At 46.4% G+C, this 214,854-nt stretch overlaps 2 protein-coding genes across 2 annotated transcripts; one reads left to right on the top strand and one right to left on the bottom strand.

The window, feature by feature from the left end:
* Positions 1-815: 815 nt before the first annotated feature.
* LOC308578050 (MAP7 domain-containing protein 3-like) lies at positions 816-125,554 on the top strand (the record flags this gene model as incomplete). Its single annotated transcript, XM_081178335.1, is given in 12 exon segments — positions 816-819; positions 3,679-3,780; positions 7,190-7,270; positions 8,411-8,430; positions 8,436-8,485; positions 13,911-14,013; positions 37,414-37,517; positions 38,953-39,050; positions 51,286-51,306; positions 53,167-53,268; positions 123,593-123,691; positions 125,391-125,554. Coding segments are annotated over 12 exon segments (948 nt in total).
* Positions 125,555-128,430: 2,876 nt separating this feature from the next.
* Positions 128,431-130,381, bottom strand: LOC308578362 (uncharacterized protein). Its single transcript, XM_081178628.1, has 2 exons — positions 129,823-130,381; positions 128,431-128,935 (listed from the first exon to the last, which is right to left on the bottom strand). The coding sequence occupies exons 1-2, from the start codon at positions 130,309-130,311 to the stop codon at positions 128,897-128,899; spliced, it is 528 nt and encodes a 175-aa protein (XP_081034754.1). The 5' UTR covers positions 130,312-130,381; the 3' UTR covers positions 128,431-128,896.
* Positions 130,382-214,854: the final 84,473 nt, after the last annotated feature.

Raw genomic sequence — 214,854 nt, 5'->3', positions numbered from 1 at the left:
TACATACAGTGACGATACCAGGTAGCCTGACATCTGGCTGGTTGATAGGGGATCAAATACTTATTTCATTCATTATAATGCACATCAATCTCTGTCTTTTGTCATCTGGGTTTCTGGGGGTTGTCCTGTTTTTATTCTGTCTCTCACAGCTACAATAAACCTACCATTAAAATTCTGGACTGGTCATTTCTTCGCCAGAGGGCAAATGGGCAAATTTAACAGGTGATCAAATACTTCCCCCCCTCACTGTATGTTTTGCATTCTCAGCCTTTATCCCTGAACAGTTTCATATACAGTGGTGCCTCGCAAGACGAAATTAATTCGTTCCGCAAGTTTTTTCTTCTTGCGAGTTTTTCGTCTTGCGAAGCACGGTTTCCCATAGGAATGCATTGAAAATCAATCAATGCGTGGGCGGTGGCGGTGGGCGAAAGTCTTTGCTCCCGACCGCCAGCATTTTAAAAGAGGTCCCCGGAGATTTCCCTATGGGCTTTCTTCTTGCGAAGCAAGCCCATAGGGAAATTCGTCTTGCAGAACGACTCAAAAACGGAAAACTCTTTCGTCTTGCGAGTTTTTCGTTTTGCGAGGCGTTCGTCTTGCGAGGCACCACTGTAGTGGTTTTGGCAGACCCTTCATTTAACCTAGATTCAGGTAGGTAGCCGTGTTGGTGTGACACAGTCGAAATAATTTTTTTTTAAAAAAATGTCCAGTAGCACCTTAGAGACCAACCTCAATGCTTAAAATCCCTGTTAGAGGACAAGGATCCAGAGATCACATTCAGGGTGGCCAATTTTTTCTCCAAAGGGTAGTAGGACTCAATGGGTATGGTCAACCTGTGGACGACTTGTAGAGTATGGTGGTTATAGGGTTAACTTTCTTGTGTTCTGTATCCGGGGGGAGGAGCGTCTACACGAAGCTGTGCTGTGCTGTCGTCACAGTCTTTGTTCCGTGAGTTGGTTTCAGTTTTAGACTGAGCGTGCGTCGAGCACGGAGAGGATGTCTGAGAGTTTGAATGGTGATTTATTGCTTGTAAATAAACACTTATAGATAGAAGAAGCTGTCTCTGGACTGCATCACTCCCTCTGCTCTCACACGAAGGCAGACTGCTGCATCTGCAATTTTTCCTACCTAGGTCGTTTTCCTCAGAGTGTGCGCAGAAGAAACGGCTGGACAGTGGAATCATAAATCTTCACGACTGTTAACGACTGCAATTAGTCTGACAGGAAAAAGCAAGGGAGAGTATGCAGATGACTCAAAATAGCATCTGTAATGAGTCAAGAATCCAATATCTCTATTCAGACGAACTCTCTCCATCATTTTCAGTTGAGTGATAAGTTGCAATTCAGCCACTTCTCTTTCAAGTCTATTTTTGAAATCCTTTTGTCATAAGACAGCTGCTTGGAGATCCTGCATTAAATGGCCTGGGAGATGGAAGTGTTCTCCTACTGCAGTGATGACCAAACTCGGCCCTCCAGCTGTTTTGGGACTACAATTCCCATCATCGCTAGCTCACAGGACCAGGAGTCAGGAATTATGGGAATTGTAGTCCCCAAACAGCTGGAGGGCCAAGTTGGGCCATGCCTGATAATTTGGCCCTCCAGCTGTTTTGTGACTGCAAGTCCCATCATCCCTAGCTCACATGAGCGGCGGTCAGGGAAGATGTGTGTTGTGTCGGCATGCGGAGGGTCTCAAGGCCAGCTGGCTAGCCCCAGCTGAGTCGTCTCCTTCCAGCTGTCCCACTGCAAAGACCCATTGGCCTCTGCTCCAACGTAAATCAGTGACCCAGGCTTCAAAGCCAGGGCACACTATATCAGCAGAGCGAACTGCGCACACAGAATAGACGTGAGGCTTGTGGAAGCATACTACAACTACGGATTTATTAATCATAAATCAGGACAAAGAAACATGTCTCTCTCTTTGTCTCCTCCGAGAGACAAAGAGAAGCAAAAGCTATACACAACGGAAGTTCCTAGCAGGCTGTGCTGGTATGTAAACAGACATGTGACATGCAACAGTTCCATGTCTGCAACTAAAGGTGCAATGGAATTTTCCAACATCCTCCCCCTTTCCATGTAACCTATGGCGCAGTATTTCAACCCAACTGCAACCGCTGTACATATACCTGAAGTTGTTCTCTGTTAAGAACTTTAGACAACAGATCTGCAGGAATTCCGTTTCCTGGCATGTAGGACACCTGAATGAGTCCTTTCCAAACACACTCCCATGCACAATGTAATTTTATCTGCAAGTACTTTGTTCTTTGCTTACAACTCTCTGAAGCTAGCAAAGCCAAACAGGACTGATTGTCTTGATAAACCTGTATAGGGCATGCAACAGTTCCATGTCTGCAACTAAAGGTGGAATGGAATTTTCCAACAAGTTGTAGTCCCCAAACAGCTGGAGGGCTGAGTTTGAGGAAGCTTGGCATAGTCCATCACAGGCATAGGCAAACTCGGCTCTCCATCTGTTTGGGGACTACAATTCCCATCATCCCTGACCACTGGTCCTGTGAGCTATGGATGATGGCAGCTGTAGTCCCAAAACAGCTGAAGGGCCAACTGGCTTATCTGCATTGTGATTCCCGATGTCAGATTTAGGCCCATTTATCCTCTGACGCAGGGTTTGGCCTGTTGGTCCAATATAGAGAGCTGAAGGGTGCTGCTGGAATTTGATGGCATACACAACGTTCGAAGATGAGCCATTAAATAGGCCTGAGATGGGATGTTTGGTGTTGTTGGGTCCAGCGATGGTGTTGTCTGGGTGGTATATGGCAGCAAAGTTGACATCTGGGTTTATTGCACGTTTTGATACCCGTTTCCATGTTAAGTCTCCTTTCTGTATTATTGTGGGTGAGGAGTTTTAGAACTATGAACTTTTTATTTTTGGAGAAATCTCTGCCCAAAGAGCAGCAAGTCCCCCCCCATTGTTTTATCTTTATTTAGCCATATAACATTACATATACATATACATATACATATTATATATCCCACAAAAGAAGAAAAGATAGAAAAAAAGAAAAATGAAAGAAAAAGAAACTAGAAACGAAACAGTATCCAATAAACTTCTTTGTAAGGAATACAAGCCCTCCTTTCTCCTATTAGTTATTTCCTATAACTTTTTTTCTATTTTTATAATTATAACATCTCCTCTTACGACTTCAGTCTCGACTCCCTGATTCGTATCTTGACTCCCCCCCCCCGCAAACGGTTCCTAATAAATCATATTTCTGTTTGTCTGTTCTCTGTTAGCAAATCTATAGGTAGCCTGTGGGATTTTAGTGTACGCTAAGCCAAGCAAAGTCCTTGGAACCACCTTTTTCCATGTAGTTTATAAAAGCATCCCATTCTCTCCTTATTCTCACATTTGAGTGACTTCTTATTGATTCTGTAAGTTGAGCTAGTTCTAGATACTCACTGAGTTTTAAGAGCCATTCTTCTTTGTCAGCAATATGTTGCTTTTCCAGGGTTTTGCAATCACGATCCTGGCGGTCGCATATAGAAAGACTCTTTTTATTGTCTTTTGTGAAACTTCCTCATAAAAATAATTCTGGTTTTTTTGGTGTGATACATGAAGAGATAAAAAAAATGATCAGATGTACCAGCAAGTCTTGCATGAAGCCTGCTGCCGGAAATAAATTGTGGATTTTCGTTGTAATAACTGTGATTGTGGTCTGTTTTACAGTTGCAGCAGCCCAGGTGTTGGCAGAGGAAAGAAGAAGCCAAAGTTGTGCTAGTCCTGTTCCAGTCCAGTCTCCAGTTGGTATGAAATCTTCAACCAGGCCAGGTAAAATCCTTGCTTTAATAAATAAATAAATAAATCCATTCCTGTGACTTCCTCGGTTGTGGCTCTTCACAGTCCTTCCGCTTTTCAGTTCACGAATCTGTGCTGCTACTTTTTAAGTTGCATATTCTCCTTCTCAAAAGAGTCCCATTTTGACATCTTTCAAAAGCTCGGTAAGATCTGGTCTACTTGGGCCAATGAAGATGCTGCTTTTGTTTTGCAAAGCAGGAAATGACCACACACCAGAGCATATACTTTTCTCTTAAAATAATCTTTATTATACATCAGTTTACATCAGGCATGCCCAACTTGGCCCTCCAGCTGTTTTGGGACTACAACTCCCATCATCCCTAGGTAACAGGACCAGTGGACAGGAATGATTGGAGTTGTAGTCCCAAAACAGCTGGAGGCCCAAGTTTGGCCATGCCTGCTCATGTTAGTTATTCTACTTTTTCTTGTGTTTCTCTAATCAGATTTGAATATGCCTTCCCTCTATTTTCAAGATTTAATCTGTATCTGCCAGGGGACTTGCGTTGCCCGGATCATTTTAAAGATTTTCTTTGAAATTTGTCCATTCTTTATTGACTTTTTCAATAGCCTTTCCTCCTCTTCTCCCTGTTAGTTTTGCAAGATGGAAATACAGGTGAAACTCAAAAAATTAGAATATCATGGAAAAGTTCATTTATTTCAGTAATTCAACTTAAAAGGTGAAACTAATATATGAAATAGACTCATGACATGCAAAGCGACATATGTCAAGCCTTTATTTGTTATAATTGTGATGATCACGGCGTACACCTGATGAAAACCCCAAATTAACAATCTCAGAAAATTAGAATATTACATGAAATCAGCAAAACAAGAATTGCAATTAGAGCAATATTGGACCTCTGAGAAGTAGAAGCATGCATATGTACTCAGTACTTGGTTTGGGCCCCTTTTGCATCAATTACTGCCTCAATGCGGCGTGGCATAGATGCTATCAGCCTGTGGCACTGCTGAGGTGTTATGGAAGACCAGGATGCTTCAATAGCAGCCTTTAGCTCTTCTGCATTGCTCGGCCTCATGTCTCTCATCTTTCTCTTGGCAATGCCCCATAGATTCTCTATGGGGTTCAGGCCAGGTGAGTTTGCTGGCCAATCAAGCACAGTAATCCCATGGGCATTGAACCAGGTTTTGGTACTTTTGGCAGTGTGGGCAGGTGCCAAAGTCCTGCTGGAAAATGAAGTCAGCATCCCCATGAAGCTCATCTGCGGAAGGAAGAATGAAGTGCTCCAAAATCTCCTGGTAGACGGCTGTGTTGGCCCTGGACTTAATGAAGCACAGTGGACCAACACCAGCTGATGACATGGCTCCCCAAATCAACACAGACTGTGGAAACTTCACACTGGACTTCAAGCATCTGGCATTGTGTGCCTCCCCATTCTTCCTCCAGACTCTGGGTCCTTGGTTTCCAAATGAGATGCTTCTGACGTTGTTTCTTGTTCAGGAGCGGCTTGACAAGAGGAATACAACATTTGAAGCCCATCTCCAGGATCTGTCTGTGTGTGTTAGGTCTTGATGCGCTAACTCCAGCCTCAGTCTACACCTTGTGGAAGTCCCCAGCACGTTTGAATGGTCTTTTTCTGACAATCCTCTCCAGGCTGCGGTCATCCTTGCTGCTTGTGCACCTTTTTCTTCCACACTTTTCCCTTCCGCATAACTTTCCATTAATGTGCTTCGATACAGCACTTTGGGAAAATCCAGCTTCTTCTGCAATTACCTTTTGAGGCTTTCCCTTCTTATGGAGGGTCTCAATGATGGCTTTCTGCACAACTGTCAGGTCAGCAGCCTTCCCCATGATTGTGCTTCCTACTGAACCCATTGCAGGTGTTATGGATTGAATAGCTACTGCACCTTTTCACAATATTCTAATTTTCTGAGATTGTTAATTTGGGGTTTTCATCAGCTGTATGCCGTAATCATCACAATTATAACAAATAAAGGCTTGACATATCTTGCTTTGCACGTCATGAGTCTATCTCATATATTAGTTTCACCTTTTAAGTTGAATTACTGAAATAAATGAACTTTTCCACGATATTCTACCTGTAATTTTCCCGAGTTTCACCTGTATTCCGTCGTTTTTGCTAGCAAGCCTGATTTGGTGGGGTTATTGTTACTTTTTCAGTTTGGGGCTATCGGGATTCTTGCTGCTGTGGTGGCGTACATAAATAAGGCTCTAGAGTGGTACCTTGGGTTACATACACTTCAGGTTACATACGCTTCAGGTTACAGACTCTGGTAACCCAGAAAAAGTGCTTCAGGTTAAGAACTTTGCTTCAGGATGAGAACAGAAATCGTGCTCCGGCAGCGTGGCAGCAGCAGGAGGCCCAATTAGCTAAAGTGGTGCTTCGGGTTAAGAACAGTTTCAGGTTAAGTACAGACCTCAGGAACAAATTAAGTACTTAACCCGAGGTACCACTGTACAAGTTTTCTCCACCCCCATTGTTCAGCCCGGATGCGTGGGTCCCTCTCCTGAGGTCCTTCTGGCAGTTCCCTCCCTGCGAGAAGCGAGGTTACAGGGAAGCAGGCAGAGGGCCTTCTCAGTGGTGGCTCCCTCTCCCATCAGATGTCAAAGAAATAGACAACTATCGGACTTTAAGAAGACATCTGAAGGCAGCCCTGTTTTTGGACGTTTTTGATGTTGAATGCTGTCCTGTTTTTTTCATATTCGGTTGCGATCCACCCAGAGTGGCTGCAGAAACCCAGCCAGATGGGCGGGGTATAAACAATAATTTATTATTCTATTATTATTCTCTTCCCGAAAGTTTCTCATTGTGACATTTTTCCAAAGCTTGGTAAGAATTGGTCTGCTTGGGCCGATGAGGATGCCGTTTTTGTTTTGTGAACCCGATATCCCCCAAAATGCAAGGGAATTATTTATATATGCAACAGTGGCTTCGAGAATCTTAATAGCATCAGACTGGAAGGGAGAAAAAGGACCATCAAAATGGAAGTGGCAACAAAAGTTAATGGAGTGCACAGAATTAGCCAAGCTATCAGGAAGAATAAGAGACCATGTAGACCAAGTCTTTTTCAACAAATGGAGTTTATTTAAAAACGACATACATATAATGTATAAGACTATACCCCCCCATTTTTAAAAAAAGTTTAAAATTGGGGGTTGTCTTCTACACGAAAAAAGAAAGATTTTTCCTCCAAAAGCACTTTATTTTAAAAATCCGATTTAAATTTAAAAAATCTTTGATTTTTATCCAACATGCCCTGGCGCATGTATTCCCATGTTAACCAGTATCCCTGCACGTCAGCTGGAGTTGCACTCCTGGGAAAAGAAAGTTGCGCCCATTGGTCACTTGTTCCTCCAGAAACCTCAGCCCTGTAACCAGTTCAACTTTGCCATCCTTTCCAGTGATTGATGGGTCCACTTTGAGAACAGAAGAGAGGCAAAGGCTGGCCAGGGAGCGGAGAGAGGAGCGCGAGAAGCAGCACAGTAGGGATATATTTAAAAATACAGACATTTGATTACCATTCAAATCGATTTAAATCACGATTTACCGGTAAACCACTTGTCAGTCAGACCTGATTTAAATCGCTAGTCTGTAAGACTTGATTTAAATCTTTTTTTAAAAAAAATCTTGCTGACATCCTCTTAATCTGGACAAGCAGAGGAAGGTTTTCTTTTTGGAAAAATAAGTTTTCAGAGTGGTTTTGACAGTTATATAAAAAATAACTGATTTGGTTCTACTATTAGAAATACATTGATGAAATGATGGTGAGGTTTAATAAGATAACTGCTTCTATTTGGACAGCTTTTCTACTGCACTTGATTGGAAGGAGAAAAATAATCATTTCCTTCATAACAATTAAAACAATTTATTCAACCAAAACAGTAGCATTATAACATATGTGTAATGGGTTTAGGGGTTGCTCGTGCGTAAGTTGCCGCCACTCCTGGCTAGGTTACCTGGTTAACCCTTTCTGACTGAACAGCCTCCAGCATCGTGACTGTCTCAGTCGCTGGCAGAATCCGTCAGTGGGCGTTTCTTAAACTTCTTCCAGCACAAAAGTTCCTTGACGCCAAGTCTCCTCCTACTCTCCCTGCGCGGAAGCCTTCTGCGCAGGGAGGGTGTGGGCAGTGGAGTACCTGTACTCTCTCCGCTGGTCTCCGGCGAGGAGTCTTGGAGCCTCCTCTCTGATTCCCCCATCTGCCCCCCTTCTCTACTGGTGTTACGCTGATTTCCTTCCCCAGCAGACGGGCTCCCTCTCTCCCTACTGGGACCCTCTCCGCCATCCCTTTGGAGCCTTCCCTCCGCTTCCAGCTCCGATGGCAGTTCCCTGACAATATGCCTCCCTGTTTGTTAACTGATGTGGTTAAACAGTTTTTTAAAAAAACAACTGAGTTTTAGACACATGAAAAACTTAAAACAAATCCTTATTTCCTGATGAATAGCCTTTGGACTAGAATGTCTCTTACATAGAAAAGATTTAGAATGATTTTTCCTCCAAAAGCATTTTATTTTAAAAATCTGATTTAAATTAAAAAAAACCTATTTAAATAAAAAATATGATTTTTTAAATTTTGTTTTTTAAAAAATCATTGATTTTTATCCACCCTGGTTGAAATTTGCAGCGGCCAAAGAAACACAGATATTGGAAAGGAGAAAAAGGCCAAACTCCAGTATGAGAAGCAATTAAAGTCGATCAGGTATATGAAGACGAGCAGCAAAGTCAGTCCTCAGGGAATGTGCAGGCGACCTTGGAACGGACAGCTCACGGAAGAACCCCGACCAAACCTAAGAGGAGGCGTGTAGTGGTGATAGGGGATTCCTTACTGAGGGGAACAGAAGCAGTGATCTGTGGACCTGACAAGATGTCTCGGGAAGTGTTCTGTCTCCCCGGGGCTAAGATCCAAGATGTAACTGAACGACTGCAAGGAATCAGAAAACCTACTGACAAATACCCCTTCCTCTTGGTTCATGTGGGAACCAATGACACTGCAAGCAATAGCCTCCAGAAGATCAAAAGAGACTACGAGGCTCTCGGCAGGAAATTGAAGCAACTAAATGCACAAATTGTCATCTCATCTGTCCTCCCAGTTGAACGACGTGGCCCAGGGAGAGAGGGAAAAATAGTGGAAGTGAACAGCTGGCTTCGCAAATGGTGTAAACAGGAACGGTTTGGATTCTTAGATCACGGACTGCAGTTTCTTGAAGATGGACTTCTGGCAAGCGATGGGCTGCACCTCACAACGGTTGGGAGAAATGTTTTTGCCAAAAATCTCAGAAACCTCATCAGGAGGGCTTTAAACTGACTAATGTGGGGGAGGGAGACAGTGCTCCTGAAGGTAGGAGTCTATCAATTGATGAAGATGATCATCCAAATGTCATAGACCAAATGGAGCAAACAGCACGCAGACCTAGTGGTGGGAGGAAAAAATCCTTAAATAAGAGACACGGGGGAATGATTAATGGACTTCAATGTCTGTACACTAATGCGCAAAGCATGGGAAATAAACAAGATGAGCTTGAGCTCTTGGTACAGCAAACTAAATATGACATAATAGGCATCACTGAAACCTGGTGGGATAAGTCCCACGATTGGAATGTAATAATGGGGGGATACAATCTATTTCAGAGAAACAGACCAGACAAGAAAGGAGGAGGAGTGGCGTTATATGTCAGGGATGTGTATACCTGTGAAGAGATCCAAGATTTAGAAACTCAAAGCCAAAGTGAGAGCATTTGGGTCAAAATTAAGGGAGAGAAGAATAACAGAGACCTCACTGTGGGAGTTTACTATAGATCCCCAAGCCAAACGGAGGACATAGATGATGCCTTCCTGGAACAGATGGCCAAGCATGCAAAAGGAAGGGAGATAGTAGTAATGGGGGACTTCAATTACCCGGATATTTGTTGGATGTCAAACTCAGCCAAGAGCATAAGGTCAAACAGATTCCTCACTGGCCTTGCAGACAGCTTCATTGTCCAGAAAGTGGGAGAAGCAACAAGAGGAACAGCCATTTTAGATCTGGTCCTAACCAATGTTGATGACCTGGTTAGTGGGGTAGAAGTGGAAGGATCATTAGGCGCGAGTGATCATGCTCTTCTGAAGTTTAGTATACAGCGGGAAGGAGCAGCCAAGCATACTAGGACTCAATTTCTTGACTTTAAGAAAGCCGACTTCATAAAACTTAGGGAAGTGCTGGGTGAGATCCCATGGACAGTAATACTAAAAGGAAAGGGAGTTCATGATGGCTGGGAGTTTGTTAAGATGGAGATAGTAAAAGCACAACTTCAGGCAATACCAATGAGACGGAAACATGGAAGGTGCCTAAAGAAGCCAGGGTGGCTATCTAAAGAACTTTTAACTGAGTTAAGATTAAAAAAGGACGTGTACAAAAAATGGAAAAGGGGGGAAACCACCAAAGAGGAATTCAAACAAATAGCCAGCACGTGTAGACACAAAGTCAGAAAAGCTAAAGCACAGAATGAACTCAGGCTTGCTAGAGAGGTTAAAAGCAACAAAAAAGGCTTTTATGGGTATGTCCGTAGCAAAAGGAAGAACAAAGAAACAGTGGGGTCACTCAGAGGAGAAGATGGTGAAATGCAAACAGGGGACACAGAAAGGGCTGAACTCCTCAATGCCTTCTTTGCCTCAGTCTTCTCCGATAAAGAAAACAATGCCCGACCTGAAGAATTTGGAGCAAATGATTCAGCAAAGGAAACACAGCCCAGAATAACTAAGGAGATAGTACAAGAATATTTGGCTAGTTTAGATGTATTCAAGTCTCCAGGGCCAGATGAACTGCATCCAAGAGTATTAAAAGAACTGGCAGATGTGATCTCAGAACCACTGGCAGTCATCTTTGAGAATTCCTGGAGAACAGGCGAAGTCCCAGCAGACTGGAGGAGGGCAAATGTTGTCCCTATTTTCAAAAAGGGGAAAAGAGAGGACCAAATAATTACCGCCCAGTCAGTCTGACATCAATACCAGGGAAGATTCTGGAGCAGATCGTTAAGCAAACAGTCTGTGAGCACCTAGAATCATAGAATCATAGAATCATAGAGTTGGAAGAGACCACAAGGGCCATCGAGTCCAACCCCCTGCCAAGCAGGAAACACCATCAGAGCACTCCTGACATATGGTTGTCAAGCCTCTGCTTAAAGACCTCCAAAGAAGGAGACTCCACCACACTCCTTGGCAGCAAATTCCACTGTCAAACAGCTCTTACTGTCAGGAAGTTCTTCCGAATGTTTAGGTGGAATCTTCTTTCTTGTAGTTTGGATCCATTGCTCCGTGTCCGCTTCTCTGGAGCAGCAGAAAACAACCTTTCTCCCTCCTCTATGTGACATCCTTTTATATATTTGAACATGGCTATCATATCACCCCTTAACCTCCTCTTCTCCAGGCTAAACATGCCCAGCTCCCTTAGCCGTTCCTCATAAGGCATCGTTTCCAGGCCTTTGACCATTTTGGTTGCCCTCCTCTGGACACGTTCCAGTTTGTCAGTGTCCTTCTTGAACTGTGGTGCCCAGAACTGGACACAGTACTCCAGGTGAGGTCTGACCAGAGCAGAATACAGTGGCACTATTACTTCCCTTGATCTAGATGCTATACTCCTATTGATGCAGCCCAGAATTGCATTGGCTTTTTCAGCTGCCGCGTCACACTGTTGGCTCATGTCAAGTTTGTGGTCAACCAAGACTCCTAGATCCTTTTCACATGTACTGCTCTCAAGCCAGGTGTCCCCCATCTTGTATTTGTGCCTCTCATTTTTTTTTTGCCCAAGTGCAATACTTTACATTTCTCCCTGTTAAAATTCATCTTGTTTGTTTTGGCCCAGTTCTCTAATCTGTCAAGGTCGTTTTGAAGTGTGATCCTGTCCTCTGGGGTGTTAGCCACCCCTCCCAGTTTGGTGTCATCTGCAAATTTGATCAGGATGCCCTTGAGTCCATCATCCAAGTCGTTGATAAAGATGTTGAATAAGACCAGGCCCAAGACAGAACCCTGTGGCGACTTCCGGGTTGGCGCGATCGGGGACTTCCGGGTTGGCGCGATCGGGAAATGGCGGATTCCCTCCGAGCTCCGGAGGGAATCGGCTCAGCGGTGGATGGGTCTTTGCCGTGCCGGCGACACGGGGACCCTTAAAAACCGCAGGCGCGGAAGCCTGCGGACTGAAGACTCGGCGGGTGCCTTAAGCGCCCCCCCTGATTCGCAATGAGCCTTTTTAAAGGCTACGGAGGGGATACAGGGGACGGCGTGGCACTGAGAGTCGACCGCTACCGCCGCTGAGCGAAGCCGCGAGCCATAACCGGAGAGCGCTGACTTCCTTCCTTGAAATTCGGACTGAAAAAAGAACCCGTGAGTAATTTGGAACTGAACTTTAAAACTTTTACCTTTTGAATTTGAGACGACCGGGGGGTGTGCTAAAAGGAAGTCCCCACACCCCCCCTTGCAGACGATCCAGAGCAACGAAATAAGAACTAAGCTGGAGTGCCTACCCTGTAAAGGGTGAGTTTTAAAAAGATAGTAACTTCCAAGATTTAGAAAGGTAAATTTGAGCAGGAGAGTGGAGTGTTGGAAGAGTCTTTGTTTTGTGGTAAACAACCCTCCCTCCCGGGCCCGGGAGCGACCTGATTTGGAGCCTGTATAGAGGAGCAGAATTTGACAGCTGTCAAAAGCTGTCAAATGGACTATTAATAGTGAAAAAAAAATTGCTGTTTAAGACCCCTCCGGATTAAAAGGAGTTACAATTGAACTAAAATCTTGAGAAACAAAGAAACAATAATAGGACAGAGGATTGTTGGAGAAAAGGTTACTCAGTAACCAGATTCCCTCTAGGGGGAATTCTGTGGAATTACAATGGCTGTGGGTGGAAAGATACTGAGAGAAATCGAAAGAATGTTCTCACTGGTGGGAACCCTACAGGAGCAGACTACAGCTATGAGTAAACAATTGACGACCTTGGATTTGGAAACAAGTAGTTCTGCTGAAAGTAAGGAGGGCCTGAGTGAGAAAGAACCCACAGCTGAATTTGAAACAATAAACAAAGAAGAGGAGAAGACAAAACAAGAAAGAGAACAAGTTATCTGGGAAAGTACTAACCAGAAGCCGGCATCTGGAGAACACAAGCAAGGAGACTATTGGATTAAATCCACTCTAAGCCTACGAAAGATACAGAAGATGAAAGTGGAGGCCCTGGGACTTTATGGAATTCAGGAGCTCGAAATAAAGAAGTACAATTGGGGCCTCCACATAGACTTTGATTTTGACTATCAGCAAGACTTAGGCCTTGTGGAAATTCCTCAGCAGTTGCCTTTAAATATGGGAAGAGACTATGGACTGACTGGATTGATTGTTAAGGAAATCTTTCGAGACTCGATGATAGACAAAAAGGACTACCAACAAAACCGGCGGAGAGGGACTAAAAGAGAATTGAGAGCCTCGGATATCCGGAATCCAGGCTAAAAACTGTTAATTTGGACATGTCTTGGGAAAGGACGCAAAGCGGGGAGGGGAGGGAGGGAAGTATTAAATTTAAACAACACTCAAGACCAGGGGGTTTAGTATTAAGAAAATTATGTAAGAAAAAATGAGAAATCGAGGGAAGAGAATTGGGGTCCAACTTAGGGAAAATTTATTTTTGTTTTTTATAAAAGGACTAATATTAAGATGGAAGAAATGCCAACTTGCTGACATAAGTTTGGGAATAGGGATGCAGGGGAGGGGGTGGGGGGAAGTCAAGGACTAGGGTTAGAAAATAAGATTTTCGGGAACTATTCATGTTTGTTGTTTTTTATGTTTGTTTTGGTGTGTTGTTTGTGTTTATATAAAATGTGAAAACCCAATAAAAATATTTAAAAAAAAAAAAAAAAAAGACAGAACCCTGTGGCACCCCACTAGTCACTCTTCTCCAGGATGAAGAGGAACCATTGATGAGCACCCTTTGGGTTCGGTCAGTCAGCCAGTTACAAATCCACTGAGTGGTAGCATAGTCAAGACCGCATTTTACCAGCTTCTTTACAAGAATATCATGGGGCACCTTGTCAAATGCCTTGCTGAAATCAAGGTAGGCTACATCCACTGCGTTCCCTTCATCTACCAGGCTTGTAATTCTGTCAAAAAACGAGAATGGAGGAGAGACAGAGACAACTGAAGGAACAGAAGTTGAAGGAGCAACAAAGGAGAGTAGCAGTAGAGGAAAAGCGGAAACAGAAGCTGGAGGAGCAGAAGGTATTGTAGAGCTGAATGCTGTTGCATTAGAGCAGGCATGGCCCAACTCGACCCTCCAGCTGTTTGGGAACTACAATTCCCATCATCCCTGACCACCCGTCCTGTTAGCTAGGGATGATGGGAGTTGTAGTCCCAAAACAGCTGGAGGTTCGAGTTCGGCCACCACTGATTTAAATAGTTAAGAGCAGGCATGGCCCAACTTTTCCCTCCAGCTGTTTGGGGACTACAATTGCCATCATCCCTGACTGCTGGCCTGTTAGCTAGGGATGATGGGAGTTGGAGTCCCCAAACAGCTGGAGGGCCAAGTTGGCACTAGTTGTATCTCTCTTAATCCTCTTTTAAAGTTGTTTTAATTTTTAAAAATCTTTATTAAACATTCAGCCATTATGTACATAAGAGTACACAATGTAACCTGTATACAAACTCCATGTACAAACTCCATATACAGTGGTACCTTGGGTTAAGTACTTAATTCTTTCTGGAGGTCTGTTCTTAACCTGAAACTGTTCTTAACCTGAAGCACCACTTTAGCTAATGGGGCCTCCTGCTGCTGCCGCGCCACAGGAGCACGATTTCTGTTCTCACCCTGAAGCAAAGTTCTTAACCCAAGGTAATATTTCTGGGTTAGTGGAGTCTGTAACCTGAAGCGTATGTAACCCGAGGTACCACTGTACAAAGTTTGCTAAGAAAGGGAAGAAAGGAAAAGGAAAAAAATAGGAGGAGGATTTGGGTATTAAATCCTGCCGTCCAGTCAGCGCTTCCCCTGCGCAGCTCTGCTTGGGGCTTGAGGCCGACCTGAGCAGGAAGACAGAGTCGCAGCGGTCCTGCCGTCCGTGTGAGATAGAGGGATAAATCAAGTCCAGAGACAGTTCGTTGCTATCTTTAAAAAGCGTTTATTTACAAGCCATAAATCAGTCACATTCCATCGGAGCTTTCCGGCATCTTTCCCGTGCTAAAAGCACACACAGTCTCTCTGCTGCTTCTTTCAGTCTAAAGTGAAAGCAACTCTCACAGACAAAGACAGACAAAGCCTGTGACATACGGCCCTGCGTCAGGCCCCTCCCCAGATACAGGACACCAAGGAGTTTTAACCCTGTAAACTCCAAACTCCACACCCCCTCTTGCCCTGCATCTGGGGAAATAAGCAACAATGCTCACCCCAAACACAGACCTTCACAGAACTCCTCGTGCTTCTGGAAGGTTAACGGTTTTGTGAAACCATCAGTGAGGTTCTTGATTGAGGGACAGTATTTCAGAGCAACTAGCCCCTCACGAACGCTCTGACACACATTCTGAAAACGTATGTCCAAATGTTTGGTCCTGGCCTTGAATTGCGCCGTCTCGGCCAATTTCAGGCATGGTTGATTGTCTTCATGCACCACGACGGGAAGACAATGCTCTCCACAGAGTTCCTCGACCAAACACGCATAGAACTCCAACTCTCTGCAAACCTCAGATAGCGCACTGAACTCAGCTTCGGTAGATGAAAGCGCTATAAGACTTTGCTTCCGGGACCTCCACCCAACTACTGAGTTCCCAAACTTCACCACTAGGCCTGACACTGATTTGCGGTCCTCAAGGTTAGCCCAATCTGAATCCACCCATGCAGTCAGCTTGACACCGCCCTCAGCTGACATCTTGAGGCAAAAATCTTTGGTATCTTGCAGGTAACGCAGCACCCGTTTAATACCATTCCAGGCCTGCACACTAGGACTTGAAGCCTCTCTACTGAGCAGATTGACAGCAAACACTATGTCTGGTCTGCTCCACTGTGACAGATACAGTAGACTACCCAGAGCTGACTGAAAGAGTTCAGTATTTTCGAACACAGCGCATTCTACTTGCTGACATTCCTTCACGTAACCAGCCTCCATGGGTGTTTTGGCACCTGCACACTCAGACATTCTGAACTTCTCAAGCAACTGCTCAATCTTACCTTTCTGGCTGAGCAAAAAGCTTCCATCTCTTGCTCTCGTTATCTCTACGCCTAGATACGACTTGACGGCTCCAAGCTGCTTGAGCTTGAACCGTTTCCCAAGCTCCCTAGCAAACTCCTCCACTTGTTTACCTGTTTGTGCCATGATCAAGATATCATCGACAAAGATCTGAGCAGATTGCTGTGTCTCACCTGAACCTTTAAGGTAGAGACAGCTGTCCGCAACACTTCTCCTGAAACCTAGCTCTTCTAAGGCTTCATTCAAACACATGTTCCAATTTCTGGCAGATTGGCGTAATCCATAGATGGATTTGTGCAACCGCCACACGGTGCCTGGCACACTGACTCCAAACCCTGGAGGAGGAAGCATGTACAACTCCTCCTGGAGGTCTGAGTTCAGGTAGGCAACATCCACATCAAAATGGTTCACCTTCCAACCTCTCTGTGCAGCACAAGCTAAAAGCTTTCTCAGAGTCTCGGCCCTCGAGGTCGGTGAATAGACCGCCGTGAAGTGGACACCCTTTTTCTGTGTGAATCCACGAGCTACTAACCTAGCTTTATACTGTGGTTCTCCAGCTTCTGTGGGTTTAAGACGGTAAACCCACCTGCAACTCACAGCCTGCTTTCTAGCCGGCAGCTGTGTGAGTGAGAACACACCAAGAGACTCCATTGAGTTCATCTCCTTCTGCATCGCCTCACGCCATTTGCTAGCTTCTTCCTGAGGCAACTTCTGAACATCCTCAAAGGATTCAGGTTCACATCTAGCCACACCTACCCAGACGCTAATGACTTCGTACCTTTCCGGTGGCTTTCCCTTGGTTGACCTTGCTGACCTCCTCAGCGTGAACTCTGGAACTGCGCCAGACTCACTTGGACCAGCCAGACCATCCCCTGTGTCAGAAACCTCCCCCTCTGACCTGCTGCGCCCTTTTGGCCTCACAGCTGGGTCTGCTGGCGAGGATAGCTCACTCCTCGGCTCAGACTTGACAGAGACCTGTGGAGGGGTCTTGGGACTCCCCTTTGGAGAGGTTCGGAGCCTCTGCCTTGGAGATCCCGGCTCTGGACTCTGTGGCTGTGGACTGTGCACCTCAGCAACAGGTTCAGCTTCGTTCTCCTCCTCTTCCTTATCTGAGTCTAACAGGACATCCGGGTTCCCGTGAAGACGTTTCCACCCACTCTGCTCGCAAAACTCAGCACTGCCGCTAATAAGCAGCTTAGACTGGTTGCCAGTAGGGTATGCGAAACGCCACGCCTTTGAGCCCGGCTCATAGCCTACAAAGATCATTTTCCTAGATCTTGGTTCACCCTTTCTGCGAGTGGCCTTTGGAATGAGGACCCAAGCCTCACAGCCAAACACACGCAAGAAATCCACTTTGGGTTTTTTCCCATGCAGCAGAAAATACGGTGTATCTCCCACACTTGAATTGAACACCCTGTTCTGAACAAAGCATGCCGTCTTATAACTTTCGGCCCAAAAGCGCTGTGGCAGACCCGAGTCTGCCAGCATAGCATTCACTGCTTCCTGCAGGGTGCGGTGTTTTCTCTCCGCAATTCCATTTTGTTGCGGAGAGTAGGGGGCAGTCAATCGATGACTGATACCTTTCTGCCTGAAGAAAGATTGCAGCGCAGAACCTGTGAACTCCGCCCCCCGATCAGATTGAAAGGAAACCACCCTGGCGGAGAAACGCAGCTCTACTGCTGTGATCCAATCCCTGATCAGTGCAGCCGCCTCCCACTTGTGTTTAAGTGTAAACAGCCAGGTGTGTCTCGAAAAATCATCAATCAGAACCAAAACATGCTTTGATCCACTTAAAGAAGCTACCTGCATCGGCCCAGATAAATCTGCATGAACCAGCTCAAAGGGTTTGCTAGTCCTCCTTTCTGACCTGGGATATGTGCATGTCGTGACCTTCGATTGCTTACAAGCTTGACAATCTAAGTATTTATCACATGCCTTGAACCCACACCCAATTGTGTTCTCTGCGGCTCTTTTAACATATGACCACCCTGCATGTCCGAAGCGTCTGTGCCAGAGGTGTAAACAATCATGGTGTGGTGGTACATTTGCACACTGCACTTGTGCTTCTTCAGGGGACTCTGCAACAGTAGCATCAGTGACAGGCATCTGCACCAGAAAGAGCCTGTCCTTCCCCTCAACACTGTAGAGCTTCTTCCCATCCCTGTAAAAATAACACGTATTGTTAGTAAACAACACATCAAACCCATCGGCAACAAGAGCTGATACACTTAAAAGAGAATGAGCAAGGTTGGGGACCACATAAGCTTGCACCTCATGATCTATAAAGGGACAGTATAAGAAACCAGTTTCAGTTAGCTGTCTCTTAGACCCTTCTGCCATCGTGACATAACGTCCAGATTTAACTGTCTTGCAATTTCTCAGGAGCCCACCTGATGGCACCAGGCTGTGGGTGGCTCCCGTATCGACAACAAGAGATAAAGTGGCTCTCTGGCTGTCTTCCGAGGTTGCCATGGTGACGTTCGCACCCCCACTGGGGCCTCTGCCAGTGTCCTTCCTGGTTGCCATGGTTGCTGGAAGGCCTCTGCTGGTGTTCTCACGCTTCGCCGTCTGAGAACCGTTGCTTATCTGCCTTAGCAGGTGGCTGACCTTGCATTCCAACGCCTCTGCAGAACAATGCCCTTCGCTGTTGGACTTCGCCTCAGAGCACAAACAACTCTTGGAGACTTTGGCTTTCCCAGAGCTCTTGGAACGGCCTGCACGGCCTGCACCCCCACTGGGTGCCCAGCTGCCTGAGGAACGGTCTGCTACTGCCTTCCTCTTCCCAGCTCTCAGCCTCTCTCCCGGACCATCACACAGACGTGTTGAAGCATAGAAACAGCATCTCAAAACAGTCCCAGCCCCCTCTGGGCTTGGTGCTTTCTCTGGGCATCTCTTAGCCCCCTCTGGTCTGGCTCCCACTGCGGCCTGACATGCCGTATTCAGTGCCTGCCACGTGACCCAGGGCTTCTTCCCTTGGAGCTTTGGCAACAGCCAAGCATCAATGCTGGCCCTTAAAATGGCTAGCACCCTTTGCTCTCTCTCCAGAGCAGCAGCCACGTCTGCTTCACAAGCTTCCACTGCTCCTGCAGACTTCTCAGCCTCTGCAGCTGCAGCACCGGGCTGGGCAGGAACTTGTTCAGCTTGTGTACACTCCCAAAGCTGCCTTTCTGCCAGCCAGTAGTACATGCGCTTACTCCAGGCTTCCCAATTGGCCCCATGCAGTCTTTCACTGGGGTAGCTCTCATGGCCTTGCTGTTGCTGAGCAGCAGCCATCTTCCTCCCCCCGGGGCTTAAGCGTACTCACACGTTGCCAGCTAGCTGGTCCTCTGAAGCAGCAGCCTCCTCTTGGCTCCGCTCTCCACCAGCCTCTCCCACTGCCCTTCCTGGCAGGAGCTCAAAGCAGCTTAAAGCTGGCAGCCTTCTTCCCTCCTCACACTTGGCAGGAAACACGGAAGAGCCATAACCTTTGGGTATTAAATCCTGCCGTCCAGTCAGCGCTTCCCCTGCGCAGCTCTGCTTGGGGCTTGAGGCCGACCTGGGCAGGAAGACAGAGTCGCAGCAGTCCTGCCGTCCGTGTGACATAGAGGGATAAATCAAGTCCAGAGACAGTTCATTGCTATCTCTAAAAAGCGTTTATTTACAAGCCATAAATCAGTCACATTCCATTGGAGCTTTCCGGCATCTTTCCCGTGCTAAAAGCACACACAGTCTCTCTGCTGCTTCTTTCAGTCTAAAGTGAAAGCAACTCTCACAGACAAAGACAGACAAAGCCTGTGACGTACGGCCCTGCGTCAGGCCCCTCCCCAGATACAGGACACCAAGGAGTTTTAACCCTGTAAACTCCAAACTCCACAGGATAATAATAATAATAATTTATTTCTACCTCGCCCATCTAGCTGTGTTTCCCCCAGCCACGCTTGATAGCTTCCAACAGAATAATAATAATTATAATAAAAATAAAAATTTATTATTTCTACCCCTCCCATCTGGCTGGGTTTCCCCAGCCACTCTTGGCGGCTTCCAACAGAATAATGATAACGATTTTTGTTATTCCAATCATTATTCAAATATTCTTTAAATACTATCCATTCTTTATTAACCTTCTGAGTCAAGTATCTTCGAAGTCTCTCTGTCTTTTTTGCCAGTTGTATATATTCTACCATTGGGGTCGGCAAGGTTTACCAGCCATGGGCTGGATCACTCCCACAAAGATCGTCCGTGGGCCGGACTGGTTCAGCGCAATGCCGGAAATTGCGCCTGCGCATGCCCAGATGCCGGAAATCGTGCCTGCGCAGAAGCGAGTTCTGGCGTCTGGACATGCGCAGACATGATTTTCGGTATCCGCTCGTGCACAGACACGGTTTCCGGCACCACGCGGCGAGTCCCCCGCTGTGCTGGGGGACTCACCGAGTGGGCACCTCGGTTTGGGGACGGCTCGTGGGCCAGTAAAACGGTCTTCGTGGGCTGCATCTGGTCCATGGGCCGCACGTTGCCAACCCCTGTTCTAACATTTGGGCCCGCCCATTGGGTTTTGTGGGAATATTCTCACTTTTTCAATTCGTCACCACTCAAATTCTGGCTGCTGTCATTGCATGCATGAAGAGTGCTCTCTAACCTTTTTCTTAATTTCTGTTGGCATGATTTCTAATTAGGAAGGCCTCCAGGGTTTTTTTGTAAATGGGCATTTGAGTATCTTTTCCAGTTCAGTATATATAATAAAGGTAAAGGACCGGTGTTTTCACCACAGTGCCAGCCGCGTCCCACTTCCGAGGAGACTTGGACATTTCGGAATACGAAGAGCCAGCTGCAACCTAGAGAATGGTGTTTACAAGACAGAGCTATAAAGAGCTGGGAATCCCCCTCACCAAAGCGGCTGAACCCTCTACAAGAGGAAGGCAGGTGAAAATATCACAATACTTTAAACCGAAAACAGATAAAATAAATAATGCTGACAAACGACACCCCCACGAATGGTCCATAGACTGCACCAGGTACGGGGAGCTAATGGAAATAGACGAAAAAGGGGTGGGAGTCAATCTGGCAACAGAAATAAAACAAGTTGCCATAGAAGATGAAACCTCAGTGATTCAACCGGGGCTGGAGCAGGAACAAGAGTCACAAGAGGAAAACCCAGTAATTAAGACAGATGAGCCCTCCCAAAGACCTAGGCCCGGGGAGAAGATGGGGTTTCACATTGTGACGAATGAGGACCTGGAGGACACAAGAGCCCAATATCTGGACTTGGAATGCCTCCCCTACATACTAACAGGGCTATATAATGATCTGTTAAACGAACAGAAGTTGCAGATAGGCAGAGAACTGGGACACATCAAAGACTTCCTCTCAGAATGCTTGGGCCTACTTACCACTCTGACTGAAATAACCAGGAGAATAGACAACTTGCATTCATATAAAATTCTCTCTAGCACACCAAACAATAACACCAGTAAGGAAAATAAAACCCGACATAATGTGGAAAAAAGGAAAACATCTAGGATCAAAGCAAACCAGAAGGGAAACTTAATTGACCCTAAGAAACCCCTCTTAAAGGGGAAGTGCCCCAGGAATAAAGAGAAGAAGCCCAAGAATATAAAAATGGGAAGGAAGACAAAGCTCCTATCTCGAACAAAGAAAATGAACCTCACAAGACTATTTAAGCTATTAGAAAATTCAAATCCAACGAACCCAGCTAACCCAGTCCTGCCACCCCTTGATAAAAGCCGAAGCCCAAGCCCAAATAAAAACCTCCATAAGGCTGGGCTTTTCAATTCAACAGAGGAACTCCATAAGGCTAGGCTTCATAATTCAACAGAGCAACTAGCGCTCTCGAATGGAACCACGGGAAAATCAAGAGAAAACCCGATACCTAAGCAAGAAACTATTCCTAAAACAACATACTCTCGCAGAAATCTAATTCTAAATAAACAAAAATTCATCATCCTACCTGTATATATGCACAAAGATCTCCTTTCTCCAGCACAACAGAGAATTTATATTCTCAAGAAAATTGAATTAGCCGTTAGAGGGTTCGTCCCAGCAAAAAACATCATTAATGTTAAATTTCTGCCATCAGACAAGGACCTAAACAGAGTTGTGGTAACATTCAGAGACTGGCACACAACCAAACTAGTTTCAGACAATAAGGACAAGCTACAAAGAGTTGGATTGCAGGTGACTCGCCTATTCGAAGTGTCCGGTACTCCCATTCCTCTCATCGAAACAATCAAGACTGATAAGATAAAAATAAAGCCAACAATGTCTATGACGGACGAGAACTGTAAGATGCTTCAACTAGAGGCAGACAAAGCCCCAAACCAGCTGGCTAAAAGACCAAAAACCCTACCCCCAAACCACGTACCAGATGAAAGCTCCAACACAGAGAAGGAAAACCGCTTCATAGCAACTATTGAACAAATACATAAAGCTCAGGACGCACTAATTGAAAGATTAGCATCCATAAGGAAATCTATTACACTCCTAGCCACACCCGTCACCAGGGAATTTAACTATGCAACCTATACCACAAAACCTTTATCCAACAGTGAGTGGATACTAAGGCTATTCCTATCGCCAGAGGAACTCGGACCTACGGAACCACCTATAACAAAGAAAACAATAACACATCAAGCTGAAATAGCGGTACCACCAGGCAAGAACGGTTCAATCTTTGTGGACAACCTAGGAGCCCTAGACACCATTCACACGGACTGAAATAAGGTCACGGGGAAAGAACGCCCCTCCGGGACACTAAAATATGTCCAAGTTCACACCGTGCCAAAATGTCCCACTACATGGACTTCCGGTCGGCGCCAGCGTTAATGGTGGTCCTCTTTCCGAGCTCCGGAGGAGGACTGCTCTGCGAGTTCGGGTCTGACCCGCTACGGCAAGCGGGGGACCCCTAAAATCACAGGCGCTGAAGCCTGTGAACAAGGAGACTCAGTGGGCACCAGAAGCGCTCCCCCTTACTGTAGAAAGAGCCTTTTTAAAGGCTCCGGAACGGCATCGGGAGAGCGCGGTGCTGAGAGTCGCTACCCAGCCCGCAGGGTGAAGCCGCGTCGCCATTGATGGAGAGCGCCGATTCCTTCCTGTAAATCTGAAACTGAAAAACCCGTGAGTAAGACTGAACGCTAATTTGGGACTCTTTTAAAGAAAATTTGGCTGAAAACGGGGGAGGTAAAAATTAAGGAAGTCTGCCTTCCCCCGACTGCATGACAGCTAAAGCAACGGAAATTTAGAGCTGCATCCGTATGAGACATCTTTTGACTACTTAAACCTGACATTGGATCTAGATCTTCCCTCTTGCAAGCAGGGCAGAGGGGAGGAAAAGGGACATTAAGAACTGCATGATTTATCTAAAAAAGAAAAAAGCCTTCTGCTGCCTTAATGCCCTGAAGCGGACTGCCAAATAAGACATTAGGGCACTGAACTGTCTTTAAACTCCCGGGAAAGTTACATAGTTGGAGTTTTGTTTGATACAAAGTTTTTGGACCTTGTTGCTACAGTATATTGGAGCATGCTGAAATAGTATCTACTGGAAAAAGTGCTGTAACAGATATTTTCAAGCCTCCTGATATATTTGTCTCTAACTTCTTTGTCTCCATACTCGGACATTTTGGTTTGCTCCCCCTAGAGGGCCAAAGTAACGGCTGAAACAGTCTAGGACAGTGGAATTTTCCATCAGGGGATTGTTTTCCTGGGAACGACCTTGGGACATGAGTGGCCCAGCGGAAGAGATAACCACAAGAGCTAAAGCTAAGCAACAACAATACCAGCAACAGCAACAAAAGAAAAGAGGCTCAATTACCGGCGTAACTCCTATAGGAACAACAGGACAAGAAAAAGTGACAGCTGCCTCCATGGAGTCAGTGACACAAGCGCTACTCAAGATAAATCAGTCTTTGGAGACCTTGACAAAGCAGAGTACAGAAAATACACAGAAATTAACAGAACTAACAGCAAGATTGGATTTGAATACAGAATCTATAAACAGGCTGGTCCAAGAAAATTCCGCAACACGTAAGATTGCAGAGGAAGCTAGAACTATTGCTGGAGAGACTCAAGAGAACTTGGAACCGATTGCTAAAAAGGTTCATGAACATGATGCAACTCTGGCCTTGTGGGAATTACAGAGAAAGGAAAGAAACCTGAAATTAAGATTGATTCCCGAGAGTGAAGGAGACAACCTAGCGGAGTTTTTAACACAAGAGTTTGCTGATTTCTGGGAAGACTTGGAGGAGGAAGAATTTAAGATAACAACAGCATTTAGACTGGGCAGAAGACAGAACAGAAAGACCCCGAGGGACTGCTTGATTACCCTTAGATCGAAGGAAGAAAGAGATAAAATATTAAAATTACATTACCAAAAGGCCTTGCAAATTGAAAACTCATCCATACAGATCTTCAAAGACATCCCTAAACATATCTTGGAGTTGAGAACCTTCTATAAGGATCTGGTTTACCTGCTGAAGAAGAACACCATCCCTTTTAGGTGGGAGTTCCCACAAGGACTGTCTTTTGACTACAAGGGAAAGAAGGTGAAAATAAAGACAATACAAGACAAAGAAAGATTCCTGGAAAGAAACCAAGAGGACTTATAGAAGGGAACTGTGGACCCAATTGCAGAACAAAGGAGAGCACTAGACATTCTTAACCTATCGTTTGGACTTAACCCAGCACCATCAGAGGAAGAGCAACAACTTGGAGCGGTTGGAGGAGTAACAGAAAAATAACAAGATGGCCCTGCAATTCCTTAGCTGGAATTGTAATGGGCTGAACATGCCTTTGAAGAGACGCCAAGTGTTCCATATTTTGAAAAGAGAACAATTGGACTTGATTTGTTTACAAGAAACCCATGTAACCAGAGCACACAGGAAACTACTCATAAATAAAAGATTAGGACAAGAATTCATTTCATCGGATAAAGTTAAGAAAAGAGGAGTCGTGATTTATGTAAAAGAAAAATGGGTCCCAAAAATGATGTTTAAAGACGAGCAAGGAAGATATCTGGCAGTTGAAATACAAGTACAAGGAGAAAAATTCTTAATAGTTGGAATTTATGCACCAAATGAAGGCAAGGCGGAATTCTTCAAGAAACTCCATGAAACTTTGATGGACTATTTGGATTACAATATGATAATTATGGGAGACATGAACGGTGTAGTTTCTACAAATATGGATAAGGCACAAAGACTGACAATTTCCAAGGAAGGGAGACTTCCGAAGACCTTCTTTGAGATGACGGAAAATATGGACCTAATAGACATATGGAGAACAAGGAACCCTCTTGAGAGAGAGGGAACTTTTTTCTCCCAAGCAATGATGACCTGGACCAGAATTGATCAAATTTGGATCACTAGTGGGATGGCTCCAAGGATTAGGAGGGTAGAAATCTGCCCAAAAACTTGCTCCGACCATAACGCCGTGAAGATGGAAATGAAACTTACAATAACTGGTCAATTTAGATGGAGGATGAATGACACCCTGTTTCGAGATAAGGAGATCCACATGAAGGCCCAAAAAACCCTAAAGGACTATTTTGAAATAAATCTAAAGGCCGATGTGGAAAAAAGAGTGATTTGGGACGCAAGTAAAGCTGTGATGCGAGGATTTTTGATTCAGCAAAACTCAATAAAAAAGAGAAAGCAGAATGAGAAGAAGGAAAAGATTTTGGAAAAGATAAAAGAAGGAGAGAAAAAATTAAGATCAAAACCAAAGTCCCAAGAGATCTTGAGAGAGATTAAGTTATACCAAACACAATATATGGAATTGATGAATCAAGAGATTGAATGGAAGATAAAGCAAATGAAACAAAAAACCTTCGAATCGGCAGATAAATGTGGCAAACTTCTGGCATGGCAATTAAAGAAAAGGCAGAAATTAAATACAGTTACAAGCCTAGAAGTGGATGGAAAGAATATATCTAAACCCAATGGGATTAGAAACTGTTTTCTGAGTTATTTTAAAAAACTTTACTCTCAAGGGCCACAAAATGAAGAGGACATAGATAAATTCCTTAATAAATATGGATTACAAAAAATCTCTCATCAAAGCAAGGTGGATCTAAACCAGAGAATAACAGAACAAGAGATAGAGGGTGCCATTCAGGACATGCAACTGGGCAAATCTCCAGGACCAGATGGACTGACTTCCAGATACTACAAATCGTTAAAGGAGTGGTTGGTTCAACCGTTAAAGGAAGTCTGTAATGAGATCTTAGAGGGAAAAAAGGCACCAGAATCGTGGAAAGAAGCGTATATTTCACTCATACCAAAGACAGAGACTGAAAAGACTCAACTTAGGAACTACCGCCCAATATCATTACTTAATGTGGATTACAAAATTTTTGCAGACATTATGGCGAAAAGATTTAAAAGAGTGCTGATGGAGAAGATTCATAGGGACCAAGCTGGCTTTCTCCCAAAGAGGCACTTATCTGACAATGTAAAGAATATAATAGACATTTTGGAACGGCTAGAGGTGAATATAAACACTAAAGCAGTGTTAATCTTTGTGGACGCGGAGAAAGCCTTCGACAATATTTCTTGGAGCTTTATGAAAAAGAATCTTCATGGGATGGGGGTAGGCCAAAGTTTCGAGAATGGTATAGGTGCGATATATTCTGAACAAAAAGCTAAGCTGATTGTAAATAATGTGATAATGAAGGAACTTAGGATAGAAAAAGGAACACGACAGGGGTGCCCAATTTCCCCATTGCTTTTTATCTCTGTTCTGGAGGTGTTGCTGAACATGATTAGAAATGACCAGCAGGTTAAAGGTGTACAGGTCGGAGTTAAACATTACAAGTTAAAGGCCTTTGCAGATGACCTAGTATTGACTCTACAGGAGCCAGACACTAGTACGAAAAGGGTGTTGGAAATAATCCAACAATTTGGCCAGGTAGCCGGATTTAAACTGAACAAACAAAAAACTAAAGTACTAGAAAAAAACCTAACAGATACGGAGAAGGAGAAATTTCAAGAAGAGACAGGTTTGACAGTGGTTAAGAAGGTGAAATACCTAGGGGTTCATTTAACATCTAAAAATTTGAACTTGTATAAGGACAACAATGAAAAATGCTGGTCAGAAATTAAAAAAGATCTAGAAATATGGTCCAATTTAAAACTGTCAATGTTAGGCCGAATTGCAGTTATTAAGATGAATGTATTGCCTAGAATGTTATTTTTGTTTCAAACTTTGCAGATCCTTGACAAGATGGACTGTTTCAAGAGGTGGCAGAAAGACATTGCGAGATTTGTCTGGCAGGGCAAAAAGCCCAGAATAAAATTTAAAGTACTTACAGATGCTAAATAAAGAGGGGGATTTGCCCTGCCGGACTTAAAACTTTACTATGAAGCAGCAGCGTTTTGCTGGCTGAAAGAGTGGATGCTCCTCGAGAACACAGATATCTTGGATTTAGAAGGTTTTAATAATACATTTGGTTGGCATGCATATCTATGGTATGATAAAGTCAAAGTGCATAGGGCCTTTAAAAATCACATTGTCAGAAAAGCGTTGTTTAATGTTTGGATAAGATATAAAGACTTGTTGGAAAACAAAACCCCTAGATGGTTGTCACCCTTGGAGGCTAAGGCACTGAAGAAACTCAATGTGGAGGTCGGATGGCCAAAGTATTGGGAAATTTTGGAACAGGATGGAGATAAATTGAAATTACAAAGTCAGGAGAAATTGAAACCTAAAGTACAAGACTGGCTTCAATATTACCAGATAATGGAGGTTTACAAACAGGACAGGAAAATTGGCTTCCAGGTGGAAAAATCAAAATTAGAGACTGAACTGTTAGAACCCAATACTAAGAATTTGTCAAGAATGTATAATTTGCTGCTGAAATGGAATACACAAGATGAAACAGTTAAATCAGCTATGATTAAGTGGGCACAAGACATTGGTCATAACATTTTGTTCGCTGACTGGGAATGGTTGTGGAACACCGGTATTAAATTTACGGCATGTAATGCCTTAAAGGAAAACATTATGAAAATGATCTATAGGTGGTACATGACCCCAGTCAAGCTAGCAAAAATTTATCATTTGCCTGATAATAAGTGTTGGAAATGTAAAGAAACTGAAGGTACTTTCTATCACCTTTGGTGGACATGCCCGAAGATTAAGGCTTTCTGGGAAACGATATATAATGAAATGAAAAAGGTACTTAAATGTACTTTCCTTAAGAAACCAGAGGCCTTTCTCTTGGGCATTGTCGGCCAATTGGTGTCAAAGAAAGATAGAACTTTCTTTATGTATGCTACCACAGCAGCAAGAATACTTATCGCAAAGTATTGGAAGACACAAGATCTACCCACTCTGGAAGAATGGCAGATGAAAGTGATGGACTACATGACATTGGCCGAGATGACTGGCAGAATCCGTGACCAGGGAAAAGAGACGGCGGAAGAAGAATGGAAGAAGTTTAAAATCTACCTTAAGGACTATTACAAACTTGATGAATGTTAGAATGTCGAGGTTTTGAGAAAGAAAGGGTTACAGTGATATAAGATTAGATTGAAGGAAAGATTAAGAGGACAGAGGCTTGAGAGAAACAATTAGAAGTTGCTAAAAATTTTGGACATCGGGATGCAGAAAGGGGAGGTATGGGGGAGTCTGAGAAACAAGGTTTTAGGAAAAAAGGTTATGAAACTATACGTGTTTGTATGTCTTTTTATTTGTTTGTATTGTCTTAAAAAATTTGTAAAACCAATAAAAAATTTTATATATAAAAAAAATATGTCCCACTACACACCCCAAAACGGACATAATGAATGATAAATCCCAAATTGGCTATAAACCTAAGTTTGATTGTCCCTTGAGATGTCTGACAACCAAAAATCACAAGCTGACCACCTGTACGTGGAACATCGCAGGGTGGGGAGCTAAAAGCAAAGATCCCAATCTAATGGACTTCCACACTAAATTTGACATCCTGTTCATCCAGGAAACCTGGTCGATAGACGAGCTCTACCTGGATAATTACCAATCGTGTATTAAAAGAGCAACACCTAGTCAAAGAGGGGGCAGACCCAAAGGAGGCTTAGCCTTACTGTTCTCAACGCAGATACAAGCTAATATTATCCAATTAACCTCCAATTATGAATGGTTTGTAGCAGCAGTTTTAGATTTCGGACAAAGCAAACTGCTATGCATAAACTTATACTTACCTACATGTCGTCGGCAGGCACAAGTAGAACAACTATGGAAAGAAGTGGAAGCCCACGTGGTGCGATGGAGGAGACAACACCCGTCAGCCATGATATTACTAGCTGGTGACCTAAACGCAAGAGTGGGCCCTAACGACAACGCCCTATATGCACATTTTCACCAATGGCCTCCAGAAATGGAAACTATCCCACCCCTAATGATAAGATCACCCTACGATAAGACATGCAACATTGGAGGACTACATTTAGCACACATGGCCTACAGACAGAATCTACACTTACTGAATGGGGCTATAAAAGGAGATTGTCCTGGTCAATACACATATTGATCAGGACACAAACTGTCAACGATAGATTATTGCATTGTTTCCCAGGACCTGATCCCTAGGATATCAAAATTCACCATTACAGCAAGAGCTGAAAGTGATCATCTACCTTTATCCCTCGTGTGTGATTTACCCTTCGATCTGCCCAAACCACAACACAGATATCAACCAGATCTAACACCCGGAACAGGCCTCAAGAAAATCAGATGGAACGGACAAGTGAGCGAACGGATATCTAACTGGTATAAAACTGAGGAGAGCTACCGTCTCTCAAAAGCAATTATGGAAGGGTGCTTAGAAATAGAGGAGAGTGCCCCGAACATGATGACAACATATGAAATGCTTATACAAAAAATTCAAGAGTTTGTTGTAAAACCGAATTCCAAGTCTCCCCACCATCGGAAAACTTCCAGGGAGTGGTTCGATCATGAGTGTATTACCTCCAAGAAATCATTGATCCACTCCTTCATCTGCCATAAGGATAATCCAACAGAAGATAATAGACAAAAGATGCTTGAAGCCAAAAGAAGTTACAAAAAACTTCTGACACAAAAGGAAAGATACACAATGAAGTTATTATGGCAGCAACTGATAGAGGCCTCCAAATCAAGTAACCCATCATTATTCTGGAGAATCGTAGCTGTACAGCCGGATAGGGGCCTATCACAACTATCCTGCTGCATATCAATGAAAGCCTGGGAAACGCACTTCCATAATCTTTACGAGGAATCCAGCGATGAGTCCTATGCATTAGACATACCGGATGATCAGATACAGCCATGGCCAGCAGTCTCATTAACAGAGACCCATCTGCTGATTGACCAACTAAAGAACGGGAAAGCCCCCGGAATTGACTGTATACCAGCGGAACTATTCAAAACCAATGCGAACTGGTGGGCCCCCTTGCTAGCCTCTCTGTTCACATATATAGATAGAACCGCACAGATCCCACATGACTGGGGGACTTCCATCATTATTCCCATTTACAAGAAAGGCTCGAGGGACGATCCCTCCAATTATAGACCTATAAGCCTCCTGAATATATTAAGTAAATTATACGCTAAACACCTCAGCGAGAAACTGTGCGAATGGATAGAAACAGCGAAGATTCTTGATGATGCACAGGCAGGATTTAGACAAGGGAGATCCACAATGGATCACTGCCTCATCTTACAGCACCTAGCTGAGAAATACACGTCGCACCACAATCATCACCTATTCGCAGCATTTGTAGATTTTAAAGCAGCCTTTGACTCCATCCCAAGAACTCGACTCTGGGACAAACTCAAGAAATCATCCATAGACCGACGTCTGCTGCTACTAATATATAAATTGTACAACAACACACGACTTCGTATAAGATGCAGCCAAGAAGGTCAACTCTCTAATTCCATTAGAACAACAAAGGGAGTTAAACAAGGATGCATTTTGGCCCCCTTTTTGTTCAACATCTATATAAACTCCCTAATAGACCACCTACAAGGAGCGGATACACACGCCCCAAAATTAGCAGACAAAAAACTGCCTATCGTACTCTATGCAGACGATACGGTTATATTGTCCCAGACTCAGATGGGCCTCAAAAGAGCTCTTAACAGCTTATCCCAATATTGTAGAGAAGAGAAACTAGCAGTGAACTACCAAAAAACAAAAATCATGGCTTTGTCTAACAAAAGGAAAATTTACAGATGGAATTTAGACAATCAGGAGATTGAACAAGTGACATGCTTTAAATATCTAGGAGTGATATTCCAAGCATCAAGGAAGAAGACTGCCCACATAAACTACAGCTCCTTTACAGCTCAAAAAAGTACAACGGCAATCCTAAGATTCCATCGTACAACGGAAGGAAATTTCATTCCTGCTACAATTAAACTATTAGTTGCAAAACCAGCAGCACAAATCCTATACGGCGCACCACTCGTCTCCCTCTCTAATCTAGACCCGTATGAGAAGATACAATCAGGTTTCCTTAGATCACTCCTGCAAACACCTAAATGCGTCCCAAACGCCACCCTACGACTGGAAGCGGGCTTATACAGCATTAAAGCCAAAGTATGGATAAGAACCTTATGCACTTGGCTAAGACTTAACAACTCGCCGGTTGGACTACTTTCCCTGATGCTTCTTGACAAATTCCAATCTAGCTGGTTGAAGGGCATTCTCAGAAAACTGGCCACATATGGTCTCTCCCCAGAGTATTTATTAAGTTTAGAAGGGGGAAGGGCCAAGAACATAATCAAAGAAAGACTCAGGGACATTGAAACCCAAAATGACTTTAACCAACTTCCGATAACTTATAAACTTCTATACAATTCCCAAAGGCCCCATCTAGCAAACTATCTCAAAGTTCTAGACAGCGCTAAACACCGATGGGCATTTTCCAGGGCCCACTTTAACGCTCTCCCTTCAGCTCTTCTAGAGGGAAGATACAATAAAATACCGATCGAACAAAGATTATGTCCCTGTAACAGCAATGAAATCGAAACCATTGGGCATGTCATCTTATACTGCCCATTATATCGAGACTCAAGAAAAGAGCTGATCGAACCGATTCTGAGGAAAATACCTCGTAGTACAGACGACACCTATATCAGGCACCTCTTAGCTGACAAAGAGCCCGAAATTAACAGGTCCGTGGCAAAGTACTGTTACATTGCAACAAGAATAAGACGAGCAATGATGTCTACAAAGGAGTTCAAACTGTAAACATCGAAAGAACGATAATAAACAGTAGCGACTCCTGAATTGAATTTTAAAAACTTAAAACTCGAAACCTGGTCATAAATATAAGCACCAATTCTGAGAATTGGCCATATTTTTACTGCTACTTGTAGCACAATACTACTCTTAATGTCATATTTTATAAATTGCTTCCTGGTCACTGACCGTATTAAAGATATTTGATTTGTGAATGTTTATTCAAAACCTGCCAGAGTCCATTTCTTTATTTTGTTTTTGTAAATAGGTTGTTAAAGATTCCCATTCATTTTTAAAGTCTCTATTGTCTTTTTCATGCAATTTATCTGTTAACTTTGCTAATTCTGCATAGTTCATCAGTTTTTCTTGCCACTGATCTTTCGTCGGTACTTCTTCAGTCTTCCAACCTTGAGCTAATAAAATTCTTGCCGCTCTTGTAACATACATGAATATTTTCCATTTATTTTTTTGGTAGTTCATGAGCTGAAATGCCTAGCAAAAAAGCTTCTGGCTTTTTAACAAATGTCATTTTGAACATTTTTTTTCAATACATTATATCTCATTTCCCAAAAGTTTTTAACTATTTTACATTCCCACCACATACGATAAAAAGTGCCTTATCTAATAGGTACTTTCAGCCTGCTTTGGTACCATCACATTATTTGATGGTGTACAGAAATGTACAGAACTTCAACACAAAACCATTATTCCTGGCTTGAGGCAAACAAATTCTGCTTGAGTGGTGGGAAAAGTAATTTGCATTTCGTGCAACCTGACAAGATGCACACTCTTTTCATCTGGGCCCATTAGGAGAACAACGGGAGCTCACCCCGTCACAGTGATTTGAACCGCCAACCTTCTGATCGGCAAGTTCCAGGCTCTGTGGTTTAACCCACAGCGCCACCAACGTCCCTCATTATATATATATATTGTGACTATTTCCTCCATGCACTAAACTGGGATTCCCAGAAGCAACTGGCTGCCCAGTGCACAAAAAAAGATGACTAGATCAGCCATTGGTCTGATCTAGCAAGCCTGCTCTCCGTTCTTTTTGTAAATGGGAATGTGAGTATTTTTTTAAATTAACCACATACTGTTTTAAAAAGCTTTGAACTGCCCCCTTTAAAAAAGCTCAACAACTCTGACCTGCCCTAAAAATACTGCTCCCCTAAAAATACTTCAACAACTTTGACCTACCCCCCTTAAAAACTCAACAACTTTTGTCTGTGCATGGATGGTATTTTGGCCTTCTCCCCGAAAAAGCTCAACAACATTGACCTGCCCCCCCCCAAATTCAACAATTTTGGTCTGCCTCCATAAAAAAAGGTGCATGGATGGACTGATGGATGGGTGGATGGATGGATGGATTTTGGCCTGCTCCCCTAAAAGCTCAACAACCTATGGCCTGCCCCCTTAAAAGAACCTCAACAACTTTGGTCTGCCCCCCTAAAAAAGTCAACAACCTCGACCTGCCCCCTAAAAAAAGGTGGATGGATAGATGGATTTCTGCCTGCTCGCCTAAAAATACTTCAACAACTTTGACCTGCCCCCCCAAAAAACTCAACAACTTTCGTCTGCCTCCCTAAGAAAAGGTGGATGGATGGATGGATTGCTGGATTAACCGATACGGTTAAACAATTAAAAAACCCCCAAAAAACCTTAGACTGAGTGTCAGAGCTGCTTCCAGATCCTAGCTCACAGAGGATCACGCTAGCCAGCGGTCACTTGTAAAAGTCTTTTATTGAGTTACAGTTTCCATTCTCAAGCTGCTGCGCGCAACTCTACGTCTTAAGGGTTAGACCGGCGAAGCTCCGTCTGAGTCTCCGCCCCCTGTGCACCAACTTAATACCCTAGCCTTACTCCACCTTTTCCGCCTGACTGTTCTTCTCTGGGTCCCTCTGCCCCCCGGGGTCTCTTCCTTCCAGGATTCTTCTGACGCTGACCCCCCGGACCCTCCTGTCTCCTTGCGCCGGGCTTTAGGACCTGGTTCCCTTTCCGGGCTGCTTACTGCGCCACCTTCCTGTGCATTTGAACTTGGCGCGCGCGCCCAACCCTCCACTTTCCGTCTGACCGTTTCTTCGCTCCCCGATGGAGGTGTGGCCACTCCTGACTCGTGCCCTCCCTCCTGTTGTGAGCTGCCAGCGCTTGATACCTGGCGCCCTTCCTCTCCCCTGCTCTCTGTTGGTGACGCTGGTCCCGATTTCCAACTGCTCCCCTCTGAGCCCCCTCTGGCCCTTTCTTCCTGGGGTGTCCCCCTAGGCTCCCCCCTTGCCCTGGCCACTGGTGCTCCTTTCTGTGAATCTTCCGATTCACTGGAAAGACTCGGAGATCTCGGGTCGTCGTCATCACTCATCTTTTCTTCTGCCTCCTCCCCCTCGCTCTCTGTTTCCTCCCTTGCCCTTGCCTCTGCTCCTGAACCCCTGACACTGAGTTTTAGCACACATGAAAAACTTTCAACAAATCCTTATTTCCTGATGAATAGCCTTTGGACCATAATGTAACTTAAATAGAAAACTATCTTTAGAAAGGTTTTTCCTCCAAAAGCATTTTATTTTAAAAATCCAATTTAAATAAAAATAATCTGATTTAAATAAAAAAAAATCCGATTTTTTTTAAAAAAACAAAAAAACATTGATTTTTATCCACCCTGTTAAAACTCCTCCGGGGAGGGATTCTCGCCCAGTTTAGGGAAGTTTTTAATGTTTAACACTATCTTGTGTTTTTAATAATTGATTGGGAGCCGCCCAGAGTGGCTGGGGAAACCCGGCCAGATGGGCGGGGTATAAATATTATTATTATTATTATTAGTAGTAGTATTATTATTAATAAATGTATGTGTGTGTATATATGTGTATATATGTGTATATATGTGTGTGTGTGTGTGTGTGTGTGTGTGTGTGTGTGTGTGTGTATATATATATATATATTTGCTTTCGTAGATTTTCACGGGTACAGGAATGCAGGTTTTGGTGTCTTCGGGTGTCTTCCCGTGTAAGAGTTGGGGTGTCTAGGCGACGTTTCGACGAGGTCTCACTCGTCATCTTCAGGCTGGTGCTTTCGGCTTCTTGTTACTAGAACAGAGCAGGATCTCAGTGTTTGAGTTCCTATAAATACACACACCCCCTCAACAGTATTTATAGGAACTCAAACACTGAGATCCTGCTCTGTTCTAGTAACAAGAAGCCGAAAGCACCAGCCTGAAGATGACGAGTGAGACCTCGTCGAAACGTCGCCTAGACACCCCAACTCTTACACGGGAAGACACCCGAAGACACCAAAACCTGCATATATATATATATATATATATATATATATATATATATATATATATATATATATGCTTTCGTAGATTTTCACGGGTACAGGAATGCAGGTTTTGGTGTCTTCGGGTATCTTCCCGTGTAAGAGTTGGGGTGTCTAGGCGACGTTTCGACGAGGTCTCACTCGTCATCTTCAGGCTGGTGCTTTCGGCTTCTTGTTACTAGAACAGAGCAGGATCTCAGTGTTTGAGTTCCTATAAATGGAACACTTTGAAACCAATGCTTTAGACAAGTCAGAACACAAACCCAAACTTTGGCTCAGATATGTTGACGACACCTTTGTAATTTGGCCACACGGGAAGGAAAAACTAGATAGCTTCCTCACACATCTCAACAGCCTACACCCCAAAATACAATTCACTATGGAAATAGAAGCCAACAACCAACTTCCCTTCCTTGACGTCCTAATCTACAAAAAACCTGATGGCTCCCTAGGACACACTATCTACCGGAAAAAAACACACACCAACCGCTACTTACATGCACAATCACACCACCACCCTGCACAAATAAACTCCGTAGCCAAGACTCTCATCTCCAGAACCAAACGCCTGGCTGACAAAGACCACTTGACAACTGAGTTACAGAATCTCTCAAATGTGTTAATCGCCAACGGATACCAGCAAAACAGGGTTACGAAGCTAATCCAAAAAGAAACACCCCCCAAAAACCAAGACACAGAAGAAAACAATGGCATGGCCCTCCTTCCTTATATCAAGGGCACTACAGATAAAATTAGCAAAATCCTCCATAAACACAATATCAAAACAGCCTTTTGCACCAACCAAAAAATAGCCAATATCCTCAGAAACCCAAAAGATAAAATCCAGTTAGAAAACCAAGGGGTCTATGAAATACCCTGCAAAGTCTGCCCAGCCACGTACATTGGACAAACAAACAGACGAATAAATGCACGTATCGCAGAACACAAGAATGCCGTCAAAAAAGAAGAAAAAACTTCCTCTCTTTACCAACACATGAAAGAAACAGGACACGAAATTAATTTTGCAGATTCCAAATTGCTCTTTAACATGGAACATCACCACAAGAGAATAATCATGGAAGCCATCGAGATAGAGAAACACCCTCACAACATGAACAAGCGTGACGACACGTCCCGCCTGCCAGACATCTGGAAATTAGCCCTCCCCACAAAAACCGACACCAGAACCAGAGGCACACAGAACGCCATCTCCAATCAACCACACCAGACCCAAACCCAGACCCTCTCCACAGATAAATTACAGACACCATCCAGTAGCCAAACCATAGTGGCACCTCCGGATGCTGCACCCCCCTGCAATCCCTACACAGATCTGGCTGGCACAGGGCACAAAACCACAGCTCGCCCCTATACACGAAGCCAAGCCAGAGCACAACTAAGTGCAGTACAGCCATCTTCTCAGAAAAACTCTTCACAAGCTCAAGAGGTCAAGACACGAAAGCTTTAGCAACTAATCCACACCTAATGACCCTCCTAAGTGGTACTCAGAATATCACTCAAGAAATCACTCAAGATATCCCTCAAGTAATTAATGAACAAAAGAAGAAAAGGCACAATAACCTGGGAACTTCCTCTCTGCCCAGAACGTTGGAGGCTATACACCACACCCCCTCAACAGTATTTATAGGAACTCAAACACTGAGATCCTGCTCTGTTCTAGTAACAAGAAGCCGAAAGCACCAGCCTGAAGATGACGAGTGAGACCTCGTCGAAACGTCGCCTAGACACCCCAACTCTTACACGGGAAGATACCCGAAGACACCAAAACCTGCATATATATATATATATATATATATATATATATATATATATATATATATAATATTGTATGTATATATATTATATTATTTGCATTAATAATAAAAATTTTCCAGAGAGTAACGCTCTCACAGTTACCGCTGCCTAACTCCATAGATTCAACAGGAGCACTATGAGGGAGTGCTGCATTGGACCCTGGAGCGGAGCCAGCGGCTGGAAACCCAACAGAAGAGATGGTCGTGGGGTGGCTCTGTGACCTGGCAAGACAGGTAGTTGTCTGCCGCCCTTTTTGTCACCCTGGAGAGATGCTGCCAGCCAGAGTCGTCATCTCCTCCTCCTCCTCCTCCTTTTCTTCCTCTTCTTATCTTCTTCTTCTTCTTCTCCACCCCCTCCTTTACTTCTTCTTCTTCTCCTCTTCTTCGGCAATCCCTCGTAGCCGAGGAAGATCTTCCATCAACACTGTTTTAGCAATGATTCCGTAAGTGACTGCAGAGTCCGATTCTGGATCCACACGTCCTTCCACAGTGGCGGAAATTGGTTTCTGGGTGGGAGTTGATCCCGGTGTGGATTTGCCCAGCGCACCTTCCTCTTCGCCCGTTTCTCCCTCGCGTCCTGAGTTTGAGTGTCTTCAAAGCCCAGGATGCCTTTGGTCAAGGCTGTTCTCCAACTGGAGCGCTCTCAGGCCAGTGTTTCCCAGTTGTCGGTGTTTATACTACATTTTCAAAATTTTGCCTTGAGATCTTTCAACCTCTTTTGTGGACCACCAGCATGACGCTTTCCATTTTTAAGTTCGAAAGAGAGTAGTTGCTATGGATTTGCTTTGAGACGGTCTTTAAAATGCTGCCAGCCAGAGTAGTCAGTGCTGGGCCAGATAGATCACTAGTCTGGCTCCCTGTAAGGTAGCTTTGGATATATGAAAATCTGAGCATAGTAATGAAGTGTGGTTTGATTTAAAGTAAAGGTGAAGGGTTCAGTAAATGTGGCCTGTTTAAACCGGCTCTTTCTACAGAAAACAGGATAGCTTTCCTATGTCGATTATCTCACAGATACTTGTTAGACCAGGGGTCAGCAAACTTTTTTAGCAGGGAGCCGGTCCACTGTCCCTCAGACCTTGTGGGACCGGACTATATTTTGTATAAAAATAAAAAAAGAATGAATTCCTATGCCCCCCAAATAACCCAGAGATGCTGTAAGGATATCAGGGGGTTACTCGGGAGCAGTCAGGCAAATGCCTCCCTGGTCGGCTGTAAAGCCTCGTTATTGGTGCCAAAAACCCTTCACCATGCAGAACGCCACTATTCCATGGTTCGCTCATTCACTGGCAGAATCTGTTAGTGGGCGGTCCTTAAACCTTCCCCAGCAGAGTAGTTTCTTGACGCCCAATCTGCGCCTCCCCTCTAGGCGCGGAAGCCTACTGCACAGGGAGGGCGTGGGCAACGGAGGACCTCTCTCCTCCCTGCTTTGCCCAGGCAAGGTGTCCTGGCACCACCTCGCCTCCTCCGAGCCCTGAAGCTCCTCTCCACTAGAGGCGTGGTTACTCTCCTCTGCTGAGGAGGTGCTGCTTCCCACGATCTTTGGGGGCTCTCTGTAATCCATCTGGCTTGTCCCCTCTCGCCCCTGAGCCAATGGCAGTTCCCTGACATCCACCCCCTCCTCAAGACCCCCCTCCCCGTTGGTGAGGTCTTTAAATGTCTCTTCCTCTAGAGCGTCGGCCGGCGATGTAGGAAAACCCCGGAAAGAACGGTCATCCTACTCCGTGGATTCAAAAGCTGCTTCCCATCCTCTCTGTTCCCTTCTCGCTGGTTGGACCTCCCAGTCTGATTCTTCTCCCTCAGACTCCTCCCGGCAGCCTCCCTCCTCTTCTGAGGCAGGGAAACCTACGAAGTCCCCTTCATCGTCCGTGGGTCCGAACTCCTCCTCCAAGAACCTGGCTATGGGTTTAGGCTTATGCGGGAACAAACCATGGAATTCTTCCACCAGATAACCCTCTGTGATGGATTCTGCGGGAACCCACGTGTTTTCGGATCTAGGTTTTCCCTCCCAGGCCACCAAGTACTCTACCTGGCGCCCTCTCCACTTAGAATCAAGTATTTTCGTTGCTTCATTACAGTGTTCCCTCTCCTCTGCCCATGGATGGGTAGTCACCCCTTTCGCCCTCCCTGGGAAGCCCCACCCCCTCCCTATAATGCAAAAGCAGGGACCTATGGAACACCGGATGTATCCTCATGCTATCTGGCAATTTCAGTCTGAAGGTCACTGGGTTAACCTGCTGTATTACCTCAAAGGGCCCCAGCCGTCTAGGCTGCAACTTTTTGCAACCTCCCTTTAGGGCAAACCCTGGGACGACAACCGCATCCTGTCCCCCACCCATATGATCTCTCCTGGCCTGCGATGCCTGTCTGCCTGCCTTTTGTAGACTTCTTTAGCCCTTTCCAAATTTAGACGGAGTTGTTGGTGCAAAGCCTCCATCTCTTCTGCAAATTGCTCCGCCACTGGCACACTCCATTCCTCCTCTCCACGCTCTGGGAAGGCCCTGGGGTGACACCCATAATTGGCCATGAAGGGGCTCATTCCCGTGGACACGTGTTCAGCGTTGTTGTACGCAAACTCAGCTAGCACCAATTTCTCTACCCAATCGTTCTGCCTCTCACTGACATAACAGCGTAGGTACTGCTGCAATATTCCGTTCGCTCTTTCGGCCTAGCCGTTGGTTTCTGGGTGCTCTGCCGTCGAGAAGCTCGCCTCTACCTGCAGCAAGCTCATGAGTTTCCGCCAGAACCGCGAGGTAAATTGTCTTCCTCGATCAGATACAACCCTCAATGGCGTCCCATGCAGCCTAAAAATGTGGTCCACAAACAGCCTGGCTGTCTCCTCTGCTGACACCGCATGAGAGCAGGCCACGAAATGACACATTTTGGTCAGTAGACCGACCACCACCATCACTGCTGTTTTCCCCCTTGACTTGGGCAGATCTGTCATAAAATCAATGGACACCACCTCCCAGGGCCTCTCCGGTGTCGGTAAGGGTTCCAGTAACCCCGCTGGTGCGGTTCTTTCCCCTTTGGCCCTCTGGCACCTGTCGCACCCCCGGACATATTCTCGTACATCCTCCCTTACCTTGGGCCACCAGAACTGTCTGGTGACTAGTAGCATGGTCTTATCCTGCCCCAAATGCCCAGCTGTTGGGTTGTCATGGAGCTGCCTAAGTATCTTGGACTTCAATGTCTGTCCCGACACATACAGTGCCCCTTTGTAGTACAGGAGCCCTCCTTTCCCCTCAAACCCCCCATTTTCCCCCTTTCCATCTCTAAGCTCCCTGATTTTAGTCTGAGCAAACTCATCGTCTCTAGTCAGCCCAGCCAGTTCTTGCTCCCCTACCGGTGCTCCCCCACATGACCAGCGGTCCTCTGGGAACACGTGCCTGGCCACAGGAGGTCCTTCCCCTTCCATGTACTCAGGTTTCCTGGAAAGTGCGTCCACCCTCACATTCCCCCCCCCCGGTACGTATTGTATTTCAAAGTGATAATGTGAGAACGTCTGCGACCATCTGACCTGTCTCTGGTTAGGCACACGTGCTGTCCGCCAGTATTCCAGGTTCTTGTGGTCCGGTCGGACCTGGATCTGGTGCTGCGCCCCAATTAAAAAATTTCTCCACTGCCAAAAGGCCGCGTAAATGGCCAGCAATTCTTTGTCATAAACAGTGTAATTTTGCTCTGACTTGCTCAGTTTCCTGGAGAAAAACGCACAAGGTCTCCAGTCCTCCCCTGACCCTTGTTGCAACAGTACTGCTCCGATGGTCCGGTCTGAAGTGTCCGTCTCCACTCTCAGTGGCTTCCCCAGATCCACATGCAGGAGCTGCTCCTCAGAGGTGAAAGCCTTCTTTAACCTTTCAAAGGACTGCTGTGCTTCCTTGGTCCACGCAAACTTCTTGCCGCTGAGAGAATCCGTTATGGGTGCCGTCAAGTGCGCAAAGTTCTTGATGAACTTCCTGTAGAAGTTGCTGAGCCCTAGGAACCTCTGCACATCCTTCTTTGTTTTGGGGCTCTTCCATTCCAGCACTGCTTTCACCTTCTCCAGGTCCATGGCCAGCCCCTTGTCCGACAGTCAGTACCCCAGGAACGCCACCTCTCGAGCATGGAATTGGCATTTCTCCAGCTTGACCCACAACTGATGCTTTTTCAATCTCTCTAGCACCTGCCTGACGTATTTTATGTGCAGTGCTTCATTTCCAGAGAAGATTAAAACGTCATCCAAAAAGGCCACGCAATTCTTGTACAGCAGGGGGCCCAACACGTGGTGCATAAAGGCTTGAAAGCAGGTGGAGCCCCCAGGCATGACAAGATACAAATGGCATGACGAGATACTCAAAAGCCCCCAGGGGGGTGAACATGGTTGTCTTCCATTTGTCCCCCTCTCTCACTCTAATCAGATTGTATGCTCCCCTTAGGTCCAGCTTGGTAAAAATTTTCCCCTGCCTCACACGCGTCAAAACATCGTCAATTCTCGGCATGGGGAAGGCTACGGGTTCCGTTACCTGGTTCAAGAGGTGGTAGTCCACTACAAGCCTGTGCTGATTCATCAATTTCTTGTCCACAAAGAACACTGGACTCCCCCCTACGGCCTTTAATTCCCTTATGAAACCCCTCTTCAAGTTCTTGTCAATAAACTGCCTCAACTCTTGCACCTCCTGGTCGTACATGGAATACAGCTTACCCACTGGCAACTGGGCCCCCGGAAGCAGGTTGATTTGGCAGTCATGGGGGGGCAGCTTGTCAGCCTCTTGCTGAACACCTCCTTCAAATCTGCATACAGCGGTGGCACGCCCCCTTTGAGGATGTTTCACCCCTCCCATTGCAAGAATCTGCTGACAATGTTTCAGAAAGGAGGGGGCGGATTTTGTTCATTGCTTCTTCCGCTTCAGCCTGACTTCAATTCCGTGGCTCGCTCATTCACTGGCAGAATCTGTGAGTGGGCGGTCCTTAAACCTTCCCCAGCAGAGTAGTTTCTTGATGCCCAGTCTGCGCTTCCCCTCTCGGCGCAGAAACCTACTGCGCAGGGAGGGCGTGGGTAACGGAGGACCTCTCTCCTCCCTGCTTTGCTCAGGCAAGGTGTCCTGGTACCGCCTCCTCTGAGCCCTGAAGCTCCTCTCCACTGGAGGCATGGTTACTCTCCTCCGCTGAGGAGGTGCTGCTTCCCACGATCTTTGGGGGCTCTCTGTAATCCATCCGGCTTTCCCCCTCTCACCCCTGAGCCGATGGCAGTTCCCTGACAGATGCATTTTAAATAAAAGCACACTTTCTACTCATGTAAAAACACGCTGACCGTCCGTGGGCCGGATTGAGAATGCGATTTGGCCGGATCCAGCCCCTGGGGCTTAGTTTGCCTACCCATGTGTTAGACGTTTGATTTTTGAAGTTGGCACCCCCACAACGGCCACTCGGAGGAACTTTCCGTTTGTGCCTGGACATTCACTTAGCTATCATGGCTAATCCCCTTTCCTGACAGCAACATCAACATCATCATCATCATCATCATCAACAACAACAACAACAATTATTATTATTAATATTAATACTCCACCTATCTGGCTGGGTTTCCTCAGTCACTCTGGGCGGCTTCCAGCAGAATATTAAAATACAGTGATTCAACCAATATTCAAAGCTTCTCTAAACAGGGCTGCCTTCAGATGACTAAAGATGATTGGGCAGAGGGGGCAACTTTTTAAATAGACAAGCTTTCCATTTCCCTTGCTGGGGATGCCTCCTCCTGGAGACATTTCTACCTCAGAAATAGTGAATTGGGTCCAGTTGCTCGCTGTTAAAACCTGTACGGCTTGGAGCAAGGCGCTCCTGGCAGTTTCTGCTTGTAATATGAGTGTAATGATGAAGCGAAGAGTTGGCGAAGAGTTTCGACGAGGCTTCCTGGTGCTTGATAACACCTGAGTCTTTTGCATTCACATTGAACATTAATATTGAAGGGGAAATAAGCTTCCTTAATCTACATTTTGATCAGGGAAATTCCAGGGTGAGAGACTCCTCAACAGTCCACCTTGCCGGGGTGCCAGTCCCCCCGCGGATCCATGCAGTCAGTAAAAGAAGGAAGTCCCAGCACAGGAATTTGGAGCAAAACAGCAGTCAGTAGACCATGCTCTTTATTGTTGCGCCTCAGGTCCCCCCCCCCAGGAGTAAGAACCCCGAGCATGGGGCAACGTCGACTTTTAAAACTTCCCTCTTTTCTCCAGAATACACTTCAAGCAGCATCATTGATACATCATCATTACATCACTGACATGTCACCAAAGGGGAGGGGTGACATTAGTTCAAACTTGGCAAACATGTCCAGGCAAGTCCTTGGTACAAGATTAGTGCAGGCCAGGCATGGCCCAAGTTGGCCCTCCAGCTGTTTTGGGACTACAACTCCCATCATCCCTAGCTAACAGGTCCAGTGGTCAGGGATGATGGGCATTGTAGTCCCAAAACAGCTGGAGGGCTGAGTTTGCCTATGCCTGGACTACAACTCCCATCATCCCTAGATAACAGGACCTGTGGGTCAGGGATGATGGGCATTGTAGTCCCAAAACATTGGGAGGGCTGAGTTGGGACATGCCTGGCATAGGCAAAACATGTCCAGGCAACTCCCAAGTGCCCACCATCAAAGGGCAAGAGAGCTCTCTTTGCACATCCATCGCCTGGGGCAAGTCTGGTGATGGGCTTTTGGAAACTAACTGCTCAGCAATTGTCACCCCTGGGTGGGGTGTGTGAACATGTCCTAACGCTCAAGGGGTGGTGGTGGGAGGTGGCAGGGGAAAAGAGTCCTTTTTCTGAGGGCAAAAATGGCATTGGAATGGAGGAAATGGGGTTGGTTTTATATGATTGATCAAGCGAGGTCTCTTCCCTGAGCTGTCACGTCGAAAGGATGCATTCAGGCATAATATTTGTGACATTTAACAGCTTTAAAGATGTGCCCCCCCATCATTTCTGTAACAAATTTGATGTACTTCCTGGCTGAAACACGCCCTCGGGGTGATAGAGCCCATGCTTTGCATTTGGAAGAGCCCAGGTGCAATACATAGCTTCTCAGGTAGAGCTGGGAACGTTCCCTGCCTGAATCCCTGAGGACCTGCTGCCGGCCAGTGTTGACAGTACTGAGCTAGGTAAACCAATGCTCTGACCCAGGATAAGACAACTTCCTATGTTTTTTAATGACTGATGTTTTAATGTGTTTTTAATCTCCTGTTGGAAGCCGCCCAGAGTGGCTGGGGAAACCCAGCCAGATGGGCGGGGTATAAGTAAATTGTCAGGGGTTCAGAGACAGAGGCACAGGTGAGGGAGGAGACGGAGAGCGACGAGGAAGAATCCCAGGACAGTGAGGAAGAGGATGACAATGACTTGAGATCTTCCATGAGTCTCTCAAGTGAATCGGAGGATTCTCAGGAGGGGGCGCCCCTAGTCAGGACAAGGGGGGTCACAGGGGGGACCTGCCAGGAGCAGGGAAGCAGCAGGGAAACCCCGAGCGGGAGTGGGAGATCGGGGCCGGCTTCCCAGCAGGAACGAAGGGAAGACAGGGGGGTTCCCAGTGTGACACACGGAGCGGAGCAGGAAAGAGACAGGGGAAGGAGATCTGGGGAGAACGTCCTGCAGGAAGAGGCGGAGAGTAGTACAGGGAGTAGTGTAAGTGTCAAAAGGAAGGTCAGGGGTAGCGAGCGCGCGCCAAGTTCAAATGTGGAGGCGCGCGGAAATGGAGAAAGCCCGGAGGAGGAGCCCAGCCCCAAAGCACGAAGGAGTGGGGAACAGGCATCTCAGGAATCCGCTTCAGGAGAGAGCAGGAGGGAAGGAACCCAGGGGGGCAGAAAGACCCTGCGGAAAAGGAAAGACAGGAAGAGGTGGTCTAGCACAAGCCTCTTAAGTTGGTGCAGGGGCGGGACCGATTCAGAGGGGACTTCAAATGTCTGGCGTTAGAGACTCGGGGCTGCGCGCCTCGGTTGTGGAACCAATAATGAACTGCAATAAACATCCTTGTATATAAGAAGAGTTTGGCGTTGGTCTTTTGTGAGCTGAGACCTGAGGCAGCCGCTGACAGTAAGTCCCCTCCAAAACTACGCAAAATTTTTTTTTTTTGCAAAGCTCACGAAGTTTGGCAGCCATGAGTATGGACCAGCAGATAGCTGAGCTACGCGACGCAGTCTCCCAGCTTACCACTGCGGTAGCGATCTCCCAGAAGAGGGGGGAAGAGGCGGAAAAGCGGTGCCAAAATCTGCAAGCCAGGTGGGATCATGCATGCCAAGTGGGGTTCCCGGGGACCAAAGCTGCTGGAGTAGCACTGGGCAGAAGAGGGGGCAACTTGGTAGCCCACTTCGATGGGAACCTGCAGCAATACCCCAGTTTTAAAGCAGACGTAGAATATGCGTTGCATTTGCTTCGCGACGACTTTAAAGATGAGGAGGAAAAGGTGGGTTTCATTGTGTCCCACTTGCATGGGGAAGCGAGGGCTTGGCTGCGCAATCTGTGGCGCGAGGATTGCCCTGCTCGAAGGGACTCTGATGAATTTATCAAATGCATGGACGCTTGCTTTCAGTCTAGCGTGGATGTGGATGTGGCACGCCAGCAGATCCATGGTTTAAGGCAAGGCAAGGCTTCCGTACGTCAGTACCATGCTCGCTTTTTCGCCTTGCTGAATGTGCTGCGATGGGAGAAAGATTCTCTGGCTGTCAGAGACTTATTTTGGGAGGGGCTCTCTGGCCCGGTGAAGGACGAATTGGCTAGGGGGGACAGACCTAAAACCCTGGCAGACGTGGTGCAGCGTGCGCTTGCCATTGGAGTGCGCCAGGAAGAATGCCCTTGGCGCAATGAGGGGGGTAGCCAGCTTCACACACCGTCTAGAGTGCCTCCTTTGTTTCCCAGAGATCCAGGACGTCCGCGTCTCTCCCCTCAGCTGCAGCCAGGGGAGGAGCCTATGGAACTGGGGAGTGCAAAGGCTCAGTCAGTGGCCGGAGCCCCAGCGTCCGGAACAGTCAAGAAGAAGCCTCCTAGAGGGAACAGGAAGTGTTACGTCTGTGACAGTGCAACGCACATGGCGAAAGAGTGTCCCCAGAGGCTCCGGCAGCACACTGCAGCCTTGGCGACAGTAAATGCAGCAGCACAGCATGAAGGGCTGTGTCAGGGAAACGACAATGCCTGGCTGGAATCAGCAATGTTGGGGCACAGCCAGGCAAGTCAATAGAGCAGTCCCCAGCGCCTTTGCAGCCTACAGACCCCCTGCCACGCAAACCTGTAGTGCAGCTCACTGCAACCCTCCAGCTACCTAATGGACGCACCCTGGAGGTCCCCATCACAATTGACAGTGGGAGCAACGCAGACTTCGTGGGGGTGCAGTTCGTCAAGCAGCATCGCATAGAGCTTCTGCCAGCCACGCTGCCATTGAACGTCGTCACAGTGGATGGCAGGAAGCTGCTGGGGGGGCAAGTGGTACAACAGACGCCGCCTATGGTGATGCAGATTGGCAATCACCGAGAAGTCATCAGTTTCAACGTCACCCGCCTGTCAGACACGCCTATAGTGTTAGGCATGAGTTGGCTGGATAGGCACAGCCCGACCATGGCGCGGTACCAGCGGCAGCTCACCTTCGGCTCGTCCTATTGCGCGCAGCATTGCATCCAGACCGGTCAGGAGGAGGAGGGCCAAGAGGAGGGGCAGCAGCTACGTCTCAGCATGGCGCAAGCAGTACCCCTCAAGTACAAGGGGTTTTTGGAGGTTTTCTGCGAGAAGGAGGCTGACCAGTTGCCACCTCACCGGCCCTACGATTGCGCTATTGACCTCTTGCCAGGGACAACGCTGCCGCCTGTGAAGCTGTATTCCATGTCCGAGGAGGAGCTGCAGGAGCTCCGGGAATTCATAGATCACAACCTGCAGCGGGGATTCATCCGAGAATCGAAGGCTGTAGGGGGCAGTCCTGTGTTTTTTGTGAAGAAGAAAGACACGCCCCAAAAGAGGCTGATCGTAGACTTCAGATTCATAAACTCAAAGACAAAGCCCGCGGCCTTTCCCATGCCCAAGATCGACGACCTGCTCGCGACGGTGCGGAATGGGAAGATCTTCACCAAGTTGGATCTCCGCGGAGCTTACAATCTCATACGCGTGCGAGAGGGTGATGAGTGGAAGACGGCCATGTTCACGCCGTTGGGCACCTACGAATACAGAGTTATGCCGTTTGGTCTCCAAAATGGCTCCCACTTTTTCCAAGCTTTTATGCATCATGTGCTAGCGGGACTCCTCTACAAGAAGTGCGTATGTTTCCTTGACGACATTCTGATCTTCTCAGAATCGCCGGAGGCTCACGAGAGCGACGTGAAGGAGGTCCTGCAGAGGCTACGGGAGCACAGGCTCTACGCCAAGCTGGAGAAGTGCCAATTCGACGTGACGGAGGTGGATTTTCTGGGCTATAGGCTGTCCGACAGGGGACTAGCCATGGACAGCGCCAAGGTCCGCGCGGTGTTGGACTGGAAGAGCCCGCGAAATCGGAAAGAGGTCCAGAGGTTCGTCGGCTTCGCCAACTTTTACCGCAAGTTCATCAGGGGTTTCGCCAAGGAGACGGCAGCTATCACGGACACTCTCAGCTCCAAGAAGAAGAAGTTCACCTGGACGGACCAAGCGGAGCAGTCCTTCAGGAGACTTAAGAGTCTCTTCGCGTCCGAAGAACAGCTGCTACACGTGAATCCTGGCAGGCCCATGAGGGTGGAGACTGACGCATCTGACAGAGCGGTGGGGGCCGTCCTCTTACAGGAAGACCCGCAGGGAAACTGGAGGCCCTGTGCTTTCTACTCCAGAAAGCTCAGCAAGTCGTCGGAGCAGAACTACACCATTTGGGACAGGGAGTTGCTGGCCATCCACGCAGCTTTCAAGGCGTGGAGGCACTTTCTCATCGGAGCCAAGCACACCGTGCAGGTCCGCACGGACCACAAGAACCTAGAGTACTGGCGCACGGCGAAGCTACAGAGCCAGAGGCACATACGCTGGGCGGAGTTCTTTGCGGATTTCGATTTCAGGATAGAGTACATCCCAGGCGACAACAATGTCATAGCAGATGCGCTCTCCAGGAAACCGCAGTATCTCGAGGCAGCGGCACCAGTGGCAGCCAAGCACATTTTTGCACCGCAGGCGTGGGCGTGCGCTTCAGCCGCCGTGGACCTGGAGGCGGTGCGTCGCGCGTTGCAGGCGGATCCGTTCGCACAGTCCAAGATGGAAGAGGTGCGGAGGGGCACAGCGAAGGACAACGAGTTCCAGATACGCGACGGCCTGCTGACCCGTAAAGGTGCTCTCTACATTCCGGGAGACGATCTCCGCGCGAAGGTTCTGCAGCAGTTGCACGACGCACCCAGCGCTGGCCACTTCGGCAAGGAAAAGACGACGGAATTAGTGGCCAGAGACTTTTGGTGGCCCCAGATGCGAGGGGAGGTCGCGGAGTACGTCGCCAGGTGTGACACGTGCCAAAGGTCCAAGCCAGTGCACCAGAAGCCAGCGGGACTGCTGGAACCGCTGGAAACGCCACTGCAACCGTGGGAGAGGGTGGCGCTGGACTTTGTCACTGATCTGCCCAGTTCGCGAGGCAAGACGGCGGTGCTTGTGGTTGTAGACCTGTTCACCAAGATGGCGCATTTCATTCCTTGCGCGAAGGTGGCGACAGCGGAGCAGACAGCCAAACTGTTCATCGACCACGTGTTCAAGGTGCATGGGTTGCCACAGTCCATTCTGTCCGACAGGGGGCGCCAGTTTGTGTCCAGTTTCTGGCGGAAGCTCCTAGGGATCCTGCACGTCAAAATCAACCTGTCGTCGGCGAGACATCCGCAGACCAACGGCCAAGCAGAGAGGGTCAACGCGATCATGCAGCAGTACCTGAGATGTTACGCTTGGGTGGATTACCTGCCGATGGCTGAGTTGGCCTACAACAACACGAAGCACGCGTCTACGGGGGTGACGCCGTTCTTCGCTAACAATGGAAGGCATCCCAGAACCTTCCCGGGGCTCGTAACGACGGGGGAGGGGGAGCCACAGGAAGCCGATCATTTCGCAGCAGAATTGCAAGAGGTGCACGACGAGCTACGGAGACATTTAGAGCTAGCTAAACAAGCCTATAAGGTGCAAGCGGACAAACACAGGAGGGAGGGGGAAGACATCCAGGTGGGAGACTGGGTATGGTTAGCGGCCCAAGCGGTGCCGGCCAAGTCGTTAGCTAAAAAGAAGCTAGGACACAGGCAACTAGGGCCGTACCAAGTTGAGGCCAGGATCAATCCCGTAGCGTTTCGATTGGCCCTCCCCGAGGGTTCCAGAATGCACCCGGTCTTTCATTGGTCGATGCTCACCCCCTACAAGGCCCCACACAGATTTCAGGAGTCAGGGACGGCACCAGAACCAAGCAGGGAGTCGCCCAAGAGGGGGAGGTCACCTAAGGACGAACCAGTCAACGAGGTCACAGAGATTCTGGACTCGAGATGGGGGGAAGAGGGAGTAGAATATTTTCTCGCCAGGGAGGGCGCCCCGGCCAGCACCAACAGTTGGGTGCCAGACTACGCTTTGGACGAACCCCTCCTCAAGGACGAGTTCCATGCCCTTTTCCCACACAGGCCCATGCCAGCACAGTTTTTCGACGATTGGCTTTTTACGCCCACACTTTCCGCCAGCACCTTCCGAGGGTTCTCCTCCGCAGAGGAGACGACGCCAGAGTCGAGCCCTCCAAGGGGATCGTGTTCAGGGGTGGACACCGACCCTTCTTACTGGTGGGACGACCAACCAGAAGAGGACTGGGGCATGAGGTGGCGGGTGGGTCCTTGGCAAGCAGACCCCACCCAGGCAACAGGGGGAGGGGAGGACGTGAACATGTTGGGAGAGGACAATGGGTTCGAGTACACAAACAATGAACTGGAAGCAGAGGAGATCGACGTCGACGACCTGTGTCCGGCAGCGACCTCCGCAACGACGGAGCCCCCGGAACCTGCGCCCGAGCAGCGGGAGGGGGGAAGGGGGGGCTTCGAGGGGGGGATGGATGTCAGGGGTTCAGAGACAGAGGCACAGGTGAGGGAGGAGATGGAGAGCGACGAGGAAGAATCCCAGGACAGTGAGGAAGAGGATGACAATGACTTGAGATCTTCCATGAGTCTCTCAAGTGAATCGGAGGATTCTCAGGAGGGGGCGCCCCTAGTCAGGACAAGGGGGGTCACAGGGGGGACCTGCCAGGAGCAGGGAAGCAGCAGGGAAACCCCGAGCGGGAGTGGGAGATCGGGGCCGGCTTCCCAGCAGGAACAAAGGGAAGACAGGGGGGTTCCCAGTGTGACACACGGAGCGGAGCAGGAAAGAGACAGGGGAAGGAGATCTGGGGAGAACGTCCTGCAGGAAGAGGCGGAGAGTAGTACAGGGAGTAGTGTAAGTGTCAAAAGGAAGGTCAGGGGTAGCGAGCGCGCGCCAAGTTCAAATGTGGAGGCGCGCGGAAATGGAGAAAGCCCGGAGGAGGAGCCCAGCCCCAAAGCACGAAGGAGGGGGGAACAGGCATCTCAGGAATCCGCTTCAGGAGAGAGCAGGAGGGAAGGAACCCAGGGGGGCAGAAAGACCCTGCGGAAAAGGAAAGACAGGAAGAGGTGGTCTAGCACAAGCCTCTTAAGTTGGTGCAGGGGCGGGACCGATTCAGAGGGGACTTCAAATGTCTGACGTTAGAGACTCGGGGCTGCGCGCCTCGGTTGTGGAACCAATAATGAACTGCAATAAACATCCTTGTATATAAGAAGAGCTTGGCGTTGGTCTTTTGTGAGCTGAGACCTGAGGCAGCCGCTGACATAAATAATAATAATAATAATAATAATAATAATAATAATAATAATAATAATAATAATTAATGTTACACTTCGTAATCGGATTGTTCAATATGAGTGCCAGTTATTTCAGATTAAGAACCTTAATCCTGCTTTGCCCCTTATTCCTGAATGTTTTCCTTGTGAATTCTCTCATACTTGTTTCACCATTGTGATTTTCGTTTACAAACTTTATTTCACAGAGTCGCCAATTCCAGATGAAGGTGGGTCTAGGATCTATTTGCCTGCTTGCTCTTATTTGAACTAACCCCACCAGCTTTGGCATTCTCTTTCACTAGCTGGATTTAGGCAACGCTAGCTTCCTGTCTAGAACGGCTTTGCTTAGAGGCCTTCCGTAACCCCCGCAGAGCTGCCTTCCTCTTAACCATTCAGTTGCTTGCATGCAACTGCCATCCGCTCAGAGGCGAGAGGTGGAAGGGCAAGTGTTATAGGGAACCTCCGAAAATCTTGCAAAGCAGTTACTCCTCTAGCAAGAAGGAAAGCCCCACCTCCAGTGGAGAGGAGGTGGTGGGACCAGGGGATGCTAGGGAGAGCCTCAACACCGAGCCTGAGCAAAGCGGAGGGGAGGGAAGTACCCCTTTGCCAGCGCCCATTCTGCGCAGTAGGTTTTGGTGCAGGGAGGGGAGGAGAAGGTTGGGGGTCACACAACTGTTATGCTGGGGGAGGTACAAGGACCGACCACTCCCAGATTCTGCTAGCAACTGAGCCAGACATGAACTTACGATGCTCTTCACTGTAAATAGTTTGCACTAAGAATAAAGCCTGGACAAGACAGGTCAGAGTCTTGCCTGTTTACTCGCAAGCAACCACACCACCACCTGACACAACTGATTTGCTACTGTTGGAAAAACGCCCCCGGGAAGGGTGCCACCTTCCCAAGACACCGAGGCTTCTCTCCGGTGGTCACTCTCTGGCTGGAAATTGCCCTCAGTCCAGAGAGACCGGTAATAAGCGACCCCTCCATCCTGAGAGGAGCACACTCGTCTTCTGGTATCCCATCACAGAAGAAAGAGACAGTCAGTAGTCTACACGCTACTTTATTTACAGACTGTACATGGAGCTCTCATCCGACATGTCTGCTCTCCTGAGCAGCAAGCACAGAAGTACAACTCGACACCCACTTCACTGAGAAGCGAAAGTAACTCTCCAGTTACTTGAGAACAAGCAGAGACTTCCTGTCTCACGCTCACAGACATCACATGGTGTCAACAACCATTGTGCTGCTCCTTGCAGCTGGTGAGAAATAAAAATCCCAACAGCTACTCCCTTTTTGAGATCGAAAGAATTCATATGACCTGCTTGCTCATAAGATTATTGTATACACTGCATGGAAACCTTAGGGATGGCCTCTGGTGTCTGGTGTAATATAGGCTAGATGCTGCCTCCACCATAGGAACTCATTACCTGCCTAACTGTTCACCCACCCAGTCTGCTACCCTGCTATTTCTATGAACTGAATCACAGACCCCCAGAGTTGCATGTCCCAGGCAGACATCCTTTTAGGAGTTGTCCCTGTGTCTTAAGAGTTTGAATGAATGAATGAATGAATGAATGAATGAATGAATGAATCTTTATTTGCGTCAGCCATCGGCCGTAGCAACGAAACAGCAATGCAACAGACAAAGAACAGAAATCAAAAGTCAATGGTATAAAACACACTCTAGGGTCCTCAGTCAGCAGTCAAATAGTGGACCTTATTCTGATGGCCCCAGCTCGAAACCTGGCAGCCTTTACTGTCATCTGCTCCTCTTGATTTGCCAAAAGGAAGGAGACTGTGGCAATGGTTGGGCGACCCGGAATGGACAATAAAAGAGGGGTGATAATCTCATTTCTCAAGTCTTTAGAAAGAGTGCAGGCCAGATAGCAAAATTCATGTCAAATGGCTGTTTTAGGGGTTGTTTTTCAAAGTCTGGAATGGATTAATCCATTTTGCATTCCTTTCTATGGGAAAGCACGCCTTGGTTTTGGAACGCTTTGGTTTTGGAACGGATTTCCGGAACAGATTAAGTTTGAGAACTTGAATCAAATCCACCCTGTGCTAAAGTAATAATTCCTTTTTTCAGGCAGCAAGCGCTCTACCTCCTCAGCGAACCTCAAGCAAGGGGAAACTGTCATCAATAAGCGCCTTTCATCCTCCGCAGCACGTCTGAATTCTCCCAGCAAGGGTGAGTGTATGTTTGCAAAACACAGTATGCTTTCCCACCTTTACAACCTCTTTGTGATATTTTTGCCTTAAATGCCCCTTTTTTTTACTCATTTTGTTAACCTAGCTTACTGTGCATATCTCCACCCATTGGTTGCTGGATGTGAGGAGACCACTCGGTTTCACAGACCACTCGGTTCTGGAATTCAGAAAGCCAAATTATGACCCCTAATTTCACACCTACTCTTCCATACTAACCCATCAGGATTTGCATGCTGTCAATCACAAACACTTCAGTTTGATCCAAGACTTAAGTACTGTGTTTTTCCGTGTATAAGACTATATCCCCCCCCCCCCAATTTTTTAAGTTTAAAATTGGGGGTCGTCTTATGCATGGAATGTTGCAATTAATTATTTCTCAATTTTAGGCTCAAAAAAGAGGGGTCGTCTTATACATGGGGGTGTCTTCTACACGGTAGTCAGGTGTCTGAAAATTGGTAGTCAGGTGTCTGAAAATCTCCTGGGACTTCGGTTTAGATCTCAATTTCTTCTCTCCTTCTTTTATTTTTTCCAAGATCTTATCCTTCTTTTCATTTTGATTTCTCTTTTTTATTGAATTTTGTTGTATTAAAAATCCTCGCATCACAGCTTTACTTGCGTCCCAGATTACTCTTTTTTCCACGTCTGTTTTGAGGTTTATTTCGAAATAGTCCTTCAATGTTTTTTGGGCCTTTTTGTAGATCTCCTCATCTCTGAATAAGGTGTCATTCATCCTCCATCTAAATGAGCCAGCTGTTGGAAATTTCATCTCCATTTTTATGGCGTTGTGGTCGGAGCAAGTTTTTGGGCAGATTTCCACTTTCTTAATCTTTGGAGCCATCCCACTAGTAATCCAAATTTGGTCAATTCTAGTCCAGGTCATCATAGCTTCAGAGAAAAAAGTTCCCTCTCTCTCGAGAGGGTTCTTTGTTCTCCAAATGTCAATCAAGTCCATGTTTTCAGTCATTTCAAAGAAAGTCTTTGGTAGCCTCCCATCTTTGGAGACTACCTGTCTTTGTGATTTGTCCATATTTGTAGATACTACTCCATTCATGTCTCCCATCATAATTAAATTGTAGTCCAAATAGTCCAATAATGTCTCGTGCAACTTCTTAAAAAATTCCGACTTCCCTTCATTAGGTGCATATACCCCTAATATCAAAAAAATTTCACCTTGAACTTGAATTTCAATTGCCAAATATCTTCCTTGTTCATCTTTGAACATCAATTTCGGAGAGAATTTTTCCTTTGCATAGATTACCACTCCTCTTTTCTTGACTTTATCTGATGATACAAATTCTTGACCTAATCTCTTGTTGATGAGTAGTTTCCTATGCAATCTTGTTACATGAGTTTCCTGTAAACAAATCAAGTCCAAATGTTCTTTTTTCAATAAATGAAACACACTTCTTCTCTTTCGAGGGAGGTTCAGACCATTACAATTCCAACTTAAAAGTTGCAGAGCCATTTTGAAGCTATTTGCCTCCTGTCACTCCGAGTAGTTGTTCTTCTTCTGTCGGTGATTTAAGTCCAAACGTTAGATTCAAAATGTCTGTTGCTTCTTTTGTCTCTGATGTTGGTTCCACTCCCACTGCTCCTTTCAGGAGGTCTTCCCCGTTGTCGTTCAAAAATTGGTCTCTATCTTGAACTGATCTTATTCTGATTTTCCTACCTTTAAATTTAAAAGATAGGCCTTGAGGGAATTCCCACCTGAAAAGTATTTCGTTCTTTCTCAGCAAACCGACCAACTCTTTGTATTGTGTTCTTACATCCAAGATCTGTTTTGGTATATCTTTAAAGATCTCCACAAAAGAATCTTCAATCTCAAGAGTTCTTTGATAATGTAGATTCAGTATTTTGTCTCTTTCCTCTTTTGATCTCAAAGTTATCAGACAATCCCTTGGCTTCTTTCTGCCTTGACCTCTGCCCAATCTGAACGCAGACACTATCTTAATTTCTTCCTTCTCCAAGTCCTGTTGCCAAAAATCCGAAAATTCTTTAGAAAGGAAGTCCGCCAGGTTATCTTTCTCACTTTCAGGCACTGATCTCAATCTTAAATTCCTTTCTTTCCTTTGCAGTTCAAGCATAGACAAAGCTAGCTCATGGTCTTCTAACTTTTTGCAAACTGGTACTATTTTTTGCTGGGTAGCATCAGCAGAGACTTTGGCCTCGTCAGCAGAAACTTTAGCTTCTTCTGCAATTTTACGTATAGTGGCAGAGTCCTCTAGAATTTTATTAATAGTCTCTGTATTAGAAGTCACTCTTTTCCCTAGTTCATTAACACTCTGTGTATTCTGGTCAAGTTTTATAGAGAGCTCTGTCAATTTTTTACTATTTTCCGCTCCCTGCTTTGTCAGAGATTCCAAAGACTCATTTATTTTAACTAGAGCTTGTGTCACAGGGTCTGATGACATTATTGTTTTTGTCTGCCCAGTTGCAGCTGGTGCCACTAGAGTGCCTGAAACCGAAACTCTACGCTGTTGTAAAGTTTTTGTCTTATATGTTCTGCCAGATCTAGTTGTTGTCTCTTCTGGTGCGCCGCTCATGTCCCAGTCAAGGACGTTCTCACGTCTGTGGATTGTTTTTAAAAGGAAATTTCCACTGACTTGATAGTTAAAGTCCAATTTGCAGCAATAACAACTGATTCCTCTAGAGGGAAAAAAGTTTCCAAAGTTTCTGAAACAATATGTCTTTTAAAGAATCCCCCTGGATTTTCCAGAAAGTCAACTGCAACAATTTCCTAGTGTAATTTCCAAATTTTGCAATAGTAGCTTTCCAAAGCCCAATAAATTAAAACAAAGTAGCTTTCCAAGTAACAGTTTAACTCACTGACAGTTCTCTCTCCGGCATCCTTGCTTTATGCAGTCCGTTTCAGGGGGGTTTGACCTAGCGGTAAAAGTTTTTAAACCCCTCTTCCCGCAGGTTTAAAGTTCAATTTCAACCCCCTTTTGCTCCTACCAGCCTGAGTGGACTTTATTTAAGCACACTGAAGAATGCTCTGGACTTTTTTTGAAGCTTTCTCTTACCGCTGCTGATCTTTGCTTTTGCTCAGAGCATCGGAATGTGGAGTTTGGAATGCAGAGGCCTGGTCAGCAAGAGCTGTGCAGCCGAAGCGGGCCGGACGCCAGGCTTATCTGAGCAATAAATCAGTCTCCTTTCAGAGTATATTATACCCAAAATCTTCAGCCCAATGAATCATAACCGACTTTACCTCCTCATCCTTCAAATGCCATTCAAGCAGCAATTTATACATTTTAGGCAAAATTTTGAAATCATTGCTTAATATCTCTGATTCAAACTTTGATCTACTTTCGTCAAATCCTTTTTCTTTAAAACCTGTTTAAACATTTCATTCACCTGGCGGTAGTGCAGCCAACCATTTACGTATTCTTTAATTTCTTCATATGGTTTCATTTTCCATTTACTTCCTTCCTTTTGTATTAACTTCCCATAAGTTATCCATTTCCCACTCATACTGACCTTTTTCATGCTCATTGCTTCTAGTGGAGATAACCAATGTGGTATTTTACATTCCAATAGGTTTTTATACCTATCCCAAATTTCTATTAAAGATCTTCGAAATATATGGCTTCCAAATCCTTTATGGACTTTTGTCTTATTATACCATAAATATGCGTGCCACCCAAATCTATTATCATAACCTTCCAAATCCAACAATTCCGTATTTTCTAATAACATCCATTCCTTTAACCAACAGAGGCAGGATGCTTCATAATACATTTTCAAATCTGGCAGGGCAAAGCCTCCTCTTTCTTTTGCATCTGTTAACAGCTTAAACTGTATTCTCGGCTTCTTTCCCTGCCAGATATACCTTGAAATTGTTTTTTGCCAGTCTTTAAATATTGCTGCCCCGTTGATTATTGGAATTGTCTGAAACAAAAATAACATCTTTGGTAGCACATTCATCTTAATAGCTGAAATCCTCCCCCAAAATGATAACTCTTTTAATACCATTCCACACCGGCGTGTAGTTGTTTTGAAATAGATCAATATTTTTAGGAGTTAACCAAATTCCCAAATACTCTTTTAACAACTTCTATACCTATTTGTTGCTGCAATACTTCCACCAGGTCCTGTTTCATATTTTTAACTATTATCTTAGTATTCTTTTTGTTCAGTTTGAAACCTGCCCCCTGCCCAAACTGTTCTATTTCCTCTAATACTTCTTTGACACTTGTAATTGGCTCTTCAATTGTTAATACCAAGTCATCGGCAAATGCTTTCACTTTGTACTCATTTCGACCGACTGATATTCCCTTTAATAATAATAAATAATAGGACTTCCGGGTTAGCGCGATCGGCAAATGGCAGATTCCCTCCGAGCTCCGGAGGGAATCGGCTTTGTAGAAGACGGGTCCTGGCGCGGCGATGACGCGGGGACCCTCAGAAACCACAGGCACGGAAGCCTGTGGACCTGGTAACTCGGCGGGCACCATTTGCGCCCTCCCCGACCAGCGAAGAAGCCTTTTTAAAGGCTTCAGAGCCGGTGACGGAGAGTGGCGTGGTGCTGTGAGTGGATCGCTTCTTCTACGGAGTGAAGCCGCGAGCCATGGCCGGAGAGCGCTGACTTCTTCTTTGAACATTTGGGCTCTAAAAGTAACAACCCGTGAGTAATACGGAAATTGGACTTAAAAATCTCTTTTAATTGAATTCGGTACGACCGGGGGAGGTGCTAAAAGGAAGTCCGCCTCCTCCCCCCCCTTGCAGGCATTTTTAAAGCAAGAATCAGATAACTAAGGTTGTGAGACTGTTTCTCTCTCGTTGAGATAAAAAATTTTAATTCCACGATTTGGCTATATAAGTTTTGTGCTGGAGGACCAGAATTGACTGTGTGAGTTGAAGTTTAACCCCCCCCCGGATCCGGGAGCGATCCGAGAGTGAGCCTGTGGAGGATTTAAATAGAGTTTGACAGCTGTCAAATGAGCTGTCAAAGTCAGGAAATTTGGCTTTGTGCAATCTCTACCGGTTATCTTTGTTACATTGGACTTTAAGCTTTTGGAAATAAGAAATAAAAACAAAATAACCTGATTGCTGGATACTGTAACCAGAATCCCTCTAGAGGGGGTTCTGAGATACTACAATGGCTGCAGATGGAAAAGTACAGGCAGAGTTGGATAGAGTGTTTCATTTCCTGGGAATATTGCAAGAGTTGAGTGATGTTATGGCTACGAATCTTACAACCTTGAATTCTAAAGTAAACAACTCTGCTGAAATCGGTGAGGATTTGATTCAAGAAGAATCTGCAGCTGGAGAAGAAGAAATTTGTGTTGTTTTAGAGGAGTCGAATGGAGGGGCTGAAATGCGGCAGGTGGAGAAGGACAACTAGAGGCCTGTCAGGATGGAAGTTAAGGAAAGCAAGGTTCGGATGATGAAAACTTGGTATGAAATGGAGAATGAAGATTGGGGACTCTCTCCTAGGGGGAGTCCGAAAGACCTTTGGATTACAAATTCGATAAAGGTGAAAATTGAAGCATTTGGGACATTTGGGACATTGGTATCTGAAAAGACCAAGAAACAGGATCTGGACCTTTTCTTTGAATATGGAGGCCTGGTTGGAAAAAATACAGACCCTAGTGGGTCAAAGCTGCTCCGAGACTTGATGTTCAACATGAAGGATTGTCAACAAAACCGGCTGAAAGGGACTTCCGGGTTGGCGCCATCGCCGAATGGCGGACTCCCTCCGAGTTCCGGAGGGAGTCTGCTCGGCAGGGGCTGGGTCCTACCGCGCCGGCGACGCGGGGACCCTCAAAAACCACGGGCACGGAGCCCGTGGACATGGGGACTCGGCTGGTACCGTCAGCGCCCTCCCGACTCGTGAAGGAGCCTTTTTAAAGGCTACGGATCGGGTGCCGGGGAGCGGCGTGGTACTGTGAGTCTATCGCTTCCCCTGCCGAGCGCAGCCGCATGCCATTCGTCGGAGAGCGCTGGCTTCTTCCATTGGAAATTCGGACACTTAACAACAACCCGTGAGTAATTGGGTAACCGGGTACAAAAGGAGAAAAAAAGGAATTTTTTTCGGATTCGGCACGAGCGGGGGGGATCTAAAAAGGAAGTCAGTCCCCTCCCTGATTGTAAACATGCTAAAACAAGGACTGAGAAACCAAGATCGATTCAGAAGTTTATTGCTGACAAAAAATATCAATTCCACGATGGGATACTACAAGAATTGTGCTGGAGGAGAAAAGTCGAGGGTGAGAGGGAAAAGGCAACCCCCCCCCCTGGGAACCGGGGCGATTCGGAGAACCTGGCGGAGAGAGATGAAGAGTTTGACAGCTGTCAAAGTAGCTGTCAAATCTTGAGAATACAAAGAGGACTTTGTTACAAGCATTTTGCTGGTTAATTTTGATACAATTGGATATAAATATGGATACAAAATGTCGGGGGGGGGGAAGAAACAACAACTTGACTTTTGGATTAGAGGACATAAAGTTACTGCAACCCCCCTAGAGGGGCTTTGAGACATTACAAGTGGCGTATGTGGAAAACTACTCTGGGATGTGTACTGGTCTTAGCTCCTGGGAAAGTAGCAAAACTGAAATATTGTTTTGTCTACAGAGGTGACAACACAATAGAATCTTTCTATTGAAGCAAGGTAGGAACTGGACGTAAGTTTTTGTTCCTGAATAACAAACCTCTGTAGAGATACTAGATTTCAGAATAAGAATGGTTTTGCAGCTGAACAAGACAGAAACCTGAGAAAGCAAGAAACAAAAGAGCAAAGGACCAACTACGCCACGGAAAGAACAATGGGAGGAGCAACAATGACCAAGGGAAATTAAAGGCCTCTATTAGACTGGATTTTTGAAATTAAACATTATCAAAACAAGCAAATTCAAAGAATACCGGCAAGATGGATTGAGGAAAATTTGGCTGTGGACTTGAGACCTCCAGGCCGACAACATACAGACTGATGGACATGGGGAATCCAAACCGGGGAAGGGAGGGGGAATTCTAGAATCCAAAGGCTATGTAACCAACTTTTGGAATCTTCTTCTATCTTCTATCTTTTATCTTTCTATATAACTTTGGTATTTTGATTTAATATGTTTTGGAAAAAAAGGGGGGAATTCGTGGAAGGAAACGGGGCTGATCTTGGGGGAAAAATCTTTGTTCTATTTTGTTAAAGATGAGGAGTGTTGTTAAGATTGTAATTTAAATTGGCTAATAGGTACAACATATTAGGTTTAAATTGGGAATGAGAACTTGTGGAACCAACGTAGGGAAAGGGGAATACAGTCGGGAGGGGAAGGAGGGAGTCCCAGAAAGAAGGTTATGAAAATAAGGGTTTAAAATTGGTCTTTCTTTTTCTTTCTTTTCTTTATCTTTTCTATTTTTTCTATTCTGTTATTATTGGAAATTTTAATAAATATGATTATAATACAAAACCGGCTGAAAGGGACTGAAAGAGACTTAAGGGCCTCGGACGTGATAGACCCAGGCTGAGAACTGATAGACTGAAAGACAATTTTTTGGGGAGCAAAACCGGGGAAGGGGGGGGGAGAGATTTTGGAATCCAAAGGGGTATAATTATATGTTTTTATTGGATAAGTTGTTGGGTAACAATTATAAAAATTGGGAAACTCGTGAAAGGGAACTTGGGTCGACCTTAGAAAAAGGGGTAAATGTTATGTATTAAAATGAGGTTTAGAAGTTTAAATTCGATAATTTAAGATAATTTAAGTAAAATGTTAATAAGGGATAATTTGGGGATAAGAACTTGTTGAGTTAATTATTGGAATAGGGATGCAAGAAGGGGAGGTGGGGGAAGTCCGGGAAAGTGGTTAAGAAATTAAGATTTTAAAACTATATTTGTTATGTGTGTGTTGTGTGTTGTGTCTGTTTGTTGTTGTGTTTGTCTAAAAAACTTTTTGAAAACCCTAATAAAAATTTTATAAAATAATAATAATAAATAATAAATTTTATTTATATCCTGCCCTCTCCAGCCGAAGCCGGGCTCAGAGCAGCTAACATCAAATGTATAACACATTAACATAAAATTAGACAATCAATTAAAATACATCCTCAAATCAGTTCAGGATCAGAATAAAATCCAATCAGATGGCAACCCGCAGATTAGGGTTGGGGACCTTAAATGCTCACCAGGCCCAACTGTTTGTGCTGAACTTATATGGGCCTGTGAGAAAAATTGGGAGGCCACTTTTATGCAAGTTCTTATGAAGGTGAAAGGGAGTCAGACTGAACCCCGACCAAAGGCCTGGCAGAACAGCTCCGTCTTGCAGGCTCTGCGGAAAGATGTCAAGTCCCTCAGGGCCCTAGTCTCTTGTGACAGAGTGTTCCACCAAATTGGAGCCACAGCCGAAAAAGCCCTGGTTCTGGTTGAGGCCAGCCTAACCTCTGTGGCCTGGGACCTCAAAGATGTTTTTGTTTGAAGACCGTAAGTTCCTCTGTGGGACATACCAGGAGAGGTGGTCCCGTAGGTACGAGGGTCCTAGGCTGTATAGGGCTTTAAAGGTTAAAACCAGCACCTTAAACCTGATCCTGTACTCCACCGGGAGCCAGTGCAGCTGGTATAGCACCGGGTGAATGTGATCTCGCAGCGAGGACCCCGTAAGGAGTCTCGCCGCGGCGTTCTGCACCCGCTGGAGTTTCTGGGTCGGTCTCAAGGGCAGCCCCACGTAGAGCGAGTTACAATAATCTAGTCTGGAGGTGACCGTCGCGTGGATCACAGTGGCTAGGTCAGGGCGAGAGAGGTAAGGAGCCAACTGCTTAGCTTGGTGGAGATGAAAAAATGCTGCCTTTGTTGTAGCTGCAATCTGCGCCTCCATGGAAAGGGAGGTGTCGAAGATTACACCCAAACTCTTAACGGACGGTGCTGGCACTAATTGCACCCCTGCAAGAGATGGGAGTTGCCCCCCCTCAATCCCATATCGTCCCTTCCCAGCCAAAGGACCTCTGTCTTCGAAGGATTTAACTTCAACCGGCTCCCACGTAACCATCCAGCCACAGCTTCCAAACATCTGATCAGTTTGTCTGGGGCCGAGTCAGGATGGCCATCCATCAACAGATAAAGTTGGGTGTCATCAGCAAACTCCGGACAAGCTGAGCGAGGGGGCGCATAAAGATGTTTAAAAGCATCGGGGAGAGTATTGCACCCTGAGGCACTCCACACACCAAGGAGTGGCGCGATGACCATTCCCCCCGAAGCGCCACCCTCTGTACCTGACCAGAGAGAAACAAGCGCAGCTATTGAAGGACTGTGCCCTGGATCCCCACGTTGGCAAGGCGGTGGTCCAGGAGTTCATGATCAACCATGTCAAAGGCTGCTGGCAGATCTAGAAGAATCAGCAGCCCCGACCCGCCTCGATCCAGCTGCCTGCGGAGATCATCTGTTAGGGCGACCAGAGCCATCTCGGTCCCATGACCAGTGCGGAAGCCGGATTGGAATGGATCCAGAGCCGATGTTTCATCCAGAAACACACCAAGCGGTTCAGCAACTGCTCTCTCAGTCACCTTACCCAGGAATGGAAGATTTGAAACCGGGCGGTAATTGGATAGATCTAAAGGCTCTAATGATGTTTTCTTTAAGAGCGGGCGCACCACTGCCTCCTTCAGTTCCCCTGGGAATGTCCCGGTGCCAAGGGACAAATTGATGATATCCCCTAGGGGGACCCACACCTCGTCTGGACACGCTCTAATCATTCATTAGTTCATTCTTCCTTATTGACCTTAAGAAGACTTCCAGTACCGATATGAATAATAGTGGTGATAGAGGACACCCCTGTCTTGTGCCTTTAGTAATTTCTATATTTTCTGTTACTATATTATTTACAGTCAATTTTGCTCTCTGTTCCGAATATATCGCTTTTATTCCATTTAGAAAGAATTGACCAGTATCCATTAATTCAAATTTTTAAACATAAATTCCGCATATTGGAAGATTTTATAATCCTTTCTTTTAATATCTTTTCCGACCATACCTAATAGAAAAGCTTCGGGTTTCTTTACAAATGTGTAGCTTAATATCTTTTTGATTTCATTATAGACTTCGCCCCAGAAGCTTTTAACCTTCCCACATTCCCACCATTGGTGATAGAACGTCCCTTCTTTTTGTCTACATTTCCAACATTTGTTATCTGTTTTATACATCTTGGCTAGTTTAACGGGTGTCATATACCACCTATATAACATTTTTAACATATTCTCCCTTAACAGTACACATGCTGTAAATTTTATATTCACTCTCCACAATTTTTCCCAATTCTCCAATTGAATATCATAGCCGAGGTCCTTTGCCCACTGAGTCATCACTTTTTTGACTTTCTCATCTTTCATGTTCCATTCTAACAGTATTTTATACATACTTGACAGATTTTTCCGATCACTGTTTATTATCTCTCTCTGAAATTTCGATGTCTTTTCATCGTAGCCCCTCTGTTTCACTTCTTTTTTAAATATCTCATTTATCTGATAGTAACTCAGCCAATCGTATGTATATCTTTTTACCTGGTCGTATGGTTTAATTTTCCACTTCCCTCCTTCCTTCAATACCATTTCTTCGTACCTACCCCATTTTTTCCCCATATTGACTTTCTTTACACTTATTAACTCCACTGGTGATAACCAGTGTGGGGTTTTTGGTTCTAATATGTTCTTATATCTATTCCAAACTTCTATCAAAGGTCCCTTAAAGATATGGCTGCAAAATCCCTTATGTACTTTTATCTTATCTCTCCACAAATAGGCATGCCATCCAAATTTGTTCTTATACCCTTCTAAATCCAATAACTCTGTATCCTCCAACTTTATCCACTCTTTAATCCAGCAAAGGCATGCCGCTTCGTAGTACAGTCTCATGTCTGGCAGGGCGAAGCCCCCTCTTTCAGTGGTATCTGTTAATATCTTAAACTTAATTCTGGGCTTCTTTCCTTCCCAGACAAATCTAGAAATCACCCTTTGCCATTCTTTAAAGTTTTTTGTGCCCTTTATTATCGGGATTGTTTGGAATAGAAAAAGCATTTTGGGGAGTACCATCATTTTGACCATGGACACTCTACCCCAGAGTGATAATTTCATCCTTGCCCAAATCTCCAGATTTTTCTTAATTTCATTCCACACTGGGATATAATTATTTTGGTATAGGTCAATATTTTTATTGGTAAGCCAGAGTCCTAAATATTTAACTTTTTTAACTACTTCAATTCCTGTTTGTTCCTGTAGTGATTCTATCTTGTCTTGGTCTAAGTTTTTAACGATCATCTTTGTCTTATTCTTATTTAGTTTGAATCCAGCTAACTTCCCGAATTCCTCCATCTCCTCCAGAATTCCCTTTAAGCTGTTTATAGGATCTTCTACCGTTAATACCACGTCATCAGCATATGCTTTAACTTTGTATTCGTTTGAGCCTAATGATATTCCCTTAATTTGTTTGTTTTGCCTTATTGCGTTTAGCAGAACCTCCAACACCACTATAAAGAGCAGCGGAGAGAGCGGGCAGCCCTGTCTTGTCCCTTTAGATATTTTTATATCTTCTGTTATGGCATTATTTATTATCAGCTTCGCTTTCTGTTCGGTGTATATTGCTTTTATCCCATTCCAAAATTCTTGACCCACTTCCATAATTTCTAAATTTCTCAGCATGAAGTCCCAGGTGACGTTATCGAAGGCTTTCTCCGCGTCAATAAAAATCAGACTAGCTGGCTTATCAATTCTGTCCGATAAATATTCTATTATATTAATTATGCCTCTTGTATTGTTTTTTATTTGCCTTCCCGGTAGAAAACCCGCTTGGTCCTCATGCATTATCTTCACTAATATTTTTTTAAACCTTTTTGCCAAAATTCCCGCAAAAATCTTATAATCTGTATTTAATAAGGAAATGGGTCTATAATTTTTTACTTGGGTTGGGTCAGTATCTTGTTTTGGAATTATTGTGATAAATGCCTCCTTCCAGGTGCTTGGGATCTCTTTTTCCTTTAGGGTCTTATTCATCACCTCAACTAACGGAACCGTCAATATATCTTTCATTTCTTTATAGTAGCTCGCAGTAAACCCATCTGGGCCCGGAGCTTTACCTCTTTTCAGTTCCTTTATCACTTCCTCTACTTCCTCTCTGGAAATGGGGGCATTTAACATTTCTCTTTGCTCTATCGAAATCTTCCTTACCATTTTCTCTTTTAAATATCTCTCTATTTTCCTATTGTTGTTTCTATCCTTATTCCTGTATAGTTGCTCGTAAAACTCCGCAAATCCTCTTCTAATCCCTTTTGGTTCAGTTATCTCTTCTCCGTTTATTTGTATTTTGTTTATTGTGTTTTGTTCCTTTCTCTTTTTGACTTGCCACGCAAGCCATTTTCCTGGCTTATTAGCAAATTCAAAATTTCTCTGTCTTAATCTTTTGATGTTCCACTCAACCTCCTTATTTATCAACATTGCAAATTGGGTTTGGAGGGATTTTATTTCCTGCAATATCCTTTCATTATTTGGTTTTTTAATTAGTTTTTGTTCACAATCCATAATCTGTCTCAAAATCTCCTTAGTTCTTTTTTCTTTATTTTTCCTTTTCCATGCATTTTGTTGGATGAGCAGGCCCCTCATGACTGCCTTACTCGCGTCCCATACCACGTTTATTTTAACCCCTTTGTCTTGGTTATCTATGAAGTACTCCAATAATTTCGTCCGAATCTTTTCCACAAATTTTTGATCGTCCCATAAGTTATCATTTAATCTCCATCTGAAAGTTCGTCCTTCAACCCCCTTCATCTCCATTATTATGGGGTTGTGGTCGGAGATAATTTTGGCCTGTATTTCAATTTTTGTAGTTCTTACTGTTAGTTCATTTGATATCCAAATTTGGTCTAATCTTGACAGTGATTCATTCGGTCCTGAATGAAATGTAAATTGTTTCTCCATGGGGTGTCTCAATCTCCATATATCTACCAAGTTATAGTTCTTCACCATTTCAAAAAATATCTTAGGTAGTTTCCCTCCTTCTGTCTTAGTTTTCCTTAATCTATCTATTTCTGTTGAGACCACCCCGTTCATATCTCCCATTATTATGATTTTTTGGTCCATGTAGTCAAATAATCTCTCTTCCAATGATCTGAAAAATTCTGTTTTATTGCCATTTGGTGCATAGACTCCCACTATTATCATCATTTCCCCTTGCCATTTAATGCGGACTGCGATCATTCTCCCTTCCTCATCCTTAAATAGCTGGTGTGTTTCAATGTTATTTTTAATATATAATACTACTCCTCTTTTTTTCTTTTTATCGGAGGAGATAAACTCATTTCCTAACCTCTTATTAATAAGGATTTTCTTATGTTTACTGGCCACGTGGGTTTCTTGAAGGCATATGATATCTAAATTTTTCTTTTTTAGAATGCGTTCAATTCCATTGCGTTTTTTCTTATCATTCATTCCATTAACATTCCAATTCCATAGTTTTAAAGACATATTATTTTAGGTGCTACTCTGAGTTAGGTGTTACTCTGTAACCTTTCTGTTTCCTCTCCTTCTTCCTCCTCTTCTTCTTCTTCTAGTTCTCCTCTACTTTGTTCTTCCTCTTCACCTAACTCTAAATCCTCCCTCAATCTAGATCTACCTTCTGCACCCTTCTCCTCTTCCTCTCCCACTTGGAGCTCTTTATATCTTCTTGTGAATTTTCCTATTTCTTCGGGACTAGTCAATCTTCTTTTAACACCTTTATAGAAGAAAGAGACCCCTTCCGGAAATTCCCATCGGAAGTCAATTCTATTCTTTTTAAGTAGTTGAACTAGTGGTTTATACGATTCCCTCCGTTTAAGCAACCTTATGGGGATGTCTTTAAATAAAATAATATAATGCCCATCGATGTATAATCTTTTTTCCCTGTTTCTTTGCAAAACCAAATTTCTCATCTCTCTGTCTTTAAATGTAACTAAACAGTCCCCTGGATATTTCCTGGCTTTATTTGTTTTAATTTTCATTCTATACGCATTTATGATTGTTCTAGCCACATCTTCCTCTTCCACTTCCATCCACTGTGCTATTTCCTTCACTAATCTTTCTTTTATATTCTCGTTTTGTACTTCTGGAATTTGTCTCAATCTTAAGTTAATCTCCCTCTGTTTTAGATCGTTCATTGCGATGGAGTCTTTAATTTCTTCCTGTATTTTGTTTAACTCTACTATCTCATTTCTCAATCTTTCCTCCTCTCGCTTCATCTCTTTCATTTCCTGCTTTGTCTTTTTTAGTCCCTCGTCCACTCTTTTTGAAACCTCTTTAATCTGTCCTTTTAGCTCGCTTACTGTCTCTTCAATCTTTTTGTCCATTTTTCCGATTTTGTTGTCCACCTGTTCTAATTTTGTTTCCAGATTTTTTCGCTTTGTTTTATTTCTGCGAACATCCTCAGTATTTCTGTCCTAAATTCTGTTTCTTGTTTTGAAGCTCTCCTATCAGTTGGGGTACCTCCCTCTGCCCCTTTCTTCTGCGTATGTGACATTGTCCTTAAACCTTGGGAATTCCTTTTATGCCGGGAAAAAAAAAATGTAAATGTATTCCTTATAGTTAAACTATTCAGCTTTCAATTAGCCCCCAAGAGGTCTTAGTCCCTCGGGATAGTATAAACCTTCTCAAATTTAACCACTTGAAATAGTCCCTTGAAGTCACAGAGTCTGTTTCCCCAACAGAAAAAAAAATAAATAAAAAGAAAACTATCCCTCCCCTCCAGAGATTTTAAAGAGGTTAGTTAGGTCCACCAACCAGATTCTAATTACACTCTTCCCGCCTCAATTCAGACTCTTCCACCCACTTTTTAACAACCACTTTAACAGCCACTTAGCCTGTGAGAGTCTGAATCTCCAGTTAATCTTTTCCAAAGTTTAGGTGCAATGCTTAATTTAGTCCAGCAGGGGGAGTCAGTTCTTAAGCAGAGTTCTTAAGTGTAAAGAGAGTTAGTCAATTAGTCTTTCCTGTTTGTGGATTCACGCTGTTCACACTGTTCTTCCCCCGTTCCTGCCTCTTCCCGTGGCCCAAATGTTAAGTCCAAAAAAGATAGAGAAAGCGTAACAAACGTAGCAGATAAAGAAAGCTCCCAAACAGCGATACAATAGCAAAAGTGATTCCGAATGTCCAAAGAGTAGTCTTCCCTACCCCCGGAGTTTTCTTATAAACCACTTGGTGTAATGTCTCACAGGAGTCTTAGTAAAAGTCCTCTTAACAGTAATCTCCTTTTGTCTTTTTTATGTAGATTGCTCTTTGTAGTTCTGTGTCTCCGTTGCCATGACGACTAAGTTTTTTTCTAGTACCGCATTTCTCTGCCCTCCCTCGGTTGTTTCCCTTTCCCCTCTACAGTGGGAGAGGGTCTAATTTCAAAGTGAGTCAGTGGGGGAGGGACGGACAATGTAGCCACTAGCAGTAACTTACTTTCTCCTTCGGCTCTGCAAACCACACTGCGTCTTTTCCCACTGAAGACAAGCTAACGCTGAACTCGGCTGTTTCTCTTTCTTCTCAGATACTTCCTTACGCTCTCCCCTTTGCAATTTCCAGCACTCTTTCTGCGTATCTGAGTTTCTTTGTATCGAGGGCAAGGCGCTTAGCCTGCAGGCTTGAGGCTTCGCTAATTCGCCGCTGTAATGGCTGTAATGGCTGCCCAAATTGCCGTCTCTCGTTCCGTCGCTCTCTTCGCCTTTATACAAAGGCTACCTGCCGACCAGACGAGTGACACCTTCGCACTGCTGGGCACCAAGACCTCTGGATACCCTCCAGAGGGTTAGCGGGAGTTTTGTCGCCCTCAAAAACTCCCAATTCGGCCGAAAAGCTAGAGCTCTCTCCGGAGAGACAAACCCTCGCCTGCAACCGGATCCGCGCCCGCCGGAAGTCCTCTCCATTTAGAAAGAATTGACCAGTATCCATTAATTCAAATTTTTAAACATAAATTCCCAGGATATATTATCAAAAGCCTTTTCCGCATCCACAAAAATTAACATTGCTTGTTTTTCATTCCTGGCAGTTAGATATTCAATTATATTAATTATATTCCTTATGTTATCTTTCATCTGTCTACCAGGTAGAAAACCTGCTTGACCCTTATGGATAATTTCATTCAATATTTTTTTCAATCTATTTGCCAATATGCTTGCAAATAATTTATAGTCATTGTTTAACAGGGAAATCGGTCTATAATTCTTTACTTGTGTTAAATCCGAGTCTTGTTTTGGAATAAGTGTGATATATGCTTCTTTCCACGTTTCTGGCAGTTCTCCCTTTTAAAATATATTATTCATCACTTCTTTCATTGGCACAAGTAGGGTGTGTTTCATTTCTTTATAATATCTTGCTGTAAATCCATCCGGTCCCGATGTCTTTCCACTTTTCAATTCTTTTATAGCAACTTTAATTTCTTCTGTTTCAAGTAGGTCGTTCAGTGTTAGGGAATTGCTGACAATCTAGCTGAGATAAAACTCCGGGCAGCCAGCCATATCTGTACAAAGATTTATTGGTTAGCTTCAAAGTCCTTACAAGAGTTCAAAACGCACACTCCATCACGATGAGTCATAGAATCATAGAATCATAGAATCATAGAGTTGGAAGAGACCACAAGGGCCATCGAGTCCAACCCCCTGCCAAGCAGGAAACACCATCAGAGCACTCCTGACATATGGTTGTCAAGCCTCTGCTTAAAGACCTCCAAAGTAGGAGACTCCACCACACTCCTTGGCAGCAAATTCCACTGTCGAACAGCTCTTACTGTCAGGAAGTTCTTCCTAATGTTTAGGTGGAATCTTCTTTCTTGTAGTTTGAATCCATTGCTCCGTGTCCGCTTCTCTTGAGCAGCAGAAAACAACCTTTCTCCCTCCTCCATGTGACATCCTTTTATATATTTGAACATGGCTATCATATCACCCCTTAACCTCCTCTTCTCCAGGCTAAACATGCCCAGCTCCCTTAGCCGTTCCTCATAAGGCATCGTTTCCAGGCCTTTGACCATTTTGGTTGCCCTCCTCTGGACACGTTCCAGTTTGTCAGTGTCCTCCTTGAACTGTGGTGCCCAGAACTGGACACAGTACTCCAGGTGAGGTCTGACCAGAGCAGAATACAGTGGCACTATTACTTCCCTTGATCTAGATGCTATACTCCTATTGATGCAGCCCAGAATTGCATTGGCTTTTTTAGCTGCCGCGTCACACTGTTGGCTCATGTCAAGTTTGTGGTCAACCAAGACTCCTAGATCCTTTTCACATGTACTGCTCTCAAGCCAGGTGTCCCCCATCTTGTATTTGTGCCTCTCATTTTTTTTTTGCCCAAGTGCAATACTTTACATTTCTCCCTGTTAAAATTCATCTTGTTTGTTTTGGCCCAGTTCTCTAATCTGTCAAGGTCGTTTTGAAGTGTGATCCTGTCCTCTGGGGTGTTAGCCACCCCTCCCAGTTTGGTGTCGTCTGCAAATTTGATCAGGATGCCCTTGAGTCCATCATCCAAGTCGTTGATAAAGATGTTGAATAAGACCGGGCCCAAGACAGAACCCTGTGGCACCCCACTAGTCACTCTTCTCCAGGATGAAGAGGAACCATTGATGAGCACTCTTTGGGATCGGTCAGTCAGCCAGTTACAAATCCACTGAGTGGTAGCATAGTCAAGACCGCATTTTACCAGTTTCTTTACAAGAATATCATGGGGCACCTTGTCAAATGCCTTGCTGAGTCAGATGGATCGTCTGACGTTTTCTTTCGCCGCGCCCAGCAGACCCATTTCTGCAAATCAGCCCTCCTCTTTCCTCTGCTCTGTGAGTGGCTGATAACCTGGTACTGGCTCACCCCTCCCTGTTCCACTGTCTCCGAACGTTTCTTTCTCTTCCTCCTCTGACGAGGAAGAATAGCTGCTGATTAAAGACTTAGGCTCTCTGTGAGTGCCTCTCTTCTCCCCCCCTCACCTCCTTCTCAGCCTCCAATTCCCTGACATCCACCCCCTCCCCAAAGGCCCCCTCCCGCTCGGGAGAACCGACCGTTCCCGATTCTCCCTCCTCTGGAGTGGCGGGGGTGAAACCTGAAAAATTCCCCTCTCCCTCATCTGTACAGGTGAAACTCAGAAAATTAGAATATGATGGAAAAGTTCATTTATTTCAGTAATTCAACTTAAAAGATGAAACTAATATATGAGATAGACTCATGACATGCAAAGCGAGATATGTCAAGCCTTTATTTGTTATAATTGTGATATTATGGCACACAGCTGATTATGGGGTACAGCTGATAAAAATCAAAGTTTCTTTGATGTATATTAATCTTAGGATGTTAATCTTAGGGCCAGGAAACAGATCTCACATTAAGGTGATAATGGTCACTGTCCTCCTGGCCATCCTCCTTATCATGTGTATTGCTTGTTTATGACCTCCGGGGTTGCCAGATGCTCTTCTTTGTAGTTCTGTTCTTTGTTTACGCCAGAAATATTTGTGCTTAATTAGTTTTAGTAGTTTAACTTTCTCCCCACGTGGGTTTGTGGAAATGCTCAGAAGAAATCTGATTGGTTCTTACGAACACTCTGTAAAAAGCTCTTTTGTGAATAAAAACTACCTGGGTCAGGGGGCTGCGGAGACACGGACAAGCACCGAGAGACACGATTATACGCACCCTTCCCAGAGTCTTGCTGGTTCAAGCCTCTGTGTGTATTCTTATTAATCAGACAGAGGTGTGCGCCAAGGCTGCATTTTGGCCCCACTCCTCTTCAACTTATTAGCGATATGAAGCTCTTTCTGAATAAGTCTCAAGCCAACATTCATGCCCCCCGCCTAGCTGATTTTCGCTGCCCTCTGCTCCTATATGCCGACGATGCAGCGATCCTTTCCTACTCTAGAGTCGGTTTATGCAGAGCTCTAAAGATTTTTGCGGCTTATTGCAAACTCAACCATCTGACAATTAATCATGGGAAATCTAAAGTCCTGGTCTTTACCAGGTCTCGGAAAACTTACAGCTGGAAGTTAGATGGAGTCCAATTAGAACAGGTTTTCAAATTTAAATACCTGGGAGTCTTTTTTCACTACAACCTAAGCTGGAAGCCACAGATACAGTATTTACTAAACAAAGGGAAAACAATACTTTATACTCTACTCCAATTTTTTGCGGCCGACGGAGCCTCCCACATCCCTTCTGCATTGAAGGTGTACCATGCAAAAGTGGTTTCCACCCTCTGTTATGCTGCCCCACTCTGGGCCCCAGGGTCCAATTTAACATCGTTGGGGACATTGCAGAATCAGTTTCTCCGTCGCCTCCTGAAACTCCCCATGTGTGTGAGCAACGCAGCCATACGTCTGGAGTTAAGGATTGCATCATTGGAGACTGTTATCTGGAAGCGAGTCTTTGGTTATTGGCTGTCCAGCTGGCATAGGCTTCCCGACCATTACCTTTTTCAGTGCCTCTGGCGGGACGACTTTGTCAATCCGTGGGTAGGAAAAATCCATGCCAAACTTCTGAGCATCGGAATTTCCCCAGCGGACTCTTTAAAGACGAACTTACGCTCAGCCAAAAGCCTTATTGAGCAAAGATTAGCAGACATTGAAAATCAACACAACCTCGCCGGGGGTGGGGGTGTTTGCTCCCCCAGGTATCACGGAATAGCCCCACCACTTGGCCTCCCACCATACATGTCATCTCTTTCATCTGTACCACACCGACTTGCATTTATTCGTGCAAGGTTCAATGTCCTTCCATCGAACCTGCTGAGCCACAGATTTTCCAAGGGTTTGGTGTCTCCGCTATGCGTGTGTGATGGGAAAACTGTTGATTCTCTTCCACACATAATGTTCAACTGTCCCCTACATAGCATAGCCAGGACTAAATTCCTGGGTCCTGCTTTACTGCGCTTGGTTGGCAGGCCTGTTGAGTCACATGCCGCACTACTTTTGCAGGATACAGATCCTTCTGTAACTCTGCAGGTGGCGAGATTCCTGAATGCGGTTATCTCACACACAAAAACCACCAAAAACAACAACAACATCAAAAACTAATTGGACAGTTATGAAGAAGAGTGCATGTCGGATCTCGTCTTCAGTTTTCCTTTTTCTGGGATCCGTCCCCTGGAGCTCTCTGGGCCCCAAGCTGTTATCTGGCTCTGCTCAATGACCCACCCCTGCATCATGGTGTTCACCTTCTGGTGCCGAATATATCGGTCTTTATGCCTCTGTGCTTTTATGTTTGTACATACTTTATGGGCTAATAGCCGTAAATAAATAAATAAATAAATAAATAAATAAAATAAATCAGAGTTCAATCCTTCCTTTACTTTGCGAACGCAACATAGTGGTGTCCCGTGTGAGGCCACCTAAAGGAACCGTGTGAGGCAAACTTAATTAAATTAATGAATCAGAAGAACTTTGAATCCGCAAATAAGATAGGGAAATACTTGGCGTGGCAAATAAGAGAAAGGAAGAAACAAAACACGATTAGTAAAATAAGAGAAGGAGAAAGGATTGTGGAAGAACCAAAAGAAATAAAAAGGATATTTCAAAAATATTACAAGGACTTGTATAATAGAGGAAAGGAAACAGAACAAGAAATAGACCAATTTTTGCAAAAACATCACCTGAAACAAATTGTAAAAGAAGAAAAAGAGGTATTAGACCAGACAATTACACAAGAAGAGATAAAGAAGGCTATAAGAAAGATGAAAGCTGGGAAAGCGCCGGGGCCGGATGGCCTTTCGGCCAAATATTATAAAACATTAGGTAATCAAATATCCCCAGTGCTGGGAGAGGTGATGAATAATATATTGAAAGAAGGAAGGATTCCAAATACCTGGAAGGAAGCCTATATCACATTGATCCCTAAAAAAGATGTAGATACTATGGAAGTGAAGAACTATAGGCCAATTTCATTATTAAATAATGATTATAAGCTATTCGCAGAACATCATGGCGGAAAGATTAAAAAAGGTTTTGATTAACAAAATACATAAAGATCAAACAGGCTTCCTTCCAGGGAGACAACTACGGGATAATGTAAGGAATCTGATAGATATTATTGAATATTTGGATATGAAAATAGACAGACAGGCTGCCCTGGTCTTTATAGATGCCGAAAAGGCATTCGACAATATTTCGTGGGACTTCCTAAGGAAAAGTTTGGAAATGATGGGAATAGGGGGAAAATTTAGAAGAGGTATAGAAGCAATATACAAGGAACAGAAAGCAAAATTGGTTATAAACAACACCACAACAGAATACTTCAATATTCATAAAGGAACTAGACAAGGCTGCCCCCTGTCCCCTTTACTATTTATAACAGTACTGGAAATACTCAATGAGAGACTGAGGGAGGCAACAGAAGTGAAAGGAATCAAGGTAGGAAAGAGGGAATATAAAATCAAAGCATTCGCAGATGACATCGTATTGACCCTAGAAGATCCAAAGGACAGTGTAAAAGAAGCCCTACAAAAAATTGAGGAATTTGGAGGTGTGGCAGGATTCAGGGTAAATAAGAATAAAACTAAAATGTTGGTTAAAAATTTAACTAAGGAAGAAACGATAGAATTAGAACGAAAGGCGGAAATTATGGCAGTTAAGAAAGTGAAATATCTGGGAGTGTGGATTACGGACAAAAACCTAAACTTATATAAGGACAATTACGAGGTCACATGGAAGAAGATAAAGAAAGATTTGGAAATTTGGGGGAGGATGAAACTCTCCTTTTTGGGGAGGATAGCAGTGGTCAAAATGAATATCTTGCCTAGAATGCTGTTCTTATTTCAAACTATTCCAGTACTTAAAGGTTTAAAACAATGTAAAGAATGGCAGAGAGCCCTGGCGAAATACATCTGGCAGGGGAAAAGACCACGGATAAAAATGAAAATATTGATTGACAAAAAGGAAAGAGGAGGTTTTGCCCTCCCAGACCTGAGCCTATATTATGAAGCAGTGTGCCTACTCTGGCTAAAAGATTGGATAAAATTGGAGAACAGAGACTTATTGGACCTGGAAGGTTTCAATAATTGGTACGGGTGGCATGCATATCTCTGGTATGAGAAGGTGAAGGTCCATAGGGGCTTCCTAAATCATATTTTTAGGGGAGCAATATACCAGGTTTGGGAGAGAAATAAGAACCTTCTCGAAAGAAAGACGCCCTGGTGGATCTCACCAGTAGAGGTCTTAACGACAAAAAAAATCAATATGGAGGGGAAGAATGCCACCTATGAAGATCTGGTAAGAAAAACAGAACAAGGGCCCAAACTTAAACCTTATGAAGAGATAAAAAATCTATTCACTGGTTGGTTACAATATCATCAGGTGAATGATTTGTTAAAAGAAGATAAAAGGAAAATAGGTTTTGATGATAAAAAGTCAAAATTTAACATAGAGATAGTAGAAGGTAAGAGCAAAACATTGTCTAGAATATGATATGCTACTAGAATGGCACACAAAAGATGAGGAGGTCAAAGAGGCAATGATCAAATGGGCAATTGACTTTGGCTATAATATTGATTTTGAAAGGTGGCTGGAATTGTGGAACAGCAATATCAAGTTTACGGCCTGTATGGCTCTGAGAGAGAATGTCTGGAAGATAGATAATACTTTATTCGGCTATAAGCCCACAAGGCAAAACAAATCAATAGATAAAAATCAATAGATAAAATCAATAGCATTTTACAATCTAAAATATCAACTAAAATATTTCAACGCATAGTCTCTAGATGTACCGTGTTATGGCCTTGAAGATAAAGATGGTGCATAGAGTTTACTGAATTTTTAATAGTCATGCAGCATTCCATGAAGTCTTTTATATGACAGAACTGAGATCAGGAATCTAGCAACCTGTAAAGTTCTATAAGAGTCAATGTCCTGGAGTAGATAAGCTAGATGTAATTCAGGTGGTTTAGCAGCAATTTCCAGAATGATTGAACTCAGGATCCTTGATCGGGGAACATTGTATAAGGGGCAATTAAACAAGATATGATAAAGGGATTCTATCGATTTGTTGTCACATGCGCACAAAACAGAGATTTTACCGTTAGAAAATCTATTGCTCAGCACATTTGAGGGGAACACATTAAATCTGGCTCTAACAAATGCGAATCTATGTGATGCAACCGATAAAGTAGACAGATATCGCGGTATCTGGGACATAGATGTAATGCCCTGATATATCGGGGAACATGTACCTCCACCTGTGGTAAGATTTTGTTGCAAATCTACCTCCTCCAGTCTTTGTTTGATGACCTTTTTAGCTGTAATTAGATCTAAATTAAGTATATCGGAAGGAGAGATTCCATAAGACAACAGTTTGGAATGGATTTTTGTTGCCCATGGGCTGGTGAATTCATCTCTCCAAAGGCACTGAATAAGATGGTAGTTTGGCAATTTATGCCAAAGGGACAGCCAATAATTAAAGGCATGTCTCCACATCAGAATCTCAAGGGAGGGGGTCTTAAGTTCTAAGCGAATGGCAGAGTTGCTTACACAGGAGTGTAGTTTCAAAAGGCGTCTTAGAAAAAGATTTTGCAATGTCACTAGAGGCAAGAGGTTTACAAAGGCGCCCCATAAAGGGACCGCATAGGCCATAGTTGCAACCACTTTTGCACTATAAACTTTTAAGGCGGATGGAACATGCATAGCCCCCTCAGTAAAGAAGAAGCGTAGTAGAGCGTAGATAAGGGCTTTCACCTTGTTTTGTAAATATGTGATATGCGCTTTCCATCCCATATTATACTGGAAGTAAATTCCTAGATATTGAAATTTGTAAACTTGTTCAATTGGCTTCCCCTCAAGTTCCCATCTATACAGTTTACGACTCCTGGAAAAAATTAGGACTTTAGATTTGGAATGGTTAATAGTAAGTAAATTTGTTTGGCAATATGATGCAAAAATCTTAAGGGCCCTCCTCAAACCGATTCGAGAATAAGAGAGGATCACCGCATCGTCAGCGTACAATAATAAGGGGCAGCGATAGTCTGCAAGCCTGGGTGCATGAATGGAGGTTTGGGCCTCAGCTAGGGGCATCCTCATGTCACTAATATAAAGGTTAAAAAGATAGGGGGCAAGGATACACCCTTGTCGTACCCCCTTGTTTATTGGAACTGAGTTTGTGAGATCGCCCTCAGGTGTTAACCTCACCCTCGCGGCCGTCCCTTCATGTAATTTAATCAATAGCCACAACAGCCTTTTTTCTATGCCCCACTTTGCCAGTTTTTCCCATAACAGCTCTCTAGAGATACTGTCAAAAGCCGCCTTCAGGTCTATAAAAGCGGCACATAGAAGACCATGAGTAGGGGAAGAATACTTCCGCGCCAAATGATATAGAATTATAGCATGGTCAATAGAAGCGCGATTTGGTCTAAACCCGGCCTGTTCATGGCCTATCAGATTGGAATCTTCGGCCCATTGGGTTAGTCTGGTTAGCAAGAAGCGAGTGTAGATTTTTCCGATGATTGATAATAAACTGATATTACGATAGTTTCCTGGGTCCTCTGGTGGTCCTTTTTTATATATAGGAATTATGATGGACTCCTTCCATGATGTAGGTATCTGGCCCGTGGCATTGATTGCATCAAAGATTTTTGCAAGAATTTTAGCCCACCATATTGGGTGTTGTTTAATAGCTTCCGCTGGGATCAGATCGGGCCCTGGGGCTTTATCAGTTTTCAGTTTAGCAATTAAATCTACTATTTCCTCCGGGTCAGTATCTGGCCATATGGGCAAGTGACTTGAGAGAGTATCAGATTGGGTGTTAGAGATGTCTGTCTGGGAGAAATATTTTCTTAGAAATTGTTCCCATGTCGGGGCTGGGATAACCGTCAGTGGGTATTTCCTCGATCTTTTGTTGATTAAATTCCAAAAACCGCGAGAGCTGCGAAGCTTACAAGCAGCAATCAGCGCTTGCCAATGTCTTAGCTGCCACTCGTGCTTGGCTGACTTCTGTGCCTGTTTGTAAGCAATTTTGGCCTGCAAGTACTCTGGGGGGAGAGTTTCAGCTCCAGAGGCTTTATATCTGTTGTAGATACAACAGAGAGAGAGTCTAGCTTGCTTACATTTGGCATCAAACCAAGGTGCACCGAACCTGGGTTGATCTCGGTTAGCCAGGTGAGCCGGCATCGTAAAGAAGCTAGTTAAATCTGCAGAGAAGTGGAAGAACCACTCCAGTATCCTATTTGGTTCAGACAGCTCCGCCAATGAAACAATAAGGGATTCGGAGCTATTCCTCTGGAAGAATTCTGCATATTTTTGGGCCTGTTTCATGGACCATTTAATGCCTCTTACTTGAGCTGTGGCATTTAAACCTACATGAATTGGGTGTGTTCCGCTAACCGGGTGCCAGTCAAGCGTTAGCTTGGCCGCTAGAGGTAGGTGATCACTGGATTGTACATTATCTACTTTGAGATAAAAGAAGTTTGAAAATAGGTCTTCTGAGACTAGAAGATAATCTAGGACACTATTTGATGTTGTGCCCAAATGAGTGAATTCACCTGGCACATCCGGAGGGCAGTTGCCATTTAGAATGTTCAAATTCATACGAATGGCCAATTGATAAAGAAGGACTCCCGCCTCATTCACTCTGTTGTCCTTAGATCTTCTTGATGTGAAAGAGATTAAATCAGATTTTGGGTAGGGGGGAGATACCCACCACTTGGCCTTAATTATCCCATTCCAGTTGGCAGCTGTACATGCATTGAAGTCACCACCCATTATCGATGGAATATTAGGGTACCTAACATAGCATGCCAATAAATGATCTTCCAGAGAATCCCATCTATAATGAAGGTCTGATATCAGACCACCCGGAGGAAGATAAACATTGGTGATTAATAGTGAGAATTTTTCACTTGAAATCAGACCAGTAAAAGCAAAAGGAGGAAAGGTATGAACTAAATAAAAAAATTCCTTCTTGTAGCACCTTAAAGACCAACTAAGTAGACCTACTTAGTTGGTCTTTAAGGTGCTACAAGAAGGAATTTTTTTATTTTGACTATGGCAGACCAACACGGCTACCCATCTGTAAAAGGTATGAACTAGCGAGAGTTTAGCTCTCATTTTAAGCGATATGGCGATTGCAAGACCGCCTCTGGACCGGCCACCTTTCTGGGAGGGGATAGCTGGAAGTGATATCAGTTCAAAGCCATTTATATCTATTTTCTCTTCTTCCCATGTTTCTTGCAACAGGATTATCTGGAAAGAGTTTATATAGGACAGAAATTCGGGATCTAATCTTTTCCTTTTCCAGCCAGCAATGTTCCAACTTAGGACTGCTAGCTGGGGACTTCTGTGTTGTTCTTTTAACAGTCAAAACGGAGGGGGGGCAGACTCTCTGTTAAAGACAGAAGATGTAACAAAAAAGTCAGTTATTTTACTTTGGGAAGATGGTAACTGTGAGGCACCCTGCAAATTAAAGTTTTTAACAATTTGGTTCGACTGTTGGCACACCGTGGATGATCCACTGAAAGTAGATCTCTGAACAGGAAGTCTCTTCATTTCGAAATTCTTGGTACAACTTGACAGAGAAACACCCAGGGAGGGGGAAATTGAGTCCGTCGGGGTAAACCCTCTCGCAGATTTATCATCCGACATTCGGATTATTTTATTGATGCGTCCCATCGGGTCTTCAATCGTTTCTGACGGCGGGTCCCGAGGTGTAACATTCGCAGTTTCCTTTGAAGGAGGTAATTGAGGGGGCATCACGGGGGTGGAAATTGAGGAAGACTCTCTCAGGGGCATCACTTGTGGACTACTTCTATATCTGGACGAAACTGGAGAAGATTCTAGCTCTGGCATAGATGAGTGAGTTAAAGAGGGATTTGAGTCAAGCAGGGAAATCAGAATTTCGTCCTTAGGTATGTTGGTTGATGAATATAGATGAAGGTTCAGTGAGGATGGCAGAGCCTGGTCGTCTCGTGATGTGGCGCACGGTGCAGAAGCAACTTGAAGATTTGAGTCTTGTCGGATGGTTTTTGAATTCAGAGTGGGGCTGAGCTGAAGAAGGTCAACCACTTCTGTCCGGTGAGCCCAAGTGGGATTATTTGAGACATCGTTAGTATCTTCCCCTCTGTGTTGGACTTGCAAAAGCTGAGATTTAAGCGTGTCAAATCTTTGCATCATCACCGACTGTTCTTTCGGAGGGAGGGCTCTGAACGAATCAATAAGTTCTCTTTCGTCGAGGGCAGTCTGCAGATTATCATCCTCATATATAGCAGTTTGAGAGGGTATCGAGTTTGTTCGAGGATGGCACGCTGCAGAGTCATCGCGGTTGGGCCTGACAGTATTTTGAAGTAAGGCAGAGTCTCTTGTCCTAATGTCCTCACCGCCAGGGCACCTATTTAGAAGGGGTTTGATCTTGCTGTCTGTAAAAACCCTCGTTGCTACAATGTCGGCCATGGACAAAAGCGTTTTCCTCCTAACAATAATAGATGGTATCTTTTCAGAGTGGAACGCAAGTATCACCTTCAAGAAGTTGGTCTGCCGGGGAAGGGGCATCACCGCATATAGGTCAATCTGATGTTTCTTAATTTTTAAAAGTTTGCTTAAGCAGTCTTTAGCTCCTTCTAGCGTTGACCATCTTCCTATTTCCGACCTGACAGAAAGGCAACTTTTCTTGGGTTGCAGAGTTAATATCTGATTGTTCAATTGGGAATTTAAGATATATTTAGTTTTAGTCTCCATTATTTTATCTGAATGGGGGTGAGGCAATAAGTTTTTGACCTCACAAACTGAAGATTGTGTTGTTGATTCAAGTTTTTCGATTTTCAGCAGGATATTGGATAATTGTGAAGATACCTCGTCCAGCCTTTTAAAAATACAGTGAAGGGTCTTAATTACTAAGTGTAACTGCTCACAACTGGGGAACTCCCCCATAACAGATGCCAAACCATCTTCCTGCGATGAGAGTTTTTCTTTCGTATTCTCCTTTACAGGCTTTACATTTGAAACATTTTGCGTCATCGGAATTGGAGTAGCTTCTAAATCAATTAGAGGTAGGAAGCGATTTTGGGTTTCCACTGCAAAGCATTGCTCGGCATGGTCACTCCCTCCTCCATTCCGGTGTGGCACCAACCTTGATAGTTTTGGTTTAGGGGATGATAGGGGCTCGTCAAAGTCTCTCAAGCGTTTTTTCTGACCCATGCTTTCCTCAGGCCAGAGATTATACGATTCTTAAAATAACATAACACTTGACACGCAATTAAGATAATGGCATTCTCAACTCCTTTAGCAGCTAAAGCCAGCCTGCTGATACGAGAAAAACAAGGAGCAGCTTGCAGCAGTCTGGAGCAGGGCCAAATCTCTCAAAGAGTTTCCATAGTATGCGGCTGCAGCAATTATAAAATACTTCAAAAACTGACTGAGTCAGTTGAGATAAAAGTATAAAAGATTAAAAGAAGATTAAAAGAAGTCCGAAGAGCACCGGTAAGCGTGTTTTACCTCGGCGCCATGTTGGCTCCTCCCACCAATGTCTGGAAGATGCTGTACAGATGGTATCTTACGCCGGTGAAATTGGCCAAAATGTATAGATTAAAGAACAAGACATGCTGGAAATGTGGTGAAGTGGAGGGAGACCTTTACCATATGTGGTGGCTATGCAACAAGGTGAAGGCCTTTTGGGAATCAATATACAATGAGCTTAAAAAAATATTAAAATATACTTTTCCCAAGAGACCTGAGGCCTTCTTGCTGGGAATGATGGGTAAAGAAATAAAAAATGAAGATAAAATAATATTTCCCTACGCCACCACAGCCGCAAGAATTATGCTGGCACAAAATTGGAAATTAGAAACTATGCCTAGTATAAGTGACTGGCAGGTCAAAATGGTAAATTACGCCGAGCTTGATAGATTAACAGGCATAATACGAGACCAAGATGATCAGAAATTCCAGAAAAATTGGAGTAAATTTTGGAAATATATTGGAACGGATTTATAAGATGAACTGGCGGGGCTAGAACAACTCTATCAGCGAACAATTCTAAGTTTAAAAATTAAATACGCAATCATGGAATTTATTTGATACTTACCAAAAGGGTGGAGGGAAGTCAAAGGCTCGGTAGAGCCTAAAACACTATGATTTTCTTTTTTATGATTTTTTATGTTTATTCTTTGTTTGTATAGAATGGGGAATGGGAATGATAGTCTATGTAAATGTCTTCTTTTCTGTATTTGTTTTCTCTTTATAAAATCTGAATAAAAATTTAATTTAAAAAAAAAGGAAAACTGTTTGAGGCTTGTAAAAAACCTCAGCAGTCGAGGCACAGCAAAAGGAAACCTCAGCAAAAGGAAACCTCCATGATTGGACTCAGAGCTAGCAACCTGCTGTCCCTCGGTCACGGTGGATCATCTCCTGCAAAACAATTCCCGGACTTAGGATCTCATTCGCTCGGAATGAGCCCCAAAGACGCGCGTCTATTACCCTTCAGGTGAGATCATGGGAAGCACGCTTTCACAAGTGCAGGAAAAGCATAGGAATAATTTGTTATATTTGCTAGCTCAGGCAGGGCATGATAAGCATTTAGCACCCTTAGTTATTCACGAAGTAATCTGTTAAATTTTTCCGCACTTTCTCAATTATTTTTTGATCATCTAATAAGCTCTCATTTAGCCTCCATCGAAAGGATTTTTCCTCTATTCCTTTTATTTCACTCTTTATTGCATTATGATCCGAAAGTATCTTTGGTTGTATTTCTATTTTTGTCACTCTTGGTGTTAACTCGCTGGATAACCAAACATAGTCTATTCTTGACATTGATTGATTGATTGATTTGGCTCTGAAAAATCAGTAAATTGTTTTTCTAATGGGTGCCTTAATCTCCAAACATCTATCAAATTGCAGTTCTCAACCATAGAGAAAAAAGTCTTAGGTAATTTTCCTTCCTTTGATTTTTCACTTGATCTCAACCTGTCCATTTCCATTGAAACTACTCCGTTCATATCACCCATTATTATGATTTTCTGATCCACAAATTCAAATAGTTTTTCCTCTAAGTCTTTATAAAATTCAGATTTACTTCCGTTCGGTGCATACACTCCGACTATTATCAATTTTTCGCCTTGCCATGTGACTTGTACTGCAATTATCCTGCCTTCTTCATCTTTAAAAATCTGCTGAGCTTCAAATTTATTCTTTATGTACAAAACCACTCCTCTCTTCCTGCTTCTATCAGATGAAATAAATTCATTTCCCATTTTTTTACTGATCAAAACCGTTCTGTTTTCTCACCACATGAGTTTCTTGTAAACAGATAATATCCACATTCTTTTTTTTCAAGAAATGTTCAATTTTATTCCGTTTCTTTTTATCATTAATTCCATTCACATTCCATGTCCATAATTTCAGTGCCATTTTGTGTTTCTTTTACCAATAAAAGTATAAAACTCTTAAACTTCTTCTTCTTCTTCTTCTTCTTCTTCTTCTTCTTCTTCTTCTTCTTCTTCTTCTTCTTCCTCCTCCTCCTCCTCTTCCTCTTCCTCTTCCTCTTCCTCTTCCTCTTCTTCCTCCTCTTTACCATCCTTTTCTTCTTCTTCTTCCAATCCTGCCAGGCCTGCTGCTCCTGCTGTTTCCTCTCCCTTTCCCAACTCTTTATATCTTCTCAGGAATTTGTGTGTTTCGTCAAAGTTTGTAAATTTGAATTACTTCCCTCAATACACAACCTTTTTTCTCTATTTTTCTGTAATATCAAATTCTTCATTTCTCTATCTTTAAATATAATCAAACAATCACCTGGAAATTTCTTTGCTTGAACAGATCTTGTTTTAATTCTAAAGGCATTCTGAATTGTTTTTCTGACGTTTTCCACTTCCATACTTAACCATTGTGCAATCTCTAATGTTAATTTTTCCATTATATTCTCTCCTTGTACTTCAGGCACAGATCTCAATCTCAAATTTAATTCTCTTTGCCTCAATTCATTCATAGCAATCGCGTCCCATAGTTCTTCTTGTGTTTTATTAATTTCTAAAACGTCTCCCTTAACCCTTTCTTCCTGCTTCCTCACCTCCCTTACTTCTAATTTTGTTCATTTCATTCCTTCTTCCAGGCTTTGCGTTCTTTCTGTTATTTCCTTCATTTGTCCCTTCAACTCATTGACTCTCATATCAGATTTTTTATCCATCTGATCTAATCTCGTCTCCAAATTTTTTTCTTTTTTTTTATAAAAAAGATATTTATTGCAATTTTCTTTAAACAACAAACAAACCACCAAACATATAAAGTACCATCACCACAGGAAAAACAGAATAGGATTAAGAAAGATAAACAAAGAGTAAAAGAAAAGAAGGTATAAAATACAGTTGTTGAACAGTCGTATTTTCATGATCTTAAGACTTCCTCACATCTCCCTTCTCTGCGTTCTCGGTCAGATAGTTATAGACAGCAATTTATTACCTTATTTCAATTCTTAACTTGTCTCAAATATTATGTCCCAGGTTTTAAATAACTATCATAAGCTGAACTGCTTAATTTAAACATAATATTATTTCAAACTTCTTCATTCCAATAAGTCACACTTATTTTCATATATCATACAGCCAGATTGCTGCTGCCCTGTTATTTTCAAACGTGCATTCTCCTAACATTCTGTCAGGGAACTGCCATCGGAGGAAAGGGAGGTGGAAGGGCTCACAGAGGCTGGGAGGGAGTCAGCAGCGAAAGCAGGGACCAGCAGGGGGAGAGAGGGGTCTCTGGAGGAGGGTCTCATGAATGCGGAGAGAGACGCAGCAGCTAAAGCAGGAACTAGCAGGGAAGAGGGAGGGATCAGGGACACGTCCAGCGAGAACAGCGGGGAGGTGTCAGAAGCTCCCATAGGGAGACCCATGCTTCGTCGGAAGCTGCCACGTCGTGAGTCCAGAAGACGCGTTTCCGTTAAGGAGCTTCTATGCTGGAAGCGCTTCCGCAGACAGCCACTGTCGGAATCTACGAGTGACTAGGGCAGACATGTTTGAGGAGCTCTGTCACACACAGAGGTTTGTGGAGTTGCACAAACTCTGAGGGACCACGATTTTACGCACAAGCAGCTAATCATCCCATCACAGCATTCCGACAGTCTTTGTAAGCTGCCTGTGCAGGAGAAGGCATCATGAGCGACCCAGCCGGAGCCGGAGAGGCAGGAGTTGGAGCGGGTCCAAGCTTGGAAGATAGGTACCGAGCGTTGGAAATCCAATTGGCGCTGCAGACGGCTAGGCTTGAGGAGAGAAGGGCTCAGGATGCAGACAAGAAGGGGAGAGCCACCCAGTTCAACAGAAAGGTACCAGGATTGGTGCAGAAATTTGGGGGGGACCCCAAGGACTATCATGCCTTTAGAACAGAGATGCAATATGCCCTCAATGTGCAGTTTGATGAATTCCCTGACGAGGAATCGCGAGTTGCTTTCGTGATTGGGCATCTTGAGAGGGGGGCGAGAGACTGGGTTAGGCCCCTGATGGCAACGCACAATGACGTCCTAAAGGACACCATGAAGTTCTTTCGTGCAATGGATCTCATGTTTTCCAGCGATATTGAGGAGGGAGTGGTGCGCAGACAGCTAATGGCTTGCAAGCAGGGAAGCCGATCTGTCCGTGAGTACTGGACTGAGTTCACTATGCTGGTTCACAGATTGGGTTGGGACTTATCGGCGGCGCCCATTCAAATGCTATTTGAAGAAGGCCTGGCTTCGGCCGTGAAAGACGAACTGTCCCGGGGTCCTAGGGCGGATTCCATGGATCAGCTGACTAAATCTGCGCTGACTATAGGAGCGCGCCAGGAGGCGAGAGCTTTGGAGAGGCGGGAAGGGAAAGGGGAACGCTGGAAGGAGTTCCGCATTCCTGAGATTCCAGAGACAACTTTCCCGCCGGCAGAGCCGATGGAAATCGGAACAGCGCGCGCGCGCGCAGTTTCAAAGCCCAGTGAGGGGGCTAAGAAGGAGGGAAAAGGCGCCCGGAAATGCTATCTCTGCCAACAGCCAGGCCACTTTGCCAGAGTCTGCCCCCAGAGGAAGGAATGGCAAGGGATGGTGGGAGCTGTTGAGGGAAGAGAGCAGGGAGAACCGGAGCAGGTAAAAGCCAACGCCTGGTTGCCACAGTCGGGGCACAGCAGCCAGGCCAAAGAGCAGTGAAAGTGCCCGTGCCAGAAGCTCCTCAACCTGCTCTAGTGATTGAAGTGTCGCTAGAGCTGCAAAATGGACACCCCCTAAAAATAAAGGCGCTGTTGGACTCAGGCAGCTCCTGCAATTTTATGAGCAAAGAGTTTGCTGCTGAACACCAGATACAGACGATTCCTTTAAGCAACCCCCTGCAGGTGACCACGATCGATGGCAGGGAGTTGTTGGGAGGAGGAGTCAGCTTGCAGACCGTCCCAATGATAATGAGGGTGGCAAGGCACACAGAACTGATAGCGTTTAATGTGGCCACCTTGGGAGGCGCTCCCATTATTTTGGGAATGAGCTGGCTAGCGCTACATGATCCGCTGGTGGGCTGGCATCAGAGAGTGGTTTCCTTTGGTTCAGCACATTGCTTAGAACACTGCAAAGGGGAAAAGGGTTCAGCAGGGGCCCAAGCCACCCTAGCAGGGACAGAAGTAATGGAGAAGGTGAAGGTACCACCACAATATGCAGATCTCAGCGACGTGTTCAGCGAGAAGGAAGCCGACCAACTACCCCCGCATAGGCCCTTTGACTGTCAGATCAATTTACTCCCTGGGACACAGCTTCCTGTAGGCAAGTTGTATGCCATGTCAGACAGAGAAATGCAGGAGCTGCGAGAGTTCATTGACAAGAACCTGAAGAGAGGCTTCATCAGAGAGTCCAAAGCAGCGGGGGGTAGCCCAGTGTTTTTTGTGGATAAAAAGAACACGGACAAGCCGAGACTTGTGTGTGATTTCAGGGGGTTAAATGCAGTGACAGAACCAGTGGCTTTCCCTATGCCCAGGATTGATGACATTTTGACCAGGGTGCGGAAGGGAAAGATTTTTACAAAGCTGGATCTAAGGGGGGCGTACAACCTGATACGTATAAGGAAAGGGGATGAATGGAAAACCACCATGTTCACCCCTTTGGGGGCATTTGAATATCTCGTTATGCCATTTGGATTACAAGCAGGCTCAGCGTGCTTTCAATCGTTTATGAACCACGTACTGGGGCCTTTGCTCTACAAGAATTGCGTGGCCTTCCTAGATGATGTGTTGGTGTATTCGGAGAATGAGGAGCAGCATGTGAGAGACGTCAGAGAAGTGTTGAGCAGGCTGCAAGCCAACAGGCTGTGGGTGAAACTGGAGAAGTGTCAGTTTCATACCAAGGAGGTGGAATTCCTGGGGTACCGCCTGTCAGACAAGGGATTGGCCATGGATCCCGGCAAGGTCCAGGCAGTGCTGGAATGGAAAACACCCAAAACCAAGAAGGATGTGCAGAGGTTCCTAGGGTTTGGAAACTTTTATCGTAAGTTCATCCGAAACTTTGCACACCTGACGGCGCCCATTACGGACTGTCTCAGCAGTAAGAAGAAATTTGTTTGGACTGCGGAGGCGGAGCGAGCGTTTGAGGAACTGAAAAGGGCCTTCGCCTCTGAAGGACAACTTCTGCATGTGGATTTACAAAAAAAGCTGAGGGTCGAAACAGACGCATCTGACCGAGCCATAGGGGCGGTGCTTCTTCTTCTGCAGCCAGGGAAGGAGGAGTCAGAGTGGCGACCGTGTGCCTTCTTTTCGCGAAAGCTGAACAAATCCGAGAGGAACTACACGGTGTACGACCGGGAACTTCTTGCTATTCATGAGGCTTTCCGGGGATGGAGGCACCTGCTAATTGGTGCACAACATAAGGTGCAAGTGTGCACGGACCATAAGAACCTAGAGTATTGGAGGACTGCGCGAGTGCTCAACCAACGGCAGTTGAGATGGGCCCAGGAGTTTTCCAAATTTAACTTTGAGATTTGTTACGTGCCAGGCCCAGAGAACGTTAGGGCGGACGCTCTCTCACGCAAACCTGAATATTTGGAGGGGGAGGGAGCACCCGAAGAGACCCATGTCATTCCAGAGGACCGCTGGGTGTGTGGGGCGGCATTGGTGGGGCAAAGGGAACTGGTAGAGGGAACGGTGCATGATGAATACGCCCAGGACAAACTCAGGGGTCTCAGGAGGGAGGGAGACAAATCCGGGGGTTTTGAGGAGAGAAACGGGGCGTTGTATTACAAGGGAGCGTTATATATACCTGAAGGTGAATTGAGGGAGAAGGTACTCAAGCAACTGCACGATAGCCCCACAGCAGGGCATTTTGGGCAACACAAAACCATGTGGCTGGTTACCAGGGAATTTTGGTGGCCCAAGGTCAGGGAAGATGTGCGGGAGTATGTGAGAGGGTGTGACCAATGCCAACGAGCCAAGGGGGAGAGGCGGGCACCGGCAGGGTTATTAGAACCACTACCCACACCTGAAAGACCATGGGAAACAGTGGCAATAGATTTCATGACTGATCTGCCAAGGTCCAGAGGGAAAACAGCCATCATGGTTGTGGTAGACCTGTTAACCAAAATGGCCCACTTTATTTTTTATTTTTTATAAAATTTTTATTTGATTTTCTGCTTTTATAAAGACAAACCATACACAAAGAAAAAACAAAAGACAAAGACATGCACAAAATCAGCAAATCCCCGTTTCATAACCTTGTTCCCTGACTTCCCCCCACCTCCCCTCGTGCATCCCAGTTTCAAAATTATATCAGCAAGTTAATATTTCTCCTCTTAACAATCTTATTCATCTTATTTCCTTTTTTATAATAAAAATTGATTTTCATAAGTTGGACTTAAGTTCTCTTCCATCGATTTTCATTTTATCTTAATTAATAGTCATCTTAACCAAACCTAAAAAGTCTTGTGAGTTTTTAAGAGTCTCTTCTTCCCTCCCTCCCATCCCCGGTTTTTGTCCCTTCCCAATAAAAATCCAAATTCGAGATTCTCAGCCTGGGTTCCTCACGTCCGAGGCTTTCAAATCTCTTTCCGTCCCTCTCCGCCTGTCCTGTTGGTAGTCCTTTATGGCAGTCGTCAGATCTGGGAAAAGTTCTTTCACCATCAAAATGTATCCTCTTCCCACAAGAAGATTCAAAGGTAGCTGCTGACGTATTTCCACAAAGTCTATCTCTTCCAAGTCTAAGTCCAAACGGAGGCCCCAATCATGTTTCTTTGTTTTAAATTCCTGTATTCCATTTTGTCTTGGGACCTCCTCCTTCTTCTTCTGTATCTTTCGCAGACTTGTGGTGGATATGTTCCCAGCGTCTCCTTGCTTGTATTCCACAGATGTCAACTTTTGGTTGTTGCTTCCCAGGATTACTTCTTCTTTTTCTTGTTGTTTAGTCTCTTCCAGCTCTGTAGATATTGTTTCCCAATCAGCTGTGGATTCTTTCTCATTGAGGTCCTCAATACAAAGAGCAGAGTTGCCTGTTCCCAAGGTCATAGTCTCAAGTTGTTTATTCATGGCCAAGCTCTGCTCTTGTAAGATTCCCACCAATTGAAACATCCTTTCGATTTCCACTAGTAACTTTCCTTCCACAGCCATTGTATCCATTGTAGTTTCACAGAATTCCCCCTAGGGGGAATCTGGTTACTTATTTGCCTTTTCACCAACAATCCTTTAACTGATTATTATTACTTTGTTTCCAACAGTTTTAGCTCAATTATAACTCGTCTTAGTCCAGAGGGATCTTAAATGACAATAAATGACAATTTCTCACTTTAAACCGCCCGTTTGGCAGCTTTGACAGCTGTCAAACTCCGCAGCTCCAACGCAGGCACAAAGGCAGGACGTTCCCGAGCCCGGGAGGGGGGTTGTTTAAAACAAAAGGAAGGTTTCCAAAACTCCACTCTCCAGCCCAAAATTTCCTTTAGTTAAATCTTGGAAGTTAGTGTCCTTTTTAACTCACCCCGCCAAGGGTAGGCTCTCCAGCTTAGCTCTTGAGTCGTTGCTTAGATCGTCTGCAAGGGGGGGGGGTGCGGACTTCCTTTTAGCACACCCCCCGGTCGTCTCCAATTTAAGGTGAATTTTTTTAAAGTCCCAATCCGTCTTACTTACGGGTGATTCTTTCAGTCCAAATTTTCAAGGAAGGAAGTCAGCGCTCTCTGGTCATGGCTCGCGGCTTCGCTCTACCAAGGTAGCGATCGACTCTCAGTGCCACGCCACCCCCGTATCCCCTCCGCAGCCTTTAAAAAGGCTCTTTGCGAATCAGGGGGGGCGCTTAAGGCACCCGCCGAGTCTTCAGTCCGCAGGCTTCCGTGCCTGCGGTTTTTAAGGGTCCCCGCGTCGCCGGCGCGGCAAAGACCCATCCTCGGTAGAGCCGATTCCCTCCGCAACTCGGAGGGAATCCGCCATTTCCAGATCGCGTCAACCCCGGAAGTCCCAAAATGGCCCACTTTATAGCCTGCTTACATGCGGTCACGGCAGAAGAAACCGCTAAATTGTTTGTAGAAAATGTGTTTAGGTTGCATGGCGCCCCCTTGAGGGTGGTTTCAGACCGAGGGAAACAATTTACTTCCAGGTTCTGGAGGAAGCTCATGAGCTTACTGCATGTAGAGGTTAATTTCTCAACTGCCCGGCATCCTGAAACCAACGGGCAGGCGGAAAGAGCTAATGGCGTCCTCCAGCAATATTTGAGGTGTTATGTGAATGACAGAGAGAATGATTGGGTGGAGAAGCTGGCGTTGGCAGAATTTGCCTACAACAATGCAGAGAACGTGTCCACGGGGATGAGCCCCTTTTTGGCTAATTACGGGTGCCATCCCCGAGCCTTCCCAGGGGGGGAAGGGGAGAACCGGAGCGTTCCAGCTGCAGAACAGTTCGTAGAAGAAATGGAAGCGATCCATCGCCAGCTCCAACTTAACTTAAACAGGGCTAAGGAGGAATATAAGAGGCAGGCAGACAAAAACAGAAGAGAAGGTGAAAGCATTAGGGTGGGGGACCAGGTGTGGCTGTCAACCCAAGGGTTACCATTCAAAGGGGGTTGTAAGAAGTTAAGACCCAAAAGACTGGGCCCATTTGAAGTCACGCAGCAGGTCAACCCAGTGGCTTTCAGACTCCGGTTACCGAACCACATGAAGCTGCACCCAGTTTTCCACAGGTCGTTGCTGTCACCGTATAAAGGGGACAGAGAAGGGAGGGTCAATAGGGGACCAGCAATGGAGGAGAAGGAACACAGCTACCATGTAGCGGAGATTCTCGATTCCAGGTGGAAGGGAGATCAAGTAGAGTATTTGGTAATGTGGGAAGGGGAGCCGGAGTCGGAAAACACCTGGGTCATGGCAGAGGATGTAGATGACGAGGTTTTAATAGAAACTTTTCATCAGAGGTTCCCACGTAAACCTCAGCCAGTGGCGAGGTTCCGGAGGGAATACTTTGCCACCACCGACGAAGAAGAAGAGTTGGAGGGGTTCCCTGATTCCGAGGAGGAGGAGGATTCAGCGAGCCGGAACGAAGACCAATGGAGGGAAATGTTCGAGACGTCTGAAGATGAAGAGGATTCTTTTCGGGGTTTTATCTCCTCACCGCCCAGAGGAGAGAGAATGGGCGGGGGGGAAGGGGGCCCTGGAGGGGAGGTGGATGTCAGGGAACTGCCATCGGAGGAAAGGGAGGTGGAAGGGCTCACAGAGGCTGGGAGGGAGTCAGCAGCGAAAGCAGGGACCAGCAGGGGGAGAGAGGGGTCTCTGGAGGAGGGTCTCATGAATGCGGAGAGAGACGCAGCAGCTAAAGCAGGAACTAGCAGGGAAGAGGGAGGGATCAGGGACACGTCCAGCGAGAACAGCGGGGAGGTGTCAGAAGCTCCCATAGGGAGACCCATGCTTCGTCGTAAGCTGCCACGTCGTGAGTCCAGAAGACGCGTTTCCGTTAAGGAGCTTCTATGCTGGAAGCGCTTCCGCAGACAGCCACTGTCGGAATCTACGAGTGACTAGGGCAGACATGTTTGAGGAGCTCTGTCACACACAGAGGTTTGTGGAGTTGCACAAACTCTGAGGGACCACGATTTTACGCACAAGCAGCTAATCATCCCATCACACATTCGTACAGTTTATAATGTTTTTTTAATAGTCTTTGAATTTTTTCCAATCCTCTTCCACCGTCTCATCTCCCAGGTCTCGAATTCTGCCGGTCATTTCAGCCAATTCCATATAGTCTATCAGTTGCGTCTGCCATTCTTCCAGTGTGGGTAAATCTTGGGTCTTCCAGTGTTTCGCAATAAGTATTCTTGCTGCTGTAGTTGCATACATAAAAAAAGTTCTGTCTTTCTTTAACACCCCTTGGCCGACAATGCCCAAAAGGAAGGCCTCTGGTTTCTTAAGGAAGGTATACCTAAATACCTTTTTTAACTCATTATAGATCATTTCCCAGAAGGCCTTCACTCTCGGACAAGTCCACCAAAGGTGAGCGAATGTTCCTTCAGTCTCCTTGCATTTCCAACACTTGTTATCATGCAAATGGTATATTTTTGCAAGCTTGACTGGGGTTATGTACCACCTGTATATCATTTTCATAATGTTTTCTTTCAAGGCGTTACAAGCCGTAAACTTCACACCGGTGGTCCATAACCTTTCCCAGTCAACAAACATAATGTTGTACCCAATGTCCTGCGCCCATTTTATCATGGCTGATTTAACTGTTTCATCCTGCGTATTCCATTTCAACAGCAGGTTATACATTTTTGAAAGTACCTTGGTCTTAGGTTCTAACAGTTCTGTTTCTAGTTTTGATTTTTCCACCTGGAAACCTGTTTTCTTATCTAGCTTGAAGACCTCTCTAATCTGAGCATAGTGTAACCAGTTTTGCACTTTATCCTTTAATTTCTCAAAGCTCTGCAATCTCCAAGTATCTCCTTCTTTTTCTAATATTTCCCAATATTTCGGCCAATTGGCCTCCATATTGAGTCTTTCCTGGGCCTTGGCTTCCATTGGTGACAGCCACCTTGGGGTCTTATTTTCTAATAAGTCTTTGTATTTTGCCCAGACATTAAACACTGCCTTCCTGACAATATGGTTCTTGAAAGACTTATGGATTTTTACCTTGTCATACCACAAATATGCATGCCATCCAAAAGCATTGTTAAACCCTTCCAGATCCAGGACATCAGTGTTCTCAAGGAGAATCCAATCTTTCAGCCAGCAGAGAGCTGCAGATTCATAATACAACCTCAAATCTGGCAGGGCAAACCCCCCTCTCTCCTTAGCATCCATTAATATTTTAAATTTTATTCGAGGCTTTTTGCCCTGCCAGACAAATTTAGAAATATCTCTCTGCCACTTTGTAAAACATTTCACTCTGTCCACAATCTGGAGGGTCTGAAACAAAAACAACATTTTTGGCAATACATTCATCTTTATCGCAGCAATTCAGCCCAACAAGGAAAGTTTTAGTCTTGACCAGCTTTCTAAGTCTTTTTTAATTTCTGTCCAACACTTTTCGTAGTTGTCCTTAAATAAATTCAAATTTTTTGCAGTCATATTTACCCCTAGGTATTTCACCTTTTTAACCACTTTTAGGTCTGTCTCTTTCTGAAACCTTTCTGATTCCACCGTTGTCAATTTTTTCCCCAAAACCTTAGTCTTTTGCTTGTTTAATTTAAAACCCGCCACCCGACCAAATTCAGAAATCAATTCTAGAACCCTTTTCGTACTAGATTCTGGCTCCTGCAATGTCAAAACCAGGTCATCTGCAAAAGCTTTAAGTTTATACTGTTTAGCTCTGACCTGAATCCCTTCCACCAACCGGTCCCCTCTAATCATATTCAGGAGCACCTCCAGGACCGAAATAAATAACAAAGGGGAAATGGGGCAACCTTGTCGTGTTCCTTTCTCAATCTTTAACTCTTCTGTCACCACATTGTTAACTATTAATTTAGCCTTTTGTTCTGAGTAAATTGCCTCTATGCCATTTTCAAACCCCCGTCCCACTCCCATCCCTCCCAAATTTTTCTTCATAAACTTCCAAGAAATGTTGTCAAAGGCCTTCTCCGCATCTATAAAAATCAACACAGCTTTAGTATTTATGTTCGTTTGTAAAAGTTCCAAAATGTCAATAATATTTCTAGTGTTGTCAGACAAATGTCTGCCTGGGAGAAAGCCTGCCTGGTCTTTATGAATTACTTCATTTAACACTTTTTTAAGTCTATTTGCCAAAATGTCAGCAAAAATTTTGTAATCCACATTCAGGAGGGAGATGGGACGGTAGTTCTTGAGTTGTGTCTTTTCAGTTTCTGATTTAGGTATCAATGTGATGAAAGCCTCTTTCCACGATTCCGGTGCCTTCTTCCCTTCCATAATCTCATTGCAAACCTCCATTAATGGTTGTATCAAATAATCTTTCAATATCTTATAATACTTGGAGGTGAGCCCATCTGGCCCTGGAGATTTGCCCAATTGCATATTCTGAATGGCACCTTCAATCTCTTGTTGTGTTATTTTATGATTCAGGATTGTTCTATTTTCTTGAGACAATTTTGATAGGCCATTCCTTTTCAAAAATTGGTCTATCTCAATCTCATTTTGCGGCCCTTGAGTATAAAGTTGTTTAAAGTATCTCTGGAAACACTTTCTAATCTCCACAGGATTCTGAATATTTTTCCCTTCAATCTCTAAATTAGTTACCGTATTTAATTTTTGTCTCTTTTTCAATTGCCATGCTAACAACTTTCCACATTTATTTGCCGATTCAAATGATCTTTGTTTCATTAACTTAATTTTCCACTCCACTTCCTGATTTATCAATTTAGAGTATTGTGCTTGGTAAAGTTTGATTTCTCTCAGAATCTCCTGTAACTTCGGTTTCGATCTTAACTTCTTCTCACATTCCTTAATTTTCTCCAAGATCTTGTCCTTTTTCTCATTCTGTGCTCTTTTCTTTATTGAGTTCTGTTGTATCAGAAACCCTCTTATTACGGCTTTGCTTGCGTCCCAGATTACTCTTTTTTCCACCGTAGTGTTCAAATTTATTTCGAAGTAATCCTTCAAAACTTTTTGGGCCTTTTTGATGATCTCCTGATCTCTAAACAGGTTGTCATTCATCCTCCATCTAAAGGAGCCGGTTGTAGTTAGTCTCATATCCATCTTTACTGTGTTATGGTCGGAGCAGGTCTTTGGGCAGATTTCCACTTTTCTGGTCTTTGGTGCCAGACCTCTAGTTATCCAAATTTGGTCGATTCTTGTCCATGTCAGTTGGGCTTCAGAAAAGAATGTTCCTTCTCTTCCTAGGGGGTTTTTTGTCCTCCAAATATCAATCAAGTCCATATTGTCAGTCAGTTCAAAAAAGGTTTTAGGTAGTCTGCCATCTTTTGTAACGTTTTGGCTTTGTGACTTATCCATGTTTGTAGACACCACCCCATTCATATCTCCCATCATAATGATGTTACTATAGTCCAGATAGTCCAGCATTGTCTCATGCAGCTTCTTGTAAAATTCCGATTTCCCTTCGTTTGGTGCATAGATTCCCAATATCAAAAACTTTTCACCCTGAGTTTGTATTTCAATTGCCAAGATTCTTCCTTGCTCATCTTTAAAAAGAAATTTTGGTGAAAGACTCTCCTTTGCATAGATCACCACTCCTCTCTTTTTTACTCGGTCTGATGAAATAAATTCTTGACCTAATCTTTTATTAATTAACACTTTTCTGTGGAGTCTAGTCACATGTGTTTCCTGCAAGCAAATAATGTCCAATTGTTCTTTCTTTAATATATGAAATATCCTTCTCCTTTTTTCCGGGGAATTTCCACCATTAATGTTCCAGCTAAAAAGTTGCAGAGACATCCTGGGCAAATCTGTTATTCGGTGGGTAGTGGTGTTTCTTTCTCCTGGTCAGCTGATCCCAAAGGTGTGGGTGCAGGCGGCGGCGGTGGCCAAGATCCAGGCCCTGTAATCCCTTTCTGAAGGTCTTCTTCGTGGTCGTTCAGGAACTTATCTTTGTCCTCTGGTGTTTTAATTTTCACCTTCTTCCCTCTGAATGTAAAAGATAATCCTTGAGGAAATTCCCACCTAAAAGGAATTTTATTACCTCTAAGCAACTTTGTTAATTCTGTGTAGGTGGCTCTAAGGTCCAAAAGTTGTTTAGGGATATCTTTGTAAATTTCGGCTCTCCTGCCCTGAATTTCAAGAGACGTTTCGTAGTGTAGGCCTAGTATTTTATCCCTTTCCTCCTTAGATCTCAAAGTGATCAAACAATCTCTGGGTCTATCCTTTTTCACTATTCTTCCAAGTCTAAAGGCAGTCACAATTTTAAAGTCCTTGTCTTCCTCCAAATTCCAGAACTTAGAAAGCTCTTTTGTCAGATAGTCCGTCAAATTCCCCTGTTCAAGTTCTGAAATTGATCTCAGCCTCAGATTGTTTTCCCTGGAACGTAGTTCAACCATAGACAGGTAGGCCTGATGTTCACCAACCTGTTTATGCAATGGTTTAACTTCCTCCTTCACTGCATCCACTTTCTGACTGGCTGCTTCCGCCAATTTACGATTCTCTGAAGTAGCCTCGAAAAGTTTCCCAATTGATTGTGCATGTAAGGTAACTTGTTCAGTTAATTTATTTAGGCTGGCAGTATTTTGGTCAGTCTTAGCAGCTTGTACATCCGCTTTCTTGTCCAATATTTCCAGTTTCTGCAAGATTTTATCTAGTACTGAGTCATCTCCTCCAGCTGCCATGCCTTCTAATGAGGTCACCTCAATTTCTGCTTCTTGTGTTCCCAAAACAGTGGGAACCGATGATCTACGCAACTGGGAAGTCAATGTTGATTGAGTCAATTGTTTGGCTTTAGCTTTGGCCGCTCTTGTTTTCCCAGTGCCACTCATTCCACTCCCGTCTACGTGCCAAGGTCAAATTCTGTATGGTCCCATGGGAATCCGCGAGTCCAGAGAATAAACAAAAAGTAAAAGGAAGAGGAAAAATACCAGTCCCAGACAATTGTAAATCCAAATTCCACTAGGGGCAGTACAAACAAGTCTTGAGGGAAACAAAAGAATTTTTTTCCAAAAGCTTAAATCCAAAACTTAAAGGTTTTTCTCGATATCCAACAATATCCCACCAGTCATAAATTTACAAAAAGACCTTCAACTCTTCTTTAAAATCAGCAGAGTAAGTCCTTACTTAAACAATGTTTCAGAAAAAGTGCAGAAAAATAATGTTTCAAAGTAACTAGTCCAAAAACACTCAGATGTAGCAGTTCGCTGTAACAATAGCAAGATCCGAAAACTGACAGCCCCAGCAATTCGGCAGTCAAGTACCTGGGTTTCTTTATGTGATTTTGTAAGTCCACAGGGAGAGGAAACAAAGCCAGAGTCCAGAAAGAAAGGAAATTTAAGTCCCTTAGTTCCTATAGCGACAGTTCAAATCATGCACAAAGTTAGAGCTTTTAACTCCTCTTCAAAGGCTTCAGATCAAAGTCGTTGCTTTAAAATTTAGCGGAAGAGGGAGACGGACTTCCTGGTTGCATCTCCGGCTTTGTCCGAATTTTTAAAGTTAATTTAGGTTATTTTAAGTCCCTTTTACTCACGGGTTGCTGTTTCCGAATCCAATAATCCAGGAAAAAAGGTCAGCGCTCACCGACAGCAGCTATGCGGCTTTGCCCTCACGGAAAGAGTGATCGACTCACAGCACCGCGCACCCTTCCACGTTCCGAGACCCCTTACGGGGTCCCTTCTTCGTTTCGGGGGCGCTTTTGGTGCCCGCCGAGTCCCACGGCCACAGGCTCGCTCTGCCTGTGGTTTTCCGACGTGGGTCTCCGCTTCGCCGTAGCGGACGACCCGTTTCCGCGGAGCTTCCCCTTCAGCTAGTGAAGGAGACCACCATTGCCATTCGCGCCGCCTCCGGAAGTCTCTCCAATTTTTTTTCACTTTGTTTAATCAAAGTGATTAAACATCAAGCATTGGTCACACATGTACACACCCTGGAAAGGACTTCTCCTGATGAACAGATGGTTGGCACTATTACTGGTCACCGGTTTGGGGCAAAGATGAGGAGGGATGCCTAGAAGCAAGTCCTCTGTCTCCTGAACAGGAAGACTCCCCTGTGGTGAGTGCTTGAGGGCCCTGCTCCTGCCACTTACCATCTGGCCTGGGGCGGGGCCTGAAGCCTCACAAGGACTGCTTGCTGCTTGCTGCCTGCTGCCCAGGAAGACTCCCCTGTGTGAGTGCCTGAGGGCCCTGCTCCTTCTTGCCACTTACCACCTGGCCCAGGGAGGGCCTGACAGGCCTCACAAGGACTGCTCCTGCCACTTACTATCTGGCCCAGGGTGGGGCTTCACAAGGATGGTTGTTGCCACTGATGCTGCTACTGCCCAGGAGGACCCGGAGGGGTGCAGAGTTCTTTTTAACATGTTTTTTTAAAAAAAAAATATTTTCCTTTCCCTTTAGATTTTTTTATATATGGGGGTGGGATGGATGTTTGGGTGGGCTTGGGAATTTGTTAGATTTTGATGAATTTGTAATTTTTGCAGTTTTTATTTGTATTGTTTTATTGTTTTCTGGGTTGTTTTTGGTTTTATTGTTTTAGGCTGCGAAAGAATAACATTAATTGCCATCAATGGAGGCTAATATGAGGCCTGGGATTGCTACCGTGGAGGGGCGAGGGAGGTATGGCGGTGGGGGCAGATGTTATAGGCGAAGGGGACTGAGATATGGATACGCTCGTACCCCTTCCAATCTGCGCCCCATCCCGAGGGACGAGGGTAGGGTGAGCAAGGATTACTCACCTCCGTCACTGGTGCTGTGCAATGCCAGGTCTATAGGCAATAAAACCGCCACCCTGCGAGATTTCTTTATCTCGCAGGGGGTCGACCTGGCTTGTGTGACGGAGACCTGGGTGCGCGAAGGGGAAACAGTTACCTTACAAGAGATGGCGCCCCCGGGTTTCTCCGTCCTCCACCAGTCGCGGACTGTGGGCCGGGGGGGAGGGGTGGCATTATTAATCCGGGAAGATTGTCCTTTCAGGGCTCTACCATCGCCATCGATCCCCAGCATTAAATGTGTTGGCCTAGTGTGGGGCTCCGAGGAGAGCTTGGCTGTCTGGCTGGTGTACCGGCCACCTAGCGCACCAGCAGCCACCCTGTCAGGCCTATTGGAGGCGGTGGCCGGCTGGACCTTGGAGTTCCCTAACCTATTGGTATTGGGAGACTTCAACATCCATGCTGATGCCACTCCCTCCTCACAGGCTCTGGACCTGGTGTCTTCCATGGCGACACTAGGGCTCTCCCAGTTTGTTTCGGGCCCCACACATCAAGCAGGCCACACGCTGGATTTGATCTTTGGCATAGGTATAGATGTGATCATGTCTCCTTCGATCAAGGTGCCATGGTCTGATCACTACGCTCTGGAAGCCAGGATTGACTTTCCACCCCCACCCTGCTTAGGTGGCGAGCCAATTTGGGCTCGCCCGCAGAGGCTGATGGACCCTGATAGATTCCGCCAAGCCTTGCGGGACCTTGCTCCCCCTGGCGACTCATTGACTGAGCTTGTTGAGGGCTGGAATACCCAGCTCCTGGCAGCCATCGATGAGATCGCACCTAAGCGTCCTCTGCGACCCCGCAGAAACCGGGCTCCCTGGTTTACTGAGGAGCTCCGGAAAATGAAGCGGGACCTCAGACGGCTAGAGTGAGTATGGCGGGGTGCCCGTGACGGAGCCTCAAGAACATCTTATAGGGCTTTTATGAAAACCTACGAGATGGCGGTGAAGGCTGCTAAGAAGTCATACTTCTCGGCCTCCATTGCATCCGCTAGCTCTCGCCCAGCGCAATTATTTAGTATAATCAGGTCTTTAACGTCCCTTGAGGGACAGCCAAATTTAAATAACAATTTGACACACAGCTGTGAGGCATTTGCGAGCTTTTTTGTGGAGAAGGTCTTGTTGCTCCGCCATGACCTCCCTGCCAATTTGGATACAATAAAGGAACTGGAGGCCCCTCGACTGTCCTCGGGTCCAGTATTGGACCACTTCGAACGGATATCCCCAGCCGATGTGGACAGACTCCTCTGAGCTGGAAAGCCCACCACCTGTCCTCTTGACCCGTGCCCGCCTTGGCTGATTAGAGCGTGTCCAGACGAGGTGTGGGCCCTCCTGGGGGATATCATCAATTTGTCCCTTGGCATGGGGACATTCCCAGGGGAACTGAAGGAGGCAGTGGTGCGCCCACTCTTAAAGAAAACATCATTAGATCCTTTAGATCTATCCAATTACCGCCCGGTTTCGAATCTTCCGTTCCTGGGTAAGGTGAATAAGAGAGCGGTTGCTGAACAGCTTGGTGGGTTTCTGGATGAAACATCGGCTCTGGATCCATTCCAGTCCAGCTTCCGCGCTGGTCATGGGACCTAGACGGCTCTGGTTGCCCTAACAGATGATCTTCGTAGACAGCTGGATCGAGGCGGGTCGGGGCTGCTGATTCTTCTAGATCTGTCAGCAGCTTTCAACATGGTCGATCACGAACTTCTGGACCACCGCCTTGCCGACGTGGGGATTCAGGGCACAGTCCTTAAATGGCTGCGCTCGTTTCTCTCTGGTCGGGGACAGAGGGTGGTGCTTGGGGGGGGGGAATTGTCATCGCGCCACTCCTTGGTGTGTGGAGTGCCTCAGGGTGCGATACTCTCCCCGATGCTTTTCAACATCTTTATGCGCCCCCTCGCCCAGCTTGTTCGGAGTTTTGGGCTGGGTTGCCATCAGTATGCCGATGACACCCAACTCTATCTGTTGATGGATGGCCATCCTGACTCAGCCCCAGACACACTGACCAGATGTTTGGAAGCTGTGGCTGGATGGTTACGTGGGAGCCAGTTGAAGCTAAATCCTTCGAAGACAGAGGTCCTGTGGCTGGGACGGTGCGATATGGGATTGGGGGGGCAACTCCCATCTCTTGCGGGGGCGCAATTAGTGCCAGCACCGTCTGTTAAGAGTTTGGGTGTAATCTTCGACACCTCCCTTTCCATGGAGGTGCAGATTGCAGCTATAACAAAGGCGGCATTTTTCCATCTCCGCCAAGCTAAGCAGTTGGCTCCTGATCTCTCTCGCCCTGACCTAGCCACTGTGATCCACGCAACGGTCACCTCCAGACTGGATTATTGTAACTCGCTCTACGTGGGGCTGCCCTTGAGACTGACCCAGAAACTCCAGCAGGTGCAGAAGATCACATTCACCTGGTGCTGTACCAGCTGCACTGGCTCCCGGTGGAGTACAGGATCAGGTTTAAGGTGCTGGTTTTAACCTTTAAAGCCCTATACGGCCTAGGACCTTCGTACCTACGGGACCGCCTCTCCTGGTATGCCCCACAGAGAAACTTACGGTCTTCAAATAAAAACATCTTGAAGGTCCCAGGCCACAGAGAAGTTAGGCTGGCCTCAACTAGAGCCAGGGCTTTTTCGGCTGTGGCTCCGATCTGGTGGAACACTCTTTCACAAGAGACTAGGGCCCTGCGGGACTTGACATCTTTCTGCAGGGGCTGCAAGACAGAGCTGTTCCACCAGGCCCTTGGCCAGGGCACAGCCTGACTCCCTCCCTCAGCAATCTTCACGGAGGTCTGGCCCAATGGTTGCCAGTGGCTTAAATTGATTAATTTTATAATGAATGATTTTAGAATGTTGTTTATGCTGTACTTTTGTACTGTTTTATTGTTGTTAGCCGCCCTGAGCCCGGCTTCGGCTGGGGAGGGCGGGATATAAATAAAATTTATTATTATTATTAATGTCCTTTTTAATGTCTGTAAACATTTTTAAAATGTCTCCTTTAAATTCAGTTTCTTGTTTGGATCCTCTTCTTTCCGAAGGCGTCACATTTTCTTTTGCACTTCTGCCTGTCCAGTGCGCTTCCCTGTGCCAAAAAACACTGCTTTCTCTCAGTGCAATCTTCTGGGGGAAAACTTCACCTGAGGCAAAAATAGCAGAGATGCAGCCGCGTTGCTGTCGTGTGGGAGAAGAGGGAGTGATAAAGTCCAGAGACAGAGTCTTCTATTCTAGAAGCTTTATTTACAAGCAGTAAATTACACCGTCCGAACTTTCAGACATCTTTCTCCTTGCTCAAACACACTCCAACTGAAATCGAAAGCAGATTCACAGAACAAAGAGAACTGTGACGTGACATCCTGACTTCCCGTAGGAGTCCCTCCCTCAGACACGAAGCACCAGAAAGGTTAACCCTGTAACCACCAAACTCTACACCCCCTCTTGCTTCGCATCTGAGGGGAAACACTTACCCACTGTTATCCCAAACCCAGACCTTCGCAGAACTCTCCATGCCTTTGGAAGGTTAGTGGTTTCGTGAAACCATCAGCGAGGTTCTTGGCTGAGGGACAGTACTTCAGCGCAACCAATCCCTCATGAACACTCTGACACACATTCTGAAAGCGAATGTCTAGATGTTTGGTCCTGGCCTCAAATTGCCCCGATTCGGCCAATTTCAGGCACGGTTGGTTGTCCTCGAAAACCGTGATGGGCAAACTATTCACTCCACAGAGCTCCTGGACCAAACAAGCATAGAACTCTAACTCTCTGCACACCTCAGAAAGTGCACTGAACTCAGCCTCAGTGGATGAAAGCGCTATGAGGCTTTGCTTCCTGGACCTCCACCCAACTACTGAGTTCCCAAACTTCACCACTAGGCCGGACACGGACTTGCGATCCTGAAGATTAGCCCAATCCAAGTCCACCCAATCGTTTGTAAAGGATCAACTTTCATCATCTAAAACTACTGAACCCCCTTCGGAAGCAGGAGAAGAGGGGGGATTTTTTCCGGATTGTTTAAACCTGCAGAAGAGAGTGTAAAGAAAAGTAATCTTCCACCGTCTTGAACCTGGCAGCGGGGTGTCAGGACAGACGTTTTTGGGAAGTTCATTGACTATAGACAAATGTTTTTGACAGACAGTTAAAAGAAGAGAAACATAGTGATTCCATTGTTCTCTTTCGCATTTTAAAGGAACAAATATTGACAAAATATATGAAAAAGGAAACTTTGTTGTTAGATCTGCTGTTAAAAAGAAAAAAAAGAAAAGAAAAGAGATTGATACAAATAGAAGTTCTTCCCCTAGAGGGAGCTTGTGAAACTGTTATTAAATTTGAACTGGGGAGCTTCGCAGCTGCAAACAGATTAAGATCGTGGGAACAGACTTCTGACCTTGCATAACAATGTATTCAGAGGCTCTGGTGCGTGCTTTCTGCAAGACAAGTGCTTTATTGGAAAAGTTACATGAGAAGACGGATTTGATGACTGTTGCTGTCAGGGTTGCTCCCAGATCCTAGCTCACAGAGGATCACGCTAGCCAGCGATCATTAATTAAAAGTCTTTATTGAGTTACAGTTTCCATTCTCAAGCTGCTGCGTGCAACTCTACGTCTTATGCTTAGATCGGCGAAGCTTCGTCTGAATCTCCGCCCCTTGTGCACCAATTTAATATCCTATCCCTGCTCCACCTTTTCCGCCTGACTGTTCTTCTCTGGGTCCCTCTGCCCCCCGGGGTCTCTTCCTTCCGGGATTCCTCTGACGCGGACCCCCCAGACCCTCCTATCTCCTTGCGCCGGGCTTTAGGACCTGGCTCCCTCTCCGGGCTGCCTGCTGCGCCACCTTCCTGTGCATTTGAACTTGGCGCGCGCGCCCAACCTTCCACCTTCCGTCTAACCGTCTCTTCGCTCCCCGATGGAGGTGTGGCCACTCCTGACTCATGCCCTCCCCCCTGTTGTGAGCTGCCAGCGCTTGATCCCTGGCTCCCTTCCTCTTCCCTGCTCTCTGGCGGTGACGCTGGTCCCGATTTCCAACTGCTCTCCTCTGAGTCCCCTCTGGCTCTATCTCCCTGGGGTGTCCCCCTAGTCTCCCCCCTTGCCCTGGCCACTGGTGCTCCTTTCTGTGAATCTTCTGATTCACTGGAAAGACTCGGAGATCTCGGGTCGTCGTCATCACTCATCTTTTCTTCTGCCTCCTCCCCCTCGCTCTCTGTTTCCTCCCTTGCCCTTGCCTCTGCTCCTGAACCCCTGACATCCATCCCCCCCTCGAAGCCCCCCGTTCCCCCCTCCCCTCCTTCCGGTGCGGGAGCTGGGGGCTGCTGCGGCAGAGGGACGAACGTCGGATACCGTTCGCTTCCCGTGGTGGGCCTCCATTTGAAGTCTCCCGGTTCTTCCTCCCTGCTCTCGTCGACGACGGTCACCTCCACGTCCATCTCTGTGCCGCCGTGCTCGAAACCAAGGTCGTCCCCGAAAACGTCCATGTCCGTCTCTCCCTCACTGCCTCCTGGCGGCGTTGCTCGTCCGGGACCTTCCAGCCACCTCTTGCGCCACTGCTCCTCTGGTCTATCGTCCCACCAATACGAGGGTTCCGAGGCAGATCCCGAGGGTGACCCCTCCGGGGAACGGGCATCTCGTATCGGGTCCTCGTCCGAGTCGAACCCCCGGAACGTGCTTGCAGAAAGTGTGGGAGTGAAAAGCCAGTCGTCGAAAAGGTCTGCTGGCATTGGTCTATGTGGGAAGAGGGCATGAAACTCGTCCTTGAGCAGAGGTTCGTCCAAGGCGTAGCCCGGCACCCAGCTGTTCGCACTGGCCGGGGTGCCCTCCTTGGCGAGAAGGTATTCTACTCCCTCTTCCCCCCACCTGGAGTCCAAAATCTCCGTGACTTCGTTGATGCGCTCCTCCTGTGCCACTCCCGCGTGCCCAGTTCTTTCTCTGAGCGGACTCGGCGCCGTTCCGGGTTCCTGAAACCTGTGCGGTGCCTTGTAGGGAGTGAGCACCGATCTGTGGAACACCGGATGCATTCTGGAACCCTCCGGAAGCGCCAGCCTGAAAGCCACCGGGTTGACCTGCTCTTCGACTTGGTAGGGCCCCAGTTGCTTATGCCCTAGTTTCTTCTTGGCCAACGACCTGGTCGGCACTGCGTGGGCTGCTAACCAGACCCAGTCCCCGACATGGATCTCTTCGCCAACCCTTCTGTGTTTGTCCGCCTGCACCTTGTATGCGTGTTTGGCCAGCTCCAGGTGCCGCCGCAGCTGATCGTGGACCTCCTGCAACTCCGACGCGAACGCATCTGCTGTCTGCGGCTCCCCCTCCACCATTCTTTCTAGTCCCGGGAAGGTTCTGGGGTGCCTCCCGTTGTTGGCGAAGAACGGCGTGACCCCCGTGGACACGTGCTTCGTGTTGTTGTAGGCGAACTCGGCGAGAGGCAGGTAATCCACCCATGTCACAGGCTGTTGAGTCGCATAACATCTCAGGTACTGCTGCATGACGGCATTGGCCCGCTCCGCTTGCCCGTTGGTCTGCGGGTGTCTCGCCGACGCCAGGTTGATCTTGACGTTCAGGAATCCCATCAGCTTTTGCCAGAAGTTCGAGATGAACTGTCGCCCTCGGTCGGACAGAATAGACCGCGGCAGACTGTGAACCTTGAACACGTGGTCTATGAACAGTTTGGCGGTTTGTTCCGCCGTGGCCACCTTCGCACACGGAATGAAATGTGCCATCTTGGAGAACAAGTCGACCACCACTAGCACAGCCGTCTTGCCCCTCGAGCTGGGCAGATCCGTGACAAAGTCCAGGGCCACTCTCTCCCATGGTTCGCACGGAGTTTGCAGCGGTTCCAGCAGTCCGGCCGGCGGTCTGTGTACTGGTTTGGCCCTCTGGCAGGTGTCACACCTCGCCACGTAGTTCGCGACTTCCCCTCTCATTCCGGGCCACCAGAAGTCTCTGGCGACTAATTCCACCGTCTTCTCCTTGCCAAAGTGCCCGGCCGTGGGCGCGTCGTGCAGCTGCTGCAGTACCTTGGCGCGAAGTTCGTCTCCCGGCACGTAGATGGCCCCTTTATGGAGGAGCAATCCATCTCGCAGTTGGAACTCGTCGGTCGCCGCCGTGCCCCTGTGCACCTCTGCCATTTTTGCTTGCGCGAAGGAGTCATCCTGCAACGCTCGTCGCACCGCCTCCAGGTCAACTGTCGCCGCAGCGCACGCCCACACTGTCGGTGCGAAGATGTGCATGGCGGCCGCTGGCGTTGCCTCCTCCAGATACTGTGGCTTACGGGAGAGAGCATCCGCCATGATGTTGGTGTCCCCCGGGACATACTCTATTCGGAAGTCGAAGTTCGCAAAGAACTCAGCCCAACGTATTTGCCTCTGGTTCAGGAACTGTGCCGTGCGCCAGTGCTCCAGATTCTTGTGGTCTGTGCAGACCTGCACCGTGTGCTTGGCTCCGATCAGGAAGTGCCTCCATGCTTTGAATGCTGCATGAATGGCCAGCAACTCCCTGTCCCAGATGGTGTAGTTCTGTTCGGACTTGCTGAGCTTCCTGGAGTAAAACGCTCCCGGCCGCCAAACCCCCTGCGGGTCCTGCTGCAGCAGGACTGCTCCGACGGCTCTGTCTGAGGCGTCTGTTTCAACCCTCATTGGCCTGCTGGGGTTGACATGAAGCAGCTGTTCTTCCGACGCGAAGAGACGCTTGAGTGCCTGAAATGACTGCTCTGCCTGCGCTGTCCAGATGAACTTCTTTTTCTTGGAGCTGAGCGTGTCCGTGATGGCCGCTGTCTGCATAGCAAAGCCTTTGATAAACTTGCGATAGAAGTTCGCGAAGCCGACAAACCGTTGGACCTCCTTCCGGTTGCGTGGGCTTTTCCAATCCAACACCGCTCGAACCTTGGCGCTGTCCATGGCGAGTCCCTTGTCAGACAACTTGTAGCCCAGGAAATCCACCTCCGTTACGTCGAATTGGCACTTCTCTAGCTTGGCATAAAGCCTATGTTGCTGTAGCCTGCTCAGCACTTCCCTGACGTGTCCGTCATGCTCCTGCTGCGATTCCGAAAAGATCAGGATATCATCCAAGAAACAGACGCACGTCTTGTAGAGGAGCCCCGCCAACACGTGATGCATGAAAGCTTGAAAAACGTGGGAGCCATTTTGCAATCCAAAAGGCATAACTCTATATTCGTAGGTGCCCAGGGGCGTGAACATGGCTGTCTTCCACTCATCTCCTTCCCGCATGCGAATGAGGTTGTACGCCCCTCGCAGGTCCAACTTGGTGAACACGCTGCCCTTGCGTACCTTTGCGAGGAGGTCGTCGATTCGGGGCATGGGGAAGTCCGATGGCTTGGTCACACTGTTCAAAATGCGGTAGTCCACTACGAGTCTTTTTTGGGGCGTGTCTCGCTTCTTAACAAAGAATACCGGACTGCCCCCCGCTGCCTTGGACTCTCGGATGAAACCGCGCTCCAAATTATGATCTATGAACTCCTTGAGGTCCTGCAGTTCGTCCTCAGACATGGAATACAGCTTCCCTTTGGGCAGCGCCGCCCCCGGCAGCAGGTCAATTTTGCAGTCATATGGTCTGTGGGGGGGTAGCCTGTCTGCCTCCTTCTCGCAGAACACCTCCAAAAATTCTGCGTACTTGTGGGGAACCGCTTGCAGCGTGCCGAGCTGCAGCTGTGACTCCTCCTCCTCCCCGTCCTGCCGGGGCACGATGCAGTGTTCAGCGCAAAAGGAAGAGCCGAAGGTCAGCTGCCTCTGGTACCAAGCCAGCGTCGGGCTGTGCTTGTCCAGCCAACTCATGCCCAATACAATGGGCGTGTCCGACAGTTGAGTGACGTTGAAGCTGATGACTTCCCTGTGATTCCCAAGTCGCATCACCATTGGTGGCGTTTGCTTCACCACTTGCCCCCCCAGCAGCTCCCTGCCATCCACCGTGACAACCTGCAGGGGCAGCGTGGCAGGCAGTAACTGTATAGCGTGCCTGTCGACAAAGTCCTGCCCTATAAAGTCCACATTGCTTCCCGAGTCGATGGTGATTGGCACGTCTAGGGTGATCCCATTGGGCAGCTGGAGAGATGCGGTGAGTCTTACTACTGGTTTGGGCGGGAGGGGGTCCATGGGCTGTAAAATCTCTGGGGACTGCTTCACTGAGACGTCTGGCTGGGCCCCAGTGCCTCTTCCTCCAGCCAGACTGCGTCGTTTCCCTGCTGTGGTTCTCCTTGCTGCGTTGCTGCAGTTACCATTGCTGAGGCTGCAGTGTGCTTGTGGAGCCTCCGGGGACACTCTTTCGCCATATGCCCTGGCTCCTCACAGATGTAACACTTCCTGTTCCCTCTAGGAGGCTTCGCTTTCACTGCTGCCGGTGCTAGGGCTCTGGCTGCTGACTGAGCCCTTGCACCTCCCACCTCCATAGGTTCCGCCCCTCCTCCGGGCGGAGGCGTGGATTGCGCACGCGCTGCTTCTCCGGGAAGGAAGGAGGAGCCCCTGGCTGGTTCGCGCCCTCCACGCCCTTCGTCCCTGCTCCACGGACGTTCTTCCAGCCGCACCCCCACCGCCAGCGCCCTCTGAACGATCTCCTGCGTGGTCCGGGGTCTCTCCCCCCTCGCAATTTCATCTTTAACCGAACTGTGCAATCCCTCCCAAAACAGGTCTCTTACAGGGGCCGAATCTCTGTCCCATTCCAGGGCACTGACCAATGCAAAAAAGCGGGCATGGTACTGCCTTACGCTGGCTCTCCCTTGCCTTAGTCCATGCACCTCCTTCCGGGCAAGATCCACGTCAATGCTTGACAAAAAACACCCATCCATCGCTTTAATAAAGGCATCCGCATTTTGGAGCGCAGGATCCTTATCTCTCCACAAATTGCGCAGCCATGCTTTAGCATCTCCATGCAAATGTGACATGATGAACCCCACCTTCTCTTCTTCATCTCTAAAGTCTTTGTGCAGCAGTTGCAGTGCACACATTACATCTGCTCTAAAGTTGGGGTACTGTTGCAAATTCCCATCAAAGTGAGAGACCAGACCGCCTGTGCGTCTCCCCAACCCAATCCCCTCCGGTTTGGGTGTCTGTTGCCCCTGCTTCGTAAGCACTTCCAACCTGACCTGGAGATCCCTGTAGGCGGCAGCTGCGTCCTCCTCTCTCTTCCTGGATGCCAGAGCCTCGGCATTCAGTCGTGATACTGCTTCTCTGAGTTCTGCTATTTGCTGTTCGGCCGTCATATTGTCTGCTGTTCGTGAGCTCGTTAGTAGGCACCCGCTTTCTCTCCTCTCCGCGAGGCCGTGGATGCCCACAATTTAATGAGACGAAGCTTACTGTCAGGGTTGCTCCCAGATCCTAGCTCACAGAGGATCACGCTAGCCAGCGATCATTAATTAAAAGTCTTTATTGAGTTACAGTTTCCATTCTCAAGCTGCTGCGTGCAACTCTACGTCTTATGCTTAGATCGGCGAAGCTTCGTCTGAATCTCCGCCCCTTGTGCACCAATTTAATATCCTATCCCTGCTCCACCTTTTCCGCCTGACTGTTCTTCTCTGGGTCCCTCTGCCCCCCGGGGTCTCTTCCTTCCGGGATTCCTCTGACGCGGACCCCCCAGACCCTCCTATCTCCTTGCGCCGGGCTTTAGGACCTGGCTCCCTCTCCGGGCTGCCTGCTGCGCCACCTTCCTGTGCATTTGAACTTGGCGCGCGCGCCCAACCTTCCACCTTCCGTCTAACCGTCTCTTCGCTCCCCGATGGAGGTGTGGCCACTCCTGACTCATGCCCTCCCCCCTGTTGTGAGCTGCCAGCGCTTGATCCCTGGCTCCCTTCCTCTTCCCTGCTCTCTGGCGGTGACGCTGGTCCCGATTTCCAACTGCTCTCCTCTGAGTCCCCTCTGGCTCTATCTCCCTGGGGTGTCCCCCTAGTCTCCCCCCTTGCCCTGGCCACTGGTGCTCCTTTCTGTGAATCTTCTGATTCACTGGAAAGACTCGGAGATCTCGGGTCGTCGTCATCACTCATCTTTTCTTCTGCCTCCTCCCCCTCGCTCTCTGTTTCCTCCCTTGCCCTTGCCTCTGCTCCTGAACCCCTGACAGTTGCGATTAGAAATTTTGGACAGGTAGTGGGTATCTATATAGAGCCCACCCAGGAATCAACTCAGGAGTGTGCTCTGACAGATCAGATGAGGGAGGAGTTTGTTGTTGGACCTCGGGTGGCAGAGATGGAGGGAGATGTGGCCCAGCAGGAACATGAGTTGTTGGATCTGACAAATGAACTTGGAAAAAGCCAGATTTGGAGAGATAGAGTTTTGTTTGGCTTGGAGATGGGGGGCTGGATAGATCCCCCTATGCAGGGATGTCTTGACTTTTCAAGTCTGGCAATGGGCCGTGAGGAGTTTGGGGTTGTGGGGGTCCTCAACTCTGGAGGGACCTTGAAACACGCTTTTAAATACCACATGGAGTTCAGTGTGGACTATGGAAAAGGGGCTGATCTGTCGAGAAGGGACAAAAATACTGTCAAGTTGGAGTTTCCACGAGTGAAAGGACCAGGAGACAAAGTACAGGTACAAATATGAAGAAGATCTGTGGAAGGGACATGGAAGAGACTTAAGGGCCTCGGACATAAGATTACCAGGTTAATGAACTAGATGGTGTTAGTATCTCAGCTCACAGTCAGAGGTAACTGGCCTCCCCCGGGCAAACTGACTGAGATACTTGTTTACCTTCCGTCTGCGTCTCCCGGCAGGCTAGGTCGTAAATCGGCGATTCTCCTCGTTAGACGTGAGAAGAACACACCCTCTGCTTCTCTCCCTGCTTTCCCCCCCAGGGAGGGGAAATGAGACAGACAGGAGTCCTATTTACATGTCTTTTATTCCTGTCATTCAGCAGTACATAGAAACGTGACTGCACCTTCCAGACTCCAACAGAAGAGTCACAACTCCACCCCTGCACTTCCAGTACAGGTCAGATGACACTCTGAGCTAACATCCGGTGCTCAGTACAGAGAATAGACTCCCCCTTTTTCCCAACAGTACAGTTCGAGACAACAACATCCTGTTTTGCATTCCAGCCACCTGCAGCTGGCTTTTGCATTGCTGCTTTTTCCTGACAGATGGATGGGATAGAAAGAACTGACAAAACCCGGGACCAGGAGGAAGAGACGTTGGATGAAGATTTGAAGAAAGTTTTAAATTTTTTTTTATTTAGGATTGCTTTGTAAAATTAATGAGTATTAGAAAAATGTTGGAATGAAATTATTTGGCTTTAGCAGAAATGTTAAAAAGAACTATGCAAGAATATGTTATGGTTATGAGAAATTGGTATAAATAAGATTTAAGTTTTAAGTTTTAGGGTTTTTATAGTAAAATAAGGTTCAAATAGATTAAGGTAATTTAATGACAGAATATTATGAAAAATGGGAAGGATTTGCTGTGATAATTAATAACTAGAATACAAAAAAGGGAGGGGTGAGGAGGACAATGAAATAAGGTAATGACAGTTAAGGATTTGAGAGTATTGGATCTGTTTTTAAATTTTTGTGGTTTACTTTTGTTTTTTGATTTGATGTGTTATGTGTTTTGGTTTTGCTTTTTGATTTTGATTTTTATCGATTTGTACTGTTTGATTGCTGTTTGTTTTTCCCTTGTTTTTTTCTTCTTTGTCTCTTTGTTTTCTTCTGTAATTTTAAAATGCTTAATAAATATCATTAAAAAAAAAAATCCAAGTCCACCCAAGCAGTCAACTTAACCTCACCCTGAGCTGACAACTTTAGGCAAAAATCTTTGGTATCCTGCAGATACCGCAGAACTCTTTTGATGCCATTCCAGGCCTGTACACTAAGACTTGAAGCCTCTCTGCTGAGCAGATTAATAGCAAACGCTATGTCTGGTCTGCTCCACTGGGACAGATACAACAGACTACCTAGAGCTGACTGAAAGATTTCAGCATTTTCAAACACAGCACATTCTGCTTGCTGACTGTCCTTTACGTAGCCAGTTTCCATAGGACTTCTCACACCTGCACAATCACTCATCCTGAACTTCTGAAGCAGTTGCTCAATTTTACCTTTCTGGCTGAGCAAAAAACTTCCATCCTGTGTTCTAGAAACATCCATGCCCAGATAAGTACGAACAGCTCCAAGCTGCTTGAGCTTGAACCTTTTCCCAAGCTCCTTGGCGAACTTTTCTACCTGTTTACCAGTCTGTGCAAGGTATAAAAGATCGCCAACAAAGATTAAAAGTGCTTCCTCTGTCTCACCTGACCCTTTTAGGTAAAGACAACTATCAGCAACACTTCTCCTGAAACCTAGCTTCTCTAAGGCTTCATTCAGACACATATTCCAGGTTCGGGCAGATTGACGTAACCCATAGATGGATTTGTGCAACTGCCACACAATGCCTTGCCCATTGATCTCAAAACCTGGAGGAGGAAGCATGTACAACTCCTCCTGGAGATCTGAGTTCAGGTAGGCAACATCCACATCAAAGTGGTTTACCTTCCAACCTCTCTGTGCTGCAACAGCTAAGAGCATGCGCAGAGTCTCACTCCGAGAAGTAGGCGAATACACTTCCGTGAAATGAATCCCCTTCCTCTGTGTGAAACCCCTGGCAACTAGCCTCGCTTTATACTGCGGTTCTCCAGCTTCTGTGGGTAAACCCATCTGCAACTCACAGCTTGCTTGCCAGGCGGCAACTCTGTGAGCAAGAACACACCAAGAGACTCCATTGATCTCATCTCCTTCTGCATTGCCTCATGCCATTTACTGGCTTCTTCCTGAGGCAATTTCTGAACATCCTCAAAGGACTCAGGTTCACACCTAGCCACACCAACCCACACACTAGTGGCCTCGAACCTATCAGGTGGCCTGCCCTTGGTTGACCACGCTGATCTCTTCAGATTGAACCCTGGCGCCCCCCTCTGACACATTAGGTCCAGCAAGACCATCCTAAGTGTCAGAAACCTCCCCCTCTGACTTGCTGCGCCTTTTGAACCTGACAGCCGGTCCAGCAGGAGAGGAAGGCTCACTCTTTGGTTCCGACTTGACTGTGGTTTGAGGAGGTGTTCTTGGTTTCCCCCTTTGAGGGATCCTGAGCTGTCCCTGCTGTGGACTCTCCCCTGCGGCGGACTCTGTTGCTCTGGACTTTGGTCCTCAGCAACAAGTTCCTCCTCCTCCTCCTCCTCATCTGAGTCAAAGAACTGCTGTGAAAGCACGTCTGGATTGCCATGCAGACGTGACCACCCAGCCTGTTCACAGAACACTGCACTGTTGCTGATCACCAGTCTGGATTGGTTCCCACTCGGGTATGCAAACCTCCAAGTCGTTGAGCCAGGCTCATACCCTACAAAGATCTTTTTCTTAGACCTTGGTTCACCCTTCCTGTGTAGAGCCTTTGGAATGAGGACCCAGGCCTCACAACCAAACACACGTAAGAAATGCACCTTGGGCTTTTTACCGTGCAGCAGGAAATAGGGTGTGTTCCCTACACTTGAATTGTACACTCTATTCTGTGTAAAAACTGCAAATCTCCAGGCTTTGGCCCAAAAACACTGGGGTAGCCCTGCATCAAACAAAATGGCCGACACCGATTCCTGCAAAGTCCTATTTTTCCTTTCCGCAATTCCATTCTGTTGTGGACTATGGGGCGCAGTCAACCTGTGGCTGATTCCCTTCTGTCGGAAGAAATTCTGCAACACAGACCCAGTGAACTCCGCCCCCTTGTCACTTGAAAACTCCTCACCTTGGTGGAGAAGGTTACCTCTACTGCTGTGATCCAATCTTTGATCAACCCAGCAGCCTCTCCCTTGGTTTTTAAAGAAAATACCCAAGCAGATCTCGAAAAATCAATTAGGAGAAGAACGTACTTTGACCCCCCCCCCACACCCCAGGGACTCTACAGACATGGGGCCACACACATCTGCATGCGCTAGTTCAAAGGGACTAGTGGTCTTCCTTTTTGACTTGGGATAAGAGCATGTGACAACCTTAGATTGCTTGCAGGCTCGGCAATCCAGGAATTTGTCATAAGCCTTAAATTTGCACCCTTCTGTTAGTTCAGGGGCCTTTTTAACATAATTCCAATTTGAGTGACAAAATCTGCGATGCCATAGATGTGCACAACCACTATGGGGCGCTACATTCACACATTGCACCCTTGCATCCTCAGTGGCATCCTCAGTAACAATTGGCATCTCCACAGTAAAAAGCCTGTCCTTGCATTCCACAGTATACAGCTCCTTGCCGTCCCTGGAAAAAGAACACATGTTATTTGCAAAAGATACACAGAAACCATCAGCAACTAGAGCAGGTACACATAACAGGCAATTTGCTATCTCTGGCACAACATAGGCCTGAACTTCATGATTGAGAAAGGAACAATAAAGCATTCCAGTCTGTGTCAACGGCCGTCTACTCCCATCAGCTAAGGAAACGAAACGACCAGTTTTTACTTCCTTGCAGTTCCTCAGAAATCCTGAAGAGGGCACGAGCGTGTGTGTCGCTCCAGTGTCAACAACAAGAGACAAAACAGCTGGCTGTTGGTCTTCCTCAAGAGTTGCCATAGCAACACTGCCCCCTCTGCTTCCCCCCACCCGACTGGGGCCTTTGCAAGTGTCCTTCATGGTTGCCATAGAAGCAGCACGTCCAGTTGCCATGGCTGCAAGGCCTCTGTCGATGTTCTCACACTCCACCGTCTGGGAACCGTCGCTTATCAGCTCTTCCTGCAGCTGCACGACCTTGGAGCTCTCAGCAGAACAATGCCTCTCGCAGCCAGACACCGGCTCTCAGCGAAAACAGCTTTTGGAGACTTTTGGAGACAAAGGCTTTCCAGAGCTTTCACTGCTGCCTGCACCCCCACTCTTGGGTGCCCAGCTTCTGCCTGCACCCCCTCTGTTGAGTGCAGGGCTTCCCGAGAAACAGCCTGAGGAGCAGCCTGCGACTGCTTTCCTCCCAGCTCTCAGCCTCTCTCCCAGCTCATCACACAGATGTGCTGAAGCATCCAAACAGCTCCCAGGCACAGAAACAGGAACAGACACAGAAACAGTCCCTTCACCCTCCCACTGGGGGCACGAGGCTTTCACGGCTCTTTCTAGCCCCATCTTGGCTACCAAGGCTCACTGCCTTCTCAGGGCTCTTCTCGGCCACTTCTAGGCTCCACACTTTGCCCCCTTCTCGGCCCTTGGCTACTACCCCAGCCTCACATGCCTCCTGTAGTGCCTGCCAAGCTGCTGAGGGGCCCTTTCCTTGAAGGAGTGGCAGAAGACAAGCCTCAACGCCTGCTTCTAGAATGCCATGCGCTTGCTGCTCCATCTCTTGAACAGCCACCATTGCTGTCTCAGCTTTCCCACTGGCTTCTGCAGCAGCCTGAGACTCTGAGGGGTCCACACACGACCACAGCTGTTCCCCCAGCAGGGGAAACCTCATCCTCACTGACCACTCAGGCCAATTGTGTCCATTTAGTCTCTCAAACGGAACATTAAAGGATTCAAAAACCTGTCCTTGGGGCTGAGCCATATCTTCCCCCCTTATTTGGCCAGAGATTACTCATTTCGCCAACCGGGCTCCGAAGAATGCTCAGCTCCTTTTTCACCAGCGACCTCAGAACTGCCTTTTCCTTCCCAGCAGGAGATCCAGCTGGCAGCCGTCTCTTTGCACTCCCTTCTCATCACTTAGCAACCAAAACGTCGGCTCCATAACCTTTTGGACTTCTGCCTGTCCAGTGCGCTTCCCTGTGCCAAAAAACACTGCTTTCTCTCAGTGCAATCTTCTGGGGAAAAACTTCACCTGAGGCAGAAATAGCAGCGATGCAGTTGCTGTCATGTGGGAGAAGAGGGAGGGATAAAGTCCAGAAACAGTGTCTTCTATTCTAGAAGCTTTATTTACAAGCAGTAAATTACACCGTCCGAGGTTTCAGACATCTTTCTCCTAGCTCAAACACACTCCGACTCCTTGCTCAAACACACTCCGACTGAAATCGAAAGCAGATTCACAGAACAAAGAGAACTGTGACGTGACATCCTGACCTCCCTTAGAATTCCCTCCCTCAGACACGAAGCACCAGAAAGGTTAACCCTGTAACCACCAAACTCTACATTTTCTCCTGTTTTTTTCTGTGAATGAGACATTGTTTCTCTTTTTCCTGTCGCTGTCCTTATAGAAAAGTCCAAATTTCTTTAAAATAAAAAAATGAAGAGACAAAAGGAGGAAGGTGAATATTTCTGCCACTTGTTTGGCTAATCCAGCCAATGGGCAGTCCAAAAATAAGAAAAAAAAAACAAAAAAGAGAAAGAAAGATGACAATCATCACAAAACGTAACAAAAAGTTAATAAAAACAATCCTCCGCCACTTGCCAATCCAATTATTTAATCAAGATTCCAGCAGCACCATATACTTTAACTTCCAATCCGATATTCCCAAAAAGAAAAAAGACAATTCAAATAAAAGAAATAAAAGAAAAAATTAAGAATAAGAAATCAAAAATCAGAAAAAAGAGAGGAGAGAAAAGAAGAGATGGAAAAGACAGGGAGAGGGAGAAAGGAGGGAAAGGGAGGGAAGAGGGGAAATTAAGCACAGAAGATTAAAAATACGCTGTCCCAAGAGAAAAAAGAAAAAAAGAAAGGGAGACGGGGAAAGGCGACCCAAAAGGGGAAAGAAAAAATAAAAACAATTAACGTTCTCTTTGCCAAAGCAGCAGGACCCGAAAATATTTTTCTCAAAAGAAAGGAGCCAAGTTTAATCCATCCTTAAAAACACAGTCTGGCACCATAAAATATAAAAATAATCAGCCTAAACACTCCAACATCCACATCAACAAAGTCAGAAGAAGGAAGGGGGGGGGGGTAAGCAGTTCCTTCTCCTTACTCAGCTTTCATCCAAAAGAAATTAGAGGAAATTAACGTAAAATAAAGAGTCAATAATTCAGTTTGGGCTTGGGAGTTTCTCCACAAAGCTGCTTTGGCATATACAAAAGTAAAAAAATAAACATTCCATCACGAGGCTTCTTAACAGTTAACTATGCAGTTCGTTAAAATCGAAAGTAAAAATTGCAGGGAAGATTCTCTTCCCGCAGTTCCAGAAATTCACCAAAAGACAAAGAAAAAATCCCCTAGTAAGGGCTTTCACCCCTTCCTTCGTTAAATCCACTGTCTTAAATTAAGTGTTTATTTTAAATCAAATATTCCGCTGTAGGGTAAGTCACTGTTTCTTTCGTTCCGTGGGTACTTCTTGCATGTAAATAAGATCCCAGTGGGGCTGACCTCCTTTTTAGCACCCCACTGCTTCCAAATCGTTATTAATATTTTTCCCCGATTATATTCACCAATTAAATCCGGATTTTTAAATGTTTCAAAGTCTGCTCCTATGCCGGGCAAGCTTGAGGCTGTGCTTCTCGAGGGTAGAAAATGGCGTCTCGCGCCGGCGTCTCTTTTTGCTCCTTAAAGGAGCTTTTTTGGGCAGCGGAGAGACCGCTCTATGGCTTGCTGGGATCCTGTCCTCAGGATCTTCCTCCGGAGGCTTTTGGGGGCTTGCGGCGCCCTTGCAAAACCCCTGATTCCCCCCGAAAAGCTGGATTCTCCCCGGAGGGCTGATCGCACTCCCCACAGCCCACCAAACCGTGGACCACAAGGAAATGTGTTGCGAGCCAGATGTAGGCTGCAAGTTGCCCACTTAGGATTTCAGATCAACAGAATAGCTAACCCTGGTGACGCTTGTTTCATCCGCTCCCCCCCCCCTTCTTTCACTGCAGCAACACCAAAAGATTTTGCTTCCTGTTTGATTTAAAACAGAGTTTCACGTTAACATCTGAACTTGGGGAACTGTGCCTCTTTAAACTTAAATGTAAAGGCAGAATCAAACCATAATGAAGGACAAGCTGCACAGCTTGGGGGTCCTTTTGGACCCATGGAGGCGCAGGTCCATTCTGTGTCCAGCGCAGCTCTATCTGGGATGCAGGATGAGACCCTCCCTGCCCGCGGACTGTTTGGCCAGAGCAGTGGATACTCTGGTTATCTCCCGCTTGGCCTACTGCAATGCGCTCTACGTGGGGCTACCTTTGAAGGTGACTCTGAAAGTGCAATTAATCCAGAATGCAGCAGCTAGACTGGGGACTGGGAGTGGCTGCCGGAACCATATAACACTGGTCCTGAGAGACCTACATTGGCTCCCGGGATGTTTTCAGGCCCAATTCAAAGTGTCGTTGCAGACCTTAAAAGCCCTCAACTGCCCAGTATACCAAAAGGAGCGTCGCCACCCTGGACGCTGGGGTCCCTCTCCCGAGGGATGTCAATATTAAGAGGATGCCAGCAAGGTTGAACCTTTCTGTAAAATAAAGGATTTAAATTAAGTCTTACTGAGACCACATAACCCCAGTCTTGAGAAACCTGCATTCACTCCCAGGATGTTTCAGAGCTCAATTCAAAGTGTTGGTGCTGACCTTGAAAGCCCTCAACAGCCTCAGTACAGTAGACCTGAAGGAGCGTCTCCACCCCGGACGCCGGGGTCCGTCTCCCGAGGGCCTTCTGGCGGTTCCCTCCCTGCGAGAAGTGAGGTTACAGGGAACCAGGCAGAGGGCCTTCTTGGTGATGGCAACCGCCCTGTGGAACGCCCTCCCACCAGATGTCAAGGAAATAAGCAACTATCTGACTTTTAAAAGACATCTGAAGGCTGTCCTGTTTAGGGAAGTTTTTAATGTTTTAGCGTGTTTTTAATATTCTGTTGGGAGCCACCCAGATGGGCGGGGTATAAATAATATATTATTATTATTATTATTATTATTATTATTATTATTATTATTATTATTATTATTATTAATAAAGTTTAAATATCAAAGGCAGAATCAAACCATAACGTAATATAAACAAACCCCAGTTTCCTGAGTTGGATGTAACAGCAGACTGGTTTCTTTAAAATTTGACATGAAATCTTCCCATCTCGTGGCCATGACGGAGAGGAAGGCGTGTGTGCCCTTGAGCCTCAAATGGGAAGTCATTGACTTCTGAACTGTTGAGGGAAATTTATGACTGATGTTTTCATGTATTTTTACTCTTTTGTTGGAAAGCCTCCCAGAGTGGCTGGGGAAACCCAGCAAGATGGGCGGGGTCAAAATAATAAATTATGATGATGATGATGATGATGAACCAGGCCTGAATCTGGGCAGATGGTTCATTCTCTACTTGCCGTAATTGCCCTGAGCCCCACTGTTCCTGTTATTTTGTGGGATTGGGACCTAGGAAGTTGCCTTCCCCGCAAGCAGACAATTGGCCTGTCCAAGTCAATACTCTTCATACTAAGTAGCATATTAATTTCAGATAAGGGTCTTTCCAGCCCTACCTGGAGACCCCCAGGGGTTGACCCTGGGGTGTTCTCTGCATGCGAAGTACCATGTTTTTCTGTGTATAAGACGCCCCCCAATGTATAAGACAACCCCTATTTTTGAGCGCAAAATTAAGAAATAAACAATGGCAACATTCCGTGTATAAGATGACACAAAGCTATCAGCATACAGGGTTGCAGGCAAATAGAAAGGGTAGTTCACAGGCCCTGTCAATTAAAAAAAAGTGGCTGAGAAATTTCCACCCCGAGAAATAATTGCTTTCTGATTTAATTGAGAACGTGCTTCCTGTTTCCATCTACATGCCGTTTTATATGCAGCGCCGTTCAGATTGAAGAGCATGATCATCTTCTGTCAATCTTCATAATTGGCTTGATTGGGATACTGTTTTTTCTGTGTATAACATGCCCCCATGTATAAGACGCCCCTTATTTTGGGGGACTCCGAATTAAGAAAAGGGGGGGGAATTGTATCTGTGTATAATACGACCCCAACAAAATGATTAAAATACAATAGTGCGTCAAACATTAAAAGCTTCCCTAAACAGGGCTGCCTTCAGATGTCTTCTAAAAGTCTGGTAGTTGTTTTTCTCTCTGACATCTGGTGGGAGCGCGTTCCATGTGAAGAGAATCAGAACTTACAGGGTTTAACAGTTCTGAGTGACGTCTCACATTCTGAGGTGTGGCTATGTTTCACATACGGGAGTGTTTCTCTGTGTGAGTTCCCTTTCGGTTTTGACTAAGAGGCGAAGGATGGCTGCTCTTTCGCCGGGCTAATTTATGATGTTTTTCTACGCGAATAAAGACTGTTGGAGATAAGCAAGAAGTCTGCGTACAGTCTGATTTATTACCTACACACGGCAACAGTTTCTCCCGCTGCGGAACTCTGCTGAGACTAAGCTAAGAGAGAGCTAGGGACAGGAGCGCAGTGGCGCAGCAGAAATGTGCCGGACGCCATCATAATCCCACATTCCACAGGGTAGGTGCCACTACCAAGAAGGCCCTCTGCCTGGTTCCCTGTAACTTGGCTTCTCGCAGGGAGGGAACTGCCAAAAGGCCCTCAGCACTGGACCTCAGTGTCTGGGCTGGATGATGGGGGTGGAGTCGCTCCTTCAGGTATACGGGGCCGAGGCCATTTAGGGCTTTAAAGGTCAGCACCAACACTTTGAATTGTGCCCGGAAATGTAATGGGAGCCAATGTAGGTCTTTCAAGACCGGTGTTATGTGGTCTTTGCGGCCGCTCCAAGTCCCCAGTCTAGCTGCCGCATTCTGGATTAACTGCACTTTCAGAGTCAGCTTCAAAGGTAGCCCCACGCAGAGCACATTGCAGTAGTCCAAGCGAGATATAACCAGAGCATGCACCACCCTGGTGAGACAGTCTGTGGGCAGGGAGGGTCTCAGCCTGCGTACCAGATGGAGCTGGTAAACAGCTGCCCTGGACACAGAATTGACCTGCGCTTCCATGGACAGGTGCGAGTTCAAAATGAATCCCAGGCTGCGCACCTGGTCCTTCAGGGGCACAGTTACCCCATTCAGGACCAGGGAACCCTCCACACCTGCCCGCCTCCTGTCCCCCAAAAACAGTACTTCTGTCTTGTCAGGATTCAACCTCAATCTGTTAGCAGCCATCCATCCTCCAACCGCCTCCAGACACTCACACAGGACCTTCAATGCATTCACTGGTTCTGATTTAAAAGAGAGGTAGAGCTGCGTATCATCCGCATACTGATGAACACCCAGCCCAAACCCCCTGATGATCTCTCCCAGCGGCTGCATGTAGATGTTAAAAAGCATAGGGGAGAGGATGGAACCCTGAGGCACCCCACAAGTGAGAGCCCAGGGGTCTGAACACTCATCCCCCCCCACCTTCTGAACACGGCCCAGGAGGAAGGAGCGGAACCACTGTCTAACAGTGCCCCCAGCTCCCAGCCCCTCTAGACGGTCCAGAAGGATGTTCTGGTCGATGGTGTCAAAGGCCGCTGAGAGATCCAGCAGAACTAGGAAACAGCTCTCACCTTTGTCCCTAGCCCGCCGGAGATAATCAACCAGTGCGACCAAGGCAGTATCAGTCCCATGATGAGGCCTGAATCCTGACTGGAAGGGATCCAAATGGTCCGCTTCTTCCAGGCGTGCCTGGAGTTGTTCAGCAACCACTCGCTCAATCACCTTGTCCAAGAATGGAAGATTTGAGAATGGGCGATAGTTGGCCATATTGGTCGCATCTAAAGATGGTTTTTTAAGAAGCGGTTAGATAAATGCCTCTTTCAGTGGGTCTGGCAAGGCTCCCTCACATAGAGAAGCATTCATCACCCCGGCTGGCTTTTATAAGCCAGGATGGGCAACTTTATGACCGACTTTATCTGCAAAAAACTTTGCAAAATTATTGCAGGAGATCATGTGGCTCGTACTGGGCCCTGATGGGGCAGGTGGTTCTGCTAAATTGCACACCACCTGAAAAAGTCTCCTGCTGCTGTTTTCTGCAGATGCAATAGAGGCGGTGAAGAAAGCCTTCTTCGCTGTCGCTACCGCCACTTGGTAGGCTCGACATTGAGCTCTAACCCGTGTCTGGTCAGATTCAGAATGAGTTATCCGCCACCGGCACTCTAGCTGTCTCAGTGATTGTTTCCTTGCCCTCAGCTCTGAAGAAAACCATGGGGCTGTCCGGGCTCCATGCAATCGGAGAGGGCGCTTCGGAGCCAGACAGTCAATAGCCCTGGTTAACTCCACATTCCAGTGGGCCCCCAGGGAATCAGCTGAAAGGCCATCAACATGGGCTCTCTGGAAACCATTTGGATCCATTAAGTGGCAGAGGCGGACCATCCAAATCGGTCCCACCTTCCTGCAGAGGGGAAGGGTCGCAGAGAAGTCCAGTTGCACCAGGAAGTGATCTGACCATGGCACTTCTTTAGTTTCACTTCTACTTAGTGTCAGATCACCAACGTCCATAGAGGTGAACACCAGGTCTAAGGCATGTCCGTGGCTGTGAGTTTGGGACAGCCCCATGGAGGCCATGCTTTCCATGATGTCCCGAGTGGCTCCTTGTAAGGTCGTGTTGGTGTGGATGTTAAAATCCCCTAGGACAACCAAACTAGGTGTCTCCAGGAGAACATCCGCCACAACCTGAATCAGCTCAGGCAGAGAATCTTTGGTGCAGTGGGGAGGTCGGTACACCAAAAGGAATCCTGTACTGCCCCTATTGCCCAACGTCCAGAACATGCACTCAGAGAACTGGGTCTTCTCAATAGGACGCCTGGTGCAAACTAAGGACTTCCTAAAAATCACTGCAACCCCCCCTCCCCGCCCACAAGGCCTGGGTTGCTGTGTGTAAGAGAAACCTGGTGGACAAGCAGCGGCAAGAACAGGCCCATCTGCTTCATCCAACCAAGTCTCTGTCACACATGCCAGGTCAAGTCCTCCATCCACGATCAAGTCGTGGATGACAGCCGTCTTGTGAATCCTTGACCTGGCATTGCATAGCAGCACCTTAAGGTCGTGTGGTTGATTCCAGTGTCCTTCTGGTCAAGCGCAGACCCGGAGGCAGGGATAGTCCTCAAACAATGACTAAACCTGCCTCCTCATTAATGACATGGTTTGGTCTTAGTGTAACTCCTCCTCCTACCTGTGATCACTGAGATTGGTTGTCCCAGTGCACCACTCCCCCCCCCCCGGGAACCTGCCCCAGCCATTTTGTTGGCTGGGACCCACTCCCAGGCAGCCCTGACCCCTCCCTTTAAAAACAAAATAAAACCTATTAAACAAAAACAAACAATAAAGCAATAAAACCCCAAAACAGTAAAAGTTACAAACATACCAAAATTATACAAATTCCCAAACTCGACTAAACATCCATCCCCCCCCACCAGAAATAATTTTAAAAGGTAAAAAAGAAATTTTAAAAAACATTTTAAAAAGAACTCTGTGCTATTCTGAGTTCTCCTGGGCAGCAACAGCAGCAGTCCTTATGAGGCCTGTCAGGCCCCGCCCTGGCCAGGTGGTGAGTGGCAGGAATGGGACCCTCAGGCACTCAAGCAGGGGAGTCGTCCTGGGTAGCTGTACCTGTATAGCTATATAATCCCTAGTGTAGTAAGATAAGACCTTTGGAACAGGCATTAAAAAAAAAAGTTTTTTATGGACTGCCCTAAGAGGCAACCTGCGCTGCATGATCAGAATACAAAGGGCAGAACTGGAGGACAGGACAAATCAATATGAATTTAGGGATAGGGCAGGCAATGGGTGGGTAACTTTAAGGCATACATTTCAAGCGGGGGAACCCTTGAGACGAGGGGGTGAGTTGGAGGCTGGGGGCCACAGATGAGTACAGTGGTACCTTGGTTCTCAAACGCCTTGGTATTCAAACAGCGAAAACCTGGAAGGAAGTGTTCAGACCTGGAGGCAAAGCTAATCATGGCCTAGTTTTATCCTTGCAGGCTCAACTAAAAGAAGTTCTTCGTTAAACAGACAGAATAACAAAGTTCTTCCAAATTCTGAGCAGCCAGAATCCAAAGGTTTGCAAGCGGAGCAGAAAGGTGCAAAAATCAGCAGCAACTAGGCCCCTGACAACCTTCGAAAACCTCCTAACAATAAAGGGAAACGGTAAAGGGACGGTATCCGCAATATACAAAATACTTCTCCAAAATCCCGCAAATCCCCTAGATGCAATCAAAAAACAATGGGAGAATGACATAGGCTATGAGATTAACCCCACTCAATGGACCAGAATGTGGTCTAAACCCCCTTTTAAATCCATATCAACGAAAAGAAAAGAACTCACACTGAAACTCACCTACAGGTGGTACCTAACACCAAGAAAACTAGCGCTAATACACCCAGGAACCTCACCAAAATGCTGGAGAGGGTGCACCTCCACAGGCACATACCTCCACATGTGGTGGGAGTGTCCCAAAATCCAACTATTCTGGACAACAGCCATACAAGAAATATGTAAAATAACTAAGCAAGTAATTGCCCCAGAATTGGCCCTACTAAACATCTTTCAAGACAACAATGCCCATTTACACCACAAAGAACTCATAACCCACCTACTTTCAGCAGCCAGAAACACCATAACCAGACACTGGAGAGACCTGTCAGGAGTAAGCATGGACCAATGGTACCAAATAGTATGGGAAACAGCCCTACTAGAAAAATTAATTAATAAACTGAAATTGACACGGGGACAAACAGAAGAAGACGCCTTCACCCCGGTATGGCTTCCCTTTATCACATACACAGCCCAACAGGACAATGACAATAATCCACCAACAGCATACAAATCAATATGGCTAACCTGATCCGAAACACCCACCCACCTCACTCACACACGAAAACCAAGATCACCACAGCCAGTCACAAACAAACAATCACACCCTAGGCCAACCCCAACCTCTCTCACCACCAAAGGAACACAAGTGAACAACACAAGTAACGCTGACACCAAACTCTACATACATTAAACATAATAGAAACACCGCCACCCGACCCCACCCCCATCCATCTTCCCTCTCTCCACCCCCCTTTCTTTTTTCTTTTTTCTTCTTCTCCCCCTAATGCCTCAACAAATGAAACGGATTTGTAAAAATGCTACATGGGGAAAAAAAACACGAGGCATCACACTTACTTCTGTAAAACAAGAAAATCCTTAATAAAATATTTATTTTTTTAAAAAATCAGATTTCCTCCCCCCCCCCCCCCGGCAAAAAAACCAGGATAAGTGGGGAAATTGGTTGCTAGTGAAAGCCGTTTTTTAAATAAACTCTGGTCTTATTGATAAGAATGTTTAATATTCAAATACAACAGAAGTCCACTGTTAATGTAAAGCACATCAATCCACCAGGATCTTTGCCTGCATTAACTACATTAAGACAAAAAAGAAATATGCAGGCATACTTAACTTCAGTGGGGCTTCTGCAGGAGGACTGTATGTCTGTCATTTTTGCACTAGCGGTGCAGGGTGGCTGAAAAACAGATTTTTAAAACATCTATTTTTACCTCTTTCTTGCTTTGATCTAAACTGGGCTTTAATTTTTTAAAATTATCGAGCTTCCCTTAAGAATAATGAGTTTTAAATCATATGTGAGTGTAGGTTCTCGCTGTCTCTCCACAATGTTCTTTCTTTCTAAATGAACTTTGACTTGCGATAGCCCCCTGTCCTTTCTTTCGTTAGGCTGCTTGCTTCGTTTTTGGATTTTCTGTTGCAACCCTCTTTGGTTTGTTCCTGCCCTTCAGCTCGCCATTCCCAAGTCAGTCCTCTGGAGAGCAACGTGCTCAGCTGCCTGCCTGCCTGCCAGGCCTCCCTAGCTAGGAGTAAAAGTGCCACCACCTTGTCAGCTGATGGCAAAGATCCCTCAGGTAACAGGGCACCAGGGTGGATAAAAATCAATGATTTTTAACACATTTGATGTGGGCCTGCCCTTGCACTTCATTATGAGTGGTGCATCTGGCCAATGCACTTACTAAACCTCTCCTTCCAACTCAATGAAAGATATAGCAAGGACAGACAAAAGGGGTTCGCCGTAGAAACATCAAAATGAAAACCTAATCCAGGCACCCACAAACTCAGCCTTCCAGCTGTTTTGGGACTACAACTCCATCATCTCTAGCTAACAGGACCACTTTTTTTGATTTACAGTAAATCGATTTTTTAAAAATTTAAATTGGATTTTTAAAATAAAATGCTTTTGGAGGAAAAATATTTCCAAGGATTTCCTTTTAAGTTACATTCTAGTCAACAACAAATTTTCACTGTTTTTTTTTTGTGTTGAATATATGCTATATGGCATGGGTAGGCAAACTAAGGCCCAGGGGCCGGATCCGGCCCAATCGCCTTCTCAATCCGGCCCGCAGACGGTCTGGGAATCAGCATGTTTTTACATGAGTAGAATGCGTCCTTTTATTTTAAATGCATCTCTGGGTTATTTGTGGGGCATAGGAATTTGTTCATTTCCCCTCCAAAAAATATAGTCCGCCCCCCCCCACAAGGTCTGAGGGACAGTGGACCGGCCCCCTGCTGAAAAAGTTTGCTGACCCCCTGTTCTACATGAATGAATGGGAAAGACTCTGGAGAGAAGATATTAAGTTCACTGCATGAAATATACTCAGAATCGCAAAGTGATTTTATGCTCTTTATTCAGCTCATAGTGGTGAGGAGGAATGAATGAAAGTCCCCTCAAAGTATCTGCTTTATATACATTATTTACACAATGGGCTGCACATGATTGGTTAATTCTGGAATTCTACTGTAAGCCAATCAGGTTGTGGATTCACTTATATCTGGAGCATGATTGGGTGGTTCCTGCCAACCAATCATACTGCTGCATTGTTCCTGGACCCATCAGACTGCTGCATTCTGAATCCCATTGTTCTAGGACCAATCAGACTGCTGCAATTTGGATCCTATTGTTCTAGGACCAACCAGACTGCTGCAGTTTGGATCATATTCAACTCAGTACATAACACCCCTCCCCTCTAAGTTCCAGTCCTGCCCGGGAGGTCGCATTCATAGTCCTCGAGGTACGCCGGCGGCCTACGTGTACGTTGCGGCCTGGGGTGTTCCCTGGTCTGGGCTCCAGGTTCTGGCTCGTGTTCCAAGGATGCTGGCTGTGATGGGGCTGTTTGGTCTGGTGCAACCGGCTCGCTCAGTCGTGGTTCTGGTTCCGGTGTCCTTTCGGCTTCACGGGTCCTCTCTGTATTTACTGATTCTGCCTCTCCTGCTGGCCCCTCCTGCTCTATGGGCCTCACTGCCCCTCTGTTCCCTTGGGACTCCTCTGACCTTTCCTCCTCCTGGTTTTCTCCCGGGAATCGTCGCCGTATCTGGTCGCAGTGGCGGCGCCAGCATTGCCCCCCATCCGTTAGCACCTCGTACGACACGGGGCCAGTGACCCTGGTGACTGTGGCGGGTACCCATGCTGGGCCTGCCCCAAAATTCTTTGCGTACACTGGGTCCTGGGCCTCGAAGGTCCGGGGGTTCCTGCCTTCCCCCACCACTACCTCATCCTGAGCTCTATCGGGGTGAAGGCGGTCCAATCTGATTGCAAGGCGCCGACCCATTAGTAGTTCAGCGGGGCTCCGGCCAGTCGTTGAGCTGGGGGTGCTGTGCTGTGCTAGGAGGAATGTGGCAATGCGGTACTCCCAATCCCCTTGCGTCATGCGGCGAAGGGTGTCCTTGGTGGTCCGCACCATGCGTTCTGCTTGGCCATTGGTGGCAGGGTGGAATGGTGCCAAACGGATGTGGCGGATGGCGTTCTGCGCTGTGAAGGTTTGGAATTCTCCTGACGTAAATGCAGTCCCGTTGTCTGAGACGAGAGTGTCAGGGAGCCCGTGGGTTGCAAACAGCCTGGGTAGTACCCGGATGGCTGCGGATGTAGAAGTGGACGGTACCAGTGCGACTTCCAGCCATTTGGTGTAGGAGTCCACCACTATGAAGAATGTTTTCCCCTGAAAGGGGCCAGCGAAGTCCACATGCAGGCGTGACCATGGTGCTCGGGCGGACTCCCAGGACTGGACTGGGGCCCTTGGGGGATCTGGGCGGGATTCTTGGCAGGCCTGGCAGTGTTTGACGCAGGCCTCTATCTCTCCGTCGATCCCTGGCCACCACACATAACTCCTGGCAAGGGCCTTCATTCTTACTACCCCTGGGTGTGTCTCGTGTAGGGCTGTGAGGACCCTTTTGTGGAGGGGCTGGGGAACAACGACCCTGCTTCCCCATAACAGGCACCCCTTGTGGGCCGACAGTTCATGTTTGCGGGTTGTGTAGCTAGCGAATTCTGGCCCAGGGCTGCTGCTGGGCCATCTCCTCCACACCCAGTCCAGGACCCGGGAGATTACCCTATCTTTCTTGGAATGGTGTGCAACTTCTTGTGCCTGAATGGGGCGGTCGGGAAGCAGCTCCAGGCTCATAACCTCTTGTGCAGGTGCTGGGTCGGGGCCTGTTTCCGGTAGTGGTAGCCTGCTGAGGGCGTCCGCATGGCCCATTGCCTTCCCCGGGCGGTGAATCAGTGCATACTGGTAGCTGGCAAGGAAAATTGACCACCTGAGGACGCGAGGAGACAGCACTTGGGGGGTCTGCTTTTCGGGGGCAAACAAGCCAAGCAACGGCTTGTGGTCAGTCACCACGGTGAAGGGCCGCCCGTACAAGAAATCATGGAATTTTTTTACTCCCTTCACGATTGCCAGACCCTCCTTGTCTATTTGCGAGTAGTTCCACTCGGTTGCGTTGAGTGTCTGGGAAAAGTATGCCACCGTTACCTCTCTTCCATCTGGGAGTTGGTGTCCCAGGACAGCGCCAATGCCATAGGGTGAGGCGTCGCATGCTAGCACCACTGGCAGCCTCTCGTCGAAGTGTGCCAAGACCGAGTTTGAGACAAGCAAGTCCTTGACTGCCTGGAATGCGGCCTCCTGGCGCTGGCCCCACACCCAAGGGGCCCGCTTGTCCAGGAGTCTGTGTAGGGGCTCTGCTACCGCCGCCTTGTGGGGAAGGAAGGAATGGTAAAAGTTCAATAGTCCCAAGAAGGCCTGAAGTTCAGTCTTGCTCTTGGGTGCTGGGGCATCACAGATGGCCCGTACCTTGTCCCCAGTCGGGTGGACCCCTTCTGCGTCCACCATAAATCCCAGAAAGTCCACCTGAGGCACTCCTAGTAGACATTTTTCCCGCTTCACCTTGAGACCCGCCGTCTGGAAACGGTGCAGAACGGTGCGGAGGCGGTCCTCAAACTCCTCTGGTGTGGGCCCGGCAATCAACACATCATCGAAGAAGGGGGTGACGCCAGGAATCCCTTTAAGGAGCGAGTCCATTAGATTCTGGAATATGCCTGGTGCCACACTGACACCGAATTGCAGCCGTTTTACCCTGAACGCTCCTCTGTGCGTCACAATTGTCTGTGCCTCTGCTGTGGCCTCATCTACTGGCAGCTGTTGATATGCTTGGGCCAAGTCCAGCTTGCCAAAAATTTTCGACCCAGCCAGGGTGGCAAGGACATGGCTGACCACTGGCACTGGGTATGCATGGGCCGTGAGGGCCTTGTTTATGGTACATTTGTAGTCTGCGCAGATGCGTACTGAACCATTAGGCTTGACGGGTGTGACGATTGGGGTTTCCCAGGGGGCATTAGGCACCGGCTCCAGCACTCCTTGCTCCACGAGCCGGTCCAATTCCTCGTCAATACGGGGTTTCAGGGCGAACGGGACCCGGCGGGCCTTGAGCCTGACCGGTCGTACTGCGGGGTCAAGCTGTAGAGCAATGGGGGAGCCCGTATACTGTCCCAATTTCCCATCGAAAACCCCTGGAAATTCCTTGCAGATGGCGTCCACGTCCACTTGTAAGGTAGTGTGGTTCACCCCGGTGATGGCTAGCCCCAGTGGTCCAAACCATGCTAATGTAGGGGCCCTTGACCACGAGCAAGTCCAGTTGCCGTGTCCGCACTCGGTATTGCACCCTGAAGGTCCCCACCCCCATTGTGGGGACCTTACGTTTCTGGAAGTCCCGGAGGGTGAATGGGGCCGGCCTGAGTTTGGGACCCCCAGTAGGACACAGTTTCCTTAAGGTCCTTGCCGAGATTATGGATAGAGTTGAGCCCGTGTCAAGCTCCATGCGGCATGGGGCCCCCTCTATCTGTACCTCTACATAAATTTTCTCTACGTTGGGGTGGGGCAACTGGTATACCTGGAAGTCCGTGAGCTCCGTCGAGTTGCCTTGGTGCGTTGGGCCCCGGGACCTGGGGCTCTTGGATTGGTCATCTGATGCCTGGCGTCGGGTGGGCCGAGCTCGACACACCCGGGCGATGTGTCCCAATTTTCTGCACTGCCTGCACTCTGCGTTGCGGAAACGGCAGGTCCTCCTCTCGTGACTTTCCCCGCAGCTTGCGCAGTTCCCTCCTTCTCGTCGAGGCAGCTGTGGTATGTGGGCTGCTTGAGTGCGCTGCTGTACTCGGTGCACCTCCTCCCTGTCAGATCCTGAGTCGTCGGTGAGGTCTTCATGGTGGACCCTCGGTTGGGGTGGCAGGCTCAGCCGTGCCTCTTGCGTCGACCTCTTGGCAGCTTCCGTTGCCAGGGCCTCCTCCAGAGCGACCTGGAACGTTAGGTCCTTCTTGGCGTAGAGGCGTCGTTGCAGCTTCTCATCCTTCAGGCCACCGATGAGGCGGTCACGAAGCATGTTCTCCAGCTCTGAGAAGTTGCAGAACCGGGCAGCTTGGCGGAGAGAGGTCACAAACCCAGTTATGGTTTCCCCAGGGGTTTGCCGCTTTGCGTAGAAGGCATTTCGATGAGCCACCACTGAGGGCTGCGGCGAAAAGTGCCCCTTCAGCTGTTCCATTATTGTTTTGTATGGAACAGTAGCGACGTCTTCAGGTGCAAGGAGAGCCCGGGTGATTTCAAATGTCTCCTCTCCGCAGATGCTGAAGAATATCGCCCTCTTCTTGGCGTCTTCTTCATCGGTGACCCCTTTGGCTTCTAGGAGGAAGGTGAAATGGGAGGCATACGCTTCCCAGTCTCCAGATGCTGGGTTGAACGGCGAGAAGCTGCTGTTGGCTGCCATTCTGAGTTCCTTGTGTCCCGGAGCTGAAGCCTGGATACACGGTGCGAGGCAGCGGTGCGGCAGGTGGCGGTGCTGCGGTGCTGTGTGTGCCAGTCAGCTCAGCGGGATCCCACCTTCGTCGCCAGTGAAATATACTCAGAGTCGCAAGTGATTTCATGCTCTTTATTCAGCTCATAGTGGTGAGGAGGAATGAATGAAAGTCCCCTCAAAGTATCTGCTTTATATACATTATTTACACAATGGGCTGCACATGATTGGTTAATTCTGGAATTCTACTGTAAGCCAATCAGGTTGTGGATTCACTTATATCTGGAGCATGATTGGGTGGTTCCTGCCAACCAATCATACTGCTGCATTGTTCTTGGACCAATCAGACTGCTGCATTCTGAATCCTATTGTTCTAGGACCAATCAGACTGCTGCAATTTGGATCCTATTGTTCTAGGACCAATCAGACTGCTTCAGTTTGGATCCTATTCAACTCAGTACATAACACTGCACATTATAACTTGAAAGAAAATGGGATGGAAATGTTTTCTTGATTGTACCTGATCCCAGGCAAACTGGCCAAACCGTCTAAAACCGTTAGTATCTTCAGCTCACAGGCAGAGGTACCTGGCCTCCCCCGAGGCAACTGAGCGAGATACTGTGTTTACCGTCCGTCTGCGACCTCCGGCAGGCTAGGTAAACAAACCCGGCGATTCTTCTCATTAGACGTGAGATAGAACACACCCTCTGCTTCTCTGCTTTTCTCTCCCTCCCTGCATTCTCCCAGGGAGGAGAAATGAGACAGACAGGAGTCCTTTCTACATGTTTTATTCTTGTCACTCAACAGTACATAGAAATGTGACTGCACCCTTCAGACTCCAGCAGAAGAGTCACACACTCCTCCCCTGTACTTCCAGCACAGGTCATATGACACACTGAGCTAACATCCGGTGCTCAGTACAGAGAATAGGCTCCACCTTTTCCCCAGCAGTACAGCAGCAAACCACAACATCCTGTTTTGCATTCCAGCAATCTGGAGCTGGCTTTTGCCTTGGTGCTTTTTCCCAACATCCTCCCCCAAAAGCATCAATTGGCAAAACATGATCCAGAGAAGAGAACAAACAGTTGTTATACATATAACAGTCCTCTGTTGTTTCAGTTCCACCCTTGGAACTCCCCACCACTGGTTTCACCAGTGTACCTCTCTGGTTGTCTGGCTTCCAAGGAATGAGTGCTTCTGCATTACCTTGGCTTGCTACTCTCTGTTGTGCCTTTGTCTCTGACTTAGACACTCCTTTAACCTGCTTTGAGTTGTTAACAATAGCAACACATGCAACAGCTAAGTTAGCAAACTCTTTTGAGTACCTCTTTGGTGGTACACCCTTTGTAACTCTCTCAGACCTGCGTACGAGGTTCTGATCCTCTGTGCTCACTGGTTCATCCTCTGGACTTTGTTGAGAACCAGTAGCAATCAGTGGTTCTTCCTTCATCTGTGAAGGTCTATCCATTGTGTGAGATTTTCTCTCAATGACTGTTACGACTGAACTCTCTGATCTATCAGTGTCATCATCAGTACCACTGTAATCTGTGAAATCATCATCATCTGAATTGCCACCTGTGGGAAATGTTTGTACTACAACCCGCTCTTGTTCTGGAGCACTCTCTAGGAACTTTGTGAGAATCACCTGACCAGATTCAGACAAAATTACTCTGTAGAGACCCTTTTCATATCCCACAAAAATGCCTCTAGCATTCTTTACTCCACCTGGAGCTTCTGTTCTCACATGAGACCCGAAAACCTTGAAATAGGCAACAGAAGGTTTTCTATTGAACAGCTTCTCAAAAGGAGAACATCCCAACTCTGTTGAGACCTTTCTCAACCACACATGAAGATAGGACGCTAGCGATTCGGCCCAATAGTCATGTGGCAAATGTGAACTCAGCAATTGCGCATTCATCCCCTTTTGCAATTCTTTGTTCACCCTCACACAGACCCCCCTGTTCCACGCTTCGGTCGAAACAGCAACTTTGTGGTCTATCGCTTTTCCATCCAGGAACTTCTGAAACTTCTGTAACAGAAAAATTTGCTTCTCATCTGTGAAAAGACAATCAATGTTAGCATCATGCATATTTCTAACCTTGTCACAAAACTCCTGAAACTTCTCTAAAGTTTCTTGCGGTTTCTCCATCATATAAACCCAAGAATAATTAGTGAAACAATCCACACACAAAAGGTAATATTTTGCATTGCCCCTAGATGGTTCTAGAGGACCAATCACATCAGCATACACCCGCTGAAATGCCCTGTCGACCTTCTTAGTCACCTTCCTGGTGCTCGTGTTGGTCACACCTGCAAGAGAGATTACGTTAGAATCAGAAGAATTACATTTCATGTAATCACTTTGATCAAAAGTCAACAAATACAGTCCATCTTTCTCTTTGGCAGTAAGAAACAGTTCTCCATCTTTGTAGATCTTGCAGCTTTTAGCATCATAGGACAGTTTCAGTCCTTTCTTTGCAATCTGCGACACGCTCAGCAGATTAAATTTCAGTTCTGGAACCAGGTAAACATCACTTATAGTCAAGTTCAGACTCTCAAGATACACAGTCCCAATTCCGGTCGCTTCCAACTCCTGACCGTTGGGCCTGTTTCACAGTGAAGCTTTGCTTCCTCAACGTCGAAAACAGTTCTCTGTGTGGGCATAAATGTTTTGTGCAACCAGTGTCGATTACGAAGGCGTTCCCAACATCTGGCGTGGTTCCTTTCGCCATCATAGCCTTTGCAGGTTTCACCTGGCACTTGGTACGGCTTTTGCCTGACGCCTCAGGCTTCGTAGAGCTGCTCTTTGCTCCTTTTGACTGGCGTGGCTTTCTACAGCTCCGCTGTAGATGCCCAGTCTGTCCACAATTGTAGCATCGGACAGCGCTCAATGCTACACCATGCTCTCCAGTAGATTCAGCAGTGGGAAGATTTGAACTCTGTTCTACCCTCCCCCTGTCCTTCACTTCCAGTGCAGCAAGTCTGTCGTGTTCGTTCAGGACCACAGCACACACCCTTTCCGCGGTCAGGTCTTGAGCCGGAAGGGAACCAAGCTGACTGGCAACAACCTTGTAAGTCCGATTAAGGCTGTTTATCATCATGAAGCAAAACACTTCCTCCTGAAGACGGAAATTGCGGTCCACCATCTGTTGACGCAGAAACTTCATTTCTGTCAGGTGCGCTTGAACATCTCCATCAGGCGCAAGTCTCAGATTGGTCAACTTCTCAAAATACAGCAACGCTGAAGAACCAGCATCTCTCTGATGCGTTGTACGTAGCGTGTCCCAAACCTCTTTCGCATTTTCTAAATGCTGGATATGCACCAACTGCTCATCTGAGACACACAGAATTATAGCAGTCCTGGCCCTCACGTTCTGTGACTCCCAACCTCTGGTTGGTGCTGCAGGGATGGGGTTTTCAATTACATCAAAAAGCCTCTGATTCTGCAGCAGGGCCTTCATCTTTACAGACCAAGATGAATAATTGTCATTGTCTAAGGGAGGTGGGTAAGGCAAACCTCCTGCCTTCTTGGCATCCATCTTGAAGCCAAGCCTCCAGCGCACACTCTCAAGCAAGCTGTAAAATCCAACAGCTGTTTTTTCCTTTCCACGCAGGCAAACTGCAAGTTGTTTACGCTCTTTGGCACCTGGCAGCTACACGCTGGCTGCTATGGAAAATCCCTTTCCAAGAGCACGTAAACTTCTAGCCAAAACACTCCATGGCTTAGTTTCGCTTTCCCAGCCTCACAATGCAGCTGCGTAGCCAGTAACTTTCCACGCAAGAGTACATTCAGGACTTCTTATCTTAACCACAGGAATTTGTGGAATGCAGGCTTCAGCTTCCAAGCTGCAGGCCTTTCTCCCGGAGCTGTATTTTTTTTTCAACGCAGCTCCCCCGTGAACCAGGGAATTAATCAGCCTGCGTTCACACTTTTAGCCCGAAAATGCAGCATACCTTGAGCTTTGTTGCTTGGAAAACACCTTCCTCTGGGTCTGTTCAGCCTCTGGCTTCTGTCAGACGCTTGCCTTCTCCCTTGGAGCAGAGGAGGACAATCCACCAGCCTCTCATGCAGATGTCCGATGAATCGCAACCATCCGAAGGCTGCCATATGTTAGTATCTTCAGCTCACAGGCAGAGGTACCTGGCCTCCCCCGAGGCAATTGAGCGAGATACTGTGTTTACCGTCCGTCTGCGACATCCGGCAGGCTACGTAAACAAACCCGCGATTCTTCTCATTAGACGTGAGATAGAACACACCCTCTGCTTCTCTGCTTTTCTCTCCCTCCCTGCATTCTCCCAGGGAGGAGAAATGAGACAGACAGGAGTCCTTTCTACATGTTTTATTCTTGTCACTCAACAGTACATAGAAATGTGACTGCACCCTTCAGACTCCAGCAGAAGAGTCACACACTCCTCCCCTGTACTTCCAGCACAGGTCATATGACACACTGAGCTAACATCCGGTGCTCAGTACAGAGAATAGGCTCCACCTTTTCCCCAGCAGTACAGCAGCAAACCACAACATCCTGTTTTGCATTCCAGCAATCTGGAGCTGGCTTTTGCCTTGGTGCTTTTCCCCAACAGATTGGGTGGTTCCTGCCAACCAATCATACTGCTGCATTGTTCTTGGACCAATCAGACTGCTGCATTCTGAATCCTATTGTTCTAGGACCAATCAGACTGCTGCAATTTGGATCCTATTGTTCTAGGACCAATCAGACTGCTTCAGTTTGGATCCTATTCAACTCAGTACATAACACTGCACATTATAACTTGAAAGAAAATGGGATGGAAATGTTTTCTTGATTGTACCTGATCCCAGGCAAACTGGCCAAACCGTCTAAAACAGGCTTCCTCAACCTCGGCCCTCCAGATGTTTTGAGACTACAATTCCCATCCTCCCTGATGATGGGATATAATTTACAACGAAGAAGGGCATGCTGTGGAAGTCCAGGTTTGACAGCTGTTCCTCTTCAGAGCAGAAGGGAAGGGCGGACCCTCTCTGCGTACGCAGGATAGTGGACTGGGAGTCTTAGCCTGGGTAGGCAAAACTCATCCCTGTGTCACGGGATGTGCTCCCATCCGGCCCACTTCGCAGAACATGGGACATACAGTGGTACCTTGGTTCTCAAACACCTTGGCTCCCAAAGTGTTCCGGTTTTCGAACATTTTTCGGAAGCTGGACATGAAATGCGGCTGTCGGCTATTGTTTCCGAGGTGCCCGTGCCAATAGGAAGCCACGCCTCGGTTTTCAAACATTTCGGAAAGTCAGACGGACTTCAGGAACGGATGAAGTTTGGCACTTTCGTTTTTGCTCTTTATTTGGCGTTGAGGCTTTTTTGGTTGATTTGGTTTTGTGACTGTGTAGAGCCCAGTTCAACTACTGATGGACTGATTGTGTGACTGCGGAAACGGATCGAATCCCCACATCCAAACAGTGACTTTAGCTACTGGTGGATGCATGGTGTGACTGTGGAAATGGATTGAAGCCCCCCATTCAAACAATGACTTTAGCTACTGATGGATGGATGATTTTTTAATTTTTTTTAAAAGTGTTTATTAATTTTCCAATAAGAACATCCAATTAACATATCAAATCCAATCCAATAAAAATAATAAAATAAAATAAAAAAGTCCAATTGTACTATTTTGGCAACTCCCAAATCGTTAGTCTTTCCCTTCCAGCTGTTATCAGAAGAAAAATACAGAAGAAAAACCTCCTTCAAAGACTCCTTGCTGATTTATTCTTAAGCGAACTGCTTGCTATGTAGCCATATATCAGACATGACGATCAATTAGCCTTTGGAATCCACCGAGTCCCCCCTTCGGGCCCTGGAGGGGGGCTGCCAGGCATCCATTTAGCCTTTTATCTCGCTCATAATGAAAAAATTCTTTTTGCAAACAGTTGCATATTTAATATTGTCTCCAATCTTTATAACCAACCACCGGTTAGCTCCTGTTTCTCTTAATTAGGGAGGTATTTCAGATATTCTGGGTAGGCGCCATTTTCTTCTTTGTTTTTGTCTTTAACAGGGATTTCAAATCTGCGAATAAGTCCCAATTATATATAAAAGTCCATCTGTGCTCACTTTTTAAAGAGCAATTTAGGCTCTTAATGAGGCTTGGCATGCAGAACCAATTGTTAATGTTAGAAGAAGAAAAAAACATACCAAGCCCCTCCAGATTCCAAACATCATGATGAGGATCTCTTTGAAGTTTGATCTTTTACACCAGAGACTGTACATACTGAAGGTTTTTTTCCAGCTTTGTCAGTTCACAGCATGTCTGTTTGTTTTTCAAATCTTTATATTTTCCCAAACAGATGTGTCCGGCTATGGGGTGTCATTGCAGGAATGTCAGTCGTCCTTTGCTCCGTGACCCAGTGCCCCTGCTGTCTGCCACATCAGCAATCTGGGGCCAACCGCGGGTCGTCGAGACAGTCCTCCCCTGCCCGGGGGGGGGGGGAGGCTGCCAGGGCTAATTACCCCCATATCAGCCCTGAATTATCAGAACGGCTGGAGTCCAATCATGTGGGAGTCCGCCATTTCCCACCGCCGGAAACAGGAAGTGATTGATTAATTGATTGATTGTGTGACGGCAGAAATGGATCAAAGCCCCCCATCCAAACAATGACTTTAGCTACGGATGGATGGATTGTGTGACTGCAGAAACGGATAGAAGCCCCCCATTGTCACGGTCCAGGTTACGGGCAGTCGGAGTCCCAGCCTGGGACCGGGGTAGAGGTCGAGAAGCAGGAATCAGCAGTCCAGGGGTCAGGAAGCCAAGAGTCCATGAATCAGGAAACCAGGAGTCAGGAAGCCAAGAGTCCGAGGGTCAGGAAACCAGGAGTCAGGAAACCAAAGCACAGCTAGGCGGGTAGCATGTTGCTGTGGCAAAGAGCCAGGGGGAAATGCTGGTCTTATATACCCCTCCTGGCCCTTGCCACCAGGTGCTACGAGTCTTCTGTCAAGCCTCACCTGTGCTGCCGTGCCTTTCCCTTCCAGGCCAAACTCAGGAAGGCCCTAGTCCTGCAAGGCCCTACCAGTCACAGGGCCTGGCTCCTGCATGCACTCCTGACAGTACTCCCCCCAATAGGAAAACGGGGTTCCAGCTCCGTTTAAGGCCCGGGCTTGTCTGGGAACTGCCAGTGAAAGGCCCAAACCTTGGCAGGTGCATGCAGGAGGTCGGCCGGTTCCCATGATCTTTCCTCAGGCCCATAGCCCACCCAGTCAATTAGATAGTGGAGCTTACCACGGAGCCGTTTCAAGTCCAGGATCTGAGCAACCGGGAACTCCTCATGGCCGTCAACCTGGACTGGCGGCGGCGGGGCGATGCGACCCAGAAAATAGTCTGCATGGCAGAGCTTGAGCTGGGATACGTGAAACACTGGGTGGATCTTCAGGGAGGGGGGAAGCTCCAACTTGTAGGCGACCGGATTGATCTGCTGCAGGATGGTGAATGGTCCCTGGTACCTGTAGTCCAGCTTAGCCGAGGGATGTCCAGTGTGGTGGTTCTTCAAGGACAGCCAGACCTTGTCCCCGACCTGGAACGAGGGCCCCTGCTGACGCCGTCGGTCAGCTTGCGCCTTATAACACTGGGGAACAAAAAAAAATTCATTTTCTGTTGCATGAGATTTTTCAACTGTTCTTATATGTTCTTTCAATGTTGATTTCAAATCTGAAATCGATTTTCGTATACATGCTATAGTTATCTTTCAATTTCCGACTTTTGCCGATATGTCATATTTACACTGGGGATAAGTGGACACTGACATGTTGATCTACCCTAACCACATGGTAATTATTGTTTTGCAAACTTAATTTTTCTTTATTTTTACAGTTTTGTAACCTAAATATTTGTATTTTTCAGATCGGACAATGGCTTCTTCAAGTAGACAAAAATGTGTAAACAAAAAAAAAATTGTTCCCCAGTATACTGTGTATCCCAAGGGAATACATTTTTTTGCATACCTCCAACTGTACATAGATATAAATGTCATTTTCAATGCTATACATGTCATGTTCAATGCTATATAAGTCACTCACATTTATACTCATATTGTACTACTTTGACTATGTGTTTAATAACATATTGAATTCTTGCATTGTGAAAAACAAAGATTATGGTGAAAAGTGAAAAACATGAATTGCAAAAAACCTAGAGCTTACAGAACAAAACCAACTTCAGATATGAAATCAGCACGTCAAAAGTAGGTTAGAACAACTGCAGATGTCAATGCAACAAAAATTTTGTTCCCCAGTGTAATCGGCCTTGGCTCTCTCTAGGTGCTGTACCAGGTCGGCTTGTGTCTCCTGAATGTGGGAGACCTGATAATTGGCAGAAGGCACAAGAGATGCTGCCAGTGTGCAGGGGTGGTGGCACGGGTGGTACCTGAAGTTGGCATAGAAAGGGCTCTGTCCCGTGGAGGCACGGCAGGAGTTGTTGTAGGATAACTCAGCCAATGGCAGCAGATCCGACCAGTTGTCCTGATGATAGCTCAAGAAGCAGTGGAGATACTGCTCCAGAACTTGATTAACCCTCTCCGTCTGGTCATCTATTTATTGGTGATATGCGGAGGAGAGCCGCCTTTCGATACCCAGTCCCTTGAGAAAGGCCGTCCAGAACTGGGACGTGAACTGGGGGCCTTTCTGAGATCACCGTGTCCAGGAGCCCATGTAGCCGGAATACGTGTTCAAGAAACAGATGGGCCGTCTGTTGCGCTGTGGGGAGGCTTCGGACCCGGATAAAGTGTGCCGTCTTGGTGAGTGAATCCACCACCACCAGAATGTCCCTTGGACACCGGCAGGTCCACGATGAACTCCATAGAAAGCGTTGACCATGGTCTGTGGGGGGTGGGTAATGGCTGGAGGAGTCCCAGGAGTCTCTGTCCCGGCACCTTGGTCCGAGCACAAATCTCACAGGACCGCATATATTTCTTAATGTCCAACCGAACCCCTGGCCACCAGAAGGCCTGGGACAGTAGCTGCAGTGTTTTTGCGTACCCGAGATGTCTGGCGATTTGTGCGTCGTGGCACTGCTCAAGGACCTCAAGCAGCTTCTCCAGAATGTAGAGCCGGCCGTGATGGTACACACACCCATCCCAAACATCAAGCGGTGCACCCCCCAGTCCCGAAGGCACCGGGACGGTATCTAACCGGTCCTTGGCAAACGGATCCTGGCGCACAGCTAGGCAAACCTGTCTCTGAAAGTCCTGCTCCCAGGTTCCTTGGAGAATTTTTTTTTTAAAATTATATTTTTATTGGTTTACAAATAAAAAAAAAGAAAACAAAGTTGTACATTCAAACTTCTTAATTACCTCTTAATTCCATTTTTTTTTTACTTCCCTCAATTTGTCTGAACTTCCTTCATTTTATAACTTTTAACACAATCCTACTTATTGTTATTTATTCTGGTAGCTTCAATTTCATCGTTTATACTTATTATTAGATTTTCACATCACAGAGCTTCCTTAAAACTTACAAACGTAATCTGGTTATCACTTAGTTTTTGCAAATATTGAATAAACTTCTCCCAATCTTCTGTAAATCTTTGATCTCGTCGATTCCGAATCCTTCCTGTCATTCTGTCCAATTCCGCATAGTCCATCATTTTGGCTCTCCAATCTTCTATCGTAGGCAGCTCCTCTTGTTTCCATTTCTGGGCCATCAATATTCTTGCTGCAGTCACTGTGTATAAGAATAACTTCTTCTCTTTCTTGTTTATCTCATTCCCTGTAATACCTAGTAAAAACGCTTCTGGTTTCTTAGTAAATGTATATTTCAACATTTTCTTCAATTCATTATAAATCATTTCCCAGAAGCATTTTACCTTCTTACACTCCCACCACATATGAAAAAAGTGCCTTCCTTTTCTTTACATTTCCAACATTTGTTACTTATCTTATACATTTTTGCTAACTTTACGGGGGTTATATACCATCGATACATCATCTTCATAACATTTTCTTTTATAGCAGTACATGCAGTAAATCTTAAACCATCTTTCCAAAGTCTTTCCCATTCCTCCATTTGTATATTATGTCCTATATCTTTGGCCCAATCAATCATCACAGATTTTACCTCCTCATCCTTCGTATACCATTCCAGCAATATCTTATACATTTTTGCTAAGATCTTACAGTCATTATTTAATATGTCAGTCTGAAATTTGGATTCTTTATCAGCAAAGCCCCTTTCATTTAAATCTTTTCTAAACATCTCATTAATTTGAAAAAAATGCAGCCAGTCATTCACATGATTCTTAACTTCTTCAAATGGTCTCATTTTCCATTTTCCTTCACTTTTACATATTAATTTCTCATATGTTACCCAACCCCCTGTCATATTGACTTTCTTCACGCTCATCGCTTCCAGTGGTGATAACCAATAAGGAGTTTTTTGTTCCAACAGATTTTTGTATCTTTCCCATACTTCAATCAAGGACCTTCTTATAATATGATTTTCAAAACCTTTGTGGACCCGCTTCTTATCATACCACAAGTACGCGTGCCACCCAAATCTATTATCAAAACCTTCTAAGTCTAACACATCCGTACCTTGTAATTTTATCCATTCCTTTAACCAACAGAGGCAAGATGCTTCATAATATAATTTCAGGTCTGGCAGGGCGAAGCCTCCTCTTTCTTTTGCATCTGTTAAAATCTTAAATTTTATCCTCGGCTTCTTACCGGCTTCTTTCCTTGGAGGAAATTGGTCGGGGTCAACATGGGCGCTGGCTCTGAACCGTCATCCTCGGAGCCCGAATCCCTCCGGGAGAGAGCGTCGGCCTTCCCGTTCTGGGCACTGGGACGATAGGTGACCTGGAAGTTAAAGTGCCTGAAGAGCAGGGCCCAGCGCGCTTGGCTTGGCTTGAGGCATTTCATGGCTTGGAAATGTTCGAGGTTCCGATGATCCGTGAGGAGCTGAACCTGGTGCCGGGCCCCTTCCAGCAAGTGACGCCATTCCTCGAATGCCACTTTAATGGCAAGGAGTTCACGGTCCCAAATATCATAATTCCGCTCCGCAGAAGTAAGCTGATGGGAGAAGAAAGCACAGGGGTGAAGCAACTGCTGTGGCCCCTGCCTTTGAGACAGCACGGCCCCTATCGCCCGGTCTGAGGCGTCCGCCTCCAGCACAAAGGGGAGCTGTGAGTCTGGAAGGGCCAGGATGAGGGCAGAGGTAAAAGCCTCCTTCAGGAGCTTGAAGGCCTCTTGCGCAGCTGGCGTCCACTGGAACATGGCGTCCTTCAGGGCCAGGACGCAGATAGGGGCAACCAGATGCAAAATTCTTTGAATGAAGTGGCGGTAGAAGTTGGCAAACCCGATGAACCATTGTACCCCCTTTACATCCCTGGGGGGGGGGGCTCCAGTCCAGCACTGCCTGCACCTTTCAGGAGTCCATCTGGAGGCCTGTAGGGGAGATGATGTAACCCAGGAAATCCATGCACTCCTGGTGGAACACACACTTTTCCAGCTTGGCATACAGCCGGTGCTGCCTAAGACGCTGCAGGACCAGACAGACATGCTGGTGATGCTCCTCTGGGGACGTTGAAAATATCAATACGTCATCCAAGTACACGACTGCTGTGGTTCTAGACAGTCAAGAGTTAACACTCCTGGAAGCCTTCTGATTCACTGGGTGCACTGCCTGTTAGTTTCTGTTTCCTCACTGAGCAGCTGCTTGCAGTCCCAGGACTGTTTACATTCCACAGAGTCCAGATACTGTTGGATTCTCACGGGAAAGGGAGACGGGATGTGACGTTACTGGTTTCCTGTTTCCTTTGTTCTTTCGTTTCCTTTGTTCAGTTGCTCTCTGCTTCTCACAGAGAGGAGATGTGTTTTTCTTTGCGCTCTGCATAGCTTAGTAATAAAGTATAGCAATGTAGCCCGTACCTGTCTCATCCTTCTGCTGTGGCAGTTTTAATGCTCTGCTGGGCTCAAAGGAAGATGAGCCTTATCAGCTTGGACGACCGGAGCTGAAATTCGAATACTGCCTACATGATCTGGGCATTTTCCTTTGATCTGTGCTCTGTGGGGGGCTGAGCTCTCTCTGGAGAGCAGTCTGAGAATGTGGGCGAGGTAGTTTCGTTTTTGTTAGAGACAGGAAGCTGCGAACATGCAGCTAGATTCTGTAGGTTTTCTTTTCTGTTTGTTATGCTTCTAAATAAAGAGTGATAGATTAGAAACACTGGTGTCGCACTGAGTTATTGAAGACACCACGTCGACACAGACAAGCCATTTTATGCTGTGTGTGAACTCTGCTATTATCCGGCAACTGAGAAGAGTGGCAGCACGCGAGTTGTAGCGTGTGGGTGCCACTGAAGTTTGTCGGAGTGCCAATAAATCAGATTTATTGCAGGGCCGTTGCAGCAGACTCAGTGGGTCAAAGGATTTGTGACCCAGAAACTTTAACAATGACCATGAATCGTTCCAGTAAGTCACGAAAAACATCATTTACGAAGTGCTGGAACGTGGCCGGCACATTGCACAGTCCAAAGGGCATGACCCGGTACTCAAACTGGCCGTACCGGGTTCGGAACACTGTTTTCCTCCCGGATCCGAGCCAGGTTGTACGCCCCGCGTAGATCCAACTTGGTAAAAGCCTTCGCATCCTGCAGCCTCTCGAACAATTCAGGAATTAAGGGCAGGGGGTAGCGATTCTTGATGGTAACTTGGTTCAGCTTTCGGTAGTCGATACATGGACATAGCCTGCTGTACTTCTTTTTAACAAAGAAGATGGCGGTCCCAGCAGGGGACGTGGAGGGGCGTATGAAACCCCTGGCAAGGTTGTCGTCTAGGTACTCTCGAAGGGCCCCTAGCTAAGGAGCCGGCAAGTCATAAATGCGGCCGAAGGGAATCTCTGCTCTGAGCTGCAAGTCAGTAGGGCAATCATAAGTCCGATGGGGTGGCAACACCTCTTTTTTATAATAATTTTTATTAAGTTTTCCATTTTAACAATCCAATCATATTAAATATTCCAAATTATGCAAATACATATAATAAAGTCCAAATATTTTGCCAAATTATAAATTTTTGTTGGGGCTTCTCATGCTTCAAGTTCAGTGGGGTCCAATCATCTTATGTTTCTACTGCTTTGAGTGTCCAATAGTTCCTTCTTTAAATGTTCCTGCTGTTATCCTTCTTTCTTTCATAGCCTCTGAGTTGTTTCCACAGGCGAGCTGAAATGAGCAATAATATGCTTCTGTGTGGACTTTGTATGACTCTCTTTTTCCCCCTGCAGTTGGTAAGTCTTTTATTTGCAGTATGTCCTCACATGCTGGTGTTTATGTCAAATCAATCCAAAAGTCCTTCTCTAGTGGCAGACACCATCTTCTCTCAATTCTGATGAAATAAAATCTAGGCGTTTGCTCATTAATTTTCTGAGACAGGTTGCACCAAACATTAGACTTTCCAGGGGAGGTCTGCCAAATCGGACTTGAAATACAGATATAATAACAAAGTAAGAGCTCGCCTCCCCCTATGACTATTAATCTCTGCAACTCAGTCTGTCTCATAATGGCGGATCCCGATTAAAAGTGTGTCACAGACATAAAATTATCATAGTCCTTAATTTCCTTCCCCTCTTTCCTATTTTCTTGTCTGGATGGTCTCCTTTCAACAGGTGTTCCCACCCCCTTCTTCATTTTGTATTTCTGTTGGTCTTAATTAACTAAGAGAAAGAGAAAGAAAGGGGGGGAAGGAAAAAAGAGAAAAATAAAAGAAAGAAAAAGAAGAAGCAAAGAAAGAAAAAGTTCTTTCCCACCCCTAGGGGTCGCTCAACTGTAATTTAGGAAATTTCTTTGTTTTCCCAATATAATACCTTTCTGGCCTCACACAGTGGCGCTTTACTTGCATTCACTCTTTTAGTTCTTCAGTATGCAGTCTCTTTCCGCTCACCACTAGGGGGTCAGTTTGGTGAGTCGTTTACAGTCACAAAAAGCAAATGAGGGAAGTAGAAAATTCTCAAGGTTTATTTAAACCCCGCCACCCGACCAAATTCATCAATTAATTCTAAAACTCTTTTCGTACTAGATTCTGGCTCCTGTAATGTTAAAACCAAGTCATCTGCAAAAGCTTTCAATTTGTATTCTTTCACTCCGACCTGTATTCCTTGCACCAACCGGTCCTCCCTAATCATGTTCAAAATCACCTCCAGGACTGAAATGAATAACAAAGGGGATATAGGGCAACCTCGTCGTGTTCCTTTTTCAATTTTAAACTCTTCTGTCACCACATTGTTAACTATCAATTTAGCTTTTTGCTCTGAATAAATTGCCTCTATTCCATTTTCAAACCCCCGTCCCATTCCCATCCCTTCAAGGTTTTTCTTCATGAGCTTCCAAGAAATGTTGTCAAAGGCCTTCTCTGCATCAATAAAAATTAACACTGCTTTTGTATTTATATTAGTTTGTAAAAGTTCCAAAATGTCAATAATGTTCCTAGTGTTATCAAACAAATGTCTGCCTGGGAGAAAGCCTGCCTGGTCTTTATGAATTACTTCATTTAACACTTTTTAAAGTCTGTTTGCCAAGATATCTGCAAAGATTTTATAATCCACATTTAGGAGTGAGATGGGACGGTAGTTCTTAAGTTGAGTCTTTTCAGTTTCCAATTTGGGTATCAATGTGATGAAAGCTTCTTTCCACGATTCCGGCGCCTTCTTCCCCTCCATGATCTGATTGCAAACCTCCAATAATGGTTGTATCAAAAAATCTTTCAATGTCTTATAATACTTGGAGGTAAGTCCATCTGGCCCTGGAGATTTGCCTAGTTGCATATTCTGAATGGCACCCTCGATTTCTTGTTGTGTTATCTTGTAATTCAGGATTGATCTCTTTTCCTGGGATATTTTCGGTAGCCCATTAATTTTTATGAATTGGTCTATCTCCGTCTCCTCTTGCGGCCCTTGCGTATAAAGTTGTTTGAAGCAAAAAACCAAGGTTTTGGAAAAAAAACTTGACAATTGAGGAATCAGAAAGGTTTCAGAAAGAGACAGACCTAAAAGTTGTAAAGAAGGTGAAATACCTAGGGGTAAATTTGACTGCCAAAAACCTGAACTTATTTAAGGACAATTATGAAAAATGTTGGTTAGAAATTAAAAAGGACCTAGAAATTTGGTCAAGATTGAAACTTTCCTTGTTGGGTCGAATTGCAGCTATAAAGATGAATGTATTGCCAAAGATGTTGTTTTTGTTTCAAACCCTACAGATTGTGGACAGAGTGGATTGTTTTGGAAAGTGGCAGAAAGATATTTCTAAGTTTGTCTGGCAGGGCAAAAAGCCCAGAATAAAATTTAAGATTCTAACTGATGCAAAGGAAAGAGGGGGATTTGCCCTGCCGGACTTAAGGTTATATTATGAAGCTGCAGCTTTCTGCTGGATGAAGGATTGGTTATTGTTAGAGAACACTGATGTCCTAGATCTGGAAGGGTTTAATAATGCTTTTGGATGGCATGCATACTTGTGGTACGACAAGGTTAAAGTTCATAAAGGATTCAAAAACCATATTGTCAGGAAAGCAATATTTATTGTCTGGACAAAATATGAAGACTTACTAGAAAACAAGACCCCGAGATGGTTATCACCAATGGAGGCTAAGGCCCGAAAGAGACTCAATATGGAGGCCGGCTGGCCGAAATATTGGGAAATAATAGAAAAAATTGGAGATAATTGGAGGTTGCAGAGCTTGGAAAAATTAAATGATAAGGTGCGAGACTGGTTACATTACGCTCAAATTCAAGAAGTTTTTAAACTAGACAAAAAGATAGGATTCCAGGTGGAAAAATCGAAGTTAGAGACAGAACTGTTAGAACCAAAGACTAAGGTACTTTCAAGAATGTATAACTTGCTGCTTAAATGGAACACTCAGGATGAGACAGTCAAATCAGCCATGATAAAATGGGCCCAGGATATTGGGTATAACATTATGTTTGAGGACTGGGAAAGGTTATGGACCACCGGAATGAAATTCACGGCATGTAATGCCTTGAAGGAAAATATTATGAAAATGATATATAGGTGGTACATGACCCCAGTCAAGCTTGCAAAAATATATCACCTGTCTGATAACAAATGTTGGAAATGTAAAGAGGCTGAAGGGACATTTTTTCACCTCTGGTGGACTTGTCCAAGGGTGAAGGCCTTCTGGGAAATGATTTATAATGAGCTAAAAAAGGTATTTAAATATACCTTTACCAAGAAACCAGAGGCCTTCCTCTTGGGCATTGTCGGCCAGAAAGTGTTAAAAAAGGACAGAACTTTTTTTATGTATGCGACTACAGCAGCAAGAATAGTTATTGCAAAATATTGGAAGACACAAGATTTGCCCACGCTGGAAGAATGGCAGACGCAATTGATGGACTATATGGAACTGGCCGAAATGACTGGCAGAATCCGAGATTTGGGAGAAGAAACAATGGAAGAGGACTGGAAAAAATTCAAGGACTATTTACAAAAACAATATAAGTTGTATGAATGTTAAAAAACTGCACGATTTAGAAAGATATGGCTCCAGTAATTTCATGGTGAGATACAGGAAACTAAGTTATAAGTAAGAAAAGGTTGAAATTTAAAGTAATATTATGTCTAATTTAAGGTATAAATAACTGATAAAAACTATTTAAATCTAGAAACAAAACATTTGAAAAGTACAAAATAAGACAGGAAACAAGGTAATAATTTGCTGGTATTTTTTATTATAAATAATGCAGGGTAAGGGAGATGTGAGGAAGTCCAGTTAGTTATATTCTTTATTTTTTCTTATCTATGTTGTTTGTTGGTATACTTGTATTCATTTCTATGTATGTTACTTTTTTGGTGAAGGGATTTTGTGTGTTTACTCTCTATTTTGTATTTGAAAATTCAATAAAATATTTAAAAAAAATTAAAAAATTCTCAAGGTTTAGATCAGGAAATGGGGATAATATGCGAGGCGGGTTCAAAACCGGGGCAGAACAGGTGGGAGGGGGAGTCAAAGGCAAACCAAAAGATTATCATGGAGAATAATAATAATAATAATAATAATAATAATAATAATAATAATAATAATAATAATAATAATAATAATAATAATAATAATATCTTTATTGTCATTGCCCCCTCTCGGGGACAACGAAATTACGAAGCAACAGGATCCAGCGAGAGCGTAAAATCTTGCCATGATACTGTGTTTAAGTCTTCTTTCTTTCCTTTTCTTTCCACTTAACTGTTTACTCCCCATTTTCTGTAGCAATAGGTTAAATATTTAAGGCACCCAGGTTATCTTCTCCTAGATGATTTCAGCTGTGCACCACTTTAAGAGGAAAACGGGAAGTGGATCACCCAATGGCGTCGGGAGGTACCACTCTTTTCCAAATTTCTCCTCTTGCAATTCACTTTCTACTCCCCAAACCTCACGCCGTGTCCGCCCCTCTCAATAGCAAACTCAGCTTTCAGTCAATTAAGCACCAAGTAACAAAGGGAAACAGTTTCAGCTTGAACACATTATATGGTGGGGGGTATATACAAAATGCCGTAACTCGATATAAAGTCTCATTTAAATATCCTAGACTGGGTTAAAAATTACCATCCCTTTCAGTCGCTGGCGTAGCGCACGCCGACCAGGGTAGAGCAGAAATGTTTCTGTCCGCTTTTCTAATATACAGCTATTTTCAATCAGTCCCTTGCCTCAGAGTTTTACACTTTGTATCTGAGGTCTCTCCGCAACGCCCACTCGGCAGTTACAGTCTTACTCCCTCTCCTCTCCCAGTCTTCCGTTACACGCCCATTACTCTTACCGCTAAAGCAAATTCCTTCTTCTATCATATCATAATATCTTTGTTACGCTGATTTCTTTAACTTAAATTCAATCCGTTATTGTTTTAGTTATGGCCCAGCTTCTTAATTGTTGTTGGAGGCTTGCCACTTTCACTCGGAGCCTGAGGCTTCACAACACGGGGTCTGTTGCTTCCCTTTCATGCTGCAGCTCCAGTCCTGTTCTCAAACTCGATTTAAAATGTCCGAAACAGGAGAGCACCGGCAGCACCGCCAGGTACCTGTCCCCCAAGATAATCCTCTTGGGGTTTTGAGGTCCACGGAGCCTTCGTGACACCTCTAGACCCCCGCGTTGTTCGAGACCCCCCCGGAGGGCAGCCTCGTGCTCCTTCCTGTGGCTGTGGTTTGATGGCTGAAATAAGGAAAGAGTTTAAACATAATGAACAATATATTGAGAAAAAACTACTGGAAGTACAAGACTCGTTGAATAAGAGATTAGAGGGGGTGGTGGGAGAGTTAACAGGAAAAGTAAAAGATTTATCTCTAAGATCTAAAGCACTTGAAGACTCAATGAAAAGGGTTCAAAAAGATACTGTCAGGGAACTGCCATCAGAGCATCAGGTGGTGGAGGGACTCAGGCAGGATGAAAGAGACTCAACTGCTGAAGCAGGGACCAGCAGGGGGAGGAGTGGGTCTCTGAGGGAATGCGAGCAGGAGGGAGGGCTCAGGGAGGCTTCCAGCGAAGACAGTGGGGAGGTATCGGAGTCTCCCATAGGGAGACCCATACCTCGCAGGAAACTGTCACGCCGTGAGTCCAGGAGACGCGTTTCCGTTAAGGAACTTCTTTGCTGGAAACGCTTCCGCAGACAGCCACTGTCGGACTCTACTAGTGACTAGAGCAGACATGTCTGAGGAGCTCCGTCACACACGGAGGTTTGTGGGGGCGCACAAACTCTGAGGGAGCACGTTTTCACGCACAAGCAGCTAATCAAACCCTCACAGCAGTCCGACAGTCTTTGTACGCTGCCTGTGCAAGAGAAGGCATCATGAGCGAACCAACCGGAACCGGAGGAGCAGGGGCTGGAGCTGGTCCAAGCTTGGAAGATAGATACCGAGCGTTGGAGGTTCAACTGGCCCTGCAGACGGCGAGGCTGGAGGAGAGAAGGGCTCAGGATGCAGACAAGAAGGGGAGAGCCACTCAATTCCCCAGAAAGGTACCAGGATTGGTGCAGAAATTTGGGGGGGACCCCAAGGACTACCATGCTTTTAGGACAGAGATGCAATATGCCCTTAATGTGCAGTTCGATGAGTTCCCTGATGAGGAATCGCGAGTTGCTTTTGTAATTGGGCATCTTGAGAAAGGGGCTAGAGACTGGGTGCGACCCCTAATGGCAACGCACAATGACATACTAAAGGACACAATGAAGTTCTTTCGTGCAATGGATATCATGTTTTCCAGCGATATTGAGGAAGGGGTGGTGCGCAGACAGCTAATGGCTTGTAAGCAGGGGAGTCGATCTGTCCGTGAATATTGGACTGAGTTTACCATGCTGATTCACAGACTGAGTTGGGATTTATCGGCGGCACCCGTTCAAATGCTATTTGAAGAAGGTCTTTCTTCGGGGGTGAAAGACGAGCTGGCACGGAGCCCCAGGGCGGAGTCTATGGATCAGCTGACCAAATCTGCGCTGACCATAGGAGCGCGGCAGGAGGCAAGAGCCTTGGAGAGGCGGGAAGGGAGAGGGGAACGTTGGAAGGAGTTCCGCATTCCAGACATTCCTGAGCCAGCTTTCCCGCCGGCAGAGCCGATGGAAATCGGAACAGCGCGCGCGCGCGCATTTTCAAAAACCAGCGAGGGAGCTAAGAAGGAGGGAAAGGGCCCCCGGAAATGCTATCTCTGCCAACAGCCAGGCCACTTTGCCAGAGTCTGCCCCCAGAGGAAGGAATGGCAAGGGATGGTGGGAGCTGTTGAGGGGGGAGAAGAAGGGGGAGCGGAGCAGGTAAAAGCCAACGCCTGGTTGCCACAATTGGGGCACTGCAGCCAGGCCAAAGAGCAGTGAAAGTGCCCGTGCCAGAAGCTCCTCGACCTGCTCTAGTGATTGAAGTGTCGCTAGAGCTGCAGAATGGGCACCCCCTAAAAATAAAGGCGCTATTGGACTCAGGCAGCTCCTGCAATTTTATGAGCAAGGAGTTTGCTGCTGAACACCAGATACAGACCATCCCTTTAAGCAACCCCCTGCAGGTGACCACGATTGATGGCAGGGAGTTGTTGGGAGGAGGAGTCCGCTTGCAGACTGTCCCAATGATAATGAGGGTGGCAAGGCACACAGAACTGATAGCGTTTAATGTGGCCACCCTGGGAGGCGCTCCCATTATTTTGGGAATGAGCTGGCTAGCTCTACATGATCCGCTGGTTGGCTGGCATCAAAGAGTGGTGTCCTTTGGTTCAGCACATTGCCTAGAACACTGCAAAGGGGAGAAGGGTTCAGTAGGGGCCCAAGCCACCCTAGCAGGGACTGAAGTAATGGGGAAGGTGAAGGTACCACCACAGTATGCAGATCTCAGCGACGTGTTCAGCGAGAAGGAAGCTGACCAACTACCACCTCATAGACCCTTTGATTGTCAGATCAATTTACTCCCTGGAGCACAGCTTCCCGTGGGCAAGTTGTATGCCATGTCAGACAGGGAAATGCAGGAGTTGCGAGGGTTCATTGACAAGAACCTGAAGAGAGGCTTCATCAGAGAGTCCAAAGCAGCAGGGGGGAGCCCAGTGTTCTTTGTGGACAAAAAAAATGCAGACAAGCCGAGACTTGTATGTGATTTTAGGCGGCTGAATGCAGTGACTGAACCGGTGGCGTTCCCTATGCCCAGAATTGATGATATTTTGACCATGGTGAGGAAGGGAAAGATTTTCACAAAGCTGGATCTAAGGGGGGCGTACAACCTGATACGCATAAGGAAAGGGGATGAATGGAAAACCACCATGTTTACCCCTTTGGGGGCGTTTGAATACCTCGTTATGCCATTTGGATTACAAGCAGGCTCCGCGTGTTTTCAATCTTTTATGAACCACGTGCTGGGCCCTTTGCTCTACAAGAATTGCGTTGCCTTTCTAGATGATGTGTTGGTGTATTCTGAGAATGAGGAGCAACATGTGAGAGACGTCAGAGAAGTGTTGAGCAGACTGCAAGCCAACAGGCTGTGGGTCAAACTGGAGAAGTGTCGGTTCCATACCAAGGAGGTGGAATTCCTGGGGTACCGCCTGTCAGACAAGGGATTGGCCATGGATCCCGGCAAGGTACAGGCAGTGCTGGAATGGAAAACACCCAAAACCAAGAAGGATGTGCAGAGGTTCCTAGGGTTTGGAAACTTTTATCGTAAGTTCATCCGCAACTTCGCCCATCTGACGGCGCCCATCACTGACTGTCTCAGCAGTAAGAAGAAGTTTGTATGGACGGCGGAGGCGGGGCGAGCGTTTGAGGAACTGAAAAGGGCCTTCGCCTCTGAAGAACAACTTCTGCATGTGGATTTACGAAAGAAGCTAAGGGTTGAAACAGACGCATCTGACAGAGCCATAGGGGCGGTGCTTCTTCTGCAGCCGGGGAAGGAGGAGTCGGAGTGGCGTCCGTGTGCCTTCTTCTCGCGGAAGCTGAACAAATCCGAAAGGAACTACACGGTGTACGACCGAGAACTGCTTGCTATTCATGAGGCGTTCCGGAGATGGAGGCATCTGCTAGTTGGTGCACAACATAAAGTGCAAGTGTGCACGGACCATAAAAATCTAGAGTACTGGAGAACGGCGCGAGTGCTCAACCAAAGGCAGTTGAGATGGGCCCAAGAGTTCTCCAAATTTAACTTTGAGATTTGTTATGTGCCAGGCCCAGAGAATGTTAGGGCGGACGCTCTCTCACGCAAGCCTGAATATTTGGAGGGGGAGGGAGCACCCGAAGAAACCCATATCATTCCAGAGGACCGCTGGGTGTGTGGGGCGACTTTGGTGGGGCAAAGGGAATTGGTAGAGGGTACGGTGCAGGATGCATACGCCCAGGGGAAACTCAGGGATCTCAGAGGGGAGGAAGACAAACCCGGTGGTTTTGAGGAGAGAAATGGGGCATTGTATTATAAGGGAGCGTTATATATACCTGAAGGGGAATTGAGGGAGAAAGTACTCAAGCAGCTGCACGATAGCCCCACAGCAGGGCACTTTGGGCAACACAAAACCATGTGGCTGGTTACCAGGGAATTTTGGTGGCCCAAGGTCAGGGAAGATGTGCGGGAGTATGTGAGAGGGTGTGAACAATGCCAAAGAGCCAAGGGGGAGAGGCAGGCGCCGGCTGGTTTATTAGAACCACTGCCCACACCTGAGAGACCGTGGGAAGCAGTGGCAATAGATTTCATGACTGATCTGCCAAGGTCTAGAGGGAAAACAGCCATCATGGTTGTAGTAGACCTGTTAACTAAAATGGCCCACTTCATAGCCTGCTCACATGCGGTTACAGCAGAAGAAACCGCCAAATTGTTTGTAGAGAATGTGTTTAGGTTGCATGGCGCCCCCTTGAGGGTGGTTTCAGACCGAGGGAAACAATTTACTTCCAGGTTCTGGAGGAAGCTCATGAGCTTACTGCATGTAGAGGTTAATTTCTCGACGGCCCGTCATCCTGAAACCAACGGGCAGGCGGAAAGAGCAAATGGGGTTCTCCAACAATATTTGAGGTGTTATGTTAATGACAGAGAGAATGATTGGGTGGAGAAGCTGGCGTTGGCAGAATTTGCCTACAACAATGCAGAGAACGTGTCCACGGGGATGAGCCCCTTTTTGGCTAATCACGGGTGCCATCCCAGAGCCTTCCCAGGGGGGGAGGGGGAGAACTGGAGCGTTCCAGCTGCAGAACAGTTCGTGGAAGAAATGGAAGCGATCCATCGCCAGCTCCAACTCAACTTAAACAGGGCTAAGGAGGAATATAAGAGGCAAGCAGACAAAAACAGAAGGGAAGGTGAAAGCATCAGGGTGGGGGACCAGGTGTGGCTGTCAACCCAAGGGTTGCCATTCAAAGGAGGTTGTAAGAAATTAAGACCCAAAAGGCTGGGTCCGTTTGAAGTCATACAGCAGGTCAATCCAGTGGCTTTCAGGCTCCGGTTACCGAACCACATGAAGCTGCACCCAGTTTTTCACAGGTCGTTGCTGTCACCGTATAGAGGAGACAGTGAGGGGAGGGTCACTAGGGGACCAGCAATGGAGGAGAAGGAACACAGCTACCATGTAGCGGAGATCCTCGATTCCAGGTGGAAGGGAGATCAAGTAGAGTATTTGGTAATGTGGGAAGGGGAACCGGAGTCGGAAAACACCTGGGTTAGGGCAGAGGATGTCAATGACGAGGTTTTAATAGAGACTTTTCATCAGAGGTTCCCACGTAAACCTCAGCCTGTAGCGAGGTTCCGAAGGGAATACTTTGCCACCACCGACGAGGAAGAGGAGTTGGAGGGGTTCCCAGATTCTGAAGAGGAGGAGGATTCAGCTGGCCAGGACGACGATCGATGGAGAGAATTGTTCGAGACGTCAGAAGATGAGGAAGATTCGTTTCGGGGTTTTAGCCCTGCACCTCCCAGGGGGGAGGAATTGGGAGGGGGTGAGGGGGGCCCTGGAGGGGAGGTGGATGTCAGGGAACTGCCATCAGAGCATCAGGTGGTGGAGGGACTCAGGCAGGATGAAAGAGACTCAACTGCTGAAGCAGGGACCAGCAGGGGGAGGAGTGGGTCTCTGAGGGAATGCGAGCAGGAGGGAGGGCTCAGGGAGGCTTCCAGCGAAGACAGTGGGGAGGTATCGGAGTCTCCCATAGGGAGACCCATACCTCGCAGGAAACTGTCACGCCGTGAGTCCAGGAGACGCGTTTCCGTTAAGGAACTTCTTTGCTGGAAACGCTTCCGCAGACAGCCACTGTCGGACTCTACTAGTGACTAGAGCAGACATGTCTGAGGAGCTCCGTCACACACGGAGGTTTGTGGGGGCGCACAAACTCTGAGGGAGCACGTTTTCACGCACAAGCAGCTAATCAAACCCTCACAGATACTAAAGAAAATAAGAAATATATGGACAGGATTAAGACAGAGGTGAAGGAGATAAACAAAATACAGGAAGAGTTACTGGATAGTGTTGCGATGACTCGAATGAGACAGAAACAATCAAACCTGAAATTTAGGGGGATCCCTGAGGAACCTAATGAAAACATACGATCTAAACTGGTTAGAGAATTGGCAGTTTGGTTAGATATGAAGGAAGAAGACATTGGATATTCAGTTGCAAATATTTTTCGGATAAAAACAAAATCAGCCAAAGCCAGAGGGAAGAAACTGCCAGGAGATGTCCTGGTTATGTTTAACTCTCTGGACATGAGAAATGAAATACTAAAGTTAAACTATAATCAAAAATTATGTATTGAGGGAAGGCCAATTATTATATTTAAAGAGATTCCTTCGAGATTTCTTCGTAAGAGAGATGCTTATAAAAAACTAACTAACCAATTGAAGAAGAACGGGATCCAATATAGATGGGAGTTCCTGGAAGGGATTTCATTCTATTTCAAGGAAAAAAGATCCAAACTATCCAGCTCACTAGAACTGGACAAATTCGTAATAATAATAATAATAATAATAATAATAATAATAATAATAATAATAATAATAATAATAATTTATTTATACCCCACTGTCAGGGAACTGCCATCAGAGGCAAGAGGAGAGGTAAGACGCTCCAATGATGCAGGGGAGGGAACTAGCAAGGAGAGAGAGAGAGCTTCCGCTGGGGAAGGAAATCCAGGGGACACCAGAGAGAAAGGGGAGGCTGAGAGTACTGCGGAGGGGAGGCTCCAAGACTCTTCCAGTGAAATCAGCGGAGAGAGCACAGGACCTCCGCTTGGCACGCCCACGCTGCGCAGAAGGCTTCCGCACAGAGAATCTGGGAGGAGACTTGGAGTCAAAGAATTTCTATGTTGGAGGAAGTTTAGGAGATGCCCACTGACGGATTCTGCCAGTGACTAAGACAGTCGCGTTGTAAGGGCTGTCAAACCAGGGAAAGGTTTAGCTATACGACCAGCTTGGAGCGGTTTGCAGTTTACGCACAAGCAACCCCAATTCCCATTACAGCAATCCGTCAGTCCCCAGTTGCTTGTGCGCGGAGCAGCAGAGGCAGCATCATGAGTCAAGCCGAAGGAGCAGGCGCCGGAGAGGGAGCCAGGAGAGAACCAACTCTTGAAGAGAGAGAAACAGAGATTTGGAGCAGCAACTGGCTATACTAGCGGCGCGGCTGGATGAAAGGCGGACTCAGGATGCCCAGGGGAAGCCCACCCCCATCACAAGGAAGGTACCGAGACTAGTGCAGAAGTTTTCAGGCAACCCTAGAGATTATAATGCATTTAAGACAGAAGTGCAATACGCGCTGGACCTGCAGTATGGGGACTTTGTAGACGATGGGGGGATAGTTGCTTTTCTGATAGGGCACCTGGAAGGGGGGGGGGCAGAGAATGGATTAGGCCCTTAATGGCATCGGAGAATGCTGCCTTAAAGGACTTGAGGAAATTTTTTAGTGCCATGGACCATATGTTCTCGAGTGTTGTGGAGCAAAGCGTGACGCGCAAAGAACTGATGGGGTGCAAACAAGGGAACCAATCAGTGGGAGAATACTGGTCACGATTTGCAATGCTAATCCACAAACTCGGGTGGGAACTGGGTTCAGAACCAGTGCAAATGTTATTTGAGGAGGGCTTATCCTCTTGGGTAAAAGATGAACTTTCCCGCTCGCCCCGCCCGCAATCGATGGACCAGCTGACTAAAATGGCGCTTGCTGTGGGAGTACGCCAAGAGGCGCGCGCTCTGGAAAGGCGGGAAGGGAGAGCGGAGCGTTGGCATGACAATCACATTCCAGACGTGCCTGAGCAACCTGCGCCGCCAGCGGAAACAATGGAAATTGGAGGAGTGTGCGCGCTCGGGGTTTCAAACTCCGGCGAGGTTCGCAAGAAGGAGGGGAAAACGACCAAGAAGTGTTTTCTCTGCCAACAGCCGGGACATTTTGCCAGAGTCTGCCCTCAGAGAAAGGCGTGGCAAGGAATGGTGGGGACCGCTGGGGGAGAGCAGGAGCAGGAAAACGGCAAGGCTTGGCTGCAGGAGAGCGGGCACAGCAGCCAGGCGAGCAACCAGTGAAGGTGCCCAAACCAGACACCCCCCCCCGGGCAGCCATAGCCATAGAGGTGGTGTTAGAACTCCCTAACGGACACCCTATTAAGGTGAAGGCATTGCTGGATTCTGGCAGCTCTTGCAACTTCTTTAGCAGGGATTTTGCACTAGAACACCAGCTCCACGAGGTGCCTCTTTAACACCCCTTGCAAGTAACGACCATTGATGGGAGAGAACTCTTGGGGGGGGGAGTGACCCACCAGACCCCTCCCATGAAAATGAGGGTCTCCAGACACACTGAGACAATTGCCTTTCACGTTGCCACATTAGCAGGGCCACCAATCATACTGGGAATGAGCTGGCTGGCACTGCACGACCCAGTAGTAGGGTGGCACCAGCGGACAGTCACCTTTGGGTCAGCTCACTGCGTAGAGCATTGCCACGAAGGGAAAACCCCGAGGATGGCAGTAGCCAGGGTGGCAGGGATGGTGGTGGGGGAAAAGGGAGAGTACCACCTCAGTATGCAGACCTGGAAGAAGTCTTCAGTGAGAAAGAGGCGGATAGACTACCCCCTCACAGGCCCTTTGACTGTCAGATCAACCTACTCCCAGGGGCTCAGTTACCAGTGGGTAAGCTGTACGCCATGTCGGACAGGGAGATGCAAGAGTTGCGGAAGTTCATTGACAAGAACCTGAAGAGGGGTTTCATACGAGAATCAAGGGCGGTGGGGGGGCAGTCCAGTGTTCTTTGTGGACAAAAGAGACTCCAAAGAGCCCAGATTGGTCGTAGATTACCGCGCGGTGAACCGGGTATCGGAACCAGTGACCTTCCGTATGCCCAGAATTGATGACATTTTGGCCAGGGTAAGGAAAGGGAAGGTCTTTACCAAGCTGGACCTTCGGGGGGCGTACAATTTGATAAGGATGAGAGAGGGGGGCGAATGGAAAAGCACTATGTTCACCCCTCTGGGGGCCTTTGAGTACCTAGTTATGCCCTTCGGATTACAATCTGGTTCGTCCTGCTTTCAAGCTTTCATGCACCACGTGTTGGGGTCCCTGCTGTACAAGAATTGCGTGGCTTTCCTAGACGACGTGCTAATCTACTCGGAGAACGAGGAGCAGCATGTTGGGGTCCCTGCTGTACAAGAATTGCGTGGCTTTCCTAGACGACGTGCTAATCTACTCGGAGAACGAGGAGCAGCATGTTAAGGATGTCAGGGAAGTGCTGAAGAGGCTGCAGGAGCACCAGCTGTGGGTCAAACTGGAGAAATGCCAATTCCACGCCCGAGAGTTTGAGTTCCTGGGCTACAGGTTGTCGGACAAAGGCTTAGCCATGGACCCAGGCAAGGTGCAGGCGGTACTAGAATGGAAGACTCCCAAGACCCGGAAGGATGTGCAGAGGTTCCTGGGGTTTGGAAACTTCTATAGAAAGTTTATCAAGAACTTCGCCCACTTAACGGCACCCATAAGTGATTGTCTCAGCAGCAAGAAGAAGTTTGAATGGACAGAAGCGGCTCAGCAGTCTTTTGAAAAGCTAAAGAGGGCGTTCACTTCGGAGGAGCAACTCTTAAACGTGGATCTGCAGAAGCCTATGAGATTGGAAACAGACGCGTCAGACAGAGCGGTGGGAGCTCTGTTGCTCCAGCCGGGAAATCGATCAGAGTGGAAGCCGTGTGCCTTTTTTTCTAGGAAGCTGAACAAGTCCGAACAGAACTACACAGTGTATGACCGGGAACTGCTTGCAATTCATGAAGCCTTTTGACGTTGGAGACATTTTCTAATAGGCGCGCAGCACAAGATCCAGGTGTGCACGGACCATAAGAACCTGGAATATTGGAGGACTGCACGAGTTCTCAACCAAAGACAGGTGCGATGGGCACAGGAGTTTTCCAAGTTCTTCTTTGAAATTCAGTATGTGCCGGGAAAGGAAAACGTCAGGGCAGACGCCCTTCCCCGTAAACCAGAGTACTTGGAAGGAGAGGGAGCGCCGGAAGTACGACATGTTATACCTGAGGACCGATGGGTGTGTGGGGGAGTGTTGGTAGGTAGACAAGAACTAGCCAGGTTGACGAGGAATGACGAGTACGCACAAACTAAAATCAGGGAGATACGAGACGCAGAAGAAAATCAGGGGGGTTTTGAGGAAAAGGAGGGGGCTCTGTACTATAAGGGAGCATTGTACATACCAGAAGGGGACCTGAGGAGAAGAGTACTCAAACAACTACATGATAACCCCACGGCGGGACATTTTGGTCAACACAAAACCATGTTGCCTGTCACCAGGCAGTTCTGGTGGCCAAGAGTGAGGGAAGATGTGCGGGAATACGTAAGGGGGTGCGAGCGCTGCCAGAGGGCTAAAGGGGAGAAGGCAGCACCCGTGGGGTTACTGGAGCCCTTACCCACCCCTGGAAGGCCCTGGGAGGTGGTATCCATAGATTTTATGACCGATTTACCCAAGTCCAGGGGGAAAACAGCAGTCATGGTGGTAGTGGACTTGATGACCAAAATCTGCCATTTTATTGCTTGCTTGCATGCAGTGACAGCGGAGGAGACAGCTAGGCTGTTTGTAGATCACATTTTCAGGTTGCATGGCGCCCCCTTGAGGGTTTTGTCCGACAGAGGCAGGCAATTTACTTCCAGGTTCTGGAAGAAGCTCATGAGTCTGCTGGACATCGAAGTGAGCTTCTCGACGGCCAGACACCCAGAGACCAACGGACAAGCAGAAAGAGCCAATAGCGTACTTCAACAGTACCTACGCTGCTACGTCAACGAAAGGGAGAACGATTGGGTGGAAAAACTAGCGCTGGCCGAATTTGCATACAATAACGCTGAACATGTGTCCACGGAGATGAGTCCCTTCATGGCTAATTACGGGTGTCACCCCAGGGCCTTCCCAGGGGAGGGGGAGGGGAGGTGGAGTGTGCCGGCGGCCGAACAATTTGTGGAAGAAATGGAAGCTTTACACCAACAACTTAAGGTTAACCTGGAGAGGGCTAAGAAAGTGTACAAGAGGCAGGCAGACAAGCTCCGCAGAGAAGGGGAGACAATAAGGGTTGGGGACCAGGTTTGGTTGTCAACCCAAGGGTTACCGTTCAAAGGGGGTGTAAGAAATTACGGCCAAGGCGACTGGGACCCTTCGAGGTAACTTGACAGGTGAATCCTGTGACCTTTAGACTCAAATTGCCCACCAACATGAAACTACACCCGGTGTTCCACAGGTCCTTGCTCTCACCGTACCGGGAAGGGAGGGAATTTCAGGGGTGAGAAAGAGAAATCCCCATGCATCCACTGGTGGAGGAAAGGGAATTTAGTGGTCACGCAGTGGAAATTCTCGATTCAAGGTGGAGAGGGAGAAGGGTGGAATATTTGGTGGCTTGGGAAGGGGAACCAGAGTCGGAAAACACTTGGGTTCCTGCAGAAGAGATCAGGGATGAGTATCTGCAGGAGGAGTTTCAGAGTAGGTTCCCAAGGAAGCCCAAACCCCTAGGAAGGTTCTGGGAAGAGGAATTTGGCACCACGGATGATGAAGAAGAGTTTGAGGGGTGGCCAGCCTCCGAAGAGGAGGAAGGAGGGGTATCCGAGGGAGAGGAATCCGACTGGGGAGATTGGGCAGCGGAAAGAGACAGCAGCAGATGGGGAGCGGTGTTTGAATCTTCTGAGGAAGGGGATAGCTCCTTCCCGTGGTTTCCCGCGTCTCCGCCCAAGGAACGGACGGGGGAGGGGGAGGGCCCTGGGAGGGAGGTGGATGTCAGGGAACTGCCATCAGAGGCAAGAGGAGAGGTAAGACGCTCCAATGATGCAGGGGAGGGAACTAGCAAGGAGAGAGAGAGCGCTTCCGCTGGGGAAGGAAGAGCACAGGACCTCCGCTTGGCACGCCCACGCTGCGCAGAAGGCTTCCGTGCAGAGAATCTAGGAGGAGACTTGGAGTCAAAGAATTTCTATGTTGGAGGAAGTTTAGGAGACGCCCACTGATGGATTCTGCCAGTGACTAAGACAGTCGCATTGTAAGGGCTGTCAAACCAGGGAAAGGTTTAGCTATACGACCAGCTTGGAGCAGTTTGCAGTTTACACACAAGCAACCCCAATTCCCATTACACCCGCCCATCTGGCTGGGTTTCCCTAGCCACTCTGGGCGGCTTCCAAAAGAATATTAAAATACTGTGATACATCAAACATTAAAAGCTTCCCTAAACAGGGCTGCCTTCAGATGTCTTCTAAACGTCTGGTAGTTGTTCTCTTTGACATCTGGTGGGAGGGCGTTCCACAGGGAGGGCGCCACTACCGAGAAGGCCCTCTGCCTGGTTCCCTGTAACTTGGCTTCTCGCAGTGAGGGAACCACCAGAAGGCCCTCGGTGCTGGACCTCAGTGTCCTGGTAGAACGATGGAGGTGGAGACGCTCCTTCAGGTATACTGGACCGAGGCCGTTTAGGGCTTTAAAGGTCAGCACCAACACTTTGAATTGTGCTCGGAAACGTACTGGGAGCCAATGTAGGTCTTTCAAGACCGGTGTTATATGGTCTCTGCGGCCGCTCCCAGTCACCAGTCTGGCTGCTGCATTCTGGATTAGTTGTAGTTTCTGGGTCACCTTCAAAGGTAGCCCCACGTAGAGCACATTGCAGTAGTCCAAGCGGGAGATAACCAGAGCATGCACCACTCTGATGAGGCAGTCCGCGGGCAGATAGGGTCTCAGCCTACGTACCAGATGGAGCTGGTACACAGCTGCCCTGGACACGGATTTAACCTGTGCCTCCATGGACAGCTGTGAGTCCAAAATGACTCCCAGGCTGCGCACCTGGTCCTTCAGGGGCACAGATACCCCATTCAGGACCAGGGAATCCTCCACACCTGCCCGCCTCCTGTCCCCCAGAAACAGTACTTCTGTCTTGTCAGGATTCAATCTCAATTTGTTTGCCGCCATCCATCCTCCAACCGCCTCCAGACACTCACACAGGACTGTCACCACCTTCACTGGTTCTGATTTGAAAGAGAGGTAGAGCTGGGTATCATCCGCATACTGATGAACACCCAGCCCAAACCCCCTGATGATCTCTCCCAGCGGCTGCATGTAGATGTTGAAAAGCATAGGGGAGAGGATGGAACCCTGAGGCACCCCACAAGTGAGAGCCCAGGTGTCTGAATACTCATCCCCTACCACCACTTTCTGAACACGGCCCAGGAAGAAGGAGCGGAACCAATGTATGACAGTACCCCCAGCTCCCAGCCCCTCAAGACGGTCCAGAAGGATGTTATGGTCGATGGTATCAAACGCCGCTGAGAGATCCAGCAGAACTAGGAAACAGCTCTCACCTTTGTCCCTAGCCCGCTGGAGATCATCAACCAGTGCGACCAAGGCAGTTTCAGTCCCGTGATGAGGCCTGAATCCCGACTGGAAGGGATCCAAATGGTCCGCTTCTTCCAGGCGTGCCTGGAGTTGTTCAGCAACCACTCGCTCAATCACCTTGCCCAAGAATGGAAGATTTGAGAATGGGCAATAGTTGGCCATCGTGGCCGCATCTAAAGATGGTTTTTTAAGAAGCAGTTTAATAACCGTCTCTTTCAGCGGGTCTGGGAAGGCTCCCTCACGGAGGGAAGCATTCACCACTCCACAAAGCCCATCGCCCAGCCCTTCCTGGCTAGCTTTTATAAGCCAGGATGGGCAAGGATCAAGGAGACAGGTGGTTGGTTTCACTCATCCAAGCAGCCTGTCCACACCCTCGGATGTAACAGATTGGAATTGATCCCACGCAATTTGACTAGACAGGACTCTAGCACTCTCCCGCCCTGGCCCTGCTCCCACGGTGGCGTCTACCTCTTCCCGAATCTGAGCGACTTTATCTGCAAAAAAACTTTGCAAAATCATTGGAGGAGATTATGTGGCCCGTACTGGGCCCCGATGTAGCAGGTGGTTCCGCTAAATTGCGGACCACCTGAAAAAGTCTCCTGCTGCTGTTTTCTGCAGATGCAATAGAGGCGGTGAAGAAAGCCTTCTTCGCTGTCGCTACCGCCACTTGGTAGGCTCGACATTGAGCTCTAACCTGTGTCCGGTCAGCTTCAGAATGGGTCATCCGCCACCGGCGCTCTAGCCGTCTCAACGATTGTTTCATTACCCTCAGATCCGTGGAAAACCACGGGGCTTTCCGGGCTCCATGCAATCGGCGAGGGCGCTTCGGAGCCAAACAGTCAATAGCCCTGGTTAACTCCACATTCCAGCGGGCCACCAGGGAATCAGCTGAAAGGCCATCAACATGGGATAAAGCATCCCCTACCGCTCTCTGGAAACCATTTGGATCCATTAAGTGGGGGGGGGGGCGGACCATCCGAATCGTTCCCACCTCCCTGCAGAGGGGAAGGGTCGCAGAGAAGTCAAGTTGCACCAGGAAGTGGTCTGACCATGGCACTTCTTTTGTTTCGCTTTTACTTAGTGTCAGAACACCAACATCCATGGAGGTAAACACCAGGTCCAAGGCATGTCCGCGGCTATGGGTTGGGCCAAACTTATTCAGGGACAGCCCCATGGAGGCCATGCTTTCCACGAAGTCCCGAGCGGCCCCTTGTAAGGTCGTGTCGGCATGGATATTAAAATCCCCTAGGACAACCAAACTAGGTGTCTCCAGGAGATCATCCGCCACGACCTGAAGCAGCTCGGGCAGGGAATCCTTGGTGCAGTGGGGAGGTCGGTACACCAAAAGGAATCCTGTACTGCCCCTATTGCCCAACTTCCAGAACATGCACTCAGAGAACTGGGTCTTCCCAATAGGATGCCTGGTGCAAACTAATGACTTCCTAAAAATCACTGCAACCCCCCCTCCCCGCCCAGAAGGCCTGGGTTGCTGTGTGTAAGAGAAACCTGGTGTCAAGCAGCGGCAAGAACAGGCCCATCTGCTTCATCCAACCAAGTCTCTGTTACACATGCCAGGTCAAATCCTCCATCCATGATCAAGTCATGGATGGCAGTGGTCTTATGAATCATTGACCTGGCATTGCACAGCAGCACCTTCAGGTTATGTGGGTATCCCTTGCTGATTCTAGTATCCGTCCGATCAGGACCAGACCCGGAGGCAGGGATAGTCCTCAGACAACGACTAAACCTGCCTCCTCTGTAATGGTCTGGTCTTAGCGTAACTCCTCCTCCTACCCGTGATCACTGAGATCGGGTGTCCCAGCGCATCCCCCCCTGTGGAACATACCCCAGCCATTTTGTTGGCTGGGACCCACTCCCCGGCAGCCCTTAAGAACAAAATAAGACCTTAAAACAGTAAAAACAAAAACAAAAAACAAAAAACCCCAGAAAACAAAAAAACAATACAAATGAAAAACTATAAAAATTACAAATCCATTAAAATCAAACAAATTCCCAACTAAACATCCATCCCACCCCCATCCCCGTCCCCACATATACAAAAAAAAAGAAAAAGGAAAATTTTAAAACATTTTAAAAAGAACTCTGCGCCCCTCCGGATCCCCCTAGGATGCAGCAGCAGTGACAGCAACCGTCCCTGTGAGGCCTGTCAGGCCCCGCCCTGGGCCAGGAAGTGAGTGGCAGGAAGGAGCAGGGCCCTCAGACACTCACACAGGAGAGTCCTCCTGGGCAGCAGAGCGCAGTAGTCCCTTTGAGGCTTCAGGCCCCGCCCCGTGCCAGATGGTGAGTGGCAGGAAGGAGCAGGGCCCTCAGACACTCACACAGGAGAGTCCTCCTGGGCAGCAGAGCGCAGTAGTCCCTTTGAGGCTTCAGGCCCCGCCCCGTGCCAGATGGTGAGTGGCAGGAAGGAGCAGGGCCCTCAGACACTCACACAGGAGAGTCCTCCTGGGCAGCAGAGCGCAGCAGTCCCTGTGAGGCTTCAGGCCCCGCCCCGGGCCAGATGGTGAGTGGCAGGAAGGAGCAGGGCCCTCAGACACTCACACAGGAGAGTCCTCCTGGGTAGCAGAGCGCAGTAGTCCCTTTGAGGCTTCAGGCCCCGCCCCGTGCCAGATGGTGAGTGGCAGGAAGGAGCAGGGCCCTCAGACACTCACACAGGAGAGTCCTCCTGGGCAGCAGAGCGCAGCAGTCCCTGTGAGGCTTCAGGCCCCGCCCCAGGCCAGATGGTGAGTGGCAGGAAGGAGCAGGGCCCTCAGACACTCACATAGGAGAGTCCTCCTGGGCAGCAGAGCGCAGCAGTCCCTGTGAGGCTTCAGGCCCCGCCCCGGGCCAGATGGTGAGTGGCAGGAAGGAGCAGGGCCCTCAGACACTCACACAGGAGAGTCCTCCTGGGCAGCAGAGCGCAGCAGTCCTTATGAGGCTTCAGGCCCCGCCCCGGGCCAGATGGTGAGTGGCAGGAAGGAGCAGGGCCTTCAGACACTCACACAGGAGAGTCCTCCTGTGTGGAAGATATGAGAAGGAACTGGGAAGGTTGGGAGGGGGGATCCAGAAGGGGCGTAAATGGGGGAAGAGAGGGGTGGAGGTGAAGAAAGTGGAGAGGGAGAAGAGGAGGAAAACCTAGACGAAGAAAAAGAAGAGGAAGAGACAGATAACAAGGAACAGTAGACCTAACTTAGGTTTGACCACTTACTGACTGTACATTAAAAATGACTTTAAAAATAACCTCGTGGAATGTGAACGGTGTCAATAATAAAAATAAAAGAAACCAAATTGCTCATGTGTCAGGGAACTGCCATCAGAGGGAAGAGGAGAGGAAAGTCGCTCCAGTGATGCAGGGGAGGGAACTAGCAAGGAGAGAGAGAGGGTTTCCACGGGGGAAAGAAATCCAGGGGACACCAGGGAGAAAGGGGAAGCCGAGAGTAAGGCGGAGGGGAGGCTCAGAGACTCTTCCAGTGAAATCAGTGGAGAGAGCACAGGACCTCCGCTTGGCACGCCCACGCTACGCAGAAGGCTTCCACGCAGGGAATCTAGGAGGAGACTTGGAGTCAAACAACTTTTATGTTGGCGGAAATTTAGGACCCGCCCACTGATGGATTCTGCCAGTGACTAAGACAGTCGCGTTTCAAGGGCTGTCAACCAGGGAAAGTTTTAGCTATACGGCTAGCTTGGAGCAGTTCGCAGTTTACGCACAAGCAACCCCAATTCCCATTACAGCAATCCGTCAGTCACTTCATTGCTTGTGCGGAGAGCAGCAGAGGCAGCGTCATGAGTCAAACTGGAGGAGCAGGCGCCGGAGAGGGGGTCAGGAAGGAACCAACGCTCGAAGAGAGAAACAGAGAGTTGGAGCAGGAACTGGCTGTACTAGCGGCCCGGCTGGATGAAAGGCGGACTCAGGATGCCCAGGGGAAGCCCACCCCCATTGCAAGGAAGGTACCGGGACTTGTACAGAAGTTTTCAGTCAACCCCAGAGACTATAATGCATTTAAGACAGAAGTGCAATATGCGCTGGACTTGCAATATGGGGACTTTGAAGACGATGGGGGAAGGGTCTCTTTTGTGATAGGGCACCTGGAAGGGGGGGCCAGAGAATCGATTAGGCCCTTAATGGCATCAGAGAATGCCGCCTTAAAGGACTTGAGGAAATTTTTTAGCACGATGGACCACATGTTTTCAAGCGATGTGGAGCAAAGCGTGACATGCAAAGAACTGATGGCGTGCAAACAAGGGAACCAATCAGTGAGAGAGTACTGGTCACGATTTGCAATGCTAATCCACAAACTCGGGTGGGAACTGGGTTCAGAACCAGTACAAATGCTATTTGAGGAGGGCTTATCCTCTTGGGTAAAAGATGAACTTTCCCGCTCGCCCCACCCGCAATCGATGGACCAGCTGACTAAAATGGCGCTTGCTGTGGGAGTACGCCAAGAGGCGCGCGCTCTGGAACGGCGGGAAGGGAGAGCGGAGCGTTGGCATGACAATCGCATTCCAGACATGCCTGAGCCACCTGCACCGCCCGTGCCGCCCGCAGAACCAATGGAAATTGGAGGAGTGCGCGCGCTCGGGGTTTCAAACTCCGGCGAGGTTCGCAAGAAAGAGGGGAAAACGACCAGGAAGTATTTTCTCTGCCTACAGCCGGGACATTTTGCCAGAGTCTGCCCTCAGAGAAATGCGTGGCAAGGAATGGTGGGGACCGCTGGGGTAGAGCAGGAGCAGGAAAATGGCAAGGCTTGGCTGCAGGAGAGCGGGCACAGCAGCCAGGCGAGCAACCAGTGAAGGTGCCCAAACCAGACCCCCCCCCCCCGGGCAGCCATAGCCATAGAGGTGGTGTTAGAGCTCCCAAACGGACACCCTATTAAGGTGAAGGCATTGCTGGATTCTGGCAGCTCTTGCAATTTCTTTAGCAGGGATTTTGCACTAGAACACCAACTCCAGGTGGTGCCTCTCGAACACCCCCTGCAAGTAACAACCATTGATGGGAGAGAACTCTTGGGGGGGGGGAGTGACCCACCAGACCCCTCCCATGAAAATGAGGGTCTCCAGACACACTGAGACAATTGCCTTTCACGTTGCCACATTAGCAGGGCCACCAATCATACTGGGAATGAGCTGGCTAGCACTGCACGATCCAGTAGTGGGGTGGCACCAGCGAACAGTCACCTTTGGGTCAGCTCACTGCGTAGAGCACTGCCACGAAGGGGAAACCCCGAGGATGGCAGTAGCCAGGTTGGCAGGGATGGCAGTGGGAGACAAGGTGAGAGTACCACCTCAGTATGCAGACCTGGAAGAAGTCTTCAGCGAGAAAGACGCGGATAGACTACCCCCTCACCGGCCCTTTGACTGTCAGATCAACCTACTCCCAGGGGCTCAGTTACCAGTGGGTAAGCTGTACGCCATGTCAGACAGGGAGATGCAGGAGTTGAGGAAGTTCATTGACAAGAATCTGAAGAGGGGCTTTATACGTGAATCAAGGGCGGTGGGGGGGGGGCAGTCCAGTGTTCTTTGTGGACAAAAGAGACTCCAAGAAACCCCGCTTAGTCGTAGATTATAGGTCCGTCAACCGGGTGTCGGAACCAGTGACCTTCCCAATGCCCAGGATTGATGACAGTTTGGCCAGGGTAAGGAAAGGGAAGGTTTTTACTAAGTTGGACCTTCGAGGGGTGTACAATTTGATAAGGATGAGGGAGGGGGATGAATGGAAAACCACGATGTTCACCCCTCTGGGGGCCTTTGAGTACCTCGTTATGCCCTTCGGATTACAATCGGGCTCCAGCACATTTCAAGCATTCATGCACCACGTGCTGGGGTCCCTGCTGTACAAGAATTGCGTGGCCTTCCTGGATGACGTGCTTATCTACTCAGAGAACGAGGAGCAGCATGTGAAAGATGTCAGGGAAGTGCTGAAAAGGCTGCAGGAGCACCAGCTGTGGGTCAAACTGGAGAAATGCCAATTCCATGCCAGAGAGGTGGAGTTCCTGGGCTACAGGTTGTCGGACAAAGGTCTGGCAATGGACCCAGGCAAGGTGCAGGCAGTACTAGAATGGAAGGCTCCCAAGACCCGGAAGGACGTGCAGAGGTTCCTGGGGTTTGGAAACTTCTATAGAAAGTTCATCAAGAACTTCGCCCACCTGACGGCACCCATAACTGATTGTCTCAGCAGCAAGAAGAAGTTTGAATGGACAGCAGCAGCTCAGGAGTCTTTTGAAAAGCTAAAGAGGGTGTTCGCTTCGGAGGAGCAACTTTTACACGTGGATCTGCAAAAGCCTATGAGGGTGGAGACAGACGCGTCAGACAGAGCGGTCGGAGCCGTGCTGCTCCAGCCAGGAAATCGATCAGAGTGGAAGCCGTGTGCCTTTTTTTCTAGGAAGCTGAACAAGTCAGAACAGAACTACACAGTGTATGACCGGGAATTACTGGCAATTCATGAAGCCTTTCGACGTTGGAGACATTTCCTGATAGGCGCGAAGCACAAGATCCAGGTGTGCATGGACCACAAAAACCTGGAATATTGGAGGACTGCTCGAGTTCTCAACCAAAGACAGGTGCGATGGGCACAGGAGTTTTCCAAGTTCTTCTTTGAAATTCAGTATGTGCCCGGAAAAGAAAACGTCAGGGCAGACACCCTCTCCCTTAAACCAGAGTACGTGGAGGGAGAGGGAGAGCCAGAAGCACGACATGTGATACCCGAGGACCGATGGGTGTGTGGGGGAGTGTTGATAGGGAGACAGAAACTAACCGGGTTGACGAGAAATGACGAGTACGCACAGACTAAAATCAGGGAGATACGAGACGCAGAAGAAAATCAGGGGGGGGTTGAGGAAAAGGAGGGGGCGCAGTACTATAAGGGAGCATTGTACATACCAGAAGGGGACTTGAGGAGAAAAGTACTCAAACAACTACATGATAACCCCACGGCGGGACATTTTGGTCAACACAAGACCATGTTACTAGTCACCAGGCAGTTCTGGTGGCCAAGAGTGAGGGAAGATGTTCGAGAATACGTAAGGGGGTGCGAGCGCTGCCAGAGGGCTAAAGGGGAGAGGGCACCACCTGTGGAGTTACTGGAGCCCTTAACCACCCCGGAAAGGCCCTGGGAGGTGGTATCCATAGATTTTATGACCGATTTACCCAAGTCCAGGGGGAAAACAGCAGTCATGGTGGTAGTGGACTTGATGACCAAAATGTGCCTTTTTATTGCTTGCTCGCATGCAGTGACAGCAGAGGAGACAGCTAGACTGTTTATAGATCACGTTTTCAGGTTGTATGGCGCCCCCTTGAGGGTTTTGTCCGACAGAGGCAGACAATTTACTTCCAGGTTCTGGAAGAAGCTCATGAGCCTGCTGGACATCGAAGTGAGCTTCTCGACGGCCAGACACCCGGAGACCAACGGACAAGCAGAAAGAGCTAATAGCGTACTTCAGCAGTACCTTTGGTGCTACGTCAACGAAAGGGGAAACGATTGGGTGGAAAACCTAGCGCTGGTCAAATTTGCATACAATAACGCTGAACATGTGTCCACGGGGATGAGTCCCTTCATGGCCAATTACGGGTGTCACCCCAGGGCCTTCCCAGGGGAGGGGGAGGGGAGGTGGAGTGTGCCGGCGGCCGAACAATTTGTGGAAGAAATGGAAGCTTTACACCAACAACTTAAGGTTAACCTGGAGAGGGCTAAAGAAGTATACAAGAGGCAGGCAGACAAGCACCGAAGAGAAGGGGAGACTATAAGGGTTGGGGACCAGGTGTGGTTGTCAACCAAAGGGTTACCGTTCAAAGGGGGGTGTAAGAAATTACAACCTAGACGACTGGGACCTTTTGAAGTAACGCAGCAGGTTAATCCGGTAACCTTTAGACTAAGATTGCCCACCAACATGAAACTACACCCGGTGTTCCACAGGTCCTTGCTCTCACCGTACAGGGAGGGGTGGGAATGGCAGGGAGGAGAAAGAGAAATCCCCAGGCATCCACAGGTGGAGGAAAGGGAATTCAGTGGGCAGGCAGTGGAAATCCTCGATTCAAGGTGGAGAGGGAGAAGGGTGGAATATTTGGTGGCCTGGGAAGGGGAACCAGAGTCGGAAAACGCTTGGGTTCCTGCGGAAGAGATCAGGGATGAGTATCTGCAGGAGGAGTTTCATAGCAGATTCCCAAGAAAGCCCAAACCACTTGGTAGGTTCTGGAGAGAGCAATTTGGCACCACGGAGGATGAAGAAGAGTTTGAGGGGTGGCCAGCCTCAGAAGAGGAGGAAGGAGGGGAAGCCGAGGGAGAGGAATCCGACTGGGGAGATTGGGCAGCGGAAGGAGATAGCAACAGATGGAGAGCGGTGTTTGAATCCTCTGAGGAAGGGGAGAGCTCCTTCCAGGGGTTTCCCGCGTCGCCGTCCGAGGAACGGCGGGGAGAGGGGGAGGGCCCTGGGAGGGAGGTGGATGTCAGGGAACTGCCATCAGAGGGAAGAGGAGAGGAAAGTCTCTCCAGTGATGCAGGGGAGGGAACTAGCAAGGAGAGAGAGAGGGTTTCCACGGGGGAAAGAAATCCAGGGGACACCAGGGAGAAAGGGGAAGCCGAGAGTAAGGCGGAGGGGAGGCTCAGAGACTCTTCCAGTGAAATCAGCGGAGAGAGCACAGGACCTCCGCTTGGCACGCCCACGCTGCGCAGAAGGCTTCCACGCAGGGAATCTAGGAGAAGACTTGGAGACAAACAACTTTTATGTTGGCGGAAATTTAGGTCCCGCCCACTGACGGATTCTGCCAGTGACTAAGACTGTCGCGTTTCAAGGGCTGTCAATCAGGGAAAGTTTTAGCTATACGGCTAGCTTGGAGCAGTTCGCAGTTTATGCACAAGCAACCCCAATTCCCATTACATCATGTATTGCTTAAAAAGAACCTAGACATAATCTGTCTACAAGAAACTCACGTAACAAAAACACATAAAAGAATTTTAAGTAATAAGAGATTGGAGTTGGACTTTGTGGCATCGGATAATGTCAAGAAAAGAGGAGTGGTGATATATATAAAAGAAAAATTGGATCCAAAACTAATACATAAAGATGAAGGGGGGAGAACGATAGCAGTACAGATTACCCACCAAGGAGAAAAGATAATTGTGGTTGGGATATATGCACCCAATGACAAAAAATCAGCATTTTATTCTGAATTAGGTAATAAATTGCTAGAATGGATGGACCAACAAATGATATTGATGGGGGACTTTAATGGAGTGGTTCTCCCAAACCTGGATAGATCAATAAGAAAACAGGAAATGAAGGAGGGCAAATTACCGAAAACCTTCTTCGAATTAGTGGAAAATTTGGGATTAATTGACGCATGGAGATTTAAAAATCCCATGATAAAACAATTTACTTTCTTTTCAAACCCAAATCAAAGCTGGCGGCTAAAATTCTTCTCCCTCTCCAACTGTTGGTGATTATAATTGAAGATAAAAAAACTGGTAAAAGAAGAACTTGGGGGGGAGCAAAGAGGTAACATTTCGCTACTTTTTGCTATTCCAAGCCCTCTTGGCGACGGGAGGAGGAAGGGAAAACCTGGTCTCTCTTTTGAAGTACTGTTTAGTGGAGGAATTTACTGCGTTTAGTGGAGGAATTTATTGCGTTATTGGCTGGGCTCCATTACTGCTTAATAGCCACTATTTAGCTACTATTTAACAAAAGAAGAAATGAGAAGACATGTTTGTCCTTTGCAGTAATATTTTCTCCTTTTGGAAATAGACTTTATATTACAATGGACACTTTGAATGTTGGTGACCAACTTTAGCAACTCTACAGTGGCGTTATAGCTATTGTTTTTGGGAAAACTGGAAGAATTTGAGAGAGAGGAAGGACAGTTTCATTTTTTCTCCTCTCCTTTTCTTTTTGGTATTTGCTGATTCATAGAGTGGACCTGGTATTTATGAAGGGTGAGCTCTTACTTTTGGAAAAGGGGGAATTTTCTGGACTTGATGAAGCTGTTTTATGACTTGCCTGAGCGTTTAAAGATTTAGGTTGGTCAGAACTTTCTTTGGGATTTAGCCCAATTGAGGGCAAGAAGGGAAAATAGCTACCTTACCTTACTTTACTTTAACAAGCAGAAGACCATATAAGGAATAGCCCAATTGGGGGCATGAAGAACTAGACTCTACCAGACTCTACCTACTCAACCATTTTCTTAAAAGAGGAAAAACTTTGAATATCCCTGGGAGAACTTCAACTTAACTCTCTTCCTTTATTGCAGTTTTGAGGTTATATAAGGCCCCCTTTCCTTTCAACAATATTTTGATTAATGAGTTATAAATCTATTAGTGCTAAGTATATGGAATATCTACGGACTTAAGGGACCTACTGGATTGGAACTTGCTCTGTAAAATATTGGGGGAACTGATATTTATTATTTGATTGATAGTCTCTGTGGGGAGCTGGGGATCCTAATTTTGGAAAAGGTTTCTAAGTTTACTGAAGTGGTGCAATAAGATACATACGTTTAAAATGTCTCACGTACAAAAGAAAAGTGGAAACGGGGGAACCCCGGGAGAGAGAAAAGCGTCTAAGCAAGAATCAGACTTTAGGGCCGAAATATTAAAAATGTTTGCAGAAATTAGACAAAGTGAGAAAAATCTGGAAACAAAAATAGAACAGGTAGATTTAAAAATTGGGAAAATGGATAAGAAAATAGATGAAACAGTAAATGAGCTTAAAGGACAAATAAAAGAGGTATCCAGAACGACACATGTATTAGAAGAAGGGCTGAAAAGGGCCAAACTAGAAGTGAAAGATCTGAGATGGGAGGAGGACAAAACTAGAGCAGGATTATTAGAAGCTAGTAAAGCTCAAGAAGAAATGTGGGACGCGATTTCTATGAACGAACTTCGGCAACGGGAAGTTAACTTAAGGTTGAGGGGAATACCAGAGAATCAAGGGGAGAATATAAGGCAAAAACTGACAGAAGAATTGGCTAAGTGGTTAGAGCTTCAAGCAGAGGAGGTGGCAAATACGATCCAAAATGCTTTTAGGATGAAAGTAAAAACGACTAGAGCAAAAAAATTTCCAGGGGACTGCCTCATAACATTTAAGGATAGAGATATGAGAAATCTGGTATTGGGAAAAAATAGAGAAAAAAGATTGTATATTGACGGTAGCTACATAATTATATTTAAAGATATTCCAATCAGACTGTTGAAACGGAGAGACCCTTACAAATCACAAGTGCAAATTCTTAAGAAGAATAATATAGAATTTAAGTGGGAATATCCGGAAGGGATCTCTTTCACTTACAAAAACAAAAAACATAGGATGACCAGCTCAGGAGAAATAGGCAAATTTCAGAGAAAATACAAAGAGTTATGGATAGAGGAGGAGGAAGGAGTTAAAGGAGCAACAGGTGGAGTGGAGATAAAAGGAGTGAAGGAGGTGGGGGAGAGTGGGAGGACTGAAGGGAAACCAGAGGAAGAGGAAGAGGGGGAGGAGGAGGAGGGGGGGAGGAGGAAGAGGAGGAAAGATTATAACAAAATATTGGAAGGGAAAGATAATTTTATAATTTGGTAACAAGATGGCATTAAAAATATGGAACTGGAATATTAATGGTGTGAACGACAAAAAAAACGGAACAAGGTGGAACAATTCTTAAAGAAAAAGAACTTAGATATAATCTGTCTGCAAGAAACGCACGTGGCAAAAAGGCATAGAAAAATTTTGATAAATAAAAGACTTGGAAACGAATTCATATCCTCAGACAAACAAAAGAAGAGGGGAGTGGTCCTATATATAAAAAATAAAATAGAAGCCAAACAAATCTTTAAGGATGAAGAAGGGAGAGTTATCGGAGTTCAAATCAATTGGCAAGGGGAGAAACTAATAATCGTGGGGATCTACGCACCTAATGGAAATAAAAATGTCTTTTACCAAAAATTGGAAGAACTTTTATTGGAATATGTGGATCAAAAGATAATTCTGATGGGAGATATGAACGGGGTAGTTTCGATAGAGATGGACAGATTGAGAGATGGTGGAACAAAAGAAGGTAAACTACCCAAATCATTCTTTGAACTGGTCAGAAATTGTAATTTAATGGACATCTGGAGGCTAAGATTTCCATTGGAAAGACAATTCACCTTCTATTCGGAACCTAACCAATCAATGTCGAGAATTGACCAAATCTGGATATCAGGGGAGCTAACACCAAGAGTTCACCAAGTAGAAATTGAACCAAGAGTAATCTCAGATCATAGCCCAATTAGATTAGAAATCAAAGGGTATGAAGAAAGAACATTCAGATGGAGATTGAATGATTATTTATTTGATGATCAAAAATTTGTGCAAGGGGCTCAGAAGAAACTGAAAGAATACTTTGCCGATAATTGTAATGAAGGAATGAATATGAATATAGTGTGGGATGCAAGTAAGGCTGTGATGAGGGGATTCTGCATACAACAAAACTCAATTAGAAAGAAGAACAGAGAGAAAGGGAAAAAAGAGATTTTAGAACAAATTATGGATAAGGAACAAAAGTTAATTCAAAAACCTAACAACACAAAAATTAGACAAAGTATTAAGACCTTGCAAACCCAATTTGCAATGCTAATTAATAAAGAGGTGGAACAGAACATTCAAAGACTGAGACAAAAGAACTTCGAATTTGCGAATAAATCAGGAAAATGGCTTGCCTGGCAGATTAAGAAAAGAAAAGAACAAAGCACAATAAATAAAATCATAGTGAAAGAGGAAGAGATCATCAGCAGCAAAGGTATTAGGAAAGGATTTTTGGACTTTTTTAGCCAATTGTACAGAAATAAAGAGAAAAACAATATGAGGAAAATAGAGAGGTATTTAAGAGAGAAAGAGGTACTAAAGATCTCGACAGAAGCAAGAGAGGGGTTAAATACTCCGATAGAGAATGAGGAGATTATGGGGGTCATAGCAGAGTTGAAAAACGGGAAGACACCAGGACCAGACGGTTTCACAGCAAGGTACTACAAAGAATTGAGATTAGACTTGATAAAACCACTAAAAGAGGTAATGAATAACATCTTAAAAGAAAGAGAGATCCCAGAGACGTGGAAAGAGGCGTATATAACCTTTATCCCCAAAGAAGATGCAGATACAACACAAGTAAAGAATTATAGACCGATTTCCTTATTGAATACGGACTATAAAATCTATGCAGGAATAATGGCAAAGAGACTAAAAAAGGTATTACTGAGTATTATCCATGAAGACCAGGCGGGTTTCCTTCCTGGCAGACAAATGAGAGATAACGTGAGGAACATAATAAACATATTGGAATATCTGTCAGTAAGGATTGAGAGACGAGCAATATTAATGTTTGTAGATGCCGAAAAGGCATTCGACAACATATCATTGGATTTCATGCTGAAAAATTTGGAAAATATGGAGATCGGGGATGATTTTTACAACGGAATAAAGGCCATATACACCAAACAAAGAGCGAAGCTGATAGTGAACAACGTGATAACAGAAGAAATTGAAATATCAAAAGGGACTAGACAGGGCTGCCCGCTCTCACCCCTGCTGTTCATATTGGTCCTAGAAATCCTTCTGAATTCAATTAGGAAAAATGAAAGGATAAAAGGGGTAAAGGAAGGCCAAAATGAATACAAAACCAAAGCTTTCGCTGATGATTTGATCATTACGGTGGAAGACCCGATGACCAGCGTAAAGGAAGTGTTAGAGGAAATTGGCAAATTTGGGGAAGTGGCAGGCTTCACATTAAATAGGAAAAAAACTAAAATTCTAACTAAAAATATGGAGCAATCAATGATTGAAGAGTTCCAACAACAAATGGGAATTGAAGTTGTTAAAAAGGTTAAATATCTCGGAATTTGGATTACACCAAAAAATATTGATCTGTACCAGAATAATTATGTTATGATATGGAAAGGAATTAAGAAGGACCTGGAAGGATGGGGAAGGTTAAAACTATCCTTTTGGGGTAGAATAGCAATGATCAAGATGAACGTGCTACCCAAATTACTATTTTTATTTCAGACGATCCCAATATTAAGAGGAGCTAAAATTTTTAAGGAGTGGCAGAGATCGATTTCAAGATATATCTGGCAGGGCAAAAAACCGAGAATTAAATATAAACTGCTAACGGATGCAAAAGAGAGAGGAGGATTTGCCCTGCCAGACTTGAAGTTGTATTACGAGGCATCATGTCTTTGCTGGGTAAGAGATTGGATAAAGCTCAAAAACACGAAATTATTGGACTTAGAGGGATTCGACAATAGGTTCGGGTGGCACGCTTATTTATGGCAGGAGGGTAAAAAAGGTCATCAATCTTTTGGAAATCATATATTCCGGAAATCGCTAATCGAAGTATGGATCAGATATAAAAATATATTAGAAAGGGGGGTACCACATTGGCTATCCCCTTTAGAGATGATGGGAATTAAGCAACTCAATATGAGAAGTAACTGGGCCACATATGGAGACCTGGTATTCAAAGAAGGGGACAAATGGACAGTTAAACCATATGAACAAGTGAAAGAACATGTACGGGACTGGTTGCACTATTGGCAGATAAGTAATATGTTTAAAAAGGAGGTGAAAGAAAAAGGGTATGAGGAAAAGGATTCAAAGTTCCAAACAGAAATTGTTAATAATGATCGTAAAATCATATCAAAAATGTATAAAATCCTACTAGAATGGCATAAGATGGATGAGGAGGTGAAAGAGGTAATGATCCACTGGGCCAGAGATCTAGGGTACAGTATAGAGCTGGAAGAGTGGCAAAAGATATGGAATCAAAATTTGAAATTCACAGCATGCATAACACTAAAAGAAAATGCCATGAAGATGGTATATAGATGGTACTTAACACCGGTTAAATTGGCCAAAATGTATAAGATCTGTAACAAATGCTGGAGGTGTAGAGAGAAAGAGGGCACGTTTATGCATATGTGGTGGGAATGCGAGAAAGTGAAGGGTTTCTGGGGAAAAATATATGATGAAGTAAGGAAAATGCTACAATATAGCTTTGTTAAGAAACCAGAGACCTTTCTACTAGGGATAACCAGAAGGGAAATTAAAAGGAAGGATTTCAAACTTTTCCAATATGCAATAACTGCCGCGAGGAGGTTGATAGCTCAAAGGTGGAAACAAGAACAAGTACCGACTCTGGACGAATGGAGAAATAAACTAATTGATTATGCCGAACTAGACAAACTAACGGGGAAAATTAGACTTCAAAGAGACCATAAGTTTTTGGAGGATTGGGGAAAATTTAGAGAGTATTTGAAAACTATATGTGAGGAGAATACAACGCTAGTGTGTTTTAAAGAGGCTTTGTGAAAAGTGAGGAATATCGCAAAAATGTAAATAAGGATATAAAGAAATTACTTAAAGGTGATATTATATATTAAGAAATGTGTAAATAGGAGAATTATTATGGATGACTGTCAGAGGAGTGGAGGGAAGTTCAACAAACTAAAATACGTGATGTGGAAAATGGAAAGATGGAAGTTTTTATAGAAAATGTAATAAAAAATATTTGCAAAAAAAACAAACAAACAAAAAACAAAGCTGGGGGAGAATAGACCATATTTGGGTCTCAAAGGAATTGACGCAAAGAGTAATTAAGACCGAAATCCTCCCACAAACTTTATCTGATCACAATCCAGTATATATGGAGGTAAAAGGAAAAGATTTCAGAACATTAAGATGGAGAATGAATGAAAATCTATTCAATGACCAAAAGATAGTAAATAAAGCAAAAGAGACAATTGAGGAATATTTTAAGTGGAATTTGAATAAAGAAACATCTCTTGAAACGGTGTGGGATGCTGGGAAGGCTGTCATGAGGGGTTTCCTTATTCAGAAAAATAGCATCTCAAAAAAAATAAAAGAGAAAAGGAAAGAAGAAATCTTACTATATCTCATGGAGAATGAAAGACAATTAACTATTAAACCAGGAGATGAAACACTGAAACAAAACATAAAGATGTTCCAAGCCCAATTTTCTATGATAGTGAACCAGGAGATTGAATGGAGGATTAAAATGATGAAACAAAAGAACTTTGAATCAGCAAATAAGATAGGAAAATATCTGGCGTGGCAATTAAGAGAGAGGAAAAAACAAAACACGATATGTAAGATAAGGGATGGAGAAAGGATAGTGGAGGACCCAAAAGAGATAAAGAAGATATTTCAGAAATACTATAAGGAATTATATAAAAGAGAAAAAGAGATAGATAATGAGATAGAAGCTTACTTGAAAAAATACCAATTGCAACAGATCACGACTGAGGAAAGAGAATATCTAAACCAGACAATTACAGAGGAAGAAATTAGGAAAGCAATAAAAAAAATGAGAATAGGGAAAGCGCCGGGGCCAGATGGTATCTTGGCTAAATATTACAAAATATTAAGCCTCCAGAAGATCAAAAGAGACTACGAGGCTCTCGGCAGGAAATTGAAGCAACTAAATGCACAAATTGTCATCTCATCTGTCCTCCCAGTTGAACGACGTGGCCCAGGGAGAGAGGGAAAAATAGTGGAAGTGAACAGCTGGCTTCGCAAATGGTGTAAACAGGAACGGTTTGGATTCTTAGATCACGGACTGCAGTTTCTTGAAGATGGACTTCTGGCAAGCGATGGGCTGCACCTCACAACGGTTGGGAGAAATGTTTTTGCCAAAAATCTCAGAAACCTCATCAGGATGGCTTTAAACTGACTAATGTGGGGGAGGGAGACAGTGCTCCTGAAGGTAGGAGTCTATCAATTGATGAAGATGATCATCCAAATGTCATAGACCAAATGGAGCAAACAGCACGCAGACCTAGTGGTGGGAGGAAAAAATCCTTAAATAAGAGACACGGGGGAATGATTAATGGACTTCAATGTCTGTACACTAATGCGCAAAGCATGGGAAATAAACAAGATGAGCTTGAGCTCTTGGTACAGCAAACTAAATATGACATAATAGGCATCACTGAAACCTGGTGGGATAAGTCCCACGATTGGAATGTAATAATGGGGGGATACAATCTATTTCAGAGAAACAGACCAGACAAGAAAGGAGGAGGAGTGGCGTTATATGTCAGGGATGTGTATACCTGTGAAGAGATCCAAGATTTAGAACCTCAAAGCCAAAGTGAGAGCATTTGGGTCAAAATTAAGGGAGAGAAGAATAACAGAGACCTCATTGTGGAAGTTTACTATAGATCCCCAAGCCAAACGGAGGACATAGACGATGCCTTCCTGGAACAGATGGCCAAGCATGCAAAAGGAAGGGAGATAGTAGTAATGGGGGACTTCAATTACCTGGCTATTTGTTGGAGGTCAAACTCAGCCAAGAGCATAAGGTCAAACAGATTCCTCACTGGCCTTGCAGACAACTTCATTGTCCAGAAAGTGGGAGAAGCAACAAGAGGAACAGCCATTTTAGATCTGGTCCTAACCAATGTTGATGACCTGCTTAGTGGGGTAGAAGTGGAAGGATCATTAGGCGCGAGTGATCATGCTCTTCTGAAGTTTACTATACAGCGGAAAGGAGCAGCCAAGCATACTAGGACTCAATTTCTTGACTTTAAGAAAGCCGACTTCATAAAACTTAGGGAAGTGCTGGGTGAGATCCCATGGATAGTAATACTAAAAGGAAAGGGAGTTCATGATGGCTGGGAGTTTGTTAAGAGGGAGATAGTAAAAGCACAACGTCAGGCAATACCAATGAGACGGAAACATGGAAGGTGCCTAAAGAAGCCAGGGTGGCTATCTAAAGAACTTTTAACTGAATTAAGATTAAAAAGGGATGTGTACAAAAAATGGAAAAGGGGGGAAACCACCAAAGAGGAATTCAAACAAATAGCCAGCACATGTAAGCACAAAGTCAGAAAAGCTAAAGCACAGAATGAACTCAGGCTTGCTAGAGAGGTTAAAAGCAACAAAAAAGGCTTTTATGGGTATGTTCGTAGCAAAAGGAAGAACAAAGAAACAGTGGGGTCACTCAGAGGAGAAGATGGTGAAATGCAAACAGGGGACACAGAAAGGGCTGAACTCCTCAATGCCTTCTTTGCCTCAGTCTTCTCCGATAAAGAAAACAATGCCCGACCTGAAGAATTTGGAGCAAATGATTCAGCAAAGGAAACACAGCCCAGAATAACTAAGGAGATAGTACAAGAATACTTGGCTAGTTTAGATGTATTCAAGTCTCCAGGGCCAGATGAACTGCATCCAAGAGTATTAAAAGAACTGGCAGATGTGATCTCAGAACCACTGGCAGTCATCTTTGAGAATTCCTGGAGAACAGGCGAAGTCCTGGCAGACTGGAGAAGGGCAAATGTTGTCCCTATTTTCAAAAAGGGGAAAAGAGAGGACCCAAATAATTACCGCCCAGTCAGTCTGACATCAATACCAGGGAAGATTCTGGAGCAGATCATTAAGCAAACAGTCTGTGAGCATCTAGAAAGGAATGCTGTGATCACCAATAGTCAGCATGGATTTCTGAAAAATAAGTCATGTCAGACTAACCTGATTTCGTTTTTTGACAGAATTACAAGCCTGGTAGATGAAGGGAACGCAGTGGATGTAGCCTACCTTGATTTCAGCAAGGCATTCGACAAGGTGCCCCATGATATTCTTGTAAAGAAGCTGGTAAAATGCGGTCTTGACTATGCTACCACTCAGTGGATTTGTAACTGGCTGACTGACCGAACCCAAAGGGTGCTCATCAATGGTTCCTCTTCATCCTGGAGAAGAGTGACTAGTGGGGTGCCACAGGGTTCTGTCTTGGGCCCGGTCTTATTCAACATCTTTATCAACGACTTGGATGATGGACTCAAGGGCATCCTGATCAAATTTGCAGATGACACCAAACTGGGAGGGGTGGCTAACACCCCAGAGGACAGGATCACACTTCAAAACGACCTTGACAGATTAGAGAACTGGGCCAAAACAAACAAGATGAACTTTAACAGGGAGAAATGTAAAGTATTGCACTTGGGCAAAAAAAATGAGAGGCACAAATACAAGATGGGGGACACCTGGCTTGAGAGCAGTACATGTGAAAAGGATCTAGGAGTCTTGGTTGACCATAAACTTGACATGAGCCAACAGTGTGACGCGGCAGCTAAAAAAGCCAATGCAATTCTGGGCTGCATCAATAGGAGTATAGCATCTAGATCAAGGGAAGTAATAGTGCCACTGTATTCTGCTCTGGTCAGACCTCACCTGGAGTACTGTGTCCAGTTCTGGGCACCACAATTCAAGAAGGACACTGACAAACTGGAACGTGTCCAGAGGAGGGCAACCAAAATGGTCAAAGGCCTGGAAACGATGCCTTATGAGGAACGGCTAAGGGAGCTGGGCATGTTTAGCCTGGAGAAGAGGAGGTTAAGGGGTGATATGATAGCCATGTTCAAATATATAAAAGGATGTCACATAGAGGAGGGAGAAAGGTTGTTTTCTGCTGCTCCAGAGAAGCGGACACGGAGCAATGGATTCAAACTACAAGAAAGAAGTATGGCGGCCAAAGAGGGCCAACATGGAGCCCTGCAGGCTTTCACTGCGCACCTCGGCTCCTTGGCGATCACGGAAACGTCCTCTGCCTCTCTGTGGCCGGTTTAGCAGAGCGAATACAGCGGTCAGAAGCGATTGCAGTGTGTGGGCAATAAATCAGAACACACACAAGGCGTTCTCTTATCTTCTTAGCCTTTAATCGTGTAGCATAACAGCATAAATCACACCCGGCGAAAGCTCGCACATCTTCCCTCTCGCATAGCGTCCGAGAAAGAAACACACAGAGTAAAACCACTCCCGAATGTGTAACGTAACCACGCCTCAAGATGTGAGACGTCACTCAGAACTCTTTAACCCTGTAAGTTCTGAAACCCTTAACAAGAAGATTCCACCTAAACATTAGGAAGAACTTCCTGACAGTAAGAGCTGTTCGACAGTGGAATTTGCTGCCAAGGAGTGTGGTGGAGTCTCCTTCTTTGGAGGTCTTTAAGCAGAGGCTTGACAACCATATGTCAGGAGTGCTCTGATGGTGTTTCCTGCTTGGCAGGGGGTTGGACTCGATTGCCCTAGTGGTCTATTCCAACTCTATGATTCTATGATTCTAAGTGACCAAATTTCCCCAGTGCTATGTGAAGTCATGAATAATGTAATAAAAGAAGGGAGAATTCCAAACACCTGGAAAGAAGCGTCTATTACCTTAATCCCTAAAAAAGATACAGATGGTTTAGAGGTAAAAAATTATAGACCTATTTCGTTATTAAATAACGACTATAAATTATTCGCAGACGTCCTGGCGGAAAGGTTAAAAAAAGTCTTAAATAAAAGAATCCATAAAGACCAGATGGGTTTCCTCCCGGGGAGACAATTGAAAGACAACGTAAGAAACGTGATAGACATTATTGAATATTTGGATAGTAGAATAGACAAACAGGCGGCGCTGATTTTCATTGACGCCGAGAAGGCATTTGACAACGTCTCCTGGTGTTTCATGAAGGAAAATTTAAAAATGATGGGAATTGGTGAAGGATTTAGAAAAGGTATTGACGCTATTTACCAAGAGCAGAATGCCAAACTTATAATAAACAACAATATATTGGAGGCCTTTGATATTGCCAAAGGGACTAGGCAGGGCTGTCCCTTATCTCCTTTGTTATTTATAACAGTGTTGGAAGTGTTTAATAAAAGGTTAAGGGAAACACCGGAAGTTAAAGGAATTAAGGTAGGAAATAAGGAATTCAAAATAAAAGCATTTGCAGATGACTTGATATTAACATTGGAGGATCCTAAGAACAGTCTACAAGAAGCCTTACAGAAATTAGAGGAATTTGGAAAAGTAACAGGTTTTAAGCTTAACAGGAATAAGACCAAAATGATAACAAAAAATATAACCAAGGAAGATATAGCAGAGTTAGAACAAAGGACAGGAATTACGGTTGTTAAGAAGGTAAAATATTTAGGAGTGTGGATCACAGCAAAAAATATAAACTTATATAAAGATAATTACGAGGCTACTTGGAAGGGTGTCAAGAAAGACTTAGAAATCTGGGAGAGACTGAAACTTTCCTTCTTAGGGAGGATCTCAGTTATTAAAATGAATGTCCTGCCCAGAATGTTATTTCTGTTCCAAACTACACCAGTAATGAAAGGACTAAAGCAGTGTAAAGATTGGCAAAGGATCCTAGTGAGATTTATTTGGCAGGGGAAAAGATCAAGAATAAAAATGAAAATACTGGTAGACAAAAAAGAAAGAGGGGTTTTTTCTTTACCAGATTTGAGTCTATATTATGAAGCGGCTTGTTTAACATGGGTGAAAGACTGGATAAAGCTAGAGAATACTGATATCCTGGATTTAGAGGGCTTTGATAACAGGTACGGGTGGCACTCGTACCTGTGGTACGAAAAGGTGAAAGTTCATAGAGGCTTTCTAAATCATATAATTAGAGGATCATTATTTCAAGTATGGGAAAGAAATAAGAACCTGCTGGAAAGGAAGACTCCATGGTGGATCTCACCAATAGATGTCCTAACTGTCAAAAAAACTAATATGGAGGGGGGGAAAGCCACCTATGAAGAACTTATCAATAAAACTGATCAGGGCATAAAACTTAAGCCCTGTGAGGAGGCAAAGAACGTACTCACGGGATGGCTGCAATACCATCAAGTGAATGATCTGTTAAAAGATGATAAAAAGAAACTGGGATTTGAAGATAAAAAATCTAAATTTAATGTGGAAATCATTGAAGGCAAAAACAAAACATTATCTAGGATGTATGACCTCTTACTGGAGTGGTATACAAAAGACAAAGAGGTGAAGGAGGCTATGATAAAATGGGCCATAGACATTGGTTATAATATTGACTTTGTAAAGTGGCAAGAATTGTGGAATGTAAATATGAAATTCACGGCGTGTACGGCATTAAGGGAGAATCTCTGGAAGATGATTTATAGGTGGTATCTCACACCAGTTAAATTGGCCAAGATTTACAAGCTGAAGAATAAGAAATGCTGGAAATGTGGAGAGGGGAATGGTGAGTTCTATCATATGTGGTGGACATGCAGGAAAGTAAAAGGCTTTTGGGAACTGATCTACAATGAGCTTAAAAGGATTTTTAAATATACTTTTCCCAAAAAGCTTGAAGCTTTCCTACTAGGAATAGTTGGCAAGGAAATTAAAAAAGAGGACAAAAATCTGTTTCTATATGCCACAACGGCCGCTAGAACTGTTAGCCCAATGCTGGAAAACAGAATTAGTACCTACTATGGATGACTGGCAGAACAAGATGATAAATTATGCTGAACTAGCTAGAATAACAGTAAGACTAAGAGACCAGGATGACCGGAAGTTTCATGAAAATTGGAATAAATATCTGACGTATATAAGAGATAAGTATAGAACTTTGATGACTCTGGCAGGGATAGAATAACTCTAACAGTGTTTGGCAAATATGTAAAGGAGATAAAACACGTAACTTTAGACATTATCTGATACTTACCAATAAAGTGAAGGGAAGTCTGAGGCTCGGCGGAGCCTAAAATAACTGTGTACCATATATTGGTACACAGTTATATGCAACTTATGTAATCTAGACTGTATATATGTATAATCAATGAAAATTAATAAAAATGTATAAGCAAAAAAATAAAAATAAAATAAAAGTGCGTCACAGAAGAGTCTTTTATCTTTTTCCAAGTATTTCAAAGAACAAAGGCTTTAGTTAATATTATTAATATTTATTAATATTATTATTTCCACACAGTTTATATTTTCCGATCTCACTTGCTATAAGTAATGTAGACGGTTCTTCTGGGGGGGGGGGCATTGTTAGGTATTATCGTAGTAGAAAAATAAAATGTTTTATCCCCCCTCCTTTCCGTTCCGTTCCAACATACCGGTTTAGATGTTATTCTTTGATGTTATTTTTCTTCCTCCTGTCACTCTTGACACCTCAGTGGCTGTAGTTGGCAGATTAATTACCCTTTCTTTGCCTGTAGCATGTCCAAAATTCTTAAATCCAATCTTTATCTTAAGAAATGGAACTTCAAGTGCTCACAGAGACAGCGTCCAGGAGATCCGAACTCCCTCGAGGGCTTTCCATCCAGTGCCCCCACCCCCTCCTTCTTTACGAACTCAGGGGTGGTTTGTGGGCAGCCGCGGATGAGAACGCATCTTCCCTTCCACCGGGAAGAATTTGGGAGGCTGATTACTCCCATCTCAGCCTCTAAATTACCTCGTGGGAGCTGGAGAGATGGTATTGTCGGCCATCTTCCAAGGCGCCCCTAGCGGAGCCCTGGGGGTGGCAACACCTCAGCCTCTTTCTTCTCGAATACGTCTGCCAAATCCTGGTAGTGCCAGCATCCGGTGGCCCTGTCCTGTCTGGGGTGGTCCCATGCAAAGTGGAAGAAGTGGGGGCCAGTCGGTGGGGGTTTGCGGGTTCCGGCTGTGATGGAGACAACACAGGGGGCTGGGCACAGACATCATGGCAGAAAGACGATGAGAAACACAGTGTCTGTTGAGCCCAGGAAATGGTGGGGTCATGCCAGACCAACCAGAGGCTCCCGAGGACCACTGAAAAAATGTGGGGTCTGAACCAGTTCAAATGTTAATAGTTCCTGGTGCCGGCGTGCCACCAACATGGCCAGCGGGCAGGTGTCATGGGTAATGGGTCCCAGTGTGAGGGGGTCCCGTCCAGGCCAACCACTGGAACAGGTGATGCTTTTACTACAGATGGTACCTGGTACTTCTCGGTGACACTGATGTCCTTGAAGACGGCAGAGGCTCCAGAATCAATCACTGCCTCCAGGGCCAGCATGCCCCACTGGGAAAGGAGAATGCAGATAGGGAGCAGGAAATGGGGGGGCGCAGCGACTGGGCCCCGGCTGAGCCCCTCCTAGCACAGCCGGGACTTGTCGTTTCCCGGCGTGAACCTCTTTGCCGGGCAGCCTGACACGAAATTGCCTCCCTCTCCGCAGTACAAGCACAGTCCCAGGGCCCAACTCTGGCTTTTCTCTTGACTGGAGAGAGAGCAGCGGGCCGCACCCACTTGCATGGGCTCCTCCTCAAGCCCCACCGCCGCATTGCGCTCTGGGGGCCCCCTCGAGCGGCGCTCGGAATCACTCTCAGACAGGCGCGTATCGATGTTAATACAAAGTGAGATAAAGTCTGTCAGGGTTGCGGGGGGGGGGGGGTCGCTCGCACCAATTTGTCTTTGAGGCATGGATGAAGTTCCTGGCAGAAGTGGAACTAACAGGCAGCTTCATTCCACAGGGTGTCCTCAGCCCACCAACGGAACTCTGCGGCGTACTCAGTAACCGAGCGAGCACCCTGCCAGAGGTTCTGCAGGGCCATCTCAGCGGTCTGGGCACGGTTCAGCTCCCCGAACATGCCCTCCGGGGTGATGATAAAGTAGTCTAGATTCCCCAGCAGGGGGTTGTTGGCCTCAAGATATGGAGTAACCCAGGAAGGTGCCGGACCCACAAGCAGGCTAACCATGAAGCACACCTGGCTCCGTGGAGTGGGAAAGTCTGTAGCACAGGTGGCAAACATCAGCCGGCACTGGCTCACAAAACCCTGAAGGGATTAAGTTTGAGGACCAAGGTTTAGTGAAGTTTTTAATGTTTAATACTGTATTGTGTTTTTAATTATTATTATTATTATTATTATTATTATTATTATTATTATTAGGTATCACTGTACTCAACTTGCCTTGTGACAGCCCAGTTCCATGATGCTAGGAGCATGGGCAAATCCCACTCGCCATTGCAGTAGCATGGGTCACACTAGACCTGGAGGGGTTGCTGTGCTAATACAGTGGTCCCTTGGTTCTCAAACTGAATCCGTTTTGGAAGTCTGTTCCAAAACCAAAGCCTTCCAAAACCAAGGCGCGCTTTGCCATAGAAAGGAATACAAAACGGATTAATCTGTTCCAAATTTTGAAAAACAACCCCTGAAACAGCCATTGAACATGAATTTTACTCTTTAACGAAACCATGGATCCGTAGCATGAAAGCAATCATCAATGTACTGTACTATAAAAGAAATAAGACAGTATGGTAGATGATAAAAATTAAAATTACTGTACTTTTCTGTAGTAGATAGGTAGCCGTGTTGGTCTGCCATAGTCAAAATAAAAAAATTCCTTCCAGTAGCACCTTAAAGACCAACTAAGTTAGTTCTTGGTATGAGCTTTCGTGTGCATGCACACTTCTTCAGATACACATGTATCTGAAGAAGTGTGCATGCACACGAAAGCTCATACCAAGAACTAACTTAGTTGGTCTTTAAGGTGCTACTGGAAGGAATTTTTTTATTTTGTACTTTTCTGTGTATAAGACTATGTATTTTTACTAGAAAATTCATGTAAAAAATTGGGGGGTAGTCCTATACACAGATACAATCTGTGCTGGTCCCGGGGGGAGGTTACCGTGAGGCGTGGTCAGAGACCGGTCCTGGGTCGAGGGTCTGAAGACTATCCACCAAGGGTGAGGCGGGGTCCAAAGCGAGGAGCCGGGCAAGGTCGGGAACTCTGGAAGAACAGGTCTGGGTGCTGGCAGAAACAGGTTTCCAACGACGTTGCTCCCGCAACCTGAGACCGGGCAGACTTGCCTTTATCTTCTCTGAGGCCAGGGGCGGTCCCGGCCCACAGGTGACCCGCCTCTCCTGGCCTTAAGGCGAGCACTCCTCCTGAGAGAACCCAGTTCCCTCCGCCTCTCTGCCCTCAGCCTCTGCAGCTCAGGAGACGATGGAGGGTTACTGGACCCAGAGGCAACCTCACCTTCCCCTGACAGGGCTGGGAGAGGCGCACCTGCAGGCAATGGGTCCTTGATCACCTCCTGAGCCAGAGTGGATTCATCTGGTGTCTGCTCCTGAGGATCCAGCACAGGTGGGGGCCCTTCAGATTCAAGCCCCTGACCCGGCTCGGCCGGCCCTGGAGGCGGGGACTCCTGTGCAGGCTGGGATTCCTCCGGTTCAGCCTCTGAATCAGATTCCCAGGCCATCACACACACACACACACACAGAGAGAGAGAGAGAGAGAGAGAGAGAGAGAGAGAGAGAGAGAGAGAGAGAGAGAGATTTTCCGGTTCCTTTTTGACATTTGCCATCTGCTGCTCCTCTCTGCGAACCCTTCGGGACCACATTTCTCTTTGGCTTCGGCTAATTCCACCTGTTGCTGAAACCAAACACCCCTGACTGGTTGCTGAGAGGTGTTTGGCAAAGAGAGTTTGGCTGGGGGCATATATCAGCAGCAGCTTCGAATCCTCCTCCAAGCCTTGCGCTTTTCCTCTTCCTTCTTCTCTCCTTTCTATTACGACATGGGTCGGCAAACTACGGCCCGGGGGCTGGATCCAGCCACATCGCCTTCTCAATCCAGCCCGCGGACAGTCCAGGAATCGGCATGTTTTTACACAAGTAGAATGTGCCCTTTTCTTTAAAATGCCCCTGTGGGTGATTTGTGGGGCCTACCTGGTATTTTTACACGAGTAGAATGTGCACTTTTCTTTAAAATGCATCTCTGGGTTATTTGTGGGGCATAGGAATTTGCTCATTGTTTCCCCCTTCAAAATATAGTCCGCCCCCCCCCCGCAAGGTCTGAGGGACAGTGGACCCACCCCCTGCTGAAAACGTTTCCAGAACCCTGAATTATGGTCTCCATCAGTGCCAGATTTATGTCTAGGGGAGTAAGTCGGTTGAAGCCTAGGGCCTTAGATGCACTTTCTTCAAGAGATAAGTTTAGGATGAAATCCTTTCTTCTTATAATACAGGCATGTCCAACAGGTAGATCGTGATCTACCAGTAGATCACTGGACGTCTGTGATAGATCACTGACTTGCGCCAAAGAAGCTCAACATCTTTGGCCCTCCTAAAAAAAGCTCAAGAACTTTGACCTGAACCCCTCAAAAGGGGGTAGATCACTGCCAGTTTTTAACTCTGTGAGTAGATCAGTCTCTTGGGAGTTGGCCACCCCTGTAATATACCATCTATACAACATTTTCATATAGTTTTCTTTTAGCAGTATGCAATAGGACGGTTCATTAAAAAACTCTTTTTTGAAAATGCCTGCTCCAAAGGTCTTATCTTACTACACCAAGGATTATATTGTTGTTGTTGTTGTTTAGTCGTTTAGTCGTGTCTGACTCTTTGTGACCCCATGGACCAGAGCACGCCAGGCACTCCTGTCTTCCACTGCCTCCCGCAGTTTGGTCAAACTCATGCTGGTAGCTTCGAGAACACTGTCCCACCATCTCGTCCTCTGTCGTCCCCTTCTCCTTGTGCCCTCCATCCTTCCCAACATCAGGGTCTTTTCCAGGGAGTCGAGTCTTCTCATGAGGTGGCCAAAGTCTTGGAGCCTCAGCTTCAGGATCTGTCCTTCCAGTGAGCACTCAGGGCTGATTTCCTTCAGAATGGATAGGTTTGTTCTTCTTGCAGTCCATGGGACTCTCAAGAGTCTCCTCCAGCACCATAATTCAAAAGCATCAATTCTTCGGCGATCAGCCTGCTTTATGGTCCAGCTTTCACTTCCATACATCACTACTGGGAAAACCATAGCTTGAACTATACGGATCTTTGTTGACAAGGTGATGTCTCTGCTTTTTAAGATGCTGTCTAGGTTTGTCATTGCTTTTCTCCCACGGAGCAGGTGTCTCTTAATTTCGTGACTGCTGTCACCATCTGCACTGATCATGGAGCCCAAGAAAGTAAAATCTCTCACTGCCTCCATTTCTTCCCCTTCTATTTGCCAGGAGGTGATGGGACCAGTGGCCATGATCTTCGTGTTTTTTTTTTTTTTATGTTGAGCATCAGAGCATATTTTGCACTCTCCTCTTTCACCCTCATTAAAAGGTTCTTTAATTCCTCCTCACTTTCTGCCATCAAGGTTGTGTCATCTGCATATCTGAGGTTGTTGATATTTCTTCCGGCAATCTTAATTCTGGTTTGGGATTCATCCAGCCCAGCCTTTTGCATGATGAATTCTGCATATAAGTTAAATAACCAGGGAGACAATATACAGCCTTGCCGTACTCCTTTCCCAATGTTGAACCAATCAGTTGTTCCATATCCAGTTCTAACTGTAGCTTCTTCTCCCACAATGAGATTTCTCAGGAGACAGATGAGGTGTTCAGGCACTCCCATTTCTTTAAGAACTTGCCATAGTTTGCAATGGTCGACACAGTCAAAGGCTTTTGCATAGTCAATGAAGCAGAAGTAGATGTCTTTCTGGAACTCTCTAGCTTTCTCCATAATCCAGCGAATGTTTGCAATCTCTGGTTCCTCTGCCTCTTCTAAATCCAGCTTGCACTTCTGGGAGTTCTCAGTCCACATACTGCTTGAGCCTTCCTTGTAGAATTTTAAGCATAACCTTGCTAGCATGTGAAATGAGTGCAATTGTGCGGTAGTTGGAGCATTCTTTGGCACCGCCCTTCTTTGGGATTGGGATGTAGACTGATCTTCTCCAATCCTCTGGCCACTGCTGAGTTTTCCAAATTTGCTGGCATATTGAGTGTAGCACCTTAACAGCATCATCTTTTAAATTTTTAAATAGTTCAGCTGGAATATCATCACTCCACTGGCCTTGTTATTAGCAGTGCTTTCTAAGGCCCAATTGACTTCACTCTCCAGGATGTCTGGCTCAAGGTCAGCAGCCACACTACCTGGGGTGTACGAGACATCCATATCTTTCTGGTATAATTCCTCTGTGTATTCTTGCCACCTCTTCTTGATGTCTTCTGCTTCTGTTAGGTCCTTTCCACTCCCCCCCCAAAAAAATATATTTATTAAAGTTTTTAAAATATAACAATGAAAAATAATAATAAAAACAAACAAAATACAAAATACAACGTAAAAACAGTTAAAAAACAAATAATTTTCCATAACATATCTTCCTTACGCTTATTTCCCCAGACCTCCTCATACCTCCCTTCTTTGTATTCCACTTCAATTTGTTAGTTCAGCAAATCCTTACCATTAAGCTTTTACCCATTTATAAACCGTTTTTCCCCCGTATCTCCTAAAGCATTACAGCTGGAAACCCCTTAGTTTCTATCCAACATCCTTCTAACACTCATTAATTTTACAATATTTCTGTAAATAGTCTTTAAATTTATTCCAGTCTTCTTTCACCAACTCTTCTCCCTGGTCTCGGATTCTGCCAGTCATTTCTGCCAATTCCATGTAGTCAATCACCTTCATCTGCCATTCTTCCAGAGTGGGTAAATCTTGTGTCTTCCAATACTTTGCAATGAGTATTCTTGCTGCTGTTGTAGCATACATAAAAAAAGTTCTGTCCTTCTTTGGCACCAATTGGCCGACAATGCCCAGGAGAAAGGCCTCTTTCTTCTTTCCACTTTTGTCTTTTATTATGGTAATCTTTGTACGAAATGTTCCTTTCATATCTCCAATTTTCTTGAACAGATCTCTGGTTTTTCCCATTCTATTGTTTTCCTCTATTTCTTTGCATTGCTCGTTTAAGAAGGCCTTCTTGTCTCTCCTTGCTATTTTTTGGAAATCTGCATTCAGTTTCCTGTATCTTTTGTGGAGTTTGGAACTGACAGGGTTAAAACTCCGTGGTGTCCTGTATCTGGGAGGAGCTTGACGCAGAGAAGTGCGTCACAGTCTGTGTCACTGTTCAGACTTGCTTTCGCTTCTGCCTAAGACGCAGCTCAGCTCAGAGGCTGCGTGTGTGCTTTTGGAGCACGGAGAGTGTCGGAGGTTTCTGATGGATTTACTGCTTTGTAAATAAACGCTTCTGGAGATAAGAACCGAACTGTCTCCTGACGTGATTTATCCCTCATCTCACACGGACGCAGGACCGCTGCTACTCTGCTCCCCTGCCAGGTCAGCTCCCGAGCAGAGTCACGCAGGGAAGCGCTGACTGGACGGCAGGATTTAATTATCCCAAAGGTTATGGCTCTTCCGCATTTCCTGACAAGTGTGAGAAGGGAGGAAGAATGCTAGCGTTGTGTTGCTGAGAGCTCCTGCCAAGAAGGGCAGTGGGGAATGCTGGAGAGCGGAGCCAAAAGCCAAGGAAGACGGCTGCTTCGGAGGTCCAGATTGCTGGCAAACGCGTGAGTACGCTTGAAGCCCCGGTGGGTGGAAGATGGCTGCTGCTCAGGCACAGCAGGAGCATGAGAGCTTTAATATCCCCTTCGAAAGACTGAATGGGGCCAATTGGGAAGACTGGAGTAAGCGCATGTACTACTGGCTGGCAGAAAGGAAGCTTTGGGAGTGTACACAAGCTGATCCAGTCCTTGCCCAGCCCACTGAGAGGTCTGCAGGAGTAGTGGAAGCTTGTGAAGCAGACGTGGCTGCTGCTCTGGAGAGAGAGCAAAGGGTGCTAGCCATTTTAAGGGCCAGCATTAATGCTTGGCTGTTGCCAAAGCTCCAAGGGAAGAAGCCCTGGGTCGCGTGGCAGGCACTGAAGACGGCATGTCAGGCTGCAGTGGGAGCCAGACCAGAGGGGGCTAGAAGATGCCCAGAGAGAGCTGTAAGCCCAGAGGGGCCGGGACTGTTTTGGGAAGCTGTTTCTATGCTTCAACACGTCTGTGTGATGGTCCAGGAGAGAGGCTGAGAGCTGGGAAGAGGAAGGTGGTTGCAGACCGTTCCTCAGGCAGCTGGGCACCCAGGAGTGGGGGTGCAGGCCGTTCCAAGAGCTCTGGGAAAGCCAAAGTCTCCGAAAGTTGTTTGTGCTCTGAGGCGAAGTCCAACAGCGAAGGGCATTGTTCTGCAGAGGCGTTGGAATGCAAGGTCAGCCACCTGCTAAGGCAGATAAGCAACGGTTCTCAGACGGCGAAGCGTGAGAACACCAGCAGAGGCCTTGCAGCAACCATGGCAACCAGGAAGGACACTGGCAGAGGCCCCGGTGGGGGTGCGAGTGTCGCCATGGCAACCTTGGAAGACAGCCAGAGAGCCACTTTATCTCTTGTTGTCGATACGGGAGCCACCCACAGTCTTGTGCCATCTGGTGGGCTCCTGAGAAATTGCAAGACAGTTAAATCTGGACGTTTTGCCACGATGGCAGATGGGCCTAAGAGATAGCTAACTGAAACTGGTTTCTTATACTGTCCCTTTATAGATCATGAGGTGCAAGCTTATGTGGTCCCCGAGCTTGCACATTCACTTTTAAGTGTATCAGCTCTTATGGCTGATGGTTTTGATGTTCTGTTCTCTAACAATCTGTGTTCCTTCTACAGGAATGGGAAGAAGATCTACAGTGTTGAGAGAAAAGACAGGCTCTTTCTGGTGCAGATGCCTATTGAAGATGGGACTGGTGGAAAAATGGGACTGGTGGAAAATGGGGCTAGTGGAAAGTCCATTGAAGACGCCCAGGTGCAGTGTGAAAATGTCCCACCACACCATGATTGTATGCATTTGTGGCACAGGAGATTTGGGCACGTTGGGTGGTCATATGTGAGGAAAGCCACTGACAACACAATTGGATGCAGGTTCAAGGCATGTGATAGATACTTAGATTGTCAAGCCTGTAAGCAATCGAAGGTCACAACATGCACATACCCCAGGTCAGAGAGGAGAACCAGCAAACCCTTTGAACTTGTGCATGCAGATTTATCAGGGCCCATGCCAACACCTTTTTTAGCTGGGTCTAAATGGGTTCTGGTTCTGATTGATGATTTTTCAAGGCATTCTTGGGTTTTCTCACTTAAACAAAAGTCAGAAGCAGCTGCACTGATCAGGGATTGGATCACAGCGGTAGAGCTGCGGTTCTCTACCAGGGTGATTTCCTTTCAATCTGATCGTGGGGGGGAGTTCACGGGTTCTGCGTTGCAATCGTTTTTCAGGCAGAAAGGTATCAGTCATCGATTGACTGCCCCCTACTCTCCGCAACAGAACGGAGTTGCAGAGAGAAAGTTTCGCATGCTACAGGAAGCAGCGAATGCTATGTTGGCAGACTCGGGTTTGCCACAGCGCTTTTGGGCTGAGAGTTATAAGTCAGCATGTTTTCTGCAGAACAGGGTGTACAATTCCAGTGTAGGCAACACACCATATTTCTTGTTGCATCAGAAGAAACCGAAAGTGGATTTCCTGCGAGTGTTTGGCTGTGAGGCTTGGGTCCTCATTCCAAAGGCCATGCGCAGAAAGGGTGAGCCAAGATCTAGGAAGATGATCTTTGTAGGCTATGAGCCGGGTTCAAAGGCGTGGCGTTTCACATACCCTACTGGCAACCAGTCTAAGCTGCTTATTAGCGGCAGTGCTGAGTTTTGCGAGCAAAGTGGGTGGAAACGTCTTCACGGGAACCTGGATGTTCTGTTAGACTCAGATGAAGAAGAGGAGGACGACGAAGCTGAACCTGTTGCTGAGGTGCACAGTCCACAGCCACAGAGTCCAGAACCGGGATCTCCAAGGCAGAGGCTCCGAACCTCTCCAAAAGGGAGTCCCATGATCCCTCCACAGGTCTCTGTCAAGTCTGAGCCAAGGAGTGAGCCATCCTCGCCAACAGACCCAGCTGTGAGGCCTAAAAGGCGCAGCAGGTCAGAGGGGGAAGTTTCTGACACAGGGGATGGTCTGGCTGGTCCAAGTGAATCAGGCACAGTTCCAGAGTTCACGCTGAGAAGGTCAGCAAGGTCAACCAAGGGAAAGCCACCGGAAAAGTATGAAGCCACTAGCGTGTGGGTAGGTGTGGCTAGATGTGAACCTGAATCCTTTGAGGATATCCAGAAGTTGCCTCAGGAAGAAGCTAGTAAATGGCATGAGGCGATGCAGAAGGAGATGAACTCAATGGAGTCTCTTGGTGTGTTCTCACTCACACAGCTGCCGGCTGGAAAGCAGGCTGTGAGTTGCAGGTGGGTTTACCGTCTTAAACCCACAGAAGCTGGAGAACCACAGTATAAAGCGAGGTTAGTGGCCCGAGGATTCACACAGAGGAAGGGTGTCCACTTCACAGAGGTATATTCGCCGACCTCAAGAGCAGAGACTCTGAGAACGCTTTTGGTGATAGCAGCACAGAGAGGTTGGAAGGTGAACCATTTTGATGTAGATGTCACCTACCTGAACTCAGATCTCCAGGAGGAGTTGTACATGCTTCCTCCTCCAGGGTTTGAAGTCAGTGAGCCAGGCGCCGTGTGGCGGTTGCACAAATCCATCTATGGATTACGCCAATCTGCCAGAAATTGGAACATGTGTCTGAATGAAGCCTTAGAAGAGCTAGGTTTCAGGAGAAGTGTTGCGGACAGCTGTCTCTACCTTAAAGGTTCATGTGAGACACAGCAAGCTGCTCAGATCTTTGTCAATGATATCTTGATCATGGCACAGACAAGTAAACAAGTGGAGAAGTTTGCTAAGGAGCTTGGAAAACGGTTGAAGCTCAAGCAGCTTGGAGACGTCAAGTCATATTTAGGCATAGAGATCACGAGAGCAAGTGATGGAAGTTTTTTGCTCAGCCAGAAAGGTAAGATTGAACAGTTGCTTGAGAAGTTCAGGATGTCTGACTGTGCAGGTGCCAGGTCACCCATGGAGGCTGGATACGTGAAGGAGTGTCAGCAAGTAGAACGCGTTGTGTTCGGAAATACTGAACTCTTTCAGTCAGCTCTGGGTAGTCTGTTGTACCTGTCACAGTGGAGCAGACCAGACATAGCGTTTGCTGTCAATCTGCTCAGTAGAGAGGCTTCAAGTCCTAGTGTGCAGGCCTGGAATGGTATTAAACGGGTGCTGCGTTACCTGCAAGATACCAAAGACTTTTGCCTCAAGATGTCAGCTGAGGGCGGTGTCAAGCTGACCGCATGGGTGGATTCAGACTGGGCTAACCTTGAGGACCGCAAATCAGTGTCAGGCCTAGTGGTGAAGTTTGGGAACTCAGTAGTTGGGTGGAGGTCCCGGAAGCAAAGTCTCATAGCGCTTTCGTCTACTGAAGCTGAGTTCAGTGCGCTATCAGAGGTTTGCAGAGAGCTGGAGTTCTATGTATGTTTGGTCGAGGAAATCTGTGGAGAAAATTGTCTACCCGTTTGTGGTGCATGAAGACAATCAACCATGCCTCAAATTGGCCGAGACGGGGCAATTCAAGGCGAGGACCAAACATTTGGACATACGTTTCCGGAATGTATGTCAGAGCGTTCATGAGGGGCTAGTTGCTCTGAAATACTGTCCCTCAACCAAGAACCTCGCTGATGGTTTCACAAAACCGTTAACCTTCCAGAAGCACGAGGAGTTCTGTGAGGGTCTCTGTATGGGGAAAGCATTGTTGGCTATTGTCCCCAGATGCAGGACAAGAGGGGGTGTGGAGTTTGGAACTGACAGGGTTAAAACTCCGTGGTGTCCTGTATCTGGGAGGAGCTTGACGCAGAGAAGTGCGTCACAGTCTGTGTCACTGTTCAGACTTGCTTTCGCTTCTGCCTAAGACACAGCTCAGCTCAGAGGCTGCGTGCGTGCTTTTGGAGCACGGAGAATGTCGGAGGTTTCTGATGGATTTACTGCTTTGTAAATAAACGCTTCTGGAGATAAGAACCGAACTGTCTCCTGACGTGATTTATCCCTCATCTCACACGGACGCAGGACCGCTGCTCCTCTGCTCCCCTGCCAGGTCAGCTCCCGAGCAGAGTCACGCAGGGAAGCGCTGACTGGACGGCAGGATTTAATTATCCCAAATCTTTTAGTATCTCCCTCGCATTTTGCTTGCCTTCTCTCCCCCGCTATTTGTAAGGCCTCGTTGGACAGCCACTTTGCTTTCTTGCATTTCCTTTTCATTGGGATGGTTTTCGTTGCTGCCTCCTGTATAATGTTACCAGCCTAAATCCATAGTTCTTCAGACACTCTGTCCACCAAATCTAAATCCTTAAACCTGTTCTTCACTTCCACTGTTTATTCATAGGGGATTTGATTTAGATTGTATCTTACCGGCCCAGTGGTTTTTCCTACTTTCTTCAGTTTAAGCTTGAATTTTGCTATAAGAAGCTGATGATCTGAGCCACAGTCAGCTCCAGGTCTTGTTTTTGCTGACTGTATAGAGCTTCTCCATCTTTGGCTGCAGAGAATATAATCAATCTGATTTCGATGCTGCCCATCTGGTGATGTCCATGTGTAGAGTCGTCTCTTGTGTTGTTGGAAAAGAGTGTTTGTGATGACCAGCTTGTTCTCTTGGCAGAACTCTATTAGCTTTTGCCCTGCTTCGTTTTGATCTCCAAGGCCAAACTTGCCAGTTGTTCCTTTTATCTCTTGATTCCCTACTTTAGCATTCCAATCCCCTATAATGAGAAGAACATCCTTCTTTGGTGTCATTTCTAGAAGGTGTTGTAAGTCTTCATAGAATTTGTCAATTTCAGTTTGACTATGAGGGTCACTCCATTTCTTTTACGGGATCCTTGCCCACTGTCAGGGAACTGCCATCAGCTCAGAGGCGAGAGGTGGAAGGGCAGTTAGGTTACAGGGAGCCTCCAAAGACTGTGAGAAGCAGCACTACCTCTGCAGAGGAGGGAAGCCACGCCTCCAGTGGGGAAGGGGTGCAGGTCTCGGATGATGCAAGGGAGAGACACAGCACCGGCATGAACAAAGCCGGGGGGAGGCAGGTCCCCCTCTGCCCACGCCATCTTTGCACAGTTGGTTTACACGCAGAGAGGGGAGGCGTGGGGGGGAGGGTCAAAAGACTACTCTGCTGGGGAAAGTTTAAGGACCGCCCACTCCCAGATTCTGCTAGTGAGTGAGCAGACATGGAATTGAGTTGATCTGCATTGTGAACGTTTTGGACAGATAATAAAGCCTTGAAAAGACCAACAGGGAGTCTTGCCTGTTTGCTCTCGAGCAACCACGCCGGCATACACAACACCCACAGTAGTAGATATGATGGTCATCTGAACTGAATTCGCCCATTCCTGTCCATTTTAGTTCACTGATGCCCAGGATGTCAATATTTACTCTTACCATCTCATTTTTGATGACATCCAACTTACCAAGATTCATGGTTCTTACATTCCAGGTTCCTATGCAATATTTTTCTTTACAGCATTGGACTTTCCTTTCGCTTCTAGGCATATCCACAACTGAGCGACCTTTCGGCTTTGGCCCAGCTGCTTCATCAGCTCTGAATCTACTTGTACTTGTCCTCTGCTCTTCCTCAGTAGCATGTTGGACGTCTTCCGACCTGAGGGGCTCATCTTCCAGCGTCATAACTTTTCTATGCCTGTTGTCTTTGTTCATGGAGTTTTCTTGGCAGGGAATTTTCTTGGCAAGGGATTACCGTATTTTTTGCTCTATAAGACTCACTTTTTCCCTCCTAAAAAGTAAGGCGAAATGTGTGTGTGTGTTATGGAGTGAATGCAGGCTGCGCAGCTATCCCAGAAGCCAGAACAGCAAGAGGGATTGCTGCTTTCACTGCACAGCAATCCCTCTTGCTGTTCTGGCTTCTGAGATTCAGAATATTTTTTTTCTTGTTGTCCTCCTCCAAAAATTAGGTGTGTCTTGTGGTCTGGTGCGTCTTATAGAGCAAAAAAACCCAATATATAGCAATATCTGAAATTTCATGCATATCAGTTAATATCTTGACCCTGCTCCACAAAAATAGCTGTTTAGTTGGCCGTTTTCCTATGTTGTGAAGTCTGAAATTTCAATTCAGTGGAGCAAGGTCAAGATATTAACTGATATGCATGAAATTTTTAAAAAAGAAAAGAAAAAAGGGTAAATCTCTAGTCCTCCTAGAAAGAAAGTTGTGAAGCAAATGTGCAGGTACCATTGTAAGCAATTTACATATGTGAAATGAGCTCCCATCTGTCAGTGTTTTTAGCCAAAGGGCAAAGTCAGAGCTGTGATTAATAAGTAAGCTATTTGGACACCAAGCATTAGGAATCCCTTGCATCCTAAAGAGTTGCTCTTTTCTCCTCCCACTTTAGTTCACTTTTCCAGCTTAAGTCTTATTTTCCAGTCCTTGAAATCTCCATAGCTTGCCTTTTGTTTCCCCCTCTAATTTATGCCATGTCCCCCATGGCAATCATGTTATGACTAGCAGCCACTGCACTCTCTCAAAAATCGAAATGTGCCCACTGGTCTAAAAAAGTTGGCAATCCCTTGCCTAAAGGATGTATCCTATAGCAAATGAAGCTGCTTATAGCTACAAGAGTCAAGCTTGTAACTGGCTATCCTCTTGTTATTGTCTCTGCTATTAATATTTCCTGGGTATATCTAAGAGAGATATTATTTGCAGAATGCAATGCAACAGAACTGATTTCCAGATAATAAGACTGTGCAATAGTGACTGACAAATAACATGTATGTATATTGTGGATCATCACCTTGTCGTGGTGAGTGGGCTTGCATGTTTCTATGACCCTTGTGAGCGAAGCCGTCGGGAATCTCGTACTCCCAGCAGGGTCACCCAAGGCAGTAAGGTCAAACGGAAGGAGATAGACAAAGAATGATCCAAGAAGTCCTCAACGGCAGAACAGGCGGATGATAACAAGCGGTATGTTACAACGGCTGTGAAGGCGGATGAAGGCTGCAGCAGATAGGAATCTACCAGTTTGTCGTGACTACCTCATGCCATCGGAACAGAGCCCTACTGTGAAGACTGTGTGTTGGTCAGCATGCACTTGGAATATTCCGTTCCACCTTAAGTATAGGCATGATTGTTGTGTGTCACCTGCCTGTTTACACTCCAGCACAGCTTGCTGGGAACTTCTGTTTGTGTATAGCTTTTGCTTATGCTGTCTTGCTTTGGACACAAAGGAGAGCAGACATGTTTCCTTTTTGTCCTGAAGTACACTGAATAAAACTGCTTGCAAATATGTTCACATATGCCTCTCCTGCCACTTCTGTTGCGCAGTGTTTTACTCTGCTGAGTGTGCGTGCCCAGCTTCTGAAGGCTTCTGAAGCTTGGGTCACAGTTTCATGCTGATCCAAGGACTGGAGATCGCCCAGCACACCAGCCTGTGGGCTGGAGCCGCTGGGCGCCTGCCAATTGCCCCTGATTCCTTGGCTGCATCCCAACACTACACACATAAAACAAATTCATGCACAGGCATCTTCCAAAAACCCAACCCAAACCCCCAAAGTGCCATGGCAATCGGCAAATGGTAACGGGGGCAGGATCGTGAAATCTGGAAGCCCCTAGTCATGAACTGGCACATGGGTGATGGATACAGAGTCAGTCATTCTGACTCAAGGAATGAGGCAGTTGAGTAGCTCAGCAGCTGTATCCATGACTGAGCAGTCCTATTTAGGATCCACTCTGCTCACCCCGAAAAGGGGAAGGGGCTAGAAAAGGTGCCCAAAATATAGTTTGCCTCCCTTTTTCCCTGACTGGATTACCGCACCCAGTGGGGTCACCACCTAGTGGTTGTAAAAGACAATTGAATTTTGGAACATGCAATATATGGACTTTGTCAGATAACACAGACAGTGAGCATCCTGAACGCAGAACTGCCATCATTGCAAGAGAGCTGTGATGTTTTAACATCACTATTGCAGCGCTTCAAGACTCTCGAAGAGCAGGCGAGGGACAACTGAAGGAAGAAAAAGGAGGCTACACAGTCTTCTGGAAAGGTCTATCTGAACAAGAACATCAAATACATGGGGTAGGCTTCGCTATAAAAAATGACCTTGTGAAGCTCCTGTCAGAAGTCCCTACTGGCATTAATGAGCGGCTCTCAACCCTTCGAATAAAGCTCACCCAAAACCAACAGGCTACTATTATAAGCGCTTATGCACCAACACTGGATGCTGATGAAGACATTAAAGAAAAATTTTACTCTCAGTTGGATACCGTCCTATCAGAGACGCCTAAGGAAGATAAAATTATCCTCCTGGGTGATTTTAATGCAAGAGCTGGGCGAGATTTCAATCTGTGGCCTAGGACTATTGGCAGCGCACAACCTTGTTATTACCAACACACTCTTTTGACAGAAAAATAAATTTAAAATTTCATGGAGGCACTTCCGGAGGCGGCGCGAAACGGCAATGGCGGTCTCCTTCGCGCTGTGAAGGGGAAGCTCCGCAGAAACGGGTCGTCCGCTACGGCGAAGCGGAGACCCACACCGGAAAACCACAGGCAGAGTGAGCCTGTGGCCGTGGGACTCGGCGGGCACCAGAAGCGCCCCCCGAAACGAAGAAGGAACCCCGTAAGGGGCTCCGGAACGTGGAAGGGCTGGCGCGGTGCTGTGAGTCGATCGCTCTTTCTGTGGAGTGAAGCCGCATAGCTGCTGCCGATGAGCGCTGACCTTTTTTCCTGGAACATCCGATTTGAAAACTACCAACCCGTGAGTAAGAGGGACTGAAGGAATTGGGGACTAAATTGATATAAAATTCGGCCAAAGCGGGAGACGCAACCAGGAAGTCCGTCTCCCGGCTCTGCTTAAGGATTCAAAGCAAAAGACTTTGATCTGCTGGAAGCCTTTGAAGTGGCATTAAAAGTTTTTAACTCGTGCATCATTTGAGCTGTTTTAAAGAGACTAAGGGATGTAAATTCTTTTTTCCTTTTGGTTTTGGACTTGGCTTTACCTCTCCCCTGTGGATTTACAAATGCATTAAGAAGCCCAAATACTCGGGCTGTCAGATCAAACAGAACTGTCAAATTGCGGACTTCGCTTGGCTATCGGAACTGCTACATTTGAGCGTCATTGGACTAGATACATTGAAATACCGTTTCTCGCACTTTTCAGAGACATTGTTTCATATTAAGGATTAACTCTGCTTACTACAAGAGAGCTGAAGGTCTTTTTTACGGCTGTTTGGACATTATTTGGAGTAACAAATTTATTCTTTCCCTCGAGATACTTTTAAACTCCCCCTAGAGGACTTTGGATTTACAGCTGTCTGGGACTTGCTTTTTGTTTCTATTCTCTCCTGTCTTGTTGTTTACTCTCTGGACTGGTGGATTCCCATGGGACTATACACGGTTTGACCTTGGCACGTAGACAGGAGTGGAATGAGTGGCTTTGGGAAAACAAGATCGGCTAAAGCTAAAGCTAAACAATTAACGCAAACAACTTTGACTCCACAGCCGCGTAGATCATCTGTCCCTGCTATTTTGGGGGCACTAGAAACTGAGCAGACTTTGCTAGAAGGTATGGCTGCAGGAGGATCTGCCTCAGTATTAGACCAAATCTTGGAAAAATTGGAAAGTTTGGATAAAAAGGCAGACGAGCATTCGGCCAAAATTGATCAAACCACAGCCAGTGCCAATAAATTGACTGAACAAGTTGCTCAGCACGCACAAGCAATTGGGAACCTCCTTGAAGCCACCACAGAAAATCGTAAATTAGCTGTGGAAGCTAATCAAAAAGCTGAAGCATTAAAGGAAGAAGTAAAGCCATTGCACAAGCAGATTGGTGAACAGCAGGCCTACCTGTCTATGATTGAACTATGAAATAGGGAAAACAACCTTAGACTGAGGGCAATTCCAGAACTTGAACAAGGGGACTTAATTGAATATCTGGCAAAAGAATTTTCCAAGTTCTGGCCTCTAGAGGAAGATAAGGACTTTAAAATCGTGAGTGCCTTCAGACTGGGAAGAGTGGCAAGGAAAGATAGACCCAGAGACTGTTTGATTATTTTGAGATCCAAGCAAGAAAGAGATAAAATATTAAGCCTACATTACGAAAAGTCACTTGTAATTCAAGACAGGAGAGCAGAAATTTACAAAGACATCCCGAGATGTTGAGGAGTAACTCAATTCCTTTCAGGTGGGAATTTCCCCAAGGATTATCTTTTAATTTCAGAGGGAAGAAAGTGAAAATTAAAACAGCCGAGGATCAAGAAAAGTTTTTGAACGACTACGGAGAAGACCTTCAGAAAGGGACCACAGAAATTCCAGGGCCTGGACTATTGCCAAACCTGCACCTCTGGGGCCGGAGGACCAGAAGAAAGAGGCGCCACCACCAAAGGAATAACAGATTTGCCCAGGATGTCTCTGCAGCTTTTCAGTTGGAATATAAATGGCGGTAATTCCCCAGAAAAAAGGAGAAGGATATTTCATTTATTAAAGAAAGAACAATTGGACATTATTTGCTTGCAGGAAACACATGTGACTAGGCTCCATAGAAAAGTGCTAATCAACAAGAGACTAGGCCAAGAATTTGTTTCATCGGACCGAGTTAAGAAAAGAGGAGTGGTGATATATGCAAAAGAGAGCCTATCACCAAAATTCCTATTTAAAGATGAGCAAGGAAGAATTTTGGCAATTGAGATACAAACTCAAGGTGAAAAGTTTTTGATATTGGGAATTTATGCACCGAACGAGGGGAAATCAGAATTTTACAAGAAGCTGCATGAGACAATGCTGGACTATCTGGACTACAGCAACATCATAATGATGGGAGATATGAACGGGGTGGTTTCTACAAACATGGATAAGTCACAAAATCAAAATTTGACAAAAGATGGCAGACTACCCAAAACTTTTTTTGAGTTAACTGACAATATGGACTTGATTGATATTTGGAGGACTAAGAACCCCCTAGGAAGAGAAGGAACATTCTTTTCTGAAGCCCAACTGACATGGACAAGAATCGACCAAATATGGATAACTAGAGGACTGGCACCTAAGACTAGAAAAGTGGAAATCTGCCCAAAAACCTGCTCCGACCATAATGCAATGAAAATGGAAATGAGACTAACTCCAACCGGCTCCTTCAGATGGAAGATGAATGACACCTTGTTAAGAGATCAGGAGATTATTAAGAAGGCCCAAAAGACGCTAAGAGACTATTTTGAAATAAATTTGAACACCACCGTGGAAAAAAGAGTAATCTGGGATGCAAGTAAAGCTGTTATGAGGGGGTTTCTGATACAACAGAATACGATAAAGAAAAGAACACAGAATGAGAAAAAGGACAAGATTTTGGAGAAAATAAGAGAAGGTGAGAAAAAATTAAGATTGAAACCAAAGTCACAGGAGACTCTGAGAGAAATTAAATTTCACCAAGCACAATATGTTAAACTGATAAATCAAGAAGTTGAGTGGAAAATTAAGTTAATGAAACAAAGGACATTTGAATCAGCAAATAAATGTGGGAAACTGCTAGCATGGCAGTTGAAAAAGAGACAAAAATTGAATACGGTCACAAATCTAGAGATTGAAGGGAGAAACATCCAGAACCCTGAGGAAATCAGAAAGTGCTTCCAGAGATACTTTAAACAACTTTATACGCAAGGGCCGCAAAAAGAGATTGAGATAGACCAATTTTTAAAAAGAAATGGATTACCAAAACTATCTCAGGAAAACAGGACAATTTTGAATTATAAAATAACACAACAAGAAATTGAAGGTGCCATTCAGAATATGCAACCAGGCAAGTCTCCAGGGCCAGATGGACTTACCTCCAAGTATTATAAGACATTGAAAGACTATTTGATACAACCATTAATGGAGGTTTGTAATGAGATTATGGAGGGGAAGAGGGCACCGGAATCATGGAAAGAAGCTTTCATCACATTGATACCTAAATTGGAAAGTGAAAAGACACAACTTAAGAACTACCGTCCCATCTCACTCCTGAATGTGGATTACAAAATCTTTGCAGATATTTTGGCAAGTAGACTTAAAAAAGTGTTAAATGAAGTAATTCATAAAGACCAGGCAGGTTTTCTCCCAGGCAGACACTTGTTTGATAACACAAGGAATATCATTGACATTTTGGAACTTTTGCAAACAAATATCAATACAAAAGCAGTCTTAATTTTTATAGATGCGGAGAAGGCCTTTGACAACATCTCATGGAAGTTTATGAAGAAAAACCTTGAAGGGATGGGAGTGGGACGGGGGTTTGAAAATGGCATAGATGCAATTTATTCAGAACAAAAAGCCAAATTGATAGTTAACAATGTGGTGACAGAAGAGTTTAAGATTGAAAAAGGAACACGACAAGGTTGCCCTATTTCCCCTTTGCTATTTATCTCGGTCCTGGAGGTGCTTTTGAATATGATTAGAGGGGACCAGTTGGTTGAAGGGATTCAGGTCGAAGCCAAACAGTACAAACTTAAAGCATTTGCAGATGACCTAGTTTTGACATTACAGGAGCCAGAATCTAGTACGAAAAGAGTTCTAGAATTGATTCATGAGTTTGGTTGGGTGGCGGGATTTAAATTAAACAAGCAAAAAACCAAGGTTTTGGGGGGAAAATTGACACCTTTGGAATCAGAAAGGTTTCAGAAAGAGACAGATTTAAATGTGATTAAAAAGGTGAAATACCTAGGGGTTAATATGACTGCCAAAAATCTGAATCTATTTAAGGACAATTATGAAAAGTGTTGGTCAGAAATCAAAAAGGATTTGGAAATTTGGTCAAGATTGAAACTTTCCTTGTTGGGCCGAATTGCTGCCATAAAGATGAACGTGTTGCCAAAGATGTTGTTTTTGTTTCAAACCCTACAGATTGTGGACAGGGTGGAATGTTTCGGAAAGTGGCAGAGAGACATTTCTAAGTTTGTCTGGCAGGGCAAAAAGCCCAGAATAAAATTCAAAATATTAACTGATGCAAAGGAAAGAGGGGGGTTTGCCCTGCCGGACTTAAGGTTGTACTATGAAGCTGCAGCTTTCTGCTGGCTGAAAGATTGGTTACTTCTTGAGAACACTGATGTCCTGGATCTGGAAGGGTTTAACAATGCTTTTGGATGGCATGCTTATTTGTGGTACGACAAGGTAAAGGTTCACAAAGCTTTCAGGAATCATATTGTCAGGAAAACAATATTTAATGTCTGGATAAAATACAAAGACTTATTAGAAAACAAGACCCCAAGGTGGTTGTCACCAATGGAAGCCAAGGCTTGGAAAAGACTCAATATGGAGGCCGAATGGCCGAAATATTGGGAAATAATAGAAAAAAATGGAGATACTTGGAGGTTGCAGAGTTTGGAGAAATTAAAGGACAAAGTGCGAGATTGGTTACATTATGCTCAGATTAGGGAGACTTTTAACTTGGATTAAAAAAAGGTTTCCAGGTGGAAAAATCAAAACTAGAAACAGAATTGTTAGAACCTAAGACTAAGGTACTTTCAAAAATGTACAACTTGCTGTTAAAATGGAATACTCAGGATGAAACAGTTAAATCAGCCATGATAAAATGGGCGCAGGACATTGGGTACAACATTATGTTTGCTGACTGGGAAAGGTTATGGACCACCGATGTGAAGTTCACGGCTTGTAATGCCTTGAAAGAAAATATTATGAAAATGATATACAGGTGGTACATGACCCCAGTCAAGCTTGCAAAAACATACCATTTGTATGATAATAAATGTTGGAAATGTAAGGAGACTGAAGGAACATTCTTTCACCTCTGGTGGACTTGTCCGAGAGTGAAGGCCTTCTGGGAAATGATCTATAATGAGTTAAAAAAGGTATTTAGGTATACCTTCCCTAAGAAACCAGAGGCCTTCCTTTTAGGCATTGTTGGCCAGAAGGTGTTAAAGAAGGATAGAACCTTTTTTTTGTATGCAACAACAGCAGCAAGAATACTCATCGCAAAATATTGGAAGACACAAGATTTGCCCACACTGGAAGAATGGCAGACGCAACTGATAGACTACATGGAGCTGGCTTAAATGACTGGCAGAATCCGAGATCTGGGAGAAGAGACAGTGGAAGAGGACTGGAAAAAGTTTAAAGACTATTTACAAAAACATTATAAGCTGTATGAATGCTAAGAAAATGCACGAAAGGAAGTAATATGGCATCAGCAATTTAGTTGAAAGATATATGAGAATAAGTGGAATTTAAGGATAAAGATGAAATTCGAAGTAATGTTATGTTTAAATCAAGCAGTTACCGGTAAGTATTTGATAAAAATATTTAAAGTTCGAGGCATAATATATGAGAACTATAAAATAAGAACTGAAACAAGGTAATAAATTGCTGTTTGTAATTTTATTATGGAGAACGCAGGAAAGGGAGATGTGAGGAAGTCCAAATTGTTATGAAAAAATGAGGTATTAACGGCTGTGATTTCTTTTTTTTTTAATTCTATGTCTATGTTTTTGTTTACTTATGTTTCTTTTGTCTGTTACTTTTTGGTGAAGGTATTGTAAACGTATATGTTTGGTGTTTTTTTCTGTTTAAAATTTGCAATAAAAATATTTTTTTAAAAAATAAAATAAAATAAAATTTCATGGAGGCATTCTCGGTCAAACCATTGGCACCTCTTAAACTATGTTATTGTCCGTGCTAAAGATCAACGTGATGTGCTCCTTACCAGAGCTATGACGAGCACCGACGACTGCTGGAGAGATCACCGACTAATACGCTCCACGATGGCTATCAAGATTATACCTCAACGCAGGCTTCAGGGAAGAAAACCAAGGCGCAAAATGAACACTCAAGCCCTTCAAGATCCCATTAAGCAGGATTGCTTCCAAACAACTCTTAAGGAACATCTGCTTTCAGAATTCCCTGATAACATCGAGGAACACTGGAGCAAGCTAAAAACATCCATTATTGCAGCCTGTGAACAAACTATTGGATACCAAACAAGGAAACACCAGGACTGGTTTGATGAGAATGACAGTGAGATTGAACGCATGATTGACAAGAAAAGGAAGGCATTTCAGATCTGGCAAAGAGATAGAAACTGTGCCACTAAGAAAAAAACCTATGCCAACGCTAAGGCTGAGGTTCAAAGAAGAACCAGAGAACTAAAAAACACCTGGTGGATAAAAAAAGCTCAAGAGATCCAGCACTTAGCCAACACTCATGATGCACAGAGTTTGTTTAAAGCCGCAAAGTCCATCTATGGGCCAATAAATCATGGCATATGTTCCTGTCAGGGAACTGACATCGGAGCTAGAGGCGGAGGGAAGGCTCTCAAATGATGCTGGAGAAGGGCCCAGCAGGGAGAGAGGCAGCTCCGCAGATGGGGAAGCAAATCAGTGCAACACCAGGGATATAGAGGGGCTGATGGGGGAATCGGCGAAAGGGCTCCAGGACTCTTCACCGGACACCAGCGGGGAGAGCACGGGTCCTCCGCTACCCATCCCACCCTGCGCAGAAGTCTTCTGCGCAGAGAGAGTAGGAGGAGACTGGGTGTCAAACAACTTTTATGTTGGAAAAGATTTAAGAAACGCCCACTGATGGATTCTGCTAGCGACTGAGGCAGCCACGAAGTGAAGGGCTGCCCAGACTGAAAGGTTTAGCAAGGCAACAAAGCCTGGAGAGGCAGCAACTTACGCATGAGCAACCCATACACATTACAGCAATCCGTCAGTGCCTGACGTCGCTCGTGCACAGCGACAGGCAGGCAGCATCATGAGCAAAACAGGAGAAGCTGGCGCCACGGAGGGAGCAGCTGGAGGGCAAAATCTGGTGGAGAGGAACCGAGATTTGGAACAGCATGTGGCTCTGCTGACGGCGCGGCTGGACGAAAGGAGGTCTCAGGATGCTCAGGTCAGACCCACCCCCGTAGCAAGGAAGGTACCGGGACTGGTACACAAGTTTGGAGGGAAACCCCAGGACTACAGTGCGTTCCGAACGGAAATAGAGTACGCTTTGGAACTGCAACAGAAGGATTTTGCAGACGATGGGGAGAGGGTTGCCTATATTGTGGGACATCTGCAGGATGGGGCCAGAGACTGGATCAGGCCGCTAATGGCAACGCAGAATGCCGCCTTGAAAGACCTGAGGAAATTCTTCCAGGCGATGGATGTGATGTATTCCAGTGATGTACAGCAAAGTGTGACTCGGCGGGAACTGATGGGTTGCAAACAGGGGAACCAGTCAGTTAGAGACTACTGGTCACGCTTTGCCATGTTAGTCCACCGGCTCGGGTGGGATTTGGACACGGAACCTATCCAAATGCTGTTCGAGGAGGGGTTGTCCCCGACGGTGAAGGACGAGCTTTCCCGCGCACCCCGCCCGCAGTCGATGGATCAGCTGACCAAGGCTTTGCTTGCGATTGGTGTAAGGCAGGAAGCGCGGGCCCAGGAGAAGTGGGAAGGGAGAGAGCAACGTTACCATGACTACCGCATTCCTGAAATACCAGGGCAGCCTTCCCCGCCGGCGGAGCCCATGGAAATAGATGGGGCATGCTCGCGGGAGATTTCAAACTCCAGTGAAGGTCGCAAGAGAGAGGGAAAGGATGGGAAAACCACCAAGAAGTGTTTTCTCTGCCAGCGGCCAGGACATTTTGCCAGGGTCTGCCCGCAAAGAAAGGCCTGGCAAGGGATGGTGGGAGCTGCAGGGGGTGAGGAGGAGATGGTAAAGGAGCAGGGAAACGCCAAAGCTTGGCTGCCACTCAGCGGGCACAGCAGCCAGGCCAGCAACCAATAGAAGTGCCCAAACCAGATCCCCCCCCCAGGGTGGCTATAGCCATAGAAGTGGTGCTAGAACTCCCAAATGGGCACCCAGTCAAGGTGAAAGGGCTGTTGGATTCAGGCAGTTCCTGCAATTTCTTCAGCAAGGACTTTGCACTAGAGCACCAGCTCCACCTGCTGCCCCTGGATTTCCCCTTGCAAGTAACCACCATTGATGGCAGGGAGCTTCTGGGAGGGGAAGTGACGCACCAGACCCCACCAATGAGAATGAGGGTTTCCAGGCACACGGAGACTATCGCCTTTCACGTAGCCTCACTGGCAGGGCCCCCAATAATATTAGGGATGAGCTGGCTAGCACAACATGATCCAGTGGTGGCATGGCATCAGAGAACGGTCACCTTTGGGTCCGCTTACTGCTTGGAACACTGTCTAGGGGGAGAAACCCCAAGGATGACCGTGGCCAGGGTGGCTGGGATAGTGGTGGAGCCGAAGGGGGAGGTGCCACCACAATATGCTGACCTGCAGGAGGCCTTCAGCGAGAAGGAGGCAGATAGACTGCCCCCACATAGGCCCTTTGACTGCCAAATCAACTTGCTCCCTGGGGCGCAGCTACCGGTGGGTAAACTGTATGCCATGTCGGACAGGGAGATGAAGGAGTTGTGGGAGTTTATTGACAAGAACCTGAAGAGGGGGTTCATAAGGGAATCAAAGGCGGTGGGGGGCAGTCCGGTGTTCTTTGTGGACAAAAAAGGGACTAATCAGCCCAGATTAGTCGTAGATTATAGGGCGTCAGAACCCGTGACCTTCCCAATGCCCAGGTTTGATGACATTTTAACACGGGTGAGGCAGGGAAAGATTTTTACCAAGCTGGACCTCAGGGGGGCATACAACTTGATTAGGATGAGGGAGGGGGACGAATGGAAGACCACAATGTTCACCCCCCTGGGGGCCTTTGAGTACTTAGTTATGGCATTTGGATTACAGTCAGGCTCCGCCTGTTTTCAAGCTTTCATGCACCACGTTTTGGGGTCCCTGCTGTACAAGACCTGCGTAGCCTTCTTGGACGACGTCTTAATCTATTCGGACAATGAGAAGCAACATGTCAGAGACGTCAGGGAAGTGCTGAAGAGACTGCAGAAGCACCAGTTGTGGGTCAAGCTGGAGAAATGTCAGTTTCACGCCAGAGAAGTCGAGTCACGGCAGAGGAAACAGCCAGGGTGTTTGTAGATCACATCTTCGGGTTGCATGGGGCTCCTTCGAGGGTCATCTCAGATCGCGGGAAACAATTTACTTCCCGTTTCTGGAGGAAGCTCATGAGCTTGCTGCAGGTTGAAGTGGGCTTCTCAACGGTGAGACACCCGGAAACCAACGGGCAAGCAGAAAGAGCGAACAGTATTCTCCAGCAATACCTACGCTGCTACATCAGCAAGAGGCAGAACGATTGGGTAGAAAAACTAGCGCTGGCTGAATTTGCGTACAATAACGCTGAACATGTGTCTACGGGAATGAGCCCGTTCATGGCCAATTATGGGTGTCACCCCAGGGCCTTCCCGGGGAGGGGGGAGGAAGGATGAAGTGTACCTGCGGCAGAGCAGTTTGTGGAAGAAATGGAGGCATTGCACCAGCAACTCAAGATGAACTTGGAGTGGGCCAAGGAAGTTTACAAGAGGCAGGCAGACAAGCACCATCAGGAGGGGGAGGCCATATGGGTGGGAGACCGAGTGTGGTTGTCAACCCAAGGGTTACCCCTAAAGGGAGGGTGCAAGAAGTTGCAGCCAAGGCGGTTGGGACCTTTTGAGGTAACACAGCAGGTGAATCCTGTGGCATTCAAGCTCAAGTTGCCTGACAGCATGAAGATACACCCGGTGTTCCATAGGTCCCTACTCTCACCGTACAGGGAAGGGCGGGAATTTCTGGGGCGGGAGGGAGGAGTCACCACCCACCCGTGGGTAGAGGAGAGGGAACACCACAACCAAGCCACGGAAATACTTGATTCAAGGTGGCGAGGGCGCCAGGTGGAGTACTTGGTGGCTTGGGAGGGAGAACCCGAGTCAGAAAACACGTGGGTCCCTGCTGAGGCGATCAATGACGGGTATCTAGTGGAAGAATTCCACAGCCTGTTCCCAGATAAACCAAAACCACTAGCGAGATTCTGGGAGGAAGAATTTGGAACCACTGACGACGAAGAGGACTTTGTGGGTTTTCCGGCCTCCGAAGAGGAGGGAGGGGACGTGTCAGAGAGAGAAGAATCAGACTGGGAGCCCCCCCCCTCGCGGGAAGATATCGGAGCGGGTGGGAAGCGGGTTTTGAATCCTCAGAGGATAGCGACAGCACCTTCAGGGGCTTCCCCGCATCGTCGGCCGAGGAAAGGGACGAGGTTGGATCTGAAGGTCGGGCCGGGGGCGGAGGGGGTCCTGGGGGGGAGGTGGATGTCAGAGAACTGCCATCGGAGCTAGAGGCGGAGGGAAGGCTCCAGAGGGATGCAGGAGAGGGTCTCAGTAGGGAGAGAGGCAGCCCATCTGCTGGGGAAGGAAATCAGCGTAACACCAGTGGAGAAGGGGGGCAGATGGGGGGATCGGAGAGGAGGCTTCCAGACTCCTCGCCGGAGACCAGCGGAGAGAGTATGGGTACTCCACTGCCCACACCCTCCCTGCGCAGAAGACTTCCGCGCAGGGTGAGTAGGAGGAGACTTGGCGTCAAACAACTTTTATGCTGGAAAAGGTTCAAGAAACGCCCACTGACGGATTCTGCCAGCGACTGAGACAGTCACGATGCTGGAGGCTGTTCAGTCAGAAAGGGTTTAACCAGGTAACCTCGCCAGCAGTGGCGGCAACCTACGCACGAGCAACCCCTAAATCCATTACAGTGTGTTATATGTTTTATTTCCTAATTTGTAAGAAAAAAACTACAGACAGCCCTGTTTAGGGAAGCTTTTAATGTTTGATGGACTATTGCGTTCTAATATTTTGTTGGGCGGGGGTAGAATTTATTTATTTATTTATTTATTTATTTATTTATTTATTTATTTATTTGGAGTATGCATGGCTGACAAAGCCTGGCAGGGTGAAACAAGGTATTATTCCGGGAATCCTTGTCTTAAGTTCTTTCATCTGGTACCTGCATACAATAACTTTACTTTGCAAAGGCATATGTGGAACATTACAAAGAACAAGTTCATTTTCTGCAAGTACTGCTTCCTAAAGTTGTTGCGTCTGACACTTGTATTCATAAATACATACGTGAAACACAAAAAAGCTTCTATTTGGACATTACGTAAGTATATAAGAACTGATCTATTTGTATTTCCTGTTCAAAATGTTGGTCTTTAATTGCTTCTGCTTAATTTGATAATATGAAAAGAGTTATGTTTATATGATGTATAAATAATTATCATAGTTAAACACAGCCAGGAACTGATATACACCCGAATAAATTTGCTTTATATCCCGTTTGGCAGAGGGCCTTCTCGGTAGTGGCGTCCGCCCTGTGGAACTCCCTCCCGTTAGATGTCAAAGGAATAAACAACTACCTGACATTTAGAAGACATCTGAAGGCAGCCCTCTTTAGGGAAGTTTTGAATGACTGATGTTTTAACCTTCCGTTGGAAGCCGTCCATTATGGCTGGGAAATAATAAATTATTATTATTATTATCTAGTTCAGAACAAGAGTCCTGTTCCCTCCTGGGATTTCCAGCAGATGGTGCTCAGAAACATTACTGCCTCCAGCCCTGCATTTTGTTATTTGTGCATCCAGACTAAACCAATTCTGGGCTTCGGCCTTTGAACGTTTCCTTCGGAGCACTTCGTTGAACTCACGCAAAATAAGTTGTTCTCCATCAAGGTGAAAGCTCCATTTGCCCAAACCGTGGCTATGAGTAAGCGTTGTGTTTTCTGAAGCGTTTCCTCAACCTAAGCGCTCTGGCCATAAAAATGAAGTGGCTGGGAGGACGGATGGAAGGTGGCATTCTCATATTTCCTCCTGTCACTCAACGCTGCTTAAAAAGGGCCTGGGCATGGATGAACTATTAGTCACAATCACCAAATAGAGAAATTCGGCTGCAGTCAACAGCAAGCAAAGAAAGGCATTGGAACCTCACTTCTGTATAATGTTTCATACTGAATCGGCATATAAATTCCTTAACGGGGAGGCAGCCGAGCGAAAGGGCCAAGAGCAGGCTTCCTCAGCCTCGACCCTCCAAATGTTTTTGGCCTGTTTTTGAAGGACCAGCTGTGCAGCCTGGGGGCCATTTTGGACCCATGGGGGCGCATGTCCATTTTGTGTCCAGAGCAGCTCCATCTGGGACGCAAGTGGAGACCCACCCACTGTCTGGCCAGAGTGGTCAGGATCCAACCTCAATCTGTTCACCGCCATCCATCCTCCAACTGTCCCAAATGGTCCTTTCCATAGAGGCCATAATACATGGTCCTTAGTTCTCAATCCATATACATAACTTCTGATCCTATGGGTAACATAATATTAACCTTTTTTTGCTTCTTCTTCTACTTCAGGCTTCCTCAACCTCGGCCCTCCAGATGTTTTTTTGGCCTACAACTCCCATGATCCCTAGCTAGCAGGACCAGTGGTCAGGGATGATGGGAATTGAAGTCTCAAAAGATTTGGAGGGCTGAGGTTGAGGAAACCTGTTCTACTTTATCAGCAATTTCCCATCTTAGCCTAATCTCTTGTCTTGTTTCCTCTCTTCTCTCCTTTTTAGCTTTGTGCGTTCATTTATCCCTGATTTTGCTGCTGTGACTGTGCCTGGGTATAAGCTACCATATTTTTCGCTCTATAGGACACACTTTTTCCCCTTCAAAAATGAAGGGGAAATGTGTGTGCGTCCTATGGGGCGAAGACGCCATAGCCCCGTGACCCTCTCCTGGCTGGAGAGGTGACGCGCGGCTATGGCAGGAGCCTCTACAGCACCGCGTCACCTCTCCAGCCGGGAGAGCGTGCGCGGGGCTAAAGAAGCACCCCACGACCCTCTCCCGGCTGGAGAGGTGACGCGTGGCTATGGCAGGAGCCTCTCCGCTGCACCTTTCCGCTGCTCCCTGACCTGCTCTTTGGGGCTGGTGGTGGGCTTCCCCCCGCCAGCCCCAAAGAGCAGGTCGAAAGGAACCTGAAGCCTGGAGAGTGAGAGGGGTCAGTGCACACCGACCCCTCTCGCTCTCCAGGCTTCCAAGGTAGCCGCCTGAACGCACCTTAAACGGCACCTTGTTTTAGAGCGGGAAAACAAGAGGGGGAAAGTTCTCCCCCTCTCTGTGCAGTGCCTCCTGCCGCTTCACTGAAGGGGCACTGGGCAGAGAGGGGGAGAATTTTTTTTTCTTGTTCTCCCCCCTCTAAAACAAAGTGCGTCCTATTGTCCGGTGCGTCCTATGGTGTGAAAAATATGGTGCTTCGAAAGGAAGCAGGGCACATTTGGGATACCAGCTGTAATGATAGTTTGCAGCACCTAAAATTTGCAAACGCCTCTGATATTGAGAAACAAGGAAGCAAGTTGAATGCCTTGGGACACAGTTTCAGGTATTAAGATTGCAAAGAGGTATAGTTTATATAGTTAGTTTATATAGTTTATACAGTTAGTTCATGGGTAGGCACACTAAGCCCCGGGGGCGGAATCCGGCCCAGTCGCCTTCTCAAACTAGCCTGCGGACAGTCCGGGAATCAGCGTGTTTTGACATGAGTAGAATGTGTGCTTTTATTTAAAATGCATCTCTGGGTGATTTGTGGGGCCTGCCTGGTGT

Source organism: Podarcis bocagei, assembly GCF_964188305.1.
Source record: "Podarcis bocagei genome assembly, chromosome: W".
Taxonomy (NCBI): domain Eukaryota; kingdom Metazoa; phylum Chordata; class Lepidosauria; order Squamata; family Lacertidae; genus Podarcis; species Podarcis bocagei.
Note: the sequence above shows the minus strand (reverse complement) of the source record. Positions and strands in the feature narration are given on the sequence as shown.

Bases quoted from the DNA above. Each gene is read 5' to 3' on its own strand.
- LOC308578362 (XM_081178628.1), bottom strand. From the start codon at position 130,311: ATGCTTCGTGACCGCCTCATCGGTGGCCTGAAGGATGAGAAGCTGCAA. The intron at 128,936-129,822 runs GTATACCAGTTG...CGCTCCTTAAAG, and splicing joins CGGAGCTCACGGACTTCCAG to GGATTCCTGGCGTCACCCCC.